General features: G+C 40.3%; 2 protein-coding genes across 3 annotated transcripts; both read right to left on the bottom strand.

Annotated features, from left to right (window-relative positions):
- Positions 1–37,722: 37,722 nt before the first annotated feature.
- Positions 37,723–43,721, bottom strand: EDN1 (endothelin 1). Its single transcript, XM_067568336.1, has 5 exons — positions 43,658–43,721; positions 42,070–42,235; positions 40,593–40,754; positions 40,186–40,299; positions 37,723–39,366 (listed from the first exon to the last, which is right to left on the bottom strand). The coding sequence occupies exons 1-5, from the start codon at positions 43,719–43,721 to the stop codon at positions 39,225–39,227; spliced, it is 648 nt and encodes a 215-aa protein (XP_067424437.1). The 3' UTR covers positions 37,723–39,224.
- A 47,951-nt stretch (positions 43,722–91,672) lies between these two features.
- HIVEP1 (HIVEP zinc finger 1) lies at positions 91,673–241,758 on the bottom strand. 2 transcript variants are annotated; one of them, XM_067568340.1, is made up of 9 exons: positions 241,732–241,758; positions 236,965–237,109; positions 155,952–156,005; positions 129,529–135,497; positions 121,678–121,811; positions 120,129–120,304; positions 111,021–111,122; positions 97,373–97,884; positions 91,673–93,380 (listed from the first exon to the last, which is right to left on the bottom strand). In XM_067568340.1, exons 2-9 carry the CDS (start codon positions 237,002–237,004, stop codon positions 92,193–92,195), a joined length of 8,175 nt encoding a protein of 2,724 aa, XP_067424441.1. In that variant the 5' UTR covers positions 237,005–237,109; positions 241,732–241,758; the 3' UTR covers positions 91,673–92,192. The 2 variants fall into 2 exon arrangements, with proteins under 2 accessions (XP_067424441.1, XP_067424442.1); XM_067568341.1 differs by lacking the exon at positions 241,732–241,758 and adding an exon at positions 198,617–199,331 and having other exon boundaries at positions 236,965–237,095.
- Between the last annotated feature and the right edge of the window lie 46,600 nt (positions 241,759–288,358).

Genomic DNA, 288,358 nt, shown 5'->3' with positions numbered 1-288,358 from the left:
CTTCCCATGGTTCCCTATTGGCCATAAGGAGCAACAAATAGCTATAGTGCACTGCACTATGGCCAAACCACCTTCTTCCTATCAGAAAGCCCATTTGAATGTCTGGGGTTAGGGGCAGGGCCGTATTATCCATTAGGCACAATAGGCACAGTGCCTAGGGCCTATGAAACTTTCAGGGCCTACGAAAAAAATGTTATATATAATTTTTTAATTTTATTTAAAAAACTATTTATTAATAGCTTAAGATCAAATTAGTTATTTCAGTCAGGGGCCTATGAAAGCAAATGTGCCTAGGGCCTACGAAGGTCTTAAAACGTCCCTGGCTAGGAGTGGGGCCATCTTAGAACCCTTACACAAGTCTCCCTGCACGCGGGGTATCACATTAGTCTAGCACGTAGGGAGAACATTGCAATGGAGATTGAGGATCACTTTCCACAGATGTAGATTACTACATAAAGGTGAAAGGCAGGGGGGAAATCAGCTCATTAATTTTATTACTATCTGGAAAAAGAAATCCATTTTGCAAAAATTCTTAGAGCACATTCTCTTAAGTGCATTTCTGAGGGCTGTATTAACAATCAATATGTATTCCCAAAGTAGTTCTAATAACCCATTCTGTTATTTTTTTCTCCAGCTGAGAAATAGATCCAGTCTCACTAAATCCAAGCACTAGTTGGGCTTTTAAGAAACACAGGAGCTCTTAAAATGGATATACGCATGAAACTCAAAGTCTGTCTTAAAATGCAAATAAATGAAGTCACTTCAGTGAACAAATATAGTAATTTACAATTCCAATAAATCCTTTCAACCAGAATTAATTGCAGCTGCAATGAAGAAAACCACCTGCCAACACCAAAGAAGTTATCACAAAGGCCAGATCCTCAGATACTGTAAATCGATGTTGCCATATAGCCTTCAGTGATGTTAGTTATGGTCTTCAGTGGAGCTATGCCAATTTACAGTAGCTGAGGATCTGGCTCTACAGTCTGGCATCAAATTTCTCTCAGATATCAGCAGAATTCCCCAGGCTGCAAACATTTTGGTCTTTGTTAAAAGTAATAAAACAAAGAGATACTAAAAACATAAGTGGTTGTTCTAGATAGAGGACTTGATTCTCTTCCCACTTACTTTGGTGTAAAGCCACTGATCACAATGGAGTTACTCTTGATTTCTACTGGTGTAGGTGAAAGGAGACCCAAGCCCAGAAATTTTGGGATGACACAATTATTAGGAAAGACTGAGGCTGGATGTTAATTTCTAAATGAAGTAAAGTGCTGGCAAATAAAATCCTCACCGTGTTCTGTGGGGCTACTCTTGTGAGCAAAGTTAGACACATGCTTGAATGTTAGCAGACTCATGGCCCCTGTTATGTTTTGTGCAACATTCTCTTAAATAAAATACCTTTCATTCATTTATTTATTTTAGTTTTTCATGAAAATATGTAAAAGGGATTGTTTTATCCGTGTGAAACCCAATACTCAGAGCAAGGAAGACCCACTTTTTCCCACTGCTGCCTTAGAGTCAATCTCACAAAACTGAATTGATATTAAAATAATGTAATAAGCTTCAAAGGATTACTTTGGAATAAAGAGCAGATAACACTTTCAAGTCCCAAGGCTGTCTCGCTAAATCAGGGATGACAAAAATCTACAATCACTCAAGAGCAAGGTGTGTGTGGCTAGCAAGGCACGAACTGGGTAAAAGAAACAGGAAGGAAGGCTAGCCAGGAGGTGTGCTTTGTGGGAACCTCTGGTGCTTATGACTGGAAACAGCTCTATTCTGCTCTCAGTGCTCCTGCATAACCGCCACTGATTTTAATGTGCTTGTAGTCTTTGTTGCAGTCACCTTGTTAGTGGTCAGGTTGGCAGAGCCACTCAGACGTAGCATTCTTATACCCAGCTGGTCTGACAACACGCTTCATTTGCCAAGAGAGACAAAATGTCTCCATTGACACATTGGGGATGTGGTCTTGGTAAGCGGTAAGTGTTATTCCTGGGACAATTTCATTTAGAGAGCTGTTTTTAGGATCTGAGGAGAAATAAGAGCCACACGCTCATCTATATCCATTTCTAGGGTCAAGTCCTCCTGGGACCTATTTCCTGCCTGTTGATGTTAATGCAGCCCCAAAGCAGGTTTAACTGGCCACTTGAGGATTCCTCAGGTAGCGTAGAGTCATTGTTGCAGTTCCTATCCCGCCCCACCTGGCCCTTAGTCTATTCTATTTAGATTTTTATACCATGCCCCACACCGTAGTATCTGAGCCCCTTGCAGTAATGCATACAGTGACGTGACCTATATCTGGCATGTGTTTATTCTCTTTTTCTCTTCCAAAGGGGAGAAGTGTGTGCAATGGAGTATTTTGTTTTGGAGTAATAGGGGACTTGCAGTTTTGGAATTTTTAAAATTACACACATGCACACATACACCGCTTTACGTGTATGGTATAAAAGGCAAGGTCAAAGGCATGTGCCTTGCACTTGAAGTGGAAGGTGATGACGGTTGTGGTGGGCCTTCATTTCTGGAGGGAAATAATTTCAGCTCTGTCTCCTGTTTCAGGGCCTACAGCCAGGGATAAGGGAGCATTTTTATGACCTGGCAATCCCCGGTTTCTGGAACAGCCCTCTTGGGGCCGTGCATAGCTGGTGTAAAACAGAGCAGCCCTACGGCTTTTATAATTTATGGTGGGCATCGGCCAGTTAGTGAATCAGCTGTGGGACCAAGGGGCCGTCTACCCCCTCCTCAGGAGTACTGCTCAGCCACAGTTCAGGATCTAGCTCATAGTAATCAGAGGCAAGATTTTATCCCCTGCCCCTTCTGGTTTCTGGCCCATCCCAGAAGTGCTGAAATGTATCATATAACTATAATCACCATATATGGTAAGTGGCATAGATAGGGAATACAGGATGGTGTCATGTGAAATGAAGGTTTTATCTGACTGTGTTTGGGATTGGTTCAGCAAATAATCTCAACTGAGTTCCGATAACTGCAATGGCTTACAAAGGTCTGGTGAGAAAACTATCATAATTTCAAAGAGATGCCTCACCACCCAATAAAAACTCCCCCTAGTAAATCCCGCAGACCGCTCTTGAGCAATGCATAGAATCCTTTAGCAAGTCTCCAGTATCACTTTATACATTTATACTACCCATTAACTAAATTAAGATAATCAGGTCTGCTAGGAACTTGCACAACCTATAATAGGGGACTTGCAGTAACCGTGTTGTTCTTTCACCAGCTGCCAAAACAATCTGAAAAAGCATTATTTCTGAACCGTGATTCCCGCTACCATATTTGCCTGCTGTGTCTGAGACTTCCTTCAAAATCCTCTCCGATTTGCTGAGATTATAAAACAACATGTGCCGTATTCTGTATTAAGACTGATGAACGAAGGCTGCTGGAGAGGTGCTGAGAACAATCGCTGGAAATCGGACTCTTCAGGTATCATAGGCCAAATCCTCATAAGCTGTAAACTGGCATAGTTCCAATGGACACCAGCTGGCCCCCATATGCATAATCATTCAAATGTTCCTTTTCAATTCTAATGTGTTGTCAGTTAGCATTCAGTATGGGAGTACATTGTCTTAAAGCTGTACCTTGCTGCTATGTTGTGCACAGGAAACTCTTCAATGGACTCCACTATAGGATCCTCTGATAACATCAGCAAACAGACTACGGAGCACACGCCTCATCCTCACACACCCCTCGAGACTGAAACTTAACAAAGGCAGGCATTCTTTCACTCTCCTCAATGAGACAATCACTGTGCAAGCAGAACAATAATAAAGACACACGTCTAGGCAGCTAGACTAATATATGGGAGGATAAGAAATCATAAATCAGCCATACCAAAACTAGCCACGTGAGGCCTTGGCAGTTTGCAAAGTGAGTACTTACAGCATGTGAATCAGCATCCTACACTCCACATATTTTAGTGATAGTATTGTCTAGAAAGTGTCTCCCGGCTCTGCTGTGGGTATTGTCTCCTACCCTAGACTTTCAGTGAATTTCCGCTCCCAACCCATCCTCAATGGACAGGAAAAATTACTATAGATGTACCACTTGCCTATGATATATATAGTATAGTGCATACTTGGAAAAGGTACAAAATGTTTTTTAGTTTGGTTTTGCCAGCTATCCAGCAACAAGATTGGGGGAGGGGACTTATATCTCCAGAGTTGACATAGAAAAAAAATTCTTCTTCACGATAGGTGAATCATTTGAGCCAAAGTCGATTCTCAGCCTCACTTTCACAGAGTCCTAGCAACCAACAAAGTTTATTTCCGAACTATTGTCCACACCACAGATTGTTAGGAATGGGAGTAGACAGGTACACGAGGGACTCATCCGTTATAAATTCTTCTGTTATTGCTGGTTCTTGGTCATTCAATGGGGAAAGTGCAGGAGGACAAAATGGACATGAAGTGGACTCTCAATGTTGATAAACAGTACGTCTTTTCTTCTTAGAATGGCAAGTCTTCAGCAAGGAAATGTTGATTTCCTAAATCAGAGGTGTCAACAGCAGTTCCACACACATCACTGCACACTAACTTATCGCATAGACAGTGATCTGGCTCGTCTGTATCAGTCCAGATAAATTGGAAAAAAAGGTTTTAGTTTCAAATGCAAACTTTTGGGGTGGGGGAGGGGAGAGGAGAGGGAATGGGAGCAGAAGTGTTGTCATAGGCAGGCACTAGATGAAAGGCTAGAAATACCAATGAGCTAATCATATTGATAAATATTTACAGCAGTAGAGAAACGGGGAGATTGCTTTGAAAGATAGCATTTACATTTCATTGATCTCTAGAACAAAGATGGGGGTAGTACAGGCTGGAGCACATTAGATATGATCCAATCTATGACGTAAATGTTCATCATTTGCCAGTTTCAGGCAAGCAAATGGGTAGAATCTGTGGCCACAAGATGGTGGGAATCTTCCCATTGTGGATCTAACCATGCTGATTTCACATCAGAGGACAGAGATTTAAAACCATCAGATGGCATAATTTCAAGTAACCAATGGTAAATGACAACCACTTCTTGAAGACTCTCCAATTCAGAAGCATTTAACTGTCCCAGACACCATGCAGTACCACCAGAGTGATGTGGTTTTGAATACTAAAGCAGTAGCACCCATTAGCTGACCAACTCACAGATTTCAAACATTGCACTTTCTTACAACAAGAACTAGACCTACGTGTCTGAATTTCCCATTTCACCTAGTTGTTGGTAAATATTTAAAGAGATTATCATCATCTGAAAATCTTCAGTGACTTTTTAGCAAGGCACATGCTTGACATCTTGGTGGGGTTCACATATAAGATGGAAAGCTGTCTATGATGGGATTTAACTATACCAATAATTTGCTTTCCTTTGGAGCTTCAGCACAACGAGCTGATAACAAAGGCTAAATTTCACACTGACAGGATTAGTGAGATATCTCACACAACTATGTAGGTGGAGAAAATGTCTTCTGTTCTTAAGAACTAGACAGTACTCAGACTGTACTATTGGAAATACCTACAGATCTCTTCTTATGTACTTTCTGATGTCAAAGTAAGGAAAAAGGTGACAGTCTTCTTGCACATCTTTCTCTTTGGACCCAACCTTTACATCTAGGTTCCAAAAAACAGTGCTTGGAACCACAGCTTGAATTATCCCTGTCACTGCTTGGTGTTCATTCTCCATGGTCTTTCCAAACTCCTCCCAGACTATCGGACAGCCTCAATGGTGTTCTGGCAAACCATTCATCGCCTTAGGAGGGGTCAGTGTCACATTGCCTGGGCTGTTCTTAGCAAGGGCGGGGAAACACTGACTGCAGCTGAGATGATTGTTGAGAGGTGGAAGAAGTATTTTGAGGAATTGCTCAACCTGATGGACATGCCCTTCTTTCAGGAGGCAGTGGTGGAAACCTCTGTGGGATCAGATCTTTTTCTGTTGATGAGGTCGCTGTGGTGGTAAAGTGCCTTCACAGAGATAAGGCAGCAGGGGTGGACAAAATATGCCCAGAGCTGTTGAAATAATTGGACAAAGTTGGGGTGTTTTGATTAACGTGACTCTTCAGTGTTGCATGGAAGACAGGTGCAGTACCTTGGGACCTGCAAACTGGGGTGGTGGTCCTGATATTTAAGAAAAAAGACCAGAGGGTGTGTTCTAACTACTGGGGGAATCACACTTTTCAGTCACCCTGGAAAAGTCTATGCCATGGTGCTGGAGCAGAGGTTATTCCCTTTAGTTGAATCTTATTCAGTTTCTGTCCCAGACGTGGAACAATGGACCAGCTCTTTGCTCTCTCACAAATATTTGAAGGGTTGTGGGAGTTTGCTAACCTGGTCCACTTTTGTTTTTTAGGCCTGAAGAAGGCCATGTTCCCTGAGATGTCCTTTGGGAAGTGCTGTGGGAGTATGAGGTGCAGTGCCATGGCTGCATGCTATCTGGTCCCTCTATTCCCGGATTGAGTGTTATGTCCACATCATTGGCATTATGTCGACTTTGTTCAAGGTGGGCATTGGACTCTGCCAAGGCTGCATCCTGTCCTCACTCCTGTTTGTGATTTTCATGGAGAGAATGTCAAGGCACAGCCATGTTGGGGAGTGTATCTGGTATGGCAACTCGGATGTGGCATTTCTGCTGTTTGCAGATGATGTTTTCCTTCTTGTTTCTTCAGACTGTGATCTCCAACATGCACTCAAATGCTTCATTGCTGAATGTGAAGTGGCTGGGAGGAGATTCAGCACCTCTAAATCAGAGGTCCTAGTTCTTTCCTGGAAGAAAGTGGAGTGTTCTTTCCAGATGAAAGGGGAGCAGCTGCCTTTAGGGGAAGAGTTTAAGCATCTAGGGGTCTTCTTCACAAGTGATGGTAAGATGGAGCATGAGATTGACCAGCGGATTAGTGCGGTGGCGGCAGCAATGCAAGTGATAAATTTTCGGATGAAGCTCTCAGTTTACAGATCAATCTACATCCCCCTCTTCACCTATGGTCATGAATTTTGAGTAATGACCAAAAGGATGAGATCGTGGGTCTAAGTGGCAGAAATGAGGTTTCTCCACAGGGTGGCTGGGCTAACTCTTCAGGATAGGGTAAGGGGCTCGGCTATTCGGGAGAGCCTTGGAGTAGAGCCTCTGCTTCTCTGGATCGAGATGAGTCTGCTGAGGTGATTTGGGTTCCTGATAAGGACACTCCTTGGTAACCTTCCTTTGGAATTATACTGGGCACGTTCCCCAAGGCTGACCCAGAACATGCTGGAGGGATTATATCTCCTGGATGGCCTGGGAACGCCTGGGAATCCCCCAGGAGGATCTAGAACCTGTTGTGGAAGAAAGGGAGGTTTGGTCCTCCCTATTCTCCATGCTGCCATTGTGATCCTTACCAGGAAAAGCAACATAAAGGAAAAGAAGAAGAAGAATGTTTGGTGTTTGAATGTGGGAAAGGAAGCTCTGCAATGGTAAGAAGTGCTATTGTTGTGGCCATTCGGACATTGTGCTGTGTAAAGAGGCATTTTAGTCAGTCTTTGACTTATGAATAACTACAGTGTACACATTTTAATAAATATATACACCCTATTAACAGTAGTTTGTAATATTTTAAAACTCCCTAATAGGAAGATCAGTGGCTCTCAACTTCTCCAGATTACTGTACCTCCTTCAGGAGCCTGATTTGACTTGGGTACCCCCAAGTTTCACCTCATTTAAAAACTACTTGCTTTCAAAATCGGACATAAAAATACAAAAGTGTCACAGCACAGTCTTACTGAAAAATGGCTTACTTTCTCATTTTTACCGTATAATTATAAAATAAATCAACTGGAATATAAATATTGTACTTACATTTCAGTGTATAGTATATAGAGCAGTATAAACAAGTCATCGTAAGAAATTTTAGTTTTTACGGACTTCGCTAATGCTTTTTATGTAGCCTGTGGTAAAACTAGCAAATATCTAGCTGAGTTGATGTACCCTCTTGGCAGACCTCTGCGTACCCCCAGGGGTACATGTACCCCTGGCTGAGAACCACTGTCCTAGATCACCTTGTAAATTGCAGATAGCATATTAATATATAACCATTTTTCAGTTTAAATAAAACCCGGGACAGTTTATGACTGCTTCTTGCCATTAAAAATTCTCAAGTACTTTTCATGGGGATAGAGCTATTGGGAGTAGATCAGTAGGAATACCGATTTATACCAGCTGAGGATCTAGCCTGTATTACTCAATATCCTGGCCAAAATCCAACATGACTAATTGCATTCTGCCAAATTCCCCTGCCAGTTTCAACTGGAGAAAGTACTCTTCACTTCCTCTTTGCAGAGCTGTGTTGCTAAATCAGAGCAGCTGCCATATTCCACACAGAATAAAGCGTGAATAGGTGAAATCCCTGCACATACATAATACACAATGTTGTGGCAACACCATAGGAACCGTCAGTGGACTGGACACTGGCAGAATTGGTGTATGGCAGAAATTGGACACACCTTAGACTGACACTGCCCTACTAATCAGAATGTCTCTTCTAGTTAGGATAAATCTGTATGTCTTTTTAGGATTCAAAAATCTAAATGAAATAAAAAAAAAAGAAGTCATATTTCAATCATGCAACCATGACATTTTGTATTGAAAGAAATCAGATGCAGAGCATGGGGGCAGATTATGATTTCTGCTCCTCTCCTCTTCCACTATTCCGGTGGTGCAAAGGGAGTAGAGACTTATCTTCTGAAGTGGGGGAGTTCCCAGGGAACATGGAACTGGCTTCTCTGCCCCTCGTCCCTGCAACTCTTATGCAAGAGGCTTACAAGGAGACATGTGGTATGGGACAGACAGGAAGGGACAGTGGCCTGAACATAACGCCTTCCCTAGCTGGCAGTTCATCATTTAGGGATCAATGCCAGCTGACACAGATTGGCTCAACCCTGAGAGGGCTCCAATCTGTGCCTGGGGCCAATTAGAGACCTAAACTCTTTGGTAGCGAAAATTGATTCCAGCAGGGAATTTAGACCATAATTTATATAAGAAAATTAACATTTGAAAAATCATGATTTATGACTAAGATACAAAATCTCTGGACTAGTTGCTGTCCTATACAGTAGAGCGGCTGATTCAACAACTTGTGTGGCAGTGTCCAACTGATGCATATGAGTGCAAGATTCACTGCCGAATACATATTTAGAAACATAGGACAGCATAATAACAAGAAGGCAGCAGAGCTGTGCAAAACTATCAAGATTTGCCCTGCACACATAAAACATTAGCTTATACTAGCATTTGTCAAAACTTGTGCACATGACCAGTGGTAAAATTTTGTCATTTCTGTACGTGGAACAAAATTTCATGTATGAAGAATGTGAAATTTAATCAAATTGCAAAAATGTTGATAATAGTGCCCAGGCTGAGCTTCCATGTGGAATAGAATTTCAGGAAAAAACAGTGAGTAAGAAGTACATTTAAGGAAGGCTACGATGGTATAACATACAAGTTCAGGAAGCCCACAGACAGTGTCTTTCTAGTTTCACCCATACCAACCTCCGTTTCTATCTATCTATCTCAGGTACCACCCACTTTCCTGTAGACTAAATCCAACCTGGGGCACAAGAGGGCATAAAATGTGTTTATATATTTATATTATAGGAGGCAGGTGAGCTTTTACAGTGTGATTTAGATATTTGTTTAACAATATGCTGTAAGTATGTCAAGTTTTCTAGAATCCATTGAAATTTCTACTCAGCAAACACAGCAGGATAACAAAATATAGGGCTTTCTTTTTTGGTATAGACCTTACTCTCTGGCTTCAGCAAAACTCCCATTTCAATAGGACTTATGCCAGTGAATGAGTAAGGATTACAGTGTAGCATCCTTAGATATTGGAAATTTAACACATTTTGATGTTCCTAATAAATATGCCTTAATATTCCATTTCTAAACTGGGGATATTTACTGATGATAATACTTCCTTTCTCCTGCCCTTTCTTTGTTCGGTGTGTTTAGATTGTATGCTCTTGTGAATAGGGACTTTCTCCTACTCTGTGCTGATAAAGTGCCTTGCACAATGGGGTCCAGATCCACAATAATAATTTAAACCAGAGTTCGTCCCTTTGAGTGGACTCATTCCCACTCCCCATATGAGCAGCTAATTTAAAAAAATGTGTTTTATTATGATGAGTTCTACACACTTTATTGGCATTGTTAGCTTTTGGTTATGTTGACTGTGTTTCATCAGAATGCAATTATTTTATTGCAATGACGCAGTCACCGTTAAAAGAAAAGGAAATAAAGCAGAAAACACTTCCCCATTCATGGTGATTTTCAGGTCTGACAACTGTGCCACCCTGAAGGAGAATGTTTTCTCAAGAAATCTAGACTATTTGTTTTGCTATTTTACGGTGTCAGGTTTCCAGAGCAACTGATGGGCACTACCAATGAATTCTATAAACCTTATTGCAGACAACAAGAGGTCGTGTGACTGCTTTGGCTTTCACCCAGCCCTAGCATTCCAATCCAAATGCATTGGAAACATATGCATTAAACATGTCCTGGAGACACTGAAGAGAAAGAAGGTCTGATTATCCACTGCTTTGCCCTCTTACTCCTTGTGTAGTCATGAACACCTGTGCCAAGTGGGTATCAAAGGCTACCAAATAAGGTGTAAAGGGGCAAGTCGGTAGGGAAACTGCCCCAGCATTCTGTGTGTGTGTGTATGTATAGTTTTGTATTTCTAAGGCTTAGCTTCAGTACAAGTCTGCGTAGACACTCTTATTCCAAAATGAAGTTGTCCTATTTCAGTTTTATGTCTGTAATCAATTTAAGCTAAATCAAAATAGGACACTTTCATTCTAGAATAAGAGTACTCATTCTATTTTATACAAGTTCTTATACCATCTTGATCACTGAAGTACGTTAAGTGAGATGAGTGACTTCTATCATGTTGTCTCTCTTAGCCACATGCAATCTTCCACTGAAATAACACAAGCTTGTAAGAAATAAACTGCAAGTTTCTCTGTAGATCACCCCAAACTCTACATACTTTGTTATTGTCCTACACAAAAAATCAGTAGTTTTCATTTTCAGCAAAGATATTCCAGGTTTTTCCAAAAAATTGCAGAATAGAATTTGTGTGTGTGTTGAACCTGTACCTACAGGCATGCATTACACATAATAAATGTGACTTGATGAGAGGAGTGTAATGGCATCTAGTGCATTTCCCTTATAGGCTATTAGGTCAAATTCAAACTGGACTGGGGAGAATGACATTGGTAACCAGCTAATAGCTCTTCGGTGGCCTATGTGAAATGGACTGGTGGCCTTAGGCCTGTACAGATATTCATAGTTTATTTCCTACACACTATAGATTTTTATAGAGGTCCAAGATGGTAGCCTGGAGATAGTGCTCTGCTCTCAAAAGCAAGAGACCAATGCTCAGATTTGGGATAGGTTTCTTAATCCAGGATCTCACAAGAGTTAGAAATGCACAGGAGACACTCTGGGGTGGGTAAGTGTCATGTGGCACAACTATAACACCTGCTTATGGATTAGTTGTGAATGCATAAACAGAAGTGAGAAGGAAGCCCTGTTCATTGCTCAAAGCCAGAAGATAGTTGTGGTGATGAAAGGAATGAGACAGTTGATTAAGATAAAAAATACAAAGCCTTTATAAACATGCATATTCTCTCTGCCAATATGCCATCAACTAGTAATCTATATATATATATATAGTCTCTTCCACTTGAGTGGAATACCAAAGTGTACTCTACCTGAGATGCAGATATGTCTTATAGGGTTGTGCTGTAACCAGATTTTGATTTCCAAGCCTAAGAGAATTTACTGCAGCAGTAGAGTATTTTTTTCCACCCAGCTAAAATAAATATACCAATCATTTGGGGATATTGGACATGAAGGATACAAACAACAGGTTTTATGAAATTTCCAGTGAAAGATGTACTGTAATCCTGAAACCAGAGTGCAATATTTATGCCCATTCATACACAGAATATGACCCTTGACATCAAAGTTTCTTTTCTTTACTATCAGTGATGAATGTGATGTATATTACCCTTGAGAAATCTGCCTACATCCTCTAACTGATTGTGTCTCCTGGACATCTTCTTTATAAGTGGAATGCAGGGAATATTATTTGTATATCACAACATTTTATTATGGCAAAATAAAGTAACCTATTGTGTTGTTTGTCATGGTCACACATCAGTTTGATCTTCCTTGAAAAAGAGATTTAGGCTTAAATTTGTCTTGGAATGTCGCTTCTGTAGTAGAAAAAAATGACGACTCATTGTTCTCCTTCTTTTTCCCACACATACTAGGACAAATGCTCAGCTAGTGTAAATTGAAATATACTAATTTTTACCAACTAAGGATCTGACCCACAGAGTCTTAGAAGGTAAAAGATATCAAGTATTATTGATGTTTTGGTTTATCAGAGAGGAGAAAATTTGTTTTTATAGAAGGCCTCGCCAGCATGAATGACTCTGGCCTACCTATCTGACAGTTGAATTGAGCTGTAATGATACATTCTGCCCTCCCAAGAATTGAGGCCATTTTTACCTTGCAGTTTGTTTTCCCTGTTCATTTGTTTGGTTTGTTTTACCTTTTATCTATTGAAGGTGCATTTCTGGTTCAGTGACCCCCAAAAGGCAGGAGGAATTAGTTCTGTTGAAAGAAATTTGCTACCGAATTGTCCCTGTGTTGTTTGTACCTTGTTATTGCTTCAGTTCATTAAAACCAAGAGATGGACAGCTGGAAGAGAGATAGATTAGCTGGCAGAGGCTGTTTGGGGCTAGGCGATGGTCAGTTTTCTTTGCGGGATAGAATTGTTTTCTTTTAAAAATAACATCATGAAAAATTTCAGAGCTGAAAACAAGAGGCTGGGCCAGAAGCTATCTATTCCTAACTAGCCAAAGAAAGGGCAGTAGTTGCATCATGTTCTAATTGTATTAAGTGCCTCATCTCACATTCCTACAAATACATGGAGATGATGTGCATAAAACTTCCTGACTACTTTTCCAGTTTTTTAAGTTAGGTTGATTTATTCTTTCACGTGCTCCACCAAATACTTAGTACCTCCTCTAAGCAGCAGCAAGAAAGATCCATTCAGGTCCTATTGCTGTTTATTTTCGTAGGCTCAGACTTTAAGGCCAGAAGGGACCATCATGTTCATCTAGTTTGATCTCCTGCACATTGCAGGCCACAGAACCTCACCAACCAAGTCCTGTAATAAGCCCATAATCTCTGGCTGAGTTACTGAAGTCCTGATATCTCGATTAAAGACTTCAAATTATAGAGAATCTAACCATATACTCCAGTTCAAACCAGCAAGTGATTGGGGCTCCCTGCTGCAGAAGAAGGTGAAAAATACCCGGGTCTCTGCTAATTGTACCTGAGGGAAAATTCCTTAATATGGCGATCAGTTAGACCCTGAGCAGACACCTGGGAAAGAGTTCTCTGCAGTAGCTCAGAGCCTTCCCCATCTAGTGTCCCATCGCTGGCCTTTATGTGGGAAATGAGACATCTCACAGTGCACTATGCACTGACAGGGAGTCAGCAGTGTGCGTATCACGTCAATGAAACTTCACCATCTCCCTAATGAATTCAGATGAGAAGAAAACAGATCCCTGAAGACACTGAAGAAGAGAGTGGTAGCTACTATCAAATATTCTTTCTAAAAGATGGAAGCAGTTAACAAGAGGAAACCATAGCTTATTGAGAAGAAAAGGGGCTGTTTTGTGGAGAAGTGGAAGGATTTTAGGCTAAACAGTCCTGTTGCTAGGTCCACACAAATCTCAAAGACTCATTATTAGATGAAACTCAAGTGTTGCACAATTGCATTAAACGGAACTTCCTCTGTCTCTCTGATCTGCTTAAATAAGAAGACCTAAAGTAGGAATGGAACAGGATCTTGAGTGCCTCTAGCTGTCATGTACTGAATGTCTTTTCTGCTCGAGCATTTTTCTTAGGACATTCTACCATTGCACCGTCAAATTGCCCTATTACTCTGAAAAATATTGATATTTCTATAGCCATTGGCTCAAGGTCCAGAACAAGAATTTCTTGCTTGACAAAAAAAGGATTAGAAATGCCCATCAAACTTTACACCATTGCAAAAGACGTCTTGCAGCAACACTTCATGCTAACTGCTCCAAATAACCTGGCTAATTGCCCCAAAGGCATTTCTGTCCCACCTGCTATTTGAACAGTATATTTGCCAGTTATACTAATTTTAATAAAATAATTTTCTGAGCAGAGCAAATCCATTGAAAAAGAGAATGGCACATAGGCTCTGACTCAAAAAACAACAGAAAAAAGATGGTATATCGTTTAACAATAGCTACTTCTGAGGAAGAACAGAAGATGCATTTAGTTACCACAGAATTGCAAAATCTTAGGGACCTTGGATGGATATCAAGTTCTTTAGTTGTAACTCATTTGTGCTGGCAACTTAGTTAACAAATCAGAGAATGCATTCAGAATAATCTAGAACTATAAAAGAAGCTGATGCTGACACAAAAATAAAATACATCTATTTTTATGTCTATTCCTGATAAGGGTAGATTTTTTGCAAGCTGTGTGGAAACAGAGTATTTTAAAATATAAAAAGAAAAAAATTCAGACCTTTCTGAACTTGGCCAAGGCACCTCATTCACAATGGAAAATATGTTTAAACCTTAGGTCAGCATTTACTTTGTCGGGAATTAGGACGTCATGACTATAATCATTCCCTTGCATCAGTTTTTTCCCCCTTGCCAATCCTATTCTGGGCATCATAACTTCTTCTCTTTGAGGTGATCTGAGAACTGTTTGAAAACCACCAGAAGTTTCACTTCATCAAGATTTGCTCAAACATTGTATTAATTTATTTTTAACCCCACCCCATGAGTTTTCTCCTTCTGAATCCAAAATCACAGTGAAACTCAGTTCCTCTTGGTTTTGTGAAATATCCACACTAAAGCACAGATTTTACATGAATACAATGAGTCACGCAATTACTCACTTGCCTTTCAAACTATTTTGATTTGGGGTTTATAATGAAGTATGTAGCCAGGGTAGTGATGAAGTGTAGTTGTGGGTTTCATTGAGAATGTTTCACTTGCTTGTGTATGGAAACTCACTCCTCCCAAGCCACTCAGGAAGCTAGTCTTGTTGATTTCTTAGATTCAGAGCTGAATGGAAGCATTAGGAACATATTAAAATGGTAAAACTCATGAGACATAAATGTGTCCCTTTGATAAGCAAGTCAGGTGAATGCAGAAATATTACATTTGCAAAAATGATGGCTTTTGTCAAATAAATAATAGCATGGCCTATATATAGGCCAGTAATTACAAAGAGAGAAACAAGTCATTGGCATTCTGCAGTTCTCTGAGATCCTAAAATAGAAGAGTTTTGTTCATTCAGTTTTCTCTGTGTCATTATTGAGGCCCCAGTTAAACAAAGCATTTAAGCACGTGCTCAAGTCCATTCCTATTCAGCAAAGCACTTAAGCACATGCTTACATTTAAGGACAGGCGTAAGTTCCATCAAAGTCAATGGGCCTATTTACAATACATAAAGTTAAGCAGATGTGTAAATCACTTCAGGATTCTTAATTTCCTGGTTTCAGCTAGTTTCTGAGAAACAAAAGTAGTGAAATACCTGAAGGACGGTTATTCTTCTATTATTTTCAGTCTGGTTAAAACCAAGACATACTCAGAATCTTGTAAAAAATTCTGTTCCCATAAGATTTCCAGCCTGATTTCTAGGCCAAGGAAGTTCAGTTACGTTTGGTAGGCTTCAGATAAGGACCTCAGCTTTTGGATGGTTATCAGAGCTGATCAGTCAAACCTTAGGAGGTTTACCCATCATCAATTATGGAGCTTAAATTTAAAAAACTTAACTACCTCCATCCCCACTGCTGTTCTTTGCTGCAGTATCTTCGTGATTAACACTCCAAAAGAAAGGAAACCTGATACAAAGAGCAATATTAGAAGTAGAGCCATATAGTTCTAGGGTGTATAATCATAACAGCTGTACTCCCATCTCACCAGATAAGCCAGGTTGGACCTAGATAGTAATTGGATGAATGGCCTTGATGAATCAGTAGGCAGCATTCCCTGCCGGTTTTTCTCCACACGAAAGTTGTTCCACTTTAATCATACCAATACAGTTAAACTAGACTGGTGTAAGGCTTTATACTAATATAACTACATCAACTGTAGGGGTTGTGCTGGATAATTATTTGGCTAAAAAAAAATCACAGCCCTAGTTAAAAGTTATACCATGCTGTAGCACTGGCTTTAGTCTCATGGAAAGTGAATGGGACTTAGACTCCATAAGTGCATTTGAAAATTTTATCCCTGCTCTTAAGAGTCCCTGGGACACTTTTCACAAGAAAAGAACTGTTAGCAATTGTGTCCTGGTTCAATTCCAATCTGGATAATTCCTTTCTACCTCCCTATGAGAGCTGCAATTCAATAGTATTTTTGTCTTCCTTTCAGAAACAAATATAATGCCATATACACGGTGACTTGTTAAAGAAAAACTGCATTGTGATATAAAGTTGTTTTCAGTGACTTTACATCAGTGTAAAACCTGATTAAAGTCTTAGTCGTTGTTTCTTTAAAGATGGTCTGCATGTAGAAAAATGTTAAATATAAAACAACGAAGCAAGACGCATCCGTATCATCACCCAAATGACATGAATAATATCAGGCAATTCACAGGAACAAGTAGAGAACAGCAGGAAATATCCACAGCTCTTTTTAAGTATGCTATGTGTATTTTTTTGGAAGGATGGTGGTGGGTATTTGTCTGCGTGCACTTGTGTATAATATTTATATTTTGTGTCCCATCCCCAGCTCTTCAGTCATATCAGCAAACTGTAAATTTCCTCCAAAATTGTTGCTCTCACCCTACGTTTCTAAGCTAAGAGCAGAGAAATATGCTTGGGCTACAACATACCCAGTGGTATCTGACTCTCACCCTCCTACATCCACTCTTGACTTTCCAGACTTCTTCTTGGTCCTAAAACACTCCATATTCTACTTCATGCTGCACTTCAGCCATGCTTGATAAACTATAACATAGTTTAGCTAGCTTCTTCAAATCCTTGTAACCCTCCCCCCCTACTCCATATCCTAAGTGGATAGCACTCTCCAACATCTCTATGTATCTATCGCATGCTTTCTCTTTTCCTTACCATGCAGACTGAACTTTTCTGGCTCTTCACTGGCCTTCCCTTACAGATTTGTAACTTTTCTATCTCCCCACTTTTATCCTCTCCCCCTTACGGAATTACAATAGTTTCTAGTCCTATTTATGTAGATTTAAGAAGTTTGGGCAGTTAATATAAGTAGCCAAGCTCTAGGATATTTACCCACACCCATCTTCTGACCCTGTTGATGTTCTTCCATCACCTATTCCTGAGGTTCTGGGGGCCAGAGGTAATAATCACTATGGTGCTTGGTTGGAAAACTGCTTCGCTGCCTCTTGTTCAGACACAGCCATCTTTCATTCATGCCTGTTGCCACCTTCTTGCCTTCTAAACAGCCACCAGTGATCGAGCAGTCCAAATGGATTTATTCATTCCACAGCTGGTCTCACTGTGTCCTGGACAGTATCACTATTCTGAAACTCAAACCTGGACCTTTCTGGGCCTCAGGACAGTATCTCTATCAAATAAGCCACTCATCAAGTGATCAGGAAGTATGCTAAACTTGTCTCATCTGGGAATTACTCTTTGCATATTTTGCACAGTGGTGTGTAAACAGTTCTTGGGATTAAGAGAAAAATCAACAAAGGCTACTAGCTTCTGTTCGTATGCATTTGTGTGGAAGGGCAACAATAAAAAGCCTGTTATCATTTTCCTTGTTCTCACATACTGTGAAGGGTCAAGAGAAGTTTACTTGCAGCCTCTTGCTTTCTCTCAAATTTCTAACCCCATTTTGAAGGATATAATGGCATTTGAACAGACCTTTAATAATGGTAAACAAGCATTTCAGATATGATCATTTCTGAACATTAAAGTGCTGAGAGAAAATATTTTCTCTACAAGAAGCCCTTTGTTGTGGCAATAAGGTAATACCGTGTTCTACCACGCATTCATGAAAAAAATCAATTAAAATCAAAATGGCCCCATCTCAGACCCTTTCCCCTCAAATCTCTAACTTCAGCACACACACCAAGGGGACGTCTAGTCAGTTTCTCATGTGAGCTCACCCAACTCAAAAATGTCCTAGCAAATCACCTCTTATGGAGTATTTCCAGCTGCACATCATGACTAACTCAATTCAAAGACCTGAGGTCACTCTGAAGAAGCATATAGCGTGTAGTGACTGATCTCTGTCAACTGCACCTTCCTCATCAGTTACTCATAGTGACATTAGCATGACCTTGAAACTAAAATAGAGAAAGATGGGTGAAACTGCTTCTTTCAAGGATCTCCAATACTAAGTTTGCAACTTTGTGAATGAAAGCAACATGAATTTGTCATCATCCTGGAAAATGAGAGTAGGTTCTGAGAAAGCTGATTTGGAACGAGATCTGGACAAATATTCAGATATTATTAAAAGGAATAGGTTCATTCTTTTGGTGATGTTTCTACATTCTTCCTACTTACACTAGAAGTAATATTAAATTGTCTTTATTGTCATGATTTCTTTCTATAAGTTTTAAGTGTCAGCTAATTAAAGCCACACTCCAGCACGGTTTTAAAGCACAAGCCTAACTTTAAGCACACAAGCAGTCCCATTGATTTAAGGCCCTGATTCAGCAAAGTGCTTAACCTAACCATACAAACCTTTTGCATGTAAGGTAATCACTCCTGCTGAAACCAATGGGGATTACCCATGTAAATAAGGACTGTAACTGCTGTCACAGCTTGCAGAAATGAGCCCTGCAGAAGGGTTTAGTTATACTTGTTTAAATCCCATTAGAATTCCTGGGAGGCACATGTCTAAACAATCAGCAGCTTTGTGATCATGCTAACCCTGTTGTCCAGAGTTTACTACAATAAGATCTAGTGAAAGAAAGACAAATTCCCTATCCATGTATTTTTCAGAGCTCTTGTTAATAAGTCTTGCTGCTCCTTGGTGCGCAGATCTTGGGTCCTTGGAAGCAGGAAACTTCCTTGGGGAAACTTACCCACCTACTATGTGTTTCTGAATGGTATGTCTCCAAAAAATGTAAGCCGTTACAAAGTATCCAGGTTGTAGGTATCGGAAGAAAAAAAATCCTGTGGAGTCTCCAGTAGAGAATAAAACTGACGGTCCCCAGCAAGAAAACTAAGGGAGGGCAATGGTACTTTTACCTGCCTTCCTTTGGCATTATGGACTAATCTGGTACCTGCAAGAGAATATCTGTTCCACTGCATAGTCCCAGGCTTTAACTAGCATCCTTACATTTATAATGCCACCAAACATTACTGTATTTATAGCAACATCCACGCTCCACTTGTTTTTAAGAGGTACTGAAAAGTTTTAGAAACCAAAAGAGCTAATCATTAAACAATTGCTTAACTAAACTGCACCGATTAAGAGAATGATTTATGAGACTGCTCTATGGCTGCACGTATGTTAATAGATAATGTGCCAGTAGATGACGCTGCAGAATATGTAGCATATTTTCTGGGTTTTGTGAGATCAATAAATCTCCTTATTATGGACTGCAGTTGGCTTCCCTTGTGCAGCTCTTTACATCAACTCTTAACACAATTATTGAAGGCTGTAACTAAATAAATATCAAAGGCCAGTACAGCCACTTTGCACTGCTCCAGTGGTGCAAAAGGCTCATAAAGCTGCCCTAACCAGCTATTGGTCAATTTCACTTTGATTATTAATATTATTACTGGTTAGCTCCAAATGTGTGCTTAGAGTCATAAAAGTCACAAAATACAGACAGACTGTGCCCAAGAGAGCTTACAGTCTAAAGGCAGAAACAGAGGAGGCAATAACTAGTAACTAATAACTTCTAACTAGATTCACTGTTTTATGTCTTGTAAATTTGCACAGTCTTGTTGCGTTTGAGTTCACAATACTGCCAGAGACTGTTTAATTTTTGTTTTAAGACTGTTATTTGTTGTAAAGTTAAAGAATCCTGAAAATGTTTCCATTCATATTAGATTTAGGGCCTAAGCTAAACCAACCCTTTCATTCTTAGTATTCTCTGTGGCTTCCTGCTATTATTTTCTTGTTGGTCAGGGCAGCTTTTGCACTTTGAAATGGGTGCTGCTGGAATTCTATGAGCTTTTCCTCTTCAGTTTGTTAATTAAATGCTCTGAGCCTGCAAGTCGTGCCATGTTGACAGACCCCTGGTGTGCTCTCATTCTCTCTCCCTGTCTTATGGGAGGAGAGCTGCTGTCCCATGTGGTGCCTGTGGAAAGGGGGATGGGCTGCTGGGGCCCTGTGTAGACTCCCACTGATGTCAAAGGGGCTCTGTGTGGATGAAGCGGTTCATCTGTGCAGCATGTTGCAGAATCAGTACCTTAGGCTCTAATCCTGCAAACAGCTATGCATGTGCTTAGCTTTCCCCTTCTGAATGGAAGTGAAGCCAATGGGACTATTCACATGAATAAAACTAAGCAGCTGTATAACTTTGCAGGTCTTACTTTGTAATATTTTTAATTCTTCAAAACTGTTTCTTTCCTTAGCTGCCTGTCTCCTTGGATATCATCAGCTGCGTGCAGTGGCTGTGGCAGAGGAGCCAGATGGGGGATTTCTTTTGAAGCCTCTGAAGTCACAGTAAATCTCTCAGCAATAGCTTGAATTGGCAGGTCTGTCCTCACATTAAAGATCTGGTAAAGATGAAAAGTCATCTTTTCACTACTACCTGTGGGGGGAAACACTAGAAGAATGTTTGAAGTAGTTCCAAGTAATTTTTTTTTTGTTCTTTTTCTGATTTTGTTTGCTCATTACTTTTTCCTCTTTACTATATTTTTGTCCATCTGACACAAGCAAAACGACTGTTGTACATGTACTAGTTGCTTGTTTACATCTTTAAATACACGTTTACATCTGTCTAAAGAATACATTTTGCACATATTAAAAACAAAATGCAATGGAACCCTTGCAGATCTGAATAAGGAAGGATCCTGATAAGAGAAATGCAATAGAAAATGGGGCATATGAAGAAATGCCCTAAGGGCTTTATCCAAAGTTTGTTGAGGTTCATGACATTTTTTGATTGACTTCAGTCCGTTTTGGATTATGCTTTATGTCTGATTAATGAATTTATTTTCTTGAAATTGTGGTCAAACAGTGTAGCGACAATAGTATAAGAAGATAGGTTATAGACAGACAGACAGACAGACAGATAGATAGACATGGAATTTAAATATATACTGGAATGAAAGTCCTTTAAATGAATGTCCAATGGAAGAAAGAAACCCATTATAAAAATGCACTTTTTTTTTGGCAGTACTCTTATGCATTTGATCAATGTAGCTTTCAGTTGTTCATAATTAGTCTTCAAATTATCTTAGTGTGATAAATGTGTCCAGAAGTATTAAGGGGCTGGGGAAAAAAAAATCCCTCATTTTCTTCGCTATGAAATTTTCAAGACTGCATGTTAGCTTTTTAATTTTTTAGCTGCTATCTGTAGTTTGTTAGAATATGGAGCATTTATTTAAGGCCTTTCAATAAAACCAGCAACCCTATTTAATAACAGTTGTCATACACCAGAACAATGCCTAACAACTATCTCTCAATGGTGTTGTGACTAACATAATTCTATCATTGTTTCCTCTGTCCTATACAATCAAAGATTTTGAACCATAATAACCAAAGCTGTACTATGTAGTACTAGATGTGTTATAAATGACTAGTGACAGACTTATTTACCTTAATAAAGATAAGGTTAATGGGTGATTTGATTATAGTCTGTAAGTACCTACATGGAGAACAAATATTTGCTAATGGGCTCTTCAATCTAAGCAAGGAAAGGTATAACATGATCCAATGGCTGGAAGCTGAAGCTAGACAAATTCAAACAATTTATCCAGAGTCTTAGTGAATTCTCCTTCACTGACAATTTTTAAATGAAGACTGGATATTTTTCTATGAGATCTGCTCTAGGAATTATTTTGGGGGAAGTTCTATGGCCTGTGTTATACAGGAGGTCAAACTAGGTGACCTGCTCTGAAGTTGTAATCTATGATTATAGTGAAGCTGGGCTCAAACTGCAGAATTTAAATCTGGGTTCCAAGCACCCAAAAGTTCAGGAGTGTTTGAATCCAGAATATGGGTTACAGCTTATCATTAGTTTATAGGAGTGGCCCCCAAACTATTTTGGTCTGTGCCCCCCTTACCTGGTCCATGCCCCAGAGCTGCGGAACTGGATCCAGGGCCAGAAACAGGGCCAGAGCCGGGGCTGGGGTCAGGATGGAGCCAGGGCCAGGAACATAATAGATACCAAAAAGGCTTTCTATTTCTGCTTATATCTGCTTATATCTCCAAAAGTTCATTGACCCTGCTACAAGAGACAGGAAGATTCTACCCTTCCTGTTGACTTCCCATCCCCTTGCTGATTTGTATGTAAATGGGACTTCCATTGTTTTGATTCCATAATGTTTAATTTACACTGGAGACAGGTAGATAGCTACCTTTCCTCCACCTGGGAGGAAACTTGTTTTTCTCTGTGTATGGTCACAGACTTTGAAGTGTAGTATCAGTGAGTATCCATAATTCCTCATATAATGTTAATGCAGCCGTATCATAGTGATATTAATCAACAGGGGGTCATAGTCTTTCATGAAAGATCTTCCTACAATACAGTAATACTGTATGCAACTAGTTGATTCAATTACTTATTTGAGATTCAGCTCCCCCTGCCTTTATAACCCAATAAACCTTTGAAATGCATTACTTGAAAAGCAAGCCCAGATCAAGCTTCTCTCTCCTGCTGGGATGAAAACACCATGCTGTCTTCTCCCCTGCTTGTTAGCTTTGTTTATCTTATATACAAATGTACCTTAATTGTCTCTGCCTGACAACCCTACTGGTTAGACAAATGAATACACATTCCTTTGCGTAAGGCAAGCCCATTGTAAGAACATAAGTCTAGCTCATATTTATAACTCTTTGTACACACCCATACATACATTATGCAATGATTTTCAGGACCAGTGTGTTACCGGTGTGTATATATGGTACCATACATGAACCTTTTAGTTACAGTTTATAACAACAGTGTATTAGATGTAGCAAATCTGTCAGGACTGACAAGAGTAGATGATACAGAATCGTGACCCACCAATGGGTCAAAGAGCCAGCAAAAAGCAACACTCACCTATCCTTTGCTTTTTCTGTGGTTTCCTTGGCTACAGCCTTTGTTCACTCTCTGAGTGATGCTTGATGTAGCTATATGTTTACAGGTCTGATACTGCAAGGTACTAAGCACCATCAACTCCCATACACTTCAGGGGGGATTGAGTATGATCAGTTACTCGCTGAGTGCATGCAGTACAGTGCTTTACTGGATTGGGTCTTATACCTGCTTTTTTGGTATAATTGTATGTTATTTCTTAATAAAAATCTTAAGAAATAAGATTGTTTCTTAAATCATCATATATATATCCTCTTATGTCTTCCTCTCCCCTCATTCCAGTAAGTTTTTCTGCACTTAAGGGAGGCGCTTGGGAGACTTGCTGTCTTCTGACATGGACCTCTTCTCTTGCAGCACCGGCAGGTGGCTCATTTCTTTGAACTGCTCACAATGGGACTGCACTTCACACAGACCAACTGCTTAGTTTTGCTGATCAGTCATATTCTAGGTGTTAAGTGGGTGTTGTCCATTCAACCCTGAAGTACTTGAAGCAGGGCTTACACAAGGTCAGAGGAATCACACGCAAAATGAATAAATGAATGATCAAGCACCAAGCCAAGGTTAGCTAGCTGCATGCAAAGGATGGTGAATCCGCTTCACAGTCTGCCCCTCCTCCAAAAGCTGCATTATTTTCATGGCACTGTAGTCCTTCATTTTGCACATAGCACCTGATCGAGTGCCCCCTGAAGTCAATGGGAGTTTTTCCACCATTCTGAGGCCCATAAAGAGGGGAACAAGTGTTTAAGGACACAGGAATTTTCATACAAGGCCCTGAGGCACTATGGTAGCAATAATAATAATAATAATCTGGCCAACATTTTTCTGCATATTCTCATTGGTGAATCCCTTTCCCATAAACTCAGTTTCAAGAGTACCTTCAGCTTAAATTTAGAGCAGACTAGAAGCCTTATCCAAAGTCCAATTTTCTTGAAGGTCACATCGAGACCCATTCTGTGAGAAGTAAGTCTTTTACATCTGGTTCTATCCAAGACTTTCAAAGCATCCAGATGATCTTTGTCGAAGACATTTACCAAGGACTATTACTTACTACAGCCTCTAAAGCAGAGCAGAGATTTTGTCTGATGCTCTTCTGAAGAGTTCTTAAGAATACCCAATGTCTTCTGCTCCTCTGGAGTTCTACTGATTTATAGATGTCTCTTTGATTCTGTTGCCCATCTTTTACCTTTTTTCTTGTTATAAATACAATTTTTAAATGAAGTCTTGTTCACTTGTTTTCCTTGTGTTCTCAGATTGTTTTCTAACTCTCACTTCTCATTACAGTATATTCTCTTCTAGAGACATCCCTGGAGTTTTCTTGTTTCCAAGAGTGGAAATGTGTCAAGATGGCGTATCTTTGGGCAACAAAAAATTACTAAACTGTAACTGTTTTCTTAAGATAAGACTTTTGACAGATTGGCACTCGTTTACCCTAGTCTCGGAGTTGAGGTTCTATAAATTCTGTTTTTAACTTCATAGAGTTCATTTTCAAAGTATTCCCACTTTGTGCATTGAAATGAACTAATTGGCATCTCAGCAGATGTGGTGTGAGCTATCTGCTTGCTCATTCCAATAGCTCAGAACTTTGATTATGGGAGTTTGTATCAGGTACCCCAACCCAAGAGTGCTAATCTCAAGAAACATATCTCCTAAGAACAGTTACAGGAAAGTAATTATCTCTTAGTCACTGCGATGATGTGCAGGTCACTCTGGCACACCCCACTGTGGCCAGGTTTGGGGCCATGGGTGATCCCTGCTTCAGTTTCCCTTCACACCAGTCACAAACAAGTCCAGACAGAACTTTTTAATTCAAAATCACCCCTGTCTGAGGGTCTCAATTATTAGCAGCCATCATAAGCATAAGTAGGACCTTATTCAGAAGGGGGCATTCATCATCTCAGGCTCAGGCCAGCTAGCAGTCTCTGGGTCCTTCCTTCATGATATTCTTCTTTCACATACCTGGAAATAGTCTCTTATCTAGAACCCTTTCTGGTTCGTTCTGTGGGTTACGCCTTTTTAGTCCTTCTTTAAGCAGGAGTCCCCAGCTGTCCTCCTTAGAAGTAAGATGTGTTAATTAGTCCCTCACTCTCTCCTCAAACAGGAGTCCCCCCAGCTCTCCTGTCTGGAACTGGGTTTGGTTAATAAGACCCTTTGGTCTCCTTTTTAAGCAGGAGCCTTAATCTCTGCTCTCTGGAGCAGAGTTGTGGCTTGACCAGCTGTATAGCCTTTGCCAGCTTCTCCCCTTTCCTTACGTAGCCCTCAGGCTGCAGGGGATTCAGCAGGACAGCCTTTCCCTGATAATAGTATGTACAAGCCCCTAGTGTCTGCCCTGCTATGAGAGAGGAGGCAGCCTGAATGCTGGTCCCCAGCTCATCCCCAAGTGGTTGGGAGAGTGGGGAGCCTTGCGCCCCACCCTCTCTGCAAGACTCCTGGCCCCAGGCTCCAAAAGATAAAATGATGGGATTTCCGCCCAAGCACCACTCATTCCTAGGACCACTTCCTCCCTATCCATATTCTCCTTAGATCCTTTTATAGGTCTGTATCTACTGGGCTTAGCGAACCCTTAAAGGGCCACACCACATGGACGTGGTGGGCTGACCACTACACTTGACTGTCCCATCACAGTCACTCTTCCCTTTTGTTTCAGGGAAAGGACTTCCCCATGTTCCAAAATATTCTCCTGTAAGTATCCTATAATTCATCCTAATAAAGTAACATTCTGACAGGAGATTGACGAGTATGGCAAGTTTGACAAGCTTTCCAAACAGCCGACTAAGCGTGCAGCAAGCGTTGATATTGGCCTAGCCTCTTTCTGGAAGATATTTTTTCTAGAGTTTAATTTTACCAAAAATATGTAATTGATCTCTCTGGTTCAGCAGTATCCAACACTTCACAGATACTAGGGAATCTTGTAGCAGAGCATAGTGTAGGATGTTTTCCTTTATGCTATATTTAGTCCTGTGCCTTTGTTTTATAACATAGCTTTCCTATTATTGATATTGTTATCAACTCATTAACTCAACCAGAGCTGGCTGGGAAAATCAGTATTTTTCCTTGAAAAATCTTGACAAAAATGAAAAAATTGTCTTTGTCATAATTTTCTGTTGAAAATTTTGACATTTCCTAGAAAAACTGAACACTGATCATTTTTGGCGAAAAAGTGATAAAGCTAGGATGGGCCAAATACATTTCCACCCACTACTACAGCATATCAACCAGTCACAGCTTTCATATCCCACAATAGTCAACCCCTTCTGTTCTCACATGGCCCTTAGCATCAGCTTCCTGGCATCCTTACAGCCCTCCCTCTCCCCCCCACACACACATCATATCATATCTTAAGAGCAATCTCTTCTCCCTGGAAATGACTCCTAATTGTCTATCTAATAAAACAATCAGAGTCTCTTCTCCAGACCGCCTAGTATCTCCACACTTAATCATTCCTCCTGAAACCAGGCCATTGTATTCTTTTTCAATTCCTGCCCTACCACTTGGACAGATTCTAACTAGTGTGATAATGAATCATCATGTAAACACTCTAATCAGCTGTGAGGAACAGTTGTACTTTAGTATCAATGACAGTTTCAAAGAATAAATTCTAGGACACTGAACTGTCAGTGAGTTAATACCAAACTCAGGACATTATACTTATCACCATGCTCAGTAATCTCACTGTAGTTTATTGGATTAAGTTCTATTTTCATTTTAGTAGGCATTTTGATCATTCTAATTTTTATCAGACTCTTATGATGAGAAAACTAAAATTGCACTCAGAATCTTGCACAAATTCTCTGAATTCTGATTTGTCCCACTGCTTCGTTCCTACCTATATCTTGTTGCATTCTCCAAGATATTAGATCCATGAAATTATATCAGTATAGGGCAGTTCTGTCCTGGAGATCCAAGTTCAGCTACCAAGGATTGTAACAGATTCTCATTCTCCAATCAAACTATGTGAGTTTAGCTGGCTCTTAGTCCTAAATTTCCTGCAGTGACAGCTGGTAATGAAAAGCTACTTCGGATCATTTTTAGAGGTCCTGAGGATGTTATTAGTTACAATTTCTCTCTCCATTGGAAGCCTGCACACTACCTGTTATCTCATCTAATACACATGACTCCATTCTGCAGTTATTTGTTACTTTATGTGTTTTTTTTCCAGCCCTCAGAATGCCCTATGTACTTAATAAAGATTGTAGCATTGACCGTTAGCTCTTCACCCAGATTAATGATTAGGAGAACCTTGAAAGACAGTGAAGAGAATTAGACCCTGAGAGATTTGTCTGATTAAGGGCAGCAGGATTTGGAACTGTGTGTGTGAACAGGTGCGTAAGGAACTCTAAGTATTGGCAATGTATGGTTTCTTTGCGAAACATGCACAGTTTAATGTACAAATCCCAAATTTAGACAGCTGTTGGTAATGACTTAAACGACATATAAAATACAATACGTGTGCACAGATCAGACACATGGAAAGTGTACCCATTGAACATGCTGAAGTTAGTGTGCTTAAAAAATATTAGGCTAAACATTTTGTATCTATCATTTATTTATGTAATGAATTCATAGTGTCATGGTGACAGTGATTTAATCAAAGTGATCTCAAGCCTTGTTCTGTAAACATTTGTATTAATAGACAACACAAAGAGAGTTTGGCCGTTCTAGCTGCTGTGAAGGCAAGTCTATATTTGAGATTTCTCTGCTGCAGACAGCACCACAATAACAGCATCAGACTTCATTACAAAGCCCCATGTGTGTGCATGAGCTTTCAGGGAATGATGGAAAGTGAAGCATCAATCAGCACCTCCTATTGTTCCATACTCATGAATGCATTGTCTCTGTGTTGCTACATTTTTAGTGTGTGCTCTCTCAGCAGAATAATCAAGAAACAGGAAAAGTGATTGTACTCAAAGCTACAATGGCGTGCAAATACAAGCCATGATAAAGTTTCCAGATAGAAGTTCATATTAGCCTCCACTTCCCCTCCCCTCAGACAGTATCCAAGTCTGAGATTTCAAAAACATTTGAATGCTAATAACACAGCATGCAACCCTGCAGACTTTATTCACATAAGATAGTTATACTCAGCTGAGTAGTCTCATGAGTGGGACAGCTCACTGGAATAAGGCAGAGGAAACTGAGGAAAGGTTTGCAGGATCAGGCCCAAAGCTTTTTATTCCACCATGTGTGTTATTGCACTATTTTGCTATCTTGCCCTTTGCATTCCTTGCTTCTAACTGCCCAAAGGCAAAGTGTCTCAGCTGGTCTGGTCTTGTATTTTCTGGGCAGTAGCAAAGCTCTGTGCCAGCTCATGTAACTCAGTTTCCCTGGAAAGGTGGGATCTCAGCCATGGGCTGAAAGGTGAATATCGCTCATCCTTTTTCTGCTGTTTCAAGAATTCAGCAATTTAAGTGAGGAGTTTTACGCTCAGTTCAAGTCCTTTTTCCTCACCTTAGAAACAACACACTGAATTTCCCTCTTCTGTGTCACCAGTGAATCCATTTCAACAGCTCCTTCCTCCACCAGACCATCTGTGATGTTTGAGGTGCCCATTGAACTGACACAACACTTGTTATTCTGGGTCAGACCTCAGCTGCCCTAGGTCAGGGCAGTTCCATGGAAGTCAATGGAGCTATACACCGGTCAAGGCCCTGGCCTTTTATGTTTAAAATGTCTTATTTTAATGAGAGAGTTTAGGTATATTTTTAACCAAAGTGAAAAAAAATAAAATATAGTAAAAAGCTTCTGCCATTCCAAGATAGGAAAATAAACTCCCAGTAGCTGGGGAAATAACGGGTTTTGCTATTGTACAGTTAGCAACCCTATCCATGAATGCTTTATCCAGGCCACTTCTTAAGTATTCCCAGACTGATACTACTAGGCAGCAGTAAGTGTGTTAAAAAGCCACAAGTTCTCCTATCGTCTTCTGTGTAGAAAGTGTTTTAGGGCCACTGTGAAAACAGCTGTTTTCATGCTGCAGTAGTGGCTTGTGGCACTACCTCATGTCATAGGGAGAGGATTCCTTCCCCACACCACCCCCCTTGAGAGTCCCTGTGGAACTATACAACACAACCCACAGAATTCAGAATGTGCTCTCGGAGGAAGTGTTAAGGACCAAATTCTCTAAATTGTGCAGCTCCATTGACTTCAATGAAATTCCATCTATTTGCACCAGCAAATGACTTCGGCTCTTAATGTTTGCAAATCACTTTAGGATATGCAGATAGACTGCGCTCCATGAATTCATAAATGAAGGGTTATCCTTATTATGCCCGTTCTGTAGATAAGTAAATTGTACTTTGGCACACAGGGGGTTTCACTTGTCTAAAGCCACACATGCCAATCAGCTGCAGAGTTTTCAACAGAACCCAGCAGCTCTGGTGCCCAGTTCTCTGTTCTAACCACTAGCCAACACTTTCTCTCTAGGGAGGCCCCCCTGAATGTTTGTATGGCTCAAGGTCTAGTCTTGCGGAGCAAAGAAAAGCCAATAAAACGATTCTTATTTTGTATAAGTCTGGGGTATGCCTTCTTCTCCGATTTCTCTCTCTCTACTATCAAGCCTGACGTATTGGAGGCAGATCAGGATTTGCAGTTGCTTTGAACCATCCTCAGAATAAGTGGCAAAAAGCTAATGAAGCCCCTGGTGTGCAGATAATATTGATTTTATGACTCTTTCAACAGCTCTATCAACAGTGGCATGTAAGCAAACTCACCATTTATAAATGGAGGCTTCCAGAGATCAAAGGGCTGTCCCGGCAACAATTAGTTCTGGTAATTTATCAGATCTTTGAGCTTGTCAGGTGGAGAGAGAAGGGCAGTTCTGCATGAGCTCCCCTCCAAAGTTGTTACTGTAGCGAAGGCCAGGTAGGATGTATAGGGCAGTCATTTGCTGCATATTTCATTTCTTAAGATGTTTTGTCAGTCTTTCCGATACCTGGGCCCATTTGTTAGTCCATCAAGTGAAAAGAGGCTTTTCTTAGCATACTAATGTCACCCAAACCATAGGTTCTCTCTCTCTCCAACAATGCTCCTGTCAGATCCCCATAGAGTGGCTAAATAAACTGGAATGCAGCACGGAGGCAAAAAAGGCCCTGTTTTGTCTTTTTAACAGATTAGGCTATAAAACACTCAGACTCTTGAGGCTGTGCTGTTGAGAGAGTAAAAACTGAGTGCACATACACTCTCTCACCCACATCCATACCCTCACATTAAGAAACCAGAAATTTCACTATAAACACATGAACTTAGAGAAATCTTTCACCGGAACACTTTAGGCTCATGACATGTATGGAATGGAATGGATGTAAGTTCCATGCTAACACAACAGTTCTGTATTGTTGTCTGTGGTATTGTGTAACCTGTGTGATGTTTTGGACAGACAGGCCAAGACATTCTTTAGGAAAAGTACTCACGCAGTTTAATTATATTAAGCTGGTTTAAATAGGGTATAAATCAGGGAAGAATACCCTTTGAGTTTGGAATTTTCTGATAATGGAAAAGAAACTAGATTCCACATACATTTCATAGTCAATGGAGTCACGCAAGATCAGAAACACAGTCATCCCATTTATACATATATACACACACGCGCAACGGTTAGGAAATATCACAATGAAGGTCACCTGTGCATTCTAGCACAGTCTTTAATTAGATGAGCATGTTATATTATATTCACAAGACCCCTGCCTCGTTCAGTGGATGGGCAACATTAATTCTGGCATTTCTAACTTCTAAGTGCTTGACTTTACAGCCATATCGCACAAGAAATGATATTAAAAGAAAATGATCTGTCTATTATTTTTCCTTAGCAGTGCAGGGGTGTGCGTAAGCTGTATTTGACTACAGGATCTGGGCCTCACTGGCCATGAAAAAATAAGGATTTTGCAGCTTTCTTGGAAGGTTAACACAATCTATCGAGAGTTGCTTCAAGAAATCCACATAATGAGAAATCATTACTCAAGAGACTAGTGTGTTTGTTTGCTTATTTTTAAAAAGTAAACTTTAAAATATGGCAATACACAATTGAATCACTGAATTGTTCTTACAGGGCCTGATCCAAAACCCATTCAGTTCAATGGCAGTCTTTTCAGTAACTTCAGTGAGCTTTGGCTCAGGACAAAGCACTCTAGTATTCAGGTGGGAAACAGCCTAATGGTTGAGGTAAATGAATCGTTTAAAAATTATAGTGCATGGAAATTGCTGAGCAGCGCACAGCAGAATTGTGTCCCAATAGCCAAAGGAATAAAGAGATCTGAATATAATATATTCCAGATTTCAGTGGGAAAAATCAACGGCCCAGATCCTTATTTGGTAAAGCCAAAAGGTTTTTAAAAGAAACTGGAGGATCATTACAAAATGACTAGAAGCTTCTTCTACTACACATTGAAGAGTGGTGGAAAATTTTATTTTATAAGGATATTCGTATGTGGATTTCACAACTTTGCCAACCACATAAAAGTGCTAACTGTAACCTATGCAAAACTCTGCAGCTGTTCTTCAGCTGGTGCAAATCAGTGTAACTCTACTGAAGTTAACTGAATTTCATCAATTTACACTAGCTGAGACTCTGGCATTCTGCGCTGGGAAACATTGACATTACAGCAAGAGGAATGGCTTCAGAAAAACATGTTGTGCACACTAATAAAAACATTAAGGTGGATTTTAAGATCCACTTAGCAATCAGAATTTCAAAATCTGACTCAAAAGTTCCTGCTTGCCACATCCAACTTTACATTTATTTATTGTCTCGATTTATTTAAAATGTGCCAACCCAGGCCTGTGGAGGAATGTACAGAAAAGAAAGAATAAAGAAATAGCATCATAAATAGTGAACCTTCTAATACTCTCACATTAGAAAGATGGTTTACTTCCAAAGGAAGCTGAATGGACTAACCTACTAATTGAGGCTGCACATTAGTAGAGGATGACACCCTATACAGAGCACAAAATAAACCACACGCCTTCAGTGCAGCATGGGGACAGTGTTATTGAGCAGATAGATAAAATGTGAAGCTTTAAAAAACAGTTGTTGGCTAACCATGCACTAATTCTGTCACAAGGTGTCAGGTTCTGAGACATTGTATAGCAATGCAGGGCTATGCTCCTTACTCACTCAGGCAACCGCACCAGGTAGGTCCAGAAGTCCATCAATGAATTGAGGGTCTCGTCTCTGAGGTAAAAGGAACTAGGAGGAGTGACAAAGGAGTCTTATAGGAAGCAACCTTAGAAATTGGCCAGCCCAAGAGCAAGCTCCGGCAGCTCCTCTGGTTGTTAAGTGACAATAAAGGAAACCCCAGGGATGGGGTAAGTTAGGACCCTATCTGGGACATGTGTGCACGCAATGTTAGAAAGAGAGTGAGAATACCACAGAAGCAAAGCAAAATTCGCAGTTCTGTAAGTGGTTAATAAATGGATTAAAGTGAGACCTATCACCTGATTATGGCCTTTTAAATGATAAATTCTTTTTTTAAATCTCCTTTCTTTCTTATATGAGGAGTTATATGTCATGCATGTATATTATATTATACTATTAAACCCAATATATACATGCAAGGCATTCACACTGTTAGAGTATTTGTATTTGACAGTTGGATATTGGACTTAAAATGTTCTCAAAATTAATTTTAAAAACCACTTCTGAGGAATGAAGGGATATGTTTGCACAGGCTTCCTGCTTCTATTTTTCCTCACTTACTTGCACACCATGATGAGTGCATGGAAAGCAGAGAGTAAAACACAGTGGACCTTACGCAGCAAGTCAGGTCTATTTTCTTCTGAGTGTCCATTACTCATCCAGCAGTACAAGACTCTTTGATCCCAACTTGCTTCCTCACATAATAAAGTCAGCTCTCTGATGGATGGGTTAGGTAGCTTGCGTATGAGGAAAAATGTCTTTCTTGATGTTAGTTGAGATGTACAGCCATCAGGAGAGATCCCAGAGGGCACCCTCAAGGTGTCCGTGGATAATGTCACTGTTCTTGTTTTACACTCTGTGCTACAGTGTTCCAGCCACACCAGTGAAGTAGGTAAACAAGTTCAGGGCAGACTGAAGTAAAGAGAAATCCTTTCATCCTCAATGAGGGGCAAAATCTGCCAAGGTGTTGTGTGTTCTGATAGAGATAGAGCAAAACACTTAAGCATGTGCTTATCTTTAAAAATGTGCACAGTTTAATTGAAGTCAATGGCCAGAGAGTTGAGTGTGATGCAGGATCAAGCCCTAAGGTTGTTTGCATTATTGGTACCAAACCGTAACAACCTGAAATGAAACAGTGAACTGCAGTGACTAACTTTCAGCTAATAATGAGCCAACGTATTTTGCCTAATTTTTTAACCCACTAGAACAGTGTTTCTCAACCTCTTTGATACCAGGGACCGGCTTGCTGCCTTCCTAAACTGTGTCAGGGAGATCACAAGGAGTGGTGCCGGTCCACGGACCAATCGTTGAGAAACACTGCGCTAGAGTATTGTGGATTTGAAAGTTTTTCTTGAATTTGATGTTATTGGATTCAAGACCCGGTTAGAGTGAGAAAAAATGAAAAATGGGGTGTGGGGGGGAGAAAAATCCCATGAAAAAATAGAAAAAAGGAGGAGAAAGGACAGGTTGGAAGACAAATACAAGGGCCCCCAATTCAGCAATATACTTACGCACATGCTTAACTTTAAGCATATGCATATTCCTGTGGACTTCAGTTAGACTGTTCTGAGTCTCAATGGCCCCAATTCAGTGAGGTATTTAGACATGTGTGTAACTTTAAACTCATGAAAAGCGGTGAAGGAGGCAAGGGAAAATGTAAATACAATGTAGCATAAACAAGGCACCTTTGATGTCAGCCTAGATTTTGGAGACTATTCTTCTATCTCTTGTACATAACATAGACTTTCCCTTAGCTAGATAAACATGTTTGTTTTTTAAACTGAATTTCCCTTGGGCAGGGGAGAGGGTTTAAATTACAGGAGAAATAGCTGGTTAACTCAAACCAGTTTTGCAGACCCAAAAGAACAGCTGGAGAGGTTCATAAAACTACAAATTCCAGGGGGTTTGTCCATCTCTGATTTAAACTTTCAGAGAGTTAAATCCTGGTCAGGATAGTTGTCGCATTGCTTTCAGAATGGTTTTTATTAAATTTGTTTTTAACAAGTGCATGCTGGTTAAAAAAAAGGACTTTAGAGTCTTTACTAGTACACAGTCAAAACTTTGATTTGCCACATCAAAGCCTTACCATAAAGGCCAGAAACTTTCTGGGCCAAATTCTGCTCTCATTTGCATTGATGTAAATCTGTAATGATTCCACTGAAGTCAAAGCATTACTTTGAACCAGGCTAATTTAGAACAGCTTTTGGACTCCTTGCAGTAATCAGACTACAGGAACTTATTTTAAGCACATAACTATGATAAGGCTGATTATTCAATGGTATTGAAAAATAGAAAGATTGGCTTCACTATCATTTTTCACCTATTATTTTATATCTCATTTCAATCAAATCAAAGAGAAAATTGGGAATCAATTCTGGCTGAGTTTTTGAATTGTCACTTATACAATGTTTATCTCAGGAAAAATGTTACCATCTTTATATTTTATCTACAGCATTCTATCTATCTATCTATCTATCTTGTGGCTATCACCATTTTATGAGCATACTGACCTAATTGCTCCAAGGTCCTAATTTCTGCCTCTGACTCCTAAAATATGAAGTGAGGATTCTAAATTAAAGAAAGACATCAGCTGAGAATGAAAACTGGGTTTGCTACATGAGAAACCTATTAATAGTGCCATGATGCTGATGAAATCAGACTGGGAATTGATACCATTTTATATACACAATGGAAAACAATCTGTAGTTGCAAAAGCAAACAGCAAGATATCTTTCAAACCATGGTTATCCAGCACACTGTGTTTGTAAATACAGAAATGTATTGCAGACTATATTTATCCTAACACGAGGAAACATGAACAAAAAGGCTGATGTCTGGTTAAGTAAATTCTAAACATATGTACCATTAGGACATTATGGATGTTTTATTGTGGGGCAGCTTGTGATAATGTGGCACAGATTAGAGTAACCGTTTGTGGAAAAATTAGGTCAGAATCATGTAGATAAGATGCAAAGAATTCCAGTATCATATTATTTTCCTGAAATAAATACAGTTTGAGTCATGTTTCAAAGCCTCGTTTTTGTACGCCTCATTTTGGTATTTCAATCAAATCAATCTTTGCCCAATAAACGAAACAAAATTGGCTGATCAAGAAAGGATTGCAAATTATATTTAATTAAATAATTGCTGTGGGTTTAGTTTGATTAAAATAAGGAAGGGCCTGATCTTGCAAGTCCTTAATCTGGAGAAATTTCCATTGATTTCAATTGGAATTTTGCCTGAGTTGCTTTATTCCAAGTAGTATATTTCATAACGGGCTGGGCCCTATTCCATCAACCCCAGCAGAGAATATATCAACAAACTAAGCCCTTCCTATGTACAGAAGCAATATTGACATATGCTGTCTATTCAGTCTGAGAAAGAAAAGAACTTTGTGACACCTAGATACATTTGTATTTGAGGGAACCAAGAGTGAAAATATTTGTGTTCCCTCTTTCATGAATACATCAATAAACTGACTTAAGTTCCACATCTGTCTGGGTTTCTGTATTCTGTCACCTATCTAGCCACTGTATGCTCATCATCAGGGTAGGGAGTCTTTCTGTTTCTTGCTCTTATAAAGTGTTTTTGCCCATTGTGGCCCTTTAAGGCAATGAAAAGCATTTCATTGGCTTCAGTGTTGTTGTACGGGGGCTCTGTTTGGGCAATTCCAAGACATTCTGTTTGCCACCTACAGTATCACTGGTATCACTCTATCAGCACATGAGTGCAGTTTATAACACCAATGTGGACACAGGCATGAAGATCCCAACCAGGACTTCTTCTACTTTATTTGATTTTAAATCCATTTTCAGCACATCTTTTCAGGTGCCAGCTAATACAGTCATGACTAGAGCCATTAGTAACTGCACAAAAGCTTTGTTAATGCATAATTAATGTAGCTCAGTCATGCCTCATGCCCTTCTGAAAACTAGGAAAGACAGAATCTTGCTGCACATATATATTTCACTCTCTATTGCAGGTCAGTTAAGCTTGATCCAATGTGGAAGTCTAAAGCTGACCCTAAATAAGTTTGGAAATATTGCTTCCCCACAAGAGCAATGGGTGCTATGCATTAGCTAAATTAAATCCTGAGTGGCTGAGATCAGTTTGGGGAGGATTAGAGCCATAGTTTGACACCCAAGTAGGTGCGCACACACACAAACACACACACACAATTAGAAGAACCAGTTGATTTTGTAAGCACAATTCTGAGGGAGAAGGTGCAATATGTCAGGAATTCCTTGCTCAGATGACCCTAGATTTGGACCACTAATCCTACATTGCACCTTCATGATTTTTCACTGTTTTTTTTCCTTCCTTCCCTGACAGTGACCCTTGCCTGCAGGCTGGAGTGGGGAGGCTGCCTTCCCCTGAGCCTAGTCTTCTTATATGCCTCAGTTCAGACCTTTGCCTTGCTGTTTCCTAAGATGTCACCAGGCACAATGCTGTTCTTGTGGAAGGCCATGTTGCATGTTTGTGTTTCACTTAAGCCATAAAGCGGGGTAAGAAGCATAGCCCGGAGTACTCATTTATTTATTTAACAACGAAGGTCAATCGCTGGAAAAGGAATGAACTTTAATGAGGTCTTTTCACACCTGACAAAGGTCACCAAATCCTGTTTGCTAAAGCAGTCAGAGGGCCTATTCCCTTTAAAACCTAGAGCTCAAGGGTGTGACCCCCTGTTGGAGTCTTGTTCTCACTGTTTTTATTTATAATTAGTTTACACTTCCATCCAGCTGTAGCCTCCTTAAGCCAAAGGACTTGGAATGATGCAAATGTTAACTATGGGTCCATCTTTCCTGTGTATACCTCAGGGTCTGGTCCAGGTCCTATTAAAGTTAAAGGGAGTTTTGCCATTAACTTTACTGGGAAGAGGCTCAGTTCCTCAGGATATAGTATTTCTTCATATGCATCCAACCCCAGCAATGTTACTTTGGAATCTGAATCCTTGTTCACCCTGTCAAACATCTTCTATGAGCAAGGCTCCACCACCCCGGCTATCCTGCTGGTTGCCAGAACAGCTACTTTGCTGTTGTTGCTATGAGTTAACCTTTCCATGAGGATAGACTGAGGACCTATGGCTCAGGCCCCCATCTGGGGGACCAGTGGACTGCTTTTCATCTGGTCCCTTTTCACCCATCTAGCTTAGGTGCCCCTACCAGGAGTTAAAACGCCTATTGACAAAGCTCTCAAGGTCATTGCAACAAACATGCCTTCCCACCACGTTCAAAGGCAGTGCCCATCTTTACTCCCGCCATCCCATTGTCATCTGGGAATATTAACCATCAAACCAATACAGTAGTTAAAAATATTTATTTCTAAAGATATTTACCTTGACAGGCACAAAGCTTTCCCCGATTTCATACAGAAATACATAAAACATGCATAGACCAATATGGCCTGTTCCAATGTGTATTCAACATGGTAAATATAATGAATAATTTGTAGGAACATAAATATTTGTTAAAAAAATAAGCACATCATAAAACTGAATCAGACCTCAGTCAACAAATTCTATAATGTGAATAAATTCACTGCTATAAACGGTCACCCAATATTGGCCTTTTTGTGTCATTTTAAACAACCCTTTGTCGCCACACATTTACATCAGACAACACACCGAAGAAATCCTTGATCTAGCAACACCTTCTGTTACAGATCAGGGGCAGTGGATTATTGGCAGCCTGCAATACCGTACAACCCCTACTATTAGACCATCAGTTGTCCAAACCTCCCTATTGGGTTAAACGTGGTCATGTCTTGGCCTTCAGAACATAATAGAGGATGTTGTGAAGGCAAGACTATAACAGGGTTCAAAAAAGAACTAGATAACTTCATAGAGGATGTGTCCATCAATGGCTATTAGCCAGGATAGGCAGGGATTGCTGTTTGCCAGAGACTGGGAATGCTGACAGGATGGATCACTTGATAATTACCTATTCTATTCATTCCCTCTAAGGCACCTGGCATTGGCCGCTGTCAGAAGACAGGACACTGGGCTAGATGGACCATTGGTCTGCCCCGGTACGGTTGTTCTTAGGTCCCCTATTGTCTATTATTTATGTTGAAAATTCCTTTCATTATCCAAAACTTTGATTATCCAAAGAAACACAACGTCTGCCCCACACATGAGAGTCAGATAACTGAGGTTGTACTAGTAAGCTAGGCTGCTGAAAAAGGCAAAGGGTTGTAGTTGATAGGAAAAGGCAATAACCCGGTGTAAAAATACTTTGGCAGGAGTGCAACATACAGTATGCGAGGTAGACTTGTATCTATGCAATGAGTGCTGATTAAAGCAGCACAGTGTCTTTCATTTTCCATTTTAATTAATAAGTAAAAAAAGTAGTCTCTCCTTTCAAATCATGATTTCTCTTCTTTTTATGAGTTTCTATATCACGTATTCCTTGCAATATCTTTTGGCGTTAGTGTTTTCTTCCCCCCTCTCTCTGAAATCTGCCAAGCTGATCAACAACACTCCGTTTTACACCTCCTCTTCAGAAGCAATATTCAAATGTTCCCTTTCTTCTTCTGACAGATGGCTGTCAATTAAAGTTTGATAATGTAACACATCCAATTGGATTTCAGAAGGATGACCTGCTAGCTCTTTATTGCTTTTACATTGTCCAAATATAAGATTTCCTTAGGTTCTTCTCTAGCTATCTTTTTTTCTTGCGGGAAGGGGTGGGACCTTAATATTTAAAGTAACACGCCTTTGCCATGTGGAATGTGAAAGTCAAAGCAGAGCTTCAGCAATGCTCTATCAGTCATTTATGATGAAGGAGGGTTAGGGTTGGCGAGCTTCCCACTAAGAAGTTGTTTTCAGACTTTCCCAAATGCTTTGCCTTTTGTGTGTTCTGTTATGATTCAGTTTCTTCACTTCATGGAGTGCAGCCTTTAACTTTGCGATACTGAAGGAAGCTTTGATACTGTTACCAATGGCCTCTAGTCTGGAAAAACAAGAAAAAACACCAAATATTATTATAAAAGGTAAGATAAATCTTGAGTGCATATAATTGTGCGTGTGTATAAAATCAGCATTTTGATTAAATAAATCTCAATCTTTACACGCTTGTATTCCTATTCTCAAGTCCCATTGAAGTAGCTGAGCCAGTGGCAAAATGGGGAACAGGACCCAGAAGTCCTAATTTGGAGGGCCTGGCTCTTCCCAGCCTTACCCCTTTGTGTGCTCGTTTACAACGGTAGTATTTTACATTCACTTTGTATAGGTTCATTTGACAGCACAAGGGACAAGGCTAGGCAGAATCAGACCCACAATGTTCTATAAAACTAGCAATACCTAGCTGAAAATATAGCATTTTTAACCTGGGTACCTGAATAACTTTATTTCAATAAACGTGGTGTATGCATGAGAACCAACTCTGAATGAATTTCGTCTTCCCAGTTTACGAGGCTAATAGGGACACATTAATTTCAAGCAGTTCAGCTCGTGTGAGCACTCTAAACATCAATGTATATTTTGGTCAGTATTTAATTTTTTCATACTCTATTTCAGCTTGATGTTCTTCTTAGGCTAGAGGACACATAAGAAAGGAGCAATACAAGGCTCAATAAGTTTAACTTATAGACAAGGATTTATAGGATGAGTAACACTCATAAGAATTCTTCAGTGTTTTAATGCTCCAGCCTGTTCCCATTTGAAGTCAGAAGCTAAACGCACACTGACTCAGGTGGGAGAAGGATTGGGTACTGTGTCATTATTTTATTGAAACTTCATAGCCTGTTCAGAAGCAGCTACAGTATCTCACCTTCTCATTTTCCTGCTGTTAAGTAGTTGCCTGTGCACACACTTTAGTCCAAGTCCCATGCAATCTTCACCTTTGTTAAGATGATCCCAGCCCTTCTCCATTGTGGACTGATTCCTATTTACACCAAAGAAAAAAAACATTGCTATTCAATTGCTATTCAAAACAAGTCTGCAACCTAATCTGGTGACACTTTCCACCTTCCTTAACTAAGAAATGTAACAGATGCTTCTGGGCCAGATTAAGGCATCCTTAGTGATGCTGGTGAATCCTCAGGCAAATAGTGCCCCTGACTTCCTGGGATATTCACCTGAGTAAATATTCACCAACGTGAATAGGTGTACCACAGTCTGGCCCTTTAGAAGGAGTGTAGTTCAAAAGGGATTACAATGATGATAATAGTAACCCACCAGAGTTCTTTTCCTGTCTGGCAGAAGTTCAGACACTTCTTGTCTTTTTGGTTGGCACATTGGCATCTGTTGCTTGTAGATTTGGGTTGCTTCCCAAGAGCTGTATCTGCCAGTGACCGCCTTGGTCGAGAAGGGCCCCCGAGCCCATACGGTACAGTTCTCCTACGATCAGAAAATCAACGTGAAAGTTATTAATTTAATTCATTGCCTTAGAACTGAAGGGTGTGTTCTGTGTAATCTTATCAATGGGACTGTTTTTGTGAGTAAAGGTTGCAGGATTGGGAAGGCTCTTTTGGTCATAACTTTGGGATTATCAGACACTTTTGCACTGCAGCACTGTGATTACAGTGGTTGCTTCCATGACAAATGCCTTTTTAATCATGAATTCAGAAGTATACCACTGACTAAGCAATATGAACCAATGTGCAGTAGAATGCAACAGAACCTCGCCTGTCTGAACTTTGGTAAATTACAAGCACAAAAATAATCAATACAAAAATGAGATAGATTATCAGCTGGTGTAAATCAGCATAGCTCCACTCAAGTTAATATTCACTACACCAGCTGGGGATCTGCGTCACCCTTAATGAGGGAAGTGTAAAAAATGTAATACATTCTGCATTGTACATTATTATAGGCCCACTATTCTACAAAATGTAGTAATTCACAATGGGTCCCCCAGCCATTTTTAAGAACTAGTGAGGTTCCACAAATATATTTATAATTATTTAGAGCCAGATTTTGCTCTGAAGGAACTCCCAAATAAAATTACTGCTCCAAGCAAATAAGGGTGGCAGTAGCAAGACATCAGCATTTCATCCTTCTGTACTTCTCAGTGAAAGGCATTTTATAGCATCAACCATCCAGTCCAAAATATGAAATATTCTTGGTTATATTTTAGCCCTTTAAGAATTCTGGAAAGGTTAGAATTGCTGTGCCTAGTGCTCAAAGTTATTTGCTTCATCTATGAGGCCAAATCCTGCTTGCTTTCCTCATGTGAGTGGTCTCTCCATCGAAGTCAATGGGAATACTGATGTGAGCAACCAGCAGGAGGGGTGGATCTTAATGAGGATAGAGAAGCCTGTGCTAATAAATACTGTTTCCATCTTCAACCACTCGTTCCTCTCTAGCCACCTTAAAAACATTCCTATGGAGTAGTTGTGCATTGGCCTTTATAAACCTATTTTTCAACCCAAGTAAAATGCCTGCTAGAAATGCACAGGGCTCACTGCAGGATTTTACTTGGGCTGCGTCCTGGGCACAGCCGAGGAGCCCATGCGCTCTCACCGACCATGCTGGTGCATTAGCTGTACGGAGGGGGTTACATTGGTTGATGTCAGGAGCGTCCCAGGGAGCCATTGTCAGTGTGATCCCTCCCAATTTCCAACACAGGCTGAAAGGGAACCATAGCAACTGGCTTCCAACAATCGTCCCTTGAGCCCGGGTGAACTGGAGGTGAGAGCGGGCCCCCACTTACTCCGGAGTGTTGATCCAGATGATATCGAGGTGGCAGAAGTAGACACACTCCTTATCCATCAAGGTGGAGCAGGAGCAGCGCTTGGACCTGCGCAGCGGCCAGGTGGCGCTAGAAGGACGATCCTCGGCGACAGATGCTGCCGCAGGGCCCAGGTCAGCAGCTAAGGCTGCAGGGGGAAGAGCAGAGGGTTAGCTGGCCCGGCGAGTCACCCGCCTCCTTAAGCCCTGGGCATCGCGCAGCAGTAGGAAAGGCAGCGGTGGGAAGGGAGGTGGATCGGTCCCATTCCCGCCGCCCTCGCGCACCTGGCTGAAACTGACAAGACATCTAGCCAACAGTGCATAGTCTCTCCCCTCCCCAAATCCTTGGATCCAGTGCTTAGCAAAGCACCACGAATCGTTGCTCATCTGCATGGCTGAGCTCACACCTAGCTGTGTCTGAAACAGGATCACAATCACCCGAGGTAGGAGGGAGCTGTACATCTCCCTCTCTCCCGGCAGGACTATGCCTGGCGCGGAGCGCGTTCCACTTTGCGCGCACGGTGCCCTGCAGGTAACTCAGCGGTGCACCAAAGCGGTTCAAAGGCGGGTGCATTTGCCCAGCTCCCTGTTTTGCGGAGGGAGGCAAGCATGCTCGGGGAGAGGTAACCCAGCAGCTGTTGGAGGATCCCCCCAGCTATCTAACTGTCGTTGTCCCATGCCCCTCCACTCGCCCTTTCCATGTTCTCCTCCCCAAGAGAGCTCCCCGGGGAGCCAGGGCAGTGCAGATTGCTCTGGGTGCTGGCTCCCCGCAGCTCTTCTACCTGGCCCCCGATGCCCATGCTCAGGCCAGGCCGTGACGACTCCCTGGAGCGTTTGTCCCCAGCACTCCGGGGTGGCTGCGTTTGCAGCTCTGCCACAGAGAAAACACCAGGTTTTGAAGCCTTCCCGCCTCCCTTTGATTGGGGTCACCCAGCTCCCGGGGCGGGGGGGGAGGCACATGGTGTGAGGAGGAGAAGAGTGAAAGAAATCAGCACGCCCCTAAGCATGGGTGAGCGAATATGGATCAAGCCAGACTGCAGCAGTCCCGTCTCCCCTCCCCAAACCTGCCGCAGTCTGCGGGACATGAAGGTTATTGTGGGATTGATTTTGGGGTGTGTGTGTGTGGGGGTGATTTTCAAGCTTCCCCTTGAGGTCCATTCCGCAGTCTCCACGGGGGAGTGCCGCGGCGGAGAGGGGTGACCGAGTCACACCGATTTAACAACGAAGCGTTGATGAGCAGCCGCCTGGGATGTGACTGCTGCTCTGCCCGGGCGAGTCAAACCATCTCTGGTGAACACAAAAGCAAGTTGTGCCCCTGACGGGGGGTGGAGAGGCGAATCCCCCCCCCACACACACACACACCTTTCCCAGGTTCGCTGAAAACAAGGGGGGGGGGGGAAGCGCAGGGAGGGAAATCCCAGGGCTGGAAAGGAGCGCGCTCCGGATCGAGTCCCGTGCGCACTTGGGCACCCCGTAGGCTGGTCTAAGGGACCCTTCTCCCGAGCCGGCTGCGTTTCGGTGAGCCGTGGTTAGCACAGCGCACCGCGTCCTGGCCCCCCGCTCACACTCACCTGCTTCCGGGGCTCCCGGGCAGAGCAGGACGAGCAGGGAGAGCAGCAGCTGGGCGTAATCCATCCCGCACCCGGTCGCTCTCCGGCAGCCCACAGACGAGCCCTTCTCCCTGCAGCTGTGAATCAGACGGAAGAGCCCCCGGGGCGCTTCTCGCCAGAGACGCCCTGGCCAAGGAAAGCTGCTCCCGTGGGGAGAGGGCGAGCTGCGCACCCAGTAACAGTCCCGAAAGCGGCGCTGGCCAAAGCGGGAGGCTTCTTCTCCAGCGCAGCTGCCTGATCGCTTCTGGCTTGGACAGCTCTGGCCAGCTCCTTTTTATACCGAACCCCCATAGAGCGCGTAAACAGTTCCGACTTTATTTTATCCGGAGACAATGTTATTGTGTTATTAGTCACCGAGAGGCAACGTGCAGGCTGAGATAAGGCCCGGCTGGAAAGGAAACCACTGCGAACTTCAGAGAGGCAGACGCCGTCTGACAATCCAGGGGCCGGGCTAGACACGGGGAGGGTGGGCGCTGGGGAGTGGAGAGAGAGAGAGAGAAGGAAAATAAATAGCTGGGGCAGACCTACAGGAAAAGAAGAAACCTGAGGGCGCCGGCGGCATAGAGCCAGCAGGGGGAGCGTTTCCGCGGCAGGAACCGCTGAGCCTGGCACCTAACACCTGGCCAGCTGCTGCCAGCTGCTCCCGCCTTCTGCCACCTGTTCTCCCTCGCTCCCCCCATCCTGGCCCAGGTAGCCACGCAGAAATCCGAAGTGGTTTGTTTAAAAAAGAAAACATGCGGGGGGTGGGGGGAAGGAATGGGCTTCTAGCCAGCATCCGGCTAGATTAAAAACATCCCAAACATCAGCACATTCCATCTAAAAGCCACGTGGTGCAAACACCATCATCATTCAGTTACTCATCTTTATGAGGAAGGCACAGTACAGACAGTGGCTGTACTTGGCTCCTTGTTTTCAGTCATGCAACGGTGAGAGCTTGGCTGTTTCTAGGGAAAAGGGAGAAAAGAGGGTCTGGGTTTGGATGAGAAAAGGCTGGCATCCCTTTTCCAGCTGCCCAGCTCCCTGAATGCTAGAGATCACTCTCTGCCTCTTTTTGAAAAGTTGATAGGTATCGAAGGGTCAATGGGAGGTGCAAGAGGCTGTCTAGCTCACTGAGGAGTCAGGGGTAGACTAGAATGTCCCTAGTGATGAAAGGGCTCCAAGGAACCTGCTGAGTTAAAAGAGAAGAAATAAAGAAAAAGCTAGTGTCCTTTTGTTTTTTGTTTTATCCATTCAATCATGGGTGTATCAAATAGCACTAAATGCAGGTCATTTTGCTACATCCAACATGCTGCAAAGTGACATGCATACTTAATGCCATATACATTTTAATACAAATAATATTAATTAATAGAGATTGCAAAGTCTTCAGGGCAAGAACTGTGTCATTTGTGAAGTACCCGGCAGAGGTATAAAATAGGAAATAGTAAATGTAATAAGGATGGATATGATAGCATTGCCGACAGTCAGCTTGTAGTATCTATTTTTTGTGATTTGGTTTTGGTTCCATTAGAATGTGCCTGTCCCATGTGTTCCTCTGTATTTCTGTTACTGGGCAGAATAAGGATCTATAGCAATGACATGGCCTGGTGTGCACAGCAGGGGCCTGATCCTGTCCCTTTGAAGTCATTGAAAGTTCAGCCATTGACTTCAGTAGGAACAGGACTAGTCCCCTGGTGCTAGTTTCTGGCATTGTGTTCGTATTGCTTCTCTTATTTAGAGTCACATGCTCTTTATCGGCCAGCTCAACACATTTTTAATGGTTATTGCAGGACACCAGACCTGATTATAAAAATATATGAAATCATATAAACTAACCGAGATGACCTTCATCTGAATGTAGCTCACATGAACAAAATATGCCTCTGATCAATTGTACAGCAGTAGTACTGAAATATGTGCCAATTTTACCCCCAAATAAATAGATACAGTTATCTCATTATCTGTGATATTTTCTTGTACTTCCTTATGCTTAGAAAATATTCCTCAGATGTGGCAAACACTGAGGTTGCTGTCTGCAACTCTTATTTAATTATCTCACATGAATGACAATTTTTAAATGCCATCATAGTACATTCATCATTTTTTCAGAGCAGAAACTATCTTGTTATATTTGAGGACAGTGCCTACTGGAATACTAATATGGCTCTATCTGTACACATGAACTACTGCTATTAATGAATAGTAATCCACCAGCAGTAATAAGTTTTAAATATTGCATGCTTTCACTCCAGCACAGACCACCACGCTGCAGTTTCCCAAGTAACGCTGGGTTGTTTGCCCAATAAACTGCTGGGTGTATAAGAAGTATTAGTAGCACGTTAAGATAATATAATTTATTTTCATTGTTACCCAAACATTGGGAAAGGAGGGAACTGCTTTTAGAAAATGGAAAACGCTGACAGAATGACTGTGTGGGGTAGAAGATGTCTCTACTTCAATCAGTTTTTTTGTACAACACCAAAGTATGTATAACTTCGCCAGGTCTGTCATTTAAAGATGGCATTTCATGCCAGCATTTTTTAGTAAGAGCTTTTTCTGAGATTGCCATTTCCAAGCAGTTCGTTTAAAGCCAAAATGACTCATCTGCGCAAGGTATTTTCTTCTTCTCTGTCAAAATGCCTTTGCTAGAATATATTGGGTTTGCTGGTGGAAATGGCATGTAAACTCGTAAACATTTTTTCCCTGGAGTAACAAAGCACAAATATCACACTGTGAGGTTCTATTAAAGTGCCATTCAATTTTTCAAAAACAAAAATATCTTCAGTGATTTATGGGAGGCTTTCAGTGTTCATATTGACAGAGAGCCATCTATTCTGGTTCAGCAAACCATGACAATTTTATTTCCTCCTGATCCTGGGACTTGCTGGGAATAAGATGGTCCTGGCATCAGAATGTCCTGAGGCTGCTTGGATTTATGTCTAGTTGCCCACAAATCGGAAGGAAAATTTCAGCAGCTGGGGATTACAAGGGCACACTCTTCCCTTGTAGGCTGGGAGGTATATGGCACTTCTATGCCATTCACAGACTCTGCTTGGAAGTGAAATTCCACACAGGGATAGATCCAATTAATTTCATTGGAATGGCACAAACTAGACAGAGCTGCGGCTAGGATTTGACCCAGACTCCCAGAGTCATCTTTTGCAACCTGGAAACGCAAGATGATGATATGGCTTCCTACCCATTCAGTAAATCACTCCATTTCAGATCAAGCCCATCTCCCCTAAATCATTAGTGAATCGATGGGCCTTGCAGCATGTTAACACATTATTGCTGTTTGTGACAATGTAGAGCCCTGAGAGTCTCTCCTGGAGAATAACCGCCGAACATGGCTTTTTCATTTATACTGAGGGAACTGCAGCTTCAGCACCTCCACTGCCGGCAGCTGTGGCAGTCTAGCGTGGGGAGCAAAATCAACTAGACAGACAGGCTCTAGGGTTCCAGCTGGAAATTGTCATGGCACTGACTGAATTTTCTGCAGGACAATTTGTACAGGGTCAGAAATGGAAAATGCTGGCTTATCACAGAAACAATAAGAGGAGATTGCAAAACTGTGGCTTTGTGTCTCGAGAGCAAGGGGAGCAACTTGTTGTTTTGTATGGACTTGAAACACAATATTAAGCTAAATGAAAGTTACACAATCCTTCCCTCCCTCTCAGACAGGGAGCCTCTCTCACTTCCTGGACTTTCCAGTCATTCTTTCATTGCGCTCCAGTCTTACTCAAACACCAAGCTCAAGGACCTTTTTAGGCCTTTCATGAGCAATCTCATCTGATGCCCACACAGCTTGTTTTCTATTTATCCTCATTCACTCTGTCTACTGACACTTCTGCCACTGGCCTGCCCTGCATTCTCATTGGCTGGCTGAAAGGTGAGTTCATTGTCAACCAATCTTTCTTCTTTCTCCTCACCTTCAATTAATGAGCTTTCAGGAAGGACATAGAAACCTGTCTTTCCCTATGGTTTTGGGAATAAATTGTTTGGGGTCTAGCTATAGACACAAGCAGACATACCCAATTCCGCACATCTCTAATCATTAGGTGGTTCCTCCAAAGTGTCCAGTCAATAATTCCTCACACACCCCAAAACAATAAACAGCTCCCCTCACTTCCCACTCCATATACTCTATGGTATTGAAACTAGAGAGAGGAAGGTGACATCTATAAGAGGCCTGCAATACACATTTTTGTTCCACCTGGACATGGGGTAAGCAGTGCTGATATAGACCTTTAGCAGCAGAATATAGACAGGGAATGATTATCATGTAAACAGCCTTTCCCATGTAAAATGCCACCAAACGGCAGGCATAAAGGGTGCGATTCAGCCCCTATCAGGGGGCCAGCACAACGGCCTATGCTCTATTTGAGTGCCACCTAAGCCCTAGTCTGAGTGTTTAAGAGGTGCATAGGGTGGAAGTTCTTTGTTAATACTGAGGAATGCAGGGAAGAGATGGGAGAACTCGACACATTATCAGGAGTCATTTAGCACTGGCATTGTCAAATGAGTCTTGAGTACTGACATGGTCAGACAGGAAACACTGGACTAATGTGATGTCATGAAGAACCTAATGGAAAGTTTCTAAAAGCTGCACCTGCTATTAAGAAGTCAGGCGCTGGAACTGTATTTTAAAATACCAGCGTGTGGATGTGTATCACTGACCTCTACTGGATGGAAGCAGAACTCTCCAACTAACAGTGTATCGCATGCTCTCAATGAGATTCCCCAATAGCTCCTGTGGTAGTGGCAGGTGCTTTCGTAGAAATATGGTTTTTCCGTCTTGTCACTGCAAAGTTTCAAGTAGCTGTTGTGTGCTGCATGATGGAACCACCACGTTCTAGAGGGCCCCAATGTATCACAGCATTGATAAGGATTTCTGTTATATTTAGTTCACGATGAGCAAGTATTTAGAGCTCATCTTGGTTACACAGGTTGTCATACCATGGTGAGACTGGCTGAGGGATCTGTGGTTAGTAAGGCTGGTAAGGGTCCAAAAGCTGAAGACAAGGTTGGTGGTGCTGGTGTTTGCTTCTATTTTGTCTTTGTAGTTTTTTCTTTTAAATGAGTGGAATTTGGTAGTTATTCTTTGGGCCATAATTGTTTGGGGTCTTAGCAGTGATGGGTGGCCTGGCCATTGTGATAAAAATAATACTAATAATTTAAATTATTTTCAAACTTGCTAAAAATAGAAGCCAACTCTTGGTTGCAGCAGCTGAAATCCAATCACCCTCAGCACAAATGTAGGAGAAAGTTTGTCTGACTGAATACAATTTTCTGCCTCTTTGAAAGGGTGAAGGCTGTTGTCACCTGAAACACAAAGGGTGATTTGCAGAGATTCAGGTTTTAGAGAGATATGGGGGAGGGGAACACACAAAACTCTCTTCTTTTTTCACAACAAAGAGCTGGGAACGGCAGGGAAATAATTAGCTAGGAGCCAAATCAAGGATTAGGAAAGGGAAACATTATGTGGGAAGAGGAGAAGATTTAAATAGTCTGGGAACAGATAAAGAATCAATGGAAGTTTGGATGGGAGGGACTATGCCAGTAACACCATCTCCCCATTCACCACGGGCCTCTCTGTGTGTGGCATAGCTGTCTCACCTCTACTATCTTGGGAGAAAGGGGAGTTGTGCTGTGGTGCCTCCTTCTCCCACAAATTCAGGACAGTGGGGTATTGAAGGTCTTTGATCTTCCTTCATCCCAGCAAGCTCTAGAGTTCTCTCCCCAGCCCCACAATCGCGAAAGAGAAGTAGCAGCTAGAGTGCCAGGAACAGAGGAATGGACTAAACAGGTCCCTAGCACTCTCCCTCTACCCCTGTCATGTAGACGACAGTGGGCCACTTCTCCCACAACTCCTGAGGAGTGGCCTACTGCAGCCATCACCATGGAATCTGAGGGCTTAATCATTTTTATCATTCTAGCTATTTTTATTTATTAGTTGCATTGTAGTAGCCCCAGGAAACCCAGGATCCGATTGCACTAAGCGCTGTACAAAAAAGTCTCAATCTGCTATTAGCATTGTAAACAATTAACCGTAGCATTGTGCCGCAGGGTCAATGTTGATTTCTCTTTCTAACTACTGCACACAATTTTCTTGTACGAAAAAGTATTTCTAGAGCATCTCTATGTCTGGATTCTGGGTGTCTTGATTCATATTCCACACAAAGGGAGATGATGGTTTTTGTGGGGTCTCCAGCAAAATTTTGCAGACCTAAGAGGTTTGCTTACCTTTTACAGAAGCATCCAAACTTTTGCTTTTCAAAATTTACCTTCTGACCATTTGATGTTTGCCCATTCCTAGGATTTTAGTTTGCTTTGTCAGAAAGGCTAGTCCCTTCATATTATACAATTCACCAGAGGCAGAATTTTCTTAGAATTCATTGTTATAATAGCATTTTAATGTTTCCTTCAAATTCCCAGGTTCTCTTCAGGTTATATAATCCTCCCACCCTGTGTGTGATTGTGTCTCAAACCACCCAAGACAATATTTTTTTTTTTTAATCCAACCTGCTCTGCCCTTTTCTCCTTGTATAAGGGACTCGTGGAGATTAATTTAATTAGCAAAGGCATTGTTCAGAGAGTAGTGCTGGAGATAATTCTTTTACATCAACAGCCCTTTCAGTAGAAGAGTTAGCACCTTTTGTGATTGCGAGACAATTTGCTCTGAGTCTAGGCTTAGCAGGGTTTTGAAGCTTGTTTGCTAGTTCCAGTGATGTTTGTGAGTTTTGTTTTTGTTAGAGCTAGAAACGAATATTATGCAAAATGAAATATGTTTACAGTTATAGGAGTCTGAGTTTAACAAAGATTTTGGGGAAATGCTACACTGAATATGGTCCAGCTTTTCCTTTATTGGACGGCCATCTCTGTGAAGAGGAGACACAACACACCCTAGTTGGCTGTTTCTAACCTGTCTCCTGAGCAATGGAAACTTCTGCTCCACCTCACAATATATTGCCATCAGGTTTCCTCAGATTGTCTCATGGAAGGTTTATGGGAAACTAGTTCAAATGACCATTTGGAATTACCCCTTGACCATTTGAGTAGCTGCCTATGAACACCTATTTTAGATCATGCATATTTTGCTCATAGAAGGGCTGATCACATGTGCACAGCTGCTAATTCATATTCTCTCTCCTGCCCTGCATTCACCCAATGGGAGGAGGCAGCTTTGTGGAGAAATGTCTCAATAATGAGAAATATTCCAGCTTCTTTTGGCACCCAGTCTCAAATCAATCAAGCAACTCTCAAAACTTTAATTTTAAGAAGGACTTGCTTTCTCCAGGTTAGAAGGAACACACTGAATGAAACTCACAGTATACCTAGCATGCTATATTAGAGGGAAAAAATGAAGAAAAACAACATAGATAGACACACTATTTTCTTGTCCACCTTTACTTCAAGGTGTTCATGTTTCTTTAAGAAAATACTCCTTCCCTTTGAGAGGTAAAATATGGGCCACATACATACAGGAGAGGTTATGGCAATTGTTCATTGGTGACACAGAGGAGATTTAGTCACCAGTAGAGGCAGTAAAGTGTTAGCATTTTTAGCTCTAGAATCACTAGATGTTCCAGCACCAGGCTAGAATCACATTACAGCTGTCCTCTACCATCTTTCCTTTAGCAGCAGGATAAGGTTGTTCTAATGTCCACAAGTAACCAAACTGTTTGGAAGAAGTCCAGTCAGAATTTCCAGTAATGTGCAACAAAATGCTTGGGAAAAATGGGGGGGTAGTGACCACTGAAAAGTAACAGGCAATTTATGATCCTGGGCTTGATAGTCTGTGAATAGCTAGAAAGCCTTGGTGGGAAACTGGGCCTGTGTGCTGACTTTCCCCAAGCATGGAATTCAGAATTTAGGAATGAGGCCATCTTTAAGGGCTCTCTCTGAATAAGCAACTTGGAGCCTTGGCTATATTAGGAAATTTTACCCAAACATTTCCATGTGGGCTGCCCCCAGGATCAGCTGAACTGGTGTTAATGCTGAAAGGAAAGCTAGTGTGGACATGGCTGGCAGCTGGACCCATTTTTTACCTGCTTTCCGACAGTTTTCTCTAATATCACAGAGAAACACAATGGAAGGTGCCCTTGTCTACCTTAGGCCTCCCACCTGTGCTAACACTAGCTCAGCTGATCTAATGGCAGCACCAATGGGAATTTTTATTCTGTAAATATTTCTCCATTTAGAGCCAGTCCTGATGGAACAGCAAAATACAAGAGAGATCTTGTAAAAACAATTTTTCCTACTGGGAACTACAGTTTGGCCTGGCTTGAGAACCCAGACTTCTAAAACTGGAGCTGAGACCCCATGGTAAGTGCATCACCAGCTGAATATAGCTGTGTAGGTGTACACTGTACTCCATAGGACATGAAGTGGGGCAGACAAATAACAGGATGCCTGTCCTCAAGAGTTTGCAGTTTAAAAGGCAGAAGCGGGTATAAGACAATTTAGAACGAACACAGAGTGGCATCTCTAAAGAAGAAATCATTCATGGAAGAGATGGACATTTGCATATTTATCTGCATATTGACACATGAAGGTAAACACTCAACATTCTGACCAGTCTTGGTTAGATTTTCTGCAATCAATCTCAATGTTAGGACCACTTCTTGCCACAGAAATCCCACTACCATCAATGGGAGTTACACATAGAGCTTGAAATGAAAAGAGACTGAGAGCTATAATATCCAGTACCATATAAACTGCCAATCACACATTGCCAGAAAGCTTAGTTTTCACACACAAAAAAGAAAAAAAAACAACGAGAGTTCTGTAGCACTTTAAAGACTAACAAATTTAATTTCAGCAGGCTTTCGTGGGCTGCAACCCACTTCCTCAGATGCAAGTAATAGAAATCATACTGGGGGCAACATATATAGGAGGCAACATATACATATCCAAGGGAAGTGATAACAGTGGGGGAGGGGATGAAGGCAGGGTACTTGAGGCCTAATTACAACCATTGAGTAGGAGGTGAGAATGGGTGATCAGAGGTAATTACTTCTTGTAATGAGATAACCATTCCAAATCCCGATTCAGACCCAGTTTGATTGTGTCAAGTTTGCAGATGATTTCAAGCTCAGCAGTTTCTCTTTGAAGTCTGTTTTTGAAGTTTTTTTTGTGAAAGAATAGCAACTTTCAGGTCAGAGACAGAATGTACTGGGAGGTTGAAGTGTTCTCCGACTGGTTTATGGATGTTGTTATTTTTTATGTCTGATTTGTGTCCATTTATCCTTTTGCTTAGTGATAGTCCAGTTTGGCCAATATACATGGCAGAGGGGCATTGCTGGCACATGATGGCATATATTACATTAGTAGATGTGTAGGTGAATGAGCCCCTTATGGTGTGAGTGATGTGGTTAGGACCAGTGATGCTGTCACTAGAATCAATGTGTGGGCAGAGCTGGCAACAGGGTTTGTTGCAGGGATAGGTTCCTGGATTGGCCTTCTTGTAGGGTGTATGATTGCTGGTGAGTATTTGCTTCAGGTTGGGGGGCTGTCTGTAAGCAAGGATAGGTCTGCCTCCCACAGTCTGAGCGGGAGACGGATCATCTGCTAGGATAGGTTGTAGATCTTTAATGATGTGTTGGAGAGATTTTAGTTGGGGACTGTAAGTGATGACCAGCGGTGTTGTGTTGTTTTCTTTGTTGGGTCTGTCCTGTAGTAGGTGACTTCTGGGTACCCGTCTGGCTCTGTCGATTTATTTCTTCACCTCTCCAGGTGAGTACTGTAGTTTTAAGAATGTTTCATAGAAATCCTGTAGGTGTTTGTCTCTGTCTGAGGGATCGGAGCAAATCCGGTTGTATCTTAAGGCTTGGCTGTAGACAATGGATTGTGTAATGTGTCCAGGGTGGAAGCTGGAGGCATGAAGATGTGTATTGCAGTCAGCTGGTTTTCGGTACAGGGTGGTATTAATGTGACTGTCCTTTATTTGTATTGTAGTGTCCAGGAAGTGGATTTCTTGTGTGGACTGGTCCAGGCTGAGGTTGATGGTGGGGTGGAAATTATTGAAATCCCACTTAAATTCTTTGAGGGACTCTTTCCTATGGGTCCAGATGATGAAAATGTCATCAATGTAGCGTAGGTAAAGAAGAGGTGCTTGGGGACGAGTTTTGAGGAAGCATTGTTCTAGGTCAGCCATAAAAATGTTGGCATACTGAGGGGCCATGAGGGTGCCCATAGCTGTGCCACTGACTTGGTGGTATAGATTGGGTCCAAATCTGAAGTAGTTGTGGGTCAGGACAAAGTCACAAAGTTCAGCTGCCAGGTGTGACATATCATCATCATCTTCTTTCCAACGCTACATTGATGGCATGTTGCCCCCTGTATGATTTCTATTACTTGCATCTGAGGAAGTGGGTTGGAGCCCATGAAAGCTTATGCCTGCTGAAATTCAATTTGTTAGTCTTTAAACAGAACTCCTGTTGTTTTTGCTGTATACAGACTAACACGGCTACCCCTCTGGAACTCTTAGTTTTCACAGTACATTTTTGCCCCTTTGTAGTTTTTAATGACATCTCCCCATCACAAGGCTCATTCTTTGGAGAAGAACATTTTGTTTCTCTTGCCAGGATCAGGTTATAAAAATGGGGCGCTAATAGTGGATTTAGCCAGGGTATGTCTTATTCAAGATATATAGAAAGCCTTGTAAAGAAAAAGCACTGTATGCATCACAAGACAGAATTTCAGCCCTCCATTTATTAAATAGTCATTTTCATTTACAATTATAACAGAAAAGGAAGTCTTGGTGCCAGAAAACTTTGATCCTGCAAATTCGTTTTTCCAGAGAGAACACGCCTTCCCCAAAATTTGGCTAAGACCTTGTCTGCATTCACAGTTACACCAATTTATCTTTAAATCAGTTTAAAAACTGATTTATTTAAATAAATGCAAAACACAGTGTGGATGCTCTTAATTTGATTTAAAACAGATTTATCCATTTTATCTTCAATCAGTTCCTTAATGAATTAAGCTAAAATGATAAAAGACTGGTTTAAAGGGGATTAAGAATGTCCACCTAAGGTTTTGCACCAGTTTAACTAAATCAGTTTCAAATTGAACCTTTAGTTAAACCAGTGCAACTCTGGTTATAGACAAAGCCCAAACTGAACACAGAGAACAGCAAGGGGCAGATACAAATTCTGAAAGGAGATTTCATTTGGTGTCAATGGGGTTTGGATCAGGCACTCAAGAGGACCTGCTGACAAAGTCCTTTAGCACTTCTTTTCAGAACTGTAACTATTCTCAGAAGACTTGGCAGTAAATTAGCTGATACAAATATGGTATGTTATGTGATAAATAAAGAAATATAACTAAATTAGGACTTTGCCTTCAGACTTCCATATTTATTTCTAGCTCACTGCCAAAGGGAAAAAGAAAGAGCAGGTTTTCATCACAAAGAAAACATTCTGTAGATGTATATTAGGCAAAGCAGAAATGCCCATTTCCTTTTTCCAGAGAAGTGAGTTAGAGTGCACATTCATCAACAGGATGCTAATATCCAAAAAAACCCTATATGGGAAGGAGAGTGGGCAGCCCACCCAGTTATCTTTTGACACATTTACTATTCACACAGTTTTTCCCAAATTATTCAGTTTCATTTCAAGTCAATCCTGTTTATCTGCAAAATGTTCAGGATTGTTATAGGGTTTCATTATGGTGAGCAAGTAGCATTTCCAAGGTTGGAAACCATGTGACACAATGATCAATTATCTGTTTATACAACAATACGTGCACCCGTGTATGTTAGTAAAACAGTGTAAACCAATTATATAAAAACAAATAAGCAATACCTAATCCCTTGCCATTAGAACTTCATGTTTTTCACTATGCTGCACGCCACTGTAAGTTGGAATTTCACAACAATTTAATGGATTAAAAACCACATTCTCCATCTCCAAAAATACAGACACAATTTAGTTAAAGGAGAATTTCCATTTGCTGCCAGCAGTTTAGGGCCTATGGTTCTGATTCTAACCAATAAAAGACAGTGGTGCATATACACACTAGTGAGAAACTAAATGAATTCTTTGCATCGGACTTCACGGCTGAGGATGTGAAGGAGATTCCCAAATCTGAGCCATTCCTTTTAGGTGATAAATCTGAGGAACTGTCCCAGATTGAGGTGCCATTAGAGGAGGTTTTGGAATAAGTCACCAGGACCAGAGGGTAACCACCCAAGAGTTCTGAATAGGGTGACCATATGTCCTGTTTTGGATGGGACAGTCTCTTTTTTAAGCCCTGTCCCGGCCATCCTGACTTTTTTGGCAAAAGTGGGCATTTGTCCCATTTGCCCTTGCCAACTTGATCAGAGCTGGAAAGAACAAACGGGACAAATGCCCACTTTTGCCAAAAAAGTGAGGTGCAGTGGAATGTGTGTGTGTGTGTGTGTGGGGATCAGCAATGCCAGCCCCATGCTGAGGGGGAGCCAGGCCTTGGGCATGGGGGAGGGGGAGCACTCAGGGCTGCAGTAAGCATCAACGCCGGCTCTAGCCTCAGGGGGAGGGGGATGGGACAGGGCTCTAGCAAGCAGCAACGCCAGCCCCAGCCTCGTGAGGGTGCGGGGGCAGGGGTTGGGCTAGCCACGCGCAGTGCCCCATTTTCCCTTTGGGAAATACGGTCACCCTAAGCCTGAATCTAAAATGGTGCCAGCAAGATGAGAACAGAGGCCTGGACAAAGTCTGCAGGGGCCGTGCACGGATGTAATGTCCCGATTGCCCTGTTCTGGTTCAGTTTAGGATGTAACTAAGTGCACCAATAGAGACGCTGCCATCAGACGGCATCGTTCCTTGGCAGGAAAGAGAAGGACAAAAGATGGCTCTGTGGTGAAGGGAGGTTAGAGACAGGTCATGAAGGCCGGGTGAGTTAAATGGAAAAAGGGGGGATGGAATCCACACAGATGGGCTGAGAATTGTGATCACTGTTTTACAGATCGGGAAACTAAGTTGCCCAAGGTCAGAGGATAAGAATCCAGCTCTCATGAGGTCTATCCTGTTGCTGTAACCACTAGACAACACTGGCTCCCCAGTTAGAGTCTCACTTTCCTGGCCTCCCCTCCTATAAGATGAGGGGGCAGGTCACAGTCCCTACTTGGGTTCTGCATCAGCCAGGAGTGCCCTGAGCCTCCTCTGAATTTGCCTATACTGTCAAACTGCTGTCACCCAGGGTTTCCAGTGATCACAGCAAAACTTCAGCTCCAAATGCCTTCCATGAACCCTTTAATGCAAGGGCACAACTTCACTTTGCAACCCAGAGACAACATGCCGGCTCTTTGGGTAATAGAGACAATCCTTTTGCCATAGAGACCGCCTGAGGACAAGGGATCAAAATCCACCCTAGCATGACCAGGCAGAACACCAGGACCAAAATTGGCCTAAGGAGTTAAAAATATTCCCTGAGATGTTGATAGAGTGAGACAAGGAATGTGAGAACAGCCCCACCAAAGGATATGAATGGTCTGTATGCAACATCACCTTTTTCAATCTTCCCCCAAAGCCTTCCTGTATGGGCCTGCTTGACCTGGTCATCATGTCTCACCTCAGCCTGCTCTGAATGAAGATGTCAACTCAACATCTCTTTGCAGAGAGAGCACGGAGATCAGATCTCCTGATGCTGCTTATTTGTATCCACCCAGCGGGAGACAGAGGGGCTTTGGCAACACTTGGATTCGCAGCAGCAAATGCCATGTAGGGAGAAGGTAAATCTGATCTTTCAGTGGGTATACGGGTGTCCTGATGAGAGAAACTTGCTCCAAAATCAATCTTCAGAGAAGGCACAGCGGGCTCCTTTGCCGGGGTAATCCCTAGTGGTCTTTATGCTTGCCTTCTGGCCCCCTTGTGTCAACCTGGTTGGTCTATGAACAGGAGTGTCAGTGCAATAGAATTCAAAGTAACACAGAATTACAAAGGACTGGGAAATGGCTCATCTTCCGATTGACTTCAGTGGGAGTTGCACCCGAGTGATGAACGAGTAAGGACTTCAAGCTTTAGCCCAATATGAACAGTAGTCACTCAGCCAACCATTAAAATGCAGTCACCTCTGGGCTGGAACATGGCAGCTGTTTAACAGTTCACAGTAACACTTTAGGATAAGAAGGGAAGGGGAATGTATCCAAATAAAGTTGCAACAGGTAGGTTTTAGATGGTGGAATATAATTATCCAACCAGGAATCTGACAGGATTAACACCTGATCTTGCGGTGTGCCACGAGATCTTGAATGACCATGAGTGCTCAGGATTTCAATTTTACCTCATCCAAAAGACATCTGGACTGATTTTCCCTTCCAAAGTCAGCACATGGGAGGGTCTGTGTGGAAGTCAGAACTGCAGGGTTTCTGGGAGGTTCAGAACTGAGAGTCTCTGAGGGAGTGGGGATCTGGTGGGTAATGGGGTTCTCTTCCAGGCTCTGGCATGCTGTGTGACCTGGAACAAGGCTCTGACCTCTGTTTCCCATCCAACTCTTTGTCTTTATTTTCTATTTAGAATGTAATCTCTTTGGGGCCACGGCTGTCACTCTGGTTTTTTTCTGAAGGAATTCAAAGGTGAAATTGCAGAACTACAAACTGTGGTATGTAATCTATCATTTAGATCAGCTTCTGTATCGGATGACTGGAGGATAGTTAATGTGATGCCAATTTTTAAAAAAGGCTCCAGCGGAAACCCTGGCAATTACAGGCTGGTAAGCCTAACTTCAGTGCCAGGCAAATTGGTTGAAACTATAGTAAAGAACAGAATTATCAGACACATAGATTAATACGATTTGTTGCGGAAGAGTTAACATGGTTTTTGTAAAGGGAAATCATGCCTCACCAATTTACTAGAATTATTTGAGGGGGTCAACAAGCATGTGCCAAAGGTGATCCAGTGGGTATAGTGCACTTAGATTTCAGAAAGCCATTGATAAGGTCCCTCACTAAAGGGTTTTAAGCAAAGTAAGGAGTTATGGGATAAGAGGGAAGGTCCACTCCTGGCTCAGTAACTGGTTAAAAGATAGGAAACATAAGGTAGAAATAAATAGTCCGTTTTCAGAATGGAGAAAGGTTAAATAGGGATGTCCTTCAGGGGTCTGTACTGGGACCAGTACTGCTCAACATATTCATAAATGATCTGGAAAAAGAGGTAAACAGTGAGGTGGCAAAATCTGTAGATGATACAAAAGTACCCAAGACAGTTAAGTCCAAAGCAGTCTGTGAAGAGTTACAAAAGGATCTCACAAAACTGGGTGACTGGGCAACAAAATGGCAGATGACATTCAATGCTGATAAATGCAAAGTAATGCACACTGGAAAACATAATCCCAACTATACATATAAAATGATGGGGTCTAAATTAGCTTTTACCTTTCAAGAAAGATCTTGAAGTCATTGTGGATAGTTCTCTAAAAACATCCACTCAATGTGTAGCGGCAGTCAAAAACGGTAACAAAATGTTGGGAATCATTAGGAAAGGGACAGATAAGATGGAAAATACCATATTGCCTCTTTATATATAAATCCATGGGACACCCACATCTTGAATACTGCGTGCAGATCTGGTCACCCCATCTCAAAAAAAAATATTGGAATTGGGAAAGGTACAGAAAAGGGCAACTAAAATGATTAGGGGTATGGAAAAGCTTCCATATGAGGAGAGTTTAAGAAGACTGGGACTTGTTAGCTTGGAAAAGAGACTACTAAAGGGGGATATGATAGAGGTCTATTAAATCATGAGTGCTGTGGAGAAAGTAAATAAGGAAGTGTTATTTACTCCTTCTCATAACACAAGAACTAGGTATTATCAAATGAAATTAATAGGCAGCAGGTTTAAAAAAAACAATAGGAAGTATTTCTTCACACATTGCACGGTCAACCTGTGGAACTCCTTGCCAGAAGATGTTGTGAAGGCCAGGACTACAATACGTTAAGAAAAGAACTAGATAAGTTCATGGAGGATAGGTTCATCAATGGCTATTAGCCAGAATAGACAGGGATTGCTGTTTGCCAGAGGCTGGGAATGGAAGATGGGCTGGATCACTTGATGATTATCTGTTCTATTCATTCCCTCTGAAGGACCTGGCATTGGCCACTGTTGGAAGACAGGATAATGGACTAGATGGACCCTTGGTCTGACCCATAGGCTGTTCTTATGTTCTAATCAGTTGATCACTATGAATTACATACATTTCCTGTTTATTACTATACTGTAGGGAATATTCACAATTAACTCCTCCTGGGCACTTACAGTATGCCACGTTGGAGCAAAGTAAGGTGTTGATTAATCACATACAATATAAAGTTCATTTTTATAAGAATGAAAGGACTTTTTTTGCCTTATCCACAAGTAGGATTATTTTCTCAAAGGCTATTTGACAGCCCAAAGTATAAAATCCTTAAAAAAGAAGAAGGCTCCAAGGTGTGAGAAACATGATCAAACAATGAGGAAACTGGAATGCCAAGTCTGTCTAGGCTAGGATGACCAGATGTCCCAATTTTATAGGGTCAGTCCCAATATTCGGGGCTTTGTCTTATATAGGCACCTATTACCTCCCACCCCCTGTCCTGATTTTTCACATTTGCTATCTGGTCACCCTAGTCTAGGCAATATACAGAAAATAGCACTAGAGTGTAATTTAACCACATAGCAGCATGTTTCCTTCATCCAGCAACATGGGTCAAACTTGAGGAGCTCAGGGATCAAGCCTAATATGGGCATGACGAGAAAATATCAGTTTTTATTATTTTAGGGCTGGAATCCCAATACAAGGAGAAGATATTATCTACAGAGTTTGCCCAAGGCATTATGGGGCCCCTCCACCCAACTCAAGGTTATAAAAACAATAACCACTTAGGCCCTGATCCTGCAAAGTTTCATATGCTTAACTTTTAGTATGTGAGTTGTCCTATTGACTTCAAGCGTAGCTTTAAGCAGGTACTTAAGTGTTTGCAGGGTTGGGGCCTGAAATTTGAAATTTCCTTTGATTCAGGTAGGAACCAGGACTTCCCAAATGTATGGACAGGGCCTAGCACAATACAAATAATAAACAACTATGCAAGTCTTGCTGCCCATTGAAGGGTACCTGGGAACCGGGAAGTGGGAACATGGTCATATGTTTTGCAGGCACCTAGGGTCAACCCTGGATATATACAGGGCACTGAGTGTTAAACTGGAGCAAAAATGAAGCTCAGACCAGTGGCTTTAGGTGAAATGTACTAATATTATCTTACCTCAGCATTTTATACTGCTGCCCACCATAGCAGTGTCTGAGCATCTTCCATGTAAACAATTGCAATAAAGAAGTCCCTAGTGCATTTCATGGAGTCTCTGGCACTTTTCTTTTTGGGGGGCCTTGATTTTAGTCTCTAAGACAACTGTGTTGCTCCTAGGAAAGCTACTGGGGTAGGCAGGGCCCCCACATGCGGGGGAAAAGGGTACACTTTACTGGGGCCTGGAGGCCCTGGGAGCCCGGCTCAGGCTGCAACTCCCATTAATATCAGGAAAAAAAATTTCATGGCTCATGAGATTGCATGTATGGGATGAGGGATTGTGGTGCATGTGTGGGAGGGGGCCCATGTTACAAGTTTGTAGTGGGCCTGAAAGAATTATGCTTGGACCCTGGGGGTAGGTATTGCCCTTCAGTTTAGCTACATCAGAGATGAGGTCTTCTGGGTAGGTTTGTACCTCTAGAGACATATGAAATATTCCTTAGGTTACAATCCCCTCTCAGCAGTGGCAGATGCAGCACCTCCAAATATTAGTGATGGGATATACAGTCCATGCCTAAGAAAATCACAACACCCACTATCAGGAGCTCTCTTTCATAAGAACAGAGAGATGGGCTTATTCCCCTCTTAAGAGGCAGTTACTTTTAGCGAGAGTTACTCAAACACACTGAGTGCAGAATAAACCTCATGGTGCCTCTCCCATGGCAGACAGCAATACAGTGGAGATTTTCTTTTTCTATTTTACTGTTTGAGAGAGGCAAACAATAGAGAGGTTTGTAGGGAAAGAAAGAGAGGGAGGGACCGAAAGGAAGAGACTAATCAAGGAAGAAGGAAGAAGAGGAGGAAAGTCAAGAGGTGGAGACAGAAATACAGGGAATATGGTTGATTTCCAAAAGGAGTTTGTGCATCAGTTACTTGTCAATGGCTCAGCATGCAAGGAATAAAAACCTCAGGATTGTTGAAACATGGAATGGATACAGATGTTTAGAGCTAACATTCCAGATGAAATAACTAGAGACAAAAAGAAACCGGACTCTTATATCACATCACATTGAAGAATCTAGTCAAATATCTTTCCCTCTCCAGTGAGACTAAAGATATTGAGATTGCTCAGTGAAGGATAATACACAATGAACAAACGGAATAGCAGCCTTTGCTCAGTGCCTGAACTTTGAAGCTGGGATTTTCAGAAGAGCCTGAAAGGGATTATCTGTGAACTGAATGCGTTTGACCTGGAGTCCTTGAGATACACTAAATACAGAACGCCAGTGTCATTTTACTGCCACTTTGTGGCTCAAAACCCCACTTCCATGTACTGTATTTCCCATCTCCAGTACCTTTGACCAAAAGCCGTTCTGGTAATTTCTTTCATAGGTCTGGATCTTCTATTCATTATCCATATTGAGCAACTGTTTGTTTACATAATAAGAAATGGAAAAAAAGTCATTCAACCACAGAGCTGATATTTTCAGCTGAAAATAGTCACCATGTTATTAATATTCATCTCACAGAGAAGAAAGGGAGCACACATTTTAAGTGTTCCTGCTTTAATAAGTGGATCAGGCCACAAGGTGGTGCTTTGTTCCTAATATCTGGAGACTGGCGATGTAGCAAACGCAGGCTGCATTTTCATCAACAAGTTACCTGCGGGATTAGCTTAGAACCACTCTGTCATTACAATCACTAAACATGCCCTTTCTGTGATTGCAGATGACGGGAGAGAACCTGAAGCAGCTGGGCTTTCCTAGTCTTTTTCACCAAGGTTTTGCTAGAAAAACCCTTTTTTAGACAAAGGAAATCTCTGATACCAGAGAGCTCCTGCACGTGGTCAGAGATCTACTGTATCAGTTTAGGGCCTGACCCAAAGCCCGCTGCGTTCAGAAAGATGACTCCCATTGGCTTCCAGGGGCATTGGATCAGGCCCTTACTCCTGAAAGCGAAGATGATGGCAAACACCCAGCCCACTGTTGTGAAGTTAAAGAATAAAACCTTGTCAGCTAAAGAACTAGTGTCAATAACGAGACATAACACTGATCTTTCTCCCAAGAGAGACAGATGGAGGGCTAGAGTCTGTCTCTTAGACAGCAGTAAAGACTGAGAACCCTTTTTTCTCTTGCCATAGAGCCTGGTTTTGTCATTTGGACAGCATGAGGGGGTCACAAAATGGGCAGAAACTGCCCCAAGAAATATCTGTGGTGCAAGTGGTATCCCCAGACAGTGTAAAGCTATTTACATTTCTCTTGGCACCCTCCCCATCTTAGCCCCGGTGTAAGAGGTGTGTCAGGGAAGGGAGAGGGCATGGCTGGAACATGGGGCCATTGCAGCCAGAGCATTCGTTAAGGCAGCCCTACGTACAGGAATGAATCCGGGCCTGGGTATTACACTGTGAAAGTGATACGCTTTACATCATTAAGGAAGGAGCGTGGGACAGGTGAGGTCAGAGCCTTTGGATAGTCACGTGCCAACCCTCTCCCCAGTTACCCATGCCTATGTGCACGTACATGCACACACACAGGAAACAAGGAAGGAGGAACAAGACAATTTTAGTGAGAGCCAGGTTTTAGATTTTAATTTTTTACCGATGGTTTTTACTAATATTTTATATAGTGACTTAGAGATAGACAATCTTAAATCTAGCTTTTATGATAAATATTTAAGTTCATTTAATGATCCGTACTCGATTGCTTTTGGTAATTTTAACATTTTACAAAATTCACAAACTGATTTTATAGAATTAGATATTATTTTACCAGATAATTTTAATATGAAACTTAATAGTAGAGCTAGGGCGAAGGAGAGTAGTTCGCATAAAGAAGGAGTATTTTATTTAGAATATCCCGTTGATTGTTTTAACTGTCCTATATGTCCCCAAATTTTATCAACCTTTGGTAAATGGGCTAAACATATTAATATTGTACATAAAAGTACAGCTACTAGAGTTGTGTGTAAGAAATGTGGCAAGTACTCTCAATATCATAATATCACTTGCCATTACCCCAAGTGCACACCCAAGGAGGTGGACAACTCAAGTAGAAAATACACCTGCACGGTCTGTGGGTCTGCCTTCCATACCAGATCTGGGCTGAGTCAGCACGTCAGGCATAGGCATCCCTCAGTAAGGAATGAAGAAAGAAAAGAAGCTAGAATGGTGGAGAAGGCTATTTGCTGGATTTGGACCAAGCATGAAATTGAATTATTACTCCAGCTTGAAATTAAATATGCTGGGGTAAGAAATATTAATAAATGTATAGAAGGTGAGCTGAAGACAAAAACGAACAAGCAGATATCAGATAAGAGGAGAGACCTGGCCAAAAAGAAGGTTAAGAGTAATAATGATTTGGTTATTTTAGAGGGAGAGGGTGGGATGGGAAATATTTTAGATGATTTACCCCCACGAGAGAAGATAAAACCATTAAAAGATCAGGTTTTAACAGATAGGATCTTAAAAGGTGTGGGCTGAAATGGTGTGCAGATTTTAGAGAATTTGGATTTTACTGAAAAACAGTTAACTGCTTCTGCTACTGCAGCAGTAGGCTGGGGACTTTTTGAGGAGTTATGTGAATTATTAATGACTCCTCAAGAAAACGTAGGTAATCTGGAAAGTAATATTGGTGTTCATAATAAACAAGTTGTTAGAGATAAAGGATGTAGAAAAGGGGATAGGCCTCTAAGAAATTCTAATAGAAAATATGCAGCTAAAAAGGCTAAGTTTAGATTTTATCAAACATTATTCGAGAAAGATAAAAAGAGACTAGTTAGAATTATAATGGGTGAACCTGATAAGACAAAATGTAATATACCAATACAAGATATTGAAATATATTATAAAGAAATACTTGGAAAAATTGGACATGGAAATACCAGAGGGTAGCCACCAGTTAAAGAAGTTGCAGATAATGAGATATTAAATAATCCATTATCGACTGATGAAATTAGAGAGGCCTTGAAAGAGATTAGAAAAAACTAGTGCCCTTGGCCCAGATGGGGTCAAAGTTAGTAATCTATGGGATCTTTTTAATTTAGACACATAGATTTTTAACTAGGATTTTTAACATATGGTTTTTAAATAGGCAAGTCCCTGAATGTTTTAAAGGTAATCGAACTATTTTAATTCCAAAGGTTAAGGACCTGCAGGAGTTAAAGAAAATATCTTCCTGGAGATCCCTGACTATTGGATCTATTTGGGTGAGATTATACACTAAAATTTTAGCAAAAAGATTGTCAATGGCGGTTAAATTATGCCTTAGGCAAAAAGGTTTTATTGCAGCATCTGGATGTGAAGATAATATTTCGATTTTAGAAAAATTAATTAAAGGAGCCAAAAGAAATAGGGATGAAATAGCTGTAGTTTTTATTCATCTCACCAAAGCTTTTAATTCTGTGGGGCATGGACATATTTTAAAGGGATTAAAAATATTTTGGATCTCTGAAAATTGTATAAATATAATTAAGGATCTGTATGCAGATTGTTATGCTAAGATTTGTGTGGGTGAAGAGAACATGGATTCTATTTTAATAAGAAGTGGGGTTAAACAGGGAGACCCTTTTTCTCCAATTTTATTTAATATAGCTATGGATCCCCTTTTAAATAGATTAGAAAATGAGGGTAGCGGATTTTTAGTTCAGGGAAGAAAGATTACTGCATTGGCTTTTGCTGATGATATTGCTATTGTAAGTAGTTCATATGATGGAATGATTAAGAATTTAAAAATCCTAGATTATTTTTGTAAGAATTCAAGTCTTAGGGTTTGTAGGAAGGTGCGGTGGCCTTCCTCCGAGCCGGGGCCCGAAGAAGGGCCACAACCACGGGGTGGGACAGTAAAAGGGCCAGCTGCCCAGTCTGCCCAGCAACCAGAAGGCCGGCGAGCAATAGGTTTGACTTGCCGCCCAATCCAGCCCCAGAGAGGCAGAGCCTCAGCCAGGGCTGAGAGTATAAAACACAGGCACCACAGGTCAGAAGGGAGGAAGCTGCCACCCCCGGCCCAACCCAAACCTGGAGACTGGGTGAGGCCTTCAAGGAGCTGGACCAGGCAACCCGGCCAGAGGGACTGTGCCGAGGTACTCAAACCCCGGGACTGGACCGAGCCACCAGAGCCCTGGGACTGGGCAGAGCCCCGACAGCAACCCGGGTGGAGCATATCCCGTGAGGCCGGACGGGACCTGGAGGAGTTGCTGGCCGTCGAGCCCCCTGACTTGGGACAGGACCTGGATGAGCTGCCGGAAACTGAGGCATTTCCCGTGCACAATGACCTAGAGGAGCTGCCCCTCGAGGAGGAGCTCCCCGCATTGCCGCCCGTGGACAAGAAGGTACTGGTAGGCCTACCCCAGACAGAGTGCCCCAGTGACCCTGAGGAGGTAGGTACCTGGGGATACAGGGAGGAAGTGGCCCAGGGACAGCCATAGTTAGTGGCTGGGACAAGGGCAAGCCCTGTCGGCGTGTTGCGGTGGGAGCCCCGCCGACTGAGTGACAACACCTTTGCCACTAGTAGGGCCCTGGGCTGGGACGCAGTGGAGACGGGTGGGCCTGTGTCCCCCTCCCCCCCCTTCCCTAGTCACCCTGGGAGAGCTCCCTCCCAACTGCTCCCAAGGGCAGACTCACCACTCGCCCGCCCTGCCTGCGGGCCGGGGCGATCAACCGCTCACCCGCCCTGCCTGAGGGCCAGAGCAACTGACTGTTTGCCTGCCCACCCTGTTTCAGGGCCGGGGCACCACACTCCTCACACAGCTAACATTCCCCTTGTAGGAAGGTGCGGTGGCCTTCCTCCGAGCCGCGGCCCGAAGAAGGGCCACAATCGCGGGGCCGGACCGGACCCCGTGCTACAGGGTTAATGTTAAAAAGACAAAAGGATTCCACATTTTACCAAGCAGGGTACATATGTGGTTAACCCTAGAGAAAATGGGGATTAGGGGAGGATTTTATTAAATATATTCAACCGGAAATACAGAAAGATTTAGGTGCTAGGATAGATCTTTGGATTTGTGTGGCCAATATTTTCCCTAAAGAAAGGTTACCAGAATGGTGTAATAATTTATGTAAAGCTCCCTTAAAACCTGCCCAAAAATTGATAATTTTAAAAACATATGTTTTAACTAGACTGTTTTATGATTTGCTTTTAATTGAACCACCATTTTATGTTTTAAATGAATTGGATGTTTTAGTTAGGAAAACTCTTAAAAATATTTTACATCTCTCTCAAAGTACAACCGATGGATTATTTTATGCAAGAATTAGAGATGGAGGTTTAGCTATAACTAAATTTAGTATTCAAATTCCTAATATGTTGATCCGTAAATGGAGAAAACATATTGTCTCCAGTGATGATTGGTTAATCTGTCTTTTTTTATACACTGGGGAAAAATTAATTGATAAAATTTTAATATATAGTGCAAATACTGACAACCTTAAGACATGGCGAGAAGAAGAGTTTTTAAAATGGAGTGGGTTGAGATGTCAGGGAATTGGGATTAAATATTTTTAAAATGATTTTATTAGTAATTTGTTTTGAAAATATCCATGTTTGGCCAGGTCCTCCTCCTTGATTGCTGCGTTACAAATGAAAGTGAATGTCTTTCCCACTAGGTAAACTAGCTAGAGGAAGAAATAAGGATGACACTTTATGTAGATGGTGCGGAAAGGTTAAAGAAACAATTCCACACATTTCCGGGCAATGTATTAAAACTAAGGAGGCTAGAATTAATAGACATAATAGGATAGTTAAAGCGTTAATTGAGAAAGTAAGTAAAGTAGGATGTAAGATCTGGGTGGAGCCTTACCTTCATAATAAAGAGGGTAAGTTAAGAAAACGAGATATAATAACTGAAAAGGAAGATATTGTTACCGTAGTGGATGTCACTGTTCGATGGGAGGACAACGCTGACAGTATGGAGGCAGCCCACACTGAGAAGGCAGAGTACTATTCTGAGTTGGAGGAGGAGGTGCAAAAGTTCACAGGAGGTAAGATCATCCACTTCCTTGGGTTTGTTGTTGGGGCAAGGGGAAATTGGAGTGAACGTAATGATGAGATATTTAATATTTTAGGTATAGATACATTTAAAAATTTTAAAGAGAGTATTTGTAGGCTTGCCATGTATGCCACGGCCGATATGTTGGCTCTTTTTAGTGACAAGCAGTGATTCCGAACATCAATTTCGTGTATCCTGCTTATTTCAGATATTTAATTGTCCATATTTTAAATTTTAAATATGGGCTTTAGTTTTCAATACTACTGTCCCATTGGCTATGTTTATCTGTCCTTATATTGAGATATATCTTGATTTTAATTCAATTAATAAATATTTATAGGTTAGATTTAAGAGGATTTATCTAACTCATTGAATACTAGATTGGACTGTGGTCTGGCCTCACAGTAACTAAGAAAGGACAGGTATTTACGCCTGTACAAATGTAGCCAAATGCCTCATCATCTAATTAGTGATGCGCATTTGCTTTGAAACAGGCTTCTTTGTTATGCTCTTACGCCTACGCTTGCATAGCATTTCATGGACCCCCAGACATGTAATTGCCATCAAAGTCCTAGAGAATCCCACATTGGGTTGAAACCCCACACAGCTCTTTGACTATGTTCTCCTTATGTTGGAAAGAACACACACACACTGCCTGCCAGCTAGGCAGAGCTGCCCTGAAACATTCCAGCACCTCAAGAGAAATTATGCTGTAGTGTCTTCTGTTTGGTCAGACATAGGAGAATTTGCACTTTGGACTCTCTTCAACCTCCTGGGGCATTCATTGGGCATGGGCGCCAAGTTTGTATAATTTTTGGTTGTGCCCAGAATGGGTCCAAGTCCCAGCCCCCACACCTGCCTTGTAAGCCCCTGGGGGGGGGGAGGGAGGGCGCTGGCCAGGCCCACAGGTGAGAGGGGTAGGGCTGGGAGGTGGGGGCAGCCGCTGCACTACTTGGGGGTGGGGCCAGTGCTGGAGTGGCTCCTAGTCAGCTGCTGTGTGTCTGGGAGGGGGAGAGGGCAAAATGGCTGGGCTGCCCTGGGTGCTGGGCCCCTAGTAGCACAGAGATATTAGTGGAGCCGGGCCCACATTCCTGTATATTGGTGAAGCACGGGCACCATGGGCCCATATAACTCGCCGCCTATGTCATTTGTTTTGGGAGCTGCTTTGAACAGCTCTGGAACAGAAAACATTGGTGGGAGGAGGAGGCAAGGAGAGCAAAGCAGGAAAAAGTGAGTGATTGTGTCCCAAACGTGTCCCACCTCACAAATTCATTCACACGGCAGGAAGTGTCCTGCACTGTGGTGAACATCTTCCACAACGTGTGCCATTTTCCTGAATAGGTTAAAGGATGTGTTCCCCAGCTGATCTCATGCTAACAGCTTTGTATGGATTTGGAGTGGCTTTCCTGCACCAAGTCTTTCAGAAGTGACCTATTTCCTCTTCACCTCCCATTCCTCCAGATTTTTTTATTTTATTTTATTTTGATTCTTCTCCCGCAACACTTTTTAGGGAGTCTGCAGCAGCCTTTCCAATAGTTTTATTAGTTAGGGGCTTGATCCTGACATCCTTACACATGTTGGTTGGTATCTTACTACAAATGTAGTCCCACAGAAGCCAATAAGGGTAGTCACAGAGTAAGGCATTATACATTGTGGGTAAACTGGGGCAGATTGAGGCCCTGGATGTTTTAATGGGATGTACACCCAACTTAGCTCTTTAAAAATAAGCCACTGGGTAACCATTTCCCTTCCTGTACTTTAATTTAATTTTTGATTCATCAGACTGGAAGTCCAACTGATCTCATGGTTCTAGAATTAAAAACACCAGGAACAAAAATGACAGGCCTTGCAACCATTCTCTGTTAAGAGCACTCATTCATATGCTCCCTAGGAGAATCAAAGAAGCTGCTGCCACAGAAGACAGGAAGAAATCCCAGGAGTTACAGGTTTACTCTCAGGGCTGGCTGTCCAGCCACACATCAACTCTGAATAAAAACGAAGCACAATGGTGTGGATCAGTAGGAATACAACCACAAGGGACATGGCAGCCAGGGTGCATGAGAAAAGCGTTCTGAAGTACATCTGCCTAAATCCACCTGCTGATTATGATCTTTTCAGTGAAGGGAGTATTACAGACGCCTCAGCCAATACAAGCTGAGCCCACACCAAGTTTTCTCCCAAAGAGTGATTTCTGCTATTCTCTCTTTTTCTTCGTCCTCTATCTTCCCTTTTCCCACTTGCTGGAATAGGATAACTGCAGGAGACCCCTTTGAGGTCTGCACACTAATGCTGTGGATAAATATGTCATTCTGGCTTTGCATCCCTGGACCTGGCTTTTTTTTATAAAGAAGTTGCATTTTCTGTTCCTTTCCAGATCATCTCTGAGCCTGTCTGTAGGGGGAAGGTAGAGGCTTTGGCCTCCATTTAGAAAAGCACATAAGCACAAGCACACGAAAGTTAATGGGGCTTAAACATATGATTATATGTTATGCGTGTGCTTAAATACTTTTTTGAATTGGGATGATAAGAATGGGCTTGAGTGCTTTTTTTGAACTGGAGCCGTGGTTTATTGAATAGCATGCCTGCTTTATACAACATCATGGATGGTTTAGGCACAACAAATCCTGCATCTTGGCATAGGGTTAGACTAGATGACCCTAGAGGTCCCTTCTAACCCTGTGAACCTCTGTTTTAATGGCGGTTTGGCTGATTCTAGGACGGGAAAGATTCTGAGTATTTTCTTAGCTTTCAACAAGAAAGGGGTGACACTCCCATCTCTCTTTGGATGCTGTAGCTTACCCTTATTTTCGGACAGGTGTGGAGGGTAAATTTGATCTAGTGGGAAGTCGCACAAAAATAGGAACGCTGTGGATTGAGGTGAAGAATGTATTGTATTATATTTAGCATATGAGAATGTGAACCACCAACAGATAGATAGAGGGGAAGGTGGAAGCCTGACGTTTCAGACACAAAAGAGAAATGGACCCCAAACTCTGAGAATTTGACTGTGCCCAGCTGTGCACAGAAGGTATAGCAGAGAAAGAGGGGGTAACAAGGAGCCTTTCCACTTTGCATCCTCTCCCAGAGGCCAGACATAGTGGCAGCCTTTGTACTCCTTGCAGCATAGAGTCTACTTCAAGCCAGTGAAACTTCCAGCCCTGACCTCCCAGGGTCCTATGCTAGGGAAGGGTGGCACATTGCCATGCTCTCTTGGCATTTCTGGTGACCTTAGGCACAATGGGTCTGGATCACCTCTCATTTACACTGGTGCAAGTCAGGAGTAGCTCCTCTGAAGTGTATGGAGCCACACCATAAACTGGTATAAGTGAGAGACATTCAGCCCCAATGCTTCCAGCAATTCCTGCTAAGGCAGTACAGTTCCATACCCCTCCTTACTGCAGGGTATGGCTTACCGTTGCTATTTGCCTTACATCTAATACATAAAGACTTCTATCATTATATCTAAAGCAATTCTGAGCCATTAGTAATAGAGAGGAAAAACCGATGATATAGAGAATGAGGCGTTCTCTCTAGAGGGAAAAACCGGGACCTGAATTTTAAACTCACCTTTTCAACTTGAGCAAAAGATTGCTTCTGGCTCGGATGCTTCTGAGCTTGAGCTTCGGAAGTGTTTAAACTTATATCCCAAACGTTCACACTCATCCAGAAGCTCAGTGGATTTAGTGGGAATGACTGGTCTCCGAGCAGCTGTTAGTTTGGTTTTGAGTGCTGCAGAGGAACTTATTAAAATAATACATTTCCATAAAAAATGCCGCAGTAGCAGTTCTTAAGAGTGAAGTTATGCTAGGCCAGTTGGATACTATCAACACGTTTGGCTAACTTGAAGACCTGGGATTTTGGAAACAAACATGGTATGTTCAGCTCTGAGCAAAGCTAGAGCAGCCACTGAGAGGGGAATTACAACATGCGCCATCCACAGTAGAGCCCTGCCTGCTTTTTCTGGTGTGCAGAAGGCATTCGAGAAATTGACACACACCATAAATAGCAAATGACTAAAGGCAGAAGCAGTGAAGAACTGAGGTACAGGTCTCTCTACTCATCTCTCTTGATTGGGTCTGATGAAATGTACTCATAGTAACTATGCATGCTCCAGGGAGCTAGGAGGATACCCCCATGGACAGCGTTGCACAACGGGAGGTGCAATGTGCGAATGAAGGACGTTCCTGGCTTTCAGACAACAGTTGTTGAGCACCGTCAAAAGGAGATTCTTGGGTCTGATGGTCCAGTGATTCTACATTCCAATAGTCAGACTCAGAGAAAGCCCATCAAGGGTTGTGTGCCTGACTGCACTTATCAGTCACTTGGGCCTCAAATCAGTAAAGCAGTTAAGTATATTCCACTGATTTAAGCAGGGACTACTCATGTTTAAAGTTAAGCATGTGCTTTCATGCTATGCTGTGTCAGGGCCTAATCTCTCTGTGCCTCCGTTCCAATCTGTAACATGGGAGGAAGGAAGTGCCATTATCTCCAAACTTTGTCTGTCTTTATCTAGACTGTGAGTTCTTTGGGGGCAGGGACAGTCTTTTAGTACATGCAGGTACAGCCCACAGCACAATGGGCCCCTGGATCACATTTGGTGCTACTGTAATAATAGAAATAATGAAATAAGCACAACAGCGGATTGTGTTTGACCAAGTATTGGGGACTAGGAGAGGAAGCCCTCAAATTTCTATGTCCACATGTTCAAGGATTTCCCAGAAAGTTCAGGAACTTTGGAAATAATACAGTCAAGGCCACCTAAAGAAACTGAACTACTCCATAGTAAACTGAACTCTTACTTATGTACTTGTGTCTAAACATGAATATAATTACTCACACAGACAATTCCTCACACATTACTGGTATTTATTCAAAACATTCCCTATTGTACGTGAGATTTTACTAAAGCAATTGTAAAGAGAGTCCATCTTGGGCCCTTGCTCTTTCTAAATTGTTCAGGTATCTTTTTAACAATAAGAGGGTTAAAGTGTTTACCCTCCTCTCCTCAAACTAAATATAAAACAAATGTTTTAGATCCCTTCCCATTTTTTTTTCCTCTGGCACATACTCCTGAATTCACACGGCTGTCAGATTAATTTGCATCACCAAAATTAAGCCCCAGTTGAATTTGTTAACGTGTTGTTGGCTGTTTTTATCTTTCATATAAATATGAATCTATTTGTAATCACTCAGTTATTATGAGCTCCTTCAATGACGCTTAAATAGCTGGCATCTGAAATGTATGAATTATAGGCCCTCTCCTAGAGAGTTGAATTTAGTGCACAAAAGAAAGCATTCATTTCCTACTGAGCTTGTTACACAAAGCTAAATATTTCTTTCTGATGAACAGGGTAATTGGGACCATTATAGCTTTTTTCTTTTCTCAGAAAAGGCTGGTCAATTTTGATTTTCTTATAAGGGTTTACAAGCCCTGGGAGTGACACTGCCTTATGGTTTGTTTCCTCTTGTTATTTTGATAAAGAGCAAAGAACATACAAGGGCAACTATTCATTACTCTAAGCATGTTAGACATTATTCAAGATAGAATGCAATGACTTTCACCATTCCTACAACTCCAGCTATTTTCCCCTAATTGCATCCCTCCCCATCCCAAACCAGACCAGATAGACAAAATAATGATTGAACCAGTACCCACTCCTTTCTGCTACTAACCACTCTGATGGGGCTTGATCCTGCAGGCTGCTGATCAATCTGAAGCTGATTCACCAAATTACTTCAGCATATGCATGACTCCAATACCAAATGTTGTGATAAAAAAAAAAAATGCTTTAGCTCAGCCGCAGGTTATGATGCAGCAATCACAGGGTGAAATTCTGCATAACGTTAGGCAGGAGGTTAGATGATCGTAATGGTCCTTTCTGGACTGAATATCTATGAATCTTAATTGAACGTGTAAATAGTCCCGTTGACTTCAGTGACCCCAATGAGATTTCATTGGGACTACTCACTATATAAGTCAAATTAAGCAAGTGCTCAAGTGCATTGCTGGGTTAGAGCCAGAGTGCATAACATCTTGCAATATTGAGCTCGTAATTCTCCTGACTCTCTAAGAGGTGCAGGAAACAAATATGCCCTAGACATAGACAACTTTGGTCTATTTGGACGAAGGGGAGGGGCAAGGTCCAAATCTGAGGGGCCCTCACACACACTTTGAGAAAACAAAGAACAAAATAGTACATTGTTGCAGGAAGTGCAAAGCTTCCATGTCCTGAGTTTGCTTTTAGCTGTGTAACCAGAACCTATCATCGAGGCAGTGTTTTGCATTTAACAGAAAATAAAGCCAAGCTATTAATCATGATGCATGTGATCACACATTACGTAAACACACAGAGTGTGAAACACAGTCTTATTTCTAACTTGGGAGAATTCTCCAAATAGCATTTGGCATTTAAGAATGAAGTAGATAGGAGAGTGGGTAGCTGGAAAACATTCTCCCCACACATACCATTAACACTCACCTGCAATTCAACCAGGGAGAGATACAGCTAAATAGAGATTCAGATAAAAATATGATTTGAATAGCAGAGCTAAAATAGGAGTTCTCTAAATAGCATATAAGGTGCTATTATTTTCCCCTGGAGCCTGCACAGAATTCTTTGAGTTCAGGGTGGGTTTATTTTTTAAAATCTCTGTAGGATAGCTTAGTAAAAGTCTTGTTCATGTTGATGAGGTTCCTCCTGGGAACCTCAAGCACAAATAGTAATTTACCTGCAAATAACTCACAAAAAATAAATAGCAGAAAAGAAGGGCAATAATAGAAGCAAGGAAGAATACCTGTTAAAAGCACTTCTTCATGCGGATATACAGTTAGTGCAGGTAAAAATAACACAGGTTGACTTAGGGAAGACAAGGAAATATCAGTTGAAAAATAGAGTCCTTTAGCAACAAGAATTTAGCTGAGCTTGCTGAACATAAGAAACAAATGAAAATCAGAGGGAGGAGGAGGAGAATGGGAAGTCCATTGAGGATGATCTTCTCTTGGAGAGTTAGCAGTTGGATTCCAGAATAATTTTTCCTTCTAAGGTTGCGTTGCCCCTTTGGCCTGAGTAGTTAGCCAATATTCAGGGACTTGCAAAGTTGTTTCCATTAGGATGAGAAAGCAATGATCTGAGTCAGGTATATTCTTAGTTTAAACGTGTTAATTTACTCAATATGTACACAGCATCTCGTTTCCCTGAACACAGTAGACACATGTAAGAGCAGGCGGTTTCTTTGGTAAGGAATTCCTTAGCCTGCCATTCCAGCAAGCTCTGTGCCCAAGAAGCCCTGTCCCTTTGCTTTCTCTCAGGGTTACACTCACAACTCCTTCACCTGCTTTCTGGGTCCAACCTACACAGGCCACAACCAATATCCTAGTCCCTGTGTCTGCAACCAGGGAAATCCCTTAGTCCACAGGGCTTAGCTCTGACCTACCATGCAGCCTGGTTCCTCAAGTAGGAGGTTCCATTGTTCGCAACTCTTTTTACTACATAATGGGGCTTTGTTGATTCCTTCTGTTGACCCTGAAAGTATGCTTGGCACACCCATTGGCTTTAAAGAGGTCTGGGATTGGCTTTAAATCCAAGTTCACCACAGCCAGCAGCCATTAGCACTTTGCAGCATAACAGGTGTGATGCTGTCTGGATTAGGGATGGCCATTTATAATATTATTTAACAACAATTTTGCAATATTACAATAATTTGTAAAGTGCTAGGCCATGTCAGGTAGCATTAGGAAGATTATAATTAGCTAAGTATGATGATTTTGTTTGTATGTATGTGTCATGTTTGTACTGGAAATTATGAAAATGTTTGATATAGCTGTATGTCAACTTGTGCTGTGTTTCTGGGCGACACCTGAGACAGGAAGGCAGCAGCAATAAGTTTGCTTAATGGCCATTAAGGGAACTCAAAGGTACAAAGAACCCAGGGGCTACATCTTATGAGCCACCAGGACTTGCCCAGGTGACGCTGGACTCCATCTTGTTTCTGTGAATTTCCACAAGCCGGATAGCAAAGGGACATAAAAGGCAGCTGCACCACATTCATATTGTGCTTCCTACCTCTGGATTAATTCATCTGCAGCTGAAGCTGTGAAACAGAGGACTTAGACCCTGTCTACACTTACCTCCGAGATTCAGTGGCAGTCGACGGGAGTTCCGCAAGCTACGCAAAAAACTTGCATAACTCCCGTGGTCATATCTGCTTTTCTTCTGTGCGCCGTCTTCACTGCACTGCGCCGACGGGAACGCCACTTGTGAAGGTGGTCTTAGTACATCGATTTCTGGATCGACTGAGCGGGTCTTCACTGACCACTTGGTCAATCCAGAGAAATCAATCTGACGGTAGCGACTTTGCCGCCATCAGTGTAGCTGTAGCCTGAGACCCATCCAGGTACTGGATGTACTCCAGAGAACCCATACAAGCCTGCTAATTCCATAGCTCTACTGAGAATCCGATATATATATATGGACTTTGAAGTCATCTGTATGTATCTGATTGCTTTGGCTATTTAACATTTCTCATCTCATTTATTTCTTTCCTTTTATAATAAACCTTTAGTTTTAGTTATTAAAGGATTGGCTGGCAGGGTGGTATTTTGGGTAAGATCCAAACTCAAATTGATCTGGTAATGTGGCTGATCCTTTGGGGACAGGAGAGCATTTTGGTAAAGGGAATAGAGTTTTAATAACTTATCTCGTTACTGGACCAAGCTGCTGACTAGGAGCCAGGACTGAAATGCAGTAAAAGGGGCTGTGTATTTTTGTTTGTTTTTAGTTTCTTGATAACCAGTGCAGGGAGATCAGAAGCACTGTTTGTAACTGGTTGGTGAATCTAACTGCAGTATGGGAGAATCTGCTCTCCTTTTGCAGCCTGTCTTGACCTTGGCATTTTCAGGTGGCTACCCTAGGCACAGACATGTCACAACAGAGCATATCTGTCATCTTGTACAGCTAATTATAATAAGGTATTAAAAGGGAGGCAATCTGTGCTGAGCTTTCATCTGCAACATGGGGGTAACTCATGACTCCTCTCATCAGGCCCTGACACTGCAAAGACATAAGCATGTGCTTAACTTTTGGCACTGTGCGTAGTTCCTGGAGCTTCTAGTAAAGCTGTGATTATGATTTTGAATGTACTCAATATTGTCTCCCCCCTTGGTTCTCACAGAGAATCCTCCAATGGGACAACTTGTAGCAGGTAAAGTTAAGCACATGCACAAGTAATGGCAGGCTTGGAAGCTTGGATTCTTTGGGCCAGGGACCATCTTTTACTGTATGAACGTAAAACACTCAGCATAATGAGGCTCCATTCTCAGGTGAGGCCTCTAGGTGCTTCTGTAGGAAATAACATAAGTAATATAATTACTCAAGACCAGTAATTGCTTGGTGCCTGGCACCATCGTCCTGGGGTCTCAGCCTAATTTCCGCTCTGTTCCCTCCAGCCATATGACAGGAGGATGAGGCCTTGTCATTAAGGTAACTACCTTACTTGGGATTCCGTAGATTCATAGATTTTAAAGCCAGAAGGCACAATTATAACCCTTTAGTCTGACCTCCTGCATAACCCAGGCCATTTCTGTTTGAGCTATAGTTTATTTTTTGGAAAACTAGTCAGTCTTGACTTAAAGACTTCGAATGAGGAAGAAGCCACCACATCTTTAGTTAGTTGTTACAATGGCTCGTTCCCCTCTTTGTTAAAAGTGTTCATTTTATGTTTAGTCTGACTTTGTCTAGCTTCAATTTCTAGCCATTGGATTGTGTTATACCTTTGTCTGCTAGATCGATGAACCCTCTGCTATCTCAGTGTAGGTACTTGTAGACCATCAAGTCACCTCTTAACCTTTTCCTGGCTGAACTAACTAGGTTGAGCTCCTTGAGTCTCACTATAATAAGGTATGATTTCCTTGAATCATTACATTCCCTGTTACCTGTGTTAGTTGTATTTTAGCAGCTAATCTGGTTCTTCTTTTTCTTCTTCTCATTATTAATCATTTGGAGTGAGTAGTGGTCCAGTCAGTGACCAAAGCCCCATTGTGCTGGCACTATGCACACATACAATGAAAAGAAAGGCTCTCCTCCAAAGAGCTTTCAATGTAAGTAAGTGATTAAATATACCAGACAAGGGAAACGCAAGATAACAGTGAGATGATAATGAGTAGTGCAATAAGCAGCAGTAACTTTTTTCTTATTTTCATTTCATGCTTTCTTCTTCTTATAATTTGGCACTAGTTATAATGACTGTTTAGCATCTTGAGTTTTTGAAAGCCGTCAGACTGTTGTGTGCCCTGAAATAACGGCTTACTTCAATCCTCTTTCACGTCTTCCAGATCTCCAATGGTACTTTCCAGACCTGTCCTGGAGTCCCAAATCCGAGTGTTGTCAAGTTGCATTGAGCAGTAGGTGAATGCAGCACTGCGAGCTGCTGCTGGTGTGTAACACGTCACACAGCTGGACAGCCTAGCCTGCTCCATCCAGACCGCGATGCCAGATGAAAATCCAGCTATTAGCAAAGGCTTAGTTTATTGTCCACTTGGGGATGGAATTTGTATCCTTGCTTCTCACGGGGTTTACCCATGAAACTGGCAGGCACCTCCCTTTGCACCAGCTCTTGCTACAGCTGCTCCAAAAAATAGCACGAAATAGCAGGAAAAACTGTGGAATTTTATTCTCATTTGGGCCAAAATTTCAGTAAGAAATGGTGAAGTTTTTAATTTAGAACACCTTCATCTAGCTTTAGCTCCGGTCCATAGTAAAGCCCACCTAGATCCCTGGCAGTGCAGTGCTTTAGAGCTTTATTTTCCCTGGCTTGAGGTGCCTCCAAGGCAAAGCAAGAGGTGTTTGCAGAAGGGAGTGTAGGTGGAGAGGGGTATATTACACTGTACAGCTCCTCAGCACTGGAAGTAGAGGGCAACATGCGCCACATTGCTGGAGGTGAAAGGAGATGCATAGAGCCCTGTGTGGATACAACATTTGTATTTGCATCCAATCCGCAAACATGGTCTGTGGATATAAAGCAGATGTTTGCAGATTTGCAGGGCTCTAGAGATATGTCCCTCTCCATTTGAACCCACTCCTCCCCCAGCCTGTGCAGTTTCTATCCTCCCTTCCCACTGAGAAGCCTGTGTGTGGTTGGGGGTGGCCAGGGAGAAGATGCTGTGGATGGAGCTGTATCTACTTTTCATAAGGTAGGGAGGAAATCTGTGCCTGACTCACCCCCTGTACGTGTGGATCGCAGGGCATGATCTAGGCCTATGTGAGACTCTCTCCTCCAGTGTGGATTTACATCACATTTCTCTACACTGATACACCTAAGCTAATTATTTGCAATTAATCAATCCAATGTATTTTCCATGCTGCAAACTCAGTTGGGGAGTGTGTGGCAAGGAGCCAGGCTAGAACCAGAAGAGACTCTGAGCCAATGAAGATACATGTGCACATCTGTGAGGTCCCTGGGATTTGTGAGATGGATCCCTGTTTTCTTCTGTTGGTGAGGGACAACCCTCCTTGTATGAATCAGGGGATACTCCTAGTAGAGTTCCTTATGTGGGCACTGCTAGGTAGGGGAATGAGTGGGTTCTCTGTTGCTCTTTCATCTGCTTAGGTAGTTTATGCCATAAATTATTCTTTCGGCGTCCATCATTTATTGTTTTTCGGTTTCAAATCATTATAACCCCAAAGTCTCCCCAGCTTTACTACTTCCAAACCTCAGCAGATATGTTGGGTCTAACGTGCCAATTTCTCTCTCATTGGCTTTAAAGAGATATGAGATGATGTTTATTTTATTTAGAGCAACACAAAATCAGCCTATGGTTTTACCAGTGGTTGTCACGTGTGGAAAGGGCCACCTAAAGTTTATTTCACATGTGTTAATTTACTGAGGACATCCTCAATCTATAGCATATAGACCTTTCTACTCATCAGTATCAAAACATTTATAAATGTGGGTAAGCATCATTATCCCCGTATTACAGCTGGCCAAATTGCAGCAGAGAGAGATTAAGTAATTTAACTAATGTTACACCAGAGAGCCAGTAGCAGAGCTGGGACTAGAATCCTAGTTTCTCCACTCTGTTGCATGTTCTAACACAGACTACAAGAGCTAAGTACAAATGCACTCTCACAGAGAACTGTCTAATAGTTTGGGCCATTTCTAGCCTATCAATGCAGCATTTTCAAGGGCTGTCAGTGCTACCACTAAAAAGCTTTATTTTCAAGGATTTTTTAACAATTACCAAAGAAAATGGCTTGGGCCTTTAATTTGACAGACTAATCCTCACAATTCAAAAGCAAAAATGTGTGAGTACCATAGAGACAAAATAGTGAGAGCTAACATTGGCTTGCACAATTAAAAACAATTCCTAATGGATTCTGGTTAATATCTTGGCTATGAAAAGGCTAATTTTACGAAAATGTGGCAGGACTTTGGAGTGAATTTTCAGTACCTTGGCATGTCACACAGACTCAGCTCCCACTTTTGTTCATTTTAAGATTTATATGTACTAATATTTAAAGAACAATTACAAGATTAGAATTTGATCAATGCTTGAAAAACCAAGTTTTCCCATCAGATATACATCTCCCACTATATTCTGTAGTATCTGTGAATATATACAGCTGAAGTTGGGGAAGGACAGAATCTGGTCTTCTGTTTACAACCAATTCAGCTCACTTAGACTATTTTCTGAGCTCTTTTCTTCATCCACAGGGCCTGCATGCAGCAGTACATCAGAGAAGCCTTTGCAACTACCGATTCTGGGGATTACTTTTAATCTACGTATGTCTCCAGATTTGTCTTTTTTCCAGTGATTTTTTTTGTTTTGTTTGCTCTTTGTAAGTAACTCTATATACATGGGAAAGCTGCAAAGGGACCTGCTGGAATTTCCTTCCGTAGACACTTCATATGCAAAAGCTTGTACTTTCTCCTTGCTTCAGAGTAAACCTAACTGGCAGTCAATTTTCCTTTGTAGTCAGTATAGGGAGAGTAAACACAGTTGCTTTGGGAGTTGCCTTTTAGGGATGGATGGATATAGCACATTCAGACTGTATTTGGGTAAATGTCTATTAGAATTAATAACCACACCAGGAAAGAAGGCATAAGCAAACTGAGATTTCTCTTTCTGCTTGGTTTGCACTATGCACATCTGTACCCTACATGAGCGACTGATTGCAGGAGAGAGCTGTAGCTGTCAGCAACAACGTGGGATGGCTAGAAGGAGGCCAATAGTACTCTAGTAGCAGGTAAGCAGTAGGAATTCAGCACAGGCAGAAACACATGTAGAAAATAGGCAATATAGGAACTCAGCTAATTCCAATCAAATCCAGGCAACAGCCAACATCTGCAGCAGTAACACTAAGTTCTAACTGACATCCACTGTTGTGTTTAAGATTGTTAGATGAAGAGTGAAAGCCTTAGCTAGCTCTGAACTCAGACTAAACAGCATGAATAATCACACCTATAAGCCTGAAGTACCTATCACTTAATCAAAGTGAAGCCCAGCAAGAGCCACCATTGCAAGTCACTGAGCTCAGGCTGATTGTGTGTTGTTGCATGCCATCTGTGTGCCTGCCTAACCCACCTCTAGTGTTACCTTTTCCTCTAACTTAATACTACAGCTAATGAGAGACTCCCTTCTTCAACACCACATTCCCACCCACACACTTCCTGTGTGCTAAAACCCAGCATTTATCTGATTTCTAGCCAATCAACATTTATTGGGCATTGGTTCCTGTTCCCTCTGGTCCATTAAGATTGTAGAAATACTTTCTTTCCACAGTGCTCCCACCTCCCATTGGCTTGACTGTTAACTCCTCCCTAAGAGGAGGGATTTGCCAGGAAGCCACCATATGGCCAAAAATAATACAATAGTTCTCACTCCCACTGCAATAGTCTGCTGATGCTAACTTGCCTACTGCAGCTGTCTAGGAGGCCACACCCCAAACACAGACAAAGATAAACTGAGAAGGCAAATGGTAGACAGCAAAGCAGGTATAACTGAAAAGGTGGATAGGGTGAAAGAAAGTAATGAGGAAGGTAAGAAGCTTGGCCTATGTGGAACTACAGCAATCCGTGCTGGCATCATACAGATAGTGCTGTTTTAATATGTTTTTTTAATTTTTTTTTAAAAAAGCAATATCTGTCTATACAGCCCCCATCACAAGATATCAGGCAGGTGGTTTTTCTGGTACTCTGTGAGAGTAAGTGTGTAGCTCAATCTGTTGCAGAGATCAGCAGCTCACTTCATTTCTTCCAAATAGTAATATGTAATTATATTTACATTCATTTTGAGAAAAAGTGCTATTTCATGGAATGCCTAGAACAAGTGTGTGTAATTTCCTGATTGTTTTGTGCATCTCCACCATGAACCTGTGTTTCTCTTAGGCTGTTTAGTTTCTCTAGTGTCCCACATAATCTGTTTAGGATCTTGAAGTGTGCTAATTGCACAACTTTGGTTTTTTTTGTTCTGCTTTGTAACTTGTTACCTGAATTGTTCCTTTGTCTCCACTGCATGTTGTTGATTTTATGGATCTGATTCTTACTTATGTAAGGGCTCCTTTACCCCATTCGGGTGTGATAAGTGTGAGCACCACAGTGTAAATGAGAATCAGACTTCGCAAAAATACCCCCACATATAAACCAAATGTGGAGTACCTGTGACAGCCATTTATATACAGATGTTTGATGTGGTTTGCCAGATGAGTGTCAATTTTTAATTCCAATTTGGCTTCTTAGGGGTACAAGAGGGCTTATCCCTAAAACAACTATGGTACTCTACTTACTGGTCTCTTTCCTGGTACAAATACAGAAAAGATATGCTTCTTTTCTTTAGAAAAGACTGGGTTATTTATTTTTCTTAATTCTACTAATTCTCTATTATTCTTGACCAACTTTATGGGTCACTTTCTCCATGGTGGGTTTTTTTTTTTTTTTTTTTTTTTTTTTTAAATAATTGTGCTATTATTTCAGGTGTTCTTACCAACAAATTCTGGAGGGCAAATTAGCCCTCAGTTGTTGTAATTAATTCTGTCTTCAGATTATTGCCTGCAACTAATTGCTTTCAAGGCAATTATTAAACGGGTGTAACCCAGTGGAACTTAGATAACTCTGAGGTTGGTCTATAGCACCCCTTACCATAGTGTTTAAGTGATATTGATGGAACAGAATGCATCTCTCACTCTTAGCTCAGCACTGCTATCTGACCATCCAACTGAGAGGGTTATTTTTATATGTAATATCTATGTTGAAATTTCCCCCCTCCGCACCCTGCAGACAGATGTGTTATGAGAGATGCATGACTCCTGGGAGGACAGCCTTGGGGTGGGGGAGAGAGAATGGCTCTCTAATGATCCGGTGAATCAGTATTATAAATTGCCTAGCTTCACAAGGATTCATGTTGGGGTGGCCCTAGCCTACTTGGAAAAGGGGCCTCTGACCTGGCTGCTTCCCTGCTCTCTAAGTCTTCTTTCCAGCTCTGCAGCTCCCTGTGGCTGCTGCGTTCCTAGTGCAATGGAGCCTTCCCCCTTTCTCTATTGCCACTTTGCTGGGTGAATTGGAATTGCAATAAACGGAGCAGCCACAACAACAATGTGAGGGTAGAATATATGGACAGGGACCTACTTTGGAGTGGATATACAAAGCTTCATGTGAAATTGGATTAGCCCTTAAATGTTGTGTGACAAAGCTTTATGTTCCAATTTCTTTAAATCTCCCAAGGAAAAAAAATCTCTCGTCAAACTCCGTCTCTATCATTTGGGCACAATTACAGTATCACTAGATTAATTACAGAGCCTTTAACAAAGCCCTCTTCTGATGCTACTGTTAAAATGTAGCAGAAAACAGGCTGTTTTGACCTTTTATTCTGAGCTTACTGTTCAAGTGACTTTCACAACAGAACCCAATTTGTCACATTTTATTTGTCCTTTAATTTTATTATTAACAGAACAATGAGGCTGGTAATAGGTTTCTTGATGTTCCCTTTGGAAATATGAACTGTGTCCCTTCCTTCCATCAATCTGCAGTCAGCAGATGAAGCTCTTTTACAAAATGCTATTAACTGTTGCTGTAAGCAATTAATCAAAATAGCAAGTCATCTTCAAACACAAAGATTCCAGATTCCTCAGTGTGTTAGGCAAAACACATTACTAGGATTAAGTCTGGCCAGCCAGCACAAGTGTTATATCCCATTGCAGATATCTGGGTTAATGACACAGAAATGCAAATGTATCAAACATTAATTTGCTTGAAGGAACAATGCCAGGTTAAAAAAATTCACTTTCTGCTGTCATTAATAACAGCAGCCATTGTGAAACACTCACAAAGCTCTTCTAGATTTCCTCCATGGTTCAGGATGTGTCCTAAAACATCCATGGGTGAAATCCTGGCCCCGTTGAATGCAATGGGAATTTTGCCATTGATTTGAGTAGGGCTGAGAGTCCACCCCATTTTCTGTTCTAATTAATTAGTTAAAAGCAAATAAATAAAAATAGAAATCAACCTCTTTCCACAGGGAATCCATTCTTTCAGTGTACCAGAGCATGCCGGAAACTTACGAGACAATTTCTGCAGGGGTATGTGCAGCCATGTCTATGCTAGACTTTGCAGGTCTGGAGCCAAAATTTGTAAAAAGTGGTTGCTTGTTATGTATTAAGCTTTTATGGTGGTCGGCTAGTAATGGATGTAATAGTAACCGATGAGTAAAAGACATTTCTGAAAGTAGCCTGAGACAGGCACCTACAAGCTCAAAGAGATCAGGACATCTATCTTTCTACTATATGAGCTTAATGATTTAAAAAGAAAAAAAGTTCTCTAGGGCCCACTCAAGTATTTGCAATTACTGGAGAAAAACTTCTTGAAGGTAGAAAAAACAATGTGTTGATCAAACACTTTTTTTATAAATTGCTCCCTCTAACTATCTAAAGATATTGTCTGATGTATTACAGCAGGTGGCTCTTATTTTTAGTATGTAAGAATTAGAAATTCACCAAAGCCCATACCTGAATAAACTTAAATGCTATATTTTTTAAGAAAAAAAAGTTTAAAATTCCAAAGCATTAATCCCATGTGCAATTCTCAAGATCAAACATTTCTTGAAGAAAATTGTTCAATCAGGTCTTATCAGATAATTGAATAACCATCTTCATAGATGTCATACATTTTTTAAAGGGGGAAAGGACAATAAGTCTAGTCTGACCTCATATCCTGAGGTTTCAGCATTTTGGCATTACTTTTCTTTTTCAATTCATATGACCTATAACAATGAAACGGAAGACAGACAAATCTAATAAATAGAATGTTCATAACCTTCTGTAAGAGATCGAACGATGACGCCACATATGATATTATTTGAACAAAATATGGAAATGTAGAGAAGTATGCAAGACTAACACTTAAAACGATAGGGTCTGATCTACAAATAGCGTAAGTTATTTTGATCAATTTATACCAACTGGAGATCTGACCCATAGTTTACTGCAAACATTAGAATAAGGTAAAAAGGTGTAAAAGTGGAAATACTCAAAGTTAATTTGTAAAAGACTCCAGATAAAAAAATTTTTTTTTGTCTGTTTCCATAATGCCAGTCTTCAGAAGAACTCAAGAGAGAGGGGGGCCAGTCTGCAACATTTTTTGCCTTCTCTAATCTGCTGAGGCAGCGGAAGTCTTCATAGCATGAAGCATACTCAAGCATTGATCTAGGTTAGGGAATACATTACGAGGCACTACTGATACAGGGAAACCAAGACTTCAGAAAAGAAACCAGGCAGGGACGACAGAAGAAAGTATCGGAGACCCCCAAAGATGGATGATCATCAAGCAGCCAGCCCAATAGGTTGTTATAGGTAAAGAGAATAAAATGTGGAAGAGAGACCATAAGAAGTTCTGATAAGCATCAGCAAAGTTTATTTGAACCACCTAATCTGTTGAATATTTGGTAGCAATCAATGCAGATTGGAAGGAGATATTTGAGTCTCCATCAATCAGTGTCCTTCATCTCTAATTTCTATGATTGGCATTTACCCAATACAGAAGTTGACTTTTCTGCCAGACACAGGAGATAGATACATGAGGCAAGAAGCAAAGCTCCCAAAACACTTTCCCAATAATTAGGAGGACACAAAACAAGGTGCAGACCAAGTCAGTCTTGTAAATCAGTTGTCTTATTTTTTGGCTGTGCCTCACTATGAAAATCCCCCTTCTTTGAGACTTTAGGACCCATTATAGTGGGACTCCTAGAATAAGAAATTTTACTGAAATCAATGTGCTTTGGTTTAGTAGCCAGTGTGTGAAAAGAAAATAGCATTAATTTCCTTATTAGATACTGTATATGTATTTTAGTTTCTTCAAATTTGATACCTGATAAAGGGGATACATTTCTAGAGTGAAACAGAAAATGTCTGTTAAGAAAACATCGATCAAGCTAAGAACACAAGGAAATAAGGCATGATAGGCTACAAGGTTGTGTTGATGAGTGAGTGACTGGGATGAGTTTTCATAGGTGCCTCCAATATGCCTTATAGATCTAGGATCCTAACTTTAGGTACCCATTTTTGAAAACCTTGTCCTAAAATGAAGGGTAAGATTGTGGCCTGGTTTGCATACTTGTACAAGGGAGTATCTCCTTGCACTAGCTACTTGGATCATAGGGAGGCAAACAGCTTTGGGGGTTGCTGTCTCTAGGCAAACGAGTGGGCTTTGACTGTCTGTGTCTCCTCTACAATATGTCAGCTAGCATAGCTACACTAGTACAGCAGGGAAATATGCTGTGCCTGGGGTAATCCTGGTGCAGGGTACTCCCTCTGGGCATAGGGAGTGGCTGAACTGGGAGGAAGACTCCATCTGTTTTCCCAGGCTTGTCCTCGGAAAGCCATGGCTAAGCCCTATGAATTTAAGAGATGACTGCTATACTCAAGATATATTGACGTGTAACTAAACTGAGCTACACGTTCACATCTTCAGCATCTTGAAAGGCTAACCCAGTTATCGGATTTAACTCAATGTCTACATATATATGTGAATATGAAATGAGTGATGTCTAATTTGAAATGAGGACATTTTAACTAGATAACTTAATGAAAACTGAAAACAGTGGGTCACCTGTGTTGAAGATGGATGGTTAATTGGCCTGTTTCCAGCATTACAAAATGTCTCATTGGTCAAAGGCATCGTAAGGGATTTCAAACATACTAAAGAGTACAACCACAAAATCAAACAGGCCTTAACATTTGACCTTATGGGGCAAAACAAACCTGTTATTACCAAAGAAAACTAAGCATGCCTAGCTAATTGACTGATCTCAAGACAGGCTTTTCTTTCCATGACCGAACTTTAGGAATGCAATGTCTTGTCATCTTTCAATTAGCAGGGTTTTCTGAGACTTCATAGGCAACGTTTATATTTTAGCTACTCAAAATATTGTTGTTCTGGGGAGGGGAAGGCATAGTGTCCAATAACTTTTTTTTAAATGTAGAAGGGTGTTTAATAAACAACTAAAGAACATTTTTCAAAACACACAATTACCTGCTTCTTTCTTCTGCCTGTGCCCTCCCCCATATTTGAGGTTATTGGATAATCTGGTAATGGAATGTATTTTAATAGGGGGTGGGGGAGAAGAGGCCAAATTAATTTTCTACTATTTTACACCAACCAATAATCCAAAATCTACTCTACCATTATACATACAAATATCAATACCTTTTTACAATGGTTTCATCCTCAGGGATATAATCCATCGATGACTGATATATGCTATTAAAGAAGTCCCCCTGTCTTCAGCCTCCTATAGATTATATTATCACTGATTGTCATGTAAAACAGGCTTCTCTAGATACCCATCCTCATTTTAGTCAGTGGAGAAATATCCTTCCAGTGTTTGTAAGATAATCCTCAAAAAAATATCCTTAATCATCCATAATTTGATGTACACAACAGATTGCCCACAAACTTCCAAGACTGATGACAGTCCATCTCCATCACCAAAAGTATAAACCACGATAATCCTAAAGCAGGGGAGAGAGCTCCTTCTTCATTCTGAAACATTTAACTGGCCCCAGAGAAGCCTGTCAAAAACAACAGGCCAAAAGCCCTTCCTTTCCTTTCCTGGCAAGCAGCAACAAGTAGGATTTCATAGTGGATGGTCTATTGAAACTCCCAGACTAAGATGTTTTTATGACACCTAGAACAGCAAGTCATATGTAGATGGTTTGAGTCTCTGGGTTTTGTTAACTTGTGAGTCAGTTATATAGTCTGTGTGTTATCCAATTTTAGTAAACTCTATCCATAGTACTTAAATCAGCATGGTACACTATCAGAATGTGAAAAGGAACTCTGCAAACAAACTCAGATGTATTTATGGACATTTACTTGGCATCTTGTGAAAATTCAGATTTCTGGGATAAGCAATATCGGAATCATATGGTGATAGATTCCTTTTATTTTCTTTTATGGTCACCACTTGTGAATAAACTCAAGGGAGATTACAAAATTTATCCAAGGATGCCATGGTGCACTTTTGCTCTTTGGCTATAACACACCCTATTCAGCCTAACTAGACTGATATAGATAAAAAGCAAGTACACGGCAGGACTTTGTCTTGACCAGAATGCTACTGTTCCTATGGTTTTGTTATACAACGTAATGTCTTGGTGGTGTTGGTTTAGTCTTGCAGAATTAAAGCATCCTTAAAGCAGGGCAAAACATCAAAGCCATGAAACTTTTCATGGGGAAAAGTTTCAAGAAATACTGTTATGGGACAGCCACCAAAGAGGCAGAGTCAAGTCATTCTGCCTCCCTTGAGCTCTGGGTGACCGAGGCAGAGCCAAACTGTCATAGGTGCATTGACTTAAATGGAACTGTGACAATTTACATCAGCTGAGAAACTGCCTCTTCTTGTCTAATGCTGCATTGGCAACTTCACTGAAAATTTTGCTGCTGATTTCAGTAACAGCAGGAGCAGGCGTTTAGTGGCAAGGAAAGGCTGAATGGCCTCATCAGTAACAGTGCCAAAGCAAATATGGAAGGGCAGAATTATAGAACACGATTTAAAAAAACTCCCAGGATTGCTATGCTAGTAGTCCCATGCTTATACCAATGGGAAAATAACCATGTGTGATGTACAGATGTTGTATAACTTTGGAAAATAAATGCACTATGTGAATTTATATGCCTTTTTATTTACCTGACAACTGATTTTCAGTGCATAAAACTGAAATTAAAAATGTTCTTCCAAATAACCACAAGTTTCTGTTGGCAGTATGTATAATGAAAGCAAAATTGACAGACACTGAAGAGGAGCAGGCAAGAATCACAGGCGTCTTGTAAGCTGTGGCCACATTTCTATTTTATTATTTATTTCCGATATTAGCCACAAAGTCGAAGGTGCTGTACAAACATAAAATAAGCCACGGACCTTACCTCAAGGAGCTTACAATCTAATACACAGGAAGGGAAAAGTGTGACAGTTATCCACATCTTGATAAAACATTATTTCCTTCCACTTCCCATTTTAAAAATACTATTATTTATATGGCTTATCTGCAATTACTACTTAACCTTGTCATTAGTGAAACTCCTACTTCAGGAATCAGCTTGGTGGCTTTTGTGAGGTAAGTGATGTCAGCAGTTACTACCAGTAGCACTGGTGTCAGTAACACTCCACGTGACAGCCTATGGGGTCCTTCCTCTGCTCCTTATTGCGGTCATTGACTTACCAAGTGGGGCATTTGTTGTCTTATCACGGTACTCTTCTTCTCCTGCATCAGACTTCTTGACGTTATGAAATCTAGAATAGAACAGAGCTGCATATAGACTCCTATTCACTGGGTTTCATTTATAATGAATCACCTTTTTTACGCACTGTATTAGTACAATTTTTCTCAGAAACAGTTAACCCTTAGAATGCTGGCACATTCAGTGCCAGCTAAGAGAATACTTAGGAGGAACTATATACAGCAGAGTAAATGTCTGCCGATTCCCCAAATGGTTAGCAAATTGAGAATTTTTGGTGTGTGTGTGCTTTTTTTTTGCCTATGCCTTATGTTAAAATCATATGTGCACATCGATGTTTGTTATACCACTCAAAATTAAATCCTTCAAACACTTGTTTCTTCTTTTGCTTACCAACCCTGTCTCATCTATTTAATTAATACAAAGCGTCTAAGAAAATATTTGCACTTTGCAAAAAGCTCTAAGAAAGAACTTTCAATAACTAGTTATAGCTAGATGAAACAGCTAAAATATGAGAGGCATATTTAGAGCCTGATTTGGCTCTATTAAAATCAATAACTCCCATAGGAGCAGGATCAGTCTGTTAAAGAACATTTAATGTAGCAATCCTTACATATTACTTGTTTGGATTTACGTGGTCACCTTCATAGCATGTCCAGTATAATGAAAATTAATATGATATCCACATATTACATCAGAAGAATCATAAAATGAACATACAAATACACAGCAACATTTAGCACAGTGGCTGAAAGCAAGACACTTATTAATTTGAGGCCCAATTTTGTGAAGTGTTGACCACTCTGAACTCTAACTTTGGTGGGTGTTGAGGGTGCTCAGGCCCCTAAAAAAGCTCTATCAAAGGACAGGGTTTTTCCCCCCTCTTACGGCACATTTGGTTCTGACTGCTGTGTATTAGTAAACTTAGCTGACAATCACATTGATATAATGTTTAAGAAATAGCAAATACAGTATCAAAATCAAAGGTCTTTCAACACTGTACTCATTATTACTGTGCGCTTTTTAAAACTGTAGGCAATTGAGTAAAGTACAAAAACAGCTAAGGGATAGACTATGGCACTTGTATTTAGAGCAATGTGAGCTAATTGCTACTGTAATTTACAGAAATAAATCTGAACAATACAACCCAGCTAACATTCACAGTTTCACTTGTGATCTTCAAGTTTCTCAATCATTATGTACGTACACATTTTTACTTTTATGAGGTGTTGCTTATCAGTTTTATTACTTTGTTCTACTGAATTTTGAATGTAGCTGTTAAAATAGCTTTATAAATCTGATACTGCTTTCTAAAATGCTCTTTTTAACCCTCTTCCATACACTTATTAAATGAAAAAATGAAGCACTTTGTGTTGAAAGGTCTTTTTTAATCACATGAATTTCAGGATAATTCCAAATTTAGGACAGCTTAGAGGTCTCTTGGTAACTTTAAATTGCTTGCACTGTACATGCACAGAATCTCATTTACTTCTAGTATTTTGGAGTTGTTCCATATCTTGTATGCATCAAACTATTTTTTCCCCTGAATGAATAAGATGAAGCTGTATTTAAGGCAAAATTAGCCTCTTGGTGCTTGAAGTAACGATTTCCTGTAACAAAATACTCATTAGAAGCTAGGGACATGTCTTGACAACTAGCACTGCAAAACCCTCACTGCTGTAACACCATTTTTTGCCACTTGCACTTGTGATACTACATTCAAGACACAAACTATTCCTTTCTTGCTCAACCATATTTTTGTTTAATTAAAATGTGGCTTCATGGTTCAGTTACAAAAACAAGATTAGCCTCAGACCATCGGTTCTGGTAAGTGGAAAAAAGGCTTATTTTGGCATTCAGGCTTTGATGATAAATAAAGTAGTCTTCTTAGGAAAAAATGAAAAGCAAATCCTCTCCCTACTGGAATTTTAAAAAGGAAGGCTTTGCTTCCTGAGAGCCTAGAACAGCTGCTAATTTGTGTTTGGAGGCAGTTCATCAGTAGTTTCAAAATGGAAAGCAAGTTCTGGGGCTGTATTAAAATAAGTGATCTAGGTAGTCACCAACCACTAAATAGTATCAAGAAGGCACAACATAAGCAATGGTAAAGTCAGTAAACAAAACTTTACTGTAATATTTCATAACACAGATACTGTATTCTGTTAAGTGTAAAGCTACTGTCTTACACAAGAAAAATGGACAGACCCTTGTTCCAAGACTAATATGGATACAATAAATATGGAGTTTTACATACTAGATCTGTACACAGAAACTTTGCCCCACAGCCATAAAAAATTTACATTTAACAGTGCAACATATAACTTAATTGTTTTCGTTTTTCTGACAAGATGTTTTTACTTACTTAACACAAGCAACTATCTGGTTTTAATATACATATTATATATATATTTCCAACAATCTGTACAGGTTTCTAAACATAAAACTCCAAAAAGGCACAATTGTCTATACAACATGTACAAAAATGGCTGGAGCTGACAAGAAACAACAATTATTGGTCAAGAGTTCATGATTGCACAAAGATTAGTTATGAGTTTGTGTCAGAAAAATGTGCTTTAAGGAAAGGAAGGTTTGCAAAGAAACCTGTAAGTGTTATAATAAAAAAATCTAGGTTGCTATGACAAGTCTATCCTCATCATCACTGCTGCCATCACTAAACTGTACAGTATTCTGTCTTCGTGGCAATCCTGCTGGCCTGTGTACCTGTCTATCTGGAGAGACAGTTTGACGGATGGGGGACTTGGTTAAAACTTCAGAATTCACCTTCAAGAGGGGTTCTGATGTGGAAGCCCTTTTGACCTGAATGGAAGTGACATCACACTTTGGTTTGACATGATTTACCGGATCAGCCTTTTCAGAATCTGTTTTTCCAGGACCTTCAAGTCTCTCATACTCATTTGAAGGAAAAGAGTCAGCAACGTTTTTTACATTGTACCACTGGACAGTAGGTGGTGCTTGAGGAGATACAGCACTAGTGATCTGATTGATGTCAGTTGCAGGAAAGCTCACAGGAGTCCGCTCTTGGGGAGTTTCACAGGCTTTATTACTGGAAGCTGGTGTTTCTGGAACTCCTTGCCCATCTGTAGTTACTGGGCTGACTGAAGGGATTAAGGTAGGCAGTGCTATATTCAATATTTGCAGACCTGGAATGTGTGTCTGAGGGCTGGGATTGCTCTGAGGAGAAGGGTTTGCAGTCAAAACTTGTAGTCCCAGAGCATTTAGAGCAAGTCCAGAAGGATGTATTTGTGGGGCTATATTTGTATTTGCCAGGCCTAAAATGTTCACTGTCTCCATGCTTAGTGGTGGAAGAGGTTGTAAGCTTGGTGCACTCAGACTTTGGATGCCTGGTACATTAATCTGACCAATCGGAATACATGGCACAACACTGTTCACTTCAGCAACGCCTATTGGATTTGCAGTGGCAGATACTGCACATGCTGTGTCGCCAAGCGCGCTTGTAGTTCTGTGAATCACGCTAACAGCAGGAATGGTGAGTTGCACTGGCCCGGCTTGAATTGGTACAAATGTGGAGTATGTGGCTAGGCCAGCAGGGACCACATGAATTCCCCCCACTGGAATCATACCATAAGGTGTCTTGGCTTGCTGCTGTGAGTGCAGAGGAAGGTGGCTAAATAAATGAGTCAGAGGAGCTGTCAATTGGGTGGCATGTTGCTGACGTTCCTGCAGCTTCTCTTCCTGGATGTCAGGATAGGGCGAGATTGCCGAAGGAACCACCATTGTTATCTGTGTGCTTTGGTCCACTGGGGGTGAGGGAAGCTCTGTGGAGGGTGTGCTCTAAGAGAGAACAGCAAAAATATTTCAGTATTAAGGGTGCCAATGCACCTAAAATTAAATCAAAATGCTCTAAAGGAGGTAGATTGAATTTTAGCCTACTTTCCCTTTTAGGAAGTTGCAACAAATCAGTTCAATCTGCAGTTCATGACTTGAACAATTAATGACTGTCCTTTCCTTTCTACGTCTCCTCCTCTCCTAAATTGAGTACATCTGCTTTCTTTCTAGTTTTAATACTGACAAGCATTTTGGCATTTCCCTTACAGTACATTCACTGTGAAAATCAGCTGTGGTATCTATCTGGTCACTGGACATCCAGATCTAAACACATCCTTCTCTCCTGGGGGTATTTATTGAGCCCCACAGCAGCAGCATTAGTCTCTGGACTGCAAGGTTAATGCTACGATGCGTTTGATACAGGAATCTAATCAGGAAGACTAGAATGAAAAGAGATGATGATCAAGTATTGTTCTCAAACTAATATGGTCAAATAGAATCAGAGTTGGAAGGGACCTCAGGAGGTCATCTAGTCCAACCCCCTGCTCAAAGCAGGACTAACCTCAGCTAAATAATCCAACGAGGGTTTTGTCAAGCTGCAGCTTAAAAACCTCTAAAGATGGAGATTCCATCACCTCCCTAGGTAACCCATTCCAGTGCTTCACCAGCCTCCTAGTGAAAAACTTTTTCCTAATGTCCAATCTAGACTTCCCCCACTGCAACTTGAGACCGTTGCTCCTTGTTCTGTCATCTGCCACACTGAGAACAGTCTAGCTCCATCCTCCCTGGAAGGTAGTTGAAGGTAGTTTCAGGTAGTTAAAGGCTGCTATCAAATCTCCCCTCATTCTTCTCTTCTGCAGACTAAACAAGCCTAGTTCCCTCAGCCTCTCCTCATATGTCTTGTGCTCCAGCCCCCTAATCATTTTTGTTGCCCTCCGCTGGACTCTCTCCAACTTCTCCACATCCTTTTTGTAGTGGGGGGCCCAAAACTGGACACAATACTCCAAATGTGGCCTCACCAATGCCAGATAGAGGGGAATAATCACTTCCCGTGATCTGCTGGCAATGCTCCTACTAATGCAGCCCAATATGCCATTAGCCTTCTTGATAACCAGGGCACACTGCTGACTCATATCCAGCTTTTTATCCACTATTACCCCCAGGTCCTTTTCTGCAGAACTGCTGCCTAGCTCGTTGGTCCCCAGTCTGTAGCTGTGCATGGGATTCTTCCGTCCTAAGTGCAGGACTCTGCACTTGTCCTTGTTGAACCTCATCAGATTTCTTTTGGCCCAATCCTCCAGTTTGTTTAGGTCCTTCTGTATCCTATCCCTACCTTCCAGGGTATCTACCACTCCCCCTAGCTTAGTGTCATTTGCAAAGTTGCTGAGGGTGCAATCTATCCCATCCTCTAGATCATTAATGAAGATGCTGAACAAAACCGGCCCCAGGACCGACCCCTGGGGCACTCCGCTTGTGACCGGCTGCCAGCTAGACATGGAGCCATTGATCACTACTCATGGAGCCCTATGCGCTAGCCAGCTCTCGATCCATTTTATAGAGAGGAGATGGAGAGGGCACTAAACTGGAACTTGGGAGATCGGGGTTCTGTTTCCAGCTCTGCCATTGACCTGCTCTATGGCGGTGGACAAGTAACTTCACCTCTCTGTGCCTGTTCCTTCTCACACACCTTGTCCATTTAAACTGTAAACAGTTTGACATAGGGACACACTCATTCTGTGTGTCTGTACAGTGCCTTCCACAATGGGGCTCCCACTGCAAATGGGGCTTCTAGGTGCAACTGTAATACTACTACTAATAATAAATGGGTTTACTATCCTATGACCTTACCTGACATGTCAAGTAACTACAGAGATTAAAGATCTTCTTTCATTTTCCCACCCACAACTACACATACACCCACAAAACTGCGTCAAGCTTATGCTTGGTACATGCATTTGTAAAGAGCTGGCATAGAGGTACACAACAATGAAGCGTGAAACAAAACTACCCTCCATTGTGTTTTTGCAACACCTAATCATCTCAAACTTGTGAAAATAGCCTGGGGGAGATTTTCAGACATGAACAATTTGGCACCTAACTCCCATAGAAATTCTTTTACTGCTTGTCAGTTGTCTTTGAAAATCTATTGCATATTTTTTCTATAATTGCACCTATATATTCTTTGTAGATATTACATATGTTACAGAGGGAACAGTAGCCACTGCTCTACTTAGCTTATCTAACCTTTTCCATTATGATTTTTTTTACCATTATTTTGAAGGGCTCCACTGCATTCATGGTTTGCAACAGGAATTTGAAATTTGGCAATGGGATATTGCTAGTCATGGAGGAAGGTGCCTTATACCATCAACATGGAAAATCCATTCAGATTTGTCTGAGTTATAAGATGCAGGACATTGCCATTTCCCATCTGTGTTTTCTTCAGTAGAGTTTACCAGAGGCTGGCTGGTCCAATCCCTACTCCTAGGGAATTCTGCACCACTATGCATGCACAGAATTCATGTTCCATGGTAGGTCCTTCCTGCCCCTTCCCCTCCCAAATAGATTCTGCTGGGGAAGTGCTGCAATTACACCTTTTTCCCACCAGGGGCTGCTATGGCACCAGAAGAGGGCTCAGGGCCAGCTGCAGAGAGAGGGAGGGGGCAGTGGCTGCATTCCTCACAGCACCCTGCCTGCAGGGCCAGGTGAGGAGGCACAGGATATGGGGGGGTTGGCAGACAGAATGGAGCACACGGGTCTGCTGGGGAGTCAAAGACTGGGGTTCAGATGAGCTAGTAGGGGGAGGAAGGGCAGACAGGAGCTGTGGGAGGGACAGTATTGAGCCATGGGCTGAATGGGAGTGAGGGTATAGGGACCCATGAGGATGGGGTTGATGTACCTGACTAAATGGCTGTGCAATGGAGGGGCTGTGCTCTGCATAGGGGAGGCTTCCCAACTCCCTAACAACCCCTCCCCCCAAAAAAAACTATTCCATGCTTCTCCCACCCACACCCAACAACCTTCCATGTTCACTCGTAGGCACCTTCCTAGCAATTACTTCCCTCTCCCTCAGCTACTCCATTACCCCGGATTCCCTCAAGTCATTTGCACTGCTTCTGAAAGGTGTGGGAAACAAATTTCTATATTGTAGTTTTAATATGCCTAGTAAGGAATCTATTTGTCAAAAAAACATTTCCTGAATCTCTTTTGTTGTCTGTATTTTGACAGGCATACTTGTTGACAGGTATTTTGAAATAAATGATCAAAATAATTGAACTAGTGTGCTTATATTTGTGTTATTTTGACAAAATATGCAGAATTTTTAAATGTCATGCACAGAACTTAATTTTTTGGTGCAGAATTCCCCCGGGAGTAAATCCCTCAGCATTCCATCAGCATGGCACATTCATCATCCTAGCATCTTGCTTTAATATGCCATATGCAGGTAAACCTCCAGGCAGACACAATGGATCCTCCTCCTGCTGATGCAGTCTTGTTCCAACAACTAATCCTTTCACCTTGGTGAAGGTGCACTGGGCTGCAAACCTTGAATTCAAGTCTTAATTCTTTTACAGTCTGAAACTAGTAATTCTGTGCCCTTCCCAGCCCTTGGTATTGAACAAGGGCAACTATTGTGCATGTTTTCTGGATCCTGAAAAATGGCATTCTATTCTAGACAAAGTATCTGGTATATACCACCATTTAGTCTTAATTGTACAGACAATGAATTCCAAACAGGGATCTAAAGAACAATATTATAACTAATCCTTTTGGGCCTGGAGATACAATCTAATCTCTACACTTTTTTGTAAAAATTTTGTCTCCATATTGTTGTTACTATGCTCCTGCACTTAGAAAATAAGGAAGCGAATAATGTGGCTTTCAGAAAAATCACCAAAATAAGGATAGATAAAATAATGTTTGGCTCCCAATCAAAGTTATTGAGAAGGATTTAAAATACAATTCTCCCTCCCCGACCCCAAATTGAATACTCTAACCTTTGTAACAACTGTAGCTGATGTTGCAGAACTTCCCAAAGCTTCTGCTGTATCTGGATAATCTACAGACATCAGATGACATGGAGACCTAGGAGAAGTGCCAGAGGAGATGGTAGGCTCTATAATTATGTCCTTGTCTTGTATTTTCTCTTCGTTTGCTTCTTGATATGCAACTGTTATTGGTGACCTGGAATTCCTGCAGTCTGATTGTACTGTACTAAGTACAGTCATCTTTGTAATTAGTGCTTTAGGTAGACCGTCCATAGAGTCTGTGTGAACCCCAGCAAAGCAGTCCGTAATTCTGATTTCTTCATCAGTGCTTGTGGCCTCCTGTAGGATGTTTCTAGATGGATGATGCTGAGGGCTGGCTGTAACTGAGGGGGTTGTAGATAAGACTGATTCAGCTTGGCTGTCTTCATCATCATCATCATTGTCATTGTCATCCTCATCTGGACCATCAGAATCCTCCACATCAAATCCTGACCGATCATAGCCAAACTTTTGCTTCTCACCTGTAAAATAGAATCGATACAAAAATTAGCTAAGTAGTTATTCCACCGAAGGCCCGGTAAAGCTTTTCTAACATATCAGCTATGTGGGAGTAATCAAGACAACTTGGTATCATTTGAATTGTAATGCTGATATAAAAAGGAATGACAAATGTCTATCACACAACACTCATAAAATGCAACGTAAGTGTATTAGCTACTTTCCACTACTATGTCACAAACAACAACAAAGGATTCTGTACTTCCATTTTCCAAAGTATAGCGTTAGGCATACAGCATTGGAGTAAGTGGACTAGGTATCTTTTACTTAGGCATTGTTCTCATGCCCGTGAGACTGCAATTTTTCCCTTAAATCTTTTCTATATAAATTGTTTTTCTTTTAATAAATACTTATTTTGTAGAGAGAACAGATTTCCTGGTTCATTGTTTCTAGTGATGACTGATATGTTTGCCAAGCTTAAGCAGTGGGATATTCTCAAGTTGCTCATAGATGGGTACCCTTGCAGTTAATGTCAATCACTACTACAAAGTCTTTTGAAAGATACAAACAAAAAGAATGGAAAGTGCTCGTCAGAAATGTGTCTAGGTAAGGGGCAGATGAGATTATAAATGTTTTACGAGAATTATTCCCTTTAAGAAAAAAGTGGTGAAATCACTTTATCACCCAAAATGTACTAGGAGTTAACTGACTAGTACACCGTACAGCCCCAATTCTGAAAACACTTAAATATGTGGGTAACTTTTATTCACAAGTGAAATCCCATTGACTTTAAATCTAAAAGCTGAGCTGACATCACTGTCTTTGCCCATCATTCAGAAACCAAACTCTTACTCAGTTTCAGTTGGCAAACTAAAGTACATGTATTTAACTTTTTTTGTATCAGACCTTGGGAAGAAAAAAGAATTTTCTTCAGTAAAGAGAGAAACCCCAGCTGCTGTATCTGATTCCAAGCCAAACTGTCTGGATCATATTTGACAAAAGACAAAATGCTTGGATGCACTAGTATTTTACTGGATTAAATGTCAGTCTGCTGACTTCTCCAAAGAAAATATCTGCAAAAAACAGCATTTGGCTCAGAAAAACTAATATTCAATGATGTCTGGTTTGTTTTAGTGTTTAAAATTTCAAAAAGAGCCTCTGTTTAAGGAAATTTACATAGACACTTGCTGTCAAGATGAAAGACATGGAAAAAAAAATCACATTTTAACAAGAATTAAGACCTACTACCATTACTCTAGCCAGCTATGAAACCACAAATAAAATATGCATCACATAGAAAAACATACACACTGAGGTTTAGGTAAAATAATTGTAACAGTAGAGCTACCTCTCAGCAAGTTATCTAACATTTCAAGCCTTTATGCTTTTAAATTAGTAGTAGGATTATGATATGGAAGAGGCCTAATTGAGTCTTTAAATAATACTTTGTGTAATGATTCAGCCCTTGAATCCTACATAGTAATTTGTGCATTAACTAAGAAGGAATACTATAGATTTTCTTTCTATGCTGGTAGCAACCATTAACTGAAATATAATATAATAAAAACCACTTTAAATCTACCATGCCATTAAAACCGTGCTAGTGAAAAAGTGTGGTTAGGTTTTAGCCAGTCTCCATTTACAAGTTTTACCTGAAGATAAAACTGTTCTTCCAAAAGGGGGGGAGCAGGGATGGAGATTTCTTAGAAAATTAAAAAAAACAAAACCATTCCTCAAATATGCTTAACAGAACAGTGTTATAAATTATTAATCAGTCATCACAGACTTTTTAGTTGTTCCTTTACTTTCTCATCTCCATTTCCCAAAAAGAGAACAGAAAATTTTGCATAATATATTTAAGGCACAAAAACACCCAAACAAAACACAAACCACAAAAATATACATTTAGGTTCTTAATTGGAGCCATCAGTTTTAATACCACTACAAATATGAGAGAGGTCTCTTCGTGTGATACCTCCAGGGTGACCTGTGCATTTGTTTATTTCTGACTTTCATGATAATGTGGGGGTCAGTGATTTTTGTTTTTGGACATTTGAGTTTGAGATTCAGTCTGAATTCTCTTTGAAGTAGTATTCCCTGGGCCAGGGGGGAGGGATGACACCTGTCTAGGAGAAGGAATTATCTCTCTGTACCAACATTATCTAAATATTCTTTGAGGATCATGCTGCTTCTCCCCTTCTGTCTACAGAGAGATCACCTTTCCTACAACAGGGGTGTAAACAACATTTGTAAGTCCTATAGGCAAGTAAATCTACCTGAATTAATTTGACTAGATCCTCACACCTATGCAGCAAGCAAAATGAGCCAAATAGGCTTGTCTGGACTATGAAAAAGTGGTAAAGTTTAAGATGAGCTGAGCTCCCAAGTGCTCCAATTGTCTCCAATCCCTAAATTTGACTTTACGCTTAGGTTCGCTGTCTTGTCCAAAATCCCAAGTGATTTTAACTCATTTAATGGATTTCTTAAATCTCTGGATTTTCTTAAATCGCTGGAATCTCTCTCACAAGTATTTATAAAAGGGAGGTTGCTTACTGTAACTGATGGTTCTTTGAGATGTGTGGAAATGTGTGGGTGCACAACTGGTTAAAACATAATACTCAAAAAGTAGTTATCAATAGTTTGCTGTCAGGCTGGGAGGACATATCTAGTGGAGTCCTGTAGGGGTCAGTGTTGGGTTTCATATTAGTCAATATTTTCATTAATGACTTGGACAATGGAATGGAAAGAGTGAGTGTAAAATCTGTGGGTGACACCAAGCTGGGAGAGGTTGCAAGTACTTTGGAGGAGAGAGTTAGAATTCAAAACGACTGTGTCAAATTAGAGAATTGCTCTGTAATCAACAAGAGGAAATTCAGTAAAGACAGTTACAAAGTACTACACTTAAGAAAAAAATCAAGTGCACCATTACAAAATGGGGAATAACTGGTTAGATGGTAGTACTGCTGAAAAGGACCTAAGGATTATAGTGGATCACAAATTAAATACGAGTCAACAATGTGATGCAATTGTAAGAAAAGAAAAGCTAATATCATTCTGGGGTGGATTAACAGGAGTGTCATTTGTAAAATATGGGAGGTAATTGTCCTGCTCTAATGGGCACGGGTGAGGTCTCATCCGGAGTAGTGTGTCCAATTGTGCGATGCCATACTTTAGGAAAGATGTGGATAAATTGGAGAGACGCCAAAGGAGAGCAACAAAAATGATAAGTTTTAGAAAATCTGAGCGATGAGGAAAGGTAAATATGCCCAGTTTATTTTTAGGTCTTGAGAAAACACAACTGAGAGGGGAAGGTGATAAGTCTTCAAATACATTAAGGGCTGTTATAAAGAGGATGGTGATTAATTGTTCTCCATGTCCCCTGAAGGTAGGACAAGAAATAACGGACTTTAATCTCCAGAAAGGGAGATTTAGGTTATATATTAAGGAAAACTTTTTAACTATAATCATAGTTAAGCTTTGAAATAGGTTTCCACAGGAGGCTGTGAAATCCATGTCATTGAAGATTTTTAAGAACAGGTTAGACAAACACTTGTTCGGAATGGTCTAGATTTATTTGGTCCTGTCTCAGCACAGGGGGCTGCTCTTGATGACCTCTCAAGGTCCTTTCTATCCCTACGTTTTGATGATTCTATGAAATACTTCCTCCTGTAGGGTGAGGGGCACAATGGTATAATTTTCCACAGGAACAAATAAATACTAGCAAAAGGAGGAGTGGTTGGGTGGTGGAGTACAGTGACATATGGTATAAAATGGTAGGAGGAAGAGGTGAAAAGGTTAGGTGGCCACAGTTGCTGTGCACATAGGACTTAAATTGTGCAGAGATTAAGTGTCTAAGATTGTGTAGCTACTGAGAAATAACCATAGCTGTTAATGCAAAACTGTGTGTTTTGAGTGGTCACTGATGGTTCTGATCTGAACATTTGCACTGGGGTTGACACACTTCCTGGTTGTTATTAAGTAACAACATCAATCATTGTCATTCAGATTTTCAGCCAATCAGTATTCAGTGATTTACATAACTGAGTGCTTTCACTGTAGTCAAGGCCAGTATCTCTGAATTTTGATTGACTGAGCTCCTAAGATTTATTTAAAAATCTGGATTCCGACTAACTCTTTGCTTTTCTCTACATTAGTATGCCTGCTGTGTGCTAATGCCTCACTTCTTTTCTTTTGTCCCTACAATTACTTTCCAATAAAAATAATATTTTAAAACAAAGTATGCACAGTGGCACACGTAACAAAGCAAAGAGGGTTATTCCCAAAGGGAGAACACCTGCATTATTTGATTAGAATTCATCTGGCTTGCTTTTTTAGGTTGAGGTCCACAATAAAGATGGAGTAAGATTTAGCTGGGAGGCATCCAGCACACAGATAAGCCTGATTATTTGATGCATATTTTAACACATTTTAAAAGACTTTTTTTTTTTTTTTTTTTTTTTTTTTTTATCATAAGAACAGCCATACGGAGTCAGACCAATGGTCCATCTAGCCCAGCATCCTGTCTTCCAACAGTGGCCAATGCCAGGTGCTTCAGAGGGAATGAACCGAACAGGTAATCTACAAGTGATCCATCCCATCGTCCATTCCCAGCCTCTGGCAAACAGCAAGCCCTGCCTATCCTGGCTAATAGCCATTGATGGACCTATCCTCCATGAATTTACCTAGTTCTTTGTTGAACCCTGTTATAATCTTAGCCTTCTCAACATCCTCTGGCAAGGAGTTCCACAGGTTGACCATGCATTGTGTGAAGAAATACTTCCTTTTGTTTGTTTTAAACCTGCTGCCTATTAATTTCATTGGGTGACCCCTAATTTTGTGTTATGAAGAGAAGTAACACTTCCTTATTTACTTTCTTCACATCAGTCATGATTTTAGAGACCTCTATCATAGCCCCTCTTAGTCGTCTCTTTTCCAAGCCGAAAAGTCCCAGTCTTATTAAGCTTTTCCATACCCCTAATCATCTTGCAACTTAACTTTAAGAACAGATAAAGTACAAATTATATATATAAAGTACATTTTTATCAGCTGCAGTATATGTTGCAGAGGCTTTTGGTTTATATCAGTCTGAGGTGATTACATTAATCTGCACTGAAGAAATCATTATATAAGGATTAAAAGAGACCCCAAGTAATTAGGCCAAAAAATGCCCTACTTCATAGTGAGAAATTACCTTCTCTAAACACACATGTAAAAATAGTATGGATTTCACAGGGAAATTGTTATTAATGTAGGACCTAAGCAAATATATTGTGAATTTCTGCATATGCCTCAATCTCCCATAGTCAAAAAGTGAAACAAAGGAGGGAACCGTGTTGAGGATACGGATTCCTTAAATGCAGGACTTAGTGTGGGAAATATCATTTACCTGCATTGTTTCCTTACTTCCCTCCATCGTCTGAGTTTGGCAGCTTCTATTTAAATGTAGTTACCTAGAGCCAGAAGCTTGCACTAATAAGCAAGGTGACAGGGATGTGTGTGGTTCCATTACTCTCACACAGCTTTCAACTTTCAGATTTAAAAAACCCCACTCATTCTTTTGGCAAGGCAAAAAGGAACATGATGCTCTATATCTGTGTGTGTGATCACTGCAGTGATAGGTTCCCAAGCTTTTGTAATTAATGAATCTCTGGAGTATTATCTAACATTAGTGATGTGGCTTGTGATAATGTCTGACTCTGCAGTTTCTGTTTTCTTCTTAAGTAAGGAGAAGAGCCATGAAGGTTACAGGTTTTGAGTAATAAGGTGTGCAGTCTTTGGAAGAAAGGTCAAAACACATTTTGTAACAAAGAGCTACGGTCCCCCGCTCCCCTCCCTGCACCTTTTTATTTTTTTTATTTTTTTGCAAGCTCAGACTTGTTAACCAGGGAGTCTTCTTCAATTCCAACTTTAGTAATGGCATTCTGCCTACTTAAGTTCCCTGTTCAATTTTAGTAGGAAAAAATGTATTCTTTGCTTTTTGACCTAAATTGTGCAGAATGTTGCTATTAAATAGTTGACATGTCACGAGCTGTGTGCATTTTGCTGTGGATATCAGTAATTCTGTAAAGCAGAATAGGAAATTAAGATTATTAGTATTGTTATAACAGTGTTTTAAATATTTAACAATTTGTTTTTAAAAGTTTTGGCACACTTCGTCTTAGGATCACTAAATACCCAACACAAAAATCCAGTTTAGTGAAAATGTCTACTACAGCAAAAAAGGAGGAAAGGGGAAAAAATATCTATTTGGAGAACATTAAGGATGTCTGTGTAAAGTACTCAGGAAAAGTGAAAATTAAGGTTTCCTGCACCATTCTTAACTCTGTACTCCAGCTATAATCATATTTAGTAAAATTGAGTTTTTAATTCTACCTATTGAAGTAAAAACACTAGCTTTATAGGTAAACCCCCTGATTTCATTTTGTCCTTATGCCCTTGGGTTGCCAATCAGAAATATTTTTGACCATGGTGTTAATTAGTTAGTTGCTATGTGGCATTTTACCTCCAAGAGGGAAAGAAAAGGCTTAAAGTTCTTCAGCACAGTAGCATTAGTTGGAATTATCAGCATCTTAATATGTCCTACTAACTCCATGCCCTGCTTGTACCAGTTAAGGATGCTACAAATTAGAGGATTGAAGTGGATAATACTAAGGATCTCTTTACACATTTTTGTAAGCCCTTTATTTATTTTAAATATTTCCTACTTGAATCCTTATTGGATATGGTTTTTTAAAAGGCTGCTCATTTTAGTAATATTTACATAAAGCATTACAGCAAATGTTTCCTAGTCTAAATTGGTCATTTTTCAATACTGCTTCAGATATCAGAAATAAGCGTAGTGTGCGATTTCAGGCCCAATCTTACAGACATTTAGGCATGTAAGTAACTTCCCATTGACATCACATGGCAAAGTTCAGAGGTTTATAGCTTGACCATATCTTGGTAGATTTTCATAGGAAAAGCAGAAGACCAAGGACTACTCCCCCTGCCACATTCCACGCACCTGCTCCAAAGCAGGGAGGCATTAGAACTCTTCAAAGAAACAGCTGGAAAAAAATTAGCATAACTACAGTTTTTCCTTAACCTCATTTTTTAAAATGGTGGAACTGCGTTTGTTGAAACTTTCCAAAATAGTTCAGCCTGAGGAAGAGGACAAGCATGGAAAATTTCTGCCCAAATGACTAAGTTTGGTGAAGTTTATAAGCAACTAAAATCCGGGACTTACAATGGAAAATATTAGGCAACCTTACCTATAGGTGTCACTAACAGCTCTGCTTAGGAAAGACTGAAAGTACTTCTTGCTAACTGAATATTATCCTGGGCTGATAAACACCTCTACCTGCAGCCTTGAGTCTATTTCTAATAAATGTATCTGCCTCTGAGTTTGTGTCCAAACATGTTTATTACCTCAAACTGGGAACATCTAAGTTAACTAATTAAGGCATTTATTCTATACTATCTAGTTATAATCTTTATCCAACTTCAAGAAAGGTATAGTATACTATGACAATGAAAGTGGAAATATTTTCAAATATAACAAAGTAGGATCTCCTTTTGTAAACTATCACCACCCTACCTGTTTTTCTAATAGAACTGCAGTTACATACTTAATATTAGAATGTTACAATACAGTTCTGCAATGGACATCTCCAATGCCGCAATCAGAAGCTCTCTGCCAAGTAGGTTTAAATTGTCTATCGACAGACAGATAAATATTAACAAGAAAATGATAAAACAAAATCAGCACCTATTTCTAAATTTGGTGGTTTACTATTTTTTAAAGTCAATTCACAGGTTTACTTTAAAGATTAATTTTAACCCTGCGTCAGCTCTTGGTCTCTGCTCATCACTGTCTAAAAGACTCATAGTGACATCTGCTGGAAGAAACTTAAGATCCTCATAGATGAGAAACTGTAGATGGTTTGAACCTGAAACTACATAAAATAAGAAGAGGTCTTATGGCTTCTCACTCTCTTCTTTAAACAAGAAGTGTTGTTCATATATGATCTTGCCTTGTGTAAATCTCATAGTATAAGTTACCACTAACCACAAATGCTCCATTCCCAGGTTAAAAGATGTAGAGTTACAACACATACTACAAGCATTTAAGTTGAGCAAATAAAAATCATGTTAGTTATTAATTTTAAAAAGTCTTCCCTGGAAAAGATAAAAGGTCAATTTTAGATTCTTCTTGCTTATCAGTAGCAGATTTTTACTGGGAGATTTTCATTTATTTTAATTTTTTCTATGCAGGTATGTTAAGAATGCAGAATGAAACAGCATTAAAGTAGTCCAAAGTCTTGAAAATCAGTTTATGAACTACTATGATAAATAACACACTGCTAAATAATTTGGAAAAATCTGATCTTTAGAAAGGTTCATGAATATTGTTTTGAAAAATACAATTCAGTGCATATCACAAAAATAGCTAACAATTACTGTGTGGAAAGCAAGAAATAGTTTAGGATGAAAACTTTCTGTATAGAGACTGCTCACAAATTCTTATTGGAGTTTATTGTTAAATAACTTATATAAAATAGCTAGCAATTTACTTAAGGCTTCAAACTCTTACACTGGTGAGTAGTTTTATTCAGGCAAGCAGCCTCATTTATATGCACTTTGCAAGATCTGACTTAGAATGCTTACAATTCAGAAGAGATACAAATTCATTTCATTAAAAAGATTGTATAGTAAAAAACCAACATAGTCAAAAAAGATATCCCCAGTTGGATTTTGTCACACTAAATGGTTCACCTCTGACAGCTGAATTCAGATATTAACATTCCTTACATTGTAACCCTTGGGGACAAGAACATTCCATGGATCCGAAGATGAAAGGTAAAGTGATGTGGGGACGGTTTAGAACACAAAAGGTGAAACCAAAAAGTATTTACTAATACCCAAATGATGACAAATCCAAATACAAAGAATGCTGTTAAAAGCTCGGATCCCCACAGATGCTTACCCAGCGAGGGAGACTTTCACTCTCACTCTTTTAAAGAACACTGTGGTCGTGTAAATTCTTAAGTGTAATGACTGCAGTGTCTGAAGTTTTTTGAAAAATGGATAGCATTAAGTGTGTGCACACAATAGGGAAATATCTACACCAGCTTTCCATTCCTGTTACTAACTGCTGATATTAAACTGCAGTACTTCCAGGTGAGAATCAACCTCTTTCTAACATCAGCTTAAAGAACTGGGCTACTCATACTGGTACCAGTGCTGGTATTAGTAGGATAACATAAATAGTAGTAGTAAACTTTAACAGGCAGACACAAACAAAAAGCTAGTGATTTCTTTAAATGCTAAACACTAATTTCAGCTGACTAACCTGAGGATAAACCTACGGGTCTTAGTGGAGACAATAGCATAGTTAATTGGGAGCCAACAAACGTCTAGACGTTTATATGGCCAATAAGAATATGCATTATTACCTATACTAGGATAACCAATTATAACATGAGATCTATAGAAACCCTGATGCTTCAGGACATAAGCTAACAATTGCCTGAGGGAAAGATTAAATTTCCTCTATGACCAAGTCATTTCACAATTGTCCCTTCCTGGATTTCCTGCACCTTCCTCTAAAAACAGCTGGTGTTGGCCGCTGTCTGAGGAAGAACATTGGGCTAACTGTGACATAAACATGCCACTTCTAGCAATCAGGCAGCTCTGCAAGTAAAGAATAAAAGCAGGCAAAGCTATCATTTATTAAAGTACCAAAATGCGTATTTGACACAAATAAAATGTTAACCACTGTAAATCAAAGTTGTGGAAGGTGAAGGAATCAAATACTTAATACTGATGTTACTAGGTAAAAATCAGATGTTTTACACAACTCCCAACATGATTCAATCACTATAAAAGTGCAAGCATAATGCCACAGTTTAGGTGGATTGAAGTAATAGATCTTACTGTGTAGCATAAGAACTGTGTTCTATTAAAAATGATGCATCATTTTAAATAGTGCTACAGCATGATACACATGGGTAAATGTACATACCAGGTGAGATTCTTTTTTTCCAATTTAAAAATGGTAGTTAGTGAATTCTAGATTATCAAGCAATATTATGCTAAATTAAATATATAAAAATATATGCTTCCACTTCAGAGCCCCCTCCCCTCCCCGCACATCATGAAGGGCTGGCCTGGCCCCTGCCCCCATGGGCCAGGGGGTGAGGCCACCCCGTCTGAGCGGGCGCCGGGCTGAAGCAGGAGAGGCAGGCACTGCGCGGTGGGTAAGTGTGGGGCATGGGGGAGCCAATCCTGCATTTGTGTCCACCCTGCATTTGTGTCCCTGGGGGGCACCAGGACCCCTCCTGCCCTGCGCGGGGGTGGGAGGTGCAAATGCAGCCTTGGCCCCTGGGCAGCCAAGACCCATGGTAAGCTACTGATGAACTGTGTTAACTCAGAAATCAAAGACTCTTGTTTTGTAATAGACAGAGATGAAGCTTAATAATGTGGTTCTTGTAAAGAAGAATAATGTGGTTCATATCTAATTTCTTCCACAGAGCAATAAACACCTTTAATAAAACAAATGGATTTGCTCCTAAGTGACTAAGGCACTTAAAATGTTACCCTTAGTAAACAAAAGTAAATATAAACTACATTCCCAATTTCCCATCTCTACTGGAGAGTCTCGTGTTAATTTTTAAAATATTTGTTTCATATGCGGTTTTGCTTTGGAACAACAAGAATGCAGTAAAAGGCTGAAGAAAGTGGACCTTGGAAAAGAAACAAAAGGGGGTGAGAGATGAACACCAACCATTTACTTCTTTTGCATAGCCCAAGGGGATAGTTCCTCTACATTCTTTATGAATCCAGTTGCAGTGGTTACATATATCAAAATAATTCTCTATCTTTTGTTTGGACAAAGACTAGAGAATATTGATGAGAAATCAAACTTTACATAACTGTAAAAAATTAATAGAGGGTTTAAAAAACCTATGATGAAATAGCAGCAATTAAATGTACAAACACTAAACAGAAAATCTTGGCATGTAGTCAACATGCATTTCTTTACTGATGCAATCTTTACACCTTACAGTGCATACACAAAGTTCACGACCTGGGCCAGAGCACTACTTTTTGAAGGTATTATGCTTACATACGCTGGCCCACTACACCAAGAGTAAGGATATGTGGAGTCAGTTTCTTTAAGGAGAAACATTTTAACTGTTCCGCAAAACTTAAATTGTTTTCTCTACAAAAGGTAGAGCAAAATATACATGTCATTCTACAATATATACTACTTCTAGGTACATTTTGATATACATTAGAACTTCTACAGAGATGACTAAAAATGTTCAGGTCAACTTATTTTTGGGACACAGACATACATGAAACACAATAATAGATCCTTGCTATGTCTCATTAAAGACTGGGTATCAAGTTTTCTTCTCCTAAGAGGAATATGCACTATCTGGGTGCTTTGTTTTCTCTTGGTATTTGGGCACCTATTAATGATTTTATCAGTTTTTGGCAAGTAGACACTTCAGATCAGGCTAGGATTTTCAGAGGAGCCTAATGGAATTAGATGTATCAATCTCATTGAATTTCAATGTTCTTTTTTTAAAATCCTAGAAAATGTTCCCAGTAAAATCCTAGTAAAATCCCTATAGCATTTTAGTAATTATCATGCAAAACTGTAGTGCCCCAATATATTCTAATGATATACAGCCTTGATCACCTATACTATAAAAGGCCAAATAAGATTGTGATAGCTGCAGAATGGCATTTTAAAAAACAGTTCAGCGTTTTTTTTTAATTGTGTGTGGAAACTGAACATTTGAAATAAAATTGTTACTAAGTGAGAAATAGATGTGAATACGTAATGGCTGCATATTTTCTGTGGTACTTGTTTTGTACATCAGCTACTAAGAGGACAATTCATGAATTTCGTTGTCAACTAAGAAAGATTACCTTTGTTTTTTCCTTGTCTTCATAAGGAATAAATCAATTTGTGCTCAGAAAGGGCAAATGCAGCTTCCTCTGTACTTAGAACATTACTGAGTCATACCAGCTGAAGAACTTTGAGTCACATTCTCAACATTATTAAGAATTAAATTCAGGCTGATTCACTTAGTCTGCTATTGGTTGTCAAGTGGGAGCAAGTGCATTAATCCTTATTACCCTTCCTTCAATAAACTCTTTACCACTTTTCTCTTCAAAGCCTCCTCCATAGTCTAATAAACTATTCAATGTGTAAATAAGAAAAATATAGCAAAATCAAAAACGTTTGATCCTACTGCAGAACAGGTGGGCAGGCTGGGGGAGGATGAATTCCACCACTGCCCTGATGAGTTTCTAGAGCCAGAACTAATTTCTAAAATAATGGCCCGTTTTACCTCTTAGAGTTGCTAGTGCTACTGATCTATCTTATTCTACTAATCAAAATCTGCAATTTCTCTAATTCCCTCAACCTCCTGTCTTCTTCCATGGACTGCTTTGAGTACATAAGGAATATAGAATTTGGTTCTATTTTTATCAATTGTTATAAATGCATTTTACTGATGTTCACCCTTTTTACTGATGTTCACCCTTTTTACTTTTCATTAATAATGTGAAGGTGGAAAAGCTGCAGAATTGCTAACTGATCCTTTTCTAATGATACACACTTAATCATTGCTGAAAGAGCACAGTTTTCTACATGCAGCAGAATCACTACTTATTTCCTTTCCTGGGATGAGCTGCACAAAATATTTACAGCCAAATGTTCGTAATTTGAGCATTTTATTGTAGATGTGATATTTGGCCCAATGTCTGAAAGACTTTTTTATTAAAATTTTACATTTTTAAGCAATTATTTTCAGTGTAAAATGTAAAATTTTGTGATGCTGCACTGCATGCTTTGCAAGCAAACTGTAGTTTCTGAGATATTTTGAGGTCTCGTAAAACTGGTGAAACTAAACTGGTGTAGCATTTTGTGAATATTTCCCAGAAATGGACTTTTAGTAAATGTCAATTTTTATTTTATTTTTTTTGGCTGATGCATCTTCTTAGTATCTTTTACTCTATCATATTTCTAAGGTATCTATCACCCTTACATTTCTTTTTAACAGATGTCAAAGGCTTTGGGTGAGAAAAGATAGGTACGTGGGATAACAAAAATAAATCAATACAAGACTGGAATAAAGAAATGAAGATTTAAAATCCTTACCATATTCTTCTCCATCCTGGTCATCTATTAAGCCTATTGAAACTCCTAAATCCATACATTTCTTGCTGTGTGCCTTGGACTTCATATGTTTTGTCAAGTTTCCTTAAGAGAAAAACAAAAACAAATTACTTCTTTAAATAAATGTATCCATGTACACCAGATTGTTATGTGCTGCAAGTGGATCTACACTGATACAAATACAGTTATGGGTGTACTTTGATTTTGTACGATACATAACGAGACGACTACTTCCCCACACCAGGGTAAGCTGGCTGCAGTTTTCAAACATTAGCACCCTGAAGTGACTGTCACAATACCTAACTTTTAGAGACCTAGAAAATCACTGGAACAAATAGTACAATCCATAACGCCTGAGTTAAGTGTTTAGGCTCCCTATACAATGAATGTGGACAGACAGAGAATGAGATCCACAAAAACAGCATGCTAGATGGGAAGCTGCCTAAGCTAGCCAATGAGAGCGGCAGAGGAGAGGGGTGTGTCCTAAGCCCCACGCATCTCAGGGAGACACCTATTTCTGCTTGGCTTCCACAACCAGGAACCCCTCTCCAGGGGTCACATTGCTTACGTGGCTAGGGTGTTTCTTATAAGAATGAGGTAGGGACTTGCCACCATCCCAGTGGAGGTGCCTCTTGCATTAATTTTGATTAAATCAGTGAGCCCAAAGAATTTAAGACGTTAACATGAACCCTGTCACTGTCCAACATTAAACAGTTTAAAACCAAATTTGGGGTTTTAATACTGATACAGAGACTTCACCCTGCTTGGTGCCATGGCAAACACACACCATTAAAAATCTTAAATCTTTTATTAAAGTTACAGAAATAAAGGCAAAATAATTAAATGTGAAGTATTAAGGAAGGCTTTAATTTTAACAAAACCCTTTGTTCCTTTTCCCTGGAGAGACTTTTTAAAGGAACCTTCCCCCCCACATCTGACAGTCTTGTTAGATGGTATTAAAGATGGTAATAACTGTCGTCTTTAGGGAAAAGCGATGTAGTAGAGATGAGCTGGAGCTGTTGTTGTTGAAGTTCAAACCAGTTTCCTAAAAGACAATTCAAGAAAAACACACACAAATGGGGAAAGAAAAGAACAGCAATGACAGAAAAATGCTGCTCTGTCTCTGGTGTTGACTCTCTCACCTGCAATCTCCTTGCTGGAGAAACACATGGCCTTTTCAGCCACTTTGAGACCTGGTTGACCTCTTGTACCAGAGTCGGGCTGGGCTGTTTAGGGCATTGCTTTTTATTGCCTTTCTGGTCACAATCTTACATCAGTGTTGCAAAATATGCAGTCTTGGCTGGCTAAGCCAGACCTCTCATTAGACAGAAGACAAAAGGAGAGAGACAGGAAAGAGAAAAAAATAAGCTGAGGGGTGGGGGAGAAGGGTTTGACCAAGTCTCACACTCCAGGGGTTGGGATTTTGCCACCTCCACTGGTTCTGGCTATGTTATCTGGGTCCTTCTCTCTGGTCTTGTTTGGTCAGGACGTCTATTAGGATTAGGATGACGAAGGCCCAACAGTGTCACAGTGGATCCTGGATCCCACGAGATGGTGACGGTGGCAGCCATGATGGTAAACCTCACTTCTTTCCCTTTTTTCAGGCAGCAATTGTATTCATACTCAATTTTTACCCCCAGGTCTTTTCTTTGAAGAACTCCAAAAGGGAGTGATGGGCAGAATAGCTCATCCCCTCATTATGTTGTCACCCAGTTAGACCTAATTTCCAACACACAAATTTTCGTTCATTGATTTCCAGTTCCACATTTCTCTTTACCAGGCGTGATCTTAACATAGTCCTTGAAAATGTCAGTAGGCCTTTTTGATTAGATTAATTCAGACTTTCGGTCTCCATTTTGTACCTTTTCCCATCAACATTTATTTTGTAGGTTATTGTGACATTTTATGATCTTTTATGCACTTTCCCACAGAGGCTCACAAGTGGGGTAAATTTGTAGGCCCAATTATCATTGCATGTTCCCCCCTTTAATTTTTAGCTCAGTGGTTAGAAGCATTTCCTAGGGATGTGGAGGACCTGAGTTCAATCTCCTCTCTGCCTGATGGTGAGCCTCAGAGGTACCTGTAGCAGGATGTGAGGTCTCCTGAGACCCAGACCCAAGGGAGATGTCGCCTTCTCATATCCCATTTAAGAGAATGGGGTCTTTTCTTCTTTGAAGGTCTGGGTAGTGCTGCAGAGCCCCTAGGATCTTTGCTTACCGCTACAGCAGAAGCAGTTGGGCAGGTCCCATATACATTGGGGTAACACAGACCCATGGGTCTCAGTGACCACTCAATTAACAGGAGTTTTAGCCTGTCCTCCCTCAACTTTTTAGATCTGCTCTTAAATCCTGATCAGATCTTACATTTGGCAGAGATATGCAGTGCTGGTATAGCCACATCAGTCCCAGGATATTAGAGAGACAAGGTAGGTGAGGTAATATCTTTTACTTGACCGACTTTTGTTGTCTCTCTCACCAACAGTTGGTGCAATAAAATATATTACCTCACTTACCTTGTGTCTCTAATTTGGAGGGGATGTGAGACTCCCAAAGGCACTCTGAATGTTCATCACTGTGGGGGAAAGATCTATGGGGGGGTCTAGCAGGATTTGAAGCCTGGGGTGTTCGGCATAACCCTCCTCCATAGACTGAGGACCAAGAAAAGTGATAAAGGTCCAGAAGGCAAAAACGAGAGGATGGGGTGGGGAGAAGGGACAGACCCAAAAGCACAAACTGTGCTAAATAACAGGGAAAAAAATAAAATAAAAGTAGCACTATAAAAATAAGGAAAAAAATATGCGAGGTGTAGAATGCAGCATGGCTAGAAAACGTACACTGCAATGCTCCATCTCAAGCTGCAAGCAACTGAGAAGGAAATGGAATGGTGGCAGGTCCTCACTCCCTATGTACCCTTTAATTATGGTATGAGGGTGTTTGGAGTACAGGCATAGACTCTGGTGATTAAACGTGCATGGGCACATGCACAACCTGATGTGGAGCACCCATTGGGAAACTACGTGAAGAAGAACTGTGGTTATAAAAATCCACATATTATTACTACTGACTGACTTACATAGTAACTTTCCAAGCTTTCAAAGTGCTTTACAGAAATACAGCTTATATACTGCATGTGTGGAGGTCAGCTCACCACCCACTGAGAAGCATCCTCTTCTTCTGACTGAATACACTAGGCATTATTGTGACAACAACAGCATTGCACAACAATTTAGGACAGAAACTGAATTAAAATATTTTATCCAACTAAAGTGACTGGGGAATTGAGGTAGGTCAAATGTTTGAGTTTGGAATCTGGTCAGCACACGCACTCTTGCAAAAACTCCCATGGGACCTGTAACAATCAGAAGTGATGAAGGCCTCAGTTCAACATTTCATCTAAAAGGCTGCACCATGAAGCAATATGTTTACTCCCTGCACTGTGATGGAGTACTAAGTTTCGATACACCTACTGAATCATGTACACCACTTTCAAAACAAAACAAGACACTGTGGGAAGTTTTCCACTCCAGTGATGACTAGGCCAGAACCAACTTAACATATGAGTTTCTCCAAGATCATAGTTATATAGCTGCATGAATGTTTAAAGCAAAGATCATTTTTTATTTTGAAATAATTAAAAACACTACAATGATCATATCATTAGTACAGTGTTCCATTACTCATTCAATTAAACAGGGAACTAGAAGAAAACAGTTCAGCCACATGAGACAGAATTCTAGATTTAAGAAAATAATTGTGTTAGAAAAGCACTTATCAGTTAAAAGGTCAAATTAAAGCAAACTTAGTCTCCTGTTTAGGACTCTGACGCCCATATATGATTGTGCTGCCTCGGCAATTCAAAACTCCCAGCTCCTAAGTGGTGAGAATGGTGAGGAATGGAAGTGCCTCCCTATCAATTTCTCTGGCTGCTCCTGAGGGAGGCTCAGATGATACTCTCCCAATTTCATTTTGGGCAGAAGGTCAGTGAATGTGACACAAAGTGTCGACAGCCCAGAGATAGTGTCAAAGCAAGTAAAATGGAACATCCATGTTCTTGAAGAATCCCTTGGTGAGAAATATTAAGATTGGTAATTACTTTAGTCCTTTGCAGATCTAATCACATGCACAATATATGTGAACCTAGAACAAGCAAATCTAAGGCTTGGTCTACACTTACCCGGTGATTTGGCTGCTGTCGACGGGAGTTACGCGAGCTATGCAGAGTAGCTTGCGTAACTCCCGTCGACTGCTGTGCTTCTCTTCTGCACGCCATCTTCACTGCACTGCACCGGACGCAGTGCTACACCACTTGAGGGGGTGGATTAACAGCTTCGACTTCTGAATCGATTGAGCAGGTCTTCACTGACTGCTCAATTGATCTAGATAGGTCGATCTGACAGTGGCAACTTAACCGCCCGTCAGTGTAGATGTACCCTAAAAGTGAAGGTTACTCACCTGTTACCAGAGTTCTCTGAGATAAACTTTGCATATTCCCACTCTTGGTGAGTAGGTGTTGATAAATAAGCAGAGGTTCCTGCTCACTTTGTACAGTAACTGGAGCTCTTTGAGACATGCGTCCTTACGGCTGCTGCACTTCAGATGCACTTATACCTCCATGTACCTTCAATCGGAAATTTTTGGTAGTAGTACCTGTTCGGCCTGTGCATATGCACTGCACAGACTCGTGCTCCACACCAAGGACCTATAGGGCTGAGCAGGTCAACTGCCCTCAGTTTGTTCTTCACCACAAAGTTCAGTACAAGGAACGCTGAAGCAGAGAGGAAGGAGGGCAGGTGGCAGAGCACCCATAAGAACACACATCTTAAAGAACTCCAATTACTGCACAAGTATCTTCTTTGAGTGGTGTCCATTTGGATGCCCCATTTCAGGTGAGTTCCAAGCAGTATCCTCAACCTAAGAAGGAAGCTTTTGAGTCAAATCCAATACTAAATACAAGACTTCATTCCTAAGGCAGCATTTGATCTAGAAGAATGAACCACCATGTAGTGCTTGGGAAACTTGTGTATTGAAGACCAAGTTGCAGCCTTGCAGATCTCAACATGGGGAATGTTTTTGAGAAATGTCACAGAGATAGAAAAAGACCTGTGAAATTGGTAATACAAGGAAGTTGTAAATTGGTAGATTCATAATAAGGAATAATACATTGAGAAATCCATCTGGAGAGTCTCTGGGTGGAGATTGGGGGCCCTTTTGACATTCCAGCAAATTGACAGTCTTGGAAATTTTTTTAATGATCTGGTTCTGTTCAAATAAAAGGCCAGTGCCCTCTTGATGTCTAGGATATAGAAGACCATATCCACCCTGCCCTGATATGGATTCACGAAGAAAACGAAGATAGATTACTTGATTTATATGAAATTCAGAAGATATCTTAGGTAGAAATTTAGTATGTGGACATAATGAGACTTTGGGTATGTCTACACTGCAATTAAGCACCCATGGCTGGCCCGTGTCAGTTGGCTCAGGCTGTGGGGCTGTAAAATTGTGGTGTAGATGTTTGGGCTTGGGCTGGAGCACAGGCTCTAGGCCCCTCCCCCATTGCAGCGTCCCAAGATGGATGGAAGATTCATCACTGGACAAATGGCAAGGTGAATCAGGTAAAGGTACCAGGCCTCTCTGGGCCACACAGGAACTATGAGTATGATCTTGTCTTTGTCTTGCTTGATCATGTTTATCACCTTCAATATCAGGGGTGCTAGAGGAAATGCATACAGAAGGCCCCTCATCCATGGAATTAAGAAAGCACTTCTCCCTGTGAGCAACGGCCCGAACTCCCTCTCAGTCAGAATTGTTTGCATTTCTTGTGGGTTATGGTAGCAAAGAGATCCACTTCTGTAACTCCTCAAGTCAGGAAAATGTGATTGACAGTCCAGGAGTCCAACTCCCATTTGTAACTGTGTGAGAAGTGCCTGCTGAGGTCATCAGCCATAGGGAGGCAGGTTGCTGAAATTAGGATGGGGTTTGTTATGGTTCCTTGGCCTCACTGCTTCGCACAAAGAGAAGGAGACTGCATGCCCACCACAGCAGTTGATATAGAACATGCAGGCTATGTTGTCTGTCATGATTTTTATGGAACTATTCCTGATTTAATGGCAGGAAGTGGATACAGACATTTCTGACTGCCCTCAGCTCCAGGATGTTGAAGTGCAACCAAGCTTCTTGTGCAAACCATTTACCCTGCATAGTGCAGATCCCTCAACCCATCACAGATGCATCTGTTGTTATGGTGATGGCTGGATGAACAGAACACCTGCACAAACATTGTCTGGATCTTTCCACCGATTGAGATAGTCTTGTACTTGATGGAGGACTGACACCAGCTGGTTCAGGCTGTTTGTTCAGGGCATAAACCATCCTGAGCCAGCCCTGGAAACATCAAAGGCATAACTTGGCATGTTGTGTCACAAAAGTACAAGCTGCCTTGTGTTGAGTAGTTGAAGGCAATTTCTTATCTGTGGACTGATTTGAATTTTTGAGATGAGGTTTGTTAAGGGCATGAACCTGTCCATGGGAAGATAAGCTCTGGCTGATACTGCATCTAAGGAAGCCCTTCTAAATTCTATCCTTTGCACAGGTCTCAGAGTGGATTTCTTAATGTTGAGCTGCAGACCTAGCCTGTGGAACAGAGACATTGTTGTATGTATGGTGGAGAGAACCTAGCTGTAAGACTGGCCCTTGAATAGCCAGTTGTCAAGGCATGGAAAAACAATTATTCCCAGACATGGAAGATATGCAATGACCACTGCCAATACTTTCAAGAATAAACTTGGGACAGAAGAAAGACCAAAAGGATGCACCTGATACTGGAGGTGATCTTGACTGACCAGAAACTGAAGGAATCTTTTGTGAGCAGGATGAATCACGACATGAACATATGCATCCTGAAGATCGAGGGCTGAAAACCAATCTCACAGTTCCAATGATGAAATTATAGCTACAAGAATCACCATCCTGAATTTTTGTGCCTTCAGCAAATTGTATGGGAATATTGCATTCATTCACTGCTTCCACAGCCAGAGAATTAGGTGCAAGATGGGAAATTAAAAATTCAGAGTCCTTATCTGGACATAATTTTTTTTAAAACCAGCATGCTTGCATGTCAGTGGTATCATTGCCATGGTTTGCCAGATTGTCTTGGTAGGATCCCACAGGGCCTCATTAATTGGCCAGGCCACTTGAGCAGAGGGTGTCCACTGGAGAATATCCTGGAGCTTATGCTGCAACTCTGACCTCCTCTAAGGAGATCTGTAAAGAGTCTGCAATATGTTTAATTAAGTCCTGGAAGTGTCTGAAATCATCAGCCAAAGAAAGTGGAGAAGGCATAACCATCTCATCTGGAGAGGATGGGGAGATAGTAATTTGCTGAGTAGCATCCTTATCTGTTCTGGCCTCTGGCTCTTCAAAGGATTACTGCACTTGAAGTAAAGGAGGAGGGATAAATGAAGTAGGAGAATGTCTCCTTCCGGGCTCCCCAATCAAAAGACTAGGGACTCATGAGAATTGCTGTTGATATGTAGCCCAAGGATCCCAGTATGGCCACTAAGGGGGTCCATAAGACATGGGATGTGGCATCCAATGGTGCTTGAATCAGTGCAAGGCACAGGACTGTCCAAGGTGTAACGCCCTCACTCCCCAAAAGCATCAGGAGAAAAGTCCCTATGGTGAGTAGGGGAATCCTGCACTGATATTTGGGAGTCAGAAGAGAAAACCTCATCTAAAGGAAGTGGTCTGCCACTTGTAGAAGGTGCTGGAGGATTGACTGGTACAGGGAAAGATCTGGCCTCAGTCATCATGTCACTTTTGGTGCCAACAGACATTCAGTAACCACTATTGGAAAGACTCCAGGCTCATCTGAAATGAATAAATCACTGGAGTGTCCGAATTCATGTGATACAGGTTGGATTCGCACAGGGCAAATTTCACAGTCAGTACCAATGGCATAGACTGCTCTGGTTACTCTCATCTGATGGAAGTAGATAGTACTGAAGAAGATGGCTTGGGAGGAACTGAGACATTATGAGAAGGAGGGCATCTCCGTGGTACATCTCTCTTGGTTGTAGCATAGGAATGGAGGGTACTGAATGAGTCATAGTTGTGCTTTTAGGAGTGCTTAGTCTCCTTCACTGCAGTGTCCTGCTTCTGTTGTATGAAGAAAAATCTTGCTACCGAGGCATGTTTGGTGCCTTTAGTCTTACAGGAGCTCGGAGCCCCAGGTACAGGGTCAGTACTGATGGAGCTTGGCGCCTCAGCAGTACTCATATTGGGATGTGAGGTCTTCAATGTGATCTTACTTTGAGGAGACTGAGGCTTTCTCAAAGCAGACTCTTTATGAGGTGAATGGGTCCTCTTTCAATGAGTCTTCCCTGAGTCCTCTTTATGACCCTTCCTGAGTAGGCCTGTGAAAGCATGCAGATATTGACAGGGCACTACAATCACTCAGAGGCCGCTGTCTGGAGGTATGAGAGTCTCCCTGCCTGAATCCAAGGCCGGATGGAGAGAATGCTTCATCATTCAGAGCTTAAGTTTTGTCTTCTGATTCTTCCTAGCTCTGCTTTTAAAAACTGAGCAGATGGTACATTTTTGAGGAATATGTGGGGATTCTGAAAGAAGAAAACCCCTTGGGGGGGGATTATTGGACAAATCTTTCTACAAAATGAGCTAAGTATATAATTAAATTAAAGTAAAGGAAAAGAAAAGAAAGAAAATGAGACTAAGGACAAGTGGGCACACTATCACTCCATCTCAGGCCAAGTCCGCTGAGAAGGAACTGAGGGTGGCTTGTCGGCATGGCCTTATATGGCATGGCTCATGTGTGGGCTGAACAGGACCTACCACCATAAATCTCCAATTAAAGGAAAATGGGATGAAAGCACACTCAAAGTGAAGCACCCCTAGGGGCACTGCTTGAAGAACACATTTTATAGTTATTACTGTAACACCACTTGTAATCAATTCATTTAATCACTTCCATGCTCTACATCCACTCTTGCTGTTTAGATTTCTCAAAAGAATAGCTCAAGAAGGTGGGGAAAAAAATGAAAAAAAAATAACTAACTGTGACAAGTGCCTCTACCTTTAGTTTTGAAGGAGAAGTTGCAGTAGTTGCAGTGGTAAGGACGGACATCTGTATGTGTACGAATATGCTTCTTCAACATACTGGGTTTCTTACAACGTATACCACATTCTTCACAAATATATTTTCCCCTTCCTCTTCCCCGAATGTACACGTATTCTTCATTTGATTTGTACCTAACAACAATATGGTAACAGTCAGGAAGTTTGTTATGAAGAGGGTTATTTTCTAGCTAAAGTCCTAGGTTAGTCAGAAAATTAGAAATTGCAGTAGAATGAACAGAACTCCAGAAATAATGCAATATGTGAACAACAAATGACATCCAAATCAGAGTGTCTCTCTGATCAACCCATGGTATTTTAGTCTTCAGCTATTTTACTAGCTAGCCAGCAAAAGGTTTAGAGCTGAATCTTTAAGGAAGGGCTTTCACCATACAACAAACATCTAGATTTTAAACAATCTTAAATCTGTTTAACACAAACTTCTAAACACAAACTTCTAAAAACTGTCAATTTTGGGGGGAGGTGGAGGACAAAGGTGCTAAAAGAAGAACATGTTGGAGACTAAGGTCTATAATATATAAAAATAAAACAGGAATAGCATGGGTTATGACAGTGAAAACTCTGGATGAAAGTGTAGTTCAGATTCTACTGCTATTCATTATTTGGCTTCTCTGCTGAGAATATCATCCAGGATGCCAACTGAGATGATGATTTTTTGTGAAGTGGATCCTACCCATTAGGAAATGGGTGGAAACAAGCAACATCACTTCGGTTGGGCAGATAGTAACAACTTATGCTCATCATTGCCCTGGATTGGATTCAAACCACCAACCTAGAAATGAACAGCCCTGGGATCTAAGTCACATGCCCCTCCCAAGACCTTTAAAAATATCAGTTTTACTTCACTATTACAAAGTACTGTTGTAATATATTAATGGAGGGTGCCAATGAAAGTGACTGTTATTTTGATGAGCCATTAGATATCTGATGCAAAACATTACAGTACTTTATTACTTTCAGTAAAATTTTCAGAATACTTTTCAAACTAGAGTTCCACAAAGTTTTCACAGCATAGACTGCATTTGAACAGAGACTGTATTGTGGATCACCATCTTGCCCATGCCTGATCATGCCTAATGTCACCATCCTGCCCCTCCCATTCACAATCACATAACATCATTGTGGCAGCTACAGCAATTATTTACATGAAGATTAGGAAAATATCTATACCTATGGCCATATCTAGCTTTAACAACAACTGTCTTTAATGTGATGAGTGGTGTTCTTTGGAAAAACTTAATCACACTCTACTGTTTCTTCATTTTATCTTTCTCCTATCTATGTACCACCATGGAACATATGACTTGGCATTTCTCTAGTGAAAACCAGTAAGCATTCCACAGACCACTGGTAGTCTACAGACCACAGTTTAGGAACTGTTGATTGAAATAAATTGAAATAGAGAAGAACATCATAATGTCATACAAAGCCTAGAACCAAGAAATAATTTTCCCCAATAGTGTTTAGTTGAAAACATATATACTTGCCCTCCATCAAATATTTTAACTCTTCTTGGTTCGGTTTTGGTTAAGGAATTTTCTTTATCGTGCTCAGTGCTTGTTTCAGAGTTTTCTTTATTGCTGAATTCACTTGGAGTCAATTTTTTTTTAATTAATGCCCGCTGAAAGAAAATGGGAAATTTATAAATTTCTGACTACAGTTGATATTAGCACCCTTCATTACGTTATTCAAGTCTGTATGTTGAGAATAAACAAAGTAAAAAAGCCAACTATATGCACATATAATTGCTATAAAAGCCATACCTGTAAAACTGATTTTTGTCCAATATCAGATCTTTGAAACAAAGATCTTTTTACTGAGCTTATTTCTTACTTTTTCTGATGACACACAGTGTTTATGGACCCACTGACTCTTATAGAAGTTTCTCTCTCAGAGGCAAATAGCAATGCTGTGAGTTTGCATCCAAAGTTGCCTCCTCATTCTGTTGTCATGGACTTGGCTTAGATGGGGTTATAGAATAAGCAAGACGTATGGGCCACAAACCTAGCTAGTCCCCTGAAATCTAAAGGGGACCTTGTGCCTTTCCATGTCTCCTGGACTCTTTTATCTACCTGGCAGGAGCCATGAAGTCAGTGGCTCTCTTGCCAGCTGCTACCTCTGGACCCCCTTAGGTAATGCTCCCCAGCTGCATCAGGATGCTGCTGTCCTCCATAGTTTGACTACAAGAGAGAAATTTTAGCCATACAACCCAGTTATTTGCACTTTCTTCTCTGGAACTATTGGTAATGTATCAGGACTACATTTCATGAGCACTGTATACTCATTAGAGCTGTCACGGGAAATTGAGGGGAACATGTCTTCCTCAAAAATTCCCTTCTCATAGCTGCAATGTTCAGATTCTACCAGGGGCTCATGAACCACGAGTATCTCATTGCCTCCAATGGCGGCTGATAACCGGCAACAGAGATAAAGAGGATAGAAAGACGTAAGTATATCTTCTTTATATACTTATAGGTAATATTAATTTAAAAATATATTTAATTTCACTCTAAGAGTTTTGCATTCATAGTTTAGTAACTTTCAAAGCAGAGATTCCAAAAACCCCTGATAACAATATTCCATTTCTTATTGCCAGTGAAAACAGAGTGTACCAGTCATCTAACAGTGTAAAATAAGTTTTTAGTTTTCCCTTGATTATTAAAGAAGGAAATTATTTTCCATCTTTTTTTTTGTGGAAGCTAAATTCTACCAACATTTATCAGTTAATCCACTCCTTTCAAGTCTCGGGTATTTATAAAATGAAGGAATGTTCTAATTAGCTGGTGGTTATTAGAGCCATATTTATAAATTGTTCTACCCACATAGCTGGCATACCTAGCACATTTTCTAATACTAATAAGCCAATAAAATGGTAAGAGAAAATATTAGACTCATTATTTTAAATGCTTTTTATGGAATATAAAATTGAATCCTGGATGTTTTAGGATTCACAGGAAAGGCAATGTTTCAGTGATTTATTTACACTGATTGCATATGAATCCATTGGACATTACATTTCTTAAAGGATGACAGTCAACCTGGTCTGCAGGGATTGCACAATTCCTCTGTGCCACTTGAGTCAGGCTGTTGCTTTGATGCCCTGAGTATAGCACTGGGGATAAGTCAAAGGAGAAAGGAGTATATTCATAATTTGGCAGAACCAATGACCCTAATGGTCTGCAGAAGTGCAGGAGGCTGCAGCCCATAAGGTTTATGCAGCTCTGTGCCCTGACTAGTGCAGGACTTTCATTTCCCCCAAACTCTAAATACTTCTCCTTCATCAAGCCTGATCATTCTTGCTCTATGCAGTGGGACATAAATTTCACCCTCATGCAAAAATATTGTTAATGCAACATGAAAGATAAGACATCTAACACTCTAGACAGGGGATATCAAAAGTACAAGTGGCTGTGCAAATTTAACTCAACCACACTGAATTTCCGTATATTTCATAGCACATGTTGTAGCTTGTACTATAAAAAGTAACAGACTAACATTTATGTCTAACAAGGGAAAGAAGAAGAGAAAATGCAATTTATGTGCTATGTGGTCTATAGTATGTGACCATTCTCAGTGCCTGGAATTTGCTGACTTTTAAGTGCTTGATCTTTCAACCTTAATGAATACATTTTTTTTTGGCACATTTTGAATTTAATAAAAAGGAAAAGGAAAAGAAAATTCAGATGGTTGGTCTGTACAAGTTCTTAGGCTGTCTGCACCAAGGAGCATTTCACCTTTTATGAATATACAAAGTATTCATAATGGTGATGAGATAAGATATTCTAATCCATGTGTTCTAAACTACCAGTCCAGTTCCCAGTTACATATTTTAATTAACTGGATTTATGCTAATTTAGCACTGGTTTTAGTGTTCACAACATACAACGTAGCCCCATTGAGCTGGAGCAAAATGTCTGCTCTAACAGAAATGCACTAATAAAATGTTGTTTGAATTTCTGTCAGAGAATTGCAGGAGTCACTGGTAATCAGGAAAATCTGCCTTTTTATTTATATATATTCTAAAAAAAATGTTTGTGAAAAGTATCAAATTGACCCACATGAGGACTCATGTCCTCTCTTTATTCGTAAGAGAGGTTCAGTTCAGGCAGCAGCCATACATTCTTCCTTCACACTGTTCCACTAACATGCTTCACCCCTAACCGAAAGGACCACAGTTAGTGGTCAAAAGATTAGAAAAATTATAAAAGTAAAAGTTTCCTTTCTTCAATTACTAATGCCTGACAATCCTCTCAATAGATTTTTCCCTTTCTCTTATGTCTGGAGGCAAAGGGCCTGATTCACCTCTGCATTATTCCGGTTTTGTGCCAGACTGAATCCACCAACTCAGTTAGTAGTATAAAACTGGAGTGGCACAGTGATGAATTCAGCCCAGAGACCAGAATTTAACAGCTACTGCTGGCACTTTAAAAGTGTCCCATGGAAAACCACACCCAGGACCAAAGTCTTCCAGAGCTATAACTTTCATGTTAATACTCAATCATTTTTTCCCCATTGACACACAGCCATTTATCTTGAGATATTTTGCTAGTTTAATATAAGACTGTTCCTATTTAACTTCTTTCCAGTGGTGAGCTGGATCATTGTCACACATAATCCAAGAAAGAAAACGATATGATTAGTAGCTATTTTCCATTCTTCAGCCTACTGATGGCAAAAAATCCTCAGGAACATACCAAGAATCACCTTAGAGAGGGAATCAAATTTTAAGAGAGCAATACACAAACTTAGGAAATGTCTAGGCCAGTGGTTCCCAACCTTTTTGGCTCGAGGGCCACAGATATCATTTTTATAACCCTGATGGGACACCAGTCTCAGCCAGCAGGCCCCCCCACTGCAGCCAGATGGAAGGAGATCTGTGAGGAGGCGGTCTCCTCACTGATCGTCCATCTCCCTGGCTGCAGCAGGGAAACTGCATACGTCCTGTAGCTCCATGGGCTCCACCTGGTTCCCTAGGCAGTGGCTCCCTTCTGTAGCCAGGGGAACAGGAGATCAGTGCTCCTATGCACTTTGCCATGCTCCCTGCTACAGTCAGGGGGAGTGGAGCGCTGATCTCCTGTCCCCTTGGCTGCAGCAGAGTCTGCACCGGACTTTTAGCTCCGCGGAAACGTGCTCCACTTGGGTTCTTAGGCAGCGGCTCCCTTCTGTAGCCAGCAGAAGGGGAGTCGCAGGCCACTTTGAAAGCCTCTGCAGGCCACTTTTGGCCCCCGGGCCACAGGTTGGGAACCACTGATCTAGGCTTAAGAGAGAGCTACTGAGACCACAGATAATATCAGGTGATTGAGCTTGTAATGAAGAAAATTGAGTTTGGACCAAGTAACCACCTCTTCTGTCCAAGACACTGCATTAGCTCAAGTGGGCCTATAATTTATTTTAATATTCTGTATTTATTTATTTAAGAGCAGTAGCCCCTCTTCCTTTACACACATCCTTGGTGTTTGTATATTTTGAATCAGTGGTCCAGAGAGGTCTTGCCCATGCTATTTCCTCTGGTCCAGTTCATGGCAAAGAACAGACAAAGTCCCTGGATTTCCTTATTCCCTGAATTTGCTTCAATACATCTTCATTCTTCTCCTGACATCCAATGTCAAAAGAAATGCCTTTTTTTAGGATTGAGATTTGTACAGAAATACTGTAATAGTGTTTTGAACATCCGCTGCTTTAGTCGTTTAAACCAGAACTTGACTGGAAGAAACAGCTGAGACTATACTATAGGGAAAAAAATCCTGCATTGGTAATGTACATGCTAGATACGTGCTTTTTAATCTATATTTTCCATTTTCTTATCCTAATGTTTGCACAATCTCAGGTATACATTAATCTTCACTTGATGATTTCTTGCAGCAATTTCCATCTTTATAATTCCTTTAAGTACAAGTGCTATTTGATGCCAGTAAAAAGGTGGAGAAATGGAGATGGAACTCTTTCCAGCTTCACTGTAATATACTTTGTTTGAAAAAAGTCAGCATATAAACAAAGAAAAATTAATAATTATTCTACTTTGGTAGCAGAGTAAATATAAATGTGGATGATGGCCACATTTGACAGCAGCCACTGTTTAAAAGGACATTTGTCAAAATATTTTTCAGAATCTTGTCACTCAGTATTTATACTCTAAACTGAAATTATTTTCAGACAATTTTCTTTTCCCCATCATCCTTGCACATGGGTTTGTTTTTGCAGAGGTTGCTCACAACTGTTTAACTGTTCTTTTAAAAAACAAAAACAAAAGTGTAGTGAAAAGCTCATGCAGAACTTGGCTTTCCCAAAGAAAATGGCTAAATACACGGGGGGGGGAGCCAATTTAATGCCGATGTGTCATGACAGTGTCCTTTTAATTTTTTTTGTTTAATTTAGTAAACTTCAACTAAAGAGATTTAGTAACAAATCTCATCTGGAAGACATCTTGAAACAGATATGAGTACAAACAAGAAAAAAAGAAACACTGAGTTTGCAATACATAATACATACAATTCAGTGGCAATATGGATACAAAATCAGCAGTCTGTTTTGCTATGCACATTTTTTGTTGTTAACACAAAGGGTTAAATCTTGATTCCAGTGAAATCTATGGTAAAACTTCCAGTGACTTTAATAGGGCTAGGATTTCACCTTAATACTTTCCTGCCTATAGGGGCTTAACAGAATATCCTTAGATCCTCTTTTGCAATTCTGAAGATTTTTTTTTTTTTTTTTTTTAAGCTTTATGGTCTCTCTCTCTCCCCATCTCTGAATACTTCTCTTCAGCACAGAAGTATACGAAGATACCCTTACAGCTGTTCAACTATAGTCTTTGCCACTGAGCAGCAAAAGATAAACACTTCTCCTCCTCCAATGGTGGTGTGTTTCCTCCACAACAATTTCAGGCCCTTTTGACTCAGATTCATATTCTCACATAGCCACAGCAGAAAGAATGTTGTGCTGCCAATACACTGAAGACTAACCCAAAATAATCATTTTTAATCCTTCAAATAATAATTTTGTATGTTCTAGACATTCTTTGCATGATTCGTGATCAACTGATCTCTGGGGCTAATGTTGAAGCCTTATAGTTGTATCTGAAAAGAAAAAAACTGCACAGAACTAACATCAGACCAAATGGTAAGGAAAATATAAAGAGGAATCTCAAACTGTACTGTATGGTACAGTTTTCATTATAAGATGATACAGCTCAATGTGCACATTTCTACATTTTTTAGTAATTAATCTTTCAGTGCCTGGGCCAACAAATTCAGTGTTTGATCAGGCAGACTACATAAACATTCCCTTGTTGACAATATTTAATATACTATTGGTGTAGCACCAACAGGAAAAAAAATCTTAGGGTATAGAATCTTCTTAATCTATTTGCAGAAAGGTACATCAGTTACTAAAGAACACTGAATTCAGTGCAAATTAGCATACAGCTGTTTGATTTATAGTTTTACAAACACTGGAAAATACATGGCAATTGCAAAAAAGCCTCCTTTCTTCCACATCTTTATTGTACCAAGACATTAAAAATGTTATCACCTTGCATTTTAGAGAGTAGTTAATTTTAATGATCACACCTGTTCACTTTTGAGGCAGGCATGTGGAGGGAGTAGAAATATTCTTAAAAAGCAAAAACCAACTGAAATCCTTTTGTCAGACAAAATGGTGATTATTACTCTCTTCCCCTCCACCCCCCACAATGCGAAGATAAATTTAAATTTGTTTTGGTTTGAAAAGAAATAATTTTATACTCTGATAATGAACACTTATCATTTACTCGCTGTCCGTGTATCTCTCTGAGGCAGGCAGGAAATTACATTGCTGCTTCTAATGATGGTGTCCTTGGCATTGCCGTTCTGGAGGTTTACTTGACTACTGCAGGATCGATTATGCCAACCAAGATGTGCATTTGGTTACAGGTCTCCTAGAACAGTACTGTAACAGGGTGGCTTGCTTCTTAAGGGCCAGAAGACCAAGGGCTAGCCAACCCTGATTACTAAAAAGGCACAGCTGGGTTAGATCAGATAATTCCCTATAAAGGGCAGTAAGTGGTTGTTCTGAAGGAGGAAGCCTAGGAAACTGCATGAAGTGAGAAAGGTTTTTATGTGGAAAACTCTGGTACCAGGGGGGTCTAAAAGCCAGAGTCAGACAGGTAGGGCTGGGAGTTTCCTGCCAAAGGAGGAAAGGCCCCAAGCACAAAGTCTTGAGAGGGACCTGGAGACTTCTGGGAGTGAACAGCTCCAGAAGACAGACCTGGGACAAGGGGCAGGAAAAGCCTGAATCCGACTAAAGAATGTAAACCTGATAGACTGTGTTTTGGTGCTTTCTGCTTGATTTGGGAACTTTATGTATGTGAATAAACCTGGACCCTCAAGAAAAGGTGGTGCATGGACAAGAAAAGCCCAGGTGCTGTTTAAGAAGCCCTTTGAGTGAGAAATTGTTAGCAGGGCACTGCAGAGCCACTCGTGGCCGCGCAGGAGGTGCCCACTACATACCAACTGGCATATTCTTTTTTGTGGGGTGTGGTGTGTTTTGTTTTTTTAGAAAAACCAAAACCAGGGCAATTAATGGATTGTGTGTGGTGATGACCATTCATTTCCAGTTGTCTAGTTTCTGTTAACGTTTTAGTACAGAAGGAAGTTACTCAAATTCACCCAAAATGCACAGAATATTATGCTCAAAGATTAATATACTCAAATAAATATTCACCCAAAATTCACAGAATATTATATACTCTAAAAAAGATCCTAATCATGTATGGGAAGCACCAACTGCACTGAGACACTCAAAGGAAAATCAATTTTTTCAGGATACTCAAACAGATTGGAGAATGAACTTCAAGGTATAAAATATGTGATATGAGATATTACTATGCACTGCAGCAATATTTTGTAAACATCTGTATTGTAGCCAACTATTCTGCTTCTAACGCACTCAATTGTGCCTAGATATTCGAGCACATACAACACGATCGTTTGAAAATTGTACTGAAGTCATATTAAATTAAGCAATTTGTACTGCATACTCTGGACCGAAACAAAAATCCTGCAATGGCCCATAATACCTGGTAGCATACAAACAATCAAATGGGGAAGGAAGGGGAAATAGTACATTCTCCCTCCCACCCACCTTGTTTCAACTAGCAAATGTGCTTGCAGAACATGCACGGTTAACTGCTCAATCTGAACTATAATAGTCACTTTATAGGGTCATATACCTGCAAATACCTTCATTTACAAACAAAACTACAAACAAAATGAAAGCTGTTTTTGGTATTCTTCTTGCAATTTAAAACTGGCCAAATGGATTTCTGTACAAAGACTATACATTAAATGTACTTTAAGTACCTTGGTTAAGCTGTTCCTCCACTTGCTTGAGTAGACCAATACATCAGATCTGGAATGAGTAGTTATTGCTTGAGTGTATAGTGGTTTTTCAACTTTTTGTTTTGAATTTAGGAGGGAAAGAGCAACCTTTGTTGACAAACCAAGAGGATTGGGATTGTTGAGACTAATAGTCCAAGTAGAATATGCTGAAGTTTTTTTGTCATTTTGTAGCAGGTGTAATGGCTTTCTTTTTAATAGATAACACCATGTAAAATTTGTTGAAGTCTTTAGGCTTGGAAATGACAACTGTTGTGTATCCACTGCATTTGCCACAGACAAAGTAGGTGCAGGGTTTTCTTGGCCTTGGGTATTAATTTGCGTGCCCTCATTATTAACCCCTGGGGACCACCTTTCTTGACTGTTGCCTAAAGTCTTCAGAAGAGAAGTCTGATTATTCATTGCAGAAGGTTCAGATGGCTTTCTAACTGCAAAACTTGGAGATGCAGAAGATTTAAGATTTTCAAATTCTGGTGACTCCTTTATGGTTTCAGAAACTCCAGTTTTAACACTTTCAGATGAATGGTGGTCAGTCAATAGCGCATCTGGTGAATTGCTAATCTCGCTGCTTTTTTCATGTTGTGGAATAACATCAGGATCTAATAAGAGACTTTCAAGAGGCTCTGTGGTGCAAATCTGTCGCACCAAAACTGGTTTCTTTTGCCTGTTAGGGTCACTGGCTCGAATGTTCAATGGATGCATTGATCTAGCATCTGTTGTGCAAGCAGCTCCACTTTCATCTTTAACACGCTTTTGATGTTTTTCCATGGCAATATCTAAACTATTGGCTGGTGAAAGCATGCGTTTACTTGAAGCTGTAGCTTCTTGTTGGGGGAAAAGTCCACTAACTGGCACTTTCTGAATAATATTCAAGGAATTTGACAAAGGTGAATTTCTGCTTCCAGTCTCAGTAAGAGAATTATCAAATAAAGATGCTGATTGTGGATTTGGCAAAACCCTTTGATGATCTCTGTGTAATTTTGGCAGCAGAGTTTTACCTTCAAGTGTTGGCACTGTCACATTTGTTTTACAGAGAGATTGATTTACCGGATCCTGGGTCACTAAAATTTGGGGACGAGGTGTAACAGTAGCAAATCCATAAGATGGAACATTACTATGAATACGAACAGGAACCACAAGAGGTGGGATGTGATGTATTTGACCACTGGAGTTTTCAGGAATCATATGTTTTAGGGGAGGCATTGAATATGGATTAGACATACTGTCAGCTAATTTAGTAGATATACATAATGAAGTCCCACTCTGGTCCAGACCAACTTGACTTGGAAGAGTGTGTTTTGGGAAAGCAGTTATTGGTTTAGAAGTGTATGACTTACTTACATGCTGTGCTTTAACTTGAAGTTGATACTTGGGAGCAAAGCAATGCTCCTTTTCAACAGACTGACAAGAAAAGGTGTTTGCGTCTGCTTGTTTTTCCTGGGCCAGTACTTTAAGAGAAGTCTGTGAATGCTGAGTTGAGGGCTGCTGTCCCTGATTATGCAAAACAGGACCCAAAGGCTGCTGAACAGATAGCAGGCTGAGAGGGTTACAATTTTGAGTTACTGATTGAGACTCATATAAAGGCTTAGAGTAAGTATGTGAGTGCTGAGAACTTGAAGGAAACTCCACTGAAGTTCTACTAGAGGTCTGGAACCTGTGAAATAGCACAGTGGACATGTCTGTTGCATGAAATGAAGATGATGATTTAACCTGAGGCAGATGGTTTTCTGGAGCAATATTTAAAGATATTTGCCTTACAAGTGGCCCCCTCCTCCTTTCTAACAGAGGCACATGTCCAGGAACTCCACAGTTAGAAGACAACTTTGGAGAGGATCTCTCTACAAGTGGGGCAGGTTTTGATGGAGACATATTTCCACAATCAAAAGATTTACTTCTGTAATCTACAACTTCCATGGAGGGTTGTGTACAGTTAATTTGTTCTGATGCAGCACGTCTCATTTCCCTGCAATGAGAATCAGGCACACCAAGTGTATTGGAGCCAGCAGGAATCATAAGGAATTCTGCTGACTTATTAAGATCTACTTTGGAAGCACTCTCAGTTTTAGAAATGTCTTCTTTATCAAATGAAGCTGAGAAACTAGAGGCATGAGATAAACTACTTTCCCGACTTAAACTTCTAGAAAGTGTGGAGTCAAAGCTTGATTCAGCAGAAGAATGCTCAATTTCAGCCAATCGAATCCTTTTCTTCTTTGGTGGCAGTTTTTCTGTTGGCAATTTTGACAGTGTTTCACTACGTTGAGGCCAATTAAACTTTTCTGTTTTTTCCTGATCACTGAATTGGTTCTCTTGGTCCCTGTCTGGTTCTTCTGTGACCAGTATTTCGGGAACCTGGATGTTATGTTGGCGAACTAATTTTAATGGCTGCATTACTGTATTTCTTTCATTAGAGACTATTTGACTTCCTTGAAGTTCCATTCTGGGTGCTTCTGCTGAAACTTGTTGATGCTGCTGGGAGGTATTCAGATGAGCATGTCTTTCCTCCTGAATTACAACTGTGTTCAAAGAATGGTGTTTCACAGCCTTATTAACATCTTGAAAAGAAACTGGTGAAACTCTTTCAAAAGATTCTGATTTCTCAAATGAACTGGGTCTGCTCAGCGAATTAGTGTGCTGTATTACTGAAATTCCAGTTCCTTGTCTTTTCAACTCTATTTTTTCTTGTGCAACTGAACTTGTCTGCTTTTCCATAAGTGGAGAAATCTTTGGCTCAGTGGTCTGTTCTGTGCCTCGAGCCACAAGCTGAATTTGAGACCTTTGAAGTGGAATATTGCCATGCTGTTGTGAACCCACTATTGTTGCATTAGGTTTAGACACACTGGGGAAATCTCCTGGCTTACTTTGATCCTCTGAAATCTTTGATGGCATGCCAGTATCATTTTGCTGAGGCTCATCATCATCTCCAACACTTTTCATCTTCCTTCTTTTTCTTATCTGTGGTGTCTGCTCCCAGACACCAGTTGAATTGGCAACTCTGTAGTGCAGAATTTGAGGCTGTGTAGTGCTGGGGACTATCTTATGTTCAGGTTCTCGGATAGCTGCCTTGGTTTTTGGTCCATGCAACTCTGAACAATAAAACTTTTTGTGGTTTTCAAAATTCTCCAGTTTTCTATATCTGTTTCTACAAGTTTCACACTCAAACATTGTTCCTCGCCCTGGATGTGATTTCTTTCCTTTTTCCAAATTTGATACTTGTGCAAGTGACTTGCTCCTTGGCAATGAGAGTTCATTAGACAAATTACATCTATGATAACCTTCTTCTACAGATCGTACTGGTCCAAGACCGTGGCTTTCATTAGTTGAAGAGTCTTCAACTGCTGTCTGTCTAACAAGAGTGCGAGTATGCCCACCTTGGTGCAGTGGAGTGACGGGTCCTGACAGAAAGACATCATCATATAAAGAGCCAATTTTATCATCAAATGATTGACTTCCTCGAATTGGATGAGGAGGTGGTATTACATTTGCAGGAACAGCTGAATAGCTGGTTGTAGGCATAGAATTACTTCTGGTTATAGGTAAACAGTCAAGTGACGGTACAGACAGAAGAAAAATTTGCTTTGATTTCTCAGTTGGTGTGAAAGGAGACTTTGGTATGTCGGAGCTTGAACTAGTTCTTCTTCCCATTGGTTTTAAATCAAACTGGAAGGAGTCTTTAAATATGTATGATTTTGGTGAGTCTATACTGCCTCTTCTTGAAAGAGATGTTCTTCTTGGTTTCACGCTATCTAACTGTTTATCATCCACTACAGCTTCATTATCAGATATTAACTTTGAGATGCGTTCCTCAAGTGTTTTTGTTGCCATGGGTGGTCGCATTTGACCAGAGAGAAGTAAATGTTTTTCAGCACAAACTGTTTGTACAACAGGTGCCACTGTTGCACTTATTCGTGGCAGAGAGGGCAGATTTTTATTTGGGTCTTTTTCAGAGGTGGGCAATCCCCTTACAAAAGAAGTTGGTGGACTCATTGTTTGATCTGCACTCTCAGAACGTGAAAAGTAACCAGAGTCAGTACTACCTAAACTCCTAGGGCTCAGAAGACATTTTCCTTGTTCCTGGGAACAATCAGTCGCCTGTTGTCTTTGTAGCTGTGCATGCACTGTTCCTACAACAGACCCAAGCTGTTCTTCTAATGGACCCATTTCTATTTTCTGGTGGTGCTTAACCTCAGTCTCCTTGAAAGAGGCTATGTGTGTTAAATTTGATTTTACACCTGTAACTTTAAAATCTTCTTGTCTCTCTGCTGCAGCAAGCTCAGGTGTAGGGTCTGTTACTTTCGGACTATCAGCCCTTAAAGGAGAAACATTAACAGGATGAACTACTACTTTAGGTAAAGCTGCCCTAACTCGTGGCTCTGTGTCATGCAATGAAGAGTCACCTATTACACAGCTTGGATTGCTTAATGGAATGGGGCTACCTTTCTGTAATGTTTCAGAATTTGAAATGATTTTCACTATTTGTGCAGGTTCCAGTTCTAAGGATCCTTGATCATCTTGTCTTTCATCAGCAGTGCCTTCATCTTCACTTTCACAACTTTCTTCCACATCTGAATGAATGCTAAGTGCTTTGTCTGATTCATGGGATAGGAATAAACCACCAGAGTCCGGCTGTAGGACAAGTCCAAGTTTAATTGCATGTGCATGAGATTTTTTGTGCTTGTACAGATTACTTTTGGTTTTAAATGAAAATCCACATGTCACACAAGGATACGGTCGCTCTCCCGTATGGGATCGGATATGCTTTTGGAGAACACTAGGCTTGGCACAAGCCCTACTACAATACTCACAGACATATTTACCTAGTTTTTTAGGCTTCTGGTCTTTCAGAAGATTACATATTTGTTCTACACCATGGTTGACAACTGATGCTATTTGGGCTGAATTATACATGGGAGCTACAGGTAAGTGTGTTGAATTAGATGGATTAATTGACAAAGATGAAGATGAACTAGCTACTAGCTGGTTTTGAGGAAAAACCTGAGTAAGAGTAGAAGAGGGGGGGTGTACTACAGAAGAGGTTACTGCTATACTATATATCTGTGGGAGTTTGGGGTTTTCTTGACCCTGCTGATGTACCAGTGATCTAGTGAAACCTGAACACATAACAATCTGTTGATTTTGTTGCCCAGTTTTAGCAATAAATTGTTCTTGTGAATGAGAAATTGACTGGACCTGTGCTTGTTCACTCTTCCCTGATGTTGCTGTATGCACATTATGTGAAGCACAAGGGTAGTAGTGAGATCCAGCTACAAACTCTTGCTGTGACAAAGCAAAATGATTTTGGACACTCATTGTATTGGATGTGAGACTTGAAGAGGCGCTTGCAGTTTTATTTGGTCTCACTTTTTCTATTTGCATCCCACAAGGAGGGCACTCTTGTGCTAAGGTGTTCAGTTCAGGTTCCATAGCTTTCAATAAGACATCAAATGCAGTACTTGTACATGAAGTACCACAATCATCAAAAGTAATACATTCATTATTGTCAGTCTTTGATTTACTTGACAAGGAGTTAGAGAGAGACTTCTTCTCTGGCAAGTTTAATTGGCTTGTATCACAGTCTTCTACTGTCCATTTACTCAAATCCAGGGATTTATGCAATAATGAAAGCTTTGTCTGCATCGATGTCTCAGATTTGAATGTTTCATCAGTTACCTCGCTTCTAAGTGTTTCCCCATTTTGTTTCATACGTTGTTTTCCATTTTGTACAGGTAACTGATTCTTTGCCTTTAAGTGTTCTGAAGCATCAGGAAGAATTTTAGATGATGAAGATTCTTCTACATTTTGTTTAAGCTTGGCCTGAGGTGGGTTTCTCAAAGGCGATTTTGGTATCTTTTTCAGATGGTTTTCAGTTACAATCTTTTTCCGTTTCACGCCTTTAGTTGTATCTGAGGTTCTTCTAGTACCAGCCTCTGCGATATCTGTTAAAATGAAACAGAAAAAGAAACGGTAAATTCACATAATCACTGTATGAATTATTATTATAACACAAATACATTATATCATCATAACAATGTAATGACATCATAGAATTTTAACAAATAATCTAGTAAAACATTTCAACATTTTCTAGTATTTTGCTGCAAAAGGAAACAGGTTTTTATTTCACTACAAATTATTCAGAATTAACAAGCCTGTTTGATAATCATATACAACACATTTCTCATCCTGAGCATTAAACTGTCCATATAGGAGAGAAATGCTGGAGATGGTTCCCTACAGAGTCCCCTTCATTTCTAGGGACTGAACATGTTGAAACCTGATCTGTTGTCCTAGGAGTCAGAGCTGAATTTTGATTCTGTGATTTGTGGTGCTAACATACCTAAGACTAGCCCCATGTTTGTCATTGTTAATATTTTATTTTCCTAGCTGCAAGACCTCTATCCTGGCTTGTAATGCTAGGTTTCTTTTGGTAACTTTTCATTGCTGCATTACAATCAGTTAGCTCTATTGGCCCAAACAACATAATAGTACTGATGTTAACTGGGCACTGGTGTTTTTACCGCCACATCACCCAACTTTGCTCATCGAGGAATTATGGTCTTGTGGTTAAGATACTGGGACTCAGAAAATCTAGGTTCAGTTTCCAGTTCTGCTAAACTTCCTATGTCACCTGGAGCAAGTCATTTAGGGTACATCTACACTGCATCAAGGACTGAGCCTCCCAGCCCGGGTCCACAGACTTGGGCTAACAGGGCTTGCGCTAGTGTGATAAATAGCCACGCAGATGTTGCGGCTCAGGTTGGAGCTCGGGCTCAAGCCTGCAGGAGGGGGCTCTACAGAGCTATTTTTAGCATTCTAGAGCAAGCCCAGCTAGCCCAAAAGTCTGTGGACCTGGGCTGAGAGGCTCGCTCCCAGATGCAGTGTAGGCATATCCTTCGGAAGAAATCCTGGCCCCATTTAAGTCAATAGCAAAATTCTTGTTAAGTTAAATGTGGTATGGATTTCACACTTAATCTATCTGTGCCTCGGTTTCCAATCTGTAAAACAAACAAATATTTTCCTGCTTCTTTGGGGTGTTGTAAGGATAAATTAATGTGTGTGATGTGCTTAGATACTACTGTGATAGGGGCTATACTGGTACCTGCACAGAGTACATCCTGTGATAAAATGGTGAAAACACTGTATGACAGGGCAATTTCCTGAATATTCTTGTACAGTTATATTACGTTTATATATTATTGTGGGCCAGGATTGTATGTGACCTCTACAGGGGGAGATATGACAGATGTAAAAACAGGGAGTTCTAAAGATTACACTAAAAATGTGCCAGACAAGTATGGAACTTTGGGGACAATAAGTGTTAAGTTGATTTCCTGGGGAATCCCTAGGGAGAGACAAATGTAAATTCCCCAACTTTGGTTCTGCAAAACCCCAGCCTTTTAAAGCTATAGCCTGAGGAGAGGGTTATTGTCTGATTACTTGTTACAGAAGACCAAGATAAAAAGCCCGAACTGTATAAAGAAGCAGCTAATCTGCTGAGCCACCTTTGCTTTGGTTCTAGAGCTAAGACATATATGAACTTGTAACCATGAAGGAAAACCCAGTTGTGATTTTGAAGGACTAAAACCAAGCAGAGCCCTAGGCTGGCATTAGGGGTGACCTCTGGTAAAATTTTAGCAAGTGTGTAGCAACTTTTATTGTTATATGTTTTCTCCGTAATACTTTTACCTTAATAATAAAAGTGCTTGTTTAGCGGGAGCTGTGTGGCAACTTATAACTGTGGGCAATACACTGGTCAGCACCCATGGAGAGAAAACAAAGCACAGACATTGGTCTTTTTAGGCAGTCTGGTTTGCTGGGGATATCACAGTGTAAGTAAGGCAAGGGGTTGTGCAGCCTTAAAATCCGCAGTCAGTAGGGAGTGAGATGCGGGTCTCTGCACAAGAGAGGTGACTGCTGGGAGCTGGAAGTCTAAAGCAGTTGTCCTTGGGGGACCACTGAAGGGAAATACAGGTGGAGTTGCTCTGAAACTGTGATAAACTGCTTGGGGTGGAGGGGGGGCCATAGATATTCATTTTTTGAATACTGTTTTAACTTTTTTTGGCAAGTTAAACCTAAAAATAATTGTTTAAGCTACAAACGTCATAAATCAAACTTACTTTATATGTTGGTTTTTTATGCAAACAAGTACAGAGACTTATATTGTGCCTGCAGGCTCTAAATTTTTAGCTTTTTAATTAAAGAGACTTCATCAGGTGGTAATTATTTTTTAGCCTACCTTATGTTATAAAGGATACTTTAGAATATTAAAACTGCCAGGATGTAATTCACTTTTGTTTATTTCATCTTTCAGTTTAGACAATGAAAATAAGACTAGTCAGTTACAATACATCCTGTACTAACAAGGAAATGGACCAAATGACTGAATAAGTATTTTCCATCTCTAGACTCTTTGATTAGATTAGATTGATAGATAATTTCTTTTCGGAAAACCATAATTGCTTGTTGATGCTGTAAGGTATTACAAAAGTCACTATATGTTGGTCTATATGAAAATTTGCTAAGAAAATATAAAGAAATCAAGCTATTTAAGTAATATTTTTTGATTTATAGCAGCTCCTTTTCATTCAGAGTAAAATTAAGCCTTCATTTTGTGCTTGTTTAAAAACGCAAATCATTATAGTGGAACAAATGAAGCACTGAGTAACAAATTTGTTTTTCTTGTCAGGACTATTTTTCCCCCTCTACATTTTTCAATAGACAAGGAATGAACAGTATTCTTGCCAGCAAGTTAAAGTAGTATAGGTTGGATGAATGGACTATGAAGGTGGATAGAAAGCTGGCTGGATCGTCGGGCTCAAGGGGTAGTGGATCAATGGCTCGATATCTAGTTGGCATCCAGTATCAAGTGGAGTGCCCCAGGGGTTGGTCTGTGGCCGGTTTTATTCAACATCTTAATTTATGATCTGGATGATGGTATGGTTTGCACCCTCAGAAAGTTCGTGAATGACACTAAGCTGGGGAGAGTGGTAGATACGCTGGAGGGTAGGGATAGGATACAGAATGACTTAAATAAATTGGAGGATTGGACCAAAAGAAATCTGATGAGGTTCAACAAGGACAAGTGCAGAGTCTTGCACTTAGGACGGAAGAATCCTATGTATTGCTACAGACTGGGGACTGACTGGTTAAACAGCAGTTCTGCAGAAAAGGACTTGGGGGTTACAGTGGCAGGAAGCTGGATGAGAGTCAACAGTGTGCCCTTGTTGCCAAAAATACTAACAGCATACTGGGCTGCATTAGGAGGAGCATTGCCAGTAGATCGAGGGAAGTAGTTATTACCCTCTATCTGGCACTGGTGAGACCAAATCTGGAGTATTGTGTCCAGTTTTGGCCCCCCCCACTACAGAAAGGATGTCGACAAATTGGAAAGAGTCCAGTGGAGGGCAACCAAAATGATTAGGGGGGTTGGGACATGACTTATTCAGAGAGACTGAGGGAACTGGTCTTATTTAGTCTGCAGAAGAGAACAGTGAGGAAGGGGATTTGATAGCAGACTTCAACTACCTGAAGGGAGGTTTCAAAGAGGATGGAGCTAGGCTGTTCTCAGTGGTAGCAGATGACAGAACAATGAGCAAGGGGGTTAAGTTGCATTGGGGAATGTCTAGGTAGGATATTAGGAAAAACCTTTTTATTAGGAGGGTGGTGAAGCACTGGAATGGATTATCTAGGTATTATCATTAGAGGTTTTTAAGGCCCATCTTGACAAACCTCTGTTTGGGATGATTAAATTGGGGTTGCTCCTGCTTTGAGCAGGAGGTTGGACTAGATGACCTCCTGAGGTCCCTTCCAACCCTAATCTTCTATGATTCTATGAAGATACCTTCCTTCATGGTTATGTTTGTGACTGGATTTATCACTATTGTTTCAGATGAGCTACTACCACAGATGAATGAAATCAGTCAGGTTTAAATGATTTCCCATTTGTATATCATGAAATAAAATTAACAAAATTTGAACTATTTCATTATTAACTACACTTGTTGCTCACTTTAACTAAGTATACAGTGGGAGTTTCAGGGCTTTACTGAATAGCAAGTGATTTATAATATCAAGCAAAAGTATAACTTTGCAGTATAGGAATATGTTATTCTGTACAGAGCAGAGCCATTTTAAGACCTTCGTAGGCCCTAGGCACACTTGCCTTCATAGGCCCCCTGACTGAAATAACTAATTTGATTTTAAGCTATTAATAAATAGTTTTTTAAATAAAAATAAAAAATTATATATAATTTCTTTTTCATAGGCCCTAGGAACTGTGCCTATTGTGCCTAATGGTTAATACAGTCTTGGTACAGAGCATGCATCAAAGCACTTAATACAACAAAACATATCTAAAATAAATATTAATATTTACTCTACACACACGCGCACGTGTATGCAACTTGCAGTTGTTTGTTTACTTGATTTCTGCAAACTATTCTAATCTGCTAAATATTTATCTATTCCTAATGAACAAGTGTCCAGAAAATCAACACCACCACCTCAAGTAGCACTTGTAGTGGTTATCACAGTGGAACCTATGAATTACATAGGTGTGTACTCACCCTTGCAAACCTTTACAAATAATCCAGTAGGTCACCAGCCGGAAGATTTTCCAACTGACAGCTGAGGCTCAAAGCGAAGGAAGGGTATGGGAAGAGAGGGAGGCAGAGGCCCCTGAAAAGGTCCTGATGAATGGTAGTTTGAGGAGTCATATTATGGGCTTGTATACACATTTAATTATTCAGGAACAGCTGTTCTTGAATAACTACATGTGTGGGCACTTTTCTGAACTAAGTGTCCACTCCATACCCTTTTCTTTATCAAAGCAGGAACCAAGCACTCTGATTCCAGAATATACAGAGAGGTGAAGAATTTTTACAATTAACATCCTATCGAGATGAATGGTGGCAGTCACTCTTTTAGTATGGATGAATTCCACCCACTCCTCTGTACATTGAGAGTGGCTCTTGCAGAGAGTCTGCCTCTATTCTGCAGCAGGTGGAAAGCTCATGTGTCATATGCACATCCTATATGCCAAGGAGACCAGCTCTGGAGGGGATTGTGATGTGACAAAATGCAATGGGGAACTGGTATTGGGATTGGCGAATCCAGTGTAGATCCAGTAGTCATCCTCTGCCCTATGTATCAGGAATATAAGTGATGCAGAGGCTGATTTCGTTTGAAGCTATACCAGCAGACCAGAGTGGCTCTGCTGCTCCAGAGTGACTGGGAGAAAAGGTGGGGAAAAGAGTCCTTTTCACTCCATCTCAGAGAAAATCTCCAGCACATAGCCTGGTTTTTGGACTTTGTACTGAGGCCAGCATTTGGGTATTAGGCAGTTCACATCTATTTCAGGCTTTATGTCTGCACAGAAAGCTTTAGTTTACAGTCAGTTCATATTTAGAAGATTTTCTTTCAACCTTAAGGGCTAAAAGCATTTTTCTACATAAACTAAAGCATAGATTCTGCAGAAATGGATATGTTATTCTCTCCTATTTGCTAGGGGAAATTTAATCACAATGAGTAGGCAATGGATTTATCAAGTTCTGTACTCTTGTAAGGGATGCCCTGCCTCTGGGGGTTGTCACTAGAACCAGTGCTCTGCACTCTAGAAGTACAGGAGTTCCTGCTGTTATTGAGTGCAAGACACGGACTTCAATAGAAATTCACTGTAATACATATCCTTCAGTTAAACAGTGTATTTAGTGCTTTTCCACAAACAACTAAATGACATCCAAAATATTCCATGCCTTCATTAGGATATTTTGTAGTTTAAATAGTCTTGCAATTAAATGTTACATTAATAAATTGCCATCAAAATTATTAATGATGGCTTTAAGATTCAGCATTTATTGCAATTTTTTTAAAGCTGTGATCAAACAAACAAAACAATTTACATGATTCAGAGAAAATATTATGGTAATTACAAAAAAAAAAAAAAAAAAAAAAGTCCTGCCTGCACTTAAAACTTTTAGTCATGATTTTGTAACCTGACAGAGGCTGGTTAACAAGGTGCAAAGTAATACAGTTCCATTAATACACATACTGCAGCTTTTATGCCATCACAACCATGCCTCCACACCTATTGCACTGCCTGCATTTGTGCATGAAAATCTAGGCAGCTCACCTATAGCAGAAATGTTAGAGAAATGAAACTAAAAAGCTAGGCTGAGCTATACTGCTCAAGGGTGTGAAAAATCTACACCCCTGAGCAATGTAATTAAGCCAACCTAATCTCCAGTGTAGACAGTGATAGGTTGACAGAAGAATAATACTTCTGTTGATCTAGGTACAGCCTCATGGGCAGATGGATTACCTACACCAATGGGAGAACCCCTTCTGCCCAAGTAGGTATTGTGTACATCTGAAGCGCTACAACTGTACCACTGTAGCGTTTCAAGTGCAGATGAGCCCAGAGTGGAAATAAAGCAGCATGAAGTCTAATGTCCAAGTGGCCGAACATGTCATAGCACAAGAGTAAGGTACCCTGTCCAAACTGCTACAAACTGTGTACTAAATCAGGAAGACAACCATGTGCCACTCATGGGGCAAAAATAGTATTAAATGACCACAGTTACCAAGCTTGAACCATGTTGTGTGAGGACAGAAATCATGTTTAGACCCAACCATGTTAGTAAACTATCAACAAACATGCTTAAAAGTTGTAGAGTGGACAGGGTCTTAAAGCAAGTACAAATACTTCAGAATCTGACCTGTGCCTAACTTCTATCTATTTAGTAACTAGGAATCTTAAATTCACTGAGAAAATAATCTCAAGACTAGGTTTACCTATTGCCATATTTTGTAAAGACATATTAATATATTGGTACTGTATATTTCAGGTGAGGAAATGAAGAACGTGTAGGGCTTTCACAAAAAGAAAACAACCTGTAGAAATGGTTTATAATGTGTTTCATTTTTCAGGAATCACTAAAAGTGGGATTTTCATATTGGAAGGATTTTGAAACCTTCTTCTTGTTTTTATTCTTGGCTCAGTCATTGACTCCCTCTGTGATCTTGACTAAGAGGGGTGTTAAAATGTACCTCAGTTAGTTTACCTATCTAAAAAATACTGTAAATAAAGCACTTACTTAAAACAATGGTATTATGAAGCTTAATTGTTTTCAAAAAGTTTTGACATCCTCTGAAAATAGACACTATAGAAAAGTGCAAAATATTTACCTTATGCTTGCTAACTGCAAAAGCGACAGTATTTATATTTTTAAAAAGAACTGCTCTTCTATAGCAATCTTAACCTGTATTTTTACTTTCTTCTAACTTTTTGTGTAAATGTTCTTTTTGACCTTCCTCTTTACATTGCAGGCACTTCTCTCACAGTTTCAGGGTAACTGTACCTGTATTCCCCCTGTGGTCCCTTGAGGGCACCCACTTATAGGTTTCCAGTTCCCCGACATCTCTGGGCAGAGACCCATGTCTCACTCCTTTCTCACCAGGCTTTTTCCAAGCTGCACAGTTCCCTGCCTATGCTGTGATATCCACACAAGCCAGACTGCCTAAAGAGGCCAGAGTCTGTGCTCTGCTCTCTCTCCAAAGGCTATGAACAGTGTAATGGCCCATAGTTACAAATTACCCCACAGCACTTTTCTGAACAAGCGTATTTATTCTAAAGGTAAAAGCATTACAGAGAAAACATTTTTTTAAAAAAACCCTGCACACACGCTAAAACATGTACCAAAGGTCACCCCCAACTCCATCCTCAGGCTCTGACAGGTATTAGTCCTTCAAAACCCACAACTGGATTTTCCCCATTTTTACAAGTTCTTAACTGCCTAAGATTCAGAACCAGAACACAGACTGCGCAGTTTAGCTTAGGCCTTTGATCTCCACGAACAGATAATCAACAGACAATGAATCACACCAGCAGTTAACTTCACAAGGCTGGGTTTATGCATAAATGGAGGTGGGGAATTTACATTAACCTCCCCCTGGAAATGCACTTCACACTTACTGAACCAAAAAGCCCACTCCTGTCCAGCACATTTTAAATATAGTCCTTTGAACTCCTAGCCCTCACATTACATCTCCCCCTTAGAAAGGTTACATATAATCCTGGCCCACAATAATACATAAACTTAATACAGTAAGGTTTTTTAAGATATTACATGAAACAGTCCTATCTGTCACAACCTCACTATACAATTGTGTTAATTTACAAAAAAACTTTATCAAAGTAATGCAATATTTGAGATCTGATTTGCTTTTAAATAGTAATTACATTTGTGTAATTATATGGTTACACAAGAATCAATTTACTTACATCAATATTTTGAGCAGTAACAACACAGGCAGAAGCAATCGACCACAGAATGCTAAAACATCAGCACGCCCACCAAATCACAAAAGCCTCATCCTTCCAACTCGTTGTGGTTCTATGATTGCTAATACTTCCATTGGCTGGTCAAATGCTACTTGGTCAAACACCGTCATTCTAATAAAATTTCTTCAAAAATTTTTTTTTTCGTAATCTGTTTTATAGTATGGCAACGGTTGCCCACACATATCTATATGGTGAGTATATGGAAAGCAGTCCCAATGTGCTGTACTGGCTCTTTGACTTGTGCTCCCATTCTTTCCCATCAGACTCCCTACCAGCTGATCTCTAATTTTTTTTCCATTGTCATTTATCCTTGTTTTTAGTTTTCTTTGCTTTCTTTTCGCTTCCCCTTTTTTCTTCCCCACTCCCTTGTTACTCCACTTTATTCTGCCTCTAAATGTGAGCAAAAGACTCTCAAAAGATTTCTACACATTACTTCAGAGAACTGCAATTTGTCAATTACACTTTGCTCCTTGCACATGAAGTAGAGCAGCGGAATACAAACAACCCCAGTGCCACTGCTGTTAAACAACAAAGTAAAAGAAGCGTTAGAGGCAAAAAGGCATTCTTTAAAAAGTGGAAGTTAAATCCCATAGAGGAAAATAGAAAGGAGCATAAACTCTAGCAAGTGAAGTGTAAAAATATAATTATGAGGCCAAAAAAAGAATTTGAAGAACAGCTTGCCCAAGACTCAAAAAGTAACAGCAAAAAATTTGTCAAGTATATTAGAAGCAGGAAGCCTGCTAAACAACCAGTGGGGCCATTGACCGATCAAGATGGTAAAGAAGCACTCAAGAAAGATAAGGCTGTTGCAGAGAAACTAAATAAATTCTTTATAATGGTCTTCACAGCTGAGGATGTGAGGGAGATTCCCAAACCTGAGCAATTCTTTTTAGGTGACATATCTGTGGCATTGTCCCAGACTGAGGTGTCATTGGAGTAAGTTTTGCAACAAATTGATAAATTAAACAGTAATAAGTCACCAGGACTAGATGGTACCCAACCAAGAGTTCTGAAGAAACTCAAATGTGAAATTGCAGAACGACTAACTATGGTATGTAACCTATTTTTTAAATCAGTTTCTGTACCAGATGACTAGAGGTAGTTAATGTGATGCCAATTTTTAAAGAAGGCTCCAGAGGTGATCCCGGCAATGACAGGCCATAAGCCTAACTTCAGTACCAGGCAAATTGGTTGAAACTATAGTAGAGAACAGAATTAGCAGACACACAGATTAATACAATTTGCTAGGGGAAGAGTCAACATGGTTTTTCTAAAGGGAAATCATGCCTCACCAATCTATTAGAATTCTTTTAGAGGGTCAATATACATGTGAATAAGGTTGATCCAGTGGATGTAGAGTATTTAGATTTTTAGAAAGCCTTTGACAAGGTCCCTCACCAAAGGCTCTTAAGCAAAGTAAGCGGTCATGGGATAAGAGGGAAGGTCCTCTCCTGGATCAGTAACTGGTTAAAAGATAGGAGACAAAGGGAAGGAATAAATGGTCAGTTTTCAGAATGGAGAGAGATAAATAGGGGTGTCCCCCAGGGGTCTGTACAGGGACCAGTGCTGTTCAACATATTCATAAATAATCTGGGAAAACAGTGAGGCAGCAAAATTTGTAGAAGATACAAAACTACTCAAGACAGTTAAGTCCAAAGCAGACTGCAAAGAATTACAAAGGGATCTCTCAGAACTGGGTGACTGGGCAACAACATAGCAGATGAAATTCAATATTGATAAATGCAAAGTAATGCACATTGGCAAATACAATCCCAACTATACATATAAAATGATGGGGTCTAAATTAGCTGTTACCACTCAAGAAAGAGATCTTGGAGTCATGGTGGATAGTTCTCTGAAAACATCCGTTCATGTGCAGCAGCAGTCAAAAAAGCAAAGAATGTCGGGAATCATTAGGAAAGGGATAAATAATAAAACATAATATATCATATTGCCTCTTTATAAATCCACAGTACATCCACATCTTGACTACTGCGTGCAGATCTGGTCACCCCATCTCAAAAAAAATATATTGGAATTGGAAAAGGTACAGAAAAGGGCAACTAAAACGATTAGGGGTATGGAAAAGCTTCCATATGAAGAGAGAGTAATATGACTGGGACTTTTCAGCTTAGAAATGAGATGACTAAAGGAGGACATATCTATAAAATCATGACTGGTATGGAGTAAGTAAATAAGGAAGTGTTATTTACTCTTTCTCGTAACACAAAAACAAGAGGTCACAAAATGAAATTAATAGCAGGTTTAAAAGTAATAGTTTCTGAGAAAATAGTCCCTGCTCCTATTTCTTCAGTTCTTTAATACATATTTCCATTTGAAAAGTTAGGCTCAGTTAAATCCATATTGCCTGAAGCAATTAGGGAAAGATGAGGAATAGCAAAGCACTCATAGTTAATGGCAATAATATTTAAAGATACAGTAGAGAGAAGACAATGAGAACAATTTTAGCCCTAGTAGATGGAACAGTAGAAGTTTAAACACTAGGTCTTCCTTTTAAGATCAAGTGGCTTCTTGGGCTTAATGGGAATAAAGAGATTAATTCAACTGCTTTCTAGCAGCCAACGATGCCTTAACCAGCAAGGAAGTTAAATACGGACGGCTAGAAGGTGGGCAGGATGATTTATACATTACTGCATAATCCCCAGTCCTGAGATCTTTGGGTTGTTGAAAGTTGCTCTTCACTAGCTGCAGACTGTTAATACTACCTTACATGCACAACTTTTTAGAAGTTTCTCATAACAATCTTCAGCCAGGTGAGAACATAGTATCTTTCTACAAAAAGAGAATTACTTATATTTTTTTCTGAGTACTCTATTGTATTAACCATTTTAAAACACCCCTTTGTCTTTTGGTGGAGGACTAACTAAATGAGCAAAAACTTGAGCTAGGGAAACATCTAGAAAGACTCAGTAATCAAGTCTGAGTCCGAAAAAGATTGAGGAAGCTAACATGAACCTAGAGTCCAAAATTCTGCAGTGTCATCACTTGCTTATGCTAGTTCAAGTGTAATGCAACAGGCAATCCATCAGATTAGAAATATACCAACTAAAACGAATGAGTTTGTTCTGATCTCAGATACATGGGTGCTTCTCACACAATCTGCCTGGTCTCTCTAGATTCTTCTCAATTTCAATACTTACCAGCTCACAAGGATTGAGTAAACAGGAACCTTGGCAGGACAGCACAACGTACACAAGAATATCTGCAACCACAACAAACCAAATATCCTCAGTGTAGTTTTGGTGGGGCACAAAACCCTGTTGCAGGTTTAACACTGCAGCATAGCCTTAGTTTTGGAGGACTCATATTTTGTTTACTATCAGAATGATTTTTTTTTTTTTAAATGTGGGTTCTGATTCAGGACATCTGAGGCACGCTAACCTATACAGTGTCTCTTTGAAAACAATATGATATATGCATCCTGGAATCTTTTTTTTGTTGAACTGTCACTCAAAAGCTTTATTGTACTTATCAAAAAGTCAAAATACCATTAGTCTAACATCACATTAATGTGATAAAGTTCTTATACAGCTTCAGAGGATGAAATGTTAATTTTAAAATTGTAAATCTGTTTATCTCCTTGACTGTCAAAACAATACCAGTTCTTGCTTTGTCTAGCCGCAATAATGAGCAGATTTCAGCTGCTAGTGAAATTTACACAATGTGTTTACAAATAAATAAAGGAATATAAAAATTTTCCTCCAAAACAGAAAGAGCAGATATAGACATGGTCTTGTGACCCAAGCAGAATTGGGAGTCAGGAACTCCTGAGTTTGAATCCCAGTTTGGCAAACAGATTCACCAGCTGGTGCACTGCCTTGTGGAGAGCAGCAAAGTTGCACATTTCCCCCCCTCTGTAGTCTTGCTGACCAGGTCCACTGGTTGTCACATGTTGCTTTTGTGACTTGGCCCTCCAGTAGGGTCACCTTTGGTCTCACCCTTTTTGGGATAAACCAAGGTTTTTACCCAATAGTCCCAGGACCTCACACCAAGTCGACAACGCTTGGCCAGGTCCAATAGTCATTCAAGCCCCCTAGTATTTGGAGGCTTCCCAGTGAGGCTGCCGGAGAACCCAGTCCCTTCCTCTACCCTAGGTCCCAGCCCAAGGACTCTTGTAGCAACTAGACCTCTTGCCTCTTCCCTAGGCTACTTCCTATGTCAGCCCACTTTCTTCTCCGGGGTCTAAAATCATCAACAGGGGAGTCTTCCCCAGGATCAAACCCCTAATCCCAGTTCTCAAGGCAACAAAGAAAAAGATACAAAATTAATAGAAATAAAGAGCAGCACCAGCTTCTCTGTCCTACCAGGGTCCTTCAGCCATCTGTCCTACCACTCTGTGCTCAGAGGTAACCAAAAGCCATTTGGCTGTCTGCTGTGCTCCTTTCTGAGAGCTGAGGATGAGAGGCCTACCTACCCACTTCTCCAGGCTAGGGCTGAGTGAGTTTATTTTTAAGGCTCCTCCTCCAAGAGTGGCATGCCTGGCAAGTGCTGCAGGGTGGGGTGGGGCTTCCTAAGCCCAAAGACACTATTTAACCCGTTCTTGCCTGGTGTGGTGTTCGTACACCCAGTTCTAATACTGCTTCCTACTGTGTCCTAGGGAAATTCACCATCTCCCTGTTTCTCAGCTTCCTCATCTATAAAATGAGAATATTAAGACTTAGTTAGCTACCCACAGAGGAGGAGGTAGAGAGCAAGGATTAGTGTTGTTAGGGCCTAATACTACTCCCAATGAAGTCAATGGGAGTTTTCTTCTTTACATCAATGGGAGCAGGATTGAGTTTATAAAGAGCTTTGAAAATGAAAAGTCCTCCATAAATCATAATTCTTAGCAGCAGCAGCAGACAGATGTCTAACAAGTCTGCTCATTCCATTTTGAGTTACTTGGAATGATAGGCCTTGTCTATGCTTGAGGCTGCATGTAGGGTATGAGTAGCTACCCGCCACAGTGTAAGGCAAGCTGTTTCCACACTCACTGTGGTGCATAGCTGATCAGAGAAGAGGCAGCGAGCAAAGGCTCCAGCAGCGAGACACTACATTGCTAAAAACAGCACTGTAGACATGGGAGGCCTGGCTTGCGCATGTACGGAGCTGGGTAGAGTATATACCCTAGGGTTCTGACATGTTACCTAGCAGCTCTGTGTTTTGGGGAACCAGGGCGCAAAACCCCGACTCTCTCTGGCTCACCTGAATACCCTCCCACCCAGCCCCTGCTTGAACCAGAAACTAAAGGCTGCTTGAACCAGAAGCCAAAGGCACCTCAATATGAAAAGGCAATGGACACAACTAAAACCCTCCTATCCAGGGTAATACAACTCCCCATGCCTCAACTACATCAAAGCTGTAAAAAGGAGGCACCTCAATTAGTACATGAATGGAGAACAAAAGCCTCATCTACATCGAAGATGGAACATGCACTGAACTCTGGGATTGGTAAAGCAGGGACCGCACTGAACTCTGGGATTGCCAAAGCAGGGACACACTGCATGTTAGGAGATCTCCTCTCTTGATGTAAATGAACTCACACCTGTGCACATCCAGCTCCGCAGTTATCAGACCATTCTAGTTATTGATATGCAAAACGCTGAATCCTGGTTGCATTGTGAGCTCTCAAGGAACATTGGCCATAGCCAGGAATGATCAGCTCCTTTTGTCCAGACATTGTTTATCCATAAACAAACCTGGTGTCTACAAAAAACCCTACCAAAGTTCAAACCTCTGTTCTGATGCTTGGATCCAAAATGCTGCATCAGCCTCACTGGAACTTCCCCTCTCCCTGACTGATTGTGTTGGGGACTCTGCCTGTCTCAAAGCGCTCCAGACCCTAAACTGACCAGTCTGTCTCCTGGGAACCTCTGAGCTCCACGGAGTGGTGAGACACCCCCCCTCAAATTTCCCCTTCCCCAAACATTCTCTCTCTTAGTCCAGGTATAACTTTCTACTTTTGAAATCAAACCTGGGATAGCTTTCTCCAATACCCCAATTGTAATTGTGTAGTATTGTAAGCATTTGATTGTTTTTCTCTCCTTGTATGGTATTACTATTAGTATAATAAGTTTTATATACCTAGCAATAAAATAACTGTTATAATCAAGCTGGTTGCCACTTTCTCTCTCTCCCTCCCTCCAAACTGCATTTACTCCTTTGTGTCCTTGGTCCCTACCTTGCTCTGCAGCCACGCTTCTCTTACCTAAGCCAAAGATCCCTGGAGTGCCCAAATATCCTATGGGGTTTGCTCATCAAGGGGGTTACTGCTAGAACAATTGTGGTATAAAGGGACATATGAAGGGGACAGCTGAGAAGTGCTGCTCTGCCTGGCCTATGGAGTCCAAGGGCAAATAAGGGTGCGGCTCAAAGTGCTGTTTGACCCAGCCTGATTGAGTCCAGGGGCAAATAAAGGGAGCAGCCGAAACATGCTGTTTGGACCCAGCCTGCTCAAGAAGTGTGCTCTATTCTGGTGCGTTGCAAAGGGGCATATAAGGGTGGCCACTGAAAGTGTGGTGTCACCCAGCCTGCTGAGTTCAGGGACATATAAGGGATCAACTGAGAGTGTTGATAGCCCAGTTCTCTCAGACACACTTGGTTAATCTGGAATGCGTGTTGTGTATCTGGGGGTGGGGGGGAGGGTTATTTGAATCTGGTGCTGGAGGAACCCAGCCTTGGAAACCTTAGGTCCTGCAGGATAGCTCCACTGGTAGAGGACTTGTAGCCATATGAACACACAAGTAACACAAGCAGTACATTAGTAGAATCACACCCCATAGAATCACACCCCCTTCCAGGAAGGTAATCCTAATAAATGAGCATACCCCAAGGTGACGGGCAAATCTGGTAACAGACGTGTCTGTACTCTACTCGTTAAACAGCGCCGCATTGTCTACACTGCTATTTATACCCGTGCTAGCTGGGCATACAGTGTTTGTATTCTACCAACTGCTGTAAGTGTAGACCTACCCATAGATTTTAATGCCAGAAGGGACCGTTACGATCATGTAGTCTGACAGCCTACATACCACAAGCCATAGTACCTCACAAGATAATTCCTGCATGAAGCCCATAATTCCTATTTGTGCTGCAGTTTATAACTTAGAAAAATATCCCATATAAATTTAAAATCTTGTAGTCTGATGTACCAAGAATCACTGAATAGCTATTTGTATATGTTTGTTGCTATGTTTTATTTATGTACAAGAACAAAGACTTTAGGAAACCAGACATAAAGAAAACATACAGCAGAACTACACAAATCATTATTAGTTTGCACTTCAAAGACATTTAGAAATTCAAAGTTAGGTAGCTCTGTTGTAAGCAAACAGAATAAATAGTTAACTCAGGGCTTAAAAATCCACCACTGTCACGTGACAGCTTTTCATGGTAAATGTGGGATAGGATTTAAAACGTCTATTTTTGAAGAATTTAAGCTTTCATTTAAAATAAGCCAGTTTCTATTCTTGATGGTTGAGAAGCTAACATACAAATATGAAATAAATGTAATGAAAGCATGGATCAGCATAACTAGGTCCTCTTCCAAGAGGCAAGGGAATAGTCTCCAGCAAGTATAAGATAAAAAGAAGGCACTTTTGGCTTATGCTACTATCTGGATACCTAAAAATAGTGAGGAGTCCAAAAAGACTCCAAAAAAGCCTCAGGGCAGACATCCTCTGTGGAGAGTGAGATCCCATATCATGGTAGATCATCAAAATGATTTAATTTGCCTATCATCATCACTTCCATCTTTCCAGATTTTAGCTTGAGCCATCTATCTGTCACTCAGGTTCTTATATTTTTTCAGGCACTAGGACAGTGGGAATATATCACTATCTATGAGTGATGAGGAGACATTGATATATTAACGACACTCTAACTGAGTATCTCTCCGTGATTTCACGCAGTAACGTTACACACAAATTGAAGAGAGGTGACAAGACTGAGATTGCAGGACTTCACAGATTAAAAACCTTACTGCACACTTTACTAGTTATTGTAATATGATCAGTTCTTCTCCCTACCTCCCAATTACAGTAGGATTTGTTTTCCTTTGTTAAATGTTTTATTTTAGGAAAGCAAAATGAAACTACACACATTTTTACATGGAACTTTGCCAGAATGAGGCAGATTCTATGTACATGAACTACTTGAGTTCAAGACAATGTGTGTTAGACTTTATTGAACACTCTAAGCAAATGTTTCCAATGCAGACATTTCTAACGCCCCTTAATTCACAATTTTCCTATTACAGCCAATTCAGACCTTACTGCACAGAATGGAGATGAAATAAGAATGGGGCACTAAGAATTTTAGCCACTAGTTTTTCAGAGCCTACTTTTCAATGTTCAAAATTAATTCACTTCAGAGTTGGCTAAGCTTAGTATGTAAGAATGCAATGGTGTTTGGATATGCTGACAGTATCTGTACTCACTATGTGCTTTCTTGCTAGTGTAAATCATGAAGGATCCTTTCTCCAAGAATCAGGCAGCACAGACAATACTGAAGAGGTTTATTCACGATACCAGGAAGTCTGATAAATCAGCTTCAACTTCATGGTATTACAGTGGTCAATTATATACACTTTCTTATCGATTACATAGTATGTTTTAAATTCTTTACCTATTCACTTACAAATACAGACATTGTCCCATCCAGAGAGAACAACAGTCATAATGGTCGTTACATATATGCAGAGACACTTTAATCACTCTATTTACATCAAGAATGCTAGGGCTACACTCGGGGTAGGGTGGAGGAAGAAGGTGGGTTCTTACAGATAGATAGCAGATGAGACAGAAATTCTAAAAGCAAATGTGCTGTTCTCATTGCAATTAGAATCACTAAGACGACATCTGGCTTCCTGAGCCATCAGATGCTTACATTAGCCATCAGATGCTTACACTTGTCCTCGAGGATCAGGTATGCTCGTTAGCCACTTAAATGAGTTTCGACCTACAACTTGTTAGCTGAAAACAACCTCAAGCCTTACACTAGCGATTAGCAACAACACTTAGTATTATTTTAGCACCTTTAATCTAAGGATTTGAAAGAACTTCACAAACATTAATGAATTAAGGCTCACAGTAACCTCTGAGGCAGGTATTACTTTTATTTTACAGATGAAGACAGAAGTAAAGTGACTTGTCCCAGGACACACAGCATGACTGTGATGAACCTGTATTAGAACCTGACAAATCATGTACTTCAATTACGAAAGCAACCTTCCTTTCCTAACTTACACTAGAGTTCAATGTATTGCATAAATGAATGTTCTTTTTTTTCCATTTAGATTAAGAATAGTCAAACTATTTCCTCTCATGTATATGTAATGTAATCAAGTTAAGATATCTGTAAATGAAAACGTCTTGGTTTTCCAGTTGAGCTTTATTCTAAATATTATTAAAATTATTATCTAATGCCTAGGAGCTTCAGTCATGCATTTGGACCCCATTGTGCGAGGCACTGTACAACCAGAACAAAAACATGGTCTCTGCCCGCAAGAACTTACAATCTAAGTATAACACAAGAGACAACCAATGGATACAGACAGACCAAAGTGGATTACAAGGAAACAATGAGACAATATTGGTCAGCCTGACAGGCAGTGCTCTCAGTTCACCAGCAGCCTAACCATTGTCATGATTTGTGTACATCTTATGGCAAAGGAAAGTTTTAAGAAGGGTTTTGAAGAAAGATAATGAGTTAATTTTGCAGATGTTTACAGGGAGCATCTCCAAGTGAGAAAGGCCGCATCAGAGGAAGCACAAATGTGCCTATTTGAAATTTAACAAGATGGCAATGGGCGGGAGCTGGCATTATGGGCTGGCCAGAGGCAGGGGCTGATCTTTCAATAGTGAACGACAGATGGTAGATAGGGTGGGGACATGCCATGAACATGTAAGGTTCCATAGGTAGAGAAATCGGTCTATAAATAACTCTATTCTGCTTCTTTATTTTCCTCACTGTGTTCGATTTAAAAAAAAATCTATTACAATTTTCTGCTTATCTTAACTTCTTTACATAATGAAAACAAGGTGTATTCAGTACAAACTCTTTTTGTGGCTTTTGCCACACACACTTGTCATTTATAAATCTGATCACTGGTAAATTACTGTCAGCTGAAAAAACAGCATGTATAATAAACTCATGAAAACATTTTCCTCTACAAGTAGAGAATATAAATTATAATATCACCAAACAGTAGTTGCCTTGTAAGTTTGTGGAATTTATTACCCTATTAATTTAAAATAAGAAAGACACTTACCTAAGGAATCTCTATACTGAAAAGACCATTTGGTAATTAAGATACAAAAGAACTTAAAATGGAAAGAAAAACACATACTTTAGGTGAATTTATATATTTTACTTTGTTTCATCATCATTTGAAAGCTTCATATTTTAAATGACTTTTTCAGTTTTATACAAATATTTATTTCTATCTTTCAATATTCTTAAGAATTTGATTGCTTCATCAAATGAAATCCATCAGAATCTAGCTCATATTAGCAGCAAGTTCACCTAAGTAAGACATATACACAAAAAATAAAATAAATACTTTTTCTTAAGAGGAAAAGTGCATTTTTACTCTGTAAAGAGGTAAAAAGGTAGCAAATGGTTCTCCCCCCTTATTGTCTCAATTATTTCCATATCTAATTTTCTAAAACTCCCAGTCTTATAAACTTAGTCTTGAAAATTAAGTCATTACCAGTAGTAGGGATTCTGAAGGCCAAATGTTGTTCTCATTTGGACCTCCGTAACCCCATTGTCTTCAAATTATATCCTTAGTTACACCATGGCAACCCTACTGCCTTCAGTGAGGCTGCACAGGTGTAACTAAGCACATAATTTCAGCTATGCCGACTGCAGGCATGGCACTGAACATAGAACGTACCTAACGGAGTGCCTAGTTTATTCTCCCACAGCTGTACTGGTTTTAAATTGCAAGACTGACAATAATAAAAAATATCTGCTTTTATCACTTAAATAAGCAGTTATAATCTGAACTGAAGTTACACAGGGATCTGCTAAATAAGAATGTGCCAGAAGCAATTAAAGTTTAGTACCAAGTCTGATTAATGGAAATGGAGAAGTCTCTAAATTTGCAAAGGATATTCAAATATAGTATTTTAGTTTTAAGCGTGCTGATTTTAGCATTTAATCATTTACTTTTGTTTACTTCACCCTTGACATTTCACCAAATATTTGTAAAGGCCCTGATGCATAACAACAAATGTTTGCATCCAACTTTCTCTAAAAAGACCCTCTAGTTGCTTCTCTTCACACCAAAAGTGTTCACTGCTTCCAGTGATTGAGCCTATACTTTGCAAACATTAGTTGGGACACATCATCATCTCTGTAACATAGGCAAATGTAATCTCTATTTTGCAGAGAGGCTATGAATAAAGTCTGAAACAATGATCTGTAAAAAATTATGAAACTCATATAAAAAAACAAACAACTCTGTTTCCAGGCAATAACATTAAAGATTCACCAAATTGTCCACCATCTGTCATGTCAGATGAGACTTCGAAGATACTATCTATCAAGGAGGAGAAGAATGCCTTTAACATTTATGACCCAGAGCATTAATCTCCTATGCTACTGCTTTCAGCCAACCTCATATAACCACTACCACCAGTCACCACTAGTCTTTGCCACACAGATTTCTTTTGTCAGAGGTCATCTGAATGTTAAAAAAACTGAGAAATGTCCTCTCCTAATCCATATGAACCAATCACACCTTGAATATCATGGACAAAATATCATTATCAATCATTAATTAACCCCTGTTATCAGCTGAAATGTCAGTACAAACAATTTAATTCACCTCAGCAGTCAAAGTCAATGGGACAACTCAAGTGATTCCATTTAAGTAAGTGTGTGTTAGCAAGACTGGGTGTTAGAGATTACAGCATCTGCTCTACAGACATGCATTCTATTGGCTTAACCCAAAACTCATCTAAGTCAATGGGAGACTTTCCACAGACTTCAAAAGGGTTTGATCAGCCTCTACAATAGCCATAAATTGTTTTAGCTTTTTTACCTTTCTGCTGATCTTCTGTCTCATTAAGTTCTTTTTGTGCTTCTTCAATTTTATCTGTTTAAGAAAAAGATATATACCATATTAAAATGTGAATTAAATGAAGTTGTAAAAATAATCATTTCTTGAAAATGTCTGCTTGGTGTTAATATCCTACTTTCTAGGATTATCTCATTTACGGGTAATCTATCATTCTCATGTAAATAAATATATTGTGTAAGTCATACCATACAGTACAGTATATTGCTTTGTAAAAATCTTACCATACAGTACTAGCACCTAAATTTGCTACTGATACATTAAGCATATGCAGAATAAGAACTAAAGGAATAAAAGCAGTGCTATGAGATATGCAGTTGATAAGTAACCTATAACATGTTTATATTATCTGTAATAACTCATGTAGCCCAGTGGACTACATAAAATAGGCATTAATGTTCGTTACTGACATAAAACATTTTAACACATCTTAGAAAATATTCAGTGTTATTAAAACATTACAATGTTAATACAGCATTAAACATTATGGTAATATAAACCACAAACAAGATTTTTTCCACAATAAATATTTGATGTGGGGTAGAATCAAAAGGCCCAACTGCCCTTTCCTATGGCAAAACCCAAGGACAGGGCAAAGTGATAAAAACTGTTCCTTCAGGTGCGTGTGGTTGATCCAACTATGGAACTGTAGAACATAACCCATGGACCAGTGGGAGGGCCATCTGTGCAGAGACCCTGTGCCTTCATGCTAGCAGTGCTCCCAGCAACCCACCCCACCAAGGGATCCAATGGAGTCATCCCGGCAAGGCTTCTGCAGCTGGCATCTGTACCATGAAACCTCACTATGTGCATGCTTGAGCAGGGATGGAGAGCAGTGGGAAACTAATACAACCTTGAGGTGTATTTCATTTTGTGCTGGAATCTGATGGATGTGCAGATGGATGAAGACATGTGCCACCCCTACCCCTCCACAGCTTGCTCACTCGCAGATCTATGGTGCTACAAAGAGACCTCCATATGCTCTGTGGGGAAAAAAGGTGGTGATGGGGAATGCTGCTGTGGAAGTAGCTGAGCCGCTGAGCCACAAGGGAGCAGGAAATCTGCACAAAGATCTCTTTCCAAGGAAGATTGCATGAGCCCAATCAGGTTCAAAGACTTAAGCTCTAGATATAACTATACGCCAGTCTCATCTTAAGCCATACTACAATGGAAGTTAATCTCAGTTTTTCTACCTCTGTGATGGAGTATCTTTTCCATGCATTCTAAGTCAATCTTAAAGATACACATAAATTTAAAATACAAATTCACTCTTAAGATGTTAATATTCTAAAACATGAAACTACATCATACATGGGTAAACTTTTACATTCCCATACAAACACTTTTAAAAACAAAGCGACTGAAGATATGAACTTACACAGGTTTTTAGCTAACCACCAAGACCTGAGTTCAGACTGTGTAATTTAAATTAGGGCTGTCAATTAATTGCAGTTAACCCAAGTGATTAATGCAAAATACATTAACTAGATTAAAATAATTAGCCGCGATTAATCGCAGTTTTAATCACACTGTTAAACAATAATAGAATGCCTATTTAAATTTATTATAAATATTTTTGGATGTTTTGGATGTGTGGCAAATATATTGATTTCAATTACAACACAGAATACAAAATGTACAGTGCTCACTTAATATTTTTATTACAAATATTTCCACTGTAAAAAAGATAATAGTATTTTTTCAATTCACCTCAGTCAAGTACTGTAGGCACTCTCTTTCTCGTGGAAGTGCAACTTGCAGAAGTAGATTTTTTTTTTTTTTTTTAAACATAACTGCATTCAAAAACAAAATAATGTAAAACTTTAAAGCCTACAAGTATACTCAGGCTTGGTCTACACTTACCTCTGGGATTCGGCAGCAATCGACGGGAGTTACGCAAATTACACAAAGAACTTGTGTAACTCCCGTCGACTTCTGTGCTTCTCTTTTGCATGCCGTCTTCACTGCACTGCTCTGACGGGAACTGCATTCCTGTCAACGCAGTGCTATGCCACTTGAGGAGGTGGTTTTAGTATGTTGACTTCTGGATTGACTGAGCGGGTCTTCACTGATCGCTCAGTGGATCCAGATAAGTCAATCTGACGGTGGCGACTTTGCCACCATCAGTGTAGACATAGCCTCAGTCCTACTTCTTGTTCATCCAATTGTTAAGACAAACAAGTTTGTTTACATTTACAGGATATAACGCTGCCTGTTTCTTATTTACATTACCTGAAAGTGAGAACAGGTGTTTGTATGGCACTGTTGTAGCCAGCGCTGTAAGGTATTTACATGCCAGACATGCTAAACAGTCGTATGCCCCTTCATGCTTCGACTTGTAGATTGCACTGTCTTTTTTTTAAATCTTTTTCACAGTGCAAATATTTGTAGTAAAAAATAATTAGGGCCGTCAATTAATCATAGTTAACGCATGTGATTAAATAAAAAAAGCAAAGTACTTTTAAAAAAAAAAAAAAAAGAACATTAACTGCACACAAGGATACTTTGCTCAGGGGGGCACTGCTGCATGCCTCCTGGTCCGGGGCACCCCTCCTCCCGCCACTATGCTCCACTGCTGCTCCCACCCACTTCCCCTGTATGGAGCTGCCCCTGGCCAAGTTGCTCCGGACCAGGAGCCTGCCTCCTATCTTCTGCACAAGCAGGGTCGGGAGAAGGGAAGGGGCGGCTAATGTTGGGGCATCCCCCTTCTCCGGCCCATGTATCCAGTTGCCACTGAGCTGGGGTCAGAGAACAGATACAGCCAGTCTAATGCTGCTGGCTCAGGAATGAGTGCTGTCTGAAAAAGCATCCAGGCTTCTGCATGCTGTACTTAGGGACAGCACTCTCCCAAGAAACACACACATACACACACACACTCTCCCCCTCTCCCCCCAACACCAAAATATTTAAATAAATGGCATTCTATTATTGTTTAACAGTGCAATTAAAATGGCAATTAATTGCAACTTTTTTTTAAATCTTGTGATTACTTTATTTTAATTGTTTGACAGCTCTAATTTAGATACAAGGTAAAAGTTTCAAAACCACCTAATTGACTTAGGAGGCTAAGTCCCATGGGACAGCCCATAGTTAGGGGTGATGCAGAACTGTACTGCTGCTGCAGGGGAATCACAGAAGCTCTCTGGCTGTACTGGTGGAGTGCATTTAAAAGGGTATAGTACACTCAGATCTCTGGACTGGTACACTGGAGGAATGGAACCATAGCTCTGCATACTCTCCACCCTCTTTCAGATAAGTTGTTCCTGGTGGGGAGACCTTGGTAGTAGTTATCGTACTCGCATGATTGCAGGAGCTGCAGTTCTGGCTGGCCTTTACTTCCTCCCCTTGTCCAAAGTGAGGCCACATAATTGTCCACCACAATCTATCCCCTAATGAACTTTTCCATGATAAGACTCTGCCTTCTCAGTATCTTTCCAAATAGTGGAGAGTCAAAGTAATAACATATCATCAAGCAGTGGTCTCAGACTGTGGGACCCTTCCCCCCGGAACATTTAGGGAGCCACGTGGCAGGACTCAGGTCAGCCCCCATGGGGCGGTAAGGAGGAAGCACCACCCAGCTTTGCCCCAGTCCTCAGCCCCAGCTCCGGCCACAGCTCTGTCCCTGGCCGCAGCTCCACTCTGCCCTAGCCCAGCTCTGTCCCCATTCCCTCTCTGCCACCAGTCCAGCTTCATCTCTAGCCCCAGCTCCTCCCCCAACACCAGTTCTGCTGAGGAAGCATTGGCTGTGCAGCAATGGAGAAGGGGCACGGGCAGATTCCATTACTGGTAAGTGGGGGGTGCAATAGGAAAAGTTTGGGATTCACTATCATAAAGATTTGTTAGGGTTTGGCTCATTGGCACTATTTGTCAGTAACTGAAGTAATAGCCTGCAGTTATATTTCAATTTTTTTTTTAAATTAAAGGAAGAGAACTAAAATATAAATACTCTTTTATGGGTTTGGAGAATAAGTGCTATACAAGTTGTTCCATCTTGTACTTTTAACGCTCAAAAAAAAACCAAGATAGAGCATTATATTCCCTATGCACACCGAAGCCAATCTTTCAAATGTTTACACTTGTGAGTAACATCACTCCTGTAAATAGTCCCATACAATGCAATGGCACAGCTTGTTCACATTTAAAGGACTGACCCCCAAATTTACATTGAATTAAATAGAGGAATAAGTCTACATCTGTAGTCCTGCAGGCAAACTCCTGCCCCCATTTAGATCAATGGGTTTTTGACACTGAATTCAGTGGGAGCAGAATATGACCCACGGACAGCAATAGGAAATCTTATTTAAAATGTATTATTGGTTTAATTGTGATTACTTGCTTACCACAAACATTAGCAAACCAGAAAACAGCAACTGGGTAGCATATACCTTACATATAACACACTTGTAGATGTACAAAAATTAAGTACATTACATATAAAAGATTGTCTCAAAATCAAATCAACATCTAGTAATTTTATACAGGGCCTGATCCTGTGAGATGCTGAGTGTTTCCTTTGAATGGGAGTTGAGGGTTGTCAGCAGCTTGTAGCATCGGGCCCCCAGTGATGAATCTACTGCAAGAGGCAGCATTAAGAAGTTGTTCACATATCTAGTCATGCTGACTGACTTCATACAGAGACTTTATATAGCTATATCTTCCCACAGCCAGACATAACTGAAATGTATCCTATGTTTTGAATTTTTTTCCTCCCGGGAAAAGTCCTGTCAAAGACAATTTCTATAAAATGAAAATATGAAGCATAAAAAGTGCAGGTTTTATATACCCCTTTCACTACTGCTTTCATGGGAGAGAGACATACAACCGCTCCGCCAATCTTATTTTACTGTTTTTCTAAAGATTATTTCTTTTAAAAATTACTTAACAGTTAAAGCACTAATATATTTTATTAAGTTATATGACATACATTTTATAGTATATTACATCACGTGGATTCACAGGCAATCTGTAAGTCAGCATTGTCTACATGCTTCCAGCCCTGACTGGTATTTGTGAACCTTTAAGCTTGCTAAGCTGCTACTTAGCAATCCAAAACTGTAGGTGGGATATCCACCTCATTTCCTCATACGTTTTGACCTATACACAGCAGATATGATGTAATGTTTGTCTTTCTTTAGATAATTTAGCAGATTTGCCATCTAAACATATATTTGAATACGCTAAGAACTACAATTTTATCGCTTAAAGAATTTACAACTTCAGCATACCACACTTAAAAGTTACAGTACATTCATTCATTTTATTTAGATTCATAATAATAATATATAGAGAAAAACTGATTATGTAAATATTTCGGATATGTTCTACTTAGATTTCCAGTAGGATTATTAATAAGTATTTTGAGCTCCTTAAGTGTATTCTGTTTTTCTTACCTCAACTAAAATATAACAAGTACCCATCAGAAATTCCTAACCATTTGTGACATAGTCTGTTACCCTAAGCAATGAAAAGCTGATGGAAATAATAATTAGGCAACTACACATTTTGTATGAAGCCAATAAATCTATTTCACTTCCTGCAAGTCCCATTATGCCCTTCAATAAATTACTATAACTATTGCATACACATGTGTCTATGCAACATATGCCTCAATACAGATCGTTTTGAAGCATTCTGATTGTAGAAAAACTTCAATATTCTACAAATGACAGAGAACCATTCTTAATTACTGAGCAGAGTGGCCAAACAAGCACACAGCAAGAATAATGCATCACACAATTTACTTTGGTCACATATTTGACAAGTGTTGCTTAATTTTTATTACAATTTTAATTATTTTTAAGATTTAATTATAATACTTCACAAGACTTCACTCTTATTAAATCTTTGCTGAGAAGTGAGGACAAGAAGTGAGGACGAGACACTTCTAATTTTGTTTGTACCTGAGGTCTGTGATTAGCATGGGTCTAATTTACTAAAAATTCCATTGAGTACACATTTGTGGTAATCCTTATTAGACAGATATCTTTACTTATCATGTTTAGAACACTGCAAATATTCATAGCACTTTCTAAAACTAACAAGATACGTACCCAGCCTCAAAGATTTTACAATCTAAGGCCTAGTCTACATCTAAAACTTATGTCAACCTAGCTACATCGCTCAGGGCTGTGAAAAATTCCATGCCCTGAGCACCCGTTAGGTTGACCTAACCCTCAGTGTAGATGCACCTAAGTCAACTGAAGGATTCTTCTGTCAACCTAGCTAATGCCTCTCAGAGGAGCAGATAACCTACACTGATGAAAAATCCACTTCTATTAGTGTAAGAAGTGTCTACACCAAAGGTCCTCAGTGTGGGGCGTGCCCCCTCCCCCCCCCCCGAGGGGGCATGGAGGAACATTGTGGGGGGAGCAGGAGTTCCCTCACCCCTGCGAGGGAAGCCCCACTGCTCTGGAAAATTTTCATGAAGCTTTTTCTTACTGTTGACTTTGAACACTGTCAACATACCATATGTCCTAAATTATTTGTCATTTAAAAATTAAAAACAAACAAAACAAAGGTTTAACATATAACCACAAAAAGTAGAACATAATCTTCTCACTCATTTTTATTTTTAGAAATGCTTTTCATTTTTTAAAAAATGGTTTGCTTATTTTAAATAATGTTCTTTATAATTTGCAGACTAAATGTACATTAGCTGTGCATATATGTACCACATATACAGTGAAAAATTCAGTGCCATAATTGTGTATATATTAAACATAATATACAATGACTCCAATCTTACTATCGTATGTATGTTTAAGCATGAAAGACAAGGTGGGTGAGCTGCTATCTTTTTTTGGACCAACTTCTGTTGGTGAACGAGACAAGCTTTTGAACTACACTGTGCTCAGTGGGACATATGCATAAATTATATATGTATGTGAAAAATCAGGTCCAAAGTCTATCCTACACATTATGAATTTAACACCTCCAAAATGTTCTTATATTGATACTACTTCAATTTTTATGGACAGATTATTAAACTTGCTGAAAAATAGGCTGATATAAAGAAAGACAGATCATTGGATGATGACTACCTGTGTCCCTAGGTTAGAAAAATAAAAAACAAACCCCAAAAAATTAAGTATCTACTAATCTGTGGGAAAAGACAAAACCTACAGTAACTATCAAGCAAACCACTCAGAAGTAAAGAAGTTGAAAGCTCACCAGTTGAATCATCTGATGAAGGGATCATTTTACATTGTATGAGTAAGTGCATTATGTAAGATCTTTACTTTTCATTACACTGAATGATAGTGATTATCCCAGTTGCTCCACAAAACCAGGCATTACTATGTTTACTTCAGATATTAGCTGTGACACAAGACAAAATTATTTTTGTTTATAGCTTTTTCAATTATATGACCAAGTACAAACAAAAATAGTGATAGTATCTGCACTTGCAGAGTTTCTAATCAACAAACTACTGAAATAATTACTACACTGATGTCTAGAGCATTGCTTTACACAGTAAGCCAAATATTATCTATGTACATAAAACAGAATGATCATTATAGTTAAAAGTTCTTAATTATATAAGTTGCTAGTGGATCCACTATTCAACATTTAATTTGTGGTTCATATGGTCTCTCTATATAACTCAAAACTGGACTTTGTTTTTTAAAGGAACCATATAGAAATAGTATGAAAAAGGTAAAGAAAAGACAAACCCAACCACAAGGGGCAAGTTGTTCAAGTTAAATTTGAAGAAATCAAAGAAAAACCAGAACCTTCTGTTCCAGATTCTGACAGGGAATGGTTGAAGTAAGCAAAAGCCAGTGATTTCTTAGCCAATTCACAGAATGACAACATATCATTAGCATAGGTCTATGGAAGGGGATATACTGCAGGCAAGATGTGGAAGTATCAGTATTTTTCTTTTTTAGGAGTATGTGCGTCTCGCTGTATGGAGTGGCTCAGAACAGTGAGTACCTATCTCAGGGCAGACTGTCAGCAAAACAAGGGCAGACTCCCCAAACTGGTGGTATGTTCCATAATTAGATTACACCAAACCAGTGACAAAGTCGAACTCCTGGATCACTATATCAGTCTTGCAATGGAGTCGCAAACAGTCCCCTTAGACTCTCCAGTCTCTCTTACCACCCAGACAAACTGGACTTTGTGAGAAAAGGTTACTCAAACCTAAAATCATACCACATCAGGTTTCTCCCAGTCCCAAGAGACCAATCACTTACCCCAGATCAACTGGCACCCTCTGGATCTTACACCAAAAACAACACTGGCAGCCAATTCTATAGAAAACTAACTATAGGTTTATTAGCTAAGAAAAGGAAATGAGAGTTACTGAGAGGTTAAAGAAGGTATAATATAATAACAGACGAGACACAGTTTGTAGTTCCAAATGGTGGCAGTGATGTAATAAACTGCCAGTCTCCCTAAAGTCTTTTCAGGGTACCCAGGTGTCTCTGGGGATCTGAGTTTTGCATCTGGTACACTCCCCTGTAAGAGTCCAAACAGTCAGAGATGATGGATTATTTCTTGAATCCATATTTATAGCTCTTTTACACAGAAAGCAAGCTGACAGTGTCTTTACACATGTGGGCTTTTCCTTTGATGTCAGAGAGTGAAAAAATAATGTTGAGTCTTTGACCTTACACACAATGTCCACTTGCTTTGAAGCTAGAACTCTTCTTCATTTGCATTCCCCAAGGCTTCACTTGTGTTTGATGGGGGTATTTACTTATAAGAGTATACACAATGTAAGTGTTTGCTATTGCATGGTACAGGAACAGATAAGTGAGGACAATACAAGTAATAATCCACTAGTTTTCATGAAGTTTAAACACCTAATACACTCTTCTACATCCAACAATTACTTTGATATATCCTAATAGCAAGTAAATTGGCCTCTGACCCTGGATTGACCTCATTTGCCAGTGTTACAATATGTACCTTAGTTTACCTTATTAATATTATTCTGCCTAAATAAAGTTTTTTCAAAAGGGGCTGTTAGAAAGAACAAGAAGGAAACTAAACAATTATTAAAGATAAGATATGCAGGAGGAAATACTTCAAGGATCATTAAGAGAACAATGGGCTTATTGATTGAGATGCACCTAACTGGCTGGTTCTAGGTAGGTTAACAGACTTATATTTTTCCAAGGCTGGGGCCTACAATCAAAGGACACTACACTGTTAAAAAAAAAAAAAACCCTGCCTAGGGAGGAAGGGGAGGGGTAAGTAATCAGAAGCTGCTCAGGGAAAGACGTGCGGGAGACACTGAGGGATAGCTTAGACTGCAAAAATTTTGCCAGCAGAGCCCACTAGTGGAGATATAGTTCAAACTGGCAAACAGATCTATTTTGTATAGTCAAATAACTATAATGAACTACGTAAACAATACTGACAAAAGGACTTTTTTTTTTTTTTGCTAGCATAAGCTGTGTCTACACAGCAGAGTTTGCTGACATGCTTATGTTGGTTAGAGGTGTTTATTTTTTCCACACTTCCTACGTAGCTAAGCCAACAAAACTTTGTATTGTAGCCAGACCCCAAAGAGAGACACTGTGGCAGGGAAGCCTCTCCCTCCCACACCTGAAGTCTGGGGAGACTAGTGGTGTATCGTGGGTCTCCTTGCTTGCATTTGTGCCCCTCCGCCCCCAGCCAGCGGCAGTGCCCCACAGGGAGAGTCTGTGGGCCCGTTTCCCACTCTCCCTAATTCCCCCTCCCCCCGGCTGTGGTGTCCTGTGTGTCTGGGGTCCCCACAGCTCCCGGTATCCTTCAAGTTCCAAAGCTGGGTGGCCTGTGAGGATAATCATTTCCTGGGGCAGCAGATCCCTCCTCCAACTGAGCAGTCCTGTCTCTACCGCTGTCACAAGGAGCTTGCTCCTGCCTTTTTAACATGTCAGTGTGAAGGTGGGGGCAGATCATGGTGAAATCTGCAGCATCTTCAGACTAAGCACAGAGCCTGCTGCTGAGAGCTTCCTTCCAGCTGAGCCTGTTTGTTTCAAGATTGAAAAAGTGCTGTGAGGATCCCAGCCCTGCTATTGGCTCTGCCACCTGCTGCATTCCTATTGCTGAGCAAAGACTAGGCCGGTGAGAGGAGGGGTGAAGAGGAGCAAGCATTTATTGCTCTGAGTCCTGGCTGGTGAGGGAAGGGGAGAGGGGAAGATTAGCGACTCAGTAAGCAACGTCACTCCCAGCTGTTTATGGCACCCCTGTGTCCAGCGCTTTGGGGGGTGCCAGGAGGACACTTGCTCTCCCTCCCCCACCGCAGTAGGAGCCCTCAGCAGCCAGGCAGAGAAATCAAAGCCAGAACCTGGTTGCCTGCAACAGCAGGGCCGGCTCCTCTACAGAGGGTGCCCTCCCCGAGGCTGGCGCCTGGGGGCATGGTCCCCTCTACCCTCCCTTCTCGGTATACCACTGGGGGAGACCTGGGCTAAGTAGAACTTCCAAGGAAAGAATAAGGTTTAAGTAAGACCGAGTGCGCAGGCCTTTTGTTGTTTCAACCCTTTTCTTCCCTTGTTATGTACCTTTGGATAAACAAACCATACATTGGTTTGGCAAGACCTGTTTGAATCACTTTTATCAGCCACTGTACATATCTCTTGAAGGTAAGTCTCTTGCTGGGATCAAGCCCAACTGGACCTGCAAGAGGATCCATGATTGGTAAACAGGGGAGCTGTAACCCAGAAATCCAGCATAACATTGGTTGAAATGTGGGGGTTCCACCCTTCAGAGACGTGAAGGAAGCAAACCTTGTCACTTGAGGGGTACACTCTAGAAGGAGCTGCAACAAATGAGTGGAATAAAAACTGGCAAATTAGGCTCTAAGCTTGATTTTACAACTTATTTTAATTTTTTTAAAAAAGTTTTAAAAACTACCAAAAACTTGGTGTATAAGTGTCCTGCGACATGTAGATTACCCTCAGATCCTGTTCAATTTAAGTCAAAGGAACTGTGTGCAGTGATTATCACCTTCCCAGCCAGTTCTCAGCACCTCACAGGATAAGGGTCACAGTGAACAAAAGTTGACGTATCTGAGCCTATTAAACCTGAAATTAGATTTCAGATGTTAATTTTTTAAATTAAAGCTTAAATGCTCAGTACAGGAATGCTGTGTGGGAAGTGTAGCAACCCTGGCAGCAGATCTTAAGGAAATTCTGTCAGACATTTTCAGAGGATGGAGAGAGTAATGGTATCGACTGAAATACTCTCAAATACTCTCTGGCAACATAGCTGGCATTCTAGCTCCAAATGGAAAATGCTGCTCATACAGGGAAGAGGAGAGAATTAATCAGTGAAAATGGAAATCAACAGGAAAGCTGTGGGTTGATGACCCTAAATCATCTGATTTAGCTAGACACTTCCCAAATTACTGCCTTGAGGATGGAATGGGGAACAATTTGGCATACATGCTTAGCTGAGATTAGATGCATAAGAGAGAAGTCCTGTACTGATGCTGGCTCAAAAATAAAAAGAAATAAAATTGTATTAAGAAAATTCACTACTACATTCAAAACGTATCAGCAGACTTTCAAGCAGCAAACAACTATAAAGCCATTTAAACTTTTTTTAAATGCTAGAATCTGGTAGCTACTAACCTGTTAACCACCAATTCAGGTAGGCATTAAAAGCTTAACTTTCAAGGTACCCAGCACCTCCTCGGACCATGTCTTAAAGTACTGATTTCCTCTGACAAACAGAGGATTTAAAGTTTCATATTAAAGGAGGCCAGGCAGTCAGACATCCACCATTTAAAATGGATTCATGCCCTGATCCTGCAAACTTTTAAGCACATGCTTAATGTTAAGCAAATGAATAGTATTTCTCATATTATTTATTTTCTCCCTGAAATTGTTCCCATACATGCCAGTAAGATTTGAGAATGTAACTGCTACTCTCTTCATTTGTATGGTTTAGGCCAGGGGTAGTCAATTCTTTTTTGTCAAGGTCCAAATTTCTTAGTCAAGGAATAGTCAAGGTCCAGACTACAGAGAAAATAATAATAATAAAAAAACCGATAATGATAATAAGTAAATAAAAAGATTTCAGAGTCCATTCAAAAGTGTCTGGCAGTCTGGATTTGGCCCACAGTCCGCCTATTGACTACCCCTGATTTTAGGCCATTCTGTATCAACCTTATAAGAGACACTACTAATGGGATAAATTGTGTACTGTGTCAGCCAGAGCTTAAATGATGTATAATAAATGAACCCCAAATCTGAACTATTTGGAGAAAATCTAAAGGAAGACTCTCCCTCTCCTTAAGGAATTTCAATCTTGGGAACAGTTTTTTAACTACTCTTCAGAAGTATTTTAGGGCCAACTGTACTTTTATTCTGCATCAGAACTTGGCTACGTATTTTCTTTACACTTTGATGTTTAAAAATAAAGATTAGAAAGAACATGACCCATTAATACTATACTCATCGCCGTGGTGTCAACATAATTAATATTTTTATTATTTTGCTATTGTATTGTGCTAAACATTACAGTAGGCTCTATGTAAACAGCAGAAAAGACATTTTATAACAATTTACAAATGTGAAATCTATTGTGATATAATTGTTTATGAATTGGATCTTTATAACTTTTTGTTAATGATTCCTCTGTTTACAAAAACATTCCATCTAATAAGTAATTGCTATATGTGACTTCATTACTTATTATAATGAATAGAGTCATAGGTTCCACTTTCACTCTCCCTATTCACCTGTACAACATACCTAAGATACATTAAATGCTAGTAAATTTTAATCATAACTAAAGGTGGATAATAGCAATCATGTGTTTTAAAATTGAAGCACAATTCATAAATAATGACTAAACCCATGAAACAAGCAACACAAATCACCAACATTATCTATAGGGTAAAATCTTTGTGCTCTTTAATACAGTCATTACTGGAAAACTGATGAATTTGCTGTGAGATATAGGTATTTTAAAATAGCTACACAAAACAGAAAAAAAAAAAAAAAAGATTTAGTACTTATTTTAGAAAGTATGTTAAAGAAAATCCCTGAGAGTAACTGGTTACCCTCCAACCTATGTTGATCAATAATGTCTATTATAGACATATTTTCTTTTCTCTTTTCTTATAGGCCTAGGAGATGAAGAATTAATCTCTTTGACCATTAAAAATAGCATAGCCTCAAAGTGATGCAAATCTTGCATGTTTGGTAACAGGGAGGAAGGGAAAGCAATCGGTATGTATCATTAATTAATGTTTTTAATCATGAAATCATACATATTTCAATGGCAGGTTTGTGTGTGGGGCTGGAATTTGTGGAAAAGACAGGTAAAGGAATAAAGAGAGAAATTTAAAATGCACTCTGAACAGATTTTGAACAAAGCCTGATTTCCGAGTGAGACAACTTTTTCATTATTATTTTTATCAAAATTGTTGCTGTGTTCTGGAGTTTAATCAGCTGTAAATACACAGGAAGGGCAGATCCAGAATACTTTACAGACTAGGAGGTTTGTTATGAAGAGCAATAAGATGGGGGTAAAGCTTAGGTGCCTTGTTGTCAATCTTTTTCTATTATCTGTAAACTATAATAAAATAAGACTTTATAAAATAAGCCCTGGAAAGGCAGAAGAGAAATACTGAAATGTCTCTAAATGGTAACTTTAGCGTTTCTCATGTAAAACTAGTCTAGAAATAAAATAAATTTAGTCTTATATAAAAAGACCCAGATTCTAAAATATATTTAGGCGTTGCTTTGCTCAGTTTAGTACACCTAACTGACTCAGGAGATTAAGTCCCATTGATTTACAGTGAGATTTGGGCACCCACATGCCTATTTCCACTTTTGAAAATGAGAGGTAGTGTATGTCAACACTGCAATTAAAAACCTATGGTTGACCCGTGTCACCTGACCCTGGCTCACAGGGGTTGTGCTAAGGGGCTGTTTAACTGCAGTGTAGACATTCAGGCTTGGGCTGGAGCCCAGGCTCTGGGACCCTTCCTGCTCATGGTGTCCCAGAGTCCAGGCTCCAGCCTGAGCCCAAATATCTACACCACAATTGAACAGCTTCTTAGCCTGAGTTCTGAGAGTCTGGCACGGGCCAGCTGCAGGTTTTTAATTGGCGTGTTGACATTGACTTAGGAGCCTAAGGTATTAGATGTTGCAATGCCTATGCACATTTAAGAATTTGGGCCTAAGCCAAAGAGCAAATATGAAATGATTATGTGAAAAAACAACAATCTAATCAAACATGGCATCATGACAAATAAAAAGATATATGTACAAACATCAGTTTTACCAATTTATCTTCATTTTATACATAACCTTGTAAAAATACAGAACCCACTCTTGGAGACCCACAAATCATTTTGTTTCTTTTAAAAACATGTTTTCTGAAAAACATTCATAAAAATTTACTAACTTACAAGTTAGGAGGATAACTAACTATCATCTTCTTACACACCTACAAACTACAGGTGCTATGCAACCTCACCATCAAGAGCCAGTTTTTCTCCCTTTTTAAAAAAAAAAAATTCATGTTCAATTTCGTACAGTCTCTTTGTAGATGAGGGGGTGGTGAGAACTGCATGGGAGAAAGCCACAGTAAACTTCCACAAAAACGGCATACTATTCCATACTGCATTAGGAAATGAACAATTAACCCTGAATGGAGCTCACTTGAACATTCATGTGCCAATTCATGGGACTCCAAGTCTTCAAATGGATTTTTGTCCTTTAAGAGATTTACACAAATCAAGCCTGTGTCAGAGCAGTAGAAAGACTTGCTTCCAATGTATTAAACTCATTGGCAATAAGATACTTAATTTTTAGAACAGAGACTTCTAGAAAACATGATGGGTGGGCATGGAAATCATAATATGGGTTGCGTCTCCTTGACTGAGGCACCTAAAGCTTTGCATAAGGGTGAACCTAGCCAATAGATGGCCCATTCACCAGCTTCCCCTCCAGAAGCTACTAGACTAAATCAACTGAAAAACATAGAGATAGTATAGCGTTTATAGATGGAACTAGCAGTTTAAAATATGCTTGTTTGGTTTTAGTGCCACTAAGCTTCATGTTTTAGTAAACATTCCCCGAGAATCTCTAAAATATTTAGATTTAAAATTGGACATCTCATACACACAGTACCTTGCTGCTTACAAGCTTAGATGAGAAGTTTGGTTTCCTTGACCAACAGAAGCATTTTCCCTCTATCATAAAAAAATGTGTCTGTTAAAATATTTAGTTTTGCTTAAAGTTTGCAGCTTAAAAAAATAGGACTTCAAATTGTATGGTTGATTATAAAAAAACCCAAACAATGGAAGAGGGGAAAAACAACAAACAGCTTTTTATTAATCAATTTATCTTCTATGAGAAGAGGCACATCTGCCAATCATCTATTTGTGGGTTGAGTTTCCTTGACTGAAGCAGCTAAAGCTTTGCATAGGAGTGAACCTAGCCAGTGGATGGCTCATCCATCAACTTCCCTCCAGAAGCTTATGATAGCATTAGTAAATTTAAAGAATATTTCAGCTGAACCTACTATATAACTAAGATATAACCTACTGAAATTGAATAAAGTGGTGTTACGGCATTTGTGTTTCTTAGGCAAATATCCAGCAATAATACCATAATATATTAATTTATGAGCCATGGGAAAACTATACCTCTACTGCCATATCCCCATTGCAAAAACCGTTATGGAAGGGTTGGGTCTTCTTGGATAAGATAAATTTGAACGACAGCAATACTTTTCTTTCGGGGTCATGTCTGATGAGCCTCTACTCGTGTTAAATAGCCAGAACTGAAGAGTAACGAATGGAAGGAAGATAGAAGACGTGTATACAAATGATATAGAAAACAGTTAGATACACATTAAATGAAGACTCTTCTGCCAACATCTGCATCAGCAAACACCTGATGGTTGCTCCTATAGTATTTGTATTAAAAAAAAGAGCATATACTGGATGAGATAGATGCATTGCATATCCTGCCCATCAACTTTTCCTGCCAACAAGGTGAAAAAATCTCAAGTTCTTTCACACAGAACAAGTCTTTCACATTGCATGCCTCCCTGATATAAGAATAGCTGCATTCACAGACTGTATTCTTTTTGACCCTGCACTTCACAGGCCAGTAAACAATCAAAGTCTTGGATTTTTTTCTAAATTGCTCAGTTCTGCTGAGGTAAATCTTCAGCTTTCTGTCAGTGAACATGTGCCAGATTGTCTTTCTGATGCTTGGGATTTGGGCAGAAAGGCAGCACAGCTATATTTTGGGATCTAATGAAATTGATCTTCTCTTACGTATGATATTTTGAACATCCTAAAAAACATGTATGAAAACGTTGTATGCTAGCATAATGGAGTTCCTGTGATGGCTTCCAGGAAGATGATCTTGAGAATTAGAAAGTACATAGCTACTGATCTTACAAAAGTTTCTTACTGTGAGAGATAAAAGAGCCTATAAAATCAGATTGATGGAATATGAATTACTCAAAGGTTGATCTACCTTTTTGTGCACTATTCCACAAATTTATTCAGAACATACTTGGCTGATTGGAATCAAGGTAGTTTCTGAGAGTTCAGTTCATCACTGACCTAACAGGCTTTTCTTCATTTGGTTTTGTTTGGCAGCCACACAGACTTTTAATAAGCTTAATAAAAATCAGGCTTTTCAAGATCAGTGTGTCACTGGGCAAAAGGTTAGAAGATCCTCTTCAAGTGGCACACAAAGGAGTTCACACATGGTGAGGCAAGAGATCTCAAAAAATATCAGGCCCTCCAAGAACAGCTCCATCAGCATGACTATTGGCTGAGTTCCTCTTGATTTTCTGTATCACCTTAACCAACAATGGAATGCAGGTGTCTGAACCAGTCTTGGGAGAGATTGCCCATAAATAACAGCCAATAGTCTGTTTTATTTACAAAATGGATTCTCATCTTGTAAGAGCAAGGTATTATTGTATTGGGATTCACTGCCTGGCTCAACTCTATGGTGATTCATTACAATGACTGGATGTGGGAGAAAGGAGCATGCAGTAGCTTTTCTCTGCTTGGACACTCTGCTGTTTTATTAGGGTGCCCTTAACTGAACTCACTAAATAAATCATAGATTACCTTCTGTCCAACAAAAAATAGTGTCACTTCCCTGTGGAGTCTACTTCCAATGGTTTTACCTTTGTTATATACCATTGTGGTAAAAATGTTGAATTTCTCCAGACAGTTCTCCAGTTGTAGTTGAAGCTGTATCAAGATTGGTCTCTGTTTTAATTTCCAGAAGATGCTGTTTGATTTTCCTCTTTTAAAACCTTCTGCCAAGAGTCTTGTCATGTGGACCACCTATTTCTTCAATGGCCAACACTTTAGTGTGGCAAGCAGATGAGATCCTTGATTTAATTTCCTCTGTGGGTGTATCCTGTAAATGGTGGAGTGAAGTTCCTGCAATCTGTTGGCAGCCAGTTATGATAGTCCTCCTCTATATGTTATGGATTACGTAGGTATCTGATTGCTCTTCTGACAGGTGACAACGAAGTAATAATGAGCTCTTTCACAGTTTTGCGCTCTTTCAAACGATATCCTTCTGTTTGGAAGATGGCAATTATCACAACTAGGGCTTTGGTGAATACCCTAGGCACTACTGCAGAGCCAAATAAGAGTATATTGCACCGATAATATATATTCATTTATTAGTCTGAGTAACTTCCAGGGCATCTTCATGCAGGTGGAATATGTAGGTATGCTTCATGTTTACTGACTTTATCAAAAGCCTTTGGTTGGACACTCACTAGCATGGAAAAAAGTTTCCATCCTGATTCTCCTGTATCTAGTCAAGGGACCTGTGATCCAAGGACAATTCTGATTCATCCCAATTTATCCAAAACAGGGAAGAAAACTGAACAAAATCTCGACAGAGGGGGAACTACTTTGATCACCCCTATAGACGCTGCTTTTGCTAGGCTGTGTACAGTAGTGGAAGAGGGAGATGCCCTTTTCTGTGTATCTTGTGTCCTAAAACTCAAACAGTACTACCTTAGAAACCTCAAACTGTGAGTTTGGAAGGGGAGGGGCCTGGATTGGTCAGATAGGTAAGAAGCCTCCATCCTGATCTTGTTTTCTGCATGCTCCTCAGGAACAAACAGGGACTTTATCCTCAGTGTTGAGATGTGGGAGGAAGAGCAAAAGCAGCCAAAAAATAGCAGGACTAGAGAAAAAGGAGAGAAAGGAATGAAAAAAAGTGGTCCAGAGTAGAACCACATTGTATAAACAACAAACAGGCTGAAGATCACCTTCACTTCACACACAAACAAATCAATCTATTTGAGTTTCAGAATACTGCAGTTCAGAAAATCACAGGAAGTAAGAAAATACTAAATACATATTTCCTGTTAATTTCCAGATGCAAATAAAATGGCTTTAGAATGTTAGACAAAACTTTATCTATTATTGTAGCCATCAATATACCTGTGTCAGAAAACACAAATGCCCTGGTAAATATGCAGGAGTTTCACATTGCTTACAATCTTTTTGTCTATTTTTCCTTTTTTTATAATTGTATTTCATACTTGCAAACCAAATTCTAAATACAATATTACATTTCTAAGGATTATCACATTTCTTGGGCAATCAGAAGTATTTGGTATTTAGCTTCATGCTTCAGAATTCATCTGAAGCATAACAATTCTCCATCAACTTCATTTATGTCCAACTGTTAAGACTATTTCACTCACTAATAGATTTGATGTCTGTTCATCTAGACATAATGTCAAACGTGTTGTAGGTGCCTGTTTAAACATTTCCCATTTGTTTGATCCTTTTTAGTGATCACTTTTTCTAGGTCAATTCAAATATCAATTTTTAATGACTTCTGAAAAGTAACTGCCATATTTACTCACAATATGTACTCCAGGAGTAATCCCATTAAACTCAGAGTCAGGTACTGTTTAGCATGAGTAAGGATAGCAGAATTTGGCTCTACTAACAACAAACTGGATAAATGTCAGTCATTAAAAATGGTAATCTCCCACTCCTAGTAGATCATTGTAAAGGGTTTGATAGATATAATTTAATTGCTTTATATGTTATGGTAAACAAAGGATTCAGAAATTACTATTGTTCCATACAAAATTCAGCATAAGCACAAAGACAGACTTGGTGACAGTTGTCAGAAACACACCTGGACAAAAAAGGGGAAAAAAGACAACATCTGTTAGTTACCACTAGGAGTCAGCTCTGTACAGGTCAGGACTCAAGTATTTGGCTTTATTCAATATTTATAGAATACTATATAAAAAAACCTAATGTTATAGGGAGTTTTAACAATCACTTGTTTTCCACGCATGCAGGACAGCCAGTGTAATGCAATCTTCCTAGTATATAATGAATCTAAATTGTTTTCATGAAAAATGCATTTTCTCAGATAGTTAAGTTAATGCCTGATTTGCTAAGGGAACAGTAATTATCAAAATATTATGAAATAAAGACAGAGTTAAACAGAAAGCAAATTACAATGCCTATTTGAACTACTCATACACTTTGGCAGATTGTAGATTAACTGTAACCACTCAGAAATGGACCTAGATTTTACTGCAGATAGCTCACAGACAAGAACTATACAATGTAAAACAGCAGTCAAAAATGTAAACAAGATGTCAGGCAGTATTAAGAAAAAGACAGAATACTACTGCAAATATTATAGTGCCATGAATGCTGTAGTCATATATAACAAACAGGATATAGCAAAACTACACAAAGTCCAAAGAAGGGCAATAAAAATTATCAGAAGCATGGAAATGTTTCAATATGAGGGGAAGCTAAAATATTATAGAAATTTAACTTACAGAGGAGATGTAAAAGAGTTGACATAATATAGATATATAAAATAAGTAAAGACATATAGAAGGTCAAAGTGAGTACTCCTGTTTACCCTCTCTTATATTATAAGAGTAAGGACAAACCACTGAAAGAAAAAGACAAATTTGAAGACCAATAAATATGGTCTCACCGTTTAATATAATGTAGTTCATCTTAGCATCTGAGCATCTCATCGGCATTATTTATTTCACAAGTATATCTTAAGTTTCTCCTCCTCTCTGCTCCCACTTTTAAAAAAAAGTATAATTGTTCGATCTGGCTTTCACATTGAGTTATCCATTTTGTTTAGAATGGAATAAGAATATATCCTATTTTACAATACATAATCAACTTGTGGCACTCACTACCACATGACATTATTGAGGCTAAGAACTTAGCAGGATACAAAAAGGAACTGGACATCTATACTGATAAGAATATCCAGTTACCCTAGCTAGAATAAAAATGTTCAAGAGATAAACTACTGAATACCTGGGGCTAATAAATATTTTGTCCTGTAGCCTGTTACTACATAATTGTCAGTTATGGGTGTCTCACAGCCTCCCTCTGAAGCATTTGGTACTGGCTTCTGTTGGAGAAAGGATTACAGATTAGAAGAACCACTAGATTTTTGTTTTAAAGTAAGGAAGGACAGAGTATAAAATAATTTTGATTGCTTCAGAAACTGACATCCTTGATTTTGCTTTATATGAGGTATCATTAGATACCTAAACAGTTACCATCTCATGGCGTCCCCTGTAAGGTAGCATCAATCGAAATGAAAGTAGACAAAAAATGTGGAACTCGGGATCACGTTTTAAGTGACAATCAGACTGAAAAGCTATCCTCTAATGTGGCCCCTTTCAGGGCTAGCTCCGGAAACCCTAGAATTGGGGCTGTTTCTCAAGATGCTGCATTTTAATACCAAGGAGTTTTCGGCAGTAAAAAGGAATGTCCTCCTCCACCTAGTTACAAATACTGAAGCACACATTATCTTGCTTCAGGAGAGGTCAGCTTCCAATTTCAGGCTACATCGTGATGGTCATCACCATCACAACCAGTCTAAGATGGTGTCTTAAAGAAGGGCTATCACTATATCGACATCTAGTCCAAATGACTTTGTAGAATGGTAGGCAATAAAGGTGAACAAATGTATGCTGATTAAGGTCTACAATCCTCCATCAGTTAACTAGACAAACCCTGCTCTGCCCACCCTTCTAGGACCTTCCATGTATTGTGGCGACTTCAATTTCCACCATGTCAATCTGGGATACTCTGACAACAACACAGATGGAAAGACATTAATGCTGTGGGCTTCAGTCGCTGACCTACAACTCCTCTATGACTCAAAGCAAATGCCAAGCTTTCACAGTAGCAGATGGGTAACAGGCTCTTCATCCAACATTGCCTTTTCATCTTCCAGACAACTGGCTCCAGTGATCAAATGTGGAAAGTGCTTGAAGCTTTCCTGAAGTCTCAGCCCTGGCTCTCTTTGATCACCACGGGCCTGTGGTTATCAACAATGAAACAGCTTACAGACGGCCCCAGTGGAATTATCAGAAAGCTCAGTGAAAGGTCTTTCAAGCAGAACTAGAGATGTGTGTCAGTAAACTGACCAAGTTGAACTTTACATGTCCAGGCAATATTAAAACAACTCCTACCAAACGGTCTGCAAATTAGTTCAGACAGCTGCTAAGAAACTGATCTCGAGAGCACTGGTTTTCAAGCTGTGGGGCAGGAGAAATTATGAGGTTATTTGGAGGGGGAGGAGGCTGCAAAGACCTGATTGGTTAAGAATTTTTTCTTGTTTCTTCAAAATAGTTGATAAAGTAAGAATTCCTCTCACTAGCTGAGTCTCCTGCTCCAGCTCCTGCTGCGAGGCCAGAAGAATGACAAGGGAGAGATGAGGAGCAATGGGGCATGGTCTCTCCCTCCATAGGAAGTGGTGGGGGGAGGGATTTCCAGTTCACTGGCCTCTTAGAGGCTGATACACATGCTCTCCCTAGGGAGCTAGTTCCTCCCTGCCTGCACAGGCTCTGGTGCATGTATTCCAGGGATTGCACCAGGGCCTGAGGAGCCTGCAGTCGGTGAGTGATTCTGAGTGAGAGGGCATGTGGTGGAGGGGTGCAGCCCAACTACCTTCTGATGGTGCCGCTCACCCAGAAAATGTCCTGGGCAAGTGATCCTTGCTGGGTAGGGAGCACTGGGACATACTGGTCAGGATGGGGTCCTAGACCCCAGTCATCCATGGGTATACTGTTTCTTAGAAAGAGGGGCGTGCACATAGGATATGAATCTCTGAAAGGGGGCACAGGGGAGAAAAAGAAAAAAAAAAAAGCTTCTAGGGCAGAGGTTCCCAATTTATCACACTGACCGTATATCCCTGCATGGTCATCAGAAGCAGTTAAGCTCTACACGGAATTCAAATCTACTGGTAACGAACAAGAGTAAGGAACTAACCAGACATGATTGATGGAGACAGTCACAAAGACGGACTTTATTCCATCTAGCCAGAAAACATAGCAGACCATCTAAAGACTTTCTGGAGATTCCAGTCTCAGCAAAAAGGAGTTTTCAGTTACCACAAACATCATTATACACCCAGCTAGTGGCTAATGGTCAGATTCAGAACTTGGATAAGTCTTTCAGCTGTGCAGACAAAAATGAGATTACAAAGAGGTGGGAAGTTCCAGAGGGGTAGCCTTGTTAGTCTGTATACAGAAAAAATGAGAGTCCTGTAGCACCTTAAAGACTAACAAATTTCTGCGGGCATAAGCTTTTGTGGGCTGCCACTCACTTCGTCAGATGCATGATGCATGATTCATGAATCCACACTAAGAGTCTCCCACCTCTTTAACTACGAGAGTCCTGTAGCACCTTAAAGACTAGCAAATTTCTGCGGGCATAAGCTTTTGTGGGCTGCCACTCACTTCGTCAGATGCATGATGCATGATTCATGAATCCACACTAAAGAGAGTCCTGTAGCACCTTAAAGACTAGCAAATTTCTGCGGGCATAAGCTTTCGTGGGCTGCCACTCACTTGATGCATCTGACGAAGTGAGTGGCAGCCCACAAAAGCTTATGCTCGCAGAAATTTGTTAGTCTTTAAGGTGCTACAGGACTCTCCTTGTTAAAGAGGTGGGAGGCTCTTAGTGTGGATTCAAACTTGACAGTTCCTTTTTCAGACAAAGAGCTGGTCCAAGCCATAAATCTTATGAAAACAGGAAAGACTCTAGACCTAGATAATATCCATATGGAGTTTCTACTTCACCTAGGACCAAAAGCTGGCTGCTTTGGTTCCTCAACCAATGTCTCCAAGATAACTGCATCCCAAAAATCTGGCATAGGGCAAAGGTCATAGACATTCTGAAACCAGGAAAACTGCTGGAAGATCCCCAAGAGCTACTAAGCCACTTCTCTCCTTTGTGTCACAAACAAGCTATGGAGAGACTGAATCTGATGCATATCAATAAGGTTACTGAACCATAAATGCCCTTGGTTCAGGCTGGCTTCAGACAAGGACTGCATGCCCAAGATCAAGTCATTTGCCTAACACAAGACATCAAAGATGCCTTTGAGAAGGGCTAGAAAGTTGGCACCGTTCTGGTCAAGTTGTCAACTCCATATGATACTGACTGGCATGTGAGGTTGACCAGCAAGTTGTTGCAGACTCTTTCTTGCAATCCCATGATTTGGTTCATTATGGAAATGATAATGAACTGAAGTTTCATTTTGCAAGCTGAAGATAGTCAGCCAGTTCTCCATAATGAACTCCCACAAGAATCTGCTCCACCTCTTCTCCTTTTCAATATACACATTTATGGCCTAACAACAAGTGAGGCTGATAAGTACATATATGCAGATAACATTTATCTCACTGCTGTGGTAATCAACTACACAATACAGAAAAGTCACTCATCCATGACATGAATGCTTTGCCCACTTGCCTTTGTCGGCAGAGACTTACATTATGCTAGTCTAAAATGGTGACCACAACTTTCTATTTGAACAATCACCTGGCCAGTCAACCCATACAGTCTGTGTTAAGGATTGTTCACTCCCTTTCCAGCCAGTTGTCACTTACTTATGAGTCAAACTAGACCACACACTAACATATTGATCCTATCTAGAACACTTAAAGAAAAAGATCACCTCCCTCACTTCCTTGATCCAGAAGCTAGCTGGAACATTCCAGAGAGCAAAGGCAAATGTCTTACAAACCTTAGTCCTAGTGCTGGTATTTACTCCAATGGAATATTGGGGAGAAGTTTCAGATGGAAGTTGGCATAGGCATCTTGTTGATCTGCACGCATTAACATCAAATGTATGTGTGTTGACTCATACAGCTTCCTCAGAACTTCGATGAGATGCTGTTACCCTTAAAACTACATGAAGGACTATGACAGATGAAAACAGCCTGCTGCATGCAAAGCTGACAATGTTTCCAGTAGGGGCAAATAAGCAACACACACTTCCTATAAAATCTGCCCACCTCCAGAAGAAAACACCTACACTTGCAGTTCTGCTGACTTGCCACAATGGAATTCAAAACATCCTTTTGCAACTGATGTTCATACATTCATGTCCACTGCTGGCAGGCCAGTGCCAACCTCGGATGAAGTGCAGCACATCAGGGCCAATGGCTATCTCCTTGCAGAGTGGCAGCAACTCTGGGATACAAAGACAGGTATGCTGATGAATTTCAGAACCCCTAGCTCACATCACCCGTTTGCAATCTGGGACACAGATTCTGGACCAGGCTTACAGCAAGATGCCAGCCACAATGCAGAAATTTGGGTTGGCCCAATTTTTTCAGTGTGACTGTGGAACAGCACTACAGACAGTCAAACAATTAGAAGTGCACAATGAGAAGATTGCAACACCTTGCTACCTTTGATGAAGCAATAGTTAGATGGCTGAACAATCTAGATATCAACTTGTGACACACAAAAGAGGATTATATACATATTACTACAGCACAACTATATCACAGATTCAGGTATAATTTTAACCCTTTTCTGAGAAAGCATAATCAAAAAAGGTAACAGAAATTGTACTTCCATAAGTATTTTTTCTTAACAGAACCTGCAGTAACTCACAATATTGCCACCACAGATATCAAGTGAAATTGTGTAATTATGTCTAGTTTGAGGTCAAGTGTGATTGGGACCACAAAGATATTACAATAACCCACTGTCTAGAGCTTCATTCAAAAAAGCTTATTCAACATCAAAAAATGTTTTCTGTATCATCAAAAGCATGTATAAGCTACCTGTTATATTTTCAAAACAAAGGATTTATTTTAAAAGTATGTTTCCAAATATAAGAATATTAAACAATAGTCAGAAGGGCTCCTATTTGTTATACCAAAACTTTGAGCTTACACTGCACTCACAAATTCCGACCTCTGGCTTGCTGTACCTTGTTTCCCATCTATATTAATGAGGGCCAATGATGATCCAGGTTTTCATTTTAAAAAATGATTAAAAATTGCTAGCCTATTTCTCTGAGTTTTGTTATATATGTAAAACAAGGACTGCTATTATGTTCCATCCAAAATATATCTTAATCATATGAGTGCAAACAATGACAGGTCCACTGTCCAGACTGGTAGATGTTAAAGTGATTTACAGAATTTATTTTGGCTTACACATGTTCATGTGATGACAGTCAGTTAATGCTATGTCATCCCTTGCACTCTACCCATTATTTCCTTGGTTCTGAGTAGAAGGTTATTGAAATATAGGAAAAGTGTGATCTGAGTGCATAGGGAAGCACAAGTCTCACATTTCAGTATCTGTATTATTCACAGAAGATGGGCAAATAGGCAAAATTGAGGGATGGCTAGTTAACCATCAAGCAATCTTTACAAATAAATAAAAAGCAACAATTGTAATGCCTAAGCACAGTGGTACCATAATAAGAATTCTATGACTTAATAGTAAAATCAAGAGCCTTTGAAGTTGTGTCTTATTCTGTGGGTGAGGTAATATCTTTTGTTGGACCAACTTCTGTTGGTGAGAGAGACAAGCACAAGATTTGAGATAAAAAACAATATTCATATTAGCTGCAGTTTTAGTTTTAAAATTCAGCAACATAGTGGAATCAACTCAATTTATTCATCTCTTTTTGACAGGCTTAGTATTTTTCTCTGAAAGGCCATTTTGCTAAATTAAGCAATATGTTAACCTTCTCTGTTGTTATGCCAAAAACTTTCCAAATTTAATACACTGCACAATATTAAATTTCACTTTTAAATACAGTTATATTGGGTGTAATGCTTAAAATAAAATTTCACAGGTTTCCTTTAGTTACATTAAAAATAGAAGGTATTAATCAAGCAAACAGTGATGTCTATGTTAGTTGTGTCCACTGTACCATAAAATACATCATTTGTAAATGTTGCTACCGACTCAGTCTACATCTTTTCTGTAATCTCATAACCAAGACAATGTATGCTATGAAAATGGCACAGATTTTTAAATGCCCTATGGATGGCATTTACAGAGAGGATGCAAGCTAGGCCTGACCATTTTTTCCAATGTATAAGTACTACACAATTGTTACATATGTGCTTTCTGTACTATGATTTTGAAAATGAGGTTCAATGTACCATACTGCCTCACTGACTGCTGCTTTTACAGCTCTACATTCCCCTCCTTCCTTTTCCTCAGACTGCATTTTGAAAGTAGTCACCAAAGCTACTGCCAGTGCTTTGATGTCTAGCTCTATCCAGCTTTGAGACTCAGCTTCCCTGACCTCTCTTTTCTTTCCTGCAGCAAAGCAGCCATTTGAAGAACTATGGAAAATAAAGAACAGGAACTATACCTGGACAGCCTCCCCACTTCCCCCGGAAACAAGGGAAAGAAACCCCAGATTCCAAGGCTATGAAAGGAGAAAGGCGTTTGACATGGTAAAAATTAAAGCATCCAAGGTGCAGGATTGGATAGGCCAGAGCCATTCTCTCCTTTTGAATATGAGGAAGTACAGTACAAAGGATAGAACTCCTCCCCTCTTATGCCTATCTTATTAGCATTTTTTTGAGGATGCAGTTAATTTTCTGTACTGTCTCTTCCTGATATTGCTGAACTCAACAGCATTCCTGAAGGGGCAAGCTGTGAATGAGAGAAATGTCTCCGTTTTTGTAACTTCACTGGTTAACACAGCATACCCAGATGCCCAAGATAACTAAGGCCACCCACAGATTCATAGATTTCAAGGCCAGGAATAGGATAGGAGGAAGTCTCTCTCCAGGAATATTTTTACTGGAAAGAAGGAAGAATGCTTTTAGTATAGTGTACTGGGAACGTTGGAATCCCACTAAGAGTATAAATTGGCTTCTTGGCTGGGGCATTTCCCTTTCTCTATATATACATGTGGAAGACAGGTTGAACTATAGACCTGCAAGGGAACAAAGGCTGATGCTTTGGCCTGCATGAGAACCTCCTCCGTTTCCACCTTGGCTTCCAAAGAGAGTCTCTCCATCACACGGGAGGTCTTCAAGCTTCTGCTGAACATCCTAACGGAGGACTGAAAAACATAACCATGCACGCTAGCATGCCTCAGAGCCAGAGACAACTGGCAGTGATCCACCATACTAACTCGCAGTCAGAGTTTTAGATCAGAGATTTTAGATCAGAGATTAAATTGAACTCTGTATGTAGGGGATAACCATGATATGTGATAGGTTCACCATGACGCTGTCTGGATTAGGTTTGACCATTACTGATATCAATATTACAAAATTACAGTAATTCGTACTAGATATGCCATGTCAGGTAGCATTGGAAAGGTTATAATTTGCTAAGTATGTTAATATTGTTTATGTGTATGTATCATCTTTGTACTTTAAGTTATGAATATGTATAATATATATCTGTATCCAAACACTTGTGCTGTGCTACTGGGTTATGCCCCCCAGCAGTTTAGCGTCAGCATTGATGACTCATCAAGGGCCATTCCCTTTACAATGAGCTCAGGGAGAGAAGCCAGGACAGCATCTATGAGTCATCAGGACATGTAGGAATATGCCTGTGGTCAGGGGGACTGCAAGTGCCTTTTCCTGCCCATGTGCTATGAGCTTGTGTTTGAAACAAACCATGTGGCAGACCTGAGACTATAAAATGCAGCGTCACCATCTCCATCTTGTCTTCATTTCTGATTCCTACCTCTGGATGATCTCATCTACAACTGAAGATGTGAAACAAAGAACTGAGACCATTCCAGGTACTGGATGTACACCAGAGGAACTGTGCAAGCCTGCAAACTCCACAATTCTGTTAAGAATCTGATGTATGTGGACTTTGAAGTCATCTGTATGTATCTGATTGACTGGACCATTTAACAGCGCTCTTCTTGTTCGTTTCTTTCTTTTTACAATAAACCTTTAGTTTTAGTTACTAAAACGATTGGCTGGCAGCATGGTATTTTGGGTAAGATCCAAATTTATATTGGTCTGGTAACGTGGCTGACCCTTTGGGGATCAGGAGAACATTTTTGGTAAAGGGAATAGAGTTTTAATAACTTATCTCTTTACAGGACCTAGTTGCTAATTGGAGGCCTGAGACTGAAATGCAATAAAGGAGGCTGTGTAACTTCTTGTTTTCAGCTTCTTGATAACCAGTGCAGGGGGATCAGAGGCAATGTTTGTGACCCATTGGTGAATCTAACTGCAGTATTAGCCACCAGTTTGGGAGAATCTGCTCTCCTGTTGCAGCCTACCCTGACCTTGGCATTTTCAGGTAGTCTATCCTATGCATGGACAGGTCACAGTACTAAGAAAATGGGCTGCTGCATTTTGTATTAGTTACAGTTTTTTCAACGTGTGGGATTAATTCCTAGATACAGGGCCTGATGCAAAGCCCATCTGAAAAACATCAGGAATCTTTTTACTCCCTTCAATGGGCTTTGGATATAGATCCATCATGATCTATATGGAAGTCGCAAGCATATGGGATTACCACAGATATATCTATGTCTGATAAAATGGAGAACTGCTGCCCAGCTTTAAGTGAACCTTTTTCAGTGGCTATTTGTGTATCCAAAAGCACTGAGAAGACCAAAAGGAGCTAGAGACTTCAAATTGATATTACAATCAGCATGTCTGGCAGCTCCATAGGCAGATTATTATTGTCTGTATTATAGTAACATCTAAAAGCCACCAACCAAGCATGAGGGACCCATTATGACAGGTACTGCACCCGCAGATAAAAAAAGATGGTCCCTAACCCAACAAGATTAACTAAGAACATAAGAACGGCCATATTGGGTCAGACCAGGGGTCCATCTAGCCCAATATCCTGTATCATACAAATTGGATGTGATGCAACATGATATAGTGCTCTTTAAAATTCACAGACAAAACTAGGATAAAATGGAGTTAAAGTTGAGAGTAAGCCCACCCAAGAAATTCAGATAAGGTTAAATTTAAAATAAATCCTACACAGTAAGGTGTGCAAATACAGTTAGGGTACCTAAACATCCTTAACTCAGCTCTGTAGTGACACCATGCAATAACAGTATGATTATGAGTAAGGCATTTTAGCATTTGTGATTGTGATGGAATGTACCCCTGTATTCACACCCTACACACTACTATAATAATCTTTGTACAGGACATGCCTTGTGAGGTATCATTTGAAAACTCAATTTGCTGATCAGTGATATCATGATAAAATGCATGTAGCAACATTTGCGTGTAAAGTTATGAACATAAGCTGAAATCATGACTAAAATACATTTCCCAGATAAATCTGGGGAGTGGCTAAACTAGTTTCTCAAAGACAAAGGGAAAGCAGATGCCCTACCCAGGTGTCAGCAAAGCTGATGGACTATCACCTATCAAACAGCCATTTATTAGCAAGAAAGGGCGGTAGGGACAAAGATCTGCAATTTAGCAAAGAGACAGCATGAGATCTCCTTCCTCCACCAGACCCCATCTCTTGGTTCTCAGCTGGGCATGCTTTTCAAAGAGGGGCTGAAACTATAAAAGGAGAGGCAAACATCCCAATGCACCCCTCCTCCCAGCCCATCTCATTCTCTGCACCTGAGAAGAAAAAGTTAACAGCCGTTGGACTCTGCGGGGGGTTGGGTCCTGACCTGCAAGTTTGTTCAGTAATGCTGTTGGAAGCATGTGGAGAGAAACTTGGGTTTGAAGCTAATATAGTTTATTAAACTAGGCACTAGAAAGCATTTTTATCTTTATTTTCTTGTAACTAATTCTGACTTTTATGCCTCACTGCTTGTCCTCACTTCATCTCTCTCTTTGTACTTAATCATCTTGTTTTTGTTGTTTTATTTAATCCAGTGCGTTTAATTTAAAGTGTCTGGATAATGCCATTTAAGGTAGCAAGCTGGTGTATATTATCTCCTTAAAGGAATAACGGACTTAATATATTTGGACTGTCCAGGAGAAGGGTAGGCAGTACAACATATACATTTCTGGGGGAAAGTCCAGGACTGGGAGTGTGTTGGAGTCACCTTGCAGTATAACCCAGGTTGGTGAGAGCCAGGGTGTAGTTAGCAGACTGCAGTTGCTCGCAGACATCCAGGATATGACATGCATGCTGGAAGGCCCAAGTGGGAGCTGCTACCTGTAAGGCATTGTAAGGCAGCTAAGGTTGCAGGGATGACACAGCCCCTCATTGGTCTGGACTGCACCCTGGTATGTCACAGGGATCCCAGATTAAATTAAACGCATTTTTAAAAACACAGACCTCCGCCTCCATCCTAGTATGACTACAGGGAGAGTTAGGGTTCTTTGGGTGCCCTATCTATGCATTTCCATACTTTGAGAAGTTCCAAATGAGACTGAAGCCAAGCTGTACTCAGGCAAGAGAGAGTCACCTCCTGCACTGTCAGGAGGTAGAGAGTAGAGCTAGGTGGGAATTTTCAGATTAAACAGTTTTTAGTTGAAAAATGTTGATTCCTCAAAACTGAAACTGTTCATGTTGAACTTTCCCATTTTGACAGTTTCTAACCCAGAAGTTTCATTTTTTATTTAAATTGACTTTTCTTTTTGAAATTTTAGTTAATTTACATGTATACTAAAAAAAATATATTTTTCTTTTTTAAAAAAAGATTGAAATCGAAATGAAACGTTTAAAAAATTACCTAAACAAAATACTTTGACCAACCATCCAAAAATAATTTTGCTTAGGTCCGTTATATTTCAACTTTTCATCTTGTTTTGGGATGGAAATAAATTTGACTTGTCAAAATCATTGTGGGACAAGAAAACAACTTCCTGCACAGCTCTAATGGAGAGGAACTTTCTGAAACGCCGAAGGAGGCAAAGACCATTATTGCAAAGGACAGCTTGTGGCTTCAGTTTCACTATGAATCATGGGAGAGTGCAGCCATTTTGAAAGACAGCAATACTTTGTGGAATTCTTTAAAAATTAATTTGCCAGCACTATTGAAAGAGAAGCTTTCAGTTATGAAGAAAAATGGCAAAACAAAAAAAAGGACATTAGTCCAAAAAGAAAAGTTCTTCAAATGTAGCCCATGCATGCGATTTCAATGAGTAGACAGTAAAGGCAGCATAAAGAGAATGTTATATCCTGTTACTAAGATAATAAGGCATACATGAGCGTGCACACACAAATGTTTGACATCTAGTGCTAAATTTTTAAAGACCCATCTTAAAATTAATTTTAACTCAAATTCATTAACAGATATACTTGTAAGGTTTTAGAAAAATTATTCCACAAAGAGTAGGTGTTACAATTTTAGGAAGGCTATGTTTTATTTTCACACATAAAGATGACTAAAATATAAAGTTCAACTCAAATTTAAATATAGATCTGCACATGGTGCTTCCACAGTATCCGCCCTCTTTCTCCCTGCCATGAATACACAGACACTCACTCTCTCTATGCATATTTGTATATAATTAAATACCCAATACCTATATCTGCATTACATATACACATACATGGTTGTATGATTTCTATTTTTCAGGAAAGAACAATCTCTCTCATACTGCCTTCTGTTGACTGAAAAAAGTTAGATCAAACTGAAATGCCTTTTTGGCCCCATACTGCAAGCATTCCACCCTTGCATAAAAACACGATAAAAGAGAGGATAACTGATGAAGAGTTCATGCTCTGGGACCTAAAAATGTCCAGAATACAGGGACTTCTAATGGACATGAGGAAGCAGAAATTGTTAACCTAGAAAAGCCATGCATGCCCTAGGTGAAAACACAACCCTTCTGAAGTCAAAAGCAAAGTTCTTGTGGACATAATAGAGCAAAGATTATACATCATGACAAAACCATAACACGCACCTTAACTCTTGTTGCTACATCCACTCACCAAATAGCAAGTGACTCTGTAGACCTGACAAATTTCACACAAAGATGCTACTTCAGATTTCTTCTGGGATCCCACGGCACAGACAAAGCAGGGATGGACCTTCAGTGAGAAGCAGCCACCCTAATAGCAATATAAGCAGGTGGCAGGATGCACACCAGCAGCACAAAGCTCCCTATACATAGTAAGCAGGGTGAGGGAGGAGGTAACTGCTCTTGACTAAGCAACCCAATGAGAGAAATGAAGGAGTAACACAGAGAGAGAAAGACTCAAGGAACCAAATGTGAAGAGAAAGTAAGGTACTAGACTCAAGATATTAGAGTTCTGTACCTGTATCTGCCACAGATTCCTTGTGTGAGCACAGGCAAGTGAATCTCTCTATGCTTTAGCTCCCCATCTGTAAAACAGATAATATTGTCATATCTCATAGGGTTCTTGTAAGGATAAAGTCAATAATGTTTCTGAGGAGCTCAGTTAGTATACTGATGGAGCAATATAAATACACACATATCAGCAATTTACTGCCATCAGCCTACAGAGAAGAAACTTTTGAATTAACTGCTTTATTGCTCTTCCTAATATTTTTACAGTGCACACACAGCTGAAGGTTGTTCACCTTTCTCCTATCTGACCATGTGCTACTATCGCACAATCCTTATGGGGGTATTAGCTCCTCACTGAAGCTATGTCTACACTTAAAACACTACAGCAGCACAGCTGTAGTGCTTCAGTGTAAACACTCATTATAGCAATGGGAGGAGTTCTCCCATCACTGTGATTAATCCATGTTCCCAAGAGGCAGTAGCTAGATCGACCAAAGAATTCTTCCATTGACCTAGCACTGTCTACACCAGGGATTAGGTCAGCATAGATACATCTCTCAGGGATGTGAATTTGAAAATTTCCTTCTAAGCAAGTTGTTGCTGTCCTTTCATAATCCTCCTCAGTAGCTACTTAGGAGACAAGCCAGGAATGGATGAACCAACATAGATATTTCTTCCATTGTTCTAAAGAAGAATATTGGTTTAGTGAGGCCACGTTCCATCAGGCAGCTTCTCCAATGCCTTCAAGCAGTACTGGATATATATTCAAATCACAGTATGCAGACTACAAACAAGCCAGCAATCCCCATTTGATTAAGGGTGTCATTTACTCTGGTATAATTATACTGACAGTTGCAAAGGTCTCCTATTTTTAAATTATTTCACAGACATTTAAGTCACTCCTCATGATGACAAGTGTACAGTACACATGCCAACACAAAGATACAGAAATAAGTAAATACTATTTATATGTTAAGAAATGTAAACATCTCAAAAGCCAAATCTACAAAGAAACAGAAATATAGGGCCAGCCTCTTTCTCAACTGCATCACATTGTTGGCTCACTTGTGATCCACTATACTCTGCAGATTCCTCTCAGCAGTACTACCTCCTAGCAATTATCCCCATTTTGTAGCTGTCCCTTTGATTCCTAAGAGTTGAATTTTGCAACTGTCTTTACTGAATTCCATCTGGTTGATTTCAAACCAATTCTCCAATTATCAAGACAGTTTTGAATCCTAATCCTTTCCTTCACGGTGCTTGCAACCCCTTCTATAGAATCATAGAAGATTAGGGTTGGCAGGGACCTCAGGAGGTCATCTAGTCCAACCCCCTGGTCAAAGCAGGACCAACCCCAACTAAATCAAAGAAAAGAGCTTTCAGATTGGTGTTATCTACAAATTTCATAAGCACACTCTCCACTCCACTATCCGAGTCATTAATGAAAATATTTAATAATACTGAACCCAGGACTGACCTCCGTAAGACCCTACTAAATATGTCCTCCCAGTTTGACAACAAACCATTGATAACTGAACTTTTTGAGTATGGTCTTTCAACCAACTATGTACTCACCTAATTGTAATTTCATCTTAATCACATTTCCCTAGTTTGCTTTTGAGAATGTCATGTAGGACTATATCAAAAGCCTTACTAAAATCTAGATATATCAGACCTACAGCTTCCCTACTGTGCAGGAGGCCCGTTACTCCATCAAAGAAAAATATTATGTTGGTTTGGCATGATTGTTCTTGACAATTCCATGCCAGCTATTCCTTATAGTCCTATCATCTCTAGGTGCTTACAAATCGATTGTTTAATAATTTGTTCCAGCATCTTTCCAGGTATCGCAGTTAGGATGACTACGCTATAACTCACAGTGGTGGCTCTTGTGTCTACTGTTCTGCAGGGCTGGGCCTGGCTCCCAACTCTGGGAATTGTAACCTGGCATGAAACATGTGCCAGGTCACAACACTCAGAGAGGGGACCTGGCCCAGTCCTGTGAGAGAAGAGCCATGACTGAGGGCTGAATGCAGAGTGGGCTCACTTTGCCATGCCCATCAACAATAAATAGAACTAAATTCCAAAAAAATAAAATGAAAAATTATAAAAACAAACAATTTCATGGGGCTAGCAGTTTGTCTGTTTCCACTTTCTGTAGGATTCTTTTTGGATTTTCAGAGCATTAAAGAGCTCCTGATGGAGCCATATTGGCCTCTTGCTATTCTTTCTATCTTTCCTTCATATCAGAATAGTTTGCTGTTGTGCCTTTAATACTGCCTCTTTGAGAAACTGCCAGCTCTCGTGAATTACTTTTTCCCTTAGATTTTCTTCCCATAGGACTTTGCCTACCAGTTCTCAAAGTTGATGAAAGTCTGCTTTTTGAAGTCCACTGTCATTCTGCTGCTCTCACTCCTTCCTTTCCTTAGGACCATAAAATCTAACACTTCATGATCATTTTTACCCCAATTGCCTTCCACTTTCAGATTCACAACCAATTCATTCCTGTTGATCAGAATCAAGTCTAAAATGGTTGTCCCCCGGTTAATTCCTCCACTTTCTGAAAAGTGTTGTTCTCAATACATTCCAAGAACTTGTTGGACACTATGTTTTACTATATTACTTTTCCAACAGATGTCTGGGCTGTTAAAGTCTCCCATTACTACAAGGTCTTGTGTTTTGGATATTTCTGATATTTGTTCTAGAAATGCCTTCTACACCTCCTCTGTCTGATTTGATGATCTACAGTAGATCCCACCATGACATCACCTCTATTTTTTCCCCTTTTATCTCCATCCAGTAGAAAGTCTCTGGTCCGCCTCTCACCTCATTCTAGACCTCAAAATGCAGAATGGATGTATAATGCAAGACATTTCCCCTTTTCCCCCTGCTTGTTCTCTATACCAATATTCCAGTCATTTATCCTAACAACTTTCAGTGATACCAATTAAGTCGTAATTTAGCTTATATAATATTTCCAGTTCTTCCTGTTTATTTGCCATACTCCTTGAAGTTGTGTGCAGACATCTAAGATGTGAAAGAGACTGCCCTACTGTTTTCCCTCTTGTTGATCCTATGACTCTATTGTAATTTTCCATTTTTTCCCCAACATCTAACCCTCTGTTAAGGTCACTTTTTATAGTGCTTACATGTGGGCTTACACTACCCTATGTCAACTTCCCAGGGGTGTGGTGGCTGGAAGCCACCCAGCCTTGGAAGCTGTGTAGCATATCAGCTTTTGACTGTAATGGATGGGGGACCTGGGTGGAGGATGGAACACTGTGTGTATTGTCTGAGTAGGTGGCAAGCAGCCTGCCTCCTCACCACATAACAGCTGGTTCTCCTTCCTCCCCTGGTGCTGCTGTAGTCTTGTCTAGTTGGCTGGCATCTTCTATCCCAGATGTCTCCATGTGCATCTTGTTGTTGAAGTCCTCATGTTAGTGGGATGCTATGCAGATAAGCTACTCTTCTTTACCTGCTTCCTGAGGGACCTCACTAAGATTCCTCTCACACTGGGTGGCTCTGCCTGCCTGGCTTTCTTTGGTAGGAACATGCAGGTCATATCCCCAGCAAGTGAAGACCAGGATCTGGGTAGAAGCCGTCAGGGTCAGGATGTCTGTCCCCCACATGTGCAGGATGCCAGGGTCCCCACATGTGTAGACAGTGGAAGAGATAGTGGTAGTATTTGTGACACACTGTCTTCTTCCCACTGCAGGTTCTTCCTTGTACCTGCAAGTTAAGGGGCAAAACAAAAACACCACCCCAACCACCCTGGCTTTCTCTATTTGCGAACCAAGCTGGCTAAGTCTCAGTCTCCCAGCTCCCTTCATCTCACCAGCTATGTAATCACATTACATTAGATTGATCAGAACCATATGCAAATCCGGTGAGCTTTAGAGAGACTTCAGAATCAAATCAGAAGATGGGGCATGTGTCACTTCCTTTAGAGAGGAAGTATTTACTGAAATCCTACACTGTCCAAGGTTGCTGCCAAAAGAACAGAAATTAATTCTACACTTTCAGCTGCATATGCCCAGTCCAGCCAAAAACAATTTTTAAGGCCAAGGCCATCTATCTTCATTTGCTCCATAGTTTGCTAAGATAACTGCCATTAACTTAACAAGTATCAGGCTGAAATATTTAACAAAAAAGGAGCTTTTGAAGAGAAGCTAATGCATCTTAAAAACCACAGTCTACCAGTCCAGCATCAAAAGAATCAAAATGTAAAAGATTCTCATCTGTTAAAAGGCAGTTACCTCTTTTCACAATCCACTTCATAAAAAATAAATAAAATAAAGAGTACTATTCTATTTTATATGGAATTGCAGCACAAGAAATATTTTCCAGTTACATTTGCAAATTAACCTATATTCAACTGAGAAGGTACACAAGCAAACAAAGTTATAATGTTTAAATAGCATTAAAATTCCTTGAGTAAACATGCTCTCTTATTTTCACAAAAGATAAAATCATATGAAGAAAATGCTAGTTCAGAAAGTATCTTCAACAAAAAGCATGCTTGGCATACCAAATAAACATTCAAACAACCTAACAATATAAACTATTCAAACACTGTAGCAAGCTTTCAAAACAGAACTTATTAAAAATTAGCATACTTTCGGTTACTAATATTACAGTTGTCAATATTAACTCCATTACCATACCATGGCATTCCATTATTATAAAAACTGTTCCTCATCTCTTTACTTCACTGCCCAGATTATGATGAACTATTGCATAACACTGCTGCAATAAATCTGATGTTATGTTCTATTGTGCTGCTCATATGTCTATATTTTGGTCAAGCTATATTACCCCACTTTTTAAATGTTGTATACTCTAACCTCTTTTGCATTTTTAGAACACACACACAAAGCAAAAATGAGAAAATAATAATTAAAGCAAAAAATGCTTTTTGAGATGTTTTCATAATATAAATACCCAGGTTGCACAAATATGGTCTGGTATATTGTCTCAATGCAAAACGGAAAAAAAATTTTACCTTCATCTTAAAACTGAATGTTAAAACACATGTAACTTTTTAAAAGTCAGGCTTTCCTTATTTATACAACAGTATCCTTATTTTATTGACATGACATTTCGTTAATCTACTTTTGTCTTCTTCACCTACATGTTCTACAAAGGTAGAATTTCTTTATTTATGTGTATCAAATATACACTTTTTTTTGCCAGGAACAGCCTGATAACTAATAACAATTTTAGAGCAATTCTAACATAATAAAACGCTGTTATTGACTGTTTATGTAATAGGAATTAACCCACACTGGTATATTTCAAGAATTAATACCCATGGTGTATAAAATGTGATTCACAAGAGTTCGCTATTATAAGAGAAAAAACAGTCTAAATTTAAGAGACTACCTCTCAAACCAAATATGCTTAGCCTGCAGTTTCTGTCATGGAAGAAATTACTCAATTAGCTGCAGACAACAAAAACAACAGGGTTATAACTAATGTACAGTAAATGCTCTGTGGGTGAAATGCAAGCTCATTTCCCAGTAATATGCTCCCTTACATTCTAACCCATTTATCACGTAGCTTTTGAAAAACAACTTAGGTATGTTGCATTTACTTAGATTTTTCTTTGTACATCTTTTTGCCAGAAAAATAAGTTGCAAAATATTAGTAATCCAGTTAGGGCGCTTGCTCTTTCTCTCGCTTGAAGTATACGCCTAAAGAAAACATTTTCAGAATGAAATATTTCTCTCACCTACTTCTAGAGAGTAAATCACCTTTTTCAAAGTTAAAATCAAGTCTCATTTATGAAGTTTCTGCCCACTGTGATGATTTTTCTTGGCAGCAGCAAAGGAATGGACTACAATGACAGTAATCAATAAACGATCACCTGTTTCTAGGAATTAAAGGCAGGGAAATACAAAGACTCAAAAGCTTTAAGAGACCTGATTAATAACACTCCCTCTCTTACTCTGATGCCCAGTGAATAAGGGAGTAAAATACTAATTATTAAAAATAACTAAAAGAAACTTACCTAAGCAGACATATATTTCCTTCTGTCATTCCTTTCACTCATGTTAAAATATCAGTCAATTACTTGTTTTTTCGCCTAGACTGCTAGATAATTTGCCTATAGCACAGAGCTAATGTTTGTTAAGGTCAGCTAGCTACAGATTTATTGCTGGTTACATGTTATCCTACAGAATTACATTTTTAGGATATATATTTGTCAACATCACAACAGAGCTTTTGTTGTATGATTAAATAAGAAAATTAACCAACTATAATAATCAAATCTGCAGATTAAAGTCAGAACAAATCCAATTCTGCTACATGATAGCCAGGCCCTTAATAGATTTTATCACTATGTAGCAATATTTATAACTCCCCCTCTCATTAAAGCCTGCCAAATAAACCAAACCAACCTTGTACACGGTGTTGTAACATTTTAAAACACAGCCCACATGCAAATAAACATAATCCTCTTTATTCTCAAAGCTAACTCACATGCACTGTTTTATTTATTTATTATTTTATTTTATTTTAAAATTATGCCTATAAGAAGTAAGGAGTATTTTAATAGTCACATTACCAGACAGCTGACAGGTCATCCCCCATTATCTGTGCCACAGCACACCTGAATTACCCTGCCACATCACGTTACATTCAGAGTGCAATTCTAAAACGTAATCTCTCACAGGCTTAGGGATCCTAGGAATCCTCCCCCGCTATCTCTCCATGGCAACAGTAGCTACAGTAAAGACAGTCCACCTCTTACGCAAGCGAAAGGAGTATGAAACACTGCCAAAAGGCCACAAATGTCAGCAGTCAAAACATCACTCTCCCTCCTCCCCATCTAGTTTCTGCCTTAAAGAAATAGTAGTCTATATTTCTTTTCCCTTACATTTCAAATAACTCATGTCACCTTTTGTTGGAGGAGAAAGAGCTTAAAGCAGATTTAGACATTAGAGCTGCAACCCAAGCACGTATGGATAATGTACGTTTTCAAAGACATATTTCCCCACTATATTTTCATGGAACAAGTTTTTCAGCAGAATATTTTTTATCCTTACACAGAAATATTGTTGTAGACCAAAGAATTTTACGTCTATTTTAGAATTGTGCATACTGATACCTTAGGATACTGCCACCTCTCACCTTCTGATTGTTAAAATTTAACCCAGTAACATATAATCTAAACAGTAAAAAAAAAAAAAAAAGTCTGTTTACTAGGATAGTAAAGCAGTTTACTAATATACTATTTACATTTTTTCCCCGATAAGTCAGTGCTGCATCTGAACTGACTAACTTTCAAAACCTAATAAAACAATAAACTAGACCCTCAAAAAGTAAAAATTAAAGATGAAAAGCAAGATATGGAAGTTGGCCCTGGAATCTGACCCAAGCAGAGGGACTCCAGAGCCCATATGGAGAACCACTTTCTGAAGGTCAGCCCATGCAGATCAGATAGCAGCATCAGGACCATAGTAAGCAAGCTAAAAATAAGTAGAAAAAAAACCCCTTTAAACCTGGTACCTTTCAACAAACAAGACAAAAGACTGTCTGCATTATAAGAAACAAAAGTACTGCATTATAAGAAACAAAAGTACTGTTAAGCATATATAAATAGCATTCAAACGTCTTAAGATCCCATTCAAGAAAGCACTGAAGCATGTGCTTAAATCCATTCCTATTCAGGGCAGCACTTAAATGTGTGCTTAACTTTAAGCTTACTCTTCAGTTCCCTTGAAGGATGTAAATATGGACGTATGTAAATATGTACATATATGTAAATAATTAAGTGCCGCTCTGAATACATATGCTTTCCTTTATCAGGACCTTATAGTACAGGCATGCTGGGCTGATTTTTCCATAGTGCTATGAACCAACAAAACAATATATCATTTTATTTTATTTTGTTTCACATTAAACTACCAGAACCCAAATAGACTAACAGGAAATGAAGTTATTTTAGACCTACAAGCTTTTTTCTTTAAAAAACATTTTCTTTATATTTTTATATATAGACTACAGACTGCATGGGGTCCTTTTACGAGCACCTTTTACGAGAAAAAGAGAGAGTTTTCGTATTTCCATGTGCTCAAACACTCTAGAAATGTCTGGAATTCCCTGAGATATCTTGTAACCCTATCTTGGCTCATGAACATGTAGCACCTCATATGCATTATCCACTAGTTCGTTTTCGACCTAAAGCTCTACAATGTTCTTATCTATGAATATATTTCAGCTACTATGAATTGTAGGTTTTTGCCAGATCAAGTAAGGTCACCATTACCTTTAAAGGCACAGGGCTCCCTTTATAGCATAAATGACAACCACAGGAAAAACCCAACCCAAACACACAAACCAGCCACACACCCACTTTCTGACAGATAAGTAAAGACAACTCTAGGCATTGATATAACAAGCTATGAACATTAAAAAAAGACTACAGGTCAGTAGTATTTAGGGCTTAAGGTTCATAATATTATGGTTATGGGTACAATATAAATACCTAGACAGTCTGGCATTTCAGTTTCTCTTCCACAGTGCATGGGTGTTCCTTGGAAGTTCACAGTTGTTTGTGTTCTTAAAATTAGAAGCATCTTCCACCCCCAGGAAGAGACTTTATTAAACAGTGAAGCCACCCACAATTTTGGTTCTTTCCAAAGACCCTTTCCCTTGATAACACCTAGGGATATTATCCCCAATCAGTACTCTGTCAAAGCATGTGAAGATGTGTTTCTTCTAACACTCTTCCTACACAGAAAACAACAACAAGAACAAACAAGGAAAACAACCTTTATCAAGATTAACTTTTTTTGTATGCTAATCAGAGTTTTGGTTGAACGCTATAATGGATGATTTAGAAGTGGGATGCTTTTACTTATTTTTTCAGTTCTTTTTTACTATGTTGTTCTGAGGCAGCCAAGACCAAAATTCCTAGAATAGGAGAAGCAAGTCCCCTATTGCAGGACTTGACACAGATAAGTATATCCTGGCAGAAAATGACACTAAAACCTGGTTGCTCCAAGCTCTTCTTAGCCAGCCTTTTATTAATAGTCAGACATTTTATGTTTTGACCTCAAGATGTCAAAGAGTTTGGATGCCTTTTCCTGGCCTGCGGCAACTCACGCAACCAAAATATGAACTAAATGCACAATCATCTCATGGAAGTTATAAATGGGAGGGGACAAAGAATTGACCAAGAAGTCATCTAATGATATGAACATCTATCAGCTGTTCCTCCTCCTTCTGCCCTGATTCTGAGACAACATCTTCTAACGGGACAATGGAACCTCCAGGAAATAGTGGCCTCTCAATTACTCTCTAGGCTGCTTTTGTGCTGGACAATGTGGTTGCTCATTGATCGTACCCTCAGGACGACTGTTGAGGAAGTGGAGACAGACTACCGACCCCAAAGGTCATAACGGTTGAACTGCCATAAGGGCTCTGACTTCGCACACTTGCTTCCTAAATGGGAAAGGAAATCCAAGAGGTGGGGAATTTAACTCTTTTCATGGAAAGAATTAGCGGAACCATGAGCAGGGAACAGTCTCAGGCAACTCCACCACAGGAAGAAGGTGCTCCACGAACTCCTCCTTGCAGGGGCGGATTCTAAAAAGCCCCTGACTAATAGCAGGAGCAATTCAGCAAAGTAGGGAGGAGACCAGACACGTCAGCCTCTCCACACCATCCTTGCACCAAGAGCCAGAAAGAAGTAGCTCCAGACCTCCAGCCAACCCCAAAACATGAGATTACATCTGAGCCTCAGTCTCAGCTTTTATGTAAAATAAAAATATATTTCTTTCCTTTGGTTATGGAGGAAAGCTTGAAATTGTGATCCAAATGTAATCAGTGCTGAGACGTCTAACTGAGTCTGCACACAGCCAGAAACAACAGCTCTAAGAGGGTTGGCGGGATGAAATGTCCCATTCGTCTCTACTGGCTCTTAACTCCAAGACCCAGTAGTATGGGGGGCTCTGCTAACACCACCCCAGCAGAGAACTCTGTGGCAAAATGTGGGGTGATGTCAGCAGAATTTTTCCCACTCCCAATGGACTACGTGGAGAAGGAAGTACGTGAAGGGGGCTGACATCTGAGGATAAAGAATGTTATTATGCTGCACTCCAGAGGGTGGATTTCCGAGGCTAAAAAAAATGAACAGGCAACAGTTTATTTCAACAAGGATGAGAAAGGGCTAAATACAAATAAATCAGAACCCTTACCCATTTGTCGGTATGTTTTATCTGCTTCTTCTACACTTCATATGTTTTGTATTTTTAGTCCAACTTAACCGCAGCTCTGCTGACTTAAATTGCTGAGATGGTACACAGAATCTCTCAGACAGCTGGGACCCAAACTACGCAGTTTTTCATAGGACAAAGTCAACACCTTGAATTTCAGTTGGAAGCAAACAGGAAGCCTATGAAGTTACTGGAGAACTGAAGTAATATGTTTCTAGGTAGGTAGCTGTGTTCTGAATCAGCTGCATCTTCCAAGTAGTCTTTAAGATGCCAGGAAAGCCCACCATGCCATTTAGAGCTGAAAACAAACATACTTGTCATCCACCTGCTGATCATGCTTCAGCCTGAATAGTCTGGCCAATATTCTCAACGGCCTTCAATACATAAGCAGAAGTAGGGGTAATGGAGTAGAGCCACATATCAAAACTCTTGTGAAGATGAGATGTTTATCCCCGAACATCCTCTGATATTTCAGAAGAAATAATGGCCTTATTGTAGAGCCAGGTCAATCTAAAATCTACTCAGGGCCAAGCTGTGTCAAAGACAGCTGACCCCAGCATCTTGGCTAAATTCCAAACTCCTCTTGAAGCTTCATTTGGATAGGATTTATTTCACTTTCTGCTCTAAGCTGTTGTACAGTGTAGCTCTGGGTAGTTACCAGCCGCCTCACTCCACTGCAGAGGTAAATGTAGTTCAACTGTGGGAGGGATAAAGAGGAGATGAAATGCGATTTAAGATACTTCCAGATGAAAGGCACTATAATAAGGTCCCCTAAGTATATGTGTTTAAAAATCTGTGTTTAAAAAGAGTTCACACTAAACCAAATCCTAACACAGTTTAAAGAACAATTGTGGATGGATCTAAGTTGTTTTGCAACTGTTTTTAATACATGGTTGAGAAGAATTTTTTTTAAATAGTCCTAATGTGGTTCTGTCCCTTTAAACTGTGCTGTAACCAGATTTAACTAAAACTATGTTTGAATCATATTTAAACACAATGCCCCAGCAAATTCAAACCATATGTAAATTCAAGATTGCTTTATTCAAAGATCTAATGAAGAAGGAACATGCTTTCAACATCTGTTGCAGTGATAGAGAAGTTGGCAACAAGAATAGCAAACACCATTTTCTTTTTCGAGATGCTGTCAACCCACTGAAGCAAAATATCAGTAGAACATCTTTAAGAGGAAGGAAACTTACATTGGCTTGTACCTTCCAGAATGAAGATGACTGGAGTTCCCAGGTGGTGAGTACTTTGCTTGTTTATCACCATCTGCTAGATCTGTCTTGGGAAGAAATGTAATCTCTTCCTCAAACCTATTATGCATCTTAAAGAAAAATGAGCATTTTTATAAGATGCCAAATGTAGGTTAAAAATCTCAAATTCCAAAGAATATTTAAAGTGCATTGTCACACAGAGGCTGGCCATGGTAAATAAAGTAGGTCCAGTTCCCCACTGCCTGGAACAGGTACTCCCATTCGGCCAATTAAGAGGGCAGGGCAGCACCTGGGGGCTATTAAGGATCAGGGCGAGACCCTGTGAGTCACAGCAGAGTGGTTCAATCAGGGAGGGCAGGTGAGAAGTGTGAGAGGCATAGGGGCCTGGATGAGTCCCAGAAGAAAGCAGAAAGTGGTTCCTGGGAGAAGGCTGAGGACGGAAGAGCAGCAAGAGGAAGTTACTAGCTGGTGTCCCCAAGCCAGAGAGCCAAGGCCACAGGGCTGGAGAAGGATGAGGGCAAGAGGAGCAGCAGCATAGGGTCTGTTGGTCCTAAGCCAGACAGCCAGATCCAAAGTCTGAAAGCCTGAAGGCAGAGAGCAGCAGAGGGGCTTACCTTCTGACATCTTCAGAGCCAGATAGCTGGACCCAGAGGAACCCCTAAGAGGGCCAGGGCAGTATCCTTCACTTCCCTGGCAGGATGCTTCCCAGCAACATTGCACTGGGAAGACTCAGGTTGCACTCCAGTTGGAAGGTCTGATGTGGCTGTCCTGGTACAAGCACGACAGAATTGACAGAGTCCAGGCATGGTTGAAAATGCCAATTTGTGGCACGTCCCAGGGCATCAAGGGATAAGAAGTCTTAAGTATTGATGACTGCTTGCACTGGGGTGAGAGACAGACTATATGTTTAGGGCCTTTATTATTGACTGTTTTGAACTACGTTCTAGTAATAAACCATGTTGATGGACTAGAAGATAAGCCTTGCAAAGAGTTATTGGGTTACTTGAGCGGGGAAACGGAGACCGGCAAACTTGTTATGTCATGGCCTGCTGCAAGAGGGCACTCCAAGTGGGATTGCCCTAGGACATGCATCAAATGTTATGCACATTAAGGTAAGAATTATCAGTTGTATGACTCAACAATGATATCCTTGAGGTGGATACCCTGACTCTGTTTAGGTTATCATACAATGTATTCTACAGAGGTTCTACAAGACAAAAAAGTGTTTTATTATGCAACTTATTGTTACTTCATGAAAGAATCCGGTTTCAGTAAACGTATGTCTTAGAAATGCTCTGTCTCAAATTCCTTACAAAATGATATTATTTTAAGTTACATTAGTTTAATAGATGTATTAGCTTGACAGTTATGTCAATGTTTTACTTAAAATATACATGGAAAAAACAATTTCATATTGATCCATTTCTCTATGAATGATCTTCACTTTACTGCATAGGAAAACAAACTGATATTTCTGCCTAGAGAATTTACTATTGACTTGAACGATAAGTAACCAGGGGACAAAGACCCTTCAGATACTCAACCAAAATGCATCAAAATGTTGCTCCCTTATAACATAAGTAATACTTGCAAATTCCGGTTAGGTGTACAGTCTGATAAACAAGTAAAGAGTCATACTCAATCCCTCCTCCTCTGGTTTTTAACACAATACATATAAAATAGTTATAACATTATAAAATTAATAGCATAATTTAAAAATTTAAAAGCCTGATCCTACTAACACTTACCCCTATGCATATCAGAGAATCATAGAAATGCAGTGCTGGAAGGGACCTCTAGAAGCCATCAAGTCTAGCCCCTTACACAGTAAACTTAGACTATCCCTGACATGGTTTGTCTGACCCGTTTTTAATAACTTCCCTTGGAAGCCTAATTCAGAATTTAACTACCTTATAGTTAACAAGCTTTTCCTAATATCTAACCTATTTCTCCATTGCTACAGTATATGACCATTACTTCTTGTCCTACCTGAAGAATAACTGATCTCAGTATTCTTTAACAACAGCCGTTAACATATTTGAAGACAGTTATCAGGTCCCCACTCAGTCTTCTTTTCTCAAGACTCAACATGCCCAGTTTTTTAAATCTTTCCTCCAAGGTCAGGTTCTCTCTCCCTTTTACCATTTTTGTTGCTCTCCTCTGGACTCCCTCTAATTTGTCCTACTCGAAACATAGTTATATTGACTTCAAAATGGCTATGCAAAGAAATCTCTGTCTGTTGTCTTTCAATTTCTATATCAAATGTGCTTAGTATGCAAGTAAAATACATTTTATAATTCAGCCTATGGTCTGAAATCATACGGGGTTATCTTTACACATTATCACTAGTAATCAAGATTCTATAGGCCAAACTAGCTCTCAGTGACACCTGACATTCATTTTACCCCTCAGTCTCCCATCTGCCATTCCTGCATGTCCCAGATCTTCATGTCCCTTCATTAGGGTCCATGGTTGAACTCCTGGCTTCACTAATAGCTTTGCCATTGATTTCAGAATTCACCCCTTGCTCCCAGTTCTCTTCCTGTTGCCTCAAACTCCTCCAGCACAATTTCAGCCTTGCCCCCACTCTCTTTCCTGTTTCCTTAACTGAAATTTGGTGATTTTCTGGGCACACTAAAAAAAAAAAAAAAAAATCTGTTCAAAAAGGTTTTTGGAGAGAGCTGAGGGTATGATTCCCAGGATGATGAAAGGGTGAAAAGGAGATTTTATTGTAGGTGGCAGGCTAGCAGAGTTCCTTCTTCAACAACTATTTTAATGCTGCTGTGGTTTTGTGGTAATATTAATTATGTGTTAGGGCACCTAAAGCTTTGTATAGGCATCTTTTTTAATTAAACTGAAATAAATAAAACAGAAGCGGTAGGTACTCAGCACTTCTGAAAACAATGTCATTATTTACTTTAACACTCAACATCAAATAATAGACTAAACAGCAAATTAAGTGTTCAACATTGTGCAGCTCTTTGGAGACAAGGCAGCTGATAAATTCTAACACTTCCTTCCTTCCTTCACAGGGAAGAATAATATCTGCTCAGGTGTTCAGAACAGTACATGTCCCTATGATAAGCAACTCCTAGCACATGGGAACTGGGAACCATGATATCAATGCAAATGTTTCTATTTCTAATAACATTAACAAAAATTCCTAAGTGACATAAATGGAAAGAAAATTAATTTAAAAACATTTCTGTTTTAAGCTTCTGAGGCAAGGATTTTCAGAGTAGAACCCCAAAGGAGAAATACAGCTCCCAGAGTATGATATGATTCTCCTCAGTCTTTGGCCTATCATCTAAAAGCTGATTCAACCTCTGCTAATTAATAAAGCATGTATTTGATTAATGCTCTGGCCCACAGAAAACTGTCTTTGCCCATTTCCATGGCAGTGGTCAACAATGGTCAACTAAGAAGCAAGCAAGTTGTCACCTACACCTTTTCCAACAATAGCTAGTCAACTCTGGCAGGAGACCAACCAAAGGAAATCTTTTGTCCTGTCATCCCTATAATGAACAGCTAGGTGTATCTCTGAAAATAGCACATAAAACACATTCATAAACACATCAGGCCTATTAGAAGGGGCTCAATGTCCATAACCAGTCTCAAATAATAGGTGAATTCCTGCAGCACTCTCTATAGTAGTTACTACATTTCTATCCATTTTCCATCAACTTGCACTGACTCAACAGTACAAAGTTGCTAATATACCTCCATGGGATGTTCACCCAGAGAACAAATTACTCCCTTCACCCCCTAAAAAAGGTCACATCATAAAAGTGAAAAGTTTGAACCTCACTCCAGCATTATAGAGCAAAAGGTCTCATATATTTTAGCCACCTACCTTTGTGAAAGAGCCATAATAAATGTTACTGTGAATAACAGCTAAACAAATAGTCTTTGGAATTACTGGGAAAAAAACTATAGTGGTGAAAGTTTACAGACTTTTAGCCCACAGTGATGACTGACTTTTTTTGTCCAATCTGGAAAATAAGTTTTTAAATGAGTCGGGATTTCCCCCCCTTTTTAAAGGAAACATTTACTGTGCATGTGTGGCAAGTTTTAAATAGCATAAATGTCATAAGAGTTCTTTAGTATTCAGTTTCTATACTCAAGAACCTTGGGTAAGCATAGTGTAAAAAGACTAAAGGTTAGTACAAGTGGTTACACATTGTCCTGGGAACAATATGGATTTCCCTCGTGAAGTACACCAAAATAGGAAGAGAAGCTCACCAATCATGGCCATTATGACAGATCTTGGTATCATATTCTGAAGGGATGCAGCACTGAGTGGATAATAGGGACAAGGCATATAATTTATCTGAAAGAAGGTTATGGGTCCGAGCAGGCCCATGGCCATTCAAACAAAAGTAAGCATGAGTTTGTAGTTTATGGGCTTATAAACATCACTTAGACTTGACCAAGAGAGAGAATGGATGGAAAAAAAAAAAAAATGGGGGTCTAGTCACTTTTTCTCTGGAAATTTTTAAAATAAACAATCAATGTAATTGTCTGCAATTTAGAAAACATTAAGACATTTCAAAAGAAATTCTATGCACGTAAAAATGTGAATTTATTTAGTATTTAAAAGTACCTTGACAATGGAAAGTTACATTATATTTAAAATACATAAAAGACATGCATAAAAGTTAGTAGGCCCCCAAATTTTTTTCCCCAGACACACACATTAAAACATATGCAAACATGCCAAATGTCAGCAAGTTATTTCCCCTTCTATATGCAAGAATATTGATTTTTATGTGCCCATCTCACATACACAGCCAGGGCATGTCCCCTGATATCTAAACCAAACACTAATATATGTTTCGCTGAAATCCTTTTAGCACCAAACTTCTTAAAAACTTTTTTTTAAATGTATTAAGTCCCTCAAATTTTCTGCTCTTTCTTTCAATTCAATGCAATAGTTTCCTTGTTTCTTCTCCACTCTTAGTCTCACTGTGATGAATTATCTCCCGTTCTTATGCCACCTCCAATTTCCCTCTTACTCTCGAAGCCAGTCTTTTCATTCTCTCATGATGCTATCCCAATTCATCTAAACACTTTCAAGCAGCTAGTGCCCCACGGGCACTAGAAAAGAGCAGGGTTCCTGTTTCTCAGCCACATTGTTTAGAAATGCAAGAAGGGATAGAGATTCATTAAACCCTCCCACTCCTAGCAACCCTGAAACTGGGACCAGCTACAATCTGGCCATGAGCCATGAGTCTAAGTCAGAGTGGCGCAATACAGAGCTGATTGTTGTCAGCTGGCTACCAGTTGGGGCAGACTAGGTTGCCTTACTTGGTAAGATGTTTGGGGCTCAGGCATAGGAGGAAAACAAGAATCAATTGAGAGGTGATGAGAAGATAAAAGTCTGCCCATAACAGGAGGAAGAAATTTGGTACATCTGAGTCCTGTTTAGTTTTGACTTTCCTATGGATTCACCAATGCGTGACACATGATTAAAGTTAAGATTTTGGCATTGGGATCTTTATTAAAATTCACAGGCAAGTCGCGGGCAATAAACATCAAGGAAGCCTCAGCTCTGCTGCTGTGGGGGGCTGACTGCCCGAGCCCGAACCCCACTGCTATGGGGGCTGAAGCAGGAAGTCATGAAGGTCTGTTACAGTCATGGAAGCTGTGACCTCTGTAACAAAACTGTATTCTTACACATGATGTTTGCTGACTATCTTTACTCTGCTTCTATGTTACATCACTTTCCCCTTAGTCTGTCTTGTTTATCTGAATTGTAAACTCTTTGAGGCAGACATTGTTTTGCTCGTTTGTACAGTGCCTAGAACAATGAGACCTTGTTCTCAGTTGGTCCCTAAGTGCTACCATAATACGCATAAATTATAACACCTGCTGTGACATTGTCATTCAGCTAGAGCTTCAGAGTTAGGCTTTTAAATTGAATGCCAGGAGAGGAGAGGCACCTAAGAAGGCGGTTTTATTCCTCCAGAGATGTGGCTAGGCTTCTCTTTTAAACTCTATTTCGGAGGGGATTTTGCTGGCAGGGCAAACTCCGTTTCTTCTCCCAATATGCTTAGAAGGGAGAGCTGGCAATGTGGATCCTGAAAGGGAGGGGAAGCCAAAAGCAAGTATTGACAACCCTTCTTTCCTACTGCTCCTAGTGGGAAAAAGAAGCTGAGAATGGGAAGGAAGAGTCTTTTTACCTCACTTTCTCTGAGATGGGGATCCAGCAGAGGGAAAACAGATAATTTATTGTTGTTAATTATCTGTATTATGGTAACACCTAGAGCTCCCAAACAGGATCAAAGCCCTAATGAGGTTGGTGCTGTATAAAAACAGAGTAAAAGATAGCCCTTGGAGATGCCACAATCTAATAAAGACAAGATGCAACAAGTGATTATAACACTGAAGTAGTACAGAGAAGGAAGGACAATGGAAACAGTAATAGGAACATGAATTCACAAGGGTCCAATAAATTATTTCACTATTAGAAGTCCCTACTGGCCAATCCATCTCACCATTATTAGTTGGCACTTTCCCAAAGGTGTTTTGAATAATTCTGCACAGAAACGCAAAGGAGGCCAGAACAATGGCTTTATGGTCTAAATCAGGAGAGTGTTCCAAGTGCAAAGTTCTGGAAGGAAGACAAATCTGAAGGTGCTTGGAGGAGAAGCAGAGAAATGGACAATAGAAACTAGCACTGAGATAACTCTGCTGAGTTACCTGCAAGCAGGAGAGTTGGGAGTCTTCATACAGTCACCAGATCATTTTGCTAATCCCATTTCAGATTCCCATGTGACAAATCCTCATTTCACCAACCAGTGAGAGGAGAGAGCAGTCCTTCCCCTACATTGGAGATAGGAAGTCTCCAGCTGCTTTTAGCAGAGAAGGGAAAACTGGGTTCTCCAGCATAATGTGGCTGGAGTGAGGGTAAAGATCTCATTCACGGTACATACACACCTTGGGTATATATAGACAGTACATACACACCTTTTACAAACAGTCTGAAAAATGCAAGTGTCTTAAGAGTTAAGGGTCTTTGGCACACCCGGTAGTCATAATAGTACACCACTGTAACTACATTATTAGTATATTCAGGGCCCTATCTAAAGTACAAAAATGTGCACATCCTGAGCCTGTTTTCAAAAGGTCATGCCTCATCCATACCCACCTGTGTAGTTATGTTACCGGCAAAGATTTCTGAGAACTGATCTTCAAAACTGTACAGGACACAAATTTTTGTAGCACAGAGAGGGCCTAAGTATGTCTTAACTGAATTTACTTCCTTTCACTGTTTCAGTCAGCCCATTCACTATTTTATATATATATATACTATACTATATAATTACATTATATACTATTCACTATTAGTCTTTGCAAACATATAATCCCGAGTAGGAGAAAAAAATAAATGAACCTTTGATCTGTGGTCATACCATTATTTATATACGGTTACAGTAATCCTCATTCTTCAAAATACCCCAAACCTTATATAAACAAGGGCTGTGAAATATAACAGACACACTTGACAGGGTAACAACAGCTATTACAGTGTTAGATTTGTACTGGCTAACCACATAAGATGCCACGTTTTACTCATGTGGAAAGTACCTAAACACTTCATCTGAACTAATTTTGAAAGCAGAGAGCCAGTTCCTCCTGGTCTAATAAATAGTGGATTGGGGGTTTTTTTTGGTTTTTTTTTTTGTATAAAAAACGCTCAGAAATCTCCCACAGCAGTAACTAACAAATATGCTCAGAGGAAGAAAAAACAATTATATGCATGTGCACACAAAAGGATATTACATAATGTGCACAGTATGAAAGCAAACTAAATTTTGACAGAAGGATAGCTGTTTGATAATAGTTGCTTCATCAGAGTATGGCAGCCTGTACCACAGAGCAACCACCTCACTTGCATTTTCTAAATACAAAGTTCACTAATGTGCAAAAAGCTACATTCAGCTAATGGCCCAGATATTCAAAAATAGAACCTAAATTAGGATCTGAGAAAATTCTGAGCACCCAACAATTCCCATTGACTTTAATGGTGATTAAGACTTTTAAACATCAGGCCATTTATTTATGTGCCTAAATATTAATTTAGAAAACTCACTTTAGACTCCTGTTCTTGAAAACCTTGGCTTATGACTGATGAACACGTGTTTTTGCAGATGAGTTCTTTCCTACTAAAAGAATAGTGTAGCTAATCAGGTGTTACCAACTCTCGTGATTTCATCATGAGTCTCACAATGTTTGGTGTTTTTCTTAAAGCCCTAGATGCTGGAATTAAGAGCCAGAATTAGAATCTCAGCTTTAACTATTTTTTGTTAAGTTTCTAGCCCTCACATTTACAGAGAAAAGCTTGAAAATGCAAAGTAAGTGAACCTTAAAGTCTCAAAACACAAGAAGACAAAATTAATCCCAAATTCTTTTTTTTTTTATTGTGATTTTTAATCCAATCAAGATCTTTGAACATTTTGGGTTGGCAACACTTTGAAATTAGGGCCCTGATTCTCCACTATGTCCAAGCTGCCATTTGTGGTTCCTTGATTCAGAGCTACCCAAACTTGGTGCATGTAGGGCTACACAGAGGAAGAGTCTTATGTCCGTGGAAGATTGGACATAAAACTCTTCTCTGCTGCACTACACTGCCTCAACTGCCCATCCTGCCCCAATGCTTTTGCTTTCTTCCCAGTCTCATGTGGGCAGGACACAGCAGTTGGTGTAGGAGGGGGTTTTCTCCAGCTAAACAACAGCAAAAAGTTTCCCTGCACAGGGGGAATTCTCCAGCTTCTTTAGAGCTACTTTGTCCTCCTCATGCAGAGCAAAGAAATAGACTGGAGAATTCTGTCCTAAGTCTCTTATTATAGGAACCATGCCACACTATATAGTAACTTGTCATCTATTATGTATAATAGAACTACTGTTCCTTTTAAATAGCAACAATGCCATCCTAAGAAACAATCAACTAACTTTACCTTCTCAGCATGGAACCTGGGAGAAGTAATTATCATCATTAATTATGTTCAAAATGGAAGTGCCCAGTGGCTCCGATTGTGTATCAGGGCCCCATTATGCTATGCACTACACAAACACATAAAAGATGGTCTTTGACCCAAAACACTAGTAATGAAAATCAGAAGAATAAAGAGTGTGATTCAAGAAAAATCAGAAGGAAAAATGATTGGGCAGCTGGAATTTCCCCAGCTTCTCTCATACATGGATGAATCTGTTTATATATTTTATATATAAACAAAATTTCCTTTTTCAGTAGCTCCCATCCTTGTTTTATACAAGAAGTGTTCTACATTAGGCATTATGAAACTTATTTTGTGGGTTGTAATCCATAGCTTGTTAACCACTATATTCAGTTAGAGACTAATGCATGCTTTTTTCTAACACGGGCAGAAGAGGAAGTTAAAATCATGCCAGAGAATGCCGGTTGATTCCCAGCAAGGATAGCATTTAGAATTTGGCAGTCTGCAAACATGAAATAAGCAGAAGCATGGTTTGGAAATAAAACTGTCAAGCGGTTTGTGTGCACCATTGCTTTTTGTTGGCAACAGTGCATGACCCAACTCATTTAATTTCTGTATGTAAAATGGATGTTTGCACATGTTCAGCTGTGCTCACAACTTTTCATCTGCTTCCAAAACCCTATCTTTTATTGAACATTTGATACACCAAAAACTCTAAAGCTGACAATGATATTTTTACCTCTTTATAAAAGTGAACATCTTGCAGAAGCAAAATGGGGCTGGGGACAGAAAGTGATTACAAAGCTAAAATTATGCTGTCAGCAAACAAGAGGAAAAACTGGTATCCAGCAGTATTGGTAGGTACTTCCATACTATGGTGATACACAGGTCACAAAAAATGAGATAGGAATCTTTGTTTCAGATTCATATATGCCAAGTTATAAACTGTACAGATCCACCATGCTAATAATGAAACTCCTTAACTGAAAGAAAATTCAAGCCTGATGAGTTGCTTATTGGCTTTGTCTTCAGACCTTTTGAAAGGCAATATTTTTAGTTGAGAAGACAGAATAAATTACGTGTTCAGAATTTCCTTAGTATCATTCTAAACAACTAGCCATTCAGGGCAAACTGCTGCAAAGTCATACTGTAGTATAAATCTACAATTACACACATACAAAACTTACAGTAAGTTCAAAGACCATTATTAAGGTTGATAACTGAAACACTCAAAAGTTAGGAAATGCCAGATTTAAGGTTGCCTCTACAACTTTAATTTAACCCCACTGTGCATATGCATCAAGTCACAGTCTTTGATTATGTGATCACTGCTACTTTTTCCACAGGACCCCTGAAACTGAAATAAAACAAATTCCATCATGTGGGACCATAGTAACGCCCACATGCGCCACCAGCACAATTGCTACCTTTAAATCCACTGCTCAGACCTCTGCTACTTGAACTAAGAGTAATTGATAGCAGTAGTAGGTTGTAATCCTGCAAACAGACCAGCACTAGAATGGGATTGGACAGTTTCACAGACATTTGTAGGGGAAAGGTAAGACTCAAAAACCATGGTTTCCATTCCAGGGTCCAGAAGGAAGCATGCTTTTAGTAGGCACAGACTCTTCTGCCCATTCCCGAAAACTTGATCCCCTCTGCCCTATTGTTTCTCCACTCCCAGACTTCTTCCATCCCTGCTCTCAGTTTCCTCCTCCAGGCCCTTTGCTCCTTATCCCCAGTCTCCTTGCCCGGCTATTCCCAGTTCCGTGCCCCCACCCTCAGCTCCTTATCCCAAATTGCCTTGCTCATTCCATCTCAGTTCCCCGCTCCTGATTCCTCATCCAATGTGTCTCTCGCCTCACCCCCAGCCTCCACATTCCCCATTTCAATGATTCCCATTCCCAGTCTCCACTGTGGGTTTCTCATGCAATCAACTGTCTGCCTGCTCTGGCTTTGTCCCAGTTTCTTTGCTTAGCAAGTCCCAGTTCTTCCTCCTTCCCTCTGGCTCCTTATGAAATCTGTCTCTTCTCCCCTTCCCTCAGCCCCAATGGTTCCCAATCTCATTGCTCAGCCAGTCCCAGTTTCTGCATCCAATCTCAGTTTCCCCTTCCCAACGCCCCAACTCTCAGGCTTCTTTGAGGTCAGACTAGAAGTTCTAATGGTGCTTTCTGGCCTTAAAATGTATAAATATATTAATCCTCTGCCCCTTCACCCTAGCTCCCAGATTCGGGAGTTTAGGCAGCAGCATGGGAGATAGTTGAATAATTTGGCTCCTGGGAAAGTGGTTTGGGTTTTGCAGCATGTAGGGGACTACTAAAGTTATTGGTACAGGGAAAGATATGTATCACTTCTTTTCTTCACATTTATGCTTGATCCACAGCTCATGGAGGTCAATGAAAAGATTCCCATTGATTTCAACAGCTGCTGAATCATATCTCCTTGTGCGTAGAATTGAGGAGACAATTTTGTTGGAGGCTTGAAGCTCTTAATTCCCCACCCTAAAAATCTGTGACAGCTAATGCTGCCTTCCTGACTCCTACCCCAACATCCTTCACTTCAACCAATAATGAGGAACAAGCCCATTATCATAACTTGATGCTTCTGCTAAATTGGTCAGCAGTGAAATAAATGCCAATATTTCAACTTGCATCATTAGGATTCAGAGTTAACAAAACATTAGGAAGAACGCGAGCATTTCGTACTCGCCAAACAGTGCTCTTTCAGACCATCTACAGGCTTAGACAGACAACACTACATTAAGATTACACTCAGTTAACCTTTGAAATGTGTTCTTCAAGATTATAAGAAACAATTTGTAATGAAAACTTAGATTTGGGAACGCAATTTTTTGAGAAAGGGTAGGTTCTGTGGCAAAGTCCATGCCTGCAGGAACCAAAGGGAACTATATCACTGCTGATACACCTCTAAAGACCTGAAACACTGAACTCTCTTTCGAGTCACTAGGACTTCTATATGCAAAGCACTTACAATATTGGGCCCTATGTTTCAAATAACTCACTATGCTAAAAAGCACAGCATGCATCTATAGAAAAACTATTTCCTCTGCTCCATCTAAAAACAAAACACACACTGGTAAGCAACATTACAAAACAAAACAAAAAACTGAAAGCCGCCTGAAGGTGCTAAAACTATGCTATCTCCATGTAATCCAGATTTTTAATAAACACATAAAAAATCAAATTGGTCTCAACTTCTGCAAACTGGTAATACAAAATTTTAGAGACACACATTCAACATGAAATCAACTAAATTAAAAGCTAAGTTACAAGTAGTATTATAGCAGAGCAGCAGCACTGCTGAAGTTGAGCTTAAGACCAGCTTTCAGTTTAAAGCTTGACTATTCTAAGTACTCTAAAACCCATATGGTTAATTGGATTGCCTTGAAATTCAGTGTGCCTCATGGGGGTGCAAGGGACGGTCAGTCATCCAAATGTGAAACCACTTGAACAATGGATTCCTGTGATACAGCCCCTGGAAAAACAGCTTTTCTTAAAGTTGACAGGACTTGTCCAACACTTGCTGCGTTACTGTAATGCTTAGTAAAGCTGCTACCTACACCACTGGGAGAGCTTCTCCTGTTGGCTGAGGTACTCCACCTTCCTGAGAGGTGGTAAATATGTCAATGGGAGAAGCTCTCCCGTCAACATAGCACTGTCTGCACCGGGGGTTAGGTTGGTATAACTGTGTCACTCAGGGGTATGGATTTTCCACATAAAAGTTTGTAGAGTAGACCTGGGAAAATTTCTGGCAATGTTCACAGATCATCACACCAGGGTTTCATATGCTTCAGGGCTACCCCAGCAGAACACATAGCACTCACCAGTCCTTTGGAGGATATCAAATTATATTATTTGAAAAATAGCTTGCATGTCCACGTAGGCACGCTAAGACTCACACACCTATGTACACGCCTAATGGCTTACACTGAGCATGTGGACAGCATTAACAGCATTTGTAACAGCATTTTTAACTTTTAAAGTTTTATACTAGTTGGACAGCTCAGTGGAATAAACAGTAGTCCTTTGACCCTAACCCATCCAGCCAGTGTCAGTTCTGAGTCCCACCTTGGGCTGAAATCTGGAAAAAGTTGGAAGGCATGTTTTGGGGGAAAGTAATCAAAGTATTTTTGTAATAAAAACAAAAACGAAAAAATTAGACATGCGAATGCTTGCTGGCAGGAAGGGGCATTTTAGCAGGTGGAGGACTGGGGGGAATTAGGTAATAGGGGTGAGAAGGCACTGAGGTGAGAGATAAATGGGATTGAGTGGTAGGGGAGGTGGGAAAGATTAAGGGACTCAGTCTATGGTGAGAGACACTGGGAAAGGGACATGGGAGTGAGTGGCAGGGGGACTGGAAAATAATAGGGGTGCCTGTCAGATCCATATTCTCCCCTCAAGCGTGTGTGCTAGGATCTGTGGGGGCTGAGTCCCTCTGCTTACCCCCACCCTGTGAGCCACGATCTAAGTAGGGGTCCCTGCCCTCTGGGTGGAGAGTGTTGTCATTTACCCCTTCATTCACCACTCATGTGAGCCAGGTTCTGGGAGAGGCCTGCCATATTGGGAAGTGTCTGAGCCCCACTCCCTACACCCCCATGTGAGTTGGTAGCTGGGCTGCCATCTACCTCTAAAGGGCTCTAAGCCCAGTCCGTACCCAGCCCCTTGTGAGTCTGGGGAAGCCCTGCCCCTGGGTGGAGAATGGAGATTTTAGTGCAGACATTCCCAAAGCATGAAGCAAAAACACTGCGGTGAGGACCTGAGAGTAAGAATGGGTTTGCTTAACACTGTCCAATAGCGGAAGGCGAGATGGGGGCTGGAAACACCCACTGAGGTGAACAGAGCAGTTCACGCATCTCAGAGCTATTGTTTCAGGCTGCATTTGTCACTTTGATGAGCTCTCATTCATCACACTGCGATGAATGGGCCACTTCACACCTCTCAGACCCTCCTATGCAGCAGATGGATGCCTATGGCTGGGTGCTCCACCTACTGGGGGGGTGGGGCAGAGTTGAGAGATCGGAGGGGAAATCCAGTCTGGCCAAGAAGCACACACAATCCAGCTCCTTTTCAGAAAATTGCCATTGCTCTTAAAAGAGCCTTTGAATTCTCTCATCATTCACAAAGGGAAGTCAGATTCCAAGCCAAGTCCATTAAAAACCTGGGCAAACTGCCATGTACATACACAGGGGACATGCCTCCCCCACCTAAGCTGGGGGGGGGAGAGGGGGAAGCGAGTGGAAGTATGGAAAAAACAGCATAGGGGGAGCTGACTGGACTGGAAGCAGGGTGGACTGATTTAAAATCAAGGTGATTTAAATCAAGTTTCCCCACTGATACTTCTTCACAAATTTCTTAAACAATGGTGCAAATCTGATCACTAAAACATGTTAATTTACAACTCAATACAGCATTTTACAACATCTAGGAGGGTATACTTGGTGTAATTTTTTAGATAACTTAAATTTTATTAATTTAGGACATAGTATATAATACTCATTACCTGTGTCAAGCTGCAGATGCAGCAGCAGTACATTAGGAATGGTAAGAACTAAATCACACACACGCAAACACAACAGCACTTATATTTTATTAAACTAAATCTTAAATGTTTCACATTTGCAATTGCAGCAGACTCCCGAGTTGCCGGCTGACAGCTGTCCTTAAACTCTTTTTTTAATTTTCAAATTTTATTAACTCTAACAGACAAGTCATGTCAACACTAAACGTACACTGTCCTTAAACTTCTACAACTAGCTCTCATCTTCCCCACTCCCAGTCATTTTTATTCATAGACTGAAACAGAAATATGAGTGTTCCTGCTTTTTCAACTCCCAGTACATTTCTTAGCTTTGGAGTGAATAATACTAAATGATGAAAATATTCTCTCTGTGCCTGCAAAGGAAGCTACTGCTGTGAAAGTTGGCTTAGCAACTGAAAGAACTCTGTTTCAAGGTGCCTGGCTAATGATTTCCACCAATTCAGGGGAGTGATTTTGTTCAAAACATTATCAGTAAATGTACTGTTTTAAAATGGTTCTGCTCCAGCCCTAACATTTATTATGACTGGCATAACTGAGGAGGGATTTTGCGATGCCCATGCCCTGGCAGCATCATCTTCTTCAGAAGTTAGACATCTACTTTTATATCTGGGGTAGAGAATGTTCGCAAGAAAATGAGGTGGAGTGAGTATTTGATCCATTCGCTTCTTTATTGCTTGCAGTTTAACTTTCTGATGAGGTATTTCTTTCTTCAATGTCTCTTGAAGTGCCTTCCAAATTACAACAGCATAAGCAATGAAGCAACAATTTCTCTGAAGTTTGTTTAAGGCTATGGATATAGGCTTCAGTATACTAAGCATATCCTCTACATTCCTCTTTAATCCGATGTTAGATACTTTGGATGAGATACTTCCATCTATTTTATTACGGTTTTCTTCACAATGTTTTATGAGAATAGGCCAGTTCTTAATAAATTGTTCAAAACAATCAACCAGGAATTTCTTCAAAATATTCCCAGATAGGGTCTCATGCCCAGAAGCCATGACAGTTTTTCTGGGGCAAAAGTGTGAGGGAATATAGAAAGCTGTGTGTGTACTGAATAATGTCTTCCCTTTTTCTTTCCAGTCCACTGTTCCTTTCCACTCTGCCTCCGTCCTTTGTCTCTCAGTCTTTAAGACAGTGTCTTAACTAACTCCTCTGCCTTGGTTGGCCCAGCATCACCACCACATAAGCACAGAACAACAACAATCCTATCCAGCCAGTGTCTTTCTTTGCACATGTGACTTTAGTCTGCTGAGAAAGAGAAACTGAAAGAGAAACTAAAAGCCTAGAACTTTCAAGAAGCAAGAGCTGCTAGTTAGGCTGGACAGACTACAGCCATTAATTGATTTTTATGAGACTAAGTGTAGGTTTAGCATGTTCGTGATGAGATTTAATTGTAACTGTTAATTTTTAAACGAGAGAGAAATTTAGTATTTTATTGACGATTTTTTTAAAAAATCTGATTTAAATTTTTAAAAAATCAGATATTTTTTATTTTTTAAATCATTGATTTTTATCTACCCTGAGTGGAAGGGACAGAGGTGGTTAGCGGGACTGAACAACAAGGGGCAGGAGAGCATAGGGCCAGGACAGGTAGTCTACTTGGCGCACAACTACTACGACTACTAACTCCTACCAACAAATTTTCTTTCTGTTAAAGACTTTTGCCTTTTTAATCATCTAGGTTTTTTAACAACACAGATAAGGCTTCCTCATGATAGCTCATGCCGTTCCAGTAGGTTGAACTCTCAAGTTTGAGTTTTGCTGGAAACCAGGAAACACAGAGTTAAGATACATGCCCATGTAACCTTAACTCTGCCCTCTGAGTGACGCCCCAATACTCTCATAACACACATGCCTTTTCGCTGCAAAGGAAAGGAGCTCCCTGGACCTACCCTACATTGAAACACCTAATGTTCGTCTACACTTGAAACGCTACAGTTTGGACACTAAGTGGTTCTCCCGTCAGTGTAGGTAATCCACCTCCCTGAGAGGTGGTAGCTAGGTCAACTGAAGAATTCTTCCATCGACCTAGAGCTTTCTATACTGGGAGTTAGGCCACTCGTAGATGTGGATTTTTCATAGGGTTGCCATCCGTCTGGTTTTTATCTGGACTGCCTGGTTTTTGGCTTCTGTGTCCGGATGCTAGGGTTGCCAGGTGCCTGGTGGTCTAAAAGGGGACCTGGCAGTGTCCAATCAGATGACAGACTGGACACCAAAAGTGGAGTTTCCAAGGGCCAAGGGGAGGTGGGGCTGGGTCATTAACCCATGCCAGCTCCTGCTCAGCTGGAGCCACCTCCTACCTGCAGCCAGGCTCCTTGTCAAGTTGCAGCAACTAGTCCCATGAGCCCAGCCCCAGAGCAGAGGGAGCCAGCTTGGGGACGGAGGAGAGGGAAGGTAGAGACAATCCAGTGAATGACGGGGGGAGGGAAAGAGAGGAGACAGTGACAAGGGCGGGGCCCCTGGGGACAAGGTACAGCCAGGGCAGGACCCAGAGAAGAGGTGGAGCAGAGGATGGGGCCTCAGGGGTCTGGTTACCAGCAATTAGAAAGGTGGTAACCCTAATTTCACATCCCTGAGCAATGTAGCTATGACAAATTCCCAGTGTAGACCAGCCAGCCGTTAGCCTTCTATCCTGACAGAATACCACACTTGTGCAATTTAACAATCACTTCATACTTACACACGATACCACCTAAACCTATACTTTTCTTTACCCATCATTAAACCCAGAGATTGATCTCATATCCCCCCTCACTACTGACAATCTCCATGGCAAAAAATACGCCCCCCCCCCCGAGTATCTTGCTACTAAGACAACCTATAACATTGTGAAATAAAATGATGCAGACTAGCTCCTCAAGACACACATTCACCTTTCCTTCACTTACACACGGGGTGTGCACAAACTCATCTCTCTTCATATCATAACCACAGCTCTGTGACGCTCCTCAACTCACAAACACACATCTACCAATCTGGCCCTGACATCATTCAAGCCACTCAATACAGCTACAAGTCGCATACAGAAGGCAGCTGCAGTGAATGCGGATAATTCACAATGGCTACTGCAAGCTACAGGGGGACAGAAATCAACTCAGTATTTCCTGTTTTTCTGATGTTTGAGTTTTGCTGATCTCAATGTTCTGGAAGGGCACTAGGAAACCTTAAATATGAGTTAAAGTTTTCTGCTATTTAATTTGGTAAGAACTTTATTTAGTCTTGAATCCTTCTGCCAATGTTTGTGGTTTTACCACCACATTTCCTAATTTTTTTTTAAAAATTCTTCTCCCTATAGCTGTGTGACAGAACCACACTGAGCAAGCCAACTAACCAAACAGCAGAGGTGACTACACACAAAGGACACAATTTGTTTTTCTATACCTGCTTGCTCTTAGGTACTTCTAACAACAAAAGGCTAAAAGCGTTCAGTCTCAAATGTAGTTTTTAAGTTGGTAATATCCTGTTAACAAGCCAGATAGATGGCTACTCAAGCATTTTATACACATGGAGTTATTCAATAGCTATTCCTGAATAACTCCACGTGTGGATATTCTTATTCCAGAGTAAGTGTATCAACACATGGAAATATTCAGGAACAGCTATTGCACTTTAAATTCACACTCTACTTTAATCCAAATTAATTTTCAAGTGTAGACAACACTCACACTCTTTTGAACAAACTAGAAAAGTAGTAATTATTCTGTAATTAAATGAATGACATTATTATAAATGATTCAATTAAAAAAATTGCTATAAAATCTAGCATTCTCTCATTGAAGCAAACCACACAAAAACATGAAAGTAATTGAGCTTTATGTCTGCACTTCCCACCCATAAACATTCATAAAAACAAATAACTATATTTACAAAAGTAAACTAATCTCATATTGTTTTCTATTGCGCATCTCCAAAAACCAAATTCAGGAATCACACATTTTGTGACCGAGGAGCGTCCTGCTTGTATTTAGAAAACAATATCTCTTCTCCAGTCAACAGCCAAAACTTCTCACCGCTCTAAAATAGTTTCAGTACCACCAATAGCAGCTGTCCTCTCAGAATACTGTTCCATTTTTTTTTCCCCACTGGTGTAATTTTCTATATTAATCGTAAATGTTCTGCTTAAATAAATGAATATTCCATATCTACAGCACAGAATACTAACAGTAAGAGGGAAACTGGATGTATTCACAGTAAACACAAGACATCCGGTTCTCAAGGTATAATGCTAGTAACTCCTTTACAAACTTGGTGACAAAACTTGTTTGCTTTGCAGTTCCTACTGCATTGACAATATCCGGACAACATAACAAGTACTCGATGAGTTTTGCAAACATTTCCAGTTCATGCAGCATCTCAAACACATTCTCATCAGGCCAGTTAATGTGTGAATTGCAAGACGTACGTTTATAAGAGTTTAAAACATAGGTTTATGAGTTTAAATAGTGTGTTTGCATGAGCAACATCCCATTCTTTGTGCGTTCATAAACTCTGCCGCCCCTTCCCACACAATGAAGGTATAGGTCATGCTTCAATTCTATCTACTTCTGAGTAATAGAGGTACTTGTTCCAACAGTTGACTGGGATGAGGTGGTTCTCTCCTGCAGCCTGTACAATGAATGGGTATCCATGCCCAACATCGTGCTGCTCAATGCCCTAGATCATGCTACAAACTGCACGTGAGACAGTGGTACAACCTAAAAAACTCAAACCACTCTGTCATAATGACAGGGAGCTTTGTTTTAAAAAATTCTGCCAATTGTACAACTCATAGTTGGTGTTACTAAATAGGGATATGGCTACACTCAGTCTCCCTCTCCTTGCAGCATGGAACAATGATGCTAAGGGTTTGGGAACAGCATGAAACAAGCATCAGAATCACTACCACTTTCCTTACCACTCCTCATGACCTCTCTGGTTATGTCCACACTACAAATGCCATAGTGGTATAGCAGCAGCACTGCAGCTACCCCACTGCAGCGCTGTACTGTAGACACTTACTACTGCGACAGAAGAGGTTTTCTGTCACGGTAGCAAATCCACCCCTTCAAGAGGTGATAGTGGTTCTAATACCAGGGTTTAGGTCATCTTATCTACATCTCTCAGGGATGCAAATTTTCTCACCCGAGTGATGTAGCTGGGTTGACTGACATTTTAGGTGTAGACCAGCCCTCTGCCTTCAGTCCAACATTTAATACAGAACAGAGTACTTCAGATTATGCTGTAATTAATGGGAAACAGGATGTTAAAGTGGGAGATCCTCATCCACAGCTACCATAGAGCAAAGAGTTAGCCTCCTGCACCTGAATTAAAAGTATTTTCTTCCACTTTTCACCAGTATGCATATAAATCTGCTGTTCTTGCTCTCCACCTCCCATCATGTATTCTCACAGCCACTATTTTGGCTTCCTAATGATTTCCAAAATCTGGCAAAGAATATCTCCAGAACGGGAAGCAGCTATGTCTAAACCTGCTCCCTAGTCTCTGACAATTATACATTTCTCCCTAATCAATGCTTCATTCTGGTCAAATCTGACAAATTAAAAGTAAATTTCAGGGAAGCAGCTTTAAGAAGTTTTCAGGTGGAAATGTCTAGCTGGAAAGTGACCATTTCTAAGCAAGCTATACAAACTATACTTACACATTAGGAAAACCTCCTGTCAGGGTAGTTAAGGAATAAATTGCCTAGGGAGGTTGTGAAATCTCTGTCATTGGAGATTTTTAAGACTAGGCTGGACAGTCACCTGTCAAGGACGGTCTAGATAATGCTTGGTCCTGCCTTTAGTGAAGGTGACTGGACTAGAAGACCTCTTGAGGTCCCTTCCTATCCTATGATTCTGTAATAAATCTCTGCCCTCTCCATCCATCTATGGCCACTTGATGTATCTTCTTTTTCAGTTATGACTGGTGCTGGTACTGCTATAGGCTATGACCTATTTCATGATGTGGTGAATGACTGATGCTAAAGCCAACATAATGTGCCAGCAGAGAAGGCTAAAATCAAATAATAAAACAGTGTTCAGATAACTGTGGGAATTTCAGAGTATTACAAGTCAAGTAGTATAGGCCTCCATCCAGGAACAACATACAGTAGGCCTGATTCTGATGCAACTAGAGAAGATTCAACAATTCATAGCAATGGCTATGTCTACCCTAGGAAACTTTAGCAAACAATTCCCATTGGTGTTATCACTGTTTCATTTGCACCAGTGGGAGTACCACTATAGACAAGGCTACAGAAGCTTCCACCATTTTTACCACCATGTTAATTAAGCAGCAGCAGATTTAACTGACATGGTAATAAAAAGGTTGGAAAAAAGCTTATCCTTATATACATAAGGGCTCACACTGTTGCTACCACCAGTGCAACTGACATAGTAGTTGCACCAGTGGATTTTTTTTGCTAGAATTCTCTTGTGTGGTCAAGGCCAATGGTAAAACATGTTACCCCTTGTAAAAATGGGAAGCAGGTATTTCAGACAGACTATTAAATTAAGAGTCTACAAAGGTTCAGAAACTTTCCCCTAACTGTGGAAATTAGTGCATATAGGCCTACGTCCAGGAATAGTGACCTAGAGCCCTCAGGCTTATAGCACAAGAGAACTCAGTGAAGCAAACATCACATTGTAAAACTGAGATATGCTGACATCAGGAGAAATATAAAATTGAAATAATAGTTCTCAAAGTAATTACACCAAGTGACAAATATAACAGGCCAATGCTTGCCAGAATCACACAGATATAGGGTCTAAGAGAATTTTTTTCCCCTCCCATGTGTTCCCAGTGTGGATGAACAACTTAACGAAAATGCAGACCTTCTCTTTGAAAGACCAGGTAAAAAAGATTTCTGCCGAGCTGAGCTGGCCTGCTTGATCACATGGGACACATTCAGCCAGTGAGTGATACAGGAGAAATATCATGATTTGCTCTATGACCTATCCTAACAAGCCAGATTCAGACTCAAAATATACCGTAAAGAGCAGCTTGCAAGAATCTAGACAGAACCAAATAATTCACAAACACAAAACACACAAAGCAAATGACACTGGTTCATAGACACAGTTTTGACTCTAACCAGTGCTGATTTAGAGTACCGACTGATGATCTGTTAGGAATATTCCTGGAGTGTCTGCAACTGTCCTCTTGTCAGATCTAGAAGAGAAGTCAATTTGAAGTGACAGACAATTATGTTATCCAGGCAGGATATGAAATGTGATAGCCCTCAATGATGAATACTATTTCCCAGACAGCACCCAGATAAGAATCTTAGTATCTCTTTACAACAGCAACACATGCCCTAGTGTGCCCCATTGTAATATTGTATTGTAATTTTTTTGTTGCACACCTCTTGGTAGAAGAGATTCAACCCTTTCAGCTTGTTGGGAATATATCATCATGACTACCCAGTGACTGACTGTCTTTTTAACCCTGACGATTAGGTTGCAAAGTCAAGCATTCTAAAGTTAATATCAGATTTACTGCTGGCCCATATAACCTTATTTCCACCCCCTTGTATGTATTCATTATAATCCAGTCTTTAAATTACATGATCACATACTATTTTTTTTTCCATAGAACATCGGTCTCATTTAGAGCACAAGACAGATGTCTATGGAGACAGAACAGAATTTGCATGGGTAAGCAGAAACCTGGAATTTCCTAACTTTCAAGTGCTTGACCTTGCAACCTAAGTAACCTTCATTTCACATAGATTTTTCTGTAACTAACATATTCTGTATTTTGAATTTCTTGTTAAAAAGAAAGGGAGATGTTTAGATTATCCCTAAGAAAATGCACGCACAATTATTTCCATCGATGTTATATAAGATGAAAGGGGATAATAATAAAAAAAACAAAAAAGCAAAGAAAACATGTCATTTGACCCAACCAGCATGTTTACTCATCTCTTCCCTTCAATATGTATGACTTACCACTTATATCAGTCAGAGTTAGGTATTTGCAGAAATGGAAAGATAGACCTAACAGGGACATTTTAAACTACAAACTAGCACTTAAATTGATAATGTCATCTTAACATTAATGTATACTAAATCTATAATACACTGTACCTCAGAGGTACTGCCTTGCTCCTACCCCAATTATAAGAATTGGCATTACTATTTTCTAACTTTTTAATACAAATCTTTTACATAAATCTTTAACATAAATCTAATCCACATACACAGAAAAATTCAACTCTTCAGCATGGCTAGAGTTCTGGCCAATTATTTTTTTTTTTGGAGGGGGCGGGGGAGGTCCATCATATGGCTAGGTTTGATCATTACATCAGCATTAGAGCATTCATGCCAGCCAGCTCTCTGCTGAAGGAAACAGGGGCAAATAATTCATATAACTAGCTCTCCTAGCCTGACCTTAAGACCGGACCCTTCTCTCTGGGGATATAATGGTTAAACAGGATCATTCTATCTACAGTACTTAAATGGGCCTCATGGCTGTAATATCTGAGTGTCACACATTTTTTAATGTGCTTCTCAGAACATCTCTATGAGATGGGGTAATGCTATTATCGCCTCTCTACAGACAAGGTAATGGGCAGAAATCGACTAGAGCTAGTTTTTTAAAGGTACTGAGGCATTGTGGCATTCAGACATTGCAATGCCTATCTGATTTAGGAGCCTAGATCTCATTTTGAAAAGGGATTTAGGCACTTAGGAGCCTGCTCTGAAGTGCCTACATCCCTTTTGAAAATGATTTAGGCTCCTAAACCAGTTAGGCATTGCAATGATGAGTGCCTCGATACCTTTAAAAGTTTGGGCGTAACTGACTAGCCCAAGGCCACATAGGAAGTTTGTGGTGCACAAATCCATGTATAAAATGCATATTTTACTAATGAATCTAAAGACATCTTTAAAGAAATAATTTTGCTTCTCCTTTTTACCTAAAGCATCTGGCACTGGCTGCTGTCAGAAGACAGGACACCGGACTGGATGGACCATTGTAAGAGCTTGGGATGCATTCAGCACATTATCAAAATTTAAACTATATCATGGCTGACCCAGCCTATAACCAGAAGCTGTCCAAGAAGTTTCACATACACAGTGAATTCAGAAGCCCAGCAAGAGGCAGTGAAAATACCAATGCACAATTTTCACTTGAAAGATTTGGAGGAAGAATTCCAATATAATTTTCCTCCACTATTCATCACCTTTGGTACTTGAAGGAAGTTTATCTCCACCTTTACAACAAATTCTATGGCATCCTTGTATTTTTAATGTAATATAAGCAGCTATTCAATGCATAAACATTTAAAGACAGAATGCAGATGTAACTAATCAAATATGCCTACAGCCTTCTTTCCATTTAATAGAGGTTCTCCTTAAAAAATGTTGTCTTGGTTACTGTTGCAAAAACTGGGTTTTTAAAGCCTATGAAGAAAAAGCTGATTAGTTCTAGTACTGGCTCAAGAGATATTTACATCAGTGTTTGTGAGAAACAGGATTCAATTTAACATGCAGATACAAGTACATGACTCTGCATCTAGCTTAATCTTTCTGTTAGCTCAGGTAGTAAGAGGCATCATTTTCCTTCTTCATCCCTTTTCTTTAAACCAGAAAGTTTAAGTGTTGATTTGTTTTTAAGCAGTACAGCAGTAATAAGTGGTTACCCCTCTGGAGAACATTCATCATTACATCCCCTTTTTAAGTTCTTATTTTCTGCCAATAAAACATTACCTTATTCAGGATTCACCCTGTATTCAGGGATTTTAAAATACCATTTTATAGTTAATAAGATCTGTAAACTAAAACATTACAAGGCTGCAGAAGACAAAAGTGTTACTAAATTATAACTCATTATCAAACATGCTGCCCAAAGTTTGATTTTTTTTTTTTCCATGTGAACAGAGAATTAAACATCTACAAGTTTTTTAATGTCTGGCCACAATAGCGAGCATCAGAGTGCCTGGTTTCATTCCCTAACAGGTCCTAAAAGTTATCATCATTAACTCAAATATGTGACAGACATGGAGGCTCTAAGGAATGCAGGTCACCCAAATCTAATGGACATGAGTTCTTTTATAAGAGGTCTATTTCTGCAAGTGTCCCAGAGAAAACTTCCAATAGGAGGCTATTCCTCATGAGCCAAAGCTAGCCAGTATTAAACCACAGAGACTGAACATGCAAATTGAAAGCTATTAGAATTAAAATATTTTGCAATAAAAGAACAGTATCACTGTTTTTGCACAACTTTAAAAAAGATGCTTTATTCCTGCACTCACTCATTTTATGCCTACACTTTCAATCAAATCTTAAGAATGTTCATTGTGTATCTATGCAGACATTTTAAATGCTATTATAAATATATTCACTCTTCTTCCTCTGAGTACATTGAGTTTGTAGAGACAGAAAATAATAATCAATTACTTGTTACCACTTTGAGGTGTATTAAATATTTCACTTTTTTTCAGATTTCTGTATAATAATTTATTAGCCACTGTGGTGGTTATTGACTGTGGTCAATCCACAGTCCTATCCTGCCAAATATTTTAAAGTAATGTTATTCATGACTTCCTCTTTTTTTTTTTTTTGGACCATTTCTTTTAATAGATATATTTACTAGGCAAGTTAGGTATTACTTTCTGTGACAAATATAACGATTACTAAAAATGTGAAACATGGAAATAAAGAGGATACACCACAGAGATTTAGTCTGTGCACTACACAGTTCCACGTGCTATAGCAAGTTAAATAGGAAAATCCATAGTGCCTTCTATTAAATACCAATTAGACCAGCAGTGCACTCATTATGCAAGTTGGACGTGGTCATATACAGACACAGATTCTGAACAAGCTAAGCTTTCAAAAAGAGAAGTAGGTATCTACATCTCATGGCCTCTGTGTGCCAGAAGCTGGGAGTGGACAACAAGGGATAGATCACTTGATGATTGCCTGTTTTGTTCATTCCCTCTGAAGCACCTGGCATTGGCCACTGTCAGAAGACAGGATATTGGGCTAGATGGACCATTGGTCTGACCCAATATGGCCGTTCTTATGGAAAAATTTCCAAATGTGAACAGGCTGTAAATTGATACAGTGCTCTCTTCCTAAGTCTGCCAACAATCCACCTTATTCACTATGCTAATCTCGTTGAATATGAATTCTAAAGCCTAATGTTGACACTAATGTCATTGCTGACCATCTTAACAGACAGAATGGGAAAGAGGCAAGCGTAAGGGCTATAGAGGAATGGGAATTGGGAGCTTGTACAGAAAAATCAAAGGAGGAAGAACAGACTCAGACAGGCAAAAGAAACAGAGAGAGGAAGATAGGGAAGAAAAAGAAACAAAGGGAAAAACAGCAGTAGTCCAGAACTGGAACATGCTTTCCTCAAAAAGGGATACAGAAAGGGATACAAAAATACAATACTGAAACAATACTGAAAAAAAATCAAAATTAGAAGTACAGTTACTACATAAAGGCCTTGCTCTCTGTGCAAATCTGCCATTGACATCAGTGAAAGTTCTGGGACCAGAGTCACAAGGCCATTTGTCTACTAGGTGCACACCTATGAGGATACAAGAACCTTAGGACAAACTTCAAATATGGCTATGGAAAAGTCTCCTTATTACTACGAAACTCTTTAATGTAATGAATGTGTAACTGAAAAAGCTTCACATTAAGCCAACTGAAAGAATCACAGACCCAACACACACAAAAATAAATTGCACAGGTTTCCAAACAGATCTTGAAATTTCTGAGCACACTCAGGTACTAGCAACAACTACTAGTCCTCAAAAGAGAAAATATTCAACTTTTAATAGAGAGAGATAGATCCGGATTTAATAGTTAAATAGCAATCATTTAGACAGCAAGTTCTTGGGATCAGGGATTGTCTTTTTGTTCTGTTTGTATGGCGCCTAGCACAATGGTATATGGACAGTATCATGACTAGGGCTCTTAGGTGGTAAAGTAATATAAATAATAATATAATAATAAACATGCTCAAATGTAACCATGATGCTAATCTGAAATATCAGTTTAGAGGAACCTGAATATCTATGGGCCCACATAATCAGCAATAAATTATAATTCAGAAATCTGAGGAAAATGAAATCTATGATGCACTCAGAAAATGGTAATAAATCCTATTATATATCTCCAAGTTACATCACTGCTTTAGGTCATGTCTCGACAACCTTAATCTTCTTAGAGGAAGGAGGCAAGAAAGAATATAGGTGCAGTAGCATTTGAAATGTGTAGATTGACAGGTGATAGATACAATTATTTAAAGGCAGAATATCTGCATACTTTTCTAAAATAAATTTAAGATTTGATTGGCAAAGGCATTACACCAGAGATGATATCTGGTTACAAAGAAAGGAAAAATAAGAAAAGAGCAATACAGATGACTTCTAGTTAAACTAGGTAATGAAGCAGCATCATAGAAAAAAAGGTACCTATTTATACAGAGATTACATCTCCCAGCAGTAATATCTAAGCAATGATTCTATGTAATACTTATGGAAATCTCATATACCTTATTATATAGAAATGACAATGTCTTATTAGAAAGTTATAAAAACACTCTGGTAAGATATTTTAGAGATATCAACCAGCCCAGGTTCTTCTACCTTTTATGCACAAAAGGTGTGATCGTTTTACTGAAGAGGCTGAATATTTTCTCAGAGTAAACAAAACTGTATTAAGTGTTACAACACATGTATTTAACTGTGCTTCTTAATAAGGTGTCTCAGGAATTACAGTAGCATTTTTGGCACATCACATATTCCAATATACTCATTGTATTAACAAAACAAAACCTTTAGGATTTTTAAAAACACTATAAATGTAAGTATCTTTGTTTGATAATCATGGGCCAGAAATTCTCCACCTGTGGAAAATGCTGCAGAAGGGGAAAAAAATTTTAAACTCTGCATTTTGCTGTGAAGACATATACTCCCGGACACTAAGCAGGGCCACCCGTGATGTTGAATAGGTAGAGGCACATCCTAAAAACAACATGCAGGCATAAAATTCATAGAAAGTGACATTGTAAGCACCCTGCTATTTCTGGGCATACAAATCTTTCTTGGCTCTGCATAGTACTTGGCCCCTGTCAAGGGCATCTCTACAGATAAAGGCAAGCATGTGACCTCCCCTCTGGGTTGACAAGGCTCACTGATTAAGACAACAAATCTCAGCATTATCTTATGCTGCTTCCCACACCTTCAAGTTATGCCAGTAATCAAAGGGAACATGCTGTATGGATTGGACATTCCATGACTTTTTCCTCTGGCAGGACCTAACCCACCTATTTCATGTGTGACTGAATATATACATACACATAGTTGCAGCTACCAACAAATAAGCAACGTCATGAGATTGTACCACAGCACTACTTCTTCAAATCCTTTGTCATACGATTTCAGACTATCGGGTCATACTTTTAAACATATAGGGCTCTTTATTTGGGAAAAACTAAAATTCAGCAACTATTTAAACTACAAATCACTTCTTTAAGATTTCTATTCATCCCTTCTAATGGTGATAAAATGATACGTGCGAGTAGCCTGTTAAATCCAGTTTATAGGTTTACTAAATCCAGACATTACTTAGAAATCCAAACTCCAGTGAATTTGGGTCTTGCTGGTCATATTCAGGTAAACAGGCCTCTTGAATTTAACATTTAAAAAAGTAGTTTTCATGATCCTGTGCATCATTATAAAAACATTTATTTTAGTCTGTTACTTACTTTCACAAGGGAATTACTGAGTCAGTCAATTTATACACTGAACAACCTCACTCAAGGAAATTTTAAGAATAATTTTAAGTATATTTACAAGACAAAAAGTATCTCCTGCCCTACTACACAAGAGTTTCCCCACTTCCTCCACAAATGTGTCATAGATTCCAAACATTTGACCAATTCTTATTTTATGAAATGTAAACACTCTGAATGTTACTGTACTTAAGGAATGAAAAAGAGGAAACATACTTTATCCTGCCCAGTTTATCTTCTTCAGTGTTTTAGACTGTAGTTTACTGGTCTGTTGCAGTGCTCTAAATCTTGATATCCATTATTTAGTTACAGTACAGAGATGTCATTTAAAAAATAAAAACAGAAACCAAAAAAACAACCTTGCATAGTCAATACTGAATTAGAAATCCTGCTAACTAATTCACCATCATTTCTACACCAGTAAGTCAAGGAAAAAGCTCTTGGAAAACTTACTACTCTGGAAATTCCCTTCAATGTTTATAAGCACAAATACAACATTTTGCACATTAGGAAATCAAGTTATTTGAACATCAAAAGTCTCAAATGAAGATTACTGTATAGAAGTAATCATAGAAATGTAGGGCTGGAAGGGACATTGAGAAGTCATCAACTACAGCCCCCTGCACTGAGACAGGACCAAGTAAACGTAGACCATCCCTGACAGAAGTTGGTCCATCCTGTTCTTAAATACCTCCAGTGATGGGGATTCCAAACCCCTCTTTGAAAGCCTACACAGAGCTTAACTACCCTTTTAGTTAGAAAACTTTTTCTGGTACCTAAGCTAAGTCTCCCTTGCTGCAGATTAAGCTCATTACTTCTTGTCCTACCTTCAGTGGGCATGAAGAACAACTGATCACAGTATTCTTTACAACAGCCCTAACATATTTGAAGACTCTATCAGGTCCCAATGAGTCTTCTTTTCTCAAGACTAAACATGCCCAGTTTCTTTTTTTAAAACTTTCCTCATAAAAGGTTTTAGAAAAACCTTACCTATCATTTCTGTTGCTCTCCTCTGGACTCTCAATTTTATCCCATATAATAAACCTGTGATTAAAAAAAACAATTCAATCCTACAGCCTTTTGTATAAATGCAACTGTGCTGGAAACACAGTGGGGTGTTGTGATGTGTTCAAAGGGGGATGACAACTTGACCAAAGTGGTTTTAATTTCCCCAGCTATTGTGCAATGTGTTGTGTGTCAGCCAGCAGCTGCTCTCTAACAGAAAGGTGACTGCATTTCATTTGTATTGTATGCATCTGTTTGTGAATGGCAATACATACACGCATGCATGCAAAATGTTTTTGCTTCCTGTTACCTAAAACAGTATTTTGCCTACCATTATTGTGAAAAAAAAACCCCAAACCAATCATTGTGCACTCAGCATAAGTTTTATTTAAATTATGTTTTAAAAGATGATGCATGTCAAGTAGTCATCTTAACTGTTTCTTTCAGCAAGCTGCACATTAAGAAAAAAATGAATGTTATCAAAGACTGAGTTGGCTGTAGACAAGTCCCAAGGTTTTTTTTTTTTTAAATGGCAACTATGTGGTCTTAAGTACCATAGACCCCTTTGCAGGAACAGTGGACTGAACATATACTGAGTCTATACATTTCCTCATCTTCACGTGTCAGTGTCTTCAGATTAAATTACTTTTTTTTTTTTTTTTTTTTTTTGCATTTTTAAAGAAAAATCCACTTGGGAAGTGCTCAGACCACAAATCTTAGCTACTATTCATAAAGATGTTCAAGACTGAGACCCTCATAAAATTCTAAAGAAGTTTCCAAACAGATATTTGCACAACACCCATTTTAGCCTACTGGATAGTTCATTATAAATCCTAATGGCTACAAATTAGTAGTGGCTACTTTACAAAATGCTTTTTTCTGCTGAATGCCAAAGCAATTAGATCATATATGGATTAGTTGCAAAAACAGAAGCTATTTTGAGCACTGCGTGTAAAAAAGCATCTTTATTAAACCAGCAGAAAGACTATTTTCTTTAAACATTCACATAAAAGCTTACTGAACTGTCATAAAATGCAAACCAAAGTTTTCTTGTGCTCAAAGGCTTAACAAACCAAGGGTATGTCTGAACTGCAATAAAATACTTGTGGCTGGGCCATGTCCTCTGACTTGGGCTCTAAAACTGAGTGTAGACATTAGGGCTCAGGCTGGAGCCCGGGCTCTGGGACCCAGTGACGGGGGATGGTCCCAAAACCAGGGTGTAGATGAAGAAATGGAACCAGATGGACAGGGACAGGAGCCCAGTGAGGGGGGCAGAAATATAAACTATAGAGCACACTCCTCTCCAGAACCTGGAGTCTCGGATTCCCACACTCCTCTGCTGACAACAAATAGCTGCAAAGTCCACTGACAAAAGTGTGTCTTATCCCCTTCGAGTGGTTTGTCCACATAGAAGATAACAGCCTACTAGTGCTACCAGTTAATCAATTAACTCGAGTGATAGAAGTCTGTGCTGTAGTTCTAGAGGTCCTAACCCTACTAATGACTCATATGAGGGTCAATGTGGTTCAGTGTGACTTTTTTTTTCCAGTTTGCTTTTTTAAAACCTAGGAAATTACATTACAAAAAATTACATTAAAAGAATGCTAAGATTGCAAAGTCTAGCACTCACAAGTTAGGAAATATCAGAATTAAGGTTGCATATGTGGTTTTTAAATACATGATCAGTTACTACTTTTTCCTACAGAGTTCCTGCCTCATTCAGAGCACAGGATGGACTATGCTGCTCATTGAATCAATAGTTATTAAATATTTCTTTTCATCTTTATCATACATACAGCTCCAGGCCTTGTTTATAGCACACCCTGAACAGAACATAAAATTATTCATTTCCTCATCTGCTTTTCCATGGTCCTGTCACTGTAGTACCTGAGTGCTTCACAAACGTAAATGAATTTATCTTTACAACACCCCTGTGAGGTGAGGTGAGGTGAAGTGGTATTGTTATCTCTATTTTATAGATGGGGAACTGAGGCACCATGATTAAGAGACTGCCCACCAAAAATCAGTCAACACTTTTGACAATTTGAGATATCTAGGACCTGATTTTTCAGAGCATTTTTATAGTTCAAATCATAGCTCCAATTGAACAGCTGTAGTTGTGAGAGCTCAGCACTTTGTCCCAGGTATCTCAGCTTAGTTATTTTAATAAATGAGGAATACACAATTAGTGGCCTATTGTGAAAAGTTTGTTTTAAAGAGATTTGCCCTGCATCACAGAAATTCTGTGGCAGAAGCAGTGAATTCCCTAGGACAGCATTCAATTGTCTTACCATGTGATCATCTTTTCCCTTCCTGCAATCCCCTGCATCATATGACACACAACTTCCAACTTCTGCAACAAATAAGGCAGAGGTCCTACAGACAACAGTCTCCTTCACTACACAACTCTAATTCATTTCATGAGCACCATCCGTCCTGTGCACTGATGAAAAAAATAGTAGGAGATCCCATAATTAAAGACTGTCACAATGCATGTACACAAGGGGGATGAACTAAGGTTTTACTTCTGACATTTCCTAAATTTTCAGTGCATGGCTTCACAATCGTCACTTTCTACTAACAGGTTATTATATACATATATAGTTCATTTTAAAGTAGCTTTTAGAGGATTCACTCAAGATAGGCCTCACTCTGTTAAGTGCAGCATTTACAGATATTTGGGGCAAATACTGTCTCATACTATCTTACAATTTAAATAGGCAAGGCAGACAAAAGCGTAGGCAAAAGTGAAATATCATTATCCCCATGTTACAGATGAGAAACTGAGGCTTAGAGAGATTGAATAATTTGCCCAGGTCTCTGGTAGACCATGAAACTGAACACCAATTTTCTAAGTCTCAAGCCAGTCCCTTAACCACAAGACCATTTTTCTTCCCTAAATCTGTAAAGATTTTTTGAATAGTTTGTATAAAAAAACTACACAAAACAAAGTAGGTGCTGTACAGAAATCCCAACTATAACAGAATCAAGGGACAGTGCTACAATAACGCACAGTCTTCTGGCAAAGCGCAGGACTGGAGGGCAGAAGCCCACAGATCTATTTCTAGCTTTGCCATAGACATACTATGTGACCTTGAACAAGTCATTTATCCTCTCTGTGCCTTGGTTTTCTCTGACCTGAGACAAGTTAATAATATTCCCTTACCTCACAAGTATTCACAGGTACATTGTACAGCTTGAATCATTAACCTTTGTGAGTTACCAACACAACAGTAATGGCACCTCAGCCTGTAAACAAAGCACTATCTATGTAACAGTAACAATAATAAAAAGCAAAACACAGCATTCTTAGGTTTGTTTTTTAAAATGAATAACTACAATTACAGAGTCAGATTTTTTTAAAAGTGTTAGATATTTGATTCAAAACTACCCTTAACTATGATTTGTAAGCATGGCACAGCAGTTGATTTACAAGATATATAGAACTGTGTGTCAAAATACTAGTAAAAAAGATTAACCTGTTAATCTTCAATCTACACTGGCACCTTTCATTATTGAAAAATAGTTTTTAATTTTAATCATACTGAAAAACTCTCTACTTTCATTACTTTACAGAACACTTGTTCAACTCTCTTGAAGTCAGTGGAAGAACTATAACATATCCACCTTTCTAATAAACTTCTGTTCACTGTTTAAGATATGTTCTACTGTAATCTAGTTTCATATTTTCCTCAGATTTCCTTCGCAGACACAAAATGTTAAAAGTCTAACAGGGCTGTTGAACTTTAGAAACAGAACAATCATCTGCTTCAAATGGAAAACATTTGATGGTGAAGGGAAACACAAGCAATAACTAATACGCATACATTTAAAATATAATTTGAAAGATGATGGCCCATATTTTTGGAACCAAATTTTGGAAGCATCTTGTTCTTCCATGTTTGTACAATGTCTAGCTCACTGGTGCCTTGGTCCATAACTCGCACCCTTAGGCACCACCAGAATACAAATAATAAACAGATTTAATTTAAAAACAAAACAAAACCCTCACTAGTCTGACATTCAATAAATATCCAAGAAAGCAAAAGCACACGAGTGTTTTTTTGCTCTCTATCCTCACAGCCATTTGACAACAAATACCAAGTGCAATCAAGCCTGCTAAAAGTGAGAGTCTCTAATGTAATTGCACTTCAGGGAATATATTACTGCTTCTGAGAAATGTTTGTTACATTTGTAGAACAACTGGCTAATCCAGCCTGTCCCATGAAAGTAGAAAGAGTAGCTGCATAGAGGGGTCGTTCACTAGTAATTTGACAAATTTTTCCCTTCATAATTCTGTGGTGTTAAATAATATGCTTACAATATACAAAAGATGAAATGGAAGGAATATGTCAGAAAAATGTGACCTCTTAGATACTTAGGAACTGAAGAATCACACCTAACTATTTTAATCTTTGTGTCTAGCTACTGGAGAAAACAATGTGTTTTCTTCCTTAACATACACTTTAAAAAAAAAAAAAAAAAATTGCTCGTGTTTCTTAATTTGAGGCATGATGTCCCATCAAACTACTCACAAGTCTAGAAAAGTACAGAAAACTTCTGTTTATTAATTGTTCCTCTAGTTTAACCTATAGGTAGTATAGATTGTCATAGCCTTAATCTGGGCATGCCTTTGGACTTTATGTTTGGAACCACTGAATATTTTGGTAGTATAATTATCCTGTCACTCTGAAACCTGGGAACATATAATTTGTCTCAGACTTTAGTCATTCATCACCAGTGCTGGAGTTATCTATCACCTGCAACTTAGCCAGTCAAGTACCTAGGTTTGAAAATATCTTTGAGACCTTTGGCCAAAACAGTTAATATGGCACTAAAATTTTTTCACCACATTAGGATATAGTCAACACAACCATAAAGAAATGAGAAGATTAGTGCTGAGAAACAAAATGATAAAAAGCAGGCATATGCAATGTGTTCTACTGAGACTGGTCAGATTTAACAGATCCATGCTCATTCACCCAACTTTTGGCATAAAAAGCCCTGTGTAAGTATTGTATAATCATGAAAGCAAGTGACCAAGTGACCTAATTCTCACATATTTATTTGTGAAATAATGTCTCCTATGTCCGGTCTTCTTGCTATATTTTTCTTCCCTCTATAAAAATCCAGTTAGTACAGCACTATATTGACTTGGCTATAGAGAGATACTGAAAAGGCAACAAAAAACAACCAACTCAACACCCTTAAAAAGAAAGAAACCTGTGCTTCACCACAAAATGCTTTAGGGACACATCTAGTCTGCAAGTGGGTTGGCAAATGTCTTTACTTAAAACACTGAGTGAAGCTATGACTACACTAGAACTTTTGTCAGTATAACTTATGTCGCTAAGGGAAAAATACCCCCACCTGAGCGACATAAGTTACACCGACAGAAATGCCGGTGTGGACCGAGCCATGATGGTATGACAGCATCACCTGCAGATATAGCTACCGTCACTCATTGGGGGTGGTTTAATTATGTGGAATTATGAGACCTCTCTCCCATCAGCATAGAGTGGCTACACAGCAGATCTTACAGCAGCGCATCTGCATCGATACGGCTGTGCCACTGTAAGCTCTCTAGTGTAGATATAATCTAAATGAAATTCATCTCACCTGAAGAAAAAGTCATAAGGTCTTTCACTGGATATCCTATCTCTGGATTTAATATCAACAGATGCTATTTCATTCTCTCAAACCATACAATAATCAATCAACTTTTTAAACACAATATATTAAAACTATTTAAAACTTTATTCCATGCTATGAAAAGTCTAGTATTAACCCCCCCCCCCCCAAAAAAAAAAAAAAAAAAAAAAGAGATTCGCAAGTTTTTAAAAGGCAACAGAAACGTTCAATTCTTGGTCATGGTTGAAGGAAGTTAAAGCTGTCAGATAGATAGCTTCTTAAGTTCAAGCAGTGTGTATACCACTTGAAATGGGGAAGGGAGAAGTCATGTAGGTCCATTCATTAGTAGTGGGGACAGGTAATAAAACTATTGCTATAGGTGATTTTAAGATTATGACAATCTACCTACTGAACGAAATACATAGTATCCTCTCTTTAGTAGATTTCCTAATCTTATACCATTAATAAATTATACTTTTGCTGAAATTGAAAATATTCATTGAGTTTCACCTTAGGCTGCATAAATTTCTTCTTTTAGCAGGTCTAATCTTTAATTCAACCAATTGCCATACTTATTACATCATACATATATGTTTGAATCATTTAGAAGTTCTACTTATTAGAAGAGACATTGTAAACAGTCTCTAAAATTAAAATATGTAAATATTTCTACTTTATAAAATTCCAGTGAAAACAACTGTTTTTAAGCAGAGATTTCCTGCAATGTTTGCAAATAGTGACAATGCAATACTAACTATGAAAAGCGAAACTGGCTAAACAAAAGTGAAACTGACTTAATTTTCTTCATTATTTAAGCTGAAAGAAATGGAAATACTATAAGTAATGAAAAATAAACTGATTTTTTTTTAATTTCTTCATTTCTATAACCTAAGACGTTGATAAATATATATAATACATGTGAAGGTTATAACCTCTCTAAGCAATTTTAAGTATATGATAAGTCCTAAGGAAAGTGTACAAAAATCATTTTATAAATTTGGTATTACTCTATGCCCAGATTCTAAAGGAATCTTAGCTTCATTTAATGAAAGACTTACTTTATTGCAGAAGACTAGAAACTCTGATGATAACAACTATTACAAGTGGGGTTAATGGCTATTCGAGCAGAGAACCACATAATAAAAAAAGAAATAAAACTTCTGAATGCATTTCTTGCACTCTTCCAAGTTTAATTAAATTATTTTAAATGCATTTACTTAATGAATAAAGAGCTACTCAAAACTTTAAAGAACTAGCCAAGAGGTCATTATTTACTCTTGGAATGGCACTAAATGTATTGAGAGTAGTCATGCAAGTCACTGAAATTAAATTAATGTTATATTTAATTGAAAAATATGACTGTATGGAGGAAAAGAGCAGCTACACCTTTGCACAGAATGCTCTTCCTGAGCTGATTTGCAAAGCCTCTCCTTATTTAGTACCTCCTCAAGATTCCCCTCTTCTGAGATAGCTACAAATAATGTGATTAGGGCCCCAATCTGACAAGATCATATATCTGGGCAGATCTCTGCGCTCACACGGAAACCTGCTAATTTGATGGGACTCTATTTAGGGGAATACCCCACATAGGAACTTGCCACTTTGGGGCCCAAAGTCATCTACTTATTTAACACATTGGATAAATAAATGAAGTAACACCTCATCTATGTGGTGGAACGGACATAAGATAAATGAAGCCGAAGTTGGGGATTGCATAGGAAGAATGAGGATGATAAACGTTGAAGAAAGTTCAGGGGAGGTAATTTAATGCATTTAACCTAAAAGAAAACTACCGAACTGTTAGCTATTACAAGTATTTATCACCCTGATCATTTTAGTTTGTATGTTGCATCCTTTTTCCCACCTCTTGTCTCTCACTATTTTAGACTGTAAACTCTTTGTGGCAAGAAACCATGGTTTCCTCTATGTTTGCTAAGTTCGTAGCCTATGTTGGGTACTTCTGCAATCTGTATAACAGCAACGTGCTATTAATGCACAAAATAAACAAATGACAAAAATAGAAAAAGTGATATCTCCTCACACTTCCCCTCTCCAAATTGTCTGTATTACAATACTCTTAGACATTGCATCTAACACTAGTGTGTAAAATATTTTTTAGACAGAAACTTTGTTTTTTAAGTTACATGTTCCTTTAATTTTCCATTTAAAATTGTTCCCAAGTTTCCTGGAAATTTCACTTTCTTAGGTAGAAGCTTCTTACCTCTCAGATTTCTGGGATGTATCTGTTTTGTTCGAGGCATTTTTCTCTAATCATAGGCCACTTTCTTCTCTCCAAAATGGCAAGAGGAGCAAGCAGGGATAATGCAGCTCCATAAATCTGCCAAAGAAGTCAATTAATCCATGTGCTAAAAAAGAGGAAAAAATGTTTTTTAAGAGAGATGTACAATGTTAATATGAAAACAGATATTTTCTCTTTACCTTTTTTTTTTATCCTAAAGCTGCTACACAAATTAATAAAGCATAGTTAATAATCCTTTGTACCTATATAGGATCTTTCAGTCCAAGAAACTCAAACTTTCTTTTATCTCTATTGTTAGCAAAAAGAGACAAAAATTGTGATCTCCTCCAAGGTTACACAGGATGTCGTTGTTGGACTAAGACATAAAAGATTGCTCTTATCATTTACCAGTTTCTTTTGTAGCTTCCCAAAGACATGGCTTCCAATAATACACTTGTCCCACAAAAAAACTCAATCTCAGGCTTTAAGATGGACAGATCTTCACCCATGGTGAAAAGAGGCAAGCAGAAATATGCCGTACCAGTGATCCTCTCATATATACCTCTCATTCCTTCCTCTCCATGACACTATCCATCTCCAAAACTCCTTCTCCAGGAGCCTGAAGTTGTGACAAAGAAAGGAGGAATTCTGCTGGTGACTTCATTGCAACATGTCTTTATAACATGGAAAATAAAATCAGGCCCAAATCTTGTAACTTTTTGCATGCAAATACTTCTGAACCACGCTGAAGCCAATGAATAGGGCTCTAGAGGGTGCAGCTGTCCATCCACAAAAAAGAAACCGTAACATCAGGGTCTAAGTGTATATGGCCAATATCTGAAATAGATCAAGGTGAATTGACACTCTTCTAACATCCTGCAACTAGGTTTTCCATATATTTGAAGTGACACAATTAAGTATTTTAGTCACAAGATCTAGATTTCCCTCCCCCCACCCCCCGGCCCTCCAAGTTCTACAAAACTTAACACAGAGAAATGGTCTCATGATTTTAAAATTCCATTTAAACAATATTTTGCTTAGATTTAAATCTCCCTGTAGTGTTTACAGCCCTAAAACTACAGCATCCTGCTTGTGTATGAGAACTGGATATTGAAATTGATCCGTATAGTTCCACTATCCAGAATGAAACAGTAACCCATATTTATATGGAGTTAATTTTAAAATGTTGCAATCCATGGTACTAACAATAACACAGATAAGGATTTTTTAATTATTTGACATTGGCCCTTTAATTTGACTAGATAGCAAATGAAACTGTTTGATGGGGAAAGGGGAGATAAAGACCATCATCACACACCTTATCATTGAAGGTGTAACAGAGATATTGTGTTTTGTTTCCAATTCTTTCTTTGTAAAAGGACACCAGAAACATGAAATAATGTAAATCAATAAAAAAGTTTATAAGTTTCAGTTACTATACCTGCCCCTGAAGCCTAGATTGTTTTGAATTTAAAATGACACATTGTCATTAATGTTAAATGTTTTTCTCTTATCTGTTGTGTGAAAGACTCAAAAGAAGGAACTGACTACACAAATGAAAACTGAAAAACAGATTTTTTTTCAGATTTCTTTCAATTACGATGAGTATTATGTAAAAAAAATCCCACACAGATGTGTGATTTTTAAGTTGTTCACCCTGCAAAATATGTTTGATATAATTATGAATAAATTATAAATTAAATTTAGCATTTATCATCAAAATGTTCAAGTTTTGGTGACTGAAGTCAGACAACTACATCAGTAGACAAATTTTTAAAGGGGCTGAGCATCTCTGAACTCTGATGATGATAAACTCGAATGGAAGCTACGGGTGCTCATCTGGCACCTTTGGAAAAAGATATACCACTTCCTTGGATGCTTAACTTCAGACACTTAAGTTTTGAAATTTTGACATATTTTTAAACAGGTCATCTTAGAACATTTCCCAGTGTTTAGCTGCAGCACAAGTGACACGTTAGCTAATATTTACACTTTAAAACTGCATACTTCAGTTATCCACCAGCAATAAGATGGGGGGGGGGGGCGGAGGCAGGAGGGAAAATCGGGGGATAGCCAGGCTACAGGTAAAAAGTCTTTTAAAAGCCAAAAGATATCTGAAATCTTTTTTCCTCCTCAGTTTGAAATAGCTGCCCTAAAAACATGGCCATATCATGATCACCAGCAAAGCAGGTTAGAGGAAAAGGTAAAATAAATAAATAAAAAGAAAGATTAAAACCCCAGAGACAGAGAGAAGCATGAAATGATGAGAAGTGCGAACACAAGTTGTTGCAAAGGGAAAAAACATGAATGAATAAAGAGGGAGGAGCCTGGGAAAACCCCTCTGCAACGCTGCACCGAACAAAGCGCTGGGCTGCACACACATCCACATGCCAGCCAGGGAGAGGGGGGGGGGAAGAGAGTGAATTCAAACCGGTCCGGGAGAAGGAAACAGATGGGAAGGGCGAGAGCGGGATCACCGGGCTGCCTGCCCACTCCCTGCCCCAACCCAGCAGCCCAAGTGCAAAGCCTGCCTAGGGGCGCCCCGCACACAGAGCCCGGCTAGGAAACAAACACACGCGGCTGGGAAAAGGAGTAAAGGCGGGTTTCACACACACCCAACCGCGCAGGGGCTCTTCCCCCGGCGGGGAGATGGGGCTGGGGGAAGACGGCAGCTGGGGCCGGGCCTGCTGGTCCCTCCCTGCCTCCCGCCCGCCCCGATCTCCCTACCGTGGCGCGTCTGGGCGCTGCGGCGGACACGCTGTGTTGTGTCTGCCGCCGCGGCTCGCACGGGGCTCCGACAAGGGGGGAGGAGAGGCGGCGGCGGCTCCCCGGGCGCAGCGGGACCCGCCCCGGACCCCGCTGCCGGCCTGCTCAGCTGCCGCTGCCGATGGCGGCGGCTCCGCTGTACAAGGGGCAGCGGCCGCTGGGAAACACGGCGCCTGCGAGCCTCCTTCTTCCCCGGACAAACATGACCCGAGGCTGGCCCCCGCCTCCGCAGCCGTGCCGCCACCCACAGCCTCCCCACGGCATCGGGGCCGCCCCAGACACCCCCCCGCCCCCGCCTGCCCGCCAAGAGCCCCCCGCACCCACCCAAGCCCCGGTAGGGCGCCCCGGCTGGGCTCTGTCTGTCTGTCTGTCTGACACTAGTCCCGCCCCGCGGCGCGCAAGCAGCAGCAGCAGCGGCGGGAGATGCTCCATGCACGGGGCGGGCTGGGCAGCTCATGCCCCGGGCCGGGGCCGGCGGGCCAGGCTGCGGCGGGGGAGGTGGGACTCGGGAGGCGTCCCTGGGGCCGGGCTGTGGGGAGGGAGGGGAGCGGAGCAGCCGGCGGGCGGGCGGGCCCCGCTGGGGAAGGAGGGGGGTGCGGAAGGCTCAGGCCAGCTGGGCCGAGCCGCTGGCGGCGCAGCCATTGGGGGCTCCCGGGTGGATGCCGCTCCCCGCCCGCCTGGTCACTCACGGGGGCAGCGGCTGGGCAGCGCGAGAGGAGGCGCGCGGCGGCGGCTGCGGCGGCTCCTCCGGCTCTGGGGTGGGGGTGGGGGGTGGGAAGGAGGGAAGGGGGGCGGGGAGGGTGTTTTACCTTCTCTCACTTTCTATTGCAGGAAGCGGCCCGGTCCAGTGACGTCATCGGGTCTCCCGGCCCCGCCCTCTTCCCTGTCTGCAGGGGAGGGGGGAGGGGTCACTGAGGGGGTTTCCTCACAGGCTGGTGGGAAGGGCCAGGCGTGAAACCAGAGACGGGCTGCTGCTCACATTGGTGGCGGGGGGGGGGGGGGGAGTTGGAATTACCCCCCGCCAGCAAGAATTCCCTCTTCCCCCGCCCATCCACGCTGCCCACCCCCCTTCCCCGCCCCGGCCCAGTGACATCCTGCCAGACGGCAGAGCGCCACCCGGGGCCGTGCCAGAGCCCAGGGCAGCCGCCCCGTCAGCTGCCCGTGCAAGCCGGCAGCGCCGTGCCCGCTAACGTCACGGTCACATCATCAAGAGACGGCCCCGCACCACGTGGGGCCACCTCGCAGCTTTGGTGTCAAACACAGCGGCGCCCCCTGAGACTTCACGAAACGGTGCCGGCCTTGTGGTAGCACCGCGCCAGCCCCTCTGACACCAGGCCACCCCGCGTTAGATCCTAGCAGCTGGTGCGGCGTCATCCGAAGCGATAGCACGGCGTGTGACATCGTATTTGATCAAGGGGCAGCACTGGAGACATTTCCAGCCATGAAGCAGTTAATCCCCCACAGCAGCAACACACTGTTGTAGTCTTATTAAAGAGAATGTGTTTTCCATAGTATTCATGAGCAGAAAGCCAGGGCTTGATTTAGAACCGAAAGAAAAGTTATTACAACCCGATTTGCATTCTCTGTCTCACACACACACCAACGTGAGGGGCTGCTGTCACAGTGCAATGCAGTGGGCACGCAGGTGTGTGCGTCGCACTCCCCCCTACAACGGCCCGTCCCTCCAGCACAGACAGAGAAGACACACACTCCCTCGTATGCACATAGCTGGGGCTGCTGCTGAGTGACGCAGAGATCCTGGAGGTTCCTCCCTGCTGCCACGGGCAGGTCACACACGCTGTGTCCTCCTTCCCCTGCGCTCTCTCTCTCTCTGGGTTTTCCCTTCACTAGCAGCTACGCTTAATCCCCTCCTCCTTCCCATTGCAACATACCAATAAAACCTCCACAGACCGAAGACACCCCCCCCCCCCAGCCAACCCTCCCCTATCATTTCCCCCAAAGAGATGAAAAGAAGAAACTCACCCAATGCACAAACTCTTTGTACATTCTTTCCCAGTTAACTTTTAAAATAAAGCGACAAAAGCTGAAACAAGAAAACCTCCACGGCTGGAAGTGGGCGTGAGAGGAAATACTAGGAGGCGGTGCCTAATGCTCTCTGCTGCTGCTCCCCTTTTTTGGCCCTTGCCTAGGGTTTTGCTGTTCTAGCTGTACTGCGCTGATTGGTTTACGACATCAGCTGTTTATATAGATTTTGCATGTGGGTCATCTTGAATGGGGAAGATTTGTGGTGAGGGATTCCTCCTTCTCTTGTTGCAGGGAAGTAAACCAGCTGGCCATCGCTGGTTAAAAACAAAACCCCCAAAACCCTGACTTTTGTTAAAAAGGAGACAGCATTTTTTTTCTTTATTTAAAATACAGTATCTGAACAGCTAGATATTTGAAGTTTCTGTTGCTACTCGAGTTTTACATGAGATTATCCCTTTATATTGCATTTGGATCCAGCACATCTACTGACAGGAAAACCCCTTCTGCATCTCTCAGGGATGTGAAAAATCCAGGTCCCTGAGAGAGAATTCTTCTGTTTACCTAGTGCTGTCTACACTGGGGGTTAGGTTGGCATAGCTACATCTCCCAGGGTTGTGGATTTTTCACAGTCCTGAGAGGCATAGTTATGCAGTGTAAGTTCCCAATATAGACCAGCGCTGTCTCTGGGTGAAGAGGCAGTTTTATCAAGCTACATCACTCTGAACAAGGAGATCTTGAAAAGTCCACTCACCCACGGTGAATACAAACTTTCCTGGTGACTGCAGGCACTAACTCATCAGTATCTGAAGAATTTAAGTGTTTATGAAAAAAATGTTTCTAACCTTAGGGTGCAAGTATAATTTTTCAAATGTGAACCAATTAAATGCTACATTCCAGAGTTTGCAGACAGACATCTCTAGTGTCTCTGCTGTGTTCATAGATTTCCCAAGCAGCAGAATGAAACTGACAAGACTGCTTCATTACTGCTACTTCAAACTCAGGGAATAGACATAAGGCTTACAAGAAGAGTGTCAGTTTCATATTGTTGCAGAAGCCATGGAGCTATTCACAAGGAGAAGACAACAAAAGTAGCAGATGTCCCATCTTCCGATCCACCACCCTTTCTGCAACTTAGAGGCTGGGGTGAGACTCAAAATTTATCAGATACCTGCAATTAGATGCTGATTTAAAAATGGGGCTTTCAAGCAGTGGGGCAGCACCATAACAGGAATCCAAGTACGCTTACCAACAAATGTGGTGAAGCAAGCTTCTTAGCAGGGATTTGCCTCTAGATCTTGCTGGTGAGGTCCTTTCATATCTCTCCAGCTAGTAAATATAGTCCTCTAAATAATAGGGGGTAGTGTCATCCACTGGATAGAGCACAGGCCTGAAAAAAAAATCAGGAAATATGGGTTCTGTTTCTTGTTCTGTTATTGATATGCTGTGACACCTTGAGCAAGTCACTTCATCTCTTTCTGCCCTGATTTTTCCATCAGAAAAATGGAAATAATATGCATATCTACCTACGTAAAGCACTTGGAGATGTATGGATGAAAAGTGCTATGGATAGGGTGTCCAGATGTCCCAATTTTACAGGGACAGTCCCGATATTTGGGGCTTTTTCTTATATAGGCACCTATTACTCCCTGACCCCGTCCTGATTTTTCACATTTGCTATCTGGTCACCCTAGCTATGGAGTATTATTAGTAACAGGTGTCTGGTAATCTTTTCAAGTCCTGTGTATGAGGGAGATTTCAAAAAATTATCACTGAGATTTTAAATGTCTCATTGAACACACTGCAAAATCCTTTCTCACAAAAAAGTAAGAGACTTTAAAAACCATCTAAAATTAATCCCATATCTATAGCGAGAGAGAGAGAGAGAGAGAGAGATAATGATGCTTATCTATAATTACTAATTATAATTATTTCTACTACCATAGCACCTAGAAGTCTTAGTGCTGGAATAGGAGCCCTCTGTACTACTCCTGATTCTATCACACAGGTACACAGAAAGTTTAGAAGTGGGAGAGGCCAGAATACAGCAAACAGCTTTAAATAATTCAGCATTTGCCACACCCTGGTATTCGACTTTACTATAGTTCTTACTGAATATGGAAAGTGTTGTGGTAAATTTAACTACCCTGGGCAGTGAATGTTGATATTGTTTATATTGTCCATTGCACCATGACACATGTATGAGGTAAGCATGGATTTATATTTCTCTCACAGACTTTAGTCACTCAAGGAAATATACTAGTGCAGACCCTTCAATAGAACAGAGTCTCATTTGGAGAATGGGGTCTTAATCTGCAGCTAGGCAGATGCAGAATAAACCACAATACAATTTACTGATATGTCATTATACCTTAAATCAGTAACTGACTGTTAACCAGACATTTCCAAAGAGATTCAATTAACCCTTCATACACTGAAGATTTGTTAAGTCATTGATATCACACTAATCACCATATACTATCCAAGCATCTCAGATGTGTACACTTGTTCTTTGTGTTGTGCACTGAACAACTATTATGATGAGCACATTGTTTTCAGTATCACAGCCCCTCTCCCCATCTCTACAAGAGTCTCACTATCTACTTTTATGTTCTTTCATTCCTAACCAAATGAGAGCCCCTCCGGCAGCAGCCTCACAGACAGGCAGAGCACTTCATACTCTGGCCCCAATTCTGTCCACCATTGCAGCCCATTTATGCTGTTTCAGGGTGGAAAGGAAACAAAATAGTCCTGTGCAAAGGGGATTTTCTGGTGAGATAGTGCTGGCAGAGCAGTCCGATGGCCCTTGCAACTCCTGGCACAGGAGCCAGATGGGATAAAAGAGGTTGTAATGCTCCCCGTTTCTGCTAGGAAACAGCCCACAGGAAGCGGTAATGACTCACTGCAGTCCTTGTGGTTGTTCAAAGTTACACCCAGGGCCAGGCAGATCCCCAGCAGGGCTCGGAATCCTGAAGCCATAAAGAAGGCGTAAGCACCTTAAAGTAGGTAAGCCCACCATTTATTTCCCCCACTCCCAGCAGCCTGGATGAGCCTGCTAAGCTATTTCTCCTGAGAAGCACAGTTCAAAACTGGCACTTCCCTTTCCACCTGCTTTCTGCTCCATCTCACTGATAACACATATTGAGGGTTCCACAGAGATTACTATCCCCACCAGCATGATTTCCTGATAGGCCTTTCTTCCCACTCCTGGTTACCAGCCTCAGGGAATAATCAGAAATTGATTCACCATAATAAAGTCTTAACTCAAACCTGCTGTCCACCATCCATAAACCCTCTCTCTAGCAAGCATGAAAAACCTTAGTAAATAGGTCCAGGTGACACTGTGACCCTAAGAATCCCTCAGTGCCAACTGGCAAAGCATTCACTGTTCTGTAACGGTAACTCTTAACAGGCCTGACAAACTTACTACACCCAACACATTGCTTTCAGAGCATTTATGCAAAGAGGGTCAAGTGAGGTGTTTATTAAAAGCTTATGTCATACTGATCCTCATGATCATTATGAGATGTATGTAGAGATGATATGTAAAGAGTTGTGTGTATATATATACTGGAAACATCGTTTAAAGTCTAAATCAAAGAAGGGCTGACCAGCAGCTTATGACCACCCAAAGGATGTATATTCTGTCCACCTTGGTTTGCATGTAGAATAAGCATCGTAGGCCAATACAAAGGAAGCTTGTTTGCATGCAGTAGCAACATGAGGATGTGAAGGCAACATGGAGCCAGTACACTAGGGAATAAACCATAGGGATTATCTTGATTCTGGTGACTAAACGATGCCTTGGGGGAATATAAAAGGAAGGCAAAAATATTCTCCATCCTTTACTGATGAAGCAAAAAGGACAGAACTTTTTGCATTCATGAAACAGCCATGTTGGTTGGAGGTACTGGGAGGTTGCTTTAGATGAGATAAACTAGAGAAGGATTGTAGCCTGTTACAGTTATGTTTAGACTCTAGGAATGGTGTTATGCTTCTTGTTTTATATGTAACTATTTCTGTTCCTTACTCCCTATCTTTTAAATCTTTGCCTTTGATGATAATCTTATGATTATTTTCACTACAAATATCTCATTGCTGTGATGTTACCCTGGAGCCAATCCAGAGTTGAACCAAACAAGCTGGTGTGTGCACTGTTCCTTGGGTGACAGCTTACCTGGTAATTTCTGTAAATATCCTGTGGTTATGGGCTGGACACTGCAGGGGAAAGCTTCAAGGGAGCTTAGGGTGCACTTATTGTTAACCTGCAAGAAAAAATAAAGTCTGACAGAACTCTGAGGAGATTGTTGGGTGGCTAACAGAGTGGTGGTGTCAAGGAGCTGACACTCAGTTAAGCACAAACAAATCTTCCTTTCACTGGAGGCAGGGAGGTAACAAGGTGAATCACAGTCCTGGGCACCTGGGGAAAGTACCAAAGACATCTACCTGAGGAAGGATTTATATACAACAACTATTGTCATAGTTTATTTTAAAACATTCATTTATGATTAGGGGGCTGGCTGAGTCCCGCGTCCAGCAGGAGGCAGGAGCCAGCAGAGAGGGTTGGTCAAGCCCCATGACCAAGAGGTGAACAGTGCAACTACAACGGTCGGTAGGGCAGGGGAAAGCAAGAAGGGAGAGGCAAAGGACACGCTTTACTTACACTGGGGTGGGGTGGGTTCAGATCATTGTGTTTATGAATTCTGTTTGCACGGTTTTCCTAAACTAGTGCTGTGTTACTTCCTTTCTTTTATTAAAAGGTTTACTTTCTACACACAGACTCTGTGCTTGCAAGAGGGGAAGTATGGTCTTTTGGGGGTGCCCAGGGGATAGTGTGTTTTTTCCCAGGTGACTAGGTGGGGGCTCGAGCCGGTTTAGTGTTGTATCATTGACAGGAACCCCTAGATATAGAACGTGGCCCTTGCTGCTGCCGCCGACTCTGTCTGGCAGAAGGGTTACACAAGCACCAACACCCAAGACTATTTTAGCCCAATGACTACCTTCCCTGTCTGGCAGAACTGTCCATCCTGTCCTGCAACAGTTCATCTAAAAAGCCTGCTTTAACCAGTGCCTTATCTTGTTACATTTTACCCAGAAGGCTGCCCAACTGGCTATGTTCCATACCTGATGACCCCTCTAATGAAAATGCAGCGTGGTGCTCTTTCTGTCTTTTTAGCAAGGACTGGCATCTGTGGAGAATGAGGGAGTTGTGTGTTATTTTTTAGAAATACCATATGCCTCTCAAGTTGTCTGTTTGATATTAACTGGGCTGACTGCCAGGAATTAAATAAAGGAGGTGGATAAGGAAGAAACCCACAAAACCAAAACATTGATAAGGTTAATTGAAGAAACAATGGCTAGATCATCAATAGGGAAGAAACTACCTGTCTGGCTCCATCCAAGCTAAAATGCTCTACTCTTCCCCAGGCTAAAACCTCAAAGATCCTAGACAAAGGAGAGGGGGCTGGTTAAATCTACTCTTCAATCTTTCTTAACTATGGATTCCATCCTAATTCCCAAAACTATGTTATTTACATGTGTATTTAATAAACCTCTTTTATTTTGTCCATTTTAAAACCTACTGAAACGTGAACTAACAACATTCTTGCCATGGTATTTCCATGGCCTGCTTTCGCTTTCAGTTTAAATTCTTCAATAACCACCTTATCACACTCAAGTAATAGAAAGGCATTTCATTCAGTGATTTCTTCGTGAAGCATTTCTGTGATTCAGTGCTATTGTACTAACATGTCTGACATTACATATATTTTAAAAATATATTTTCTAATATACATGATAGCCTACCGAGCAAAGGATCTGGCTTGAAAGTTCAAAGATTGTGCAGTCAAGACTTGCATTTTCATGAGAGGAATTTTTTCTTGTATACATTTTAACAAAAAATTCAAGAGAAGGGAAAAAATGTGGTTAAAAATTTGCTATCCGATTTGTAAACTTTTGATTATCAGAGAACTTATTAAGCCAAAATTATTGGAAAACACAGAATATTTTGCATAAACAAACCTTACAAAATGTTGAACATACAAGTTTCTCTTTTGAAAATTAAACATTAAAAACAAAATGGTTTGTGCCCCATCTCTCCATAAGCGAAATGCAGGGTCACTTGCTGTGGTGTGTCAAAAGCCAGCACTAAACTATTTAGTTGTGTTCAGCTCTCATGTTTGTATCATTTGCCATTGTTTTGATGTTAGTCTGCAAGTTAGTCCCCTACTAAACTGAAGAGGGGATAGCAATGATCTCTTGAATTCATATTTCTGTTTAAAATTATCTTGGTGCCTCTTCCTCAGCAGGCTTAATTGCTATGCTACTGCTATTTTCTCCTAGTGAGGTCTTCTAACACATTCCCCTACCAGTTGCGGCCAACAATTTTGCTAAACCTTTAAATATATTAAATTAACCCTTTTGTTAACCCTAAATCACTAACATGCCAAAGGCTCCAATGCTAAGGATTTAAAATAATAATAATAATAAAGATCTTAGCAAACAAATGCAAGAGCAAGGCATAGCACACACATGCATCTTTTGAAGGCATACTTTGTAATTCAGTGTTGTTGTCACGGCATACATACCATTTTGCAAGATCTCCACAGTAACATTTATGGACTTGATTTTCCATAGTCGTACATCTTGCTCAGTCATTTACACCTGTGCAAAGTGAATGCAAAGTGGGTATAAAATGCTACCAAATCAGATTGGGTGCATCTTACACAAGTGTAAATCAATGCCTACACAATATAAAAGGCAATAGCGAATTAGGCCAAGTAAAGTTGCACTGGTGCAAATGAGATTAGAATTTGGCCCAAAGCTAGCTTCTCTGTCCAGTAAATTACTAAGGGAATTAGATTTGAATTTGGATAACTTGGGTACCATGGATTTTGGATCTCCAAGTCACGACCATTGAGCTGTTCACAGATAAGCAGTTAGAGTGAGTGCTGGCATCCCTCCGCATATTCTCCCTTACCTATCCAATTCTCTCTGGCCACCCAGAGTGCTTCTTCAGGTTCAGTTACCTTATGTTCCCATTCAGAAGGCGTTTTTTTTTTTTTTTTTCCTGTATACTATTGGATTGCTAGGCTCTTTTTCTCTGAAAAGGGAAACATGCTTTAGAAATGTACTGTTTTCTGTTTAAACAGAATAATAATTTAAAAGGCAACATCCAAATATTACAATAAATGGCACTGACATGCCACTAAGACTGCTAAATTGTTGGCTTGCCACTTGCCACCACAGAAAAATGTGTGTGCTTGAAACACATACTTCACTTTCTTGAGAGGCACAGAATAATAGACATGTAGGTTGGAAAGGACCTCAAGAGGTCATTTAGTCCAGCCTCCTGTGCTGAGGCAGGACCAAGTATACCCCAGACCATAGTTTCTCAACCTGTGGTACACAGGCAGGGAGTACCTGGGGAAAAACAGAGTGAAGGGGAGGTGGGTGGCAGCTGCTGACTTCTGGGGAAGCCAGGTGGCAGCAGCCCGCTTCCCACCCGGTCCCAGCTCCGAGCTGGGAGGCGTGTGGCAGCCCACGGCTTCTGGGGAAGGGGGGCACTTCCCACCTAGTTACAGCTCCAAGCTGGGAGGTGGGCAGCACCCCCAGCTTCTGGGAAAGGCGGGCGGCAACCCCTCGCTTCCCCCCCCCAGTCACAGCTTCCAGGTGGGAGCTTGGTGGCAGCCTTCTGCATCTCGTGAGCTGGGCTCACAGCTGGATGGCAGTCACTCACACCCCGGCTCTGAGCCAAGGGACAGCCTCTAGTGCCCCGGCTTGAAGACGGGCAGCAGCTGCCTGCCCACATCCCTGGTCCCAGCCGGCGCAGAAGTCTTCTCTGCCCCAGCTTGGATTGGGTGGCAGTCGCCCACCTCCCGGGCTGGTAGCCAGGCGGCAGCCTCCTGCAACTTGCCCAGGTGGCAGCCCCCGTACCTGGCTCAAAGCCCAGTGCACAGGAAACTTGTCAATTTCACTGCTCTAGCAGTGAAATTGAGAATTATGACAGCCCCAGATTTCACCTGTTACCCTCTTTTCCTGTCTCTCTCTCTTTTGCCCTCCTTCCCTGTCTCTCTGTCATGCCTTCCTCCTCTCAAATCTATGGCAAAAAATTTGGTGCGGCGCTTTATATTCCCCAGCATTGGCATGCCGCCTATTGGCATCCTAGCTTTGGCCAACATCACTTCTAGCCCAGGTACATACTTGAGTTGCGCACCCCTGGTGTGAAGGTGATAACCCTACCCTAGATCTGACATCTGTCATATCATGGCCTTATATACTCAATCCTTCTTCCAACATATGTCTCACATTAGTCTGTAAATATAAAATCCCCTGGAAAATTGAGTTTTGGGGTACTTATTAAAATTTTCAGAAGTTAGGGGGTACTTGCTACTTAAAAGGTTGAGAAACACTGCCCCAGACCAACCCTAACACGTATTTGTCTAACCTATTCTTAAAAACCTTCAATAACAAGGATTCCACAGCCTATCTTGGAAGCCTACTCCATTGCTTGCTATTTTTAGTGTTAAAATTTTTTTCATAATTTCCTAAATTTCCCTTGCTGCAGATTAAGCTGATTATTTCTTGTTTGACCTTCAGTGAACATGGAAAACAGTTGATCTCCATCCTCTTTACAACAGCTCTTAACATATTTGAAGACTGTTATCACATCCCCCCAAAGTCTGGAAAGGGTTAGCGGCAGCCTCAGGCTGCATTCCCCTTGTTACCAGAGCTCTCTGGTAGCTTCCCTGTTCCCTTCTGCAGGTGTGCCTAATTGGCGCTGCCTGAATGCAGGACTACTCATTAGCTTTTCCACAAGGGGCGTGGGGTTGTTTCCCATCATATGCTGGCAGTATTCTGAATTGCAATAAAAATGTCTCTTCTGGTGTCTCAGTCCTGCAAGTGACCCTGTGTGGGCACAGCAAACAGTGTTCTGCTCATGCATACTCACTTACAGAAGGAGGCCTTTGACTGTAAGCTCCCTGGGGCAGGAATCTTGTCTTCATATGTGTGTATACAGCACCAAGTGCCATGGGAACTTTGGATGCTATTGTAATATAAATATAAATAAATATAATACTAATGAATTAATACTCCCCAGCACCTAACGTCCCAACTTAATACAATTTGTCCTTTGTTTGCAATCTGGTTTTCAATCTGTAAGCATTTATATCCAAACTACACTGAATGAATTTTTTAAACATTTAATTTAGCAAATACTCCCATTGCATCAAATGCTTTAATAAGATCCTCACATTAACATTAGTCCATTGCCCTCATCCATTGATTTTGTAATTAGATTTTCTATTTTACTTCAATCTGGGCTGAAATTATTTGTTCTTGCTAAACCTATCCTTTCCCCCACCCACAAACATAGTCTCTACCAAATACACTGAGTTTCAGCCAGCTAGTTTTCATCTAGGAACCTAACTCATTTAAGTACCAGGAAACCAAGGACACTGCAAAATCTATGTTTGATGTGAAAAAGGAATGATATTGCATGCCGAAATACCTCGCAATCCACCTTAATGGCCACCTATTCACACTGAACAGGAATGACAGAGATGAGATGGAACTGCACAGGATGTTACACATGAAAGCAATTACTTGATACAGCCCCCTCTGTGTCCTCCTTGGAAGGCATGAATAGAGCTTCTGTAAAGCCATTCCTTCCAGGTCCCACAGATGATTCAACAGCACCTCATGATCCTCCTTATGAAAGAGTGCTAAAAGATCAAATACAGTTATCATGGACATCTAATTTATGTCCACTGCCAGAAGGAGACCATGAACCAAAAGAAGCAGGGCAATCTCAGTTTTTGAAACAATTTCTGAGACAAATGCACTGGACACTTGATGAACTCCAGCCACCGTAAGCAGCTTTCACGTGCTGAATTTAATTATAGTGACTGACAGTTATATAGTGTATTTCAACCAGAAAGATCTCAAAGTGCCATGATTAGATTGTAGATCATAAACCCATGGGCACACTGTAAGGTGGAAGATGGGGCAACCATATTACAGCAGGAGCTTTTGGAGAAATTCTGGCTAATTGAGACAGAATTCTACTGGATGCTTGCATACTGGCGCTCTGCCATCCTTTGAAAGGATGCAGTATGTGCTTCTCTGCAAGCTGGGCCAGCTATGTTGGTTGTTGGGGCGGGGCTTTACCTTCCTCAGTTTTGATAAACTAGTGCTGTGGTTGGTGCAAGAAGGATGAGTGCTGTGGTGCCCCCATGGAATTGTGCTTTGGGTAAGTATGTGCTGGTGGTCAGCTCCATGCACCCTCCTCCCTTGAATAGCTATGCAAGGCTAGGTATAGTCTTGCCCTGTAGACATCACTCACCACTAAAATACAGCCATCTCTGAGGTGAAAAATGGCACTGAGGGTAGTGTAAGTGATTCCCTTTAAACAAGATTTTCTTTTCTAAACTATTATGAATTATTTTTTCACAAGCAAAGTTTCTTTCTTTAGAAGAGGATTAGTTGTGGCCCAGGTCCTCTTTATCTGTGCTTCTGTTGGTCTCCTAAGTAATCGGAGGTGCTTTCAACATGGCCCAATTCTCTGCTGTGTTGCCTCTTGGACAATCTTTTAAGCCTATACAAAGTGGGCCTGAGTCTCATTTATATGAAGACCACTTCACATCATTCTTTCAGAGTACAGGGGCCTTAAAGTGAGTGTAAATTACAATTCTACCCACTTTATGTCCCCTTTCCAGTGGTAAAGTCTCCCAAATCTAAATGGAAGCACTTTACATTCCCTTTGCACAAGGTGCAAGGCAGTGGAGAATCAGGCCCACAGCCCAGCTTTGCAATTGCACTGCAGCCTCATTGAATAGCATAAGCAGTGCAAAATAGCCCTTAAACCAGAATTGCTGGCCATGGAAGGATTACCTCAGGGTAAAGGAGATACTTGACTATCAAAGAGTTAGTGTAGCATCTCTTTCACCATCCCTGTGGCTGGTGTACAGGAAATGGTCAGGACATCACCATACCCAGTTGACACCTGCTTGCTGTATTGGGATTGTTTACAGCTGGTACCATTGGAAGCTAGCATAAGCCTTCAGGTTGCTCCAGTTTATGCTGTGACACAGGCCTGGTACACAGCTCACCTAGGATTGGGGGAGAATAAAGATGTCTTTTACTTTTGCCACTCCCCCTACACACCCAAATTGCTCTGTGTACTATATTGTTGCAGCCAAGGACCCAGGACATAGTGTTTAGCAACTTCCGGGTCAGAAAAAACAAAAAATGCATTCCAGAATCCACATTTTAACTCAGTATTGGTTCCACTCATTTTTAATACTGAAAAGGACAGATTGCAATTTGACATCTTCATTTATTCATCTTAACACAAGATTGTGATACTGCTGAACAGTCTGAAAGCTGTATGCTGGAGTGGGGAGTTGTCAAGAAAAATATTTTTTTGAAATATGGAATAATTATGCAGCAAGTAGACATGAGTAGTGATAAGCGCACGCATTAGAGAGTCCTTTATTTGTTATGTTCCTTCACAGCAGGAGGAGCACTGAGAACATTAGATACTGTTTACAAGTAGTTGGACCTTTTGGTATATTTTCTTCATGTGCATCAGGAAATGATCAAAGGCACAAGAATGTAATGATAGCCTGATCAAAATCATAGATCCATACATTCCAAGGCTAGAAGGGACCATTATGATCATCTAGTCTGCCTCTTGTAAAACACAGGCTTCCCCAAAATAATTCCTAGAGCAGATCTTTTAGAAAAATATCTAGAATTGGAAAAAAAAAAATCTCCAATCTTCAACTAGCAAGCAGCATACTTGGTTAATGTTTCCTTAGGGTTCACGTCCTCACACCTGTGGTCTGGCTGTTTTGAGTGGCTCTGGCAGTTCAAAGCAGTTGGAAAGCTGGCTTAAAACTGGCCAGACAAGGAATCTCCTGTCATGAGGGTGTGGCAGGAGTACCACTTTGCTTCAGCAGTCCCAGGCTGATGTACTAGCTGCTTTAAATTACACCAGGGACAGTGCCAGCATAGATGTAGCCACCAGGATCGGGGAGCTACAAAAAGCTTCTTTTGTGACCTCCATCTTTTTTTCTGCACAGTGTATAGAGGGCACTACTGAGAATCTGGGTCTATGTGTTTAAGAGATACTAAGCCACACTGAGGGTAGGGTAAGTGATACACAACAGCTATATGTATGTTTGTGTTCCTATTTACACTAATATTGAGATAAATAAGACATTAAATAAAAACAAAACACTGAAATCAATGGCGTTGCACTGATGTAAAACAGGAGTCAAGCAGCAATGAATTAATCTCAACGAAGGCATGTTACACAATGATTTGATTAAAGGGAGCATTCCACTTCATCTGAGACAGCAAACATGGATCAGCACAGACATTTTTTCACAATATCATTCAGCCAACAGTCATTCAGCCAACAGTCCAGAGCAGCTGTTAACATTTAAATAGTCAAATCAGAAGGTTCTTAGTGTCTCTTATATGCCTAAGGAAGTATTCAATCTGAGGTTTGCTTGATAAACTCAGCATGAGTTTGGCCTTCGTATAGATTGGCTTTTTTGCCTTTGGGCATTTCCTGAGTACGGTAAAGAAAACATAATGAAAAGATACAAAATCAAACCAAACCCAACCAAACAAAAAAATCTCCCTCAACCGATGTTAAAAGAATACTATTAAGGCTGTGAAGCCAAGCACTCAAAAGTTAGGAAATGCCAGAATTAAGGTTGCCTGAGTAACTTAATTTGGTTCCCTTATGTGTATCCATTATGATCCAGTCATTAATTATATCATCACATACCATTTTTTTTCACAGGATCCCCTGACTTATTCAGCACACAAGATGGATAGTGCTCACTGAATGAGCAACTATTCAACATTTTGTTCTCACCTTATTGTTCAATGCGTGGTCCTGGGCCTTATTAGTATGCTATTCAAACCCAGGTATGAAGGCAGGATTATTAATTTCCTATAACTGACTTCTCTTTGGCACTCATAACTATATTATCACAAATAGTAATGAATTTATTTGAGGAGACATTAGCCTCATTTTACAGATGGGGGTGAGGCACAGAGAGATTAAAGTAATAAATGTCCACTAATTTTGGGTGCCCAAGTTTAGACACCAAGGACGTCATTTTTCAGAGTATTTAGCATTAAGTACCATTTTATGTGTTCAAAGCAAAGCTCCCATTGACTTAAGTTGTTACTCTGAGTACTCAGCACTTCTGCAAATCAGACCCAAGGGTCTCAGATTGGGCATCCAGAAAATGAGATACATAGAATTAGTGACCACCCATGAAAAGTCTGGTTTAAATGACTTGCCCATTATCCCATAGGAGCTCTATTTCAGAGACAGGAATAGAAACTAATTTGCCCAATGTCAAGCCTCTTTCCCCATTCCTCCCCGACTCCCCACAACTGAGCTACAGGAACAGTTCCATCTACCCAGGAAAACGGAACAGAATATTTGTGGGACATCAGCAGCTTTTAGCAAGTAGCTTACTTAGTGTTCTTGTGGTTGTACACTTTGGATGTGGAATTAATAGAATCTGATAGAAGACTGGTAACATCATTCACATAAAATCATGTGTAGTGTTATTTGTATACACTCCACTTTCTGATTAGCTCAAATCCATTAGGCCAATGAGAGGGTCCCAGTTTAAGTTTAAAAATATGTGTTTCCCCTCCACATAAAGTCTATTTTGCAATGGTTCTCCTGATGGACAAAGCCCCTGTCCACTTATTCTTTAGTTACCTCTGTGACAGATCTGACAATATCCTGCATATCCTTAGGGAAACTTATTGAATTAAGTTTAAGTATCTTCGGGGTTCTTTGTTGTAAATGAATGGTTTATGTATTGTGCTTCATGGGGGAGGGCTACCATAGCTCCTTCAGGAACTAAAAACAGTGGATGGTGATTAAGGCAAATCGGTCAGGCTGAAACCCCTCCAGAGAAATTCACACAGACCAGTTCAGAAAGGATTCACCGGAGACTAACAGCTAAAGGACTTTTGGATAAGTAGCCTGAGTTGAAAGTTACTCAGGGCCTTTTTTCTGATTCAACAAATGGACAGGACCATCTATCCAAGCAGGGGCTCCAATCCTTGTGGAAGGGTTGGAATGACTGACACCTACCAAGGCCCGAGGCTGGATTTGGGGTGACCTCTGGTCAGGTTTTTTTTTTTTAGCATGCATGTAGGCTCTTTTATTGTTTTCAATACATTTTCTCTGTAATGCTTTCCACCTTAAGAACGAATGTGCTTACTTAGAAAGGGCTGTGTGTTTATGTATAACTGTGGGTCATTGTGCAGTTTATAGTCTCTCTGGAGAGAAAGCAAAGTGCAGATAGTGGCCCATTTAGGCAGTTTGGCTTGCTGGGGATATCACAGTGTAGATAGGGAACTGTGCAACCTGGTCAGGAGGGAGAGAGAGATAGGTCTCTGCCCAAGAGGGGTGATGGCTGAGGAGCTGGAGGACTAGAGTAGGTACCCTTGAAGGACCAGAAAGGGAGAATACAGATGCAGTTGCTCTGAACTGTGACAACCTCGATCCATTAAATACCTCTTTCCCCTATTACTCCTTCCAAATCCACCATCTTGGTTACTCCTTTGTTAAGTCCACGCTGCTAATACCCCCACCGTTACCCTGCTTGTTATTCCCTTCCCCCTTCTAACCATTCCTTATTACTTCTTTACTGTGGTGCATGGTGATAACCCTCTTCTTTCCCCATCTTTGTCTCCCCTTCCACCTTGATGATAATTACTGCACATGCCCACAGTCCCAGAATTGCCCTTTTGGTGCCTACACCCTTGTAACTCAAACAATTTGGATTTTTGCATGTAATTTTTGTAGTGTTGCTGCTATAATTGTTAAAAATTTTAATTCATGTTGACAAATACTGAGTGGCAAATACTATATGTAGAGCAAGTCAACGCAAATGGAAAAGGAATGAATGAAAAATTTGAAAGTCATTTCCTTTTGCAGGGTTCGAAAAGGGATACTTTTTCATTCATTTGAAAAGGTTTATGAAAAATAACCTTTATTTAGTTTAGAAATGTTTTCATTTTTGACATTACTTTTTTCCTCTCCCCCTCTTTTCTCCGTTTTTCCATTTGCCACTTGAAAAGAAAAATGGAGGAGAAGAGGAAAAAAGAAAAATGATTAATGGAAAAACCAGCTATGTTATATTTTCCAGTTTTGTTAACCACCGGAAAATAACAAAAAAACCTCCTACATTTATCACAAAAGGGTTGGATTTAGAGAAAAGGCCATTTTTTGTTTGAGATATTGGGACCAGCTATAACCATATATAAAAAATCTGGACTCCATTCAATTCCTGTTTCCCAGCACATAACAATGGGATCATCCTCTCTGTGATAAATTCTGTGGGAGGAGGTTAATGGGTAGGAAAATTCAGAAGAGAGGATTTCTCTCATGGAATGTTTTCTGTTTGATCATTCAGTCAGTAGTGAAGGTGTTAATGGGACTGGCTTGGCGCTATCCTGTGACATGAGCTATGGGGGCATCCCATAAACCTGATCAATTCCAGGGAAACCTCAGGATGCCAATGACATCCACAAGTAGCCAGTGTGCCCTCCTCTCCCTCCTCACTCCCTGTCAACATGGGTCCAATGAAGCCATGTATCTAATGCAGCCATCCAGGCGGCAACTGTCCCTGAGACCCACCTTAAAGGAGGATTTCCACCATGCTGGGGGTTCCATGAAAGGTAATGCACAACTCCAGGCTATATCACCTTTCCTAGATGAACTCTACAGGACTGATGCATCTAAACCTCAAGCCCACCCAACCAGGGGTCAACTATTACCTGCTCCAAACCTCCCCAATCCTTCCATCTAGGTAGATTCCAATCTTGTGTGCAGCCCTCCACAGGGTGTGATAAAAGCAGGGGAGACTGTTGCAGTGGCAATTACACACCCCTTCCTTTGTTTCCTGTGTGGATTTTGATGGTACAATCTAGCCCTGAGTTTCTAGACTATGGGCTTATTAAACAGAAATATCTACAATAATATTAGTAGGAGCAAAGAAATTACTGGCAAAGCAAATGGCTTGTGATACAAATGTTCTTTCATTCATTCATGTATGACCCACTGTGAAAGTTCCTCTTTAAATTCAGAGGGGGATATTCTTCTCAGTGTATTCACATAGCTTCCATTAACATTAATAGGACTCCCAAGTGTTCAGTGAGAGAAGAATATACCCCAGAGTATTTATAAAATCAGACTAGTGATATGAATTCTACAGAGTATTTCACTTCACTCGTCTTTTCATTTTTGATCCATTTCATATCCGAAACAAGCAATTAAGTGCATGTGTGATATTTGAAACAATAGGCTGAGTTTTCACACGCTTGTCAGTTATCGGTGCTGGGGAGTACGCTCACTAGGCTCGATCTACACGAGGCAAAAAGAGATCATGATCACAACTAACGCTGGTCAAATGATGAAAGTTCACTTTAATTTTCCAGTGAAATCACTTTGGCCACTCTTGTGCCCATTTAGTGTTTCCTTTCTGGGAATATTCTCTTACCAAGGTTGACTAGCATGAACAGTTCTAGGAAGGATACATTTGTATTTCCCACTAGTTTCCTTTCTTTCAGTTTCCAGGCTTACCTTTCCAGCTATGGGCTTCCCTCCCTTTAGGCTTCAGAGGAGAGATGTTCAGACCTGACAGTCACTGGGGACTTGGCTCCTCCAATCGAAACTGCTTCTAAAGCTGAAAAACATTGCAAAAACAGTCTGGGGTTAAGGACTGAGGGAAAAGATTAACTAGTAATGCTTTTGAAGTGTAATTCTTCATAGAGAACAAAATGCCTACCAATAATGGAAGCCTTAAAGTAAATTCCCAACAAGGGCAAGAAGGAGTGGTCAGCCTGGAAGTCCAAAGGAAAAGAAAATCATTGCAAAATGGCCAAGTTCCTATCCAGCACCTCTTCTGCCATCAAGTACCACTCTCAAAATATACCGTTTTTCCCTGTGCTCCCTCCCTTCATGCCCAATGAAACAAACTGCCTCACTGGGGCGGGCAGGTGGTGAGTCAGAGCTCTGCTCCTCCATCTCAGCTCTGGCCTGAAGAACTGGCTGGATGGGAACAGGGGAGAAAGCTGCGCTGTTCTAAAAAGCTGGTACAAGCTTGCACACTCCCCTGTGTCCTGGGAAGTGAGGGAAGAGACTGTGCCTCCTGAGGCCCACTCTTTCTCAGAGCTTCCGTGAGCTGGCTCAGTACCACAGCACCCCATCACAAGCCTGTGCTTCAAGGGCTTGATTTATAGAAATGCTGAGCACCTACAACTCCTGCTGGAGTTTTCAAGTGGAATTGTGGGTGCTCAACACCTCCAAAAACCGGGCCCTTAATGGCACAATTTGGTTGTGAGAATAAACATGTCCTCGCTGTGGGGCTGAAGCCTTTAGGTGTACTTCCAAGTGAGAATGCAGCCAACATTTTGAGCTCTTAAAATTATAATGTCACCCCCCCCGATTTAGACACTTTGGTTTAGTAGTTTCATGTCAGGGGGTACTTGCTCCTCTTTTATTAAATCAGAGGTACAGTACAGTTCTATAGCTTAAAATGAACTATTTCTAGTGCTGGCTGGAAATTCTGCGATGGAACAGACTTCTGTCCGAGAACATGGATTCGTCAAAATCGCAACATTCTGCAGAGGTGGTTCAATTGTTATGCTGGTCCAACAGAAACCTCTCTGGTTTCCTGATAGCTTGTCTGCCAAGCTCCTCAGCAGCCTACTGAGTGCACTGCTGAGATGCACAGGCTTCCAAGGTCCTGTCTGGTGGGGGAGCTGAGAGCCCAGAAGCCCTGGGAGACCCTGTTCCCAAGCTCCCAGGGTCCTCTGCAGTTTGCCTGGCAAGCTACTGTGAAGGGGGCTCCCAGCTCCTCCACAGCTCACCAGTCAGGTTGACAGGGAGCTTGGGAGCACCACTTCCCAAGCTTGTGGCTTTCACTAGCCTGGACTTCCAGGACCCAAGGCTCCAAGGCAGCCAGCCATGCAGACTACCTTAGAGCTGGGGACCCCAGTGCTTCCACGGTCCATGGCTCTGTAACAGCTAGCCAAGCAGACTGCCCCAGAGTTGAAGACTTCAGGTCTTTCCCTTTGTGCAGAGATTGTTCCAAATTGGAACAAAACCAAATTTCAAAATTCTGAAATCCTCCAGGAAATGGAACTACCTGTCTCCGCACAACTTTTCTTATTTCTGTAGACTGCATGTATTTCAGAGGAACCTCCTAAATGGCTGTTTCGACTAGAATGTGCTGACTTATCATTCCAAGAATACAATTAACTGCAGAATTAATTTTTGCAGTTGGAAGGGAAATCTGAGAGGGCAGCATGGATTAGGCACTGCATAGGGACGCAGAAGATTTGGGTTCTATTCCAGATTCAGCTATTAACCATCAGGGTATGTGTGGGCAAATCACGTCACCTCTCTGTGCCTTTTTCTCCTTCTATCGTCTTTGTCTGTCTTGCCTAATTATGCTGTAAGCTCTTCAGGGCAGGAACATCTTTTACTATGTGCTTGTACAGGCTCTACCATAATAGGCTCCAATCTTGGTTGAGGCCCCTAGATGCTACTGTAATACAAATACATAACAATAATCAAATCATTTTAGATAAAGTGGTTTTATAGAGTCGCAGAACATATTATTGCTTTGCACATTCCTTTCAGGAAATGTTCAGTATATGCTTTTGTGCTAATTAGCAAATTAGCAGCCAGGATGACTGAGTGGTTTAGACCACCATATTTTTGCCAGTGACATTTAAGAAGGGGAAAAGGAGATAAAAGATGAGGACAGAGGGATATTGTACATGAAGGAATTTTACATAAACTGGCTTTTTATAATAATTATGTATCTTTATCTCCTTTAAACACATGCGCATGACTCCAGTTTCTACAGCATTTGCCACACTTATCTACCACATACAGATGATAAGATACTTGACAGTAAGAAAGGTTCAATTAATTCTATTCTTCAGTTAGTTTGGTAATCTATTTGATGCTCTGATCTGAACAAGTCAATTTTAGTAATATCTGCTGGTACACCAAAATGCAACAGAGTAATATTTCTGAAATAGAAAAGCTTTAAGTCATAATCGAGCCATTACAAATTTACTTTAGTTGTAAAAGATTATAATTTTAAGTTATGTTCTCATAAAGTTCTGCAAGTTGGATGCACTAGACAAATTGCTAGTATAATCTAAGATGATATATCTTAGTTTTCCTTTATCATTAATTTTTCTCTTTTTATTTTATTGGAAGGTATCTAGAGATGAGTAGCCATACACCTACAATCAACATGTTTCAAAAACAGCACACAAAGTGAAGAGGAGAGTTATGTGTCTTCTTTCACACCATTCATAAAAGTCCAGACCCTATTCTTAATTATATATTTTTTTTCTATTCTGAATATTGATAGCTATGGCTCGATAGTATAAAACAACCATTTCACTTATTTATTATTATTATTTACTTCCAGAAGCAACAACAATATGCTTGGCATTTTCCAGAGAGACAAGGAGTCATGGTTCCCGATTAAAGGAGTTCTAAGGAATCTAAATGAGAATCCATTTATTGTAGCTGATAATCCACAGGGTGTGAAAATTTCAAAAAACTGCTATGTATCTGGCAGTTTTAATTAAATGATCCACCAGTGAGCTAGATTCTTTAAAACTGATTTGGTCTGTCATCCAGCCAAGCAACAATATTCTAGGATCTATAATAATTTTAACCTCAGTCATTTTATAGATACATGGTAATACAATATTCCTCCCAAAATGTCCAGAGGTACATATGACCATCATGCAAAGACAGGAGTGTGACAGATATGGCAATTTCCTGCAATATTCTTGGAAGACCTTATTGTATTAAGTTTGTGTGTTATTGTGGGCCTGGATTCTATGTAACCTCTCTAGGGGGAGAGATGTGATAGAGGTGAGACCTGGGAGTTCAAAAGGCTATACTGAAAATGTGGCTGACAAGTATGAACAATAAACATTAAGTGGATTGCCTGGGGAATCCCTAGGGAGAGGCTAATTCAAATTCCCCAACTCTGGTTAAGCAAAAACCCAGCTTTTTGAAGCTATGCCCTGAGCAGAGGGCTACTGTCTGCTGATCACCTGTTACAGAGGGCCAATCTCAGAGGCCCAAGCTGTATCAAGGAACAGCTGATCTTCCAAGTCTCTGTTCTGGTTCTAAAATGGATATGAACTTGTAACCATGGGGAAAACCCAGCTGTGGGCTTTGAAAGACTAAAACCTATCAAAGCCCTTGGTTGGACTTGGGGAAGCGGGGTGACTTCTGGTAAGTTTTTCAGCATGCATATAGGAATTTTTATTGTTTTGCTGTTTTTTCTGTAATGCTTTTACCTTAAGACTAAATCTGCTTGCTTAGAAGGAGCTGTGCAATAACTTATAACTGCAGGCAATACACTGGTCATAACCTTTAGAGAGAAAGCAAAGCTCAGACTCCTGTCTGTTTAGGCAGTCTGGAGATATTACAGTGTAAATCAGGAAGCTGTGCAGCCTTAAAATCCCCCATCAGAAGGGAGTGAGAGACAGGTCTTTGCTCCGGAGAGATGATGGCTGGGAGCTAGAATTCTTTAAGTGAGTGACCTCAAGGGACCATGGGGGGAAGTGGGGAGACGTGCAGTTGCTCTGAACTGAGACGAGGAGTACCTAGTTCTCTACATGATCACCAGCAAACAAACAATGCCCCAAGCCTGCCAACCGCTCATTGTGAGAAGATCGCTGCACTTGTGCAGGACCCCACTGAAGTCAATAAAGCTGTACATGGGAACAGAGGTAAACCTGCATGGAGGGAGTTGTAGGATTGGGGTCTAATTCCTACCACGTACTATGAGGCATAGTTCTTACTATGGTAAATTATCCCACGGTCTTCATTAGAACTGCTCATACTAATATCACGATCAGACTCTTCAAGATAAAGACTGAAGCCATTAGATAAAAGGAAAAATCCATGTTCTATGATGTAACCAAGAAAAAAAGAATCATTTTTCTTTATTAGAAATGGAAATTCTCTGTGAATTTTACTATGTGTGGTTCAAATCTGTACTTTGAAAAATCTATTTCATTTCCACGTTCTAAACTTCCACTCACGATTGTGTGGGTGTGTTAGGGGAAGGAAAGATGATGGGAACAATTACTTCTCCTTTATGCTCAATAAATATGTTTCTTAAAACCCTGCATTTGTTACTTGCAGACTCTTTCCTCTTACCATTTACAGTCTGGCAGTATCTGTATGTATAAGATCTCAGTTAGCATCTTTCCACACATGCTTTGTACTCAAAACAGGTCATCTTTGGAACAATATTTAACTTTTAGCAAGTTATTTGATTACATTTAGCTCACAGATGCTTCGTAAGCTCTTTAAGAAAGAGTCTTTTTTTTTTTTTGTACTGTACAGTGCTGAGTACACTGCTGAAAACCAGAAACCCTGTGTGTAGAACATGACCACTCCTTTGCATTAAAGGCAAGAATATCCATAAAGACAGAAGCAGTAATTACCATACCAAGCTCATTTTAAGCATCTGTATGGATAATTCAATGGAACTATTTCTTTCATACCAGATACTCTTTTATTCTTTATTTTATTTTTTTAGTCTTTAGCTGATGAGGAGTTCATGAGAATTTACAAGAGAATAGTAGCTTGCCCTAACAGCAGCAAGGTACCATTTCTTTGGGGAGTGGTGGGTGGTTGAACACGAAGCAAAGGCCTGTGATCTATCCAGAGAGTTGGTTGATTAGCTGCTTCACAGGCTTAGTTTAGGAGCTCTGCGTGGGAACTGGAAAAGCAGCTCAAATTTTTCAGTGAGTGCAAACCAAAGGGCAGGACAGATTTTTATAACAGCAACAGCAAACAGGAGGCAGCAAACTGGAAAGTCCTGCTGGAATTCAAGGAGGGAGAAAGAATATGGTCAGGACCTTGAAAAAATAAAAATTTCTCTCAGCTATGCAAGTGCAGTTCTGGAGTAACCTCAGTGAAGCCAGTGAAGTTACTCCAGTTTACACCAGTGGAAGTGTGAGTAGAATCTGATCCAGGGAGTTTAGAAGGATTAAGGGAGAGAAATGTGTAGGCAGGAGGAAGAAGCATGCTCTACTTATCTTGCCTGCGTGGGAGCATAGGAATAAAAACAAACAACATCAATTAAAAAAATAAAATAAAGCTTAGTTACCTTTTTACACATCTGGAGCTGAGGCACTTCGGGCTGTTTATAGCTACTGCAGACCTGGAAAATTACTACTCAGAGGCAGAGTTTTGCAATGTCTTAAGGTGTGTGTATGCCTACAAAGTTCAAATATTTTATGTGGGATTTGTTTGGCTTTGGGGGGAATTCTTGGTGCCCCTTATATTTAATTTGCCTCATGCACAGACCAATAACATGCCTGATGTTTTTAACTCTCCTGGTAATACTGCTGGCTAATTCCAGGCAGTCCTTTTAATAGTATAAAATTAGCCTAAGGAATTTTACTAGATTAAATCATATCTACCTTGTGCTGCAGCAGGAGTCCCTCTGGCGATTAACCTTGGCCTTGACTGAGAAGCTGTTGTGAAGGGCAGCAAACTTCTCATACTTTGAGGAGCAGGCCCTTAATGCTGTGGTAATGCAGAAGTGCCTGAGGCTACCAAGATCCTGGAGAAGTTATCTGCTCTGTACTTCAATGGCAATTGCCAGGTGAAGAAATTCTGTATGCCAAGGGTTCTCACATCATCATTACCATGTGTACCGTAGCAATGCCAAAAGGCCTTAACCAACTGGAGCACCATTGTGTACACACACATCGTAAACAGACGGTCCCTGCCCTGACAAGCTTGCAGTCTAAACAGACAGGACGGAAAAAACATGGGAGAGGAAGAGACGAAATGATTTGCCCATGGTCACAAAGCAAATCAGGGCAATAAAATCCAGGTTCTCCTAAATTCTACAGGGGCTAGTTTAACTTGCATCTGTTGGCTCCTTGTCAGGTGAATTGTACCTCCTCCAACTTCCTTCAATAGCAGTAGAATGGAGCTAAGTGAGGGCAATGGAAGCATGAGTGGCTGACTAGCCCTGCCTTACATACTGAGCCCAAACTTGCATTAAACTACACAGGCATAAAATTGATGTCAAAAGAGTTGCTTCAGATTTACACCACTGTAAATGACATCAGAATTTGGCATCTGGGAATCTTAGGAAGTCTAGAGGGAGTTTACATTGATATGACCAACACTGAAGGAGTGGAAAAACCTGCTAGTCAGTGGTTTACACTGCCTCTAAACTTTCTTCAATTTGCTTACGGCAGGATCTATGCTACAGCCTTCTGCCCGGACAGCTACGGGAGTCAGGGGTGTGAAGAAATATTGTTTAGTTTCTCCGCAATGCATTTATCATGATGAGCAACATAGCACAAATAGAGCAGTCTCTTATAGACGTTTCCTGTGTTGTTTTCCCTCAGCCCTTGTCATGGTGGGTGAGTTTTACTGCTGTTTCATATTGGCAATAGTGAGACTGAAGACTCCTAAAACATGTCCTGTCATTCAGTGTGCATGGTGCTCTGGAGGTTGGGTTTTATGGTTAGTTACATGCTACTGTATAGATTGGGGCCCTTACTAGACTGTGACTGGCCCGTACAAAGAGGAGAGATTCTTGTGTGCCTCCATCCCCTGTGCACTACCATAAAGGCCAGGCAGAACAGCAGTCCCTCTGCTACTCCTTGCCAGCTCTGGGCATGAAAACGCTAGAGGGCACTGAGATGTTGGGGACATCACTCCCCCCTATCCCACACAAAGACAGCTGGGCAGCAGAGTAAACTGCGCTTCATAATTGGGTGTAACCAGTGGGGGACACAGCCTTTGCACAACTAGAAGTGCTGGGCGGCTGATTGCCTTGCACTGTTCTCTCTGGGCTGTGCTTACAAGCCACACATGAAGAGCAAATTATTAACGTGTCCGTTATTAATGAGTAAACTTTAAAGAGGACTACAAAAAGTAGTAGGTATTCCTTTTAAAAGTGTTGGATGATGCTTTTGGTTTTGTCTTTTTTCCTTCCCAAACATCTTCCAAGGGTGTATTTCCCAGTATTTTTATATAATGTTGTATATTGTGTTAAATAACTGATCAGATTTCTTTAAAGAGGAGCCCCAAAGGGCTTTTGTAGTGCTAAGAAAAAATGAAAAAAGGAAAAAAGAACTGATTTTTTTCCAATTGGAGAAGGCCAATGCAAAATGCCAGGGAAATGATTTAATTTGAAGTTCGTAGGAGAATATTATAAACACTGGCAAAGGGGAGAAAAATTATTTTAAAAATGCATATGACAGTATCACTTTAACCTTCTGAATATTTTACTTATACTCTCTAATGATGTTAAAATTTTAATATGGTCCTGACAGATTTAAAATAATCAGCTTGGTCAGATTCTTTACTGGATTTAACAGACTTTGTCTGCCAGGAAGGAAAAGGGATGATGAACTGCTTGTATTTCTCTGAGATAAAATCTGGCGAGTGGGATCCTGATTCACCATTGTCTTGCGCCTTGCAATACTATATCAGCCCTGGTCTGTACTTATCTGGAGATTCGGCGGCAGTCAACGGGAGTTATGCAAACTACGCAGAGTAGCTTGCGTAACTCACATCGACTGCTCTGCTTCCCTTCTGCACCCTGTCTACACTGCACTGTGCTGACAGGAACAGCGTTCCTGTCGATGCAGCGCTACACTACTTGAGAGGGTGGTTTATCAGCGTCGACTTCCTGATCGATTGAGCGAGTCTACACTGACCACTCAAATCGATCCAGAAAGATCGATCTGGCGGCAGCGAATTTGCCGCCGTCAGTATAGACATGGCCTCAGACTGGTAGGTTTTTTTACTTACTTTGTACCGGTGTAAAAGATAAGGTGCAGGACAATGGCAAAGTAGACCCAGAATGAGTCCCATTAAAAAAAGGTGTAAAATTGTTGGGCTTTTTAAATCATCAGTTGCTTTTCTATTTGTCTTAGGGCCCAGACCCACAAACACGTAGTACTACATGTTTGTATCACAAAGAGTCCTATTGACTTCAGTGGGAATATTCATAGTAGTCCATGTGGATTTAAGAAGCTCACAAGCATTTCTGGCAAAACTAGCAGAGTTTATAGGATCTACCACATAGAAAAGCTCTGGCTGAAGGAGCATAAGTCTCTTCTGGTGAAACTCTCCAAGTCAATTAGCACCATGTTATTTTTCTTTAAATTTTCTTTTAACCCTGGGGGTGGTGATGAGAGAATGCCTCAAAAAACAAAACAAAACAGAAAACAAAACCCAGCCTCTTACCCACCTATCTTAACACAAATTAAGGAGTCTGCCCTGTTCAGCTCACAAAAAGTAAATGCAAAAGCAGTGTATAGAAATAAGGCAGTATCCCTTTAAGTAATTTTTGCACCTTCTAGCAGCACTCACCCTGTTCTGTGTTTTTGAAATCTCCAGTACCCAGTCAAAAGCTAAGGTGTCATTGGCAGCTGGGCTGCACACGTGTCCATTTTTATCTGTTTTTTCACTGCACAGTAAGTCCAGTGTATTTTTCATTTAGGGCCAGATTTTCAAAACGCACTCAACATCCTCTAGCTCCTATTTAGGTACGTAATCTAAGTGGCTGGGTTTTCAAAAGTGCTCAATAGCTAGCAGCTTCGCTCCCTGGGATTTACTGGAAACTGAACATTTTTTAAAGTCTGATCACTATATTTCAGTGTTCAGATGAGAGCTGAGCTCTTTGCTCTGGTGAGGAGCAGTTTTGATGATCTGCCCTTTTCTCTGCTATAGTTACCAAATTGGTGGTAGTCTGAATTAGAATCATAGTATAAACTGGTTAATTCACATCAGACAGCAAATTTATTTACATCTGAAAGAACCCCAAGCTTCAGACTAAAAACCAGTGGTGTGCATAGTGCAAGTTATAATAACCATATATTTGGATAATCATGGCACATATAAATCAGAAGTTCACTCTATCAAAAGTTCCAGAGGGGGAGCCGTGTTAGTCTGTATACAGCAAAAACAACGAGAGTCCTGTAGCACTTTAAAGACTAACAAATTTAATTTCTTCAGGCAGAAGCTTTCATGGGCTGTAACCCACTTCTTCAGATGTAAGGAATAGAAATCACATAGGAGTTATATATATACATATCCAAATGTAAGGAAAAACAATGGGAAAGGTAGATAAAAGCAAAGTCCATTCAGTTAGAGTAGTTGAGGTCCATTCACAACCATTGATTAGGAGGTGAGAATGTGTGAACAGTGACAATTACTTCTTGTAATGAGATAACCATTCCAAGTCCCTGTTTAGACCCAGTTTGATTGTGTCAAGTTTGCAGATGACTTCTAGTTCTGCAGTTTCTCTTTGAAGTCTGTTTTTGAAGGGTTTTTTTAGAAGTTTTGAAGTTTTTTTTTAGAAGTGTCCTGGGAGATTGAAGTGCTCTCCGAGTGGTTGATGGATGTTATTATTTTTTATGTCTGATTTGTGTCCATTTATTCTTTTGCGTAGTGACAGTCCAGTTTGGCCAATGTACATGGCAGAGGGGCATTGCTGGCACATGATGGCATATATTACATTAGCAGATGTGCAGGTGAATGAGCCCCTTATGGTGTGGCTGATGTGGTTAGGACCAATGATGCTGTCACTAGAGTCAATGTGCAGACAGAGCTGGCAACGGGGTTTGTTGCAGGGGTAGGTTCCTGGGTTAGTGATCTTCCTGTATGGTGTACAGTTGCTGGTGAATATTTGCTTCAGGTTTGGGGGCTGTCTGTAAGCAAGGATAGGTCTGCCTCCCACAGCTTGAGCGAGTGAGGGATCATCTGCTAGGATAGGTTGTAGAACCTTGATGTGTTGGAGAGATTGTAACTGGGGACTGTAGGTGATGGCCAGTGGTGTTCTGTTGTTTTCTTTGTTGGGTCTGTCCTAAAATCATAGAATTGGAAGGGACCTTAGGAGGTCATCTAGTCCAACCCGCTGCTCAAAGCAGAACTAAACTCAGCTAAATAATCCAGCGAGGGTTTTGTCAAGCCGCAACTTAAAAACCTCTAAAGATGGAGATTCCACCACCTCCCTAGGTAACCCATTCCAGTGCTTCACCACCCTCCTAGTGAAAACCTTTTTCCTAATGTCCAATCTAGACCTCCCCCACTGCAACTTGAGACCGTTGCTCCTTGTTCTGTCATCTGTCACCACTGAGAACAGCCTAGCTCCATCTTGGACCCCCTTTCAGGTAGTTAAAGACTGCCATTAAATCCCCCCTCATTCTTCTCTTTTGCAGACTAAGCAAGCCTAGTTCCCTCAGCCTCTCCTCATAAGTCTTGTGCTCCAGCTCCCTAATCATATTTGTTGCCCTCCGCTGGACTCTCTCCAACTTCTCCACATCCTTTTCGTAGTGGGGGGCCCAAAACTGGACACAATACTCCAAATGCAGCCTCACCAATGCCAAATAGAGGGGAATAATCACTTCCCGTGATCTGCTGGCAATGCTCCTGCTAATGCAGCCCAATATGCTATTAGCTTTCTTTGCAACCAGGGCACACTGCTGACTCATATCCAGCTTCTTATCCACTGTAACCCCCACGTCCTTTTCCGCAGACCTGCTGCCTAGCTCATTGGTCCCCAGTCTGTAGCTGTGCATGGGGATTCTTCCGTTCTAAGTGCAGGACTCTGCACTTGTCCTTGTTGAACCTCATCAGATTTCTTTTGGTCCAATCCTCCAGTTTGTTTAGGTCCTTCTGTATCCTATCCCTACCTTCCAGGGTATCTACCACTCCCCCTAGCTTAGTGTCATCTGCAAACTTGCTGAGGATGCAATCTACCCCATCCTCTAGATCATTAATGAAGATGTTGAAGAAAACCGGCCCCAGCAGCGACCCCTGGGGCACTCCGCTTGTGACCGGCTGCCAGCTAGACATGGAACCACTGATCACTACTCATTGAGCCCTGTGCTCTAGCCAGTTCTCTGTCCATTTTATAGTCCATTCATCCAACCCATACTTCTTTAACTTGCTGATAAGAATACCTGTAGTAGGTGACTTCTGGGTACCCAGCTGGCTCTGTCAATTTGAAAGTTAGTGATGTGTAATGCAGTCTGTTTACAAGGCCACAAAGAATTTCAGATTTTCTTGCCAATAGTCAAAATACCTAAAAGTTCTAGCAGTGTTACAGTAATATGTATTTACTACCTGGTTTTATGGGTTTTTCTTAAAAATTATGTAATCTACTTTATTTATTCGGGTATCAAAATAGGCACATTCATGTAACTTTAAAATGCAGTACAGTGGAGTATTTGCAGAATAGTAATTGCATAATAGTAAGCAGCAAGAGTGATGCTATTGCATAAATATTCATTAAATCTAGAAATACACACTGTGGATATAATGTTGACTAAACTCCCAGGGAAGTATATCATTTATATTCAAAACCTAGCTCCATAATAAATACTCAGATTCAAATCTCTGGGGACAATGACTCTCAATAGATATTTTTAAAAGTACATTTATGGAGTAAACAGAATAGCTAATGGATTCCAGCAGTATATCAGATTTGTTACAATTATGGGAGTTTTTGTCATCAAATATTCATGCTTATAGTTATTATGCAATATTGAACATTTTCTAACTTGTGAAAAACACAAAAGTTCACCAAGAATTTATGTGCTAAGTAGACTGTTTGGTCTGACAGGGATGACCAAGTTTTCCATGGATTATTTGTCATAGGAAGATGAAAAGATGCATTCCCAGAGCAAGAGGGAAAATGTTAAGGCACATTCATTTCAGTTTAAAAAAAAAAAAAAAAAAAAGATAAATCTCTTGATCTAGCTGCATATTTTATATTCTTTCACTCTTGTAAATGGCCCTAATCATTTCAATAGGATTGGTTTTCAGGGGTTATGGTTGAGTATTGCAAAACTCTGACTCACATATTTCCACTACAGTAATAGAGGTGGGTTGAGATACTTGATTACTCTTGGGGATGTTGGAACACATATGAGGCCCAGTTCTGCACTTCGTATTTAGAAGAAACTCCCGTTAGAAGTCAAATAATAGATTTGCCTCAGAAAGAAGTGCAGGATCAGGTCCCTGGATTGTTTTCATTGAGCCTGGCTTTTCAATGCTAGAACATCTCTAATATTTAGTCCAAGACACTAACAAACAATATAAATCTGTAGAAAACATTTCAACATAAATGGATAGGAAAAAAGTTGCTGTGTAACAACTATATTAGAATTTCCTCTAAAGCAAGGTTACAGAACTTATTTGAAAGAGTTTTCCTTAATTTTTTTTGGTTATCTTTTTATATGGTGGTGATCAGATGTAATTAGGTGCCATAATTAGTAGTTACCCATCCATACCATTGTCTGATCTCAGCATGTGGTTCCTGACTTCCAATTTTTTTAATACCTCCATGCAAGTCAAGAAAAGGAAAGGTACCAAACACTGGAGCTAGTTGAATACTGTACATGGAATATATTATTTGGCAAATAGCAGTGATATTGTTATCAACAATTGTTTTCTAGTATTAAATCAGCTCTAGTTAATCACATACATGACTGTTAGCTTTTTTTCCAGAACATTTGTATCTCTGAATCACTGAGACAACCCACAGAAAAAGAAAGTATGGATCTTCTGGATGCCACTTGGCTATTTTATGTCTATAGTACTGTCTACAGCAAGGTAGATCAAGGAGTCTAGGATCTCTGAGACAGAAATCTAAGTATGCCTCGCACTCAAACTTTCAATTCACCAGGCTGAGAGGGAAAAGGAGAAAAAAAAATTTGGAATATGAACTAACTCTACTGTTCCATCCAGTAAAACCAGTGGCCAAATTCTGCTCTCAGGTGGAACTCCAACTAAAGTCAATGGGAGTTACACCCATACAATTAAGAGCAGAATTTGGTCCCAAGATTATACAGCAATGTATGGGACCCCTGGAGCAGGATCAAGATTTTAGTTCATACCTTATGAGAGAAGTATATTCTAGCTGGCTGAGCAAAGGAATGGGAGCCTTTGAATATTAGCCCCATCTCTATCACCAGCTGTGTGTACCTTGCAGTCTAATCTTGCAAACTTAACTCAGACAAAACTCCAGTACAAAATACAGGATGGGGACCATTGATTAATTGTAGAGGGCAATGGATTCATTGTATTGCAATGTAAAAATATCATTTGAAGGGAGTTAGAATTTCCATAGAAATTGCCATAGTACATCAGACCAATAGTGTATCTTGTCCAGGATCCTGGACAGGCAGAACCACATTCTTCAAAGGAAGGTGAAGGAAACTCCACAGCAGGTAATTATAGGATAACCTCCTCTTAGGGAAATCTCTTCCTAATCCCCCGATAGATAGAGGCTGGTTTATGCCCTGAAGCATGAAGTTTTATATTCCTGCCAACTCTTGGGGTCTTTTAATCATTACTCTGCTATTCTTTTTATCCATATAAATATCTAATCCATTTTTAAAATCCAACTAAACTTTCAGATTCCATGAAGTCACACGGCAATGAGATCTACAAGCTAATTGTGTATTGTGTGAAAAGTTATTTCCTTTTATCAGTTTTGAATTTGACACCTTTCAATGCCATTGACTGTCCCATTGTCCTTGTGTTAAGAGAGAAGTTAAATAGAAGTTCCTGATCTATCTTTTCTAGACTATTCATTATTTTTACATTTTTTATCATGCGCCATTTTACTTGTCTTCTCTAAGATAAATACCAATGTTTTCACTCTCTCTTCATATTTTTTTTAAGCCCCATATCATTCTCATCTATTTGTGCTGTATCCTTTCGGAGATGGGGTGACTAAAACTGAACAGTGTTCTAGGTGAGGCCCTAACAATGATTTATATTAATATAAAAAAACTTAACTTTTGAAAAAGTTAGGGTTACTATAACATGCCTGATGATAAACCCACAAAAGTGAGGAAATAAAAATTGAAGTCACCTAGCAGTCCATACCCTCTTCATATCCACTCACAAGCACACACTTGACCATTATTATAGCTACCATCCATCACAGACCATGCATCACAACCTTATCTCTGTGTTCCATTGGCCTTTTTGCATACACTCCTTTACCAAATTCTTGTTCCCAACAGTAATAGTTGTGGATATTTGGTATAGTAGTTGTCGGAGCTGGAAAAGGATATGTTAGGAAAGGGGTATGTACAGAAGGGTGGCTTGAGTGGGTCTGGAAGCCTAGCCTCTTGTCTTATCAAAGACATCCTGGAAGTCTAAATAAATTACATCAATTGGTTCTTCTTTAGCCACCATTTTAATGACACATTCAAAGCATTATAATAGTTATTAGTGAGTTATGATTTTCCTTTGCAGAAGCCATGGTGATTAGGCCCTACCATATCATGATCTTCTGGGTTTTATATATTTCGACTATAATTTCAACCAATTTACGAGGTACACAACAAAGATTTACTGGTCTGTAGTTCCCTGGCTCACCCATAGAGCCTTTTTATAATATAGGAACAACATTTTATAACAAGATTTAATACCTAGAATTTGAAGCTAGAGAAATTCGAACATGAAATAAGGTGCAAAAGTTTAATAGTGAGGTAATTAACTATGGGAACAACTTACCAAGGGTTGGAGTGGATTCTCCATCTCTGGCAACTTTTAAGTAAAGATTGGATATAATAGGTATGCTCTAAAAGGTATGTTCTAAGTCAAACAGATATTAATTCAGGGAAGTCCTGTAGCCCGTGTTATACACGAGCTCAGATTAGATGATCAGAGTGGTCCCTTCTGGCCTTGGAATCTACAAATATGCTCTCCTCCAGTCCTCTAGTATAATAGATATTTTAATGAGACTCCATATTTTTGCTAGCAGCTTATCCATTTATTTCATTTAGTTCCTTCAGAACTCTTGGGCATGGTGACCTGATGTTTTTTAGTTTATCATCAGTTTTTTCCTTTTTTGACACCTCAATCTCTGATAGCACCTCATAGCCATTATCAGATAAGAGTCAAGTCCAGGGTAGATATCATAGGAATGTCCTTATTTTCCTTAATTGCTCCCTTTTATCTCCTGGTGATCCAGCAGACTCACCAATTCTTTTGCAGGCTTCCTGCTTCTGATATACTGAAATAATTTCTTGTTCATTTTTTAATATCTTTACTCCTTTGCCCTTCCAATTCCATTTTAGCCCTCCTAATTTCCTAATTACCTATTGCCAGCTATAATTTATGCTTCTTTTTATAGGCTTCACTAGCGTAGATTTTTCATTTTCTGCGGGATCTCTGTTTGGCTAGAATAGTCTCTCGCTCCTTGCCATTTTAGCCATATTGGCTTATTTCTTGCCTTCCTGCTTCCTTTTGTATTCAGCAGTATGCATGCCTTCTGAGGCTCTGCATTGTGCCAGTACGTAGCATCCATGTTACATCTAAGGAATTGATTTTTTTCTTTACTTTTCACTTCAGTATCATTTTGATTAACTTCCTCATTTTTTATAAAAATCTTCCTTTCTAAAAAATAGTGTCACTGGCTAGTTTTTGGTACATTGCCTCCCCCCAGGATGTTGAACTTAATTATGTTATGGGCAATGTGGGCTCAAATGCTGCTCTCAGTTATGCTGGTGAAACCTAACTGCATAAGTGTAAGTGGGAACAGAAGTCACTCCTCTTTGCCCTCCCTTTTTTTTTTAAAAAAAAAAGGATACCTGAGAATTTTAGATCAGCTCTTTCTATTTTCCAAAGAGCTGACTGATACATTCAGCTGAACTGTGGGTCATCAGCTTTTACCTTCTATTGCAAAACCTGCACAGAGAGTGTGAGGCAGCTTCCAATTTCATTTTTGCAATGGAAATAAGTGTATGTTGAAAGTAACCCTGCCAGCTGTTTGAAACAGCAGTCAGTCCACAGAAGGCAGTTTCCAACACAGCCACTCTATTTTTTCCAATTATTTTCCTCTCCCTTTAGTACCAACTTAGGGATTTAAATAATAACGTATATGAGATAGTATTTGGCCACCCTGGGGCACTGATGAGCTGTGAGGCTAAGTATGACAATTAAATTGAGTAACACACCCATGGAAGCTTGTGTCTCTCTCACCAACAGAAGCCTGTCCAATAAAAGATATTACCTCACCCACCTTTCTCTTTAACAACCTTTCTTTATGTCCACTAGCAGCTCCATAGTCATCGCTCTGATCAGCTTTCCACTAGACACTCCATTTTCGAACCCTTTCTTTAGCCTAGCCAAGAAAAAAACATATGGAAAATTCTCATGCTTAGTTCATGCAAATTTTTCTTTTCATGGAAAGTCTGTGCAAATTTGGCAAAGATATAAGTTAGTGCAAATCGATTAGCAACTTTAGCAGTACTGGGCCTGATTCTTCTCTCACTTTCAACTGCAAGAGTTAATCAGCTGGAGTCACTGGAATTACATTTCTCTAAAAGTAGTGTTAGTGAGCGAAGAAACAGATCCAGACTGTAATTAAATGAATAAGGGCCTGATTCTCCTCTCACACTGAAGCACATCAGGAGTAGCTCCATTTAAATCAATGGAATGGCACACCACAGTAAGCAAATGGAGAACCAGGCCCAACATTTATAAGTGGTCTTTGAAGAATTAGATTTTTATCAATAAATGTCAATTTCCCCACATACACGTAAACCGATGGAATTTCCATTGATGATAATCAAAATTTACAGGGAGACAATGTAAGAAAAATGCTGCTTGCGAACTAATTAGAGGTTGATACAAGAATATTTACTATGTATATTTTGAGATGTAAGTTAATAAATAAATTTTGTGCAACTGTGAAAATGTAAATCAATAAAAATAAAAAAAGCTTAAAAATAAATGATATAATCCATCAAAATTAAAAAAAAAAAAAAATCAAATTCTGCCAAGCCTGATCCTTTTATAATTATTCGCACCTGAACAAAGTGAGTGCAAGATGTTACATAATCCAAATGACTCCATAAGGTGCTAGACAGTAGAGAATTAAGCACAAAGAGGGGCTCTGGGAAGCCAAGATAAGGGTAACTGTGGTAATTCTTTATAAGATTTTTCTGGGAAGCTTTAATGGATAACAAGTGTGTCTTTTTATCATTTTGATCAAATGTTGTGATTATTAAGCTCAGTAGGTAGCCCAAATGCCCCATCTCTTGTAGACATGTTTTTCAAGCAAGAGTCCTTGTGCATTTTCTACATCTATTTTAATGATTATGCTCTCTACGACTCTACATTTTCCTCACTTATAAATCCTATATTCCTATTTTTATATGATAAATACTAAAATGTCATTTTTCCAACCACATATGCTCTCCTTTCCCAAAACACTTAACAATATTACATTTATTTTTTTGACGTTGCTGTAGCAATTTCTTCTTCACGTTGGAATGGATTAATGGGGTATTATGAAATTGTTCAGTATCTCTGAAGAGTCTGATAACATATTAACTTTTATTCTTGCTATTAGCTACTAGTGAATGTGCAGTTCATTGTATATTCTTAGGATCAAATTACCCTCCATCTAGGTTGATGCTGCATAAGGGAGAAGGAACTCTGAAAGTCTGGATTTATAGACATTTCAACTGATCATTTCATCAGTGGTGAGGGAACCTACCGAGTCCCATTAGAAGCTAGGGCCGTTTGCACACGTCCTGTGTCTCACTGACTCCTGGTTCTTCTCATTCATCATCTGACAGTATAGCACCGGCAGGATCTGTGGTACCAGGCTGCCCCCAATTGCTGCTTCATCTGATGTTCCTTCCCTCACTCTGGGAGTTTTACTGAAGTGGTGGGGGAAACCAATGTAAGTTAATTCTAGGAGTGGGAGTCTTAACTCATGCCAGGAATTCACTCAATCTTGGCCTGATCCTGGGGCCAGTACCCAAGTTGTCACAATTTAGAGCAGCCACTACCTTGCACTGGCCTACTTATGGCTTCATGGGGCAGTTTTGATAGACCCTTAAAATGTACAGCCTGCAGTATTTGAGATCTGCTTTATTTTGACATTGCACATCTATAGGAAGCAAGCGCAGTCAAACTAAAATAACAATTACACAGCGATATGCTGTAATACTTGCCAATAAACAACTCCAGTCGGATTAAAGGAAAATGGATGCAAATAAACCAGTCTAAGCACAATAATATACATGATTTTTAACACACTGAGGAGAGACTAAAAATGTTTTATTGTAGATGAGGGAGAGGCAGCAATTCTTAAACTATAGCATGTAAAAAGAGGAATTGTATTACATGCAGTGGCTTTTCTGCCCTTGATGGAAATTGCCCAGACACTATTCCTTGCACCACTTCTTCATGTCTAAATGTATTAGGACAATAAGGCTTCAATAAGAGTGAATAAACCTAAAATTAATAGTCTATGAAAGAATTAATTTCCCTACCCCATGCTTGCCTTCAACATTATTTCTCAGCATAGTTTTTCCTTTTTTCTTCTGTGTCAACATTTCTATCTTCAGTATACTTTATGTGTTGCTTTTCTGCTTCAGCTCATTTTTGAACATGACATGAAATAACTACTCTTTCAATATGTGTGGGTAGTAATTATTCTACTTATCAGATCAAGAATATCTAAGCTATTGTAGTCAATGAATACCATCTCTGTGTGAAACATTATATTTGTATCTCAAAAGTATTGCCTATTTTTTCCCTCTTTCCTTTTTTTTAAGTTTATTGAGGTACTTTGTCTTCTTCATGTTGCTTATCTTTTTCTGTTGACTATCATCTATGGAAAATTTCAGCAGAAAGATAATTATACAGGAAAACTAATACGGTAGATACTGGTTTCTCTCTCTCTCTCGCACACGCAGCATAGAAAACATACATCATACCGCCTATATAACTTCCTATGTTTTAGAATGATATATAGTAGCTTAAGAGAATGGAAGTTATACTTTTGGGCTTAACTTCAAGCATTTCTTTTAGGGTGGATGGGTTAGTATATGGATGATAAATGACTAAGGTACACAAATATAAAAGCAAAAACAGCCACAGAAACTGGTAACAATACTTGATTTTTCTGTAGGGTTTGAATCTGCATGGTACTGATCTCCAGGGTCCTGATCCAGCAAAGCATTTAAACGTGCTTAACTTTAAACTTGTGAGTAGTCCCACTGAAGTCAATGACTCTAAGCATTGACACTTGCCTCAATAAAGAAAACTACATCTTCATGTGACATCATGTCTAGTGAATGACATACTCCCCATCCTCTATTCTTCCCCGAAGTGTAGAGCAAATCTTCCCAATAATGGTATGAATGTGGAAGCTCACAAATTTCTCATGCACTTAATTTTGATATGTGCTCCTCCCTGCACCCCTGAAAATGAGTGACAACCTGTCATCCCAGCAAATCTGTGAATGAGAAATATACCCATAGTAATTCAATTTTGCATTGTGAATTAAGTAAATCTCACAAGCTAAGCATGGGTGTTACAGGCTCGTCTGGGTCGCAAAATTTATCTGAAAGAGTTTAATAATTTAAAAAATATATAGCTACAATTTGCTGAAGAAAATGTGCATGGCTACATTTTTTCATTGTTGGAGTGCCACAGAAATTAAAGTGGATTTTCATTCTGACTAATTCATTCAGAATGATTCCTGTTGGGCAATTATCCACAATAAAGTGTCTCGATACAATTTCTAGCTATTGTCATTTCATATCAACTATAAATTGTACGGTATGACAGATTCAGGTGCACATAACTCAAAGTCATATGAAATACTCAAACGATAATCACGTGAAATAACAGCACCAAGATGGTGAAAACAAAAGAACCAGGTAAAGATAACAGAGAGGATCCTTTATATTGCTGGGCTGAAATAAAGCATTAATGATTTTGCATGTTCATCTGAGAAGTACATCCTAGATAGACACTATCTGATTATGGCATGAGAAATGTTTGCCTCAGAGGAGGAGAGTCAAATCCTCAGCTGGTGTAAATCAGTGTAGCTCCACTGAAATCAATGAAGCTATGACAATTTTACAACAGCTAAGGATTTGGCCCAGAAAATCTAAACTAAAGCACAAATTTGCTTAGATAAACTGTGTGTGGCAGGAAATAATCACCTGGGTTACTGTCAAAAGAGCTCAAGCAAACCCTCACAGAACGACTTCCTCAAAACCTTTTCTGAAACCAGGAAAAAATAATTTTTAAAAATCGTTGTATACATGAAGAAGAGAATTTAAGTTCAGCAATGACCAGGTGAAAAGACATAGTACCAGCAATAAACCCTGGATAATGGTTTATTTCTGGGTTATGATTACATGGCCACAATTAGTAGAGGGAAAACAGAAGGAATCCTGGACTAGAAAATATGCCACAGTTTATGTACGCATCATAGGGTCCCCTTATGGAAAGCAGACAGTTGACCATAGTTGCATTTTTCAAGAGGATAATGACCCAAAAACATTCTACTAGACTGCTTATAGGAAATGTAAACAAACAACAAGGAGCTTTCACATTGAACAAATATCAGATTTATTTAAATTGTGACAGAAAAGAAGTCCATGGGAACTGCAGATGCTCAGCACTTCTGAAAAATAACCTGTTATTTAGGTGCCTAAATATGGATTTAGATCCCTCACCTTAGGCAACCAGGTTTGAACATTTAGGGTTAGCGATATACTCAAGTTCTCACAGTGAATGAATGCTGGGAATAAAACCCAGGTCCAGTCCAGTGCCCTGTCTGCTGGATCACACTGCCTCTTTCTTATACTTCAGATGAAAAACAGTTATTGATGTAAAAATGAGGAGAGAAAATGATGTCACACACCAACTGATAAAGGCCCCAGTTCAGCAAGGTATTTTAGGATGTGCATAACTTTCAGCATGTAAGTCACATTGATTTCATTGAGATGATGCATCTGCCCAAATTAGGCATGTGTTTAAGTGCTCTGGCTGACTAAGGGCCTATTTTGGGACAATATAAATATGTGACTGCTTATCATCTGATTTAATTTCAGAGAGTTAAGTCAATTTACTGCTGTATTTAAGGAACTATATCTTTCATGGGCTAATAAATTTACTCATTTTATTTTTTTCTCTGTTCTTGCTCCCTTGATCTCCTTTCTTATCTAAGGGTAAGTCTATATTGCAAAAAAGGGGTGTTCTTAATTCAGATTAGCTAACCCATATTTAAACAACAGTGAACACACAACAACTGCACATTTAACTCAGGTTAGCAGCCCAAGTGAAAGCTTATAGGGTAGCCTGGGGTTGAACTCGACCTGCCAACCTGAGTTAAAGGCAGGTCATCACTGCTATTTTAACCTGGGTTAGCTACCCTGGGTGAAAAAACAAACAAACAAAAAACACCATCTATTTTTGCAATGCAGACAAAACTTTGAGTACTTTTTTGCACTCTTCTCTCAACATGAGATTGCCCATGAATTTTAAAAATCCTTTTATTCCGTAATCCGGTTATCTTTAACTTTCACTCTATAGTAACTCAACTAAATTCACATATTTGTAATATTACCCATTTTGCTTTCTTAATTGAAAATTGGAGTTAAAGGTCATTGCAGAATTAGGTGAAAAGCCAACAAAAGAAGAAAACCTAAAGCCAGTGGGGAGACAGCACTTTTTAGAAACATTTTTAGAGGCTTTTCATTGACAACTACCCAAGCAACTTTGAGCTTCTGTCTTCCACAAAAAAAGGTAAATCAGATTAGCTTTAAGCAATGCTAGACCAGAGATCACAATCTAGTCTGATGTCTTATAATATACAGTGAAAGTTACAAACAGCTTCCCTTTGCTGATGCTAAGCAATGGGGAGTAGTTGCAATTTAGGCCTGAAACAGAAATGGATGTTTAGCATCATAGACTCTAGAATTGTTGATTGGAGAGAGCTCCAAAGATTCACCTGGCCAGCTGTAGCTGGTTACAATTTGCAGGCCCTAAAGACCCTTCTTAATTTAGATTGTCTGCGGCAGGCCTGGAACAAAGATTTGTGAATATCCTTGAACCCTAGCCAGTGGGGAAATGCTTTGGAAAACATTAAAAGCTCTACTATTGATCTACAATTAAGGCAGAAAATTTTACTGAGTTCACACTGATCCCCACAGACGTTACAGTACATAGGTCTAGTCACAATAGACTGCTGCTGGAGATGCGAATCTCCCAGCGCTACTCTGACTCTCATGTTTGGGACTGTCCCAGGATACAATTCTTTTGGCTATAAGTAGGTCAGATGATTAATGTGGTAATGGATACCTCCTTAAAAATTACTTCCCAGAACTGTGCTTTGGGATATATTCCATCATCTTGGAAATTCCCTAACTCATGGCAAACTTGGTTCTCTAGAGCAGTGCTTGAATCCAAACGGCTCATATTGCTTAGATGGAAGAGCAGTCTGCCTCCAGGGATCAATGTTTGGCTCACTGATTGGCTGACCTGGCAGCTAAACAGTGGGTAACATTTCAAAAATGATGGACCACAGACAAATTTGGAAATATTTTGGGTAACTTTTTAGAATTCTGATTAATTCCTAGTATATGGAAACCAAGAAGGCATTCTCCTTCCCCCTCCCTGCCACCCTTCCTTTCTTTTCCTTTCTTGTTCTTTTGTCTTTCTGTTCTCTTATTTTTGGGAAGAAAATTTCTCTCGCTATATAATGTAACAGATGCTCAAACATTCCTGATTTTTTTTTTTTTTTTTTAAGTTTTCTGGTTTAAACTTTGCTAGATGCAGTTCTCCTGAATGGCACTGGAGGGACAGCCCAGACTTTTCTCTGTTTCTGCAGAGAATAAATAGAGCATAGACAGTAGCATTGCAGCTTCCTCAAGCTGTCTTGCCCACATGCAGTTCTTGAGGCACCAGCTTTGTAGGTAAAATTGTAGCTCATTCTTCAGTGTGATCAAGGGCTTGTCTACATAGGAAAATTTACTGGCAAAACTATACTGGTATAATTAGAGTGATATAGTTATGCTGGTGTAATTCCCCATGTGGACACTTTTATTCCAGAATAAGAGAGTGTCCACACAGAGTTATACCAGTGTAAGTATAGCAGTATAATTATATCACTATAGTTCTCCTGGTAAATTTCCCCATGTAGATGAGACCTAAACTCCTGATCTAGCACCCACCAATATCAATGGAAAGACTCCCATTGACTTATAGGGCATTGAATCAAGGGTGCCAAATGTGTGGATGGTTTGTGTGATGTGGATATACGCCCAGTGAGAGCTAGACTGAGACCACTTTAGTCATTTCACATAGACCATTGATCTGTAGTTAGATGGGAACTATTTAGCAATAATGACTTGAGCTAGATTTAAACTGGCAGCTAATTATTATTAGGGCTAATATATTACATTACATTCATATATATTTATTTTAAAAGCTTTCATTAGAGATGGGCCTGAAACGTAACCCATGATCAAATGTCCCCTTAACTTTGAAGGGCTCAAAATCTGAACCCAGATATGAAATTCACACCTGATCCCTATTGCTGTAATGGGCTGAACCATATACCTCAAACATCCCTAAAGCCTTAGGATAGTCAAGACCTGAGATCTGGATCCCAGATGTCTCTCTAATTGTGATAATTTTTCTATTACTAACTATGATAATTTTTATGATAAATTACAGTATACTCAATCAAGATTGGCACCTCATTGTGTAGTCAGTCTTCATAACACATTAAAAGGCTGTCCCCTGTCCCTATGAAAATTTAGAAGGACACTGGCAAGGATGATAACCCTAAAAGGGAATTTATCTTGCCAATAGAGAAACTAACTCAGGGGAGAATCTGCCTCAATATTATTATTATTATATTCAAAAGAGACAAATAATAAAGCATTTTGGGATGCAGTTTGTGTAACAGATTCAGTACAAAATAAACGTCTGACCCTGCAAGCTGCTGAGAACCCCCAATTCCCATGTTGTCTATAGAGATCGAGGGAACTCAGTACCTTGCAGGATCAGGCTCCAAAGTTGGGCTATATTTTGAAATTGTTGGTTTTAATGTCAACCAAACCCTTAAGAAAGGTGTGTGTGTTTTGTGTAAACAGGCATAGGCACATACAAGTCAGCGCCTAAATATTGTGCACTTGACATTAAGATTTAATTATGTTGCAACTTTCAATTCTCTCTTTCTGGCTGCTCTAAATCCCAGCTCTGCCTTACAGTTCTCCTTGGCTTCAATGCTGTATTATTGGATAGACTTACCAGTGCTATTAATCAGCTCAGACAGGAAAGACTGTGGCATTATTGTTATGCTTGTCCTTTGCCTGACCAGGTACCAGTAGAAGTTACATACAGAGAGAACCTAGTAAAGCTGGTTACAAAAGGTAGAAGATAGGACATCACCTGTAGTGCACTATTTATGGCCATTACACCATGATAAAATGAATCCCAATGGAGACAAAATGCAATTATATTCTGAGCTACTGTATCATTATCCATTGCAAGATATTAGAATTTAACCAGTATTCACTCCATTTGCTTGTCCACATTGCTAAATGTATTTGATATTTTACAGCAAGGAATTTATAATTGCTTTCTTTTTTCTCCTTTAGCTTTGCATCATATAGAGCTTTGCTCATTAATTTTCTCATACATCCAGAGAGAGCAGTTGTGGAAGTCCCTTTTCCCTGAAAAGGTTATGTGACTGTCCATGTATATAACTACCTGAATTTATTTGTGTGTCTGCAGACTGCAATATAAAGCAGTGATTTTACCACTATGGGGGATGGGGAACAGGGAAATTTCATTAACTTTCTGTTGGAGATAAAGGAAGTTACATTTCATGATTTATTTAATCACGTTTTATGAAACAGAAAGCATTCTGTTACATTGGCAGTCAGTAGCATAGAGATATAGGGGGAAAGCAGCCTGAATTTAATGTCCATTATATCAGCACTGGAGCTGGTCGAACACTTGAAAAAAAATTCGCTGAATAAATTATTCAACAAAAACAGGAATATTTGCTGAATAATGTATGATCCAGACAGCACATTTTACCTCCCTTGGCAAGATTCATAGATATTTAGCAGGCCAGAAACATCCTAGTGAAAGGAATGAATTTTCAAAAGAAGACAACTCAGAGTTAGAGTGCTGACAGCTAAACTGAGCACAAATCTTACCAAGTGGTGATCTCTCTTGGGAATTTATTTAGTGGTCACTGCTGCAAATTGAGAAAAAAAGTATATTTATACAAACACACATTATATTTGTGTATCTACAATTTAAAAACAAAATAGCAGCATTCCAAACATTGGTAAATGGGAGATTTGCTATTGATTTCAATTATGCTGCATCTGGCCCAGTCTGCTGCGTAGCTGTCCTAAGTATACACATATTACAGACTGACTTTTTCAATGTACATACACATACATATATGCACACAGAACGGGTGTGCTTAAAAAGTTAAGAGACGATTTTGATCCCATTATTAACACTGTCAAATGTACCTTGCTCAATATGCGGTCTAAACAAAAGACGTGGAATAAGCGTCAATATGTCAGTCGCTCCAATTGTGTGCAGCAGGTGGCATTCCTTGAATATTCTCATTTGTGCTGTGCATGCACCTCTAAATGAGTCCATCCAAGGGACTTTTTCATCAATTAATATTAGATGTTCTTTTTACTGCAACAACATATTCCTGGAGATGGGTGTGTGTGTGTGTGTGTGTGTGTGTGTGTTTAGGGATTGTGCTTAGATGAATTTGGTTACTGTTATTCTTTAAATACATCTCATCCTTTCATGGTCTAGAATTCTGGTGCTTTTACAGTTGTGAATAGTATTACTGTACTATATTATTTCAATGTACAGGATAATTTACTGCTGGTAGAAGCCAAATGCCTCATGTTTTCCTGCTCCTGTAGTTGTGGTCACACAGGAAAAAACCCAAGAGCTATTTTTTCCTTTCAAGCCACGTTCAGCTTTTTCCATCTCTTCGCACCCCCACTGGAATAGCTAAGCAGCTCTTTACATTTCCTTTTTCTGTCTTTTGAACTGTGCTCAGCTACCACTACATCCTCCACTCTTGAGCTACATTCCATCTTCATCATGTGCCTCTCCATTTCTCCTAGCAGAATGGTTTCTTATTGGAGGAGAAATCAGTGACAGGGAGTTTAGATGTTTTCTTGGTGTAAGTGTTTTATACACCAGTCCTGCATCAGAGAGGGTCATAAAAAACTCCCAGTAAATCCCCTATTGCAGAGATCTCAGTGCAAACACCAATGGGTGGTTTCCAGAAGCAACTCTGCCTCAAGGATTGACTCTAGTTAGGAAGATTAAGGCAGACAGCAAACTCCCAAAAAGAAACTATTACAAAACTAACACCACAGCATTTCTTCAAAAACTAAGCTGAGCCAGCACACTAAGAAAAAAAAACATGTAAGACTGTGTATCAGCACCATCTGGTGATTCCTGCTTCTGTACCAGATGACTGGAGAATAGCTAATGTGACACAATTTTGGAAAAAGGCTCCAGAGGTGACCCTGGCAATTACAGACTGGTAAGCCTAACTTCAGTACCAGGCAATTTGGTTGAAACTATAACAACACACAGAATTATCAGACACATAGATGAACACAATTTGTTGGGGAAGAGTCAACATGGTTTTCTGTAAAAAAAAGAAATCATGCCTCACCAATCTATTACAATTCTTTGAGGGTCATCAGCAAACATGTGGACAAGGGTGATTCAGTTGAGATAGCATACTTGGACTTCAGAAAGCTTTTGACAAGGTCCCTTATCAAAGGCTCTTAATTAAAGTAATCAGTCATGGGATAAGAGGGAAGGTCCTCTCCTGGATCAATAAGTGGTTAAAAGATAAGAAACAAAGGGTAGGAAAAAATGGTCAGTCTTCAGAATGGACAGAGGTAAATAGTGGTGTCCTCCAGGAGTCTGTACTGGCTCTAGTGCTGTTCAACATATTGGTAAATTATCTGGATAAAAGGGGGTAAACAACGAAGTGGAAAAATGTGCAGATGATACAAAACTACTCAAGATAGTTAAGTCCAAAGCAGACTGTGAAGAGTTACAAAGGGATCTCACAAAACTGGGTGACTGGGCAACAAAATGGCAGATGAAATTCAGTTCTAATAAATGCAAAGTAATGCACATTGGAAAACGAAATCCCAATTATATATATGTAGCCCTTCTGCCAGTTGGAGTTGGCAGCAACAAGGGCTGGGTTCAATATCTAGGGGTTCCTTTATGACAGTACAACACAAAACTGGCTTGAGCCTCCACTCATTACACATCACCCCTTGGGTGCCTCTAGAGGCAATACTTCCTCTCTTGCAAGTACAGAGACTTAGTGTAGAAAATAAACTTTTAATAAAAAAAGAAAAGTAACTTAGGAAAATGCCACAAGCAGATTCACAAGCATAAAGCCATGAGCAAAACACCCTCCCCAGAGTACACTGGGTAGTTCCCATTTGCCTCAGTTTCTTAAGTCCAGCAACCAGAAATTTCTTTAATGTGCCTCTGCCCTTCTTTTCCCTCCCAGCACCTCACTCATAGTTGTTGTCCTTAGTCAGTGCAGACCCAGAATTCAGAGGTGCAGCTGCAGAGTTCACCTTGTACCCTGGGTGGGGAGGAACAGGTGGAAAGAAGGTCCTTTTCTCACACTGCTGTCCATGCACTCTGCCCGATATCCTGCCAGCTGCTCCCTTCACTAGTTGCCCTGCCAGCCGCTCCCTGCCTCCACTGGCTACTCTGCCAGCCATCACCGATGCACACCATCACCTTCTGCTGCTACCTGTTTCTCTACTGAGATCTCTTCTGGTTGGTCCCTTGAAGTTCCACCCAGCTCTCAGTGGAAACTTGGGAACTTCACTGCTGAAGCAGACTGGACAGCAAACGTTGTCCCACAACAAGTGACTCTTAACTAGTGAACACTCATAACAAAATACTCCTAATGGAGACCCTATTGGAGCCTTAATTAGCTCCATCTTTGAACAGTGGGGAGGGGTCAGTTAAACCATGCCTAGGAGTCTTAGGCAGGGCCACACCTCCCAGCAGTGACACCTGTCCCCACCTCCTCTCTTTTTCACAGAGGTCTGCATCTGAGCCCCCTGAGTACTGAGTTGAATTCACAGGAGGGTGATCCCTCCATCAGGAGAGGCAAAGCACAGTTCTGCTGCCCTTTACTCATACAATAACGGGAACACAACTTCATTACCACTGTGATTAACACTAAAGTGATTTGTAACCCAACACCAGCCAACGTGATCATTTGGGCAAAGTAGTCCCATCATGCTGAGTAGCTAGGAAGGGCGGGTGTGCTCATGCAAACAGTCTGGTCTTGAAGCATTCTGTCCATCCTCCCTCCCCCGATAGCTCAGCAGGGGAGAGCTCATTCAGACCCTACTTACATTTACAAAATGGTGGGGTCTAAATTAGCTGTCACCACTCAGAAAAGAAATCTTGGAGTCATTGTGGATATTTCTCTGAGGACATTTGCTCAATGTCCAGCAGCAGTCCAAAAAAGCTAACAGAACGTTAGGAACCATTAGGAAAGGGATAGATATTAAGACAGAAAATATCTTAATGCCACGATATAAAACCATGATACGCCCACATTTTAAATACTGCATGCAGTTCTGGTCACTCCATCTCAAAAAGACATATTAAAATTGGAAAAGGTACAGAGAAGGGCAACAAAAATGATTAAAATGGAAAAGATTCCATATAAGGAGAGATTAAAAAGATTGAGACTTTTCAGCTTGGAAAAGAGCTGATATGATATTGAAGGGATACTGTAGAGGTTTATAAAATCATGACTGGTGTGGACAAAGTGAATCAGGAAGAGTTATTTACCCCTTCTCATAACACAAGAAACAGGGTCACATAATGAAATTAATAGGCAGCAGGTTTAAAACAATCAGAAGGAAGTACTTCTTCACACAGTGTACAGTCAACCTGTGGAGCTCTTTGCTAGGAGTTGTTATAAATGCCAAAATTATAAAGAGTTCAAAAAAGAATTAAATAATTACATGGAGGAAAGGTCCACCAATGACTATTAGCCAGGATGGATACTCAGAGCCTCTGGCGCCAGAAGCTGGGGAGTGGATGACAGGGGATAGATCACTTGATGGTCATCTATTCTGTTCATTCCCTCCAAAGCACTTGGCAATGGCCACTGTCGGAAGACAGGATACTGGGCTTGATGGACCATTGGTCTGACCCAGTATAGCCGTTCTTATGTAACAATTATCTCTTATGTGTTGCTTCAGTCAGTGACTTCTAATGTTTTCAGCCTGAGGGCCGAATAGACAAATTATTTCCAAAAGGTCAAAGGGCCACAATCAATACTTGGGGGCAGAGTCTAGGTCTTGTTCCACTCCCTTTGCACAGTTTACACGGCGTAAAAGAAATAGAAACCACCCACAACCCTCCCCCCACCACGGTGAGTTCCTAGCATGGGGCGAGTCTCTAAAGGGCACAGAGCAGGACACCTCCTCCCTGCAGCCCCCAGGGAGTGGGTGTGGCTGGAGATCACTGCACTCTAGCTGTCCCCAACTAAAATATGGTTGATAGGCCAAAACTAACTGTTGCAAGTTCGAGAAGCCCTGAGGCTGCTATAATCTGCATCCAGGCTGGGGCAGAGAATTAGGGAGTCATAAATGGTTGCTGTTTCTCAACTTCTATTTT

This window comes from Emydura macquarii, unplaced genomic scaffold, assembly GCF_026122565.2.
Source record: "Emydura macquarii macquarii isolate MOO-44397 ecotype Brisbane River unplaced genomic scaffold, CSIRO-AGI_Emac_v2 contig_2890, whole genome shotgun sequence".
In the NCBI taxonomy this organism is placed as follows: Eukaryota; Metazoa; Chordata; order Testudines; family Chelidae; genus Emydura; species Emydura macquarii.
The sequence above is the reverse complement of the archived record's forward strand: the minus strand, read 5'-3'. Positions and strand labels throughout refer to the sequence as shown.

Coding starts and splice junctions, on each gene's coding strand:
- EDN1 (XM_067568336.1), bottom strand. CDS start 43,721: ATGGATTACGCCCAGCTGCTGCTCTCCCTGCTCGTCCTGCTCTGCCCG. Junction 42,236..43,657: donor CCCGGGAGCCCCGGAAGCAG/GTGAGTGTGAGC, acceptor TTCCCCCTGCAG/CCTTAGCTGCTGACCTGGGC. Junction 39,367..40,185: donor AACAGCAGGAAAATGAGAAG/GTGAGATACTGT, acceptor TTGTTTTTCCAG/ACTAGAGGCCATTGGTAACA.
- HIVEP1 (XM_067568340.1), bottom strand. CDS start 237,004: ATGCCTCGAACAAAACAGATACATCCCAGAAATCTGAGAG. Junction 156,006..236,964: donor ACATCCCAGAAATCTGAGAG/GTAAGAAGCTTC, acceptor TTTCTTAAACAG/ATAAAATTGAAGAAGCACAA. Junction 120,305..121,677: donor GTTAAAATATTTGATGGAGG/GCAAGTATATAT, acceptor TATTGTTGTTAG/GTACAAATCAAATGAAGAAT.